The sequence below is a fragment of the Mus musculus genome, chromosome 16, assembly GCF_000001635.26.
Source record: "Mus musculus strain C57BL/6J chromosome 16, GRCm38.p6 C57BL/6J".
Classification (NCBI taxonomy): Eukaryota; Metazoa; Chordata; class Mammalia; order Rodentia; family Muridae; genus Mus; species Mus musculus.
Genome location: NC_000082.6, coordinates 8,590,801 through 8,875,831, shown reverse-complemented (window position 1 = coordinate 8,875,831; position 285,031 = coordinate 8,590,801). Strand labels below are relative to the sequence as shown.

General features: G+C 46.4%; 7 protein-coding genes, 1 non-coding gene and 3 pseudogenes across 23 annotated transcripts in view; 6 read left to right on the top strand and 5 right to left on the bottom strand.

Moving 5' to 3' along the window:
- Positions 1-16,907: 16,907 nt before the first annotated feature.
- Positions 16,908-45,732, bottom strand: 1810013L24Rik (RIKEN cDNA 1810013L24 gene). Its single transcript, NM_001081400.3, has 4 exons — positions 45,147-45,732; positions 44,431-44,511; positions 32,589-32,864; positions 16,908-20,038 (listed from the first exon to the last, which is right to left on the bottom strand). Exons 1-4 carry the CDS (start codon positions 45,370-45,372, stop codon positions 19,794-19,796), a joined length of 828 nt encoding a protein of 275 aa, NP_001074869.1. The 5' UTR covers positions 45,373-45,732; the 3' UTR covers positions 16,908-19,793.
- Positions 29,399-32,595, top strand: Gm52232 (annotated as a pseudogene). The gene has a single exon (XR_003951857.1). The product of XR_003951857.1 is annotated as a predicted gene, 52232 (transcript).
- A 63,823-nt stretch (positions 45,733-109,555) lies between the features above and the next one.
- On the top strand, positions 109,556-109,663 carry Gm25805. The gene has a single exon (XR_003952054.1). It is a non-coding gene; the product is annotated as a U6 spliceosomal RNA (small nuclear RNA).
- A 9,101-nt stretch (positions 109,664-118,764) lies between these two features.
- On the top strand, positions 118,765-187,110 carry Usp7 (ubiquitin specific peptidase 7). Of its 5 annotated transcripts, none has more exons than XM_006522141.3 (32): positions 137,594-137,628; positions 159,213-159,317; positions 159,913-160,087; positions 163,640-163,838; positions 165,655-165,793; positions 166,885-166,973; positions 168,086-168,194; positions 169,103-169,233; positions 169,692-169,746; positions 170,648-170,728; positions 170,814-170,904; positions 172,286-172,368; positions 173,761-173,870; positions 175,630-175,786; positions 176,545-176,689; positions 176,982-177,112; positions 177,246-177,380; positions 177,838-177,939; positions 178,137-178,242; positions 178,913-179,005; positions 179,088-179,155; positions 179,916-180,016; positions 180,648-180,801; positions 181,352-181,419; positions 181,854-181,962; positions 182,053-182,130; positions 182,714-182,814; positions 183,353-183,452; positions 184,157-184,276; positions 184,406-184,477; positions 184,596-184,686; positions 184,946-186,957. In XM_006522141.3, the coding sequence occupies exons 4-32, from the start codon at positions 163,753-163,755 to the stop codon at positions 185,050-185,052; spliced, it is 3,012 nt and encodes a 1,003-aa protein (XP_006522204.1). In that variant the 5' UTR covers positions 137,594-137,628; positions 159,213-159,317; positions 159,913-160,087; positions 163,640-163,752; the 3' UTR covers positions 185,053-186,957. The 5 variants fall into 5 exon arrangements, with proteins under 5 accessions (XP_006522201.1, NP_001003918.2, XP_006522204.1 ...); XM_030249116.1 differs by lacking the exon at positions 137,594-137,628 and adding an exon at positions 154,148-154,217; XM_006522138.3 differs by lacking the exons at positions 137,594-137,628; positions 159,913-160,087 and adding an exon at positions 118,765-119,016.
- A 4,816-nt stretch (positions 187,111-191,926) lies between these two features.
- On the bottom strand, positions 191,927-195,913 carry Gm5767 (predicted gene 5767). Of its 4 annotated transcripts, none has more exons than XM_030249172.1 (4): positions 195,841-195,913; positions 192,851-192,952; positions 192,429-192,573; positions 191,927-192,239 (listed from the first exon to the last, which is right to left on the bottom strand). In XM_030249172.1, the coding sequence occupies exons 1-4, from the start codon at positions 195,884-195,886 to the stop codon at positions 192,137-192,139; spliced, it is 396 nt and encodes a 131-aa protein (XP_030105032.1). In that variant the 5' UTR covers positions 195,887-195,913; the 3' UTR covers positions 191,927-192,136. The 4 variants fall into 4 exon arrangements, with proteins under 4 accessions (XP_030105032.1, XP_030105031.1, XP_030105033.1 ...); XM_030249171.1 differs by having other exon boundaries at positions 191,927-192,074; positions 195,841-195,908; XM_030249173.1 differs by lacking the exon at positions 195,841-195,913 and adding an exon at positions 194,934-195,088.
- Positions 195,914-203,678: 7,765 nt separating this feature from the next.
- Carhsp1 (calcium regulated heat stable protein 1) lies at positions 203,679-217,252 on the top strand. Of its 4 annotated transcripts, none has more exons than NM_025821.2 (4): positions 203,679-203,719; positions 211,410-211,577; positions 212,123-212,245; positions 214,729-217,245. In NM_025821.2, the coding sequence occupies exons 2-4, from the start codon at positions 211,417-211,419 to the stop codon at positions 214,889-214,891; spliced, it is 447 nt and encodes a 148-aa protein (NP_080097.1). In that variant the 5' UTR covers positions 203,679-203,719; positions 211,410-211,416; the 3' UTR covers positions 214,892-217,245. The 4 variants fall into 4 exon arrangements, with proteins under 4 accessions (NP_080097.1, XP_006522410.1, XP_006522411.1 ...); XM_006522347.3 differs by lacking the exon at positions 203,679-203,719 and adding an exon at positions 204,200-204,315 and having other exon boundaries at positions 214,729-217,252; XM_006522348.4 differs by lacking the exon at positions 203,679-203,719 and adding an exon at positions 209,263-209,342 and having other exon boundaries at positions 214,729-217,252.
- Positions 217,253-218,223: 971 nt separating this feature from the next.
- Positions 218,224-238,219, bottom strand: Pmm2 (phosphomannomutase 2). 3 transcript variants are annotated; one of them, NM_016881.3, is made up of 9 exons: positions 238,004-238,125; positions 232,983-233,094; positions 230,387-230,463; positions 229,568-229,659; positions 227,085-227,184; positions 226,875-226,950; positions 224,307-224,422; positions 220,144-220,281; positions 218,224-219,276 (listed from the first exon to the last, which is right to left on the bottom strand). In NM_016881.3, the coding sequence occupies exons 1-8, from the start codon at positions 238,055-238,057 to the stop codon at positions 220,180-220,182; spliced, it is 729 nt and encodes a 242-aa protein (NP_058577.1). In that variant the 5' UTR covers positions 238,058-238,125; the 3' UTR covers positions 218,224-219,276; positions 220,144-220,179. The 3 variants fall into 3 exon arrangements, with proteins under 3 accessions (NP_058577.1, NP_001349414.1, XP_006522423.1); NM_001362485.1 differs by having other exon boundaries at positions 230,387-230,433; XM_006522360.4 differs by lacking the exon at positions 230,387-230,463 and having other exon boundaries at positions 218,285-219,276; positions 238,004-238,219.
- Tmem186 (transmembrane protein 186) lies at positions 238,121-242,101 on the top strand. 2 transcript variants are annotated; one of them, NM_025708.5, is made up of 2 exons: positions 238,121-238,346; positions 239,440-242,101. In NM_025708.5, exons 1-2 carry the CDS (start codon positions 238,344-238,346, stop codon positions 240,085-240,087), a joined length of 651 nt encoding a protein of 216 aa, NP_079984.2. In that variant the 5' UTR covers positions 238,121-238,343; the 3' UTR covers positions 240,088-242,101. The 2 variants fall into 2 exon arrangements, with proteins under 2 accessions (NP_079984.2, NP_001349415.1); NM_001362486.1 differs by having other exon boundaries at positions 238,335-238,530.
- Positions 251,903-252,812, top strand: Gm7541 (predicted gene 7541; annotated as a pseudogene).
- The window catches only part of Abat (4-aminobutyrate aminotransferase), a 108,140-nt gene continuing 77,372 nt past the window's right edge, over positions 254,264-285,031 (bottom strand). The window contains exons 7-16 of one of the 2 annotated variants that reach the window (NM_172961.3): positions 274,842-274,922; positions 273,454-273,546; positions 272,300-272,362; positions 272,080-272,143; positions 270,172-270,320; positions 266,839-266,976; positions 264,538-264,705; positions 261,703-261,849; positions 259,831-259,942; positions 254,264-257,327 (exon numbers count right to left, since the gene is read on the bottom strand). In NM_172961.3, the coding sequence (NP_766549.2) occupies positions 257,206-257,327; positions 259,831-259,942; positions 261,703-261,849; positions 264,538-264,705; positions 266,839-266,976; positions 270,172-270,320; positions 272,080-272,143; positions 272,300-272,362; positions 273,454-273,546; positions 274,842-274,922 (1,137 nt within the window). In that variant the 3' untranslated portion in view covers positions 254,264-257,205. The remainder of the gene's footprint in view (positions 257,328-259,830; positions 259,943-261,702; positions 261,850-264,537; positions 264,706-266,838; positions 266,977-270,171; positions 270,321-272,079; positions 272,144-272,299; positions 272,363-273,453; positions 273,547-274,841; positions 274,923-285,031) is intronic. The other variant, NM_001170978.1, reaches the window with a different exon arrangement.
- On the bottom strand, positions 262,381-263,020 carry Gm18792 (predicted gene, 18792; annotated as a pseudogene).

The window sequence follows — 285,031 nt, the reverse complement described above, 5'->3', positions numbered from 1 at the left end:
AACCAGAGTTCAAACCCAGGCTCCACATGGTAGGAGGGCACTGACTGCTGGAGTGTTCTCTGGCTGCCACATTCATGCAATCACACTTGAACACAAACAATCAATCATGTATGTATGTATGTATGTATGTATGTATGTATGTCTATTCAACAGCCATTAATTAAACACTATAGTATCAGTAAGTATTGATAAAGGGACCACCCATAAGTTACAGAACCCAGGTAAACAGTGAGGCCTCAACACAGAAACAGAAAGATAATGTTCAGCCATGTTTCTGAAGGCAGAGAGCTGGAAAAGAATGTGGCTGAACTGTTTTGAAAGGCTGGGCTGCGAATGTGGAACAATTGAGCTATGTGTGTTTGTAAACACGGTTATTTAAAAGAATTCCAATTAAAATGGCACACATACTTGGAAGGTTGTGTTTTGTCAGCTAAAGCTCTGATCGGGAGAGCAGCTCAGATGACTCCATTTTTAGTGGAATTAGCTCTTTAGAGCTCTTTTCATCAGACGGTTTTGCTTTTATAATTCTTTCAGACAGGAAAAAAAAAAAGGCACTAGCAACCTCATCCTGATCATTTTTCCTCTCCCTAAGGATTCATCTCTAGAGTTTTCATTAGAGAGGAGGGACAGCTAATATAATTAGATGTTGGAAGAGATACTAAGCAAAAGCCATTAACAGAGTGTTTCCAATGTGCTGTTACCACACAAAGCAAGTTATACTCCTGATCTCTTTTCACCCTCCCAAGATGCCCATGGGGAAGTGGGTTTTTTTTTTAAGATGTATTTATTTAATGTATGAGTGCTCTAGCTGCATGTACACATGCATGCCAAAAGAGTACAAGGACATCAGACCCCATTACAGGTGGTTGTGAGCCACCACGTAGTTGCTGGGAATTGAACTCCCGAACCCCTCTTAGTAGCTGAGCCATCTCTCCTGCCCCCAGTGTGACGTTTAAACTGATTGGTCCTTAGGTAATGAGATAGCAAGGGCTTCCCTTATCTGCTGTAGGCCAATAGCCGGTCCCCCCCTGTGGGTCCCCACTGTGGTCTTCCTGAGGAATGAAATCAGCCTCTCCCTGCTGGAGGGGAGGGGTGCCTGTGTACCCCATGACTTCACTCTTCCAGGAGGGGAGGGGCCTTCATGTTCTGGGGCCTGGTGGAATTTTCCAAAGGCTCTGAGCTGACCCCTCTCCCCTCCCCTCCCCTCCCCTCCCCTCTCCTCCTCTCTTGCTTTTTTGTGTGTTTTTGTCTAGACAGGGTTTCTCTGTGTAACAGCCTTGGCTGTCCTGGAACTCATTCTGAAGACCAGGCTGGCCCCAAAACTCAGAGAGATACCCCTGCCTCTGCCGCTGCCTCCTGTGTGTGCCACCACTGCCTGCACAAACTGTCCCTTGGAAACATTGTAGAAATGAACATTTCTCAGCTGGGCACAGGATGGCCCCTTCTCTTCTGGTGACTTAGGAGCTCCTGGGGTTTTTCCTCTATCCAGAACACGTGGCCACCCTAGAAGGTGGGGTGACGTACACACAAGAAGCTTGGGCCTTAACATTTTTAAAAGTTATTTTTATTTTATGCATATGCACATGCACATACATGCCTATACAGGCACCACTGTGTACCTGGTGTCTGCAGTGGCCAGAAGAGGGCCCCTAAAATTAGAATTACAGATTGTTGTGAGTCACCATGTGGGTGCTAGGAACTGAATCTAGGTCCTCTTCAAGAACACACATGCTCTCAATTGCTGAGCCATCTCTCCAGTCCTCATCCTAATTTTTTCATTACAGATGGTTGTGAGCCACCATGTGGTTGCTGGGAATTGAACTCAGCACCTCTGGAAGAGCAGTGAGTGCTCTTAACCACTGAGCCATCTCTCCAGTCCCCCATCCCAGCTTTTATGTGTGTTCTGCTGTTCAAGGTCAGGTCTTCATGCTTGCAAAGGAAACACTCTGTCCAGTGACCTCTCTCCTCAGCCCCATCTTAATTTTTGTTTTTCAGATTGTGTCTCATGTCTCCAGACTGGGCTCACATTTGCTGATTTGCTGTGTAGCCGAGAATAGCCTTGAACTTCTGATCCTTCTGCCTCTGGGGTTAGATGCCGAGCGTCCGATATCAGCTATTTTATTTATTATTAATTATATATGTTTTTATGTAATGTATAAACACATTTATTGTGTAAGTGACACATAAAATATTATGTAGAAATATATTATTTTATGAGTACAGGCACATGCATGCCACATGTGAGGCCAGAGGTCAATCTATAGGAGTTGGTTCTCTCCTCCCACAGCAGTTTTCAGATATAGATCTCCCGCTATCAGGCTTGCATGACAAATGCTTCTACCCGCTGAGCTTCCCTGCTGCCCTCTGACATTGTCTTCAACTGTAAAGTTAAACAACTGCTGAGTTAGTTGCCCTCAGTTTAGTTCTTTTCAAGTTTTCCTGAGTGAAGGAAATGGTGCTTGTCATTTGGGTCTCCTCATTCTGGAATGGGTCACCTCGCTCTGGGATGGGTCACCCCTCTCTGGGATGGGTCACCCCTCTCTGGGATGGGTCACCTCGCCCTGGGACAAATCTTTGGATTCTGAATGTTCATGAAGGACTACAATGTATCATACATGTGCTCCCTATGTGGAGAAATACCAGAGTTAGTCAGCAGATACATTACCTTGAAGGTGGCTGGTCTCATCTGATCTCAGAAGATAAGCAGCAACGTCAGGATGGGTTAGGGTTTGGATGGCAGACTCGGGGTAATTAAAAATAACACCGGCCATTGTTGCAGGAGAAGGTGTATCTCTCAGGTTAAGTTGGACTGTGTGAATCAGGTGTGATGGTGGTAGTGGTGGTGCATGCTTAGAAAGCCAGGACTCGGGATATGGAAGCTGGAGGGTTAGAAGCTCAGTCACCCTCAGCTCTATGCCTGGGCTGCAAGAGATCCTACCTGGGAGCGAGAGAGACAGAGAGAGCTCAGGAGCAGTGGGGCCATGGCTCTGGGGACAGAGCCATGCCAGGTAAGTATGAGGGTCAGAATCTGAACTCAAGGAAACAGGACAGACAGGACGGCCCACCTACAAGACCAGCACTCAGAAGGGCACTGGGGTCTCCAGGGCCAGCTGACTAGCCAGAGCAGCCCTATTGGCAAGCAAAGCCTGCCTCAACAAATAATTTGAAGAACAACTGAGGAAGACGGCTAAGGTCAACCCCAGGCCTCTCTCTCCACATGCACACACAAGTATCTGCCTCCCCCCACAAAGCCATACACAAATCGCTACAAAAGGAGCCCAAAAATCCAGCAGGAAAAGAAAGAAAAGAAACATTGTGACACTTGCTTTACATCCTGTACAGCTGTGGGTTGTGCTATGCCTGCTCAAAGACAAAGCATCGGGAAACATCACATTTAGAATTTTACTCTTAGACTCGAGAGTCTGCTACTTTTCTCAAGTAGAAATAGTTAAATTCTTCCCATCCCTGTGACAAGAAAGTCTGCAGAGTAAAGGAAAGGTGCCTCCCCACTCCACCCCACCACCACGCCCCCGCCCCGCCCCACCCTGTGTATCTCTTGGGGAGTGACATGAGGCCAGCTCAGAGCATTTGAGTCTCCCTCCCTGACTCACCATGGCCATGGCTGTAGCACTGCTGCCCTCTGCAGACACCCAGACACAGGAACCCAGAGGTAATTGGAGTAGTTCAGCCTACCATTATAGAAGCCAGTGAGCGTGAGTGATCTTTAACTGTCATCCAAAGAGCCAGCAATCTGAGAAGACAGTAGGTTAACATCCTAAAAGATCAGTCTTCCATCTTATCTCCAGCTGGCAGGTGACAGGGGCAGAAAGGAGACAAAGGCAATCACTGCAGAGCTCTGCCCTACCTCTGTGATTAGGGGTCAGACACATTGCTGAGCCTATCCTCATGACCTGTGTTGCTTCCGTTGTTGCCCCGAGAGTCTTCCCTCTTTCTGTGGGTTTTTAGGCTCAGGCATTTCTGGAAACACTGAGTCTAGTTGCTTCTGGCTGGTACCATCTTTATACTCCCCCAGGGGTATCTGGGCTGGGAGTGGTTAACTCAGAACAACCCAGCTATGGACAGAGGAAGGTCTCTAAGCTGTTGATAACTTGTGTGCGCAGATGCGGATCCCTTTTCGTAATATGGAATACAAGAGTGTCTCTATAACAGAGACTGTGAAAGTGCCCCTATCACAACCACAGCCACATCTGCACCAGGCCATGGGGATAAGTCTCTCTTCTACACTCTGCCCGGTATAACAAGGACAAGAGTGCACCAGGTGGATAGAGGAGGAGACACAAGTGGTGATCAGGCCTGATCCTGGAGATCAGAGAAGCACTTGGGATGGAAGGCTACCTGCTCTGGACGCTCTTAAGTACTGTCTCCCACAGTCCCTGCCCAGGCAGACCCTAGCATTCCCTGCATTCATCAGTACCAGCCGGTTCCTCTCATGCAGAGTACTGTGTGGGGTGTGGAGGATGGAATAAGAAAAGAAGAGGGATTCCCCCCCCCCAAAAAAAAGAAGAATGGCTGCACCTTATGGTGGCTGCCGTACTAATGCACTGTGGGCGTAAAAAGTGTCTACAGGGAGTGTCACACTTAGTCCGCTCCTATTTGTTACACTTTATTGTGATAAAACACCTGACAAGATAACACAAAGAAGGAAGGGGAGAGAGGGCTTATTTTGGTTTACAGTTTTGTCATCGAGAGGAAGTCATGGCAGCAGGAGGTGGTGCATCTGGTCACATGTCCACAGTCAGGACACAGAGAGATGATGCGGGTGCTCAGCTCACATTCTCCTTTTTAGTTGATCTGGGACTAGAACTGATGGAATGGCACCACTCATATTTAGGGTGGTTCTTCCCACCTCAATTTACCTAATCTAGGTAACCCCTCACATGCATATCCAGAAATCTGCTTATATGGTGATTCTGAGATACATCAAGTTGACAGTCAAGGTGTAGTGGCTGTTCCTGGTTGTCAACTATATTTGGAATGAACTACAATCCAGAATTGGAAGGCTCACCAGTGACCCTCATCTGGAGGCTGGGAGATAGAAGTTTCTGATCTGGATCTTGGTATGGAGATCTTGAGGCGTAGTGGCTATGGATTCCAGAAGACAGGGAGATCTCCGAGTTCAAGGTCATCTGGGATTAAAGGTGTGGTAGCACACACCTTTAATCTGGCCTACACCTTCTACTGGAGACCATATACTGACATTGGAAGAAGGGAGTCTTGCTCCTGCTCTTTCGCCTGCTTGCTGTGTGGGACCGAGCAACTGCTAGATCCTTCCATTCACAGCTGCTGCTGAACCATTGTTGCGAATTGGACTGCAAGTTGTAAGTCACCAATAAAGTCCTTTACTATATTGAGACTATCCATAAGTTCTGGGACTCTAGAGAACCCTGACTAATACACAAGGTAAACCATCAAGGTGAATTAGCTTAGGATTCTCTAAGTTAACCCTAGATTTAAGTAACTTCGCTCACTAATTTTTTTAGGCAGTCTCAAGGAGACCGGGCTAGCCTCAAATTCTATACATAGCCAAGGATTGCCTGGATTTCCTGATCTTCCTGCCTCCACTTCTCAAGGGCAGCTATAAAAGGCTCCAAACTTCAATTCAGTCCTACGTCGGTTGTACCCCTCTGCAGACCCAAGCCCCCTACAAGACTTTGTTCCACCAACCTCTGCCTTCACTAACCCATAAACTCTACAGAGGTCGAAGCAACACCCTGCCCTAAAATCTTCAGACACTGTACCACAAAGGGTCTTTCTAGTGCTAACCTACTCAGAGGCTTCTAGGAAACAGGTGATCCTCCAAGAGGTCATGCCTGTAACAGCAGGGATCCCCTGAGGCTGGAGACCAGTGATCTGGTGAAGTACAAGGATCAGAGGCTCTGAGGCCCAGTGGCCTCTAGATGGCAGTGTCCAGCCAGAAACAGGAGCAATCTGATAAACAGGGAACCCAGAAAAGGGGGTGGGCGGACACAAAAGAACCTGGGGCTGTTCAGAGACCCAAAGGCACTATCAGGGAACCAGTCAGCACCTACTAATGAGCCCCATGAAGAGAGGAAGAGGGTTTGAATCATCAGTAAGATACTATGGAGCATTTATTGAAACCCTGCTCACTGTCACTACTTGGAACACTTCCATGCCTCATGGGATGTTCTTCCATAGCATAAATGAACTGATGTGTTTAATTAGACCTTTGTTGAACGTATTTGGGCTCTTTCTTTCCACTTCTACATCAGGTGATACACACCTGATACCACTGCATAAAGACCAGCTTCCATCATTATTTCTTTGGAATGTCAGGGCAGAAATTAGATGACAGGATCAAAGGCTAAGGTCCACTTGTTTTCGTTTGGGTTTGTTGAGACAGGGTACCACTAGGGAAGCAAGAGCCACCCTCAGGCTGGCATGAACCACACCACCAGGCATATTTGTTGACTGCTCGATTGAAAACAGTCTCACGATACAGGGAGCTTCTCTGGCCTCGAATTCACAGCAACCTGTCACACCTCTCATTTCCAGGGGCTCTGCTTTTAAATTTCTAGTTCCCAACAAGATAGAGCAGAAACAGAAGTTGTCTGCTTATATTTCTAGTTCTAAACCCCATTCACACCCTGGCTTCACTGTGCAACACCACTTTTTCACTGATGGACAAGAATCAGTGTCTGTGGACCAGGAAAGTAGATTTCTCATTCTTTCATTGTGTGTGCATGTGTGCACACGTGTGCACAGGAGTTGGGGGGAGGGTGGTGCTGCCGTACCCATTGGGCTTTCACATGAGTTCTGAGGCCCATGGTTTGCTCACTAGACCATTTCTGTAGCCCCAAACTGGTCCTTGTCATAACTCCATTTCCCTGAGCTCATATTATGAATGGAACTTTACATTCATGCCATGTTTTAGAAAAATATTGTCTATTTCCTCTGTGTTTATAAATATGTACATACTGGGGCTGGAGAGGTGGCTCAGCAGTTAAGAGTACCAGATGTTCTTTCAGAGGACCCAAGTTCAATTCCCAGCACCCACATGGCAGCTCACAACCGTCTGTAGCTCCAGTTCCAGGGATCTGATGCTCTTTCCTCTCCTCGCCAAACATCAGGCACACACAGTACACAGACATAAGCACACTTACACACAGAAAGCAACACACACCAACCTTGAACTCCTCTACTTCCTAGGTAGGGATCACATGTATTTGACACTGCGGCAGGTTCTATGCAATGTTCCATACTGCTACCAAATGAGCAATATTCCCAGCCCTGTGAGTACTATTCTGAGTCCTGAGGTTGTTAAATTTATGTAAGCCTAAATATAACTTAAAATAGAAACCATAATTACAACTTACAGTCAAGAAAGCTGAGGCAGGAAGTTAACTAGGTTGGTTCAAGGTCACACAACTCATTAAATGCTGGAGTCAGGATTCAAATCCTGCAGTTTATCTCCAGAGACGGAATCTGAACATTGAGTCATGCACGTTTCATACTTCTGATCTGCATAATGTTGTTTTAACATTCTACATGAGGCTTCTATCTTGATGTGTATGAGTGTGCCCATTCATGAGTGGAGGGTAGGGATCAGAGAGCAGCTCTGATGTCAGCCCTCACCTTCTAACTTGTTTGAAATAGGGACTTTTTTTTTCTCTCTTGCATATATCCAGACTGCCTCAAGCTTCCAGGTCCTCTCAGTATTGACATGGAAACTTCTAGTTCTTTGGGAAGTTATGTCAAATGTTTTGCTGGGGCATCCTGCTAAAGCAAACACATGAAAGACTGTTTTCCTGAAGCAGCCACAGGTAAAAGGATGTTTGGATATAGCAACACATGAAAGGACCTGTGATGAGGGAGTATAAACGCCACAGACAGTGGGAGATGAGCACTGGGCTTTTGTTTGGTTTGCTCTGCCTCGCTATTCTTTGCTAAAGATTCACATGTATTGGCCTGCCTTACGCCTTACATGGTGTGCAGCCATTGAGAGAAACTGCTCATAAGGTTCCTGTGGTGGCTTGCTGCCTATGTGACCTGACTTTAAGCTGGCTGGCGAGCCTGGTGGATTCTTCAGAATTGAAGTATAGCTGTGGGTTCGTGCCTGGTGTCTGCTTGCTGAAGGGACTGGACTGTAGCTGCTGGTTCATGCCTGGTGTCATCCTGCCTAGAGGACTGGTCTGCAGCTGCTGAGTCATAGTTGGTGTTTGCTATGGGACTGAACTGCTGCCAAAGAAGACTGAACTCGCCCCAAAGAACTCTTGCTGAACAGGTCCACTTCCCCCATAGCCTAATAACTTTTCTCTTCACTGCCTCTGCTGGGTGGTGATCTAGAGGAGAGGTTGAACCTAAAAGTAGGTTGCAAAAAATTTATGCCTACACAGTATTCCTCCTATAGTGGTTTGAATGAGACTGTCTTGAGCTGGCAAGATGGCTCAGCAGGTAAGAGCACTGACTGCTCTTCTGAAGGTCCTGAGTTCAAATCCCAGAAACCACATGGTGGCTCACAACCATCCATAATGAGATCTGATGCCCTCTTCTAATGTGTCTGAAGACAGCAACAGTGTACTTATTTATAATAATAAATAAATCTTTAGGCCAGAAAAAGCAGAGACTGAGCGACCAGGGCCAGACCGAGCAAAGGTCCTAAATTCAATTCCCAACAACCACATGAAGGCTCACAATCATCTGGTCAGCTACAGTGTACTCATATACATAAAATGTCCTAGTTCAGAGGTTTAGTCCATTATCATCATGATGGGAAGCATGGCAGCACACAGACAGATGATGTGGTGCTGGAGGAACCTAGAGTTCTACATTTTGATCCCCAAACCGCAGAGGAAAATGCTACACTGAGCATAGATTGAGCATGGGACCTAAAGGCCTACTCCCATAGTGACACACTTCCTCCAACAAAGTCACACCCACTCCAACAAAGCCATACCTAACAGTACTACTCCCAATGGGTCTATGGAGCCCAATCACACTCAAACTACAATAGCCCCCATAGGTGATTTCATACGTTTTTCAACAGTTAGTGGAACTGTTTTGGAAGGTTTAAAAAGTACGGCCTTACTGGAGGAAGTGTGTCATTGAGGTGTGGCTTTGAGGTTTCAAAAGCACATACAAAGCACATAACAGGCCCAGAGTGTGCCTATGTCTCTCTCCACACCCCACCCCCACCATACCTCCATACCTTCATCCCTTCCTCTCCCTCTCCTTTTACCTGTCTGCCAGCAGATCAGGATGTTAGCTCTCATCCCCCAGCCTGCCTACCACCATACTTTCTGACATGATGATCATAGACTAACCCTCTGACAGTGTAAGCAATGTCCCCCAATTAAATGTTTTATTTTATGTCTCCTTGGTCATGGTGTTTCCTCACAGCAAAAAAAAAAAAACGGTAACTAAGACCTCTCCCTTTTGCCCTGTACGAACACAAGGATTACAGAAGCACATCCCTGTAATATCCCTGGAGTCTGGGGATTTGAACTCAAGTTCTCACATCTGGCTAGCAATAGTTTATCCACTAAGCCATGTCCCTATCTCTAGATCATAGCTGATGTAGGGGGATACATACACACACACACATACATATACACACAGAGACACTAAGCTTAATTCAGAAAATCAATTCCTACCATCTGCTTTGAGCATTCACTTAAGAGTGCATGCAAGCAGTATGGCTGGATATTTATTTCTGTTCTTTGTGTACCAGCAGTCTGCCTGAAGATCAACATGAGATGTGAAGGTATCAAGTCTGGTGGGAGGATGTTGATTAAAAACTTAATGGGAGGGCTGGAGAGATGGCTCAGTGGTTAAGAGCACTGACTGTTCTTCCAAAGGTCCTGAGTTCAAGTCCCAGCAACCACACGATGGCTCACAACCACCTGCAATGTGATCTGATGCCCTCTTCTGGTGTGTCTGAAGACAACTACAGTGTAATCATGTACATAAAGTAAATAAATATTTAAAGGGGAGGGGTGGCTGGAGAGATGGCATAGTGGTTAAAAGCAATGACTGCTCTTCCAAAGGTTCTGAGTTCAATTCCCAAGCACACACATGGTGGCTCACAAACATCTATAATCAGGATCTGATACCCTCTTCTGGTGTGTCTAAAGATAGTGATAGTGTACTCATATACATGAAATAAATAATTCTTAAAAACATGACACACAATATCAAGGATATCAAATAACCCCAAATGTTACTCTCCCATGGAATCTCAAGCTCCGAAGGGTCCAAGTTTGAGAAGTAAGCCACTTACCTTTGTGAGAAAGTGCACATTCCTGCTTCCAGGGTTACCAGATGGTACATGTGTTCAAAGCACCCAGGAGGGTTCGGTAACGTTTATCAGAATGGTGTGACAACTGGAACTCACTGTACCTCAAGACTGCTGACCTCTGTTTCTGCAGGACTGGCCATGAGTTTTTTGCCTCTGGCCAGTGGTTAACAGGTTTGTAACCACAGTTGGAACCTCTGGAAGGACTTTGGATAGAGCCCTGGTGAATGGCTGTATCCCTCATCTAGGAATGAATGAGAAGTTAGAGGGCTGAAGCAGGACCTGACCCTAAGATGGTCACTGGGTGACCATCACACACTGGTCCTGGGTGAACCACCAGCTCAAATCCAGGATGGGGAGGGTACAGCACCAATCCACTCTTCAGGTTTCCAAAACAGAACCTCCCAGTGGGTTTCGTTGAGTCAAGGTGCTCTGAACACACAAGCAAGGAATGGAGGCACATCCCTGTAGTCTAAGGCCAGTCTGACCAGTGTAGGAGTATCAAAATGCTGAGTGTGCAAGTGTGCTTCAGTCTGGTCAAATCACAGAGGCAGGTACAGGGCAAATCACGTGACTGTCCTTAAAGAGGTGACCGCTTTGAAACCATGCCCTTAAGGAGTCACCTATTTCTACCATTTAACCTGCTCACACCTCATATATCCACAGCCTTGGCTTAGTACTTGATAAACCTTAAGATGACATGGGCTGCGGGTCAGAGTACTGAGACCCAGTTTGAGACAAAATGCAAAGGAGGCCAAGGTGAGACCGGTGCTGATCCTTCTATGAATGATTCTGGGGAGTCCCTTGGGTGCTGGAGGTGTAGTTTCAGAGAACCAAGGGGGTAGGAAGCACCTGGACCCTGGGTTATAGCAGCAGGTCCACTGGATTCAAACCATGCCTTGCTCCAAAATTCATTAGCTCTGCGACAGCATGTCTGGAGGGCCTATTGCTTTAAGGCCCTGGGGGGGGGGGGGGGGGGGAGGGGCGGAGCCCTGTTTCTCTGGAAGCAGCTTAGAAATATTTTTGTCTCCACAAGCTTCCACCCAAATAGGAAGTGAGTCACGGAAGAATGTAGGGTTCCTGGCTGTAGGGGGATTCAGGCCGACCTTTTGAAAATGGAGCTTTTGTGGAGGCCTGGCTCCAAGGTAAGAAACAGTGCAGAATCTGTTTACCTTCCTGGGTGACATGTAGCTTCCAGAAGATCTTGGAATCACTCAGGGGTGCCACACCCAAGCTTTCCAGGGTCATGTAAATGTTTGCAGTCTGGCCCTGGGCACTTAGAGGTGAGGCACTGACGCACCCCACACACCCCTGTGCTTCCTTGATTTGAACCCAAACGTAAGATAAACAGGAGCCATCTACAAGTGCTTTCTCGACAGACCAGAAATTGGATAGATCCTGGTTCTGGTGATTCAGCCATTCCCTTAACCCTTCAGTGCCTCACTGTTCTCATCAATAAGATAAGAAGGTATTTACTACATGAGACAAAGCCACCCAGGTTTATGCAGACACATTAAAACAGTAAACCAGTAAGGAAGTCACAAAACAAAATGCAAAAGTCAGGAATTAGAATTTTGCACTAGAACATGCAACTGGAGTAAGAGAAGGAAGGCTCAAGTGGCTCAGAAAGTGGTAACTCCGGCCATGCCTCAGAAGGGCCAGCTGAGGGTGTGGGGGTGGTAGAAATAATCTGCATCTTCCTCGTTAAGGAGCCTTTCCTTCCAGATACTGGTCCCCTCAGTACCCCATGCAAGCATGTTATTAAATACCCAGAAACGTGGGTTTCCTGGCATTCCAAAGGTTCTAGAAACCCAAATGAAGGTAGAAGCTTCAGGAATAGGTTTAAAAGGGGGTTTAGATCCAGCAGGCACTAGCTAGCACTGTACTGAAGGTGGAGGGAGTGCTAGAAACACAGGCAACCTGTTCATGGTGATAGTCTCATTATGCTTCCCACACACACCTATAAACAAGCCAGTCTTCTCATCTGGGTACATGGTCCACCTCAACTCTCTTGGAGAAATGTGCCACAGTCATCTCAAAGGATCCACTAGGACCCTCTGATATGCTATCAGGCAGGAGCACTTTCTACATCGTCCTTCACACCTGAAATGGTACTTTTGGTTACTGGCTTGCAAGAACAGATGTTTGTGAATGATCTTTAAAGGTAGGGCATCCAGCCTATAACAGGATTTCAAAAGTGATGAGCTGGTTGGCTGGGCAGTGGTGGCGCACGTCTGGAATCCCAGCACTTGGGGGGCAGAGGCAGGCAGTTTTCTGAGTTCGAGGCCAGCCTGGTCTACAGAGTGAGTTCCAGGACAGCCAGGGCTACACAGAGAAACCCTGTCTCGCAAAACCAAAAACCAAACAAAAAAGTAATGAGCTGCAACTGTGCTTCTGTATCTAGGACCTGGTGAGTTTACTGCAATGGCTGGTGCAGTTTAGAACCAAGTCTTCTCTGCTGGATCCATCAGACTTGACCTTAATTCCGTTTCCCTCATAGCAGGTGTGGCTCCAGAAGACCTGCCCTAGATGAACTGCAGAGCAGAAACTCACCTGTACCTGTACATACAAACCCCCAAGTATAGTGTCATTTAAAAAACATTAAAACAAATGTCAGGACTCAGAACTTCCTTTTATTTAATTCACCTTTATGCCGAGAAAAGCAAGGGAGCAATGCTCAGTAGACAGAGCATACCCACAAGAGCGCCAGGCTGAGCATGCACAGACCTGAAGCCCTAGCTCCAGGTTCTCTGGATTTAACTCTCCTTCCCATGTCACCATCTGCCAGGAAAATTCCACTGCAACACTCTGGGGGTAACCTACAGCTTGCCTGTGGTTAGGGCAGAGCGCCTGAAGGAAGGACTCCAGGGGCAGGATGGTCAGCAGAGACCTAGGCCCGAGGGCAGCCAATTCTCAGGTTTAGTTAAGAGTCCAGGACTTTAAGCCAAAGACTTCAGTGATCAGGGAAGTAGATGCTGTTCTGCCCCAAACCTTTGGTCTCTATATGCTTGTAATCAATCACAGGAAGTGAATCCAGGAATGTTTTAAACCACAGGAGACACAGCACTGCCAGGTCATATCGGGTGAGTCATACCACAGCCTCTGACAGTGGCAATGCCAACTTCCTCCTGACCAGCCCAGTGATTAAGCCTGCCCCAGAGAAATGCAATGATCACAGTGGCTTCCTCCAAGCCTAGGGCCTGATGAGCCTAGTGCCAATGGTCACCTACAAAGAACCTAGCAAGGGGCCAGCCCAACACCCCTTCTGCAGAACTGTCAGCAGCTCCCGAGTGGTGGTTCTTTACTTACAGAGCTTTGAGTATCTTTAAGAAGAAAACAATACCTAGTTTTTCTGGGGTACAGCTTGAGAAAGGCTGCTTCTAATACACAAAGTTGAAACTATGAAATTGGAGAGAAGAGTGTTTTAGAATTGGAGGCTGGAAACTGGAACAGAATCCAAGAGACCAAGGAAAATTTGAGATGCCCACATCAGAGGGTATCCAAGTGTCTATTGACATCTTCACCATGTAACAGGATCCAGGAAGGGCTGAAGGTAAGTAGCTAGGGGCAAAACTGGATTTTCATCCACACCTCACCAACCCAAATCCATGCTTCTAATCACACATGTTCTATAGTTCTTAGCAATCTAAAGGCCCAAGGTGTGTGTGTGGGGGGGGGGGGGACCTTTTATGAAAACTTTTGAGTTTTGTTTTGTTTTGAGACAGGGTTTCTCTGTGTAGCCCTGGCTGTCCTGAACTAGACTAGGCTGGTCTCAAACTCAGAGATCACCTGGCTCTACCTCTGGGACTAAGTGAGTGGGATTAAGGCATGCTTCACCATCATCTGGCTTTTTAAAACCACATTTCAATCTATTTCCTCATCCAGGAACTATCCATACCCACCCTAGTTATTGCTGGGTGTTACTAGTCCAGGACCCAGGTTCTCACGATGAAGGTGATGTTGCTATGGCATCATACAGCATGTTCAGCAAGTACCCAGGAAACTACAGAATCCATCCTCCAGTCGGGCAGTGGCACACGCCTTTAATCCCAGCACTTGGGAGGAAGAGGCAGGCGGATTTCTGAGTTCAAGGCCAGCCTGGTCTACAGAGTGAGTTCCAGGACAGCCAGGGCTACACAGAGAAACCCTGTCTCAAAAAAAAAAAAAAATCCATCCTCCAAAAAGGTGAATGCCGAGTCTGAGGCTTATCAGTAGAAGCTGTGAACATGTGTATGTACTCTTGACTTTCTTGAAGGAGTTATTTTTCACTGGAGATCATTGGTCCACAATGTGAAAAACCGAGATGAGCAAGAGGCAAGCCTTCCTGCACTTACTCAGTGTATTCCGTAACCCACACAGTTCTATTCAACCTTAAAACACTTGCAGCTACACAATATTACTGTACCCCAAGAACAGAGAGCAATGGTCTAAGAATCTCCTCAAATCTCCACTACAATTCCTGGGTGGACTTAGGGATATGTGCATTCTTTTTTTTTTTTTTTTTAAAGCTAGATTTGGTTCTTTTTTTTTTTTTTTTTTTTTTAAAGATTTATTTATTTATTATATGTAAGTACACTGTAGCTGTCTTCAGACATTCCAGAAGAGGGCGTCAGATCTCGTTACGGATGGTTGTGAGCCACCATGTGGTTGCTGGGATTTGAACTCCTGACCTTCGGGAGAGCAGTCGGGTGCTCTTACCCACTGAGCCATCTCACCAGCCCCGGATATGTGCATTCTAAGTACAAAAGTAAATACTGAGGCTACTGGGTCCCCAGGAGCTGAGACAGCTCATACCTTTAAGACCTTCCTGTGGCGGGCTACAAAACACCACTCTGGGCTTGCAGAGTCCAGAGTGTCTTGTCTTGATACCTATGCCGGAACTCTCCAAAGCAGCGGCAGACAACGTGCGTCCAGGACTTCCTCTGGCCACCAGACCTGGAGCACAGAATTCTACAACACCAACAGCTAAATCTGTGGTGCTATGACCTGCCCACATGCCCCACAGTCAGAGGCTTTTTTACCATTCAGAAATGATGAAACTGGGCCAGGAAAGGTAAAAAGCTAGAAGCCAGCCAGGCACTGAAACACACAAATCACCCAGTAAATCAGCTTCCTTCATAGGAGAGGTGAAAATAAAACTCCAAGGTCTGCTGCAAAGAAGCCTAGACCCATACTGCTGGCTGGGATACATGGCAACAGACAAGTGACCGCAATGCGAGGGTCTATCTGCATTGGTGCTTTGATAGTGTGGTAGTTTTTTTTGTGGTTGTTTTTATTTAATTGAGCCATGGTCTCACTTTGTCGCTGAGGCCAGACTGAAACTCACCATCATAGACTAGGCTGGCTCCAAATTCGTGATTATCCTTCCTCCTCCTGACTCAGTCTCCCCAATGCTGGGATTACAGATGTAAGCCTGTTCCTTGCCTGAATGGTTAATTTCACCTGTAGAAGATGTTTTGTTTTGTTTTGCTTCGAGACAGGGTTTCTCTGTGTAGCCCTGGCTGTCCTGGAACTCACTCTGTAGACCAGGCTGGCCTCAAACTCAGAAATCCGCCTGCCTCTGCCTCCCGAGTGCTGGGATTAAAGGTGTGTGCCACCACGCCCGGCCTGTAGAAGATTCTTATAAAGGTTAAGCCAGAATAGTTGCTACTGCACTATGACTAATAATGAAAAGTTGAGGCCTGCATAAAAGAAACTGAAAAGATTTTCACCCTATTCTTATGGAAAACAATCAGTAAAACATACAACAAGCTATATAGTACATTTCTGTAGCTTCTCATCTTTACTGAAGCACTCAAACAACGGAAGCAAAGCTACCAGACACTTGGAAGAGCATCCATGAAACGATAACACCTGGGCTGGAACCTCAAGGACCACTTAGCACAAGCTGCGGCCTACTAATTTCACAAAGAGCAAGCAGATCCCATCATAAAGTAAAGCCCTGACCTTGTCATAGCAAGCAAGCCTGCCATACACCTCAACTATTCTAGCCAGACGCTCCCTTTTCCAGGAAAAGTAACCGAAACCAGCTCTATACCTAAACAGCTCTCAGAACCGTAAGAGACGTCACAAGTACTCCATGTGTGAGAAGGAGCTTCTTCGTTTCAAGAACCCCCTTTAACTAAGCAGGGGAACACTGAATTTTAAACAGGATTCCCATGACTTGATTCCAAGCAGCATCAATTCTCAAGATTCCCATGCTCTCTAAAATAAAATACAAAATGTCCATTACAGTGGCACAGGCCTGTCACCCCAGAACTCAGGAGGTGAAGTCAGGAAGATCAGGACTTCAAGTTCATCCCCTGCTACAAGACAAGTTTGAGGTCAGCCTGGCTACATGAAACCCTGTCTCAAAACAATAAAATAAATAAAATTTTAAAAATCCACAAATAATCTAATACAAATATATCACTAATACATACCTCTATGTGGATAGTATTCATATTCAGAACTACAGCACTTTACTAACACTAACCAGGCTGCCCAGATCTCCAACTAGAGGATATTTCAAAACCTTGATACCTTGCACCTTTGGTCACGTTTAGCCCATCCCTTCTCTCTGAACTTTATGTGATTACATCAAAATTACTGGGACATGATGACCAGAACAAAAAATTACAGACAAGCCCCTGTTGTCTTTTTGGCATTTTCAATGATTTATTTGTATTATGGTTTAAGGTGTATGTCATTACTTCAATGAGGTAAACTACATTGATGATACTCGAAATTTGCTGTAAAAGATATTAAAAATTGTAATAAAAGTTCGTGAGCCTCTCAGCTACGTTCAGGACACTGCAGTGGAGAACTCAGCCTGGCCTACCCCCGTCAGGTTAATGACAGAACTAAGGAGATACACTGTGTTAAGAATCAGACTCTGGCTCATGACAAAGACTCTGTTCTCCCATACTCAAGTGCTTAGCTTCAAGAGCAGCCCATTCTGTTCTTGATCGGCTGAAAAGGCCAAGCAAGCACCATGCCAGTAAACCATAGCACTTAGGCAACTGAAACAGGAGGATCGAATGCTAGAAGTCAGCATGAACTACACAAAAAGACCTGTCCAAAAAAAAAAAAAGAAAGTAAAAAAGTCAAAGTCAGTGCCTAATACTACACTAGTATGTGGTCATCTTTGATGTTCTGCATCTTAACTAATAAAAACTTCCAAAAGATTCTGAACTTCATCAGACTAACTCACGCTAAGATTAAAAACCACCTCCCTTTGTACTGATGGGCCGGTCTCAGTTCTTCTACTCTGGCAGGCCAGGGAGGAAGGGACAGGAGCGGCAGTAGGGAAGGAAGCGCTACTCATGAGGTGAGGAGGTGCTACATATTGAATGCAATGGAAAAAAGTAACCAGTGCTAAAGTTTTTAAAAAGTTTAATGGAGCCAATAATTCGGCATATAAATTGTGTTCTGGCAGACATTAGACCTGCTTTCTCTTACCAAAGAAAATGGCACGTTTTATCAAAATTTGACAACTGCGAGTAAAGGGCACTGAGATTCAGCTTCAGAGCACCAACTGAAACCAAACAACCAAGAACATCCTTAGTCAACTTGGACAGAGGAGACAGAACACGGCATGAAGGGAGATGAAACGTGGTCCTCAGTCTCAAGTCCCTCAGGAATGGGAGTTCTGGCTTCTTGTCAGCAGCCATCACACCGTCAAACCCCAATTCCAGCATCTATACTCACAACCACAGAAAAGCAAAATTGAACTCCATGTCTTGGTATATCCCAGGGAAGCCTGGAAGTACTTGTGATGCCCAGGCTTGTCCATTTAAGGTAAAATGACAGATTGCTATAATTTTTCCTGCTTTTCAAATAAACAAAGTAAAGCTCCACTTTTGCACAAACTGAGAAATACCTTACTTTCATTCCTAGTCTGAATATGGACTTCACTGTTTTAAATAAGGGCTATATCTATAATGAATACAGAACTTCAATTCACACAACATTTCTAACATTCCATTCACATCCCACTCAGCCAGTAATGGTTAACTTAGTAAGGTTTCTTCACAGAAAGGTATTATTAATGGCTGACAAAATTGCAAACTTTTAACAAAGTGCTGTAATTACCAGAAAAACCCTTACACTGATTTGCAGTGGTTATTAAGGATAAAAATAGAAGAAACTGAAACTGGACTACAAGTCTGCAAGGAAACATTTTTCACTGTCCTACTTGATATATAATATAATAGGATAGAATGAATTACAGTACCTGGCAGGCTGACATCAGTCTTCTAAAAAAGACTACCATTCAGTTCAAAGTAGTAAAAATGCAGATGAAACATGCTCTAAAAGGTTGTAGCTACAAGAGGTCTTATATTTACCCAAAGAGGACTCTGAGAGCTTTTATTTGGGTCTACCTAACATCTAGAAAACCTCCATGCGATCTCATCATTTCCAGAAGGAAAGTCCAAACTGCATTTCTGAGAGAAATGGAGGGACAGGAAAAGCTGGGTTTTGCTATTTAAGTTACTTTCACATTAGTAGCAGATAAAACATATTTATCATCTTCCACCTACTATGACAACTACACACAGTAGGGCATCCATAAAAATGCAAAAACAAAAAAACAAAAAAAAAAAAAACCAACAACAACAACAAAAAAAACCTAAACAATAAATATCTACTCCCACCGTCCATTTCCTCTCACTACTACCAAACCAAAAAGGAAGCCCACTCTCAAAGATCATGACCTGTTTTTCAGGTCACTTTGAATGCAGTCTGTGTTTAACCATAAGTTAAGTACCTGGCATAGGAAGTAGTACTTGTCTTAAAACTGAGTTGAAGCCTACAGGGTTATTCTGGGGACAGTTTAATATTGCTATTTTCAGAGCACTAACACACACAAAGTGAATCCGATAGAGTTCTGTGTATTGATTCATATTACGTATTACTTGCATGACCACCATAGCACCTCTTTACATCTCACAATCACCAGAGTTTTGAAAACTGTTTTGAAAACTGAAAACTGGGCATAATCTGATAATCAGAAATTACACACTATCACTATGGAAACCAGATGTGTGGTTCAGTGTGGCTGCAAAAATGGAAGCCTGAAGATCTGGCTTGCAAGCCAGATCAAGGTTTTAGACAATTGTAGGAACCTGGCAATACTGTTTAAGTAAAAATACTCAATACAGCAGGAAATGGACCAAAAAATAAAAATAAGAAAGCATTCTATAACCAAATAAACATCTGTTATTTCCTTTCCCTTTGAGAATAAATACAGTTAAGGTCACTTTTCGCCTTGGAACGGATATATGTTTGCCTATGATGATCTTGCTAATGACTACAATAGTTCAAGTCCTCTGCTAGGATTATAGTTTGAGAAAGCCATAGTTACAGGAGGCATCTACTGTAAATACCTAGAACTTCCTTTTATGGCAACCACTAGAGAATTCACTTTTCTTAAACAGTGAACAAGGGAAGATGGCCTCATGTTTCCTTTGCAATAATAGTATATGTTGAGGATCGAGTGGCTTTCAAGCAGCATGGTGGGTGTGAAAATGTCTGCAGTTTAGAGCATTCTGTTGCGTTTATGGGTTGGTGAGTCTGTAATGACATCGCCACACTGGGCTGAGGTACGCTTTCTAGTTCCACCATTGTCCAAGTGGAGTGCCATTTCTTCTGTTATGAAAGTGTTCAAATCGACATCATGGAGTCCATTTCTCCTTCGACTAGCATTCGGTCCACTGCTTACATGTGTAGGAGAGCCTGGGGTACTCGAACGCACGCTTATACTAGCCATTGCACCACTAAGACCTAGGAAGAAGAAAAGAGGTTTTAGAGTTGCTCCATTATTTGACCCTTTTGAAAGCAACCCACTCTACTTTCCATGGTGCCACAGTGTCCAAGAGTGCCTGCCGGTTTTCTTTCTAAGGGGTCGGCAGTGAGTTAACATTTAATTTTTGTTGTTTTTTTGTTTTTCGAGACAGGGTTTCTCTGTATAGCCCTGGCTGTCCTGGAACTCACTCTGTAGACCAGGCTGGCCTCGAACTCTGCCTGCCTCTGCCTCCCAAGTGCTGGGACTAAAGGCGTGCACCACCACTGCCCAGCTATTCTTTAAGGACCAACCATATGGTTTTGACCTACAGTTTATCGGCAACATAACCAATAAACTGTATGACTCATAATGGTTATTACTCATAAAGATGGCAACTAGTGATTATGGAAGCCAAATGTACCAAGCACTGTACTAGAACACTAAGAGTCTCCTGTCTTTCCACTAGGCAAGTGCTATATACAATTTACAGACCAGGACAGGAGGAAGTGCTTGCTTGAAGCAGGGCATTTTGTTTGATCCACTGTCACCATTCTTACAATCTCTGATGTGTGTCTGATGATGTAAGGAAAGCAAAAAGGCATTTCTAGGTCTAAGTAGGCTTTGTCCCTTTAGATAAGGCAACTGCATAAGGTATCATCGCAAGCACTCCATTATTAAGCTGAAAAATCACTGTTATAAATTATACTGGACCACTGGTGGGTGTGCCCTTGACAAATAAAGGCTCGATCACCAACTGAGGTCTGGACTGTATCTGGCAGACACCCTAAAGATAGCTAGCACAAGAGCCTAAGTCAATACCATTTCCAATCCTTCAAAGAAAGAACAAGAAAGGGCTGGATAAAGAATCCTGCTTCGTGTCCCAGCACTGATTGCTGAACCCTCACTGCTTATTCAGTAGCAGTAAAGGAATGACACATACAGTCCACCCCAACTGTTCAAGACAAGCCTATGAAAGGCATGTGCCAAGCCAGGGCACAGAAACTGTAACATTAAAGTTAAATCCTAGCATGGTCAGTGCCATTTCCCACCTCATAAATTTCTACCTCACTTAGATTTTGCCGCTGCCTGACTAAAGAGAATGACTTGTTATCAGTGATACTTCCAAGAGTAAGAATTTCAACTGATCCTTTAAAGCAAAGTTCAGTTTGACCTGGAAGTGCCAAAATGAAAAACATTTTGAACTCAAAAATAATGGCTTGAATATTAAGCACGAAGGGACATACTCTGCACCTACCAAATCAAATCTACTAAATCCCAAAGCTGTTCTTACTGTACAAACACTTCTTGGGAACAATCTCCATCCACAGCCACTTCCTACTCTTCAGCAGTCACACAACCAGGCTCGCACCCTTTTTACAATGGTGATCTGGGGAAAACAAGTGTCCCTCTTTACCTCTCCACCTTTCAAAGGCCAGCGCCTGTTTGTTCTTGGTTGGGGGTGGGGTGCGCACCAATGTTGGTTTGCTTCCAGGATCAAGCATTGTTGGTCCTCAAAGTAACCTATAGCTCGTGACTACATTCTGCAAGCCAGGACTACAAGAGTTGAGCACCCTACCCAAGGGATCAGGTAGTAAGCAACAGTTGAGTCTCAAGCACAAGAGGGCAAGAGAGTCTACACAGTAAATTGTTACACTGCCTTCTCTTGGAGGCTGAAACAGGAAAACTGCCTTAGACATACACGCACAGGCTCGCTTAAGTAATATTAAGATTCAGGGCCAGCTTACTCACCCCTTAGACCTCATCTTGACAGCTGCTCACCCTGCCCTCAGTATCCTACCCTAGCACTTTAACTGTTTTATTACCAATATCAATGGTTAGTGGTACAAAGTCAGGATTGTTCTTTTTTCAAACTTTTCTCAGCCACAGGAGTCCCAACTCTCCTGAGGTTTTGGCCTCATGATGGTGTTTCCCTTCCACTTAAAACTTACTAGTCCTTCCTTTCTGTTCCCCAGCTTCCCAGCTGCTTTCTCAGAAGCCTGTGCAGCCTTTGACAGACAGGTGTGTCACCCCTTAGCTTATCTTTGAGTACCTATCTTGCACTCAAAGATCCACTCCTAATTCTAACTGCTTCCTCAGCAGCTCAGACTTCATAGCTCCAAAGAGAAACAACACTTCTTTGTTCTTAACATATAGGTTTAAACAAACAATGCAAGGAAGTCAAACTCCAGGATTATATAGCACAATCAACCATCTCTACCTGAAGGACTAATTTATTAATACACTGCCTGGTACATAATACATACAGAATTCTTAATGAAAATGCTTCAGAGTTCTGCCCCACATTTCAAAACTCACTGAAATCCAGGGCTTCATTTCAGGAAATAAATCCAAATTGCCACTGCCTAGTCACTTATCTCATCAATGCCATCAGTTTAAATTCAACTATCCCCAAGTTGTTGTGTTTTCCCCATATAGATACACCATGAGAAACTTGCTGTGAAAGCAGTGCATTTAACCCTGCAGCCCACAACATCCTGCTCTACAGCCTCTTTGTAAGTTGTCCATCTTCCTCCTAAAAACTTCCTCCTGAAAATTGAAAGCATCCAAGGGTCACTGTGTCCAATCTTTTCTCCATTGTATGTGTATTTGTGTTTAAACAGGGTCCTACTCTGTAGCTCAGAGTGGGCTCAAACTCAAAGCAATCCCACTGCCCGAGCCTCCCAAATTACACTCAAGCGACACACTGACCAGTTTTTGTATTTGCTCTAGGATGCAGAGGTTCTACAGGAGTTATACTGTAAAAATCTAAGCGCTAGGCAATAAGCTGGGCTGCTTTTATAATTCAGGATTCCATTTGCAAATAAAACTACAGTAAGATTTCACTGAACCCTACCCATGTCCTTCATGAATATTCATGGTGGTAATGATGAGAATAAAAGACTCCAAGGGCTCCATGAGGCAGTAGACTAGTCACTTCCATCAAATGTTGTCAACTAAATTCTTTATGAAAAACAAAATTCATTATGCAGCAACTTGGCCAATTGGAAATCCGCGCCGCACATGAGTACTGGGCTTTTACTGTATGGTACAGGTCACCTAGTCTCAGCTATGAGAATCTTTCTAAAGTTGGAGTCACTAATCTTCCCAGAAGAATTTTCACAAGTTTCAAAAACCAAAAATTAAGATAACCACAAAAAATTAACAAAAAAAAAGAAAAAAACCCACTTTGAACAGCCCAAATTTTATTTTGAAAAATCAGTAACAGCTACTGAAGCTGCTTTAGAAAACCTTGCTAAGCCACATGAACACAATGAGCCTAACACAAGCATGCGTCACAACTAAAAAACTAAGTTGTATGTCCTTAACCAAAAACATGTTTTCAAAAGGAGTGGTGGAAATACTATGACAAAAACAGAATAGGTAGCATTAGACAGGAAAAAAATCTCAATTGGAAACATAAGATAAACTCACATTTGAATGTCTCTGCATCCATTTGAAATAGTGTTTGTTATTTGTTTTTAAGCTCAGGATGATTTAATCACTCATTGAAACTCCGAAGAGTAAAAAACAAGTTTCCAGTCCAGGTTATAGGAATCCAAGTTACATAGAAATCATTAAAAATAGCACATCACTATTGTCAAAACTATGCTCATCATTTCATGCTTATTGTAGTATGAAAATGCTATTTGCATAATCAATTACATAAAATTCCAGTTGCCCATCCATCATTAAGTCACACACAGAGAGCGAGCAAATCCCCACCCAGGAAACCTCACAGCCAGAGAGCCCTGAGGCTGCCATTTATGCTCTCCTGGATTTCAGCACTCCAGGTCCCTCTGAAGAAAGCCAGCCCTAAGGTTCATCCAGTGCTATCTTGGAGAGGAGGATGGTGGTGTCTTAAATTCCTCAGACTTGGGGAAAAAAAAATTGGCATCACCCTGCCTGGAAGCACTAAGAGGTTGGCATTGTCCTGAAATGAAGTGTGAGTGCTCCCTGTGCAGTGTACTTAGTGACCTAAAAGCACTTGCAGTGTCCATGTCCTGTGGTGTTTTATAGTTTTATCATTAAAAAAAAAATCCCAGCAGGAAGGTTCTGGTCATTTAAAGTAGATACCACTCCCCACCCCAATCTGTACATTGTAATGCTGAATTTTTATTGAAGTAAAGCACACTAAATCAAGCCAATTACAAAGGTACATGTGTCACACCAAGAAAACATTTCAGTTATACTAACAGCCCCAAATGCTTTCCATTTATCAAAGACAGTCATTTTTCAAAGACAGTTTTTAATGCCACAGGAAAGAAAGGTTCATGATGTTAAGTGAGAAAAGCAAGATACAGTACCATATATGCAGTCTGAGTCAACTGTGAAATATTTATACATGGAAAAAAAAAGACTAGAAGAAAATGCATCATTTGGCTGCATTTGTTTCTATAGAATGAAATCACAAGACACTGAACCTTTTTGCTTTTAAAAAATTCTCCAGAATTAAACTCGGATAATTCAATTGTTTAATAGCTACCAACAGATTACCGAATAAGTACTAGGGTAAGTCACCTAGCTTTGAGACTTACATAGCCTTTTAATTTTTCCAGTACAATAGCCACCAAAACCTTATTACAAGTTCAAAAAAATCCTGTGTTACTAATACTGAAGATTAATCTATCTCCAATATCTTTGGTTATTTAATTTAACATCTATCCTTAATGTACAGAAAATACCAACTTTTCATTCAAAATCAATACTATTTTTAAGTGCCCTGCTGTAATTCTGTAGGTCTCTGGAACAGGTCTGAAGGAAAGCTAATGATGTAAAAGTTCCTTCAGAGAAAATGTAAAGGCAAAATCGTCAATCAAATATAAGTGATTAAGAGATTACTTTGGTGGTGAAATCTTACATCGAGTTCCAAGTATGTTTTTAGACTGATTATTGAATAGCTAGTAACAGTTCCAGTACTTTAAGAAGATGTACCTGGCTGCAATATTCAGCAAGCATTACAATATTCCACATACCAGGAGAAAAAAAAAAGGGGGGGGGGTGGGTAACTGTGAAAGATGAACAGATATCAACAAACCCTCAAAAGTTGGTTCTAGCCAGTCCTCTGCCATTACAAAAAATAATGCAAACAATTTTTTGTATGCTATCTCAACACTTCATGAACTTGTAAACTCTCAAGCTACTGTTCTCATGCTTTTGCTAAATCATCAGAAGGGAAGGCAGAATGAGACCAAGAAAGGAAGAGAACCAAGGCACTAGTAAGTGTGTAATTTATCATAGTTCCCCTGGATGTAGTTATCTCTTTAAAAATCATTTTGCCACATGTAAGCCAAAGAATGTTTCAATAGAATCACTGTGAAACCTGTACAGAGAAGAAAATCTGGTTTATGATGCCTAAAGTCACATCTTTCCTTCTGGGGTAAAGAAGGTAGCTGCTTAACGCTTTGTATGTGATGAATAAGGAATTCTAGTGAGAATTCTTGTGAAACTTTATACCACTAAATCCAAATTCCAATGACTCCATTTCATTTATTTATTTATTTCTACAGGCTCCACGCCCAGACTCTCTAGACCCAAGAAGCTGGCAAGGAACATTGCTAAGGATGTGGCTAGAATTGGAGCTCAGTGCTAAAAAGTGCTTGCCTAGCATAAACAAGGCCCAGAGTTCAATGGCAAGGAAATAAATAAACTCAAACTTACTCTCTACCACACACACACACACACACACACACACACACACACACAAAACTGTGTCTCAGACTGATTCCTTATGCTTACATGCTTCAAGATGGTATTAATTTTACCAGGCCAGACATTCTTTGAGATGAGTCATCTTTAGTCACATGTCCCTGTGTTGGCAAAATAGCACCTGGTATTTACTGTGAGTAAATACTATCTATAGAAAGTACTAAACTACAGAAAGGCAAAATGCACATTTGTGTATGTCTTTATACATATGTTTTAAAATGATGAAATCACAACCCATAACAAAACCACAAAGAAAACAAAGGGTTTTCAAAAAAAGGGGGGGGGGGGCTTCAACCTTCAGCACTAAGGAACCTTGTCCTAACTTACCGAGGAATCTCTTTTGAAGGTACCTTTCCAAAGACTGGGGTATCACTCAAGGGTAGAGTTCAAAGCTCCCAGGTTTGATCCTCAGCAGGCAAGCAAACACACAGACGAAAGAACAGACAGACATACACGCTCACACCTACAGTGCCAGCAACTGGGATGGTTGAGGCAGGAGCTTCTTTGAAGTCCAGAAATTAAAGACTTTCTTGCTCTACACAACAAATTCCAGGCCAGGCAAGTATATACAATGAGAAATGTCTCCAGAAAAGAAAGACGACAAACGCTATCTTTTTAGTTTGTCCCTGTTTAATCTTCAAGTGTGACAAAAAGCCTCCACTGTCTTGACTTTGCCCAAATCCTTCTCCCAAAGCTCACTGACTTTCAACACACACAAAAAATAAGATTGAGAACACGGTATCTTAAATTGAAATGCCAAGAGCAATAATTCTCATCAGTGACAATAAATCTAACTAAAATGGCAATACTTTTAAAACGATTTAAGCCCAATGGGTTTAAGTCTAGCATAAAAGTCAAGAATGTCATCAAGATAATTTCTGGAATAAAAGCATCTTTACGTTTTAAGAGTCAGTGTGGACCAGAGTTAGCAACCAACTGTTTTAGGAGAATGAAGCTTAAATAGTTTTCAGATGAGTAAAGTTTTAGTTAACAAACCTTCCCTCTCTCTGGAATGTGCCTGCCTTCCTACTATGCACCCTTGCACCTATCTCCATGATGACTCCCTGAAGGCTTCAGACTAAGGCTCTCCAAATAGCACTAGTTTCAACAGGGCAACTCAGAACCAACTTCTCCAGCTTGTTCACAGGAACTAAGCTCAAGATTTAGTAATAAACGGGGGAGACACACACAGCAGAGGCTAGAGAGATAGCTCAAAGGTTAAAACCACTGGCTTCTATTGATTTCCAGCACCCACACAGTAGCTAACAACCATCTGTTACTCAAGTTCCATGAAATCCAAAGCCGCCTTCTAGCCTCCACAGGCAATGCACACAAATGATATATAACCATACATGTAGGCAAGATTAACCCTATGGAGTGATAGCTATAATTTACTACAGTAAAGGGAAAAAAAGCTGTGGCTGTCAGAAGCAAGAACATTTACACAGGATCATTAGAGGGATAGGTAAGCAATCTAGTTGGTTCTCATATAAAGGAGATCACTTTTACAAAGATGGTATTAGAGATCTTAAGCAGATTGCCCAAGGTTACACAGGATATTGTGGCCTACACATAGCTATGCTCTTCCTACCACAGTAAGCTAAGGGTACATAAAACTGGCCACGAAGCATATACCTTCGAATACACTTAACCCAGATTCACTGATAAAAGAAACCCAAACATAAAATTTAAATATTTTCTGAAAATTTTTCTGAAATTGCTTTAGCAATTTCCCACCCATCCAAGCCCAGGAGGGGAAAAAAATACAATCAATAGAAATAGACTCCCTGTGGGCAGGAGAACAATTTTTAGAGCCAGAAAGACCCCAAATAATCTACTTTATCACTTATTAACCTGTTCTACCTTAACAAAATTAGCCTTTCTCCATCAATGAACCAATAACACAGAGTAGGTGAACATTAATTAAATGGGCTTTCTGTTGACATACAGCATACTAAAAAGGCCTAGCAATTAAGGATTGCACACCAGGCAGAGCAAAAAGGATGACTAGCTAAAAATTCAAAGCTAGCCTAGTCTTCACAACAAGCTCCAGACCAACCCAGGCTCCACAGTAAGAAGACCAAACCTCAGAAAACAGCTTTTTAAAAGTATACACAAGATAAAAAAATTATTTTTTTAAAAGTATACACCAAAGACTAGCTCTCTCTACAAGACCTGCACAGTAACACTACCAGATGACATTCTATGGTAGATTGTTTAATGACACTTTTAAAAAAGACTAGCTCTCATGGTTTCATTCTCAGGCCCTGCAAAATACCAGTTGTTCTAACGTGAGATTCCTTCCCACAAATTACTCTCTCCCACTTTCCAAAGGTTCTCAGTCCCCACAGTGCTGTTTATACCCACACCTCTCAGACCTATTTACCCATATGGTAATTCAGAAACACAATCACACATTTTTTGCTAGGTTCTATGAAAGCCAAAAGGAATGGTACAATACAACCGCAATCATCAGTACACTATGGCCACATGGAGACTCACATGTCTTTGCTGAGTTTGGTGTGGAATGTCACCTGATGTACCTAACGTACAGCTCAGTGGTTATAGCATTAGCTTAGTATGCACAAGGCCTAGGTTCAAGCCCTGGTACTGAGGAAGGGGGGAAAAAAGAGGAAATGTCATCTGTGGCAAATGTTCCCAGGACACCCTGAATGTGCAGAAAACAAAACAAACGCCCAAACAAAACAGGGTGCGTACAGGGTGCATAGGGAATTCTAAATGAGAGCAGAGATCAGGAAGCTAAGAGTAAGAGTGCCCCCTAAAAAGCCTGTAGAAAGAGATCCTGTAAAATCTAATTCATATCAGTCAAGGAGCTCCTCCCCCCAAATAAAATTGTTTTCAAAGGTCTACCTAGTAAAAGATGGCAAACCCTACAAGAGAAAAGGATGCTGTCAGAAAGGTAGGAAAAAAATAAACCAAAGTACTCTGGGTATTTTTGGTCTATGTGAATTGTTTATATAAAAAGGAAAATACAGTACATTTTAATGTTATTTTAACATGAGAATTAACCAAAAACAAAAAACAAAAACAAAAAAAACCATCAGTTTGGCATTAGCCTATATATTTCATTTTCTGTGAATGTAACGTCTAATAACTAAGTCTTACAGAACATAGAAAATAAGCAATATGATACAGGAAAGTGACCAATGGGAAAAAAAGCACAGGTTAGTCTTATAGGTTGAGTGAGTTCCAGGACAACCAGGGCTACACAGAGAAACCCTGTATCAAAAAATAATAAATAGATAAAAAAATAAAACACAAGTCTTACAGGTTGTTAACCACCATTACTTTAGTTTTTACTGAAACTCATGAGCATGAACTGGAATATTTTTCTGGGTCATGGAATGAGATCTTGTTTAAAAAAAAAAAAATTGTAAGTGATGGTGTATCCCTTTAATCCCAGCACTCTGGAGGTAGAGGCAAGTGAATTTCTATGAATTTGAAGCCAGTCTGTTCTACATAGTGAGTCCCAGCCAGCCAGAGCACAACAACAAAGTAATCCTACAAAGCAGTGGTTCTCAACCTTCCTAATGCTCTAACCCTTTATTAGGTATTGTGACCCCACCCCCACCCCAACATCAAATTCTTTTCATTACCTCATGACTGTAATTTTGCTACGGTTATAAATTATAATATAAATATGATTGTTTTCCAATGGTCTTAGGTGACCCCTGTGAAAGGGTCATTTGGCCCCCAAAGTGTTGGTCAAAACCGACATCCTGAGAATCTCTGTCCTAGAGGAACTCTACCTACTTTCCTTTTCAGCCTGAGCAGCACCAATCCCTCCCCAGCCCTGGCTCATGGTGACCACGTTCTAGAATGTACACTGGGCAGGCAGTAATGAAAACCGCAGGCATGTCAGAAGAGAAGCAACAGGACTTGGAATGTGCTACTACTCAGGCAAAAAGGAATTTGACCAAAAGTACCACTCTGCGTGGTTCTGCAACATGCTCCTTGATTCCTTCAGTAGCTGTGACAAATGAAACCAAACACTTCACCTACTTCTATCTGGGTCAAGTGGGCATTTTATTGTTCAAATCTGTTTTTTTGTTTTTAAAGGGGGAAAAAGGACTCTGCCAAATACCCAGTGATCCATCCATTCATTAATTAATAAGGATGTATCCTTAAGTTCCCAATAGTAGAGACTCAAATTTTCAGCATTTTGTTTCATGTAAGACATCATCCTCTATACTAGTTAGGGTTTATAAAACAATTTGTAAAATAGCTTTAAAATGTATATTTACTTTCTATTACATACTTCTGTACAAAGTCTTTTTCTTAGTCCATTCCTTTAAAAAAGAAAAAACAAGTGTTGGAAATGTTGAAATAGAATCTACTTCTAATCAAAACTTTTCCTAAATCTCACAGTTCCCAGCTGATGAGGTTACCTCTCAGGGGGGGGGGGGGGTTTCTTGGCATTCCCTGTCTTCATGTCTGCAATCAACTCAAAAGTCCCTACTATTTTTCTCCCAATAAAGATAGGCTTTATATGTCAATAGATCTTTTTGGTAGAGGGGTTCCAGGAACTAATGAACACACTTAAGAGAGAAGTAGTCCCGTTCATACAAAGGTGAGGAACATGTTTGCCTCCACTGAAAATGCAAATGCAAATCTGCCGAAACACATTCTTTCTCCTTGCTCTAAAATTTCATGTATTTAAACTCACTCATCAATGAAGTTCTCTAAAAACTGTAATTTGACTTTGTATTTCAAAAATGACTATGCAAATAATACACATACACACACACACACACACACACACACACACATGCACGTACGTATACATACATATACATACACACACACACACACACACACACACACACACACACACACAAAACTCTGGTATAGTATCTCTACCCTAATTAAGATCTTTCCAAATATATATTTCAATCACTTTCATTACAGTTCAGATAAGGATACCATGTAGTCACTCCTCTACCTTACCACTTAATTAACAATGCCCTGTTACTAATCTAATCCAACTATCCTCATTTAAATCATCAAAACCAGATTCTCCACAGTATACAGTAGAACACAATATTCAAATATAATTGCTTCAAAAAAATTTTGAAGAGGCCCTAAATCTTTAGTCCAACACTATTTAGCTACATGACTTTAGAGGTATGAACCTATCAAATACAAGTACAGGACTCAAAACTATTGAATTAGTGTTTTACTCTAAGTTCACCATAGGCAACTTATTTTTACTGGATTTGTGCTTATTAATGCCATCCTAATTTAAGCATAAGTAAGTGCTTTCTATAATGATATCTTACAAAACTCTCAAAGTTCAAAGAATAATAAAAATCACAGGTTGACAAACTTGACCTGAAAAACTGTCAGTTAAAGCAGAAGAGTTTGCTGCCTCCTGGAACCTGGGCTGCCCTTTTATTTACTGCCTGCTCCCTGGCATTTTATTTACTGCCTGCTCCCTGGCCTGGTTCTCTAGCAAGCAAGCATAGCTTCTGTTTTGTTAAACTGTCATTATAAGATATTACTATCCAGGAAAAATATTAAGCATAAATTCAATCATAAACCACACTTTAAGAAAATGACAATATTTAAGAAAAGAAACCATGTCACCTGTTGCCACTCACTAAATTAATCTGCCACATTATACACACATCTCTTGTAATAGTTTTTCCAAATTTAAGGGGAAATTAGACACACTAATCCACCTCATTTTTTCCTGAGTTTCAAAATTTCTGATAATGTGAATATTAGAAAAAGTATGTAATCCTAAGAATTGCATTCCTACAAACTTCTTGAAGTAAGTGTTTTAATTTACAAGTAAATCTGAAGTGGGGTGGAGGGAGGTCACACTCTTCCAGCTCCCATTTTTTCATTAGGGACACGAGAAAATAAATTAAGATTGGCCGCCAAGGGAGAATGGTCTCTGGAGACATTAACATTTCTATGACACGGAAGCCATTTTTACATAGCCCATTGTTTATTAGCAGATTAGCCTTATTTTAAATGACCTATGACCATTTCTCTGGCCAAAATAAAGTTAGCTATTAATAGGATGCATGACCTAACTCGATCACTCCTCCCTGGTTAGTCACCTGCTTGATCATGTGTCCATCTTGGTTTCAAGCAGGTCTTACCTGGTTGTGGTTCATTCATAGCAGCCTAACATGTCATACAGTAAGTAGCCTCTCTCTCATAGCAAAGTCTGTAGTAGACAGCAACAGCAGACTTATCACTGAGGACACTGGTCTGTTCAAGAATACTAGGTCCTCTGAGCCAACAACACATTTGCACAACAGATCTGGCCAGGGGAATAGTGATGACTTGGCCACGGACTACACCTCTCACATCCTGTCTACCTAAACAATATGGGTCTGAGGGAGTGTGACTTTTCCAACTTCCTTCCCTGCCCTGGGTTATCAACTCTCAGTATCTATCCTAGATAAAAAGTGTTAAAGGCAACTCCCAGGAGAACCAACTCAACAATTACCTGCCTTACTTAACTATCATATATGAAATACTCCAAGCAACTGTAAATAAAAGTAAGATGCAAGGACTTTCCCTTTGACTCAAGAAAACTAAGAAAACATGAACAACATGTGAGTGAAAAAAATGAATTCAATCAGTGATATAGAAATAATTACTGTAATACTAATAAGCTCAAAGTAACCTTTCAAATGGGCTGCCAATGTATGCTCTTAGCTTGTATTCTATTTCAACACTTCTAGAACAAGAATTAATGTACAGACAAAAACTGACTACATTATCTGCACCTAATCCTAACCATGAAAATGGGTCCACAGGCACACTCTTAACCATTTTCCAAAGAAGTATGTTAAACGGCTTTACCATGCAGAGCTATGGCTTCCCGGAAGGGTTGCAAATCAGTCTCTACAGATGAGCTAGTTTCCGTTGAAGTAGCTCGGTTAGGGGACACTACAGTCAGTCTTGGGGGAGCTCTAGAGTTTCGTGGTGGAGGAACCTTTCCACACAGGAAGCTGATCAAATCTTCTCTACGAATAGTTCTTCTGCGCTTTTTTACCCAGGCCAGCACATCCTTATTGCGTCGCTGATAGCCAATCTGAATTCCAATATCAAAACTTCGCTGATGGGTATCCACACTTTCTATTAGAAAAAAAGAAAAGGAAAACAATAAGGTGATCATTACAGTTATGCTATATTTGCTCCTAAAGAAAACCATTTTATATGTTAACCAAGGTGAACTATTATGAGCATTCTAAACCCACAAATACTCTAATAATCTAAAATTTATCTTAGTCACTTTAAAATGTAAAACAGAGGGCTGGAGAGATGGCTCAGCAGTTAAGAGCATTGACTGCTCTTTCAGAGGTCCTGAGTTCAATTCCTAGCAACCACATGGTGGCTAACAACCATCTATAATGGGATCCGATGCCCTCTTCTGATGTGTCTGAAGAAAACTGCAGTGTACTCATAAATAAAATCAATTAAGAGCAGTTGTTTCCCTTTAAAAAAAAAAAAGCCTGACAATTAAAATGTAAAACATTTCATCATCAAAGTCTAAATTCAGAGTAGTTCAAGCCCTAATTCTAAAACTGATTTTTGAACACCTGACACTAGATAAAAACTGTACACACAAATAAAGAACCTACTTTTCTTTAACAAAGGTAAATTGACAAACTTTAGCCAATTTTATAGTATTAGCTATTACTTGAGAAACAAAATCACATCTACCCTTGAATAGGAACTACTGTCCCCATGCCACTCACTGCCCTCAATGTATGTGCATTCTGCTTGCATCCAGCAGCTTTCTGAAAAGTTGTAATCATTTCCTCTCCAGACCAACCCTTAGTGCATACCGAAACTCAGCTCAGCAAAATGTCCCCTGCCCTTCAGTGATTCTACTTAGTTATTGGGAGCAGTATCTCAAAGCTTAAAAGTCACTCCACCAAAAAAATAAAATTAAAATAAGCCGGGCGTGGTGGCGCACGCCTTTAATCCCAGCACTCGGGAGGCAGAGGCAGGTGGATTTCTGAGTTCGAGGCCAGCCTGGTCTACAAAGTGAGTTCCAGGACAGCCAGGGCTATAGAGAAACCCTGTTTTGAAAAACAAAAAAAAAAAAAAAAAAAGTCACTCCAATTGTTTTTCCAGTTAGCTACTGTGCTAGCAAAAAATATGAAATACCTTTTATTTTATTTTATTTTAGGAGACAAGGTCTCACTATGCAGCTATGCTGGACCCCAATTCAGAGTGAATTATATAGGGGATTATAAAAAGCCAAGAGTAAGATCGTTTCTCCAGTGTCCCTTCTAGAATCTAAGTCACCACGTGAATCAGTATCTGTTTCCTTATTTCCTAAAATATATGAACTCCATCTTCAAAGAAAGCTATTCATGAAGCATGTTCCAACTCTTACAGGGAAGACAGGACCAGCCATCCTAGAAAGTAGATAAGCTCAGGTGACGATGAGAAGCCCTACAGAGAGTTTCAGTGATTCTCAAAAAGCTGAGCAGTCTATAAAGGAAATCAATCAATAGTTAAAACTACCACTTGGGAAGAAAGGAAAGTGTAAAGTCAAAGCAATCACATTTTTAAAAACCCACCCTACCTAAAGAAATGCTTTTCTTCCAAGCTCCTAATTGGAGAGGTTTGTGCTAAAGAGAATGGGGAAAATTTATCTTATAAGAATGTTAAGTTTGTTAACAAAACTTAAAACACATTTTTTGATGAACCACATCTATACCTGAAAACTCAAAACTCTGAAGTATAGGTATCCAGTTCAGATTAAAAAAAAAAAAAAGAAAGAAAAGAAAGGGGGGGCACAAAATCTGTAGAAAAGTCTTCTATCCTAAACTCTTTTACCAAAACCAAAGTCATTATAGAAAAGGACCATAAGGGCTGGCGAGATGGCTCAGCAGGTAAGAGCACTGACTGCTCTTCTGAAGGTCTGGAGTTCAAATCTCAGCAACCACATGGTGGCTAACAACCACCCACAATGAGATCTGATGCCTTCTTCTGGCGTGTGTGAAGACAGATACAGCGTATTTATGTATAATAATAAATAAATCTTTAAAAAAAAAAAAGAAAGAAAAAAGGACCATAAACCTCAAGGTGAGGTGAAGCTTTAAAACTAGCAAACTGCCAAACCACCCTTTAACCACAACACATTCATTTCCTCACCTATTTACAACAGCCACAGTGAATAGTCCATGTTTCATCTGGTAAACGGTTTCAAAAATATAAAATGAAAATGGAGAGATTTAAAGTCTGGATTTCCCAGCATAGCAGTGGCATGCGTTGGAAACATTCTGTGCAGTATCTTCATACATAATTCAGAGCCAAAATTCATCAGGTTTTTGTTTCGTTTTGGTTTTGGTGCTTGCACACTTGCACATACTATATTCCACTGAGTACATCCTCAGTCCTTTAATGGTTTTGAATATAAAACTGTGAGTCAGCAAAGCAGGTATCCCAACAGACTCAAAGGACTAGGTTAAGAGGTAGAATTCCCTCACCAAAATCCACTTCTTCCTGAGCTAGGTCCACCATGCTTAGTATATACAGTGCTATATTTGATTCAGGACATGGTAGGCAGGCATTCAACCAACTGTGCTACATATACCACAAGACCAAAAGTAATGTTTTTACTAGGAACATAAAGTTCTGAGTTAAAGCCAAAATGAAACCTTTTTCCCAATTATTTTAGGACACAACTCCCCTGTAGTCCGCCCTAAGTACTACTGTATTAACGAAAACTAAGTACTAGTTTTTTTCATCTCCTATGTATTTTCCTAATCTTCACTCAGAACAAAGGATGGAAACCAGAAGAGAATAGCCTCCCTGGCCTCTTGTCCCTTCCCTCTTAAAAGTACTACAAGTTTTTGTTTGGATAACTAGCCATATGTTAAGCGAAGTTCCCACCACATTAGATGTAGGAACAGAACATGTAACTTAGTCCTACATAACTGACTTAATTCCACACCTAGCAACGGTACTAATTCTCAGTAATAAAGCCATTCAATTCTATACAAGAAATCTGTTGAAAGCTAGTGCTGGGCTCTTCTCTTCTAAGTTTTAGAGCAGCACTAACATGAAACTAAACTGAACACAAATTGTAAATATAACATAAGCCACACATACATACAACAAGGAGAGAAATGCAAAGCATGCCACCAAGTCAAGTTAATCCTACGTACAAAATGCATTGGGGACCAATGGGTTCCCACTAGTGAAGCTGACTTAATGTGTGTGTGTGTGTGTGTGTTTCACTCAGGCATATGTGAGCACATGCTGCAAGATCAAAACAACCTGCAGGAGCCATCTCTTCCTTCTTATGAATCCTAAGTACCAAACTAAGATCCTTAGACTCGGGAACAAGGACCTTTACCAACTGGGTCATCTCACTGGCCTGAAAAAGGCTAGTATCCTATAAAATTTGCCAACACAAAAAATTAGGCATGGTAGCAAATGCCAGTAATCCTAGCACTTGGGAAGCTGAGGCACGCCTGCAGGAGGTTCAAGGTCAGCCTGGGCTGCAGGAGCTCCAAGAAAGCCAAAGTTATTTATTATACAGCACGACCCTGTCTCAAAAAGAAAAAAAAAAAAAAAAGCGCCGGGCAGTGGTGGCGCATGCCTTTAATCCCAGCACTTGGGAGGCAGAGGCAGGCAGATTTCTGAGTTCAAGGCCAGCCTGGTCTACAGAGTGAGTTCCAGGACAGCCAGGGCCACACAGAGAAACCCTGTCTCGAAGGAAAAAAAAAAGCTTCAAAATTTGGTAGTTTCAGTAAGGAATCACAAATCTTTACCATCTATCTCAATGCAGAACACTTTCTTCAATTATTGTTCTAAGCACTGCCAGTTTGTACCAGATTTCTCATTTTGTTCACCTTAACAGGTTAAGTCCAGAAGCTAAGCAGTGATGATATGGTGCATGGTTTTACACCCATGCCTTCCAGGACAGCCAAGACCACACACAGAAACTTTGTCTTACAAAACAAAGGCAAAGAAAGAAACAGGATGTGATGACACTGCATACCTGACCATTCTACTTCATTTACTTGTTAAAAAAGGAATGTACATTGCCCAAAGCTATTGTAATGCATACATAATTTTAAAAGACAAGAAAATACAATTATTTCCTTTCACAGTAAGCATGTCCCACTATGCAAAATAACTGAAGCTGTTAGAAACTGATCATCAGCACTATCAACATTTGAAAATTCCCTGAATACTAAAAAAAAAAAAAACCTAAAAGCTTGCACACTATTTATAACTTTGTTTTTTTTAAATATTTTTTATAACTTTGTTTTTATTAAAGCCAATGAAGAGATCATCTGTGAAATCCATGGCTCCAATCATCTCTAGAACCACACACCAAACAAAAAATAGATCTGAGCTGGGCAGTGGTGGTGCACACCTTTGATCCCAGCACTTGGGAGGCAGAGGCAGGCAGATTTCTGAGTTCGAGGCCAGCCTGGTCTACAGTGAGTTCCAGGACAGTCAGGGCTACACAAAGAAACCCTTGGGGGGTGGGAGGGGATTTGCCTATTGGTCTTCAGTACTACTACAATAGTAGATGGCTTACCAAAGATAATGTTCGAGGATAAACAACTCAATGTATGCAATATCAAGAGAAAATTCTCAATGTGTTACAGACTTCTAGCCAACCCATGCTTCAAAGACATTTTTTAAAAGTAGAGGTAGGGGGCTAAAATGGTGTCTCAGTGTTTTAAAGCACTTGTTACTCTTACAAAGGACGTACAGCTGATTTCCAGCACCCACACAGTTAACGGAAAATCATCCAGTTTCCAAAGTTCTTGATGCCCTCTTCTGACCTCCAAGGGCACCAGGCACACACAATGGTGCACAAACAGGCAGGCAAAGCACTCATCCTTTTTGGTGAAGGAGAGTGGAGCTGAGAATAGGCTTCTCTGTGTGACAGTTCTAGAACTCTGTACATCAGGATGGCCTGGGAACTCAGAGATCCACCTGCCTGTCTCCCAAATGCTGGGATTAAAGGCATGCGCCACCACTGCCCAACTTTAAATCTTTTTATCTAGAGGTAAAACAACTGAATAGGACTGTTGGCACACAGGACTTGGAAAGTTGAGAGGCAGGATGATTGCCATAATTTTGAAGACAACGTAAAGCCAGACAACACATAGTCAGTGTAACAGAAAAGGAAAACAGAATTCTAGAATTAAAAAAAAAAATGCCAGCTGTGGTGGCTCACACCTTTAACATCAGCACTCTGTATAGGTAGAGGGAAGATGATCTCTGTGAACTTAAGGCTAGCCTTATCTACACAGGGAATCCCAAGCCAAGGAAAATTACATGCTGAGTCATGTCTCAAAAAAAAAAAAAAAAAAAAAAAAACCCACAACTAAGAGATGCAGCTAAACTGGGCAGTGGTGGCACATGCCTTTAATCCCAGCACTTGGGAGGCAGAGGCAGGTGGATTTCTGAGTTCAAGGCCAGCCTGGCCTACAGAGTGAGTTCCAGGACAGTCAGGGCTATACAGAGAAACCCTGTCTCGAAAAACCAAAAAAAAAGAGAGATGCAGCTAAGCTGGTAGACTGGCAGAATGCTTGCATGCATGCACAATGCCTTAGTTTGATCCTCAGTGACTTAGTTAGGACCAGGTCTGCACAGGTCAAATCACTCACAGCCACAAAGTCTTCCATATTCCTATTAGGATGGCTCTTATTAAGCCCCACTTAAAACATTCCATGGCTTTCCAAATCCACACCAAACAAAAACATGGTCAGGCCTATCACAGCAAAACTCCACTCCTGGTACCAACTTCTGACTTAGGGTTTTACTGATATGAACAGACACCATGACCAAGGCTACGTATAAGGACAACATTTAACTGGGGTTGGCTTACAGGTTCAGAGTCCATTATCATCAAGGTGGGAGCATGGCAGTGTCCAAGCAGGCCTGGTGCAGGAGGAGCTGAGAGTTCTACATATTCAAGTGGAGGCTGATAGGAAATACTGACTTCCAGGCAGTGAGGACAGGATATTAAAGCCCATACTCACAGTGACACACCTACTCCAACAAGACTACACATCCTAATAGTGCCACTCCCTTGGCCAAGCATACAGAAACCATCATGCTCAGCATAGAGTAAACTGGGTTTGATAACACAAATCTCTAGTCCCAGATAGAAGCTAGATAATCAGAAATTCAAGGTCATCTACACCTAATTAATAAAGAGACCAAACTAGGCTTGAAGCCTGTGTGTGTTTGGGGAAGTGGGGGAGAGGAGCTTGAGAAGTAGCTCTATGAGGTTCCTAAAGGCCACATACAAAACAGCCTAGATCATCAGCCTCCACCCCAGCCTAACCTTGTGTCTTAATAAGGGCTAGCCAGGCTAACCTTGTCCTGAATGACAATTACCAGTCCAATCTTAAAAGATAAGCATCCCAGGGGCTAGAGAGATGGCTCAGTGGTTAAGAGCACTGACTGCTCTTCCAGAGGACCTGAGTTCAATTCCCAGCAACCATATGGTTGCTAGAAACCATCTGTAATGGAATCCAATGCCCTCTTATGGTGTGTCAAAAGATAACACCGGTGGTGGTGCATGCCTTTAATCCCAGCACTCGGGAGGCAGAGGCAGGCGGATTTCTGAGTTCGAGGCCAGCCTGGTCTACAGAGTGAGTTCCAGGACAGCCAGGGCAACACAGAGAAACCCTGTCTCGAAAAACCAAAAAAAAAAAAAAAAAAAAGACAACACCAATATACTCACACACAAAATAAATAAATCTTAAAAAAAAAAAAGCAACCCAAAGCAAAAAAAAAAAAACAAAAAAACAAAAAAACAGCTATTCAGAGACAGACATGGCAGCATGCTTATAATCCTAATACTTAAAGAGGCTGAGGGTAGGATCACTGTACATTAAAATTAAAGACCAGCAAGAACATTGTCTCAAAAGAAAAGCAGGTTGGTTTAGCAATGTTATTTCCCAAATACCCACCAAACCTACCTAGTGTCAAGCAAACCTTTTTACACTCCTTTTAGTTCAAGATATAAAATTTATATTATGCCAAGGAACCAACAATATTTAAGGGATGTGTTCTCTTTGGAATGAGCAAATAAATCAAAAACCAGCCTCCACAATTTTCTGGCCAGTCACCCTGGCTCAAAAAAAAAAAAAAAAAGCCCAAACTAAAAACAAACAAAAACAAAGCAGCAGCTAGTTTGACAGATCTGGCATAAAAGGTCTAGGTTCTATAGTCATTAGGCCAAATTCCCAGCCCTCTTTTTGAGACAATGTCTCACTGTGTAATCCAGGCTGACATGGAACTTGCCACCTTCCTTCCTCAGAATCCCAAGTAACTAAGATTTACAAGTCTTATTTATGTATCACCAGGGCATACCCAAGCACTCCACTTTACTGAATTTTGTCCTTCCAGAAGCCAAAAGCAACTTACTTTCTCTTCCAAATCCTTCTGAGACTAAACCACAAATGCATGATCAATTTTTCAAAAGCTTACACTGGAAATTAAAAGATCCCCCACACACACCCACACCCACACCCACACCCAAAAAGTTCCCTAAGAGTCAGTGAACGAGTTCAGTGGGTAAATGTCCTTGCCACCAAGCCCGTGACCCAAGTTTAATGAATGTTTAAGAGAACTAATTCCCAACAGCTGTGTCCTTTGATTCTGCATACAAATGTAACACATACTAAGAAAGTAAATGTTTTTCCTTCTTTCTTCACCATCATACACCATAGCCTTATCTTCTCACAAGACTTTCAGAATGAAGTGATTCCTGGCCAGAAAAACAAAAGCAAATTCATCCTATTCCTCAATGGAGTCTGATGAAAACTGGTCACAAAAAAACAAAAACAAAAACGAGTTTGAGGCCAGTCTGGTCTACAGAGTGAGTTCCAGGACAGCCAGGGCTACACAGAGCTATACCCTGTCTCGAAAAACCAAAACAAAAAAATAAAAACAAAAACTGGTCACAAAATCAGGTACAACTCCAAGAGAAAACGCTAGAGGAGAGCAAAGCTGGGTCTGTAAAGATGCACACAATGGCAAGACCTAGGGTTTCTCTCAGTCATGGTCATTGATCAATCCTACTAGTTAGGAGTTCAACATTTTTAACCCGGAAGACATGGTCATGTTTAACTTGGAGGTATAGTTTGTCTAGTAAGAAAAGAGAACCTCTCAAAAAAATAATATACATTTTTTAAAAAGTGGATCCAAAGCCGGGCGTGGTGGCACACGCCTTTAATCCCAGCACTCGGGAGGCAGAGGCAGGCGGATTTCTGAGTTCGAGGCCAGCCTGGTCTACAAAGTGAGCTCCAGGACAGTCAGAGCTATAAAGAGAAACCCTGTCTCGAAAAACCAAAAAAAGAAAAAAAGGTGGATCCAGGCCAGGTATAGTAGTGAACCAACACCCAGGAAACAGAAACTTTTAACTCAAGTCCATCGTGGGCTATAAGGAGATCTTTTAAAAAGCAAGCACGTGAGTAAGCAAATAAGCATGTCCCTAAGGACCCCTTTGTTAAGAGTTCTACCTCAATCCTGACCTTCCTGTGCTCACTGTAAAAGTTACCATGGAGCACCATTCTTCACAAGTTGCGAATGAGTCATTTTTAGTTTATCAGGTGCTTGATTACATAAAATACATGAGAGCACTGGTCACTTGAGGATCCCTCCAAAGTTTTTCTCTGTCAGTTATAAACAAGTATTTAAATTTTAAATGTTTAAATATTTCAACAGAACTGAACAATCTGACCTAAATTCCCCTTTAATGTTGAATTAACTCGTGATACTAAACTTTACTGGTTCTATTTAAGTTAGCCAAATATTCTTAAAGCTGTACATCTCTTCTACAATGGCCACAGTCTGAAAAGGTGGGAGGATGTGAAAGTAAAATATCATATCCATCCTCCTTATAACAAAAATAAGGCGCTGCTAAACTACCCAGTTCCATATATACTGTATCCACTCCTATGTTTTATTTAACAGGACTCTTAGCAGAATCAACACACACTGACAACCAAGGAACTGGCATGTCCTATTCAAACAAAAGCAATGTTCCTAAATTTTCTAAACAAAGAACTTAGAAAAGCATTTGTTATCTTATTGTTTTGAAACAGGATCTCACCACACACATACCCTCGGGCTGGCCTGGAAATCAGTGCTCCTCCTCCTCCCTCAACCGCCCAAATACAGGGATTACAGACATTTGCCACCACATCTAGCATTAGGTAGCATTTTCAAATAAAGTAATCAAACTAAGAATTATTTTGGACTCCAACCACCCTTTTTTGCTCTGTTTGGTTTTTTCAAGACAAGGGTTTCTCTGTGTAGGCCCAGCTGTCCTGGAAATCACTCTGTAGACCAAGCCTTGAACACAGAGGCCTTTGCCTCCTGGGTGCTAAGCTAGGACAAAAGGCCACCCAACCTCAACCCATTTCTTTAAGGAATTAGCACTAAAAGAAAACAGCTAGCTTTAATCTTAGAGGGATCTATTCTATCAGCATGCACCAACACCAAAACCATAGGACATTCATATCAGTAAGGATATGGAGTAGGTTAGGGAATCCAGCATCCAGAAAAATGTTCAAAATTTGTTTTCTTCCCTTTCAAACAAAGACTACAGAAGCAAAAAGGATAAGCCATGGTTGTCAAAATAACAGATTACTCTACAATGTAAAAAGAACATGCCTTTAATGTACTCAGGAGGCAGAGAAAGAGACAGGCAGATCGGAGTTCCAGGACAGGCCAGCCTGATCTATAGAGAGACACTGTCTCAACAAAATAAACCAAAGCATTGACCTATTAACACCTACAAACATGAACTCAATGGAGTCATTCCATAAGAATTTAGCAATCTTGGGAGGCAGAGGCAGGTAGATTTCTGAATTCGAGGCCAGCTTGGTCTACAAAGTAAGTTCCAGGACAGCCAGGGCTATACAGAGAAACCCTGTCTCAAAAAAAAACAACAACAACAACAAAAAATTTTATCAATCGGGTATGCGGTTACCAGGGACTGGAGTGGGAAGATATATTCTATGTTAATAGTATGTCTACCAAAACAAAACTGCGAATTTTTAAAAGGTGATTTTATTGTATGTAAACTATAAAGAATTGAAATTTGTTAAAATTTTAATTTAAGAATTATTTCTAGGGCTGGAGAGATGGCTCAAAGGTTAAGAGCACTGACTACTCTTCCAGAAGTCCTGTGTTCGATTCCCAGCAACCACATGGTGGCTCACAACCATCTGTAATGGGCATCCGATGCTGTCTTCTGGTTTGTCTAAAGACAGTGACAGTATACCCACACACATGAAAAGAATTACTTCTAAATTTTATTTCTATATAAAATAAGTTATTCAGAGAGTATGCTCAAGACCCTCAAGCACTGAGACTGAGGCAAGAAAACTACAAGGTTGATGCCAGCCTATGCTACAAAGTTAGACTCTGCTTCACAAAAGCACAAAGTCAATAAGCTGTTTGTTTCTTCAGTAAGACTGGACTGCGTTTCTCATTCCCTAAATTAACATTTTTAGTTACCAGTTCTCAAAATTATTGTGCCTTCAAACTACTAAATGTACCCTAAAACTCTAGCAGAATGTTGACATCAAGAATCTGACACTCAAGCCAGGTGTGGTGGCACCTCCCCAGCACTCGGGAGGTAGAGGCAGGCGGATTTCTGAGTAGGCCAGCCTGGTCTACAAAGTGAGTTCTAGGACAGCCAGGGCTACACAGAGAAACCCTGTCTTGAAAAACCAAAAAAAAAAAAAAAAAATCTGACACTCAAGAAGATATCCCATAACCTTTCAACCTAAATTGTTATTCCCTGAACGAAATTCCATTACTGGAATTTCAGGGAATAACAATATTACTGGATTGTTTGTTTTTAACGTTTGAAAGCCTTTCACATAGCAGCATGTATACTAACAATCAAATCCCAAATTATTTTATCAGAAGAAAAATCCCAAAGCTATATTAATGCACAAACCTATTGTTACCAACAGTAAAATGGCAAGCAAGACCTTATACCTACACACCTTCAGTCATCAGATCCGAAATGAACTCAAAAAAAGGACACCAAAAACAAAGCCATCCATTCAAAACTCTTCTAACAGACGCCACCAACTTACAGTCAATTACAAATTACAAAATAGTTTTGAAAGGAAAGATCTGATGAACTTACTAGATGCAGGCCAACATTCATAATTCCAATCCAATCAGCAAGAGTTCAAAGAACTCCAATGTTTTTACACTGCCATGCTCCCAGTGGCCAGAGTCAAGAATCTGCAGACTCTGGGTAATTGCTTCTATTGAATCATTTTCCAGACAAGGCTCACCTGTCTTGTCTTCCACAGCAGAGCTTTAATCTCAGCCCTTTGCAGACTGCGTTAAATCCTTGCTAAAGGGTAGGAGCTAGGGGATTGATGTCTCAGGCACTGTAGAGTAACCAGCAGCCCCCTCTCAAGATTGACAACCAAGTGTCCCGTAGGCACTGTCATACGTCCCCGAGGGAGGAATAGGAGGCGTGTCAAAAATTGCCTCTGGATATCTAGCTAGAACACCACAGATATTCTCAAGTTGCAAGGCATTCAAGGTTAGCAGAAGCTGAACTTGAGAGGAGAAAACACACTCAGAACATCGGCTGTCAACCGGAACGTGGCCTGCCCTTCCTCCCTCCCCGCCTACCCTGGCAAGACAGCAAGGTTATCTTTACCTTTATAGAGGTTGGTGACGGCGGTGGCTGCGTTTTGGAAGGGGACCCAGAGAGAAAGTCCTGGCTGCTGACACACTCGGTCTGGAAACAAAAAGGGGGGAAAAAAAACAATAGGGGGGGGAAAAAGACACACACAAGGACATAGAGAAAGAAGAGAATGTTATTTGGGCGTCACTCACTCCGGAACGGCCATATTAGGTTTCGCCATTTTGTTCAGGATTTGGGGATCCCAAAGGGAGCGTGAGACCGGAGTTACTGGGTCGAGGAAGGGGAACCTGACAACAGCGCAACCCGAGTGGCGAACGCCGCCCGGCAGGCTCAGGGAAGCGCCCCTAGCAGTCTCCGCCCCGAGGCCGGCTCGGGGCACAATAGGGCCGCCCCACCGCCTCCTTCGCCATTTTGTGACAGGGACTCCTCCCCTACCCCCACGATCCGACCGGGGACACCCGGACCGGTACGTGGGGACCCTCGGGAGGTACTCTAAATCGGGGGTCTCCCCATCCTTCATCGTAGTTTTCCCCCTCCCAGGGTAGCTCCTCCGTCGCCGTCCTGCGGGTCAGATGGCCAGGGGTCCGCGGCACGGCCCTCCCCTCCCAGTCGTCCGGCTATCCCCGCAGGGTGCGAGGAGCCGCCAGGTCCCGGGGACCGAGCCGGGAACCGGGGGGAAGAGCAGCTCCGCAGGCCGGGGCGGCGCCAAGATGGCGGCGCGGCCTCACCTTTGTAGAGCTGAGCCACGGCCGTGGCCGAGTTCTGGAAGAGATGCCACAGCTTCTGTTGCTTGTGCTCGGGCTGCGCGGCGGCCGCCGCCTCCTCCTGCAGCTCGGGAGACAACTGCTCGTCCTGCTCGGCCTCGGCCAGGCACTGCCGCTCCCACTTGGAGAACCAATGCTCCGGCCCGTGCTCCTGGATCTCCGCCTCGCCCTCCTCCTTCCGCTCCTCCATCCTCCGCGGCCTCCCGCGGCCTGGCCGCCGCCGCCGCGTCCTCCTTAAGCGCGGTCCCCGCGGGAACGTCGTCGTCGACAGGCCCGGGAACGAGGGGCCCGGCGGCCGGCCCAGGCCTCTGTGCAAGCCCGCGGAGCCGGCACCCACCCCGCACAGCCCGAGTCCTCTGCCCACCAACCCCGCTCCGAGGTGCCGCACCCTGCCCTAGCCTCGCCCGCACCCCTTTACCGCCCACCCACGGCCCCGCGGCCTCGGTCCGACCGCCGCCGCTCTCCAACCGGCGTTCCCTGTCCGGCCTGCGCCGCCGAGCCCACCTCGAAGACTGAGGAACGTCGTCTACGGCGGCGGCGTCGACGCCTCTGCGGCGACCGGGCCCCGCCCTCCCCCGCCCACATGCTGACTGGAAAGCGCCGCCCACTTGGCCAGCGGCGCTTCCCCGGCAGGAGGCGGTTGGGGCGCGCCCACCGTCGACCTTCCCCATTGGCCCGCCGCAACGGGTTCCGCGTGCTGGCCCCTGAACGCAGCGTTCTGATTGGCTTACCCGCCTGTCGAACTGATGTCATCAATGGGCGGGGGGCTGGGGGAAGGAGTAAATGTCAGGGAACTTGAAGACTGTAGAGCAGGGAGGAGTTGACAGTGTTTGCGTGCGACCAACCAAAGCAGAAGAAGAAATATCTGTACACTGGAGCCAAGGGATTGCGCTTGCGCGGTGCTCGCTTCGCTCCCGCACCCCGTCTGAGAGTCACGTGACTCCGCCGGGTGACCGCACCCCGCGGGGGCCTTTCCCGGGCTTGCAAGTGCATGGTCACGCAGTGTTTATGTGCTGACTCCTCGAGTTCCTGAGAAGTGCAGTCTACCTCTGTTTGCAGCGCCCTTTCTATGTTTTTTTAATGCCAGAATTCCCAACCTTAGTGGGGCAAGTAAAGCGTGTGAATCCAAAGGAAAATTCTCCGGAGGTGTGAGCGACCTGGGGACGCTCACCGAGATTTCCCGGAGAAGGGGACCGGAGGGAGCTGGACACCAGGGCCGCCTGGCGGACAGTGCGCCCAGCGCTAGTAGCGGCCCGGCACCTGTCCCATGCACGCTCCCGGGACACGTGCGACCGCCGCGTCCCGCCCCCGCCCCCCATGTGCAATTGCTGGCACCCGGGCCCCTGCACTGCTCACTCAGAGTGATCAGTGCCAGGAAAGAGGTCTGGAAGCCTGGGAACAAGAGGGCAGCACAATGACGGGACCTCTCAGCCTCTGAGCTGACAGCTTATGTATGCCATCTGTACTGGATGGAAGTCCTGCAGGATCTGATCCTGCCTGCTCTGGCTTCTCCGGACTTCTCCCTGATCTGTCTGGTTCCCAGAGCCTAATCTCTGGACTCTCTGAAAGTTCATATTCCATTTTCCTTAGGACTAGGCTCAAAGCCAGGTGTGCTGGTGCTCTTTGTTTTGTTTCCTTCTTTTTTTTTTTTTTTTTTTTTTCTTTTTTGGTATTTCGAGACAGGGTTTCTCTGTATAGCCCTGGCTGTCCTGGAACTCACTTTGTAGATAGACCAGGCTGGCCTTGAACTCAGAAATCCGCCTGCCTCTGCCTCCGGTGCGCCACCACGCCCGGCCTGTTTTGTTTCTTGAAACAACTTTTTTTTTTTTTTTTTTTGGTAGTTTTGGGATTGCCTTGAAATCATAGAGATCCTCCTGCCTCTACCTCCTGGGCGCTGGGATTAAAAGCCTTTGCCACCACACCTTGTGATGCGTTTTTGTTTTTTATTTTGTTTTATGTATAATTTATTTTAATTTTACTTATTTTTGTATTATATTAGATAATATGTAACATTACATTATTGTTATATTTTATCTTATTTTTTATAATTTGCTTTATAAATAATTCATATTTTAATATATGATTCATAAAATCTTTATTTTAAGTGCATTAATGTTTTGCCTTCATATGTATATGGCGGGAGGAGTGGGTGTCAGAAGCCCTGGAACTGGAGTTGTAGATGTGAGCTGCCACGTAGATGCTGGGAATTGAACCTGGGTCCTCTAGAAGGGCAGCATGTGCTTTTAATCTCTGAGCCATCTCTCTAGCCCCTTGTTTGTTTATTTGTTTTAAATCTTAAATTGTCCCCAATGATGCCTAAGCAACATTATGTATCACAAATCAACACCTGGACCCTTCAGATGCCCAAAACCAGCTTGTAAGAAGCAATCTGTCGGCAGTTGGAGCACCAACTGCTCTCCTAGCGGTCCTGAGTTCAATTCCCAGCAACCACATGGTGGCTCACAACCATCTGTAATGGGATCCAATGCCTTCTTCTGGTGTGTCTGAAGACAGCTACAGGGTACTCATATACCTAAAATAAATAAATCTTAAAAAAAAAAGAGCCTTATAGGGAACATGATATTTGGGGGGGAGGGGGGGAAGCAAGCACAGTGGAACACAGCTGTAGTCAATCCCAGCACTCAGGAGAAATGTTACAGATTGAGTTCTGTGTAAACCAGGACTTCATAGGCAGATCTAACCTCAAAAACAGACAAACAACAATAACCACAACAAAAACGCTGTACAAAAGTCACAGGGCATAAAATCAAACATAGGAAGAAGACAAAAAGTCCCAGCCTGGGATTAGAGTACACTCAAAAGGAAGGAGTTTCTCTGCCTTGGGGGTGACACATAGATAAGTTCCTACTGGATAGGGCAAGATAGAATAAAAATGTAAGCCATTCTTTCTGCCTATCTTGGCTACGTCCTCCCAATTTGTTCCCAAGAAATAACATGTAACCTTTGAGGAGTGAGTCATATGAGTGTGTCCTCTGCGTGTGTGTGTGTGTGTGTGTGTGTGTGTGTCCCCGTGTCCTAGAGGTAGATGTCCTCCATCTAGGAGAAGAGGGGTGGGTGGGGCTGGCCCACAGTAGAATGCCTTTGGAGCTCCGACACTCAGAACACTCACGGGCTTGACCTTGGGGATAACTATGACTTCAGGCCGGCCCTATGCTACTGGAGCCCAGACAAGCCTAACCTAGGGACTGAGTCCCCGATTCAGCTGAACCTAGGGTAAAAGTGTCTCCATGAGAGCCTGCTTATATCAGTTCAATCCCCTGAGCCATATATAGGAGTGGAAGGAGAGACTAACTCCACAAAGTTACCCTCCATACACACTATGGCATGCATATGTCACACACACGTGGGCACAATAATAATAAAATGAAATATACTGAAAAGAAAAAGGGGTGGGTGTTTTCTTCTGGTTTGACTTGGGCTTTGAAACAGTATCTCACTCCATAGACCCTTTCTCTCAAGTGCTGAGATGACAGGCAGGTGCTACCTTGCTTGGTGCGGTAATTATTTTATGTGCTAGTATTCTTCAAAACTTTTGCTCTTTATATAATTTGGACATCAATCATATTGGGACACAAAGGACTCTTTTTTATATATTAATTTTTGTTTATACGAATACACTGTAGCTGTCTTCAGACACACACCAGAAGAGTGCATCAGATCCCATTACAGATGGTTGTGAGCCACCACGTGGTTGCTGGGAATTGAACTCAGGACCTCTGGAAGAGCAGCCAGTGCTCTCAATCTCCCCAGCCCCACAAAGGACTCTTAAAGCACTGCAGCGTATCACAGAGCTCCAGGCCTAGCTCCAGAGTACTTGGATCGCAAGCATACCTCCCCAAGGCCAGTTTATATGGTGCTTAGAATAGAACCCAGGGCCTTGTGTGTGCCAGGCAAGCACTCTACCAACTGAGATGCATCCCCAGCCCTCCCCATGTTTAGTTTATTAGTATGTACCTGTGGGCAAGATGTATGTGTAGGCACACATGCCAGATCACACATGTAGAAATCAGAGGCATTTTGTCATGTCAACTTCACATGCATTCTGTTTTATTACCAGAACTTGCAACCAGCAGGAGCAGGCCTTTTATTTTCATCTCTCAAAGCTGCACCGGGGGTTTTCCCCATCAGAAATGCACCCTAACACCCTAACTATTTTGGATTAGTTTCTTTCCTTCTTCCCCAGCTCCAAACCAGCCCCAGTCCCCCAACCAAAAAAGGTTTCTCTATGTAGCCCCGGCTGTTCTAGAACTCTAGGCCAGACTAGCATAGAATTTAAGGATCTGCCTGCCTCTTGTCTCCTAAACTTGCACCAGCACGCCTGGCTCTTTCTTTTTTAAATTTGCATTTATTTGTGTTGGGGTACATGGCCACAAATGTGCCTCTGGCATCAAACTTGGACTGTCAACAAGCACCTTTACTCTCTGAGGCATCAGACTAGAGTTTCTAAATCCTGATATTAACTGTCATAGAGTCAAAATAATATTCTTTGTAGTTTTGTTTATCTTGAGATAGGTTTCTCTGTGTAGCCCTGGCTGTCCCAGAACTTGCTCTGTAGACCAGGCTGGCCTTGAACTCAGGAGATCTGCCTGCCTTTGCAATTGAGTGCTGGGATTAAAGGCCTGTGCCACCACTGCCCAGCCAATTTTTTTTTTTAATTTTATGTGTGTTGGTGTTTTTGCCAGTGTGCATGTCTGTGTGAGGGTGTCAGAGTCCCAAGAATCCGAGCTTCAGATGGCTGTGAGTCGCTCTGTGAGCGCTGAGAGTGGAAAGGAGATCTGGATGAGCAGCTCGGCCTCTTAACTACTGTGCCTTCTCTCCAGCCCCAGACTCAAGCGGATACCAGGTGATGTGTTTATAAAAAGATAAAGGGAGCCGGGCAGTGGTGGAGCTCATCTTTAATTCCAGCATTTGGGAGGCAGAGGCAGGTGGATTTCTGAGTTCAAGGCTAGCCTGGTCTACAGAGTGAGTTCCAGGATAGCCAGGGCTATACAGAAAAACACTGTCTCCAGAAAAAAAGAAAAGAAAAGAAAAGAAAAGAAAAGAAAAGAAAAGAGAAGAGAAGAGAAGAGAAGAGAAGAAAAGAAAGAGGGGCAGTTATGTTCTATGGAGGTGTGGTGAGGTATGGGGAAGGGGGTGCCTCAGGCGGGCCCATGCTGAGACATCCCTTCCCGCAGAGGCCAGTCACAGAATGGTATAGTATAGAATAGAGTTTATTCAGGGCATGGGGAGGGGAGTTCAGAGGGTAGTAGAGGCAGAGAAAGAGAATAGAGGAGTAGAGGCCAGCCATGAGCACATGGAGAGAGAGCAGGGAAGGGAATGGGGAAGATGGGGGTGGGGTGTGTGTGAAGGGACAGATCAGGAACAAGAAGGCAAGAAAGGAACAAGAGCAAGAGAACAAGAGAAGGAGGAGGGAGCAAGCAGCCCCTTTTATAGTGGGTCAGGCCTACCTGGCTGTTGCCAGGTAACTGTGGGGTAGAACTTAGACAGAATGCTAACACCAGGCCTGCATTCTGTGTGCATACATTAATGCAAACAAGACAGGCATACATATAAAAGTGAAATAAACCTAAAAACAAATTTCAAAATACTGAAAAAAAGATTAGGAGGAAATGTGAACTGTAGTGCAAGTCTGTGATCCTAGCAAATGCTGTGTGTGTGTGTGTGTGTGTGTGTGTGTGTGTGTGTGTAAAACTACAAACAAATCTAGACTCACGGACTGGGTGTAATAACTCATGTTTATAATCTCAGTACACAGAAGACTAAAGCAGCAGAGAGGTGCTAGTTTGAAGCCACATAAATAAGAGACTAGCAAAAGCCAGATAGGAATGTTAATATTTCCTACAACTGAGCTGAAATCCCAACTCTAGAAGAACATATGAGCCATTGTCTTCAAAGAATCTCAGATCATGTGTGTGTGTATGAGAGAGAGAAAGACAGAGAGAGACAGAGAGAGAGACTCTCTCTCTCTGTCTCTCTATGTAGACCTGGCTCTATACAGAGTCTTATTTGTTCTGGAACTTGGTATGCACAGCAGCCTGGCCTCTAACTGGGAGAGTCACCTGCCTTCTGTCTTCTGAGTGCTGAGATTAAAGACATGCGCCACTACATCCCCATACCCATACCCACCCTACCCCAGCTGGATCTCCAATCTTATATGAGAAATAGAGGTTGTTTCTCAAGAATGTCTCATGTGATGCCCACTTAGTGCAAATGTTCATTCCACCATGACTCTTAGCTACTAGTACCTAAGTGAGCAATGTGTTTGATTTCAAGACTATATTTCTTGGGGCCGAAGAGATGGCTTAGCAGTTAAGAGCACTGACTCCTCTTCCAGGGTTCTGAGTTCAATTCCCAGCAACCACTTGTTGACTCACAACCATCTGTAATGGGATCTGATGTGTGTGAGATTCTGGTGTGTCTGAAGACAGCTACAGTGTGCTCATATAAATAAAATAAATAATTCTTTTTTAAAAAGACTATATTTTCTAGGTGGATCAGATAAGAGCTCTTAATGCTCTTACAAAGGATCTGAGTTTGGTTCCTACCACCCATGCCACAGCTTGCAAGTAACTACCCTTAGCTCCAGTTCCAGTGGATTCAACTTCCTCTTCTAGCACCATGAGCACCTAGCCCACATGTGGTATACACATATGCATGCGAGAAAAACATGAAATAAAATCACATTCTTAAAAGACTACATTTCCCAGCCTCCCTTGCAGCTTAATGCAGGATGATGAAATAGTAAGAGGAAGTCCTTAGGTGGAGTTTCCAGGAAAACTATTTAAAAGGAACTTAGCCTGCCCTCCTGCTTCCTCCTTACTGCTTCCTAGAACACAAACAAGATATGCTAGGCTGTAACAGCCATCTTGGACCATGAGGTAACCCTTAGGCCCGAGATGTCTATAAAAATGATGGACTAGGAAGTCTCTGAGAGAGTCTATGGGCATCATAGAGTACCTACCTGAGACTTTAAACAGAGGAAAGTAAACCTCTATGTAATACAGAAATACACGTAATTATGGTCAGGACTTTGTATAACTAAACACAAGCATTACTCTCCTCTCTTCTTTTTGTCTGGGACAAAGTTTCACTGTGTGGTTAGCCCTGGGCTGAACTGGGACTTGCTATGTAAGACAGGCTGGCCTTGAACTCAGAGATCTGCCAGCCTCACCTAGACATGTTTTTTTAAAAATGTATCTGTGAGGGAGGCAGTAGGCATGTGAGTGCAGTGTCTGAAGAGGAAGCTGGAACCCTTGGAGCTGGAGTTCTGAGTCAGTTGTGAGTTGCACACAATGGGAACCAAGCTCCAGAGCAATAGGAACTCTTTAACCACTGAGCCCTCTCTTCATTTCCATATAAGGCCTGAGGTTCCTTGAAAATTCTGGGTCAGGGTGTTGCTGCCCAGTGGTAGAGACATTATTAGCATGCTTGAGGCTCCGGATTTTACTAGTCTGTTATCAATGATTGAAAACATGCCTCCTAAGTACAGAGATCACCAGCCTAAACTGAATACCTAATGTTGGGGAATTGTTTGGGTTTGTTTGTTTTGAGACAGGGTTTCTCTGTGTAGCCCTGACTGTCCTGGAATTCACTCTGTAGACCAGGCTGGCCTTGAACTCAGAAATCTGCCTGCCTCTGCCTCCCATGTGCTAGGATAAAAGGCATGTGTCACCACTGCCCGGCTGATTTATTTAATTATATCTAAGTACACTGTATCTGTCTTCAGACACCAGAAGAGGGCGTTAGATCTCATTACAGATAACTGTGAGCCACCAGTGGTTGCTGAAATTTGAACTCAGGACCTCCCGAAGAGCAGTCAGTGCTCTTAACTGCTGAGTCATCTCTCCAGCCCAGATATTAACTTAACAAGGAAAAAAATGGTATTTCTATGTTTTGCTTTGTTTTTTGAAGCTGTGTTTCTTGTTGCCTAGGATTGTTTGGAATTTTTGTTCATCCTGCTTCTACTTTCCCAGTGCTGGGATTGCGACATATGAAGACCACTTTCTGCTATTCCAAATGATTGATGACTGACTGACTGGTTCAAGCAAGAGCTCACTCTAGCCCTGACTAGCCCAGAATGCACAAGTAAGCACAAACTTGTGGCCATTCTGCATCTGCCGCCCAAATGCTAGGGTAGCTAACCCAAGTGCCCTGCTCCCAAATGAGTTCTTAAATCTCTGAAATTTGTAAGGTCTTATGGCCAGAGAGGCAGCAGCCCTAGCAAGGGCTCTAAAGTAGGGACTACTCTCCACCTAAAGCTGTACCTGGCTTTGCAGAGTCCCTTAGTAAGGACGCCCTTCCTGGAGAAGAAACCTGCTGACTTCAGAGTTGGGGTCAGAATTCACGTTCAGAGAAACCAGGAGACCAGTAGATGATATCCAACACGTGTGTCCATGCACAATGTGTATGCCAGCTGGCTATGGGGTGTATAAAGGGAAAATTTTCCCCATTTGCTCAGAACCTTGGGGTACACGTGCCCATAACTTCCATGGCCTGCTGTAATCTGTTCATTGAGTCTCAGATGTGGATGGCTCCATCTTTCCACAGTGCATCGCCTGAAGAGCTCTCACCCAGGTGTCCATACTAGGTTTATGCTTGTCATTTCTCTTATTCCTGTTATGATGGCATGTGATCCTCCCCATCAGGAATGGGACAAATGGGTGGACATCGGAACGGGGAGTGTCATTAAGCTAGTGGCCAGTTTATTCCTTTTATTTTTCCCTTCTGAACAGTACATTTTTTGGTTATTTGTTTTTTTGAGTCAGGGTCTCTGTATTAATTAGGGTTTCCATTGCTGTGAAGAGGCCATGACCAAGGCAACTCTTATAAATGAAAACATTTATTGGGGCTGGCTCACAGATTCAGAGATCCAGTCCATTATTGACATGGCAGGAAGCACGGTCATGTGCAGGCTCACATGGTGCTGGAGGAGCCAAGAGTTTAACATCCTGATCTGAAGGCAGCCAGAAAAAGACTCTCTTAGGCAGGCAGCCAGGAGGAGGCTGTGTTCCACATTAGCCAGAGTTTGAGCATAAGGAGACCTCAAAGCCTGCCTACTCAGTGACACACTTATTTCAACAAAGCCACACCTACTAATAGTGTTACTTGCCATGGGCTAAGCATATTTAAACTGCCACAATCTCACTATGTAGGCCTGGCTATCTTGCAACTTACTAAGTAGACAAGGCTGACTTCAAAGTCAGAGATCTACCTATCTCTGCTGCCCCAATGCCAATAGCACCACCATGCCCTTCTATGGTACATTTTAAAAAGCATTCATCTTGGGTTGGCAAGATCGCTTAGCAGGTAAAAGATCTTACAGTGAAAGACTATGAACCTGAGACAGATCTTGGAGCCCAAAAAGAAAGAGAACCACACACACCCAGTAGTAGCATTTGTAGTCTTGAACTCACACACACACACATCTCACACACACACAGTCATTTTAAGTATTTATTTTACAAATCGTTCTGCAGTCTAAATATACAACAGTTTGGAAAACAACATTTAGAAAATAAAAGCAGTTTAGAAAAAAAGATAAATTTAATGGGTGGTGGCGCAGGCTTTTAATCCCAGCACTTGGGATGGCAGAGGCAGGTAGATCTGTGAGCTTGGTCTACAGAATTTCTAGACAGCTAGGGCTGTTACACAGAGAAACACTGTCTCCAAAACCTAATTAATTAATTAAAGTAAGAAAACTACCTATGCTTCCCAACACTCGGATTTAATGTTTGTCTTAGTATTAGTTACATGGTTACATTGTAGTTACTTTTGGAATTGTGAAATAACTAACAAAAGCAATTTAATAAGGTAGGGTTACTCTAGCTCACAGTTTGAGGTTACAGTCAGCCAAGCAGGAAAGTCACAGGCACAGAAGGTGAGGCAGCTGGTCACATTGTGCCCACAGTCAGGACAGAGGATAGATTCTGACCAGCAACTTTCTCCTTTTTAAAATCCAGTGCCCCTAGTACACAGTAATGGCACACACACACACACACACACACACACACACACACACACATTCTCTCTCTCTCTCTCTCTCTCTCTCTCACTCTCTCTCTCTCACACACACACACACACACACACAAACACACACACACACACACACACACACACACACACACACACAGAGTGGTATGTCGCCATGGGATTCTAAATCCAGTCCTCAGTGTCAGAAACCTGTTCCTTCAGCAGGCTCTACTGCTTAGGATATAAAGAAACACATCTACTTCCTGGTTTTAAAAACTAGGGCTCTATGCTACTTGCTGGATGGGTGAGGTGATCCAAACTCTGGTCTCCACGCTTGTGAAATAGGCACTCTTAACCACTGGCTACCGAGTCATGTCTCCAGCCTTTCCCCTACCCCATCCCCTAATTATTTAAAAAATTAAGACAGTTTCATGTATCCCAAAGATAGCCTCAAGTTTCTGATCCTCCTGCCTCAGCCTCAGGAGTGCTGGTATCACAGACAAGCACCACCACACCTGGTTTATGCAGTGCTAGGGATTGACTCCTTGGTGCTGCGCATGCTCAGCGGGCGTTCTACCGGTTTAGCCTCTTTTTTTGTTTTGTTTTTGTTTGTTTGTTTGTTTGTTTGTTTGTTTGTTTTTATTTTTCGAGACAGGGTTTCTCTGTATAGCCCTGGCTGTCCTGGAACTCACTTTGTAGACCAGGCTGGCCTTGAACTCAGAAATCCGCCTGCCTCTGCCTCCCGAGTGCTGGGATTAAAGGCAAGCGCCACCATGCTCAGCTGCCTCTTGTTTCTTAACTGGTAACTTGCCCTGGTAACTTGCCTTTTGCTCTTTTAACATTTCTTCTCCTTCTCCTTCTCCTTCTCCTTCTCCTTCTCCTTCTCCTTCTCCTTCTCCTTCTCCTTCTCCTTCTCCTTCTCCTTCTCCTTCTCCTTCTCCTTCTCCTTCTCCTTCTCCTTCTCCTTCTCCTTCTCCTTCTCCTTCTCCTTCTCCTTCTCCTTCTCCTTCTCCTTCTCCTTCTCCTCCTCCTCCTCCTCCTCCTCCTCCTCCTCCTCCTCCTCCTCCTCCTCCTCCTCCTCCTCCTCCTCCTCTTCCTTCCTCCTCCTGGTCAGAATCTCTATCCTACCCAGAGAGCTAGAAGAGACTGTGATTTCAACACTCCCAGTCACTCGCTACCCACTGGAGTCTTTCTATTCTTCAGAGACTGCAACCAGGCCGAGCAATTATCTCCCCCAAATCATTTCTCACAAAACTGGAAACTGGAACTCAGTGGTTTCTTCTTGTTGTTGTTGTTGTTGTTGTTGTTCTTCTTCTTCTTCTTCTTCTTCTTCTTCTTCTTCTTCTTCTTCTTCTTCTTCTTCTTCTTCTTCTTCTTCTTCTTCTTACTTTTGACTTCTGGACAAACTCTTAGTATTTAGCCTAGCCTGGCTTCACACTTAAACATCTGCCACCTTAGCATCCTAATGCTGAAATGATAGGCTTGCACCCTACACCCGTGTGAGTGGTTCCACGACACCCCACCCACCTGAGTGTTTCCCCAGCTGACAAATGCACCACCCCTGTTCCAATATTAGCCTTTCAGCACTTCTCCTTCCAATCTTTTATGTAAACACTGGTGAGCCCAGTATTTGAGACCTACATAGCCATTGAGGATTTAAGTCTTCCATAGCCACCTACACATCTCTACCCAGCCAACCCCCCCAGTGACACCCTGAGCAACCTCAGCCGCCGAACAAATCTTTACAGCATGGACATAAACCTATATTGCCAATCCTAGTACTCAGCAGGGGAAGAATGGATGCCGGGTGTTCAAGATCAACCTGGGCCACATGGCAAGCACCAGGCAAACAGGAGAAACAAGATTATCCAAACAAAACACCAGCACTTGGGAGAGGTTGCCTGAGGAGATACCAAAGCCCAGGTCCACTTCCCTGCCAGCAACTTAATACTTCCCTTTAGCATATTTTGCACATCTTCCTTGGAAGTGCAGGCACATTACATAAGTAAATGAATAAACACAATGACTACAAGTGATAAAATATTAAGGGAATTCTATGAAACTGATGTTTTCTGTGATGCAGTTTAAAAAGAGTTATGATTTATTTGTGTGTGTGTGTGTGTGTGTGTGTGTGTGTGTGCAAACCCCTGCACATCTGTATGTCAGTGCCCTCATAGACCAAAAGAGGATGTTAGAGTTCTAGAGCTGGAATTCAGGCAGCTTAGAGTCTCCTGGCCATGTCCTGGGAATTGAACTCACTGAGAAAGCAGCAAGTGTTCGTTCCTGGCTACTGCACCATCTCTCCAGCCCCTGAATGGGCTTTCTTGCCACGTCATATCATGAACATTTCCCAAGGGTGTTTTTTGTTTGTTTTGTTTTGTTTTTTTTTTAACGTTTAGTGGTGATAGTTGTTTTGTGTATTGGTTGCTTGGTTGGCTTTGGTGTTTTAAGACAAAGTCTCCTGTAGTCCACTTGGCCTTGAGTTCACTGGCTAGCCGAGATTGCCTCGAATTTCTCACCCTCTTCCTCCAATTCTAAGGCCTGGGATGACAGGCCTGTGCCACTCCATCTGACCATTCTGTTGTTTTGGCACAGGTTCTTGCTGGACATCCTCCTAGCTCAGCCTTCCAAATACCAGGACTGTAGGTATCTACCCCATGCCCAGCTTCCCCAGGCCTTTTTGTTTTCGTTTGCTTTGGTTTTTTTTGTTTTTGTTTTTTTTAATCTTGATTTCATTTTATTTATCTATCTATCTATCTATCTATCTATCTATCTATTTATTTAATTGGGAGGGGTCTTTTGTCCATTTTCTTTATTTTTACAAAACAAATGATTTCTATTATAAAGAGAAGAATAAACAAAAATCTGTGATATGTAGGCTTAGAAACAACTCAGCAAAATAATAAATTAGGTTAAACTCCCTCAAAACATATATTCTTCACTTTTGGTCTTTTTTAAAAATTAGAATATATTAATTAAACATAATGAATTTCAATAATACTGGGATAGGACCCAGGGTCTTGCATATGCTAGAGAACTTCTCTACTACTGAGTAACACTTGCACCATGATATTCATTCATTATGACATTTTTATACGTATACAGGATGTATTTCAACCATATTGCCTACCCCTCACTTTTGTTTTGTTTTTTTTGAAACATGGTCTCTCCACGTAGCCAGTTGTCTTAACCCTCATTCCAGGACACTCAGGAACTCAGACCAGACTAGCCTTGAACTCACAGAGATCCACCTGCCTCCACCTCAAGACATGCACCATCATGACAGGCATGCCGGCTAACCCCTCACTTTCTTTTGTCCCCTCCCACTTGCTCTGATCCCTGCTTTTGAGCTAGTGCAGTGGTTCTCAGCCTATAGTCACGACCCCACTGGGGAATGATGAATGAGCCTTTCTCAAGGCTCACCCAAGCCCATTGAAAAACACAGATTTTTATCATTTACATTCCACAATTTACATTATGATTCAATAATGGTAGCAAAATTATAGTTATGGAATAGCAGTGAAATAATTTTATGACTGTTGGGGAGGGGTCACCACAACATGAGAAACCTACATTAAAGGGTCACAGCATTAGGAAGGTTGAGAACCAATGAGCTATACTTTCTCTACTTTCATGCCTTTAAAAAAAATACCGTATCCTTAAAAAAAAAAAAGAAAGAAAACAACTTTTCTTTTTCACATTTTATTTACTGAGGAGATGACTCACCAGTTAAGTGGACCTTTTGCTCCTCCAGGTGACCTGGGTTCAGCATGCACATGGCTCTGTGTACACATCTCTCCATGCACATGGCTCTGTGTACACATCATCTCTCCAGGTACCCATGGAATCCAGAAGGATCTGGAGTTAGTTCCAGATGGCTGTGATTTGGGCATCAAACTCAAGTCCTCTGCAGTCTGCCCTCTTAAACCCTGAGCTCTCTCTCCAGCCCTGTTGCACATGTTTGTGTTATTTGTAAAGCAGACTTGGCTTAAACTTGTGGCCATTGTCTTTCCCCTGCCTCCCAGTTGCTGGGATGTTTGAGTTATAGTAATGGCTGGGGCATCACCCAGTAAGACTACAATTTCCCTAGGTCAGAAAGGGTGCTGAGAAGGCCCACTCCAGAAATAGTTTCAGAGAACAATGTCTGCTGTATTGCAGGTGAGAACAAGTTCTAGAGTGGACGCCTGCAGGCTGCGCTTTGTTAGTGCAATAGCTCGGAGTGGACAGTGGGCACTAACACCACTGGGGTTATAAGGAAGAAGCACACAAAAGAAGATGTGGGTGTGCGGGTTGTTAGTAGGCCAGCTACGAGCGCTCATGCTACTTCAGTGTGCAGTGTTCTGATTGCTGGGAACACCCAGGAGCTTCTTACTTAGAATTGCAGTGTGCTAGGTAGGCTGCTCACCAGTCATGCCTGCATTACAGCCCTACACTGGGATTGTAAGCATAAGCCACCATGCCTGGCCCTTAAAAGTCTTTAAACTGACAAATAAACCAAGGTGGTGGTGGCACACACCTTCAATCTCAGCACTCTGGAGGCAGAGGCAGGTGGATCTCTGAGTTCAAGCCCAGTCTGGTCTACAAACCTAGTTCCAGGACAGCCAAGGCTACACAGAGAAACCCTGTCTTAAAAACCATACCAAAACAAAAGAACCAGTATTAGATAAGTAAATAAAAAGAAAATGAGTGGTGGTGGTGTGTGCTTTTAATCCCAGACTTCAGGAGGCAGAGGCAGATTCTAAAATTGAGTCCAGCCTGGTCTACAGAGTAAATTCCTGAACAGACAGGACTACACAGAAAAAAACAGCAACATCAACAATAATAATAAATGACAAATAATCCACCGTTTTACATTGTCATATTCAACCTTAACTGGTTGAATACTTGGAAAGCATCATATGGTGACACTCACTTATAATGCCAGCACTTGGGAGGTGGAGCAGCAGGATCAGAAGTTCAAAGCCAGCCTGGGCCACACGGTTTGCAGCCTGGGCCACTTAGCCTGCCTACCTCCAAATGCAGGACAACAAGAAGGCCAGAGCTCAGTGACAGCGCTTCCCCACCATGGGCCAAGCTGGAGAATCCAGGAAAGAAAGGGATGAAAACTCTGGGCTGGAGAGATGGCTCAGCGGTTAAGAGCACTGACTACTCTTCTGAAGGTCCTGAGTTCAAATCCCAGCAACCACATGGTGGCTCACAACCATCTGTAATGAGATCTGATCCCCTCTTCCCTTCTTCTGGTGTGTCTGAAAACAGCTACAGTGTACTTACATATAATAAATAAATAAATATATATATAAAAAAAGAAGGGGCTGGAGAGATGGCTCAGCGGTTAAGGGCACGGACTCCTCTTCCAAAGGTCCTGAGTTCAATTCCCAGCACCACATGGTGGCTCACAACCATCTGTAACAAGATCTGACACCCTCTTCTGGTGTGTTTGAAGACAGCTACATTGTGCTTAGATATATAATAAATAAATTAAAAAAAAGAAAGAAAGAAAAAGAAGCCTGTAGTGGGCAGTGGTGGCACACACCTTTAATCCCAGCACTTGGGAGGCAGAGGCAGGCAGATTTCTGAGTTCGAGGCCAGCCTGGTCTACAAAGTGGCAGCCAGGGCTATACAGAGAAACCCTGTCTCCAAAAACCAAAATAAAATAAAATAAATAAATAAATTAATTAATTAATTAAAAAAAAGAAAGGAATGAAAACTCCCAAGTACCTGCGGAAGCATTGGGCTAGGCTCTAAGGGTGACGCAGGATATCTGCCTTTTAGCAAACCCCAGGGACCTGATACAGACTTCCAGTTTGCACCACAGCACTGGAGGCTTGAAAAGCAGACTCTAGCAATCACTCCTGCATGGGACAAGCAATATCCTGTGGCGTGGGGCTGTGGCTGCTTCAAAGTGAGGCTTTCCCCACTAGCTAATTTGTGGGTGCAGGTGATTAGAGCAAATTAGCTGGGTTCAGGTGCTCTTTCTTCTTAAGTATCATCCATCGGCCCCGGATTACCAAACACCACTTATTTTTACCCCAGAGAGAGGCTCTGGGCCAGACAGAAAGTTAAGAATAGAAAGCTAACAGGTCACCTGACTACAGGGTAACCACCACCTTGTGGTTTGCTGCTGCGTGGAAACCCTGCTTCCTTAAATAAAAGCAAAAACAAACAAACAAACAAACAAAGTTGGTCCTTTCAGAAACTGGTGAGCCACAAGATGCTCGGCCAAGGCAAGAGCTGTCACTGATGAGTTCAGAATATAGATTTATGCCATGTGTGGTAGTGGCACACACCTTTAATCCAAACACTTGGATGGCAGAGGAAGATGGATCTCTGTGCACTTACAGTCAATCTGTAGAGTTCCAGGGTTGGCCAGGGCTACATAGTGACATATATGTATAATAGTGTGTGTGTGTATTTACATCTTTACTGCCCGAAATATGTCTTCTTGTCATTTGAGATGACAGTAGGAGCAGAGGTCAGTGTCTCTATAATGGTTTGCATAGGAAATATGCCTCCAAAGGTGTGGTCGCCCCCCCCCCCATGGTATTTTTAAGTGTTGACTGAGCAGAAGGGCACAAGCTTATTGGTGGATTTCCTGTGAGAGGAAAAGGGTTACTGGGACAGGCCTTTAAATATCTTTCCTTTTGTCAGGCAGTGGTGGCGCAACCTTTAATCCCAGCACTCGGGAGGCAGAGGCAGGCAGATCTCTGAGTTTGAGGCCAGCCTGGTCTACAGAGTGAGTTCCAGGACAGCCTGGGCTACACAGAGAGCCTTCCTTTTTCTCTACCTCTACCATGTAAACCTCACCATGATGGTTCAGCCTTGCTTTACCACTCACAGCCTGAACCCCCCGCAACTAAGACAGAACAGACCTCCCTTTCAATGTTCTCTGGTCAATATTCTGTCATGTAGTGAAAAGCTGACTAATACACTACTACAGCTTCCCCTTGCCCTCTCCTCTAGATCCATGCTTCTCTGCCCTCCTGATGCTGCGACCCCTTAATATAGTTCCTCACATTGTAGTGACTTTCCAACTTAAATTATTTTCGTTGTTACTTCATTTTGCTACTGTTATAAACCATAATGTAAATATCTGATCTGCAGATGGTCTGAGGTTGCGACCCACGGGTCCTAGGCATAGAATGAGCAAAGTTTACAGAGCAGTGGCCAACTCTGCTCAGAAGAGCATCCTTGCCTGTGCACACACAGGCCTGTCCTAACTGCCCAAGCTTACTGTCATCGGCCACATCGCTGTAGCAACCACACTTCCTTCCGCAGGAGCATCCGTTCTTCACCTATCTGATGCATGCAACACACGGCTTTCTATTTCTTTGGCTCCTCATTTCCAAAGATTCCTATATCACAAACCTTAGACTACAAGGGCCAGCAAGATGGTGCAGTAGGTGAAGGGATTGCAACACAAGCCTGGTGTCCTGAGTTCAATCCCCAGCACTCACAGAAAGGTAGAAAGAAAAACAACTCTACAAAATTGTTCCCTGACCTCCATCTGTGCTCCATGACACACACAGGCACACATGCGTGTGCACACACACGTACATACATACACACACACACACATGCACATATCACAGGAACATAATAATAAACAACAATAAATGAGATATAATTATTCTATGGATGGCCCCCTTTATTTGATTTTTAATTTAGGTTTATTGTTTTATTGTATGTGCACTACATGCATCTGAGTAGTCAGAATAGGGTGGCGGATTGCCTAGGACTGGAGTTATAGGAAGTTGGGAGCCACTATTTGGATTCTGTTCCCAGAACCCAGATCTCCATGAGAGCAACAAGTGTTCTAAGCCGCTAGCCATCTCCTTTTGAGTCAAGGTATTAAGTCACTAAGGCTGGCTCCACCCCACTTTGTAGGAAGGATGACCTTGAACTTGGAGCTGTCTGCCTCCAGCTCCCTGGTGCTGAGGTTACATGAACACCCTCAGCATCTCACTACATTTATTATTTATTATTATTATTAATTTTTCCTTGTTGTTTTTGTTGGGCTTTTTCTTTTTCTTTTCTTTCTTTCTTTTCTTTTCTTTTCTTTTTTTTTTTAAATAAATGTAGCCATGGATGGCCTGAAACTCAATATTGTATTCCAGTCTTAGCCTGGAACTCACGAAACCCCACCTGCCTTTACCTCCCAAACGCTGGGCTTAACGGCCTGCTCCTCATCATTGCTCAGATGGAGTCTCATGGAGCCTCCCTCCCACCCCACAAGAAATGGAGTTGTCCCTGTGATCTCCTTGCCTCTACATCCCCAGTGCTGAGAGTACAGGCATGTGCCCCTTGCCTGGCTTGGATTCCTCTGTAATAAGAGTGGGTTTTACACTGTAGGACAGGCTAGTCTGGAAGTCGTTAGTCAAGATATAGCCCTGGCTGGACTTAAATGTGTAGCTTCCTCTGGGCTCAGCTTCATGATTCACAGGACAACAGATGTGTCCCCATAACCAACTCCAAAGCAGTTTCCTTTTTACCTTCCTTTCCTTTTGTGTCTATAATTGTTAGTGTTAACTGTCCACTTGACAGGATCTAGGCTTCTAGGAGAGTGGGCCTTGGCCATGCCCCTGAGAGGTTATCTTGATTAGGTTTATTAAGGTAGAAAGGCTAGCCCATTGGGGGCAGGGGGTGTCATTCCTTCTGCTGGGATCCTGAACGGTCCAGTGGAAGGCAAGCTAAGTACCCACCTTCACCCACTGTGCCTCTTGTGACCAGCTGCTTCAAGCTGCTATTGCTTCCACCTACCCCCACCCCCATGATGGACTGTACCCCTTAACTGTTAGCTGAAGTAACCCACTCCCTTTTGTGCTTTCATTTACATATGCCTTTAATTTCAGCACTCAGCAGGAAGAGGCATGTGAGGGGTTGGTCTACACGTGTCCTGGTGCACACACGTGTGGTAACTGGGACAACCCGCAGGAGCTGACTCTTACCACATGGGGCCTGGGGATATATTGTTGATGGATGTGTTGCGTGTGTGTGTGTGTGTGTGTGTGTGTGTGTGTGTGTGTGTGTGTGTGTGTTAAGGGCATGCCAGAGGCCCTCAGAAGCCAAGACGGTGATGGGTCCCTTAGCACTGGAGTTAAAGAAACTATGAGCCACCACTTGGGTTCTGGGAATCTAACGCAGACCCTCTAGAAGAGCAGCGGGTGCTCCTAACCACTGAGCCATCTCTTCACTGCAGAAGCTACAGGTTTCAAAACCTACTCTGAGAAGTGGCATCTACCTCTCTGCTGTGTTCTATGAATTTGTTCCCCCAATTCACTAAGTCCAGACCTCATGAGTATCACATACTGGAATAGACACCAATAGGCCAGCCTGGTTTACAGAGTTCCAGGACAGCCAGGGTCACACACACACACAAACTGTCTCAAAAAATAACAGCAACAAAAATATCAATCAATCATAAGAGAAAAGGTTTTGAAATGCAATCTCCCTAAGTTGTCCAGGCTGACCTTCACCTACCTCACTCTCCAGATCAGGCAACCCGTGACCTTGAGATCACCTGCCTCAGCCTCCCCACAACCTAGAGCAGACCCGCATTGCCAGGTTCACAAAACTTTCTTTCAGGCTCAAGCAAAGCTTCTCCTGGGCCCAGGCAACTCTCTGGGCTTTTCTGCCATGTGAAGATGCATCGTGACTCAGCATGACTCAGTGTGACTCAGCAACCACGGGACCATTCCAGTGTGACTACCCAGGTGCTCCCCTCTTGTGTCTGTGAACTCATCACACAAGGCCTCCCAGGAAGAGTGCAGCCTGAAGACTCCTGCCTTTCAGGAGCTGGGAAGGAAGAGGCAAGGTTCCATTGGACAGAATGAGTCACATGGGCCGCCTGGATGAGTCAGGCACCAGAATTTCCATGTCCTCTAATTTTAGGACCTGAAAGGTAAGGAAAACTGGACATTGGAGAGATGGTGACCCAGTTGCATTCGATAAAAGAAACTTTAGGAGCTGGAGAAATGACTCAGTAGTACGAGCGTGTACTGCTCTTACTTAAGACACAAGTTCAGTTCCCTGCACTTAAGCCTGCTCACAACCACGCATAACTCCAGCTCCAGGATCCCCGCCCTCTTCTATCCCCTGAAGGCACCAGGTACAAATCTGGTGCACAGATGCACATGTAGGTAAAACAGTTATACACGTAAAATAAATACATCTAAATTTTTTTTTGACAAAAGTATGTGGGGGGGGGGGGGTGGCTGGCGAGATGGCTCAGTGGTTAAGAGCGTCGACTGCTCTTCCGAAGGTCCCGAGTTCAAGTCCCAGCAACCACATGGTGGCTCAAAACCATTCTTAACGAAATCTGATGCCCTCTTCTGGAGTGTCTGAGGACAGCTACAGTGTACTTACATATAATAAATAAATAAATAAATAAATAAATAAATAAATAAATAAATAGGTTTTTTGGCTTTTTTTTTTTTTCTTTTGGTTTGGTTTTTGGAGACAGGGTTTCTCTGTATAACCCTGGCTGTCCTGGAACTCACTCTGTAGACCAGGCTGGCCTTGAACTCAGAAATCCGCCTGCCTCTGCCTCCGGAGTGCTAGGATTAAAGGCATGCACCACCACCGCCAGGTGACAAAAGTCTTATTATTTGGTTGAAACCCCGGCTGTTCTCCTGCCCTCAACCCCTCCGGCAACAGGTCATCATGGAATTGCCTTGTTTCTGGTAACACACCCAAGAGTGCCAACACAGGGGCAATCGCAGCTTCTCGCTAACACATCCTCAGCCCTCACCTCAGACCTATAAACCTCCCTTACCTGAGCCCAGATGCACGGTTTCTTTGACTCCTTCCCTTGGGACCTATGAACCTGCCCTGGAGCAGAATCTAAGAAACCTGCTTTTATCTATTCTTAGTCTGGCCGACATTGCGTCAGCAGGAAAACTGTGACTTGGGGGTGGGGGGTTAATCCAGTTGCATACTAGGTGACTACCATCCTAGCCAATGTGGCCAGTGTGCTAAAGTTGGGAGAAGACTGCTCAAAATGAACTGTTTTAGGCTGCTGGATCTCTCTCTCTCTCTCTCTCTCTCTCTCTCTCTCCACCCCCTCTCTTTTTCTCTCAATAACATTTTTCTTCTTCTTCTTCTTCTTCTTCTTCTTCTTCTTCTTCTTCTTCTTCTTCTTCTTCTTCTTCTTCTTCTTCTTCCTCTTCTTCTCCTTCTTCTCCTTCTTCTTCTTCTTCTTCTCCTCCTCCTCCTCCTCCTCCTCCCCCCCCTCCTCCTCCTCCTCCTTTTTTGGTTGTTTTTTGGCTTTTTGGTTTTTCGAGACAGGGTTTCTCTGTGTAGCCCTGGCTGTCCTGGAACTCACTCTGTAGACCAGGCTGGCCTCGAACTCAGAAAATAGCCTGCCTCTGCCTCACAAGTGCTGGAATTAAAGGCATGCGCCACCACACCCGGCAACAATAACATTTTTAAAGATATATTTGATTTGTTTTGGGAGGACTTATCTGTCCACTTGCCTAAACGGGAGGGAGTGCCTTGGCTCCCTGGAGCTGGAGTTACTGGCATTTGCAGGATAGAAACACAGCCTGAGCAATAGCATCCCGGCAAATGTCCCCACACTGCCTGCCACAGATACATGTTTTTGTTTCCATATATTTTATTTACAATGAGTCCCACTTGGTTCTTAATCTTTGTAGTGAGCTCAATTTTTTGTTATGGTGTGTTGTGTTGATTTCTTGAATATGTGTGTATGTGTGCATATTCATGTGTGTGCAGGTATTGTAGTTATGTAGATGTGTGCAGGTGTGTGGACCCTAGGACTGCCTGGATGTCATTCCTCAGGTACCATTCATCTTTTTTTTTTTTCTTCTTTCTTTTTCTTTTTTTTTTTTTTTTTTTTTTTTTTGACTCAGTGTGTCTCTGATTGGCCTGGAGACCAGTGCTTCCAATAGCTAATCGTTTGATAGTTTTCATTAACTGGGGGTTATTTTCACCATACTCAGTACACTTAGATGTGGGTGTTTTGCCTGCATGTGAGCCTGGTGGCTGTGGAGACCAGAAGAGGTCGGCAGATTCTGTGGAAATGCAGCATCTTAGGACTGTGACCACTATGTGGGTGCTGGGAATCAAATCCTGGCCCTCTGAAAGAGCATTACTCTTAAAGGCGGAACCATCTCTTGCACACCTTGGCTTTCTATGTGGGTTCTCCGGATCAACTCAAGTCCTTACATTGTAACAACTGCTTTCCTCTGGAGCCGTCTCCCGAGCCTGATGCTTTGTTTTACTCGGAGTGTGTTCACCTTCATTCTCCACTTTTTGGTACTTATTTTTATTTTATTAACAATGTATATGCTGTGTGTATGGGCGGAGAATAAAACAAGGAGAGGGATCCCGGACCCCAGCTGGAGCTGGTGTGAGCTCCCCGATGTGGATGCTGGGAATTGAGCTTGGGAACCCATAACCACTGAGTCCTCTCTCCAGCCTGTGTTTCATTCTCTGAAACAAGGTCTTGCTGTGTATCCAAGCAGGCATCAGCCTGCACGATATTCCTGCCCAGGTCTCCCTGGGCTGGGATTATAAGCATGTGCCACCAAGACCAACTGAACTAATGTTTTCAGGTTAATTTATTTGTTACCATTTCACACCTGATACCCCATGTGACACGAAGGTGTCTGTTTCTAGCCACAGAATTCTTCTGACACCAAACATGTACAGGCTTTGTTACACTGTCTCAGGACACCAAGGCGGGTGGGACAATCAGTTCTGACACCATCTACCTATAGTCAAAGAGGAAAATAGCCCCCAATTAATTAAACCTATTAAATGAGTATTGGTAACATTTATACAGTTGTTTATTATTTCTAACATTATCCCACCAATAAATGTTCTACCAATGACTATACTTGACTCCTAAACTTACCCTCTTATAACTATTGTTCTAGGGTTTTCTATTGCCATACAATTAAATAATATATCTTTATTTCTTCCCCTAAACTTTGTTCCCAACTCACAACTTCTCAACATTTCCAGGACTTTACCCAACAATTATCCACTGCTTATTTCCCATAAGAAAAACCAAAAATAAGCCGGGAGTGGTGACACACACCTTTAATCCCAGCAGAGGCAGCCAGATTTCTGAGTTCGAGCTCAGCCTGGTCTACAAAGTGAGTTCCAGAACAGCCAGGGCTATACAGAGAAACCCTGTCTTCCCCCCCCCCCAAAAAAAAAAAAGAAAAAGAAAAAGAAAAGCCAAAATAGAGCATCAGAGCTCCTACACGGAAGGCTCCATCCCACACCTCTACTTGTAAAGCCAAGCCACCTGCACTTCAGACTGACCACAAGTAAACTAGAGGTTCCCACAGTCCTCTCCTCAGAGTTAAAAACAGATTTTCTAGAACAGATCTACACAACTAAGAAACATATTTAACTTATATTTACTGGTTTATTTATTATATACAGTATATATAGCTTATATATACTGGTTTCCTGGAGAATTATGTGTTAGCATAGCAAAACCAGTACACGTTTGGTGTCAGAAGAGTTCTGTGGATAGAAACAGACCTTAGGCACCTTTCCGTCAAATAATATCGAGTCAGGCCCTTGGGCTGAGGTTTATAATGTCAGCTACTCAGGAGGGTGAACCTGGAAGAGTAATCACCCCGGGCCACTGGGGCAATTTAGTGAGACTAAACCCCAGGGAGGGTTAGGGAGAAATGGTTCCAAAGTAAGAGCACTTGCGACTCCTTCAAAGAACCTGGATTCAATTCACAGAACCCACAGGGTAGCTAACCATTTAACTACGGTTCTGGGAGAGCCACTGCCCTCTTCTGGCTGCTGAGAGTATTGCAGTCATGCAGTGCAAAGCATAGAATGCAGGCAAAACACTCATTCACATTAAATAAAAATAAATGGTGGTGCACATCTTTAATCCCAGCAAGCAATTGAATCTCTTAGTTAAAGACAAGCCTGGTCTACAGATGGAGTTCCAGGACAACGAGGGCTACACAGAGAAAAACCTGTCTCAGAAAAAAAAAAAAAATTCCAGCATAATTAACACTTTCTGTGGGGCTGGAGATGGAAAGATAGCTCAGTGGTTAAGAGCGCTGACTGCTCTTTCAGAGGTCCTGAGTTCAATTCCCAGCCACCACACAGTGGCTCCCAACCATCTGTAATGGAATCCAGTACCCTTTTCTGGTGTCTCTGAAGGCAGCTACAGTGTAGTCATATACATAAAATAAGTAAATAAATCTTTTTTAAAAATAATAAATCTTGCCGGGGCCTAGCAAACACAGAAGTGGATGATCACAGTCAGCTATTGGATGGGTCACACGGCCCCCAATGGAGGAGCTAGAGAAAGTAGCCAAGGAGCTATAGGGAACTGCAACCCTATAGGTGGAACAACAATATGAACTAACCAGTACCCGGGAGCTCTTGACTCTAGCTGCATATGTATCAAAAGATGGCCTAGTCGGCCATCACTGCAAAGAGAGGCCCATTGGACTTGCAAACTTTATATGCCCCAGTACAGGGGAACGCCAGGGCCAAAAAGGGGGAGTGGGTGGGTAGAGGATTCGGGGGGTGGGTATGGGGACCTTTGGGATAGCATTGGAAATGTAAATGAGCTAAATACCTAATTAAAAAAAAATAAAAATAATAATAAATCTTTTTTAAAAATTTGCTGTAAAGTTGCCCACATAGAAACACTATTCTTTCACACAGAGATATTTCAAAAGCAGTAAGCCATGCCTGAGGCCTAAGCCTGTCTCTCCTCCCCACTGTGTGTCTGTCCTTTAGTAATGAATCTAAGAACATCAAAAGGGAGAATTCCCTTGCATTATCAGGAACTGCCCTGGGATTTCATTCTCTGCCCCCCAAAATGATCTCTCAGCAACTCCCCCAAGAAGCCACCAAAGCAGAACAGAGCCACCTCACACCCCTTTGAGAAGCCACCCACCCCCATGCTCAGGTGCGCCTTGCTGCCTCCTTAGCACATCTCTTTCTAGTGCTGTCCATGGTTAAGTCTGTTGCGGTGTCTTAATAAACTCTGCCCTCCTTCACATTGGCCACTCCTGAAACTCCTTTCTGCAGCCAAGTCAGGGGTCAGCTTTACTTGAACCACTGAAAAAGCATTCCTCCAGCTCCCGTGGGGGGTGGGGGGACAGCAGGGGCAGCAGTGAACCTCACTAACACAGACACAGCAGCATGCAAATCTGAGGGTCGAATCTACCACTCTGTTCATACTAGACAAGATTTCTACCAGCTGTGCTATGACCTAACACCAAAACGTAAAAAAGAAAGAAGAGCTTTTAAGATTAGCTGTATTTAACATGTGTGTGTATGCATCTGTGTGTGTGTTCATGTGTGTGCAGGTGCCCACGGAGGCACTGGATCCCCTGGAGCTCAGGACCTATGCAAAGCAGTACATGACTTTTTTCTGTTGAGCTATCCTCCCAAGGACTGAGGGATACTGGGAGAACTTGGAAGCTAGGTCCAATCTGAATTCCAAAAATTAATTATTCTTATTTGTATCTCTTTAGTGCTAGGAAATAAACTAAGGTCTCACAATGCTAGCCACAAGTTATTATTATTATTATTTTTTAAAGATTTATTTATTTATTTATTTATTTATTTATTTATTATATGTAAGTACACTGTAGCTGTCTTCAGACATTCCAGAAGAGGGCGTCAGATCTTGTTACAGATGGCTGTGAGTCACCATGTGGTTGCTGGGATTTGAACTCTAGACCTTCGGAAGAACAGTCGGGTGCTCTTACCCACTGAGCCATCTCACCAGCCCCCTATTATTATTTTTTAATTATTATTATTATTAACTACAGATATAATTAATACTGGTGATTAGTCCTCAGGACCTGGATCATGCTAGAAAATTGTTCCCCATGGAGCTGTAGCCCCAGCCCTTCAAATCAGCATTTTCACAACAGTAAAGGGCTGGGCACCTTCCTCTGTGATACCAGGCTTCCCTAGCATGTTTGAGCGAGCCATGGATGGAGGCACTAGATTGTAGCTCCAGGACCAAGGGAAGGTTTAAGTAGGGAGACCAATGGGAGGGTAGAGCAAAGGAAGAGGTGGGGAGGGAGGGCTAAATCACACTGTGATTAAACTTGAAGAAAACATGGAAACCAACGATTTATAAGCTTTATACACATACACACACACACACACACACACACACACACACACACACGAGAGAGAGAGAGAGAGAGAGAGAGCGAGCAGCTGTGGCTGCCTGAACAAGAGCTGCACAAGATGAAGTCAGTTAAGTAAGAACATGATTAGTCTTTTCTCTCAAGCACTGGCATACTCTTGCTTATGAGTTTATAACAGACCTGGAATCTTCTAATCTTTTTTATCTCTCCCACCTCGTAAAACTTCTATAAAAGTGTTTTAACACCCCCCACCCCCACCCCCACATACTCTGTAACATGTTTGTTTACACTAAGGCCCTGTTGCATTCTTAGAATTTATGTGATTTGTAGGCCACACCCTTTGCAAGGATTCTCTCTCTCTCTCTCTCTCTCTCTCTCTCTCTCTCTCTCTCCTCCCTTTCTTTTATTCATTTGTTTTGGTTTTTGGGGTTTTTTTTTTTTTTTTGGTTTTTTGAGACAGGGTTTCCCTGTGTATCCCTGTCTGTCCTGGCTCTCTCTCTCTGTAGACCAGCCTGTCCTTGAATTCATAGATCCGCCTGCCTCTGCCTCCCCAGTGCTCTCCCAACCCCTGCACTCCCCCCACCCCCACCCCCGACAAAATCTAACTTTGTAGCTCTGGCTGGCCTTGAACTCACAGGAACTATACAAACTCATGGAAATGGAACAATTCACTACTGAATGGGAAGTAGGTCAGGAATTAAAAAGGAAACTAAAAACATCACAGAACTGAATGAAAATGAGAACACAACATACCAAACCTACAGGACAAAATGAAGGATTCTGTTAGGCAGTTACATATACTAAATGTCTGCATCTAAAAAAGTAGAGAGAGATCATATTAGAAACTTTTTTGTTGTTGTTTTTTTTTTTTTTTTTTTTTTTTCCGAGACAGGGTTTCTCTGTATAGCCCTGGCTGTCCTGGAACTCACTCTATAGACCAGGCTGGCCTTGAACTCAGAAATCCGCCTGCCTCTGCCTCCCGAGTGCTGGGACTAAAGGCGTGGACCACCACACCCGGCTCATATTAGAAACTTAATAGCGGGGCTGGCGAGATGGCTTAGTGGGTAAGAGCACTGACTGCTCTTCTGAAGGTCCTAAGTTCAAATCCCAGCAACCACATGTTGGCTCACAACCACCCATAATGAGATCTGATGCCCTCTTCTGGTGTGTTTGAGGTCAGCTACAGTGTACTCACATATAATAATAAATAAATCTTTAAAAAAAAAAAAAAAGAAAGAAACTTAATAGCACACCAGAAAGCTCCAGCACAAAAAGAAAAAGTCACACTCAATAGAATATCAGAAGAGACTTCAAACTTTGGACTTGTAACATTATTGAGACTGTTAGAGTATGGGAATTTTGGTTTTAGCATTATATGGCTAGGTATGGCCCCCAATGACTCATGTAAATACATGAGTCAAACATACAAACATACAAACCTATGGGGCCAAGGAGTAGAAAGTGGTTGTTTGAACATTCTTGGCCCAGGGAGTAGCACTATTAGAAGGTGTGGCCTTTGATACCCTCATCTTAGCTGCCTGGAAGTCAGTATTCTGCTAGCAACCTTCAGATGAAGATGTAGAACTCTCAGCTCCTCCTGTGCCGTGCCTGCCTGGATGCTGCCATGCTCCCACCTTGATGATACTGGGCTGAACCTCTGAACCCGTAAGGCAGCCCCAATTAAATGTTGTCATTTATGAGACTTGCCTTGGTCATGGTGTCTGTTCACAACAGTAAAGCCCTAACTAAGAGTGCTTTTGCCAGGCGTGGTGGCACACGCCTTTAATCCCAGCGCTCGGGAGGCAGAGGCAGGTGGATTTCTGAGTTCGAGGCCAGCCTAGTCTACAAAAGTGAGTTCCAGGACAGCTAGGGCTATACAGAGAAACCCTGTCTAAAAAAAGAAAAGAAAAAGAAAAAAAAAAAGAAAAAAAAAAAGAAAAAAAAAAGAAAGAAATGTTTCTGGGCTGGAGAGATGGCTCAGAGCACTGACTGCTCTTCGGAAGGTCCTGAGTTCAAATCCCAGAAACCACAGGGTGGCTCACAACCATCTGTAATGAGATCTGACTCCCTCTTCTGGAGTGTCTGAAGACAGCTACAGTGTACTTACATATAATAATAATAAATCTTCAAAAAAAAGAAATGTTCAACATCCTTAGCCATCAGGGAAATGCAAATTACAACTAGTTTGAGGTTTCACCTTTATAGCAGTCAGAAAGGTAAACAACAATAAAATAACATCTCCTGCTGGTTAGGATGTGGGAACTGGGAGCATTCATCCGTTGCTAGTGGGAGGGCAAATCTGAACAGCCATTACAGAAATCAGTGTGGTGGTTCCTCAGGAAGCTGGCAATACATCTAACCTCAAGATCCAGCTGTGCCACTCTTGGGCATCTACCAAATGACTCTGTATCTACTACAAGAGACACTTGCTCATCCATGGTCAATTGCAGCTCTGATCATAATAACCAAAGACTGGAAGCAGCCTCGATGTCCCTCATCAGAAGAATGGACAAATAAAATGTAGTGCTTATACACAATGAACTATTACTCAACAGTTAAGAAAATAAAATAAAATCATGAAATTCAAAGGATTTTGTTTTGTTTTTTTAAAGATTTATTTATGTCTAAGTACATTGTAGCTTCTTCAGACACTCCAGAAGAGGGCATCAGATCTCACTATGGATGGTTGTGAGCCACCATGTGGTTGCTGGGATTTAAACTCAGGACCTTCGGAAGAACAGTCAGTGCTCTTAACCACTGAGCCATCTCACCAGCCCCCAAAGGATGGAGTTTTAAAAAGTCATCCTGAGTGAGGTAACCCAACTCAGAAAGAAGAATATGATATGTATTCACTTATATGTGGATATTAGTTGTTAAGTCAATGATACCAAGCTACATTCCATAGAATCACTGAGTATAGAGTAAGGGACTAGGTGGGAGGGAAGGAACTCCCATGGAGGAGTGTGGTGGTTTAAGTAGATTTGGCCCCCCTAGATTCACCTGTTTGAATGCTTGGTCCACAGGGTGTGGCACTATTAGAAGATGTGGTCTTGTTGGAGGAAGTATATCTATCACTGTGGGGAGAGTTTTGAGGTCTCCTATGCTCAAGCTCTGCACAGAGTGAAATCTAGTCTCCCCCTGGCTTCCTTCATATCAAGATGTAGAACTCTCAGCTCCTCTAGCACCATGACAATAATGGACTAAACTTCTGAAACTGTAAGCCAGCCCCAATGAAATGTTTGCCTTTATAAGAGTTGTCTTGGTCATGGTGTCTCTTCAAAGCAATGGAAACCCTAACAACATCGAAATAGATTGTATAGTTAAGGAGGATTGGGACAGGGTGAGTGCAATGGGAGTATTAACTGCAGATGGAGAGAGGAGAGGCTGGGGAGGGAGTGGGTATACAGAGGCACAGGTGTACAGTGGGTGTCGGAACCACTTGGGGGTCAGGTGAAGACCCCCTACTAGGAAGAAGCTTCCGTTGTGTGTGTGTTTGTTTTTCAAGACAGGATTTCTTTGTGTAACAGCGCTCTGGCTGTCCTGGAGCTCACTCTGCAGACCTCGAACTCACAGAGATCCTCCTGCCTCTGTTTCCAAAGTGCTGAGCTTAAAGTCATTTACCACCACTGCCCTACAGCAAGAAGCCTCCTAAAATATATATGTATATGAAAGAAATCTACATAGAATCACCAAATAATAGTGGAGTCAAAACCCAAGCAAGATACCGCTCATGGCCGGGTGTGGAGGCGCACACCTCTAGTCCCAGCACTCGGGACTCAGAGGCAGGCAGATTTCTGAGGCCAGCCTGGTCTACAAAGTGAGTTCCAGGACAGCCAGGGCTATACAGAAAAAACCCTGTCTCGAAAAACCAGGAAAAAAAATATATATACCTCTCACCACCATATGAAACCCCCAGTACCAGAAGTGGATTATACTTCATTGAGCTGTTGGCCAGAGTGGCCCCACGGAAACCTCCAAAGAATCCAGGATATTGCTAAGGCTATTAGTTGCTCTCCACAAACTGATAGGAAGGCCTTATTGCTGAAGATAAAACCTACATATGGAAAAGTCATGCTGGTGCCTACCTAGAGCCTTCAACCCTACTGACTAGGTTATGATACTGGAAGGTACTCTGCATGCTACCAGAGGAGAGAGGCTAACACCAGCCCAGCTGCAAATCTTTCAGTTAACATGCCTCATGATACTCTGGTGCAATAATGGCACAAACGTTGTGGGAGTAACCAACCACTCTCTGATAGATTTAAGGCACTGCATGAGATGGAGTCCATGCTTGACACTGCTTGGGAGATAGGAACATGAAAGTAAACAGGCCATGACCTTGGAGAGAAAACAAATACTACTGTTTTTCTAAAGAAACATAGCAGTAAAGTTATTCGTCATGATATTCTCCTGTACCTAAAGATCAGCATCTCAGCATCAGAGAAGCTTCCTCCTTCAGGAAAATGGGAACAAACACAGACATCCACAACTGGACAATGTACAGAGAATGAGAGATCTTGGACACTCAGTTCTTAGTGGCGTATCTTCATCGATTTCTCTCCCCCACAGCTTATGGAGCTATGTGGAAGAGAAGACAAAACGTCGTAAGAGCCTGCGCAAGTGAAAGACACCAAGGAAGCAATATCTTCCAGAGACATCAGGGCTGGCGCATATAAGTACAGAATGACTGTGGCAGCTATCCTGACCTACACAGGTACAAGCCAGACAGGGTCCCAGCACTGAGAGAGGACAGTGGACAGAGGCTCCCATTCCTAATCCAGAAGCTATCTCTAATTGACAACCACTTGCAAAGGAAAACTTAATTTTCTCCGGATGGAGTCTTACTCGGTATACAAACCACACTCAAGGGTAGGCCCCATACCCAGCAGTAGGTGGCCAAACTGAAGGGACTCAGTGATTTTTTTTAATTTTTTTTTTTCGGTTTTTCGAGACAGGGTTTCTCTGTGTAGTCCTGGCTATCCTGGAACTCACTTTGTAGACCAGGCTGGCCTCGAACTCAGAAATCCACCTGCCTCTGCCTCCCAAGTGCTGGGATTAAAGGCATGCGCCACCACACCCAGCTGATTTTTTAATTTTTTATTTTTTTAAATTTTGTTTTGTTTTCTTTTTTAAGATTTACTTATTTATTTTATGTATATGAGTCCACTGTAGCTGTACAGATGGTTGTGAGCCTTCATGTGGTTGTTGGGGATTGAATTTTTAGAAACTCTGCTCGCTCTGGTCAACTCTGCTCGCTCTGACCCAAAGACTTATTTATTATTATACACACATAGGTACACTGTAGCTGACTTCAAGGAACCAGAAGAGGGCATCAGATCTCATTATGGATGGTTGTGAGCCACCATGTGGTTGCTGGGATTTGAACTCAGGACCTTGGGAAGAACAGTCAGTGCTCTTACCCGCTGAGCCATCTCTCCAGCCCCAGTGATTTTTTTATTATTAATAAACTAACATATTAATTTTTAAAAAAGATTTATTTATTTATTATATGTAAGTACACTGTAGCTGTCTTCAGACACTCCAGAAGAAGGAGTCAGATCTTGTTATAGATGGTTGTGAGCTACCATGTGGTTGCTGGGATTTGAACTCAGGACCTTTGGAAGAGCAGTTGGTGCTCTCAACCACTGAGCCATCTTGCCAGCCCCTTTTTTGTTTTGTTTTGTTTTGTTTTGGTGGTTTTGTTTTTTTGGGTTTTTTGTTTGTTTGTTTGTTTGTTTGTTTTGTTTTTTGTTTTATTTTCCGAGACAGGGTTTTTCAGAAATTCACCTGCCTCTGCTTCCCAAGTGCTGGGATTTTTTTTTTTTTCCGAGACAGGGTTTCTCTGTGTTGCCCTGGCTGTCCTGGAACTCACTCTGTAGACCAGGCTGGCCTCCAACTCAGAAATCTGCCTGCCTCTGCCTCCTGAGTGCTGGGATTAAAGGCATGCGCCACCACGCCCGGCTCTCTCTAATTTTTTTAAGAATAAAAGCAATGAATACCACTTTTTATGTATAGGAATGCTCTAATTTCTAATAGCAGAAACCCCTGCGAACTCTCCCACAAAACAGAGCATAGAGGTGGAATAGTTCTCGATAAAACCCCATCAGAAGCTTAGCACAACCCAGTTCTAAAAAGGAAGAAAGGAAAGAGTCACATTCCTGGCTTTTGCTTTTTCAGCTCCTGAGCAGGCTTTTGAAATTCATGGCAGGGATCTTAATTTTGAAGGCCAAGGCTTTTGATTGGGAAAACTTGCTAAAAAAAAGTTGGAGCCGGAGCAGTGGTGGCGCATGCCTTTGACCCCAGCACTTTGGAGGCAGAGGCAGGCGGATTTCTGAGTTGGAGGCCAGCCTGGCTACAGAGTGAGTTCCAGGACAGCCAGGGCTACACAGAGAAACCCTGTCTCGAAAAAAAAAAAAAAAAAAAAAGTCCCAGCACTTGGGAAGCAGAGGCAGGTGAATTTCTGAAAAACCCTGTCTCGGAAAAAACAAAACAAACAAACAAACAATCAAAAAAAAAAAAAAAAACCCCATGCATTGGAATAAATAAAAACTTGAATTAGTCTGTCCCTGAAACTGGAGTTTTTCTGAATAAAACAAGCTATCTCCACAGCCTGCCCACCCCACTCCCAGCCTTCTTCTTAGATTTTTTTTTTTTTAACTGTAGAGCAAGCTCCTAAACTTTAGTCTCAAAACAATGAGAACTTCAAAAAAAGCCCTTGGGGGTGGAGCTCAGCAGGTGGAGTGCTCACTTAGCATGCACAAGCCTTGGGCTCCATCTTTGTGAGAGTGTGTGTGTGTGTGTGTGTGTGTGTGATTAACAGGACTTTTATTGGTAATAAACTAGAGCAAACAATTAGAATAAAACATATAATATTCAGTACACATGATAAAAGTTAAAGAAATTAAAAACCTATATAAAACAAAAGAGAAGAAGGGATTAAAGGTGTGTGCCACCACCACCCGAAATCTTTTTTTTTTAAAGATTTGTTTATTTTAATTATGTGAGCACACTATAGCTGTCTCCCGACACACCAGAAGAGGGCACCAGATCTCATTACAGATGGTTGTTAACCACCATGTGGTTGGTGGGAATTGAACTCAGGACCTTTGGTAGAGCAGTCATCTCTACTGAGCCATCTCTCCAACCCAATCAATCAGTTTTTAAAAAAGCTGTCTGAGGGGCTCGAGAGATGAGATGGCTCAGGGTTTAAGAGCACTGACTGCTCTTCTGAAGGTCCTGAGTTCAATTCCCAGCAACAAGATGGCTCACAGCCATCTGTAATGGACCTGATGCCCCCTTCTGTCATGCAGGTGTACATGCAAATAGAGCATTCATACACATGAAGTACATAAACAAGTACTTTAAAAAGCTTTCTGGGGCTGAGGAACGTAGCTTAATAATAGGGTGAGTGCCTGCCACTCAGAAAAGACTGGGTTCCAAAAGTAACTATTACTAAAGGTAAACAAACACACAGCACACACGCAAACTACCAGTTAGCCGGAAAGGAGCCTCTGCTGAAGGCCTATTTTTATAGGCCTATAAAAATAACCAAGAAAAGGAAAGAATTATATTACAGAGGGCCAGATGCGGAGGCAGCAAGACCAGGAGTTCAAAGTCACTATTGGCTACCCAGCCAGTTGGAAGCCAGCCTAAGTTGTAAGAGACCCTGTGTCAAACCCATCTATCCCCAAAACCTACATTAGAGAAAGCTATTAGAGGGACAGCTCCAGAATGTGGTGCTGAGGAAACCACAACATCCATATCGGTAAAGATTGTGTCTGGGGACCAGTGTCTGATCACAACGTCTGAGGCAGTGCGGGGTGCACTCCTGTAATTCCAGCAGCAGGGAGGCAGGCGTAACAGGATCAGGAGTTCAGGATCATGCTTGACTACTTGCTAAATTTGACCTGGGAGAGGGCTTGGTTGGTAAAGTGCTTGCTAGGCAATCAAGAGAAGCCAAGGTAGACGTCCAGTGCCTATAGGTGTGGGGGCACATCTGTAATCCCAATGCTGAAGGAGATGAGACAGGTGACTCCCTGGGGCTTGTGGGACAATCAGCCTAGCCAAATCGGCAAGTTTTATGTCAATGAGACACCCTGTCTCAAACAAGGTGGACAGCACAGCACCTGAGGACCAGTGTCTGAGGTTGACGTCTGGCCTCTGTCCACAGGTGCATACATCTCTACTTGCACCTACACACATTTGCACTCATACTCACAAGTGTGTGCCCCCCATACACACAGGGAAAAAGTAAAAAGTCTTGTGTGGGTTGAGCCAAGCTATAGCAAATACTGTCATTAAAGTAGAATTAGTCCAGATGTTCAGTTCCAGAGTTCCCAAATAGCTGAGGTCATGGCCACCTTGTTGTTGTGTCTGGACTAATCCGAGCAAAGGTTATATAGTGCTCCTATTCCCAGACTCTGAGTCACCAGTGACCCAGCATAAATCACTTTGCTCTATTTGAGACTTGCAACCTAAGTGTGAATGCCTTTCAGGGAAATTACAGACGCTCCATTAATTAATAGGGGGAAAACAGTCTAATTTGTGTACATCTGGCCTTTAGAAACATGACATCAGTAAGTTTGAATGCAGGGTTCATTAGTTAAATTATTCAACTACATCTGTGGGCATACTTAATATTTATTAACCTCTCACTGTGAGCTGTGATCTGAGGCAGGAGCTGGAGAGTGCACCAGAGCAGGGCAGAGGGCTCCACATCAATGCAGTTTATGCTTAGAGAGGAGATGGATGGCTGAGAACTAAACTCAGCCAGTCAGTGGTGGCGCATAATCCCAGCACTTGGGAGGCAGAGACAGGAGGATTTCTGAGTTCGACGCCAGCCTGGTCTACAGAGTGAGTTCCAGGACAGCCAGGGCTACACAGAGAAGCCCTGTCTGGAAAAAACAAAAACAAAACAAAACAAAAAAAAGAACTAGGGGCTGGAGAGATGGCTCAGCAGTTAAGAGCACTGACTGCTCTTCCAGAGATGCTGAGTTCAAATCCCAGCAACCATATTGGTGGCTCACAACCATCTGTAATAATATTTGGCGCTTTTTCTGGAGTGTCTGAAGACAGCTACAGTGTACTTACATATAAGAAAGAAAGAAAGGAAGGAAGAAAGAAAGAAAGAAAGGAAACTAAACTCAATAAAAGCTTCCCAAAACTGTTGTGTGCTATAAGGGAAACAAGAAGTCTGTGATAGCCAGTAGCTGGAGGCTTCTACTTTTGAAGGAATACTCACAAAAGGCTTCTGTTGAAACATAATCCTTTGTCTGAGGATGTCTCTCAGAGAGAGAGAGAGCTTGCCTAGCAGGCTGTGGTGCTTTCAATGAGAGCCTTGCCCCATAAGCTCTCACGGCTGAACACTTGTTCCCAGTGGGTGGCACTGTTGGGAAGTGCACGTAACTTTGGGGGGTGGAGTCTCGCAGGAGGAAAGGCTAGGGGTCACTAGGGGTGGGCTCTGGAGTGTTGATAGCCTTGCCACCTTTCCAAGGCTCTTTCTCTCTGCTTTCTTTCTGTAGCTGAGATGTGACCTCTCAGATGCCTGGTCTGACCACCTGTTGCCACCCCTTCCCTCCCATTTTGGGCATCTAGTACTCTGGAACCTTAAGCCAAAACTAACTGTTCTGTAAGTTGCTTTTGATCTTGGTATCTATCACAGCAATAAAAAGGTAACTAATAATATACATGCTTAAAACTCTGGATTCACGGAGAGTGGTGGTGCACGCCTGTAATCCCAGCACTCAAGAGGCAGAGGCAGGGGGATTTCTGAGTTCGAGGCCAGCCTGGTCTACAGAGTGAGTTCCAGGACAGCCAGGGCTACACAGAGAAACCCTGTCTGGAAAAAAAACAAAACAAAACAAAACAAAAGCCGGGCGTGGTGGCACATGCCTTTAATCCCAGCACTCAGGAGGCAGAGGCAGGTGGATTTCTGAGTTCGAGACCAGCCTGGTCTACAAAGTGAGCTCCAGGACAGCCAGGGCTACACAGAGAAACCCTGTCTCGAAAACCCAAAAAAAAAAAAAAAAAAAAAAAAAAGACAGGTTCTTCTTATTATTAAAGGCGTGTGCCACTACACCCAGCTGTCTCAGACATTTTTTGAGTCTAGTGCCTCAGTCATTTGATTAGCCTGTAAGATGGCTTAGCAGGTAAAGGTACTACCATCTAAGCCTGATGACCCAACTTCAATCCCTAGCACCCACACAATGAAAGGAGAGAACCCAGCCCTATAAATTGTCCTCCGACTTCCATTGGCACACTATGGCATGCATGCATTTGCATGCACAGGAACACAGAGAGAAAAAGGTAGGGGGTGGAGGGAGGGAAGGAGAGAGATAGACAGAGAGACAGAGAGGTCAAGGAAGGATTCCAGCTCACTTCCTAGAGAACTTTCAGGAGTCCAGACTGCAGCTACAGAGGGCTGGACAGCCGTACCAGTGGTACCTGCCCTGCCCTGCTCCTCTCCTGGTGGGTTAAGTTCTTACACATTAGTAAAGTCCCAGCTGGGCATGGTGATGCGTGCCTGCTATCCCAGCGCTTAAGGGGATTGCTGTAAGTTTCAGGACAGCCTGGGCTATAGAAGACCCAGCTGGGATGACAGGGGTGTGACAACCAGTTTTATATGATACTGGGAATCAAACCCAGGGCCTCATACATTCTAGACAATGTCTATGTCCCAGCCAACTCCGAGGATTGATTAGGGTGTGCTCGGCACAGGGTGGGTGTTTAAATGCTGTTCTTCTGTCACTCAGCACCCTTCCCCCGTCTTTCCTTAGCTCACCACCACCACTTGCTTACTCAGTATACTTCACAGTGCCTCCCCAAGCAGAACCATTCCTCCCCTGAGGGGTGCCTGGGGTGCAGTAGATATGAGGGGGGTTGCAGAAAGGAGCAACACCAAGTGGGGACTGATACACTTGTCAGAACCCTTGTTCAAGGGCTTATGTTTCCTCAGCCAAATATTCTGAAGAATTAGTTCCCCTCCCTCCCCATCTCCTAGCGATTGAAAACAGCCGATGGCAGGCTCCATTCCAGAGTACAGTGATGGCTCACACCTTTAATCCCAGGCAGATTTCTAAATTCGAGGCCAGCCTGGTCTACAAAGTAAGCTCCAGGACAGCCAGGGCTACACAGAGAAACACTGTCTCAAAAAACAAACACAACAAAACAAACAAACAAAGAGTGGGATAAAAATAGTGGCCACATCCTTGTGGCCCATCTCCCAGGCTCTTTTGTGATCTAAGGACAAAAAGTCCAAAAGAGGGCTGGAGAGATGGCTCAGTGGTTAAGAGCGCTGACTGCTCTTCTGAAGGTCCTGAGTTCAAGTCCGAGCAACCACATGGTGGCTCACAACCATCCATAACGAAATCTGATGTCCTCTTCTGGAGTGTCTGAAGACAGCTACAGTGTACTTACATATAATAAATAAATAAACCTTAAAAAAAAAAAAACTACAAAAGAGCTGCACCCCCAATACCCATCTCTACCCATCTCTAGGATATATCAGAAACTAAAGGCAAATTTCTTTCCAGTTTGAAGCTAAGTGCCTACAGCTGGTTGTTCGTGGATTCTAATTCACCTCCGAGAGGATTTTCAGTTCAGAATGCAGCTGCAGATGAAACTGTACTCTGGTTTGGTGTTTTTTTGGTTTTTTGTTTGTTTGTTTGGTTTGGTTTGTTGTTGTTGTTGTTTTTGTTTTTCGAGACAGGGTTTCTCTGTGTAGCCCTGGCTGTCCTGGAACTCACTTTGTAGACCAGGTTGGCCTTGAACACAGAAATCTTCCTGCCTCTGCCTCCCGAGTGCTGGGATTAAAGGTGTGTGTCACCTATAGATGCACAATTCACTAGCAACCAAAAAGGGACAGTTGTGATGCCCTAGTAGATGCTTAGAGAGGCCGGACTTCTGGAAGCGGGGAGCCACAGGCCCACAGGAAGTTTTTTTTATAGTAGCATCTTTTGTTCTGCATTTCCCGTGCTCTGGGGAGTCTACTCATTTTTAGATTTCTTTTTCTTTTTCTTTTTTTTTTTCTTGAAGGTGCTGAGAAATGAACCTAGGATCCCGTTCATGCTAAGTAAGTGCTTGTAAAGGTTTGAATATGCTTGGCCTTCAGGAAGTGGTACTATGAGGAGGTGTGGCCTTGTTGGAGGAAGTGCGTCACTATGTAGGCGGACTTTGAGGCTCCGCCCAGTAGGGATAGAAGGTATTCCTGGCTGTCCTCAGACCAGGATTTCGAACTCTTCCTGCACCGTGTCTTCCTGGACGCTGTGATGCATCACGTCGTGACGATAGTGGACCTCTGAAACTGTAAGTCAGCCCCATTTAAATGTTTTTTATAAGAGTTGCCTTGTTCCTGGCGTCTCGTCACGGCAATGCAACCCTAACCCAGACCGTGCTCTACCACTGAGTAACATCCCAGCCCCTTAAAAAAAAAAAAAAAAGTCTCGCCGGTCGGATGTGGTGGCGCACGCCCTTAATCCCAGCACTCAGGAGGCAGAGGCAGAGGCAGAGGCAGAGGCAGGCAGATTTCTGAGTTCGAGGCCAGCTTGGTCTACAGAGTTCCAGGACAACCAGGGGAACACAGAGAAACCCTGTCTCGAAAATCAAAAAACAAACAAAAAAAGAAAAACGTCTCATTTTGTTTTTGTCCTTTTGTTTTTGTTTTTGTTTTGTTTTGTTTTGGTACAGGGTCTAGTGTCCATTCCTAACCTCAAACTTGATATGTAGCTAACAAAGGCCTTGGATTTCTGATCCTCCTGCCTCTACCTCCTGAGTGTTGGGACTATTTGGGTACGGCCAAGATGGGATAGATCCAAGACTTTAGGGGTGCTAAGCAAACACTGGGCCTAGTCGTCATCGTCATCGTCGTCGTTACCTTTCTTTTCTATTTTTTTATATTGAAAGAAGGTCTCATTAAATTGTACATGCATGCTTTGAACTTTTAATCCTCCTGCCTCAGCTTCTCGAGTAGTTAGAATACAATCTGCACGACCAGACCAGGTTCATTCAGCTCACACTCATGCCATCTCTCCCAGACATGAGATTGTACAGTGGTATCATAATACTATAAATTGCTGAGCAGTTGTGCTCAGCAGTTAAAGCTGTTTGCTGACAAGCCTGACAAACTGAGTTTGATCCCCAGGATACAGAAAGTTGTCCTTTGACCTCTCTCCCTGTGTTGTAGCATGTGGCACAGGTGCACATGAGAGCATGCCTGTACATGTAAGTACAGAAATGTGTGTGCAAGTACACACACTCAGACACGAAATGCTAAATTGTGTTTACTCTTTGAACTAGCAAATCCCCATGCAGGAATTTCTTCCTAGGGAAATCCTCAAAGATCCATTTCTGAGACTTAACTACAAAGGTGCTTGTCCCAGCTTTCCAGAAATCCAGAATATTGGATCCACTCCAATTATCTTACAAAAGGAATACCATTTGACTCAGTGATGACACATCTATGCCACTCAAGTCAGCGTCAGCCAGGAAAAATGTCCCACGGGGGCCAGGTTGAGAAACTGCAGCCTACAGACAAAATATGGCCTGTTGCCTCTCTAGCCTGAGAGCCAAGAATGATTTGACATTTTTGAAATGGTTTGAAAATCGAAACATGTATGGAATGATCTGAAATTCCAATTTAAATTTATATTGGAATATAGCCATGCTTACTCATGGGTGTCTGATGTGTGACTGCTTCACACTGTAGATGCCGGATGGACTGTGAAATTACTCCTATCTAGCCCGTTCCTGAGAAAGCTTTTGGGCCTGTCATAGATAACTGATGGGCTGGTGCTCGCCTTTAATCCCAGCACTTGGGAGGCAGAGGCAGGTGGCTCTCTTGAGTTCAAGGCCAGCCTCAGTTCTAAGACAGCCAGGACCACACAGAGAAACCCTGTCTTGAAAAACCGAAACAGAAAACAGACAAACAAAAAACAAAAGAAGCCGGGTGTGGTGGCGCACGCCTTTAATCCCAGCACTCGGGAGGCAGAGGCAGGTGGGTTTCTGGGTTCGAGGCCAGCCTGGTCTACAGATCACTCTTCCAGGATCAGCCAGGACTATACAGAGAAACCCTGTTTCGAACCCCCCCCCCAAAAAAAAAAACCCCAAAAAAACAAAACAAAAAAAAAAAAACAAAAAAAACAAAAGAGAGAACAGAAGAACATTTTTTTTCCTTGAGATAGGATTTCTCTGTGTAACAACCCTGACTGTCCTGGAACTACTCTGTAGATCAGGCTGGCTTTGAACTCACAGAGATTTGCCTTCAACTGCCTCCCGAGTGCTGGGATCAAAAGTGTGTGCCACCACCACCCAGCCTTTTTTAAAAATTTAATTTAATTTTATTTTTTGAGACAGAGTTTTACTTTACCCAGGCTTGCTTTGGACTTAAAATGATCCTCCTGCCAGGGACTCCCCAAGATCTGGAATTGTAGGCATGTGCCATCATAGCTGCCATAAATAATCTCAACCTCTCTCTCTCTCTCTCTCTCTCTCTCTGTGTGTGTGTGTGTGTGTGTGTGTGTGTGAGATAAATGAGTATCCTACCAGCTACACACCTGACTCTGATTTATTTATTTATTTTGTTTGTTTGAGACACGGTTTCTCAGTGTCAGGCTGACCTCGAACTCAGAAATCTGCCTGCCTCGGCATCCTGAGTGCTGGGACTGGGGAGGCAGAGGCAGGCATGCGCCACAACTGCCCCACATATCACTGCCCGGCATCTCTGCCCTTTAACATTCTGGGGATAGACCTACCTTGGTTAGAGCCATGACAGCAAGCTGCTTTTGCTTGGGTTCTGGACATTGGAACTCAGGTGTTCATGTTTGCAAATCAAACACTTTACCTACAGCTGTCTCCTCAGTCCCATCACTGACATCTGTATACAATATACTACCACTTCAGGAAAAAAAGTATACAGCCTATCTAATGCTACATTGTAAAGAGAGAAAAGAAGACTAGAATAAGTATAAATATACCAGACTTATCTTTGGAGTAGAGTCACAGATTTTTTAAAAATTTGTTTACTTTTATGTGTCCTTTGCTATTTTAATTTCATTTTTATGGGTGTTTTGCCAGCATGTATGGTGTTTGACAAATGTGTAGTGCTTTTGGAGGTCAGAAGACAGAGCTAGATCCCCTGAAACTGGAGTTACAGATAGTTGTGAGCCATTATATGGGTGCTGAAAATCAAACCTGGGTCCTTTGGAAGAGCATCCTATGTTCTTGACTGCTGAGCCATCTCTTTACCTTCTGCCACCTACACACACACACACACACACACACACATACACACAGAGTTTGTACAGGGTGGGTGGTTTGTTTTGTTTTTACTTTCAGACAATATATTTTTATTGTATGTTTCCCCTCCCCCGACTCCTCCTGGCTTCTTCCCTCCCTCCCCACCCACATTGGTGTCCTTTCTCTCCTTTCAGAAGTGAAGCAGCGGAATGAACCCTATGTAGTTAATTGGTCCTCTCAAAGTTGCCCTGTCTATGATGGGAAAGGTCCAGCCTGACCCCACAGGGATGCTTTTTAGCAAACAGTGACTGTCCTGGAAAGTCTGCCTGTGGGGTGTCTCTGCAAGGCCACAGATAGCCGAGTAAGGATGCCCACGAGGCAATGCAGTTAGGTTCAGCAAGACTCAGCAGCCTGTGTTGGTTTAAACTTCTAGAGTCTGACCCTGGGCAGTTGATTTATACACTGTACAACTTTGGAAAAAGGTTTCCTGGTGGCAATTATCACAATAATCCTTAGGGTGTGGCTAAATCACAATTCTTTTTGCAAGTACAGAGGCAGAGACAGGTGGAACCGCCTTCTCCACCAGCCCCAGCCACCACCACCCCCTGACCTATTTTTTCCCCATCCTTTCTTAGACAGAGTTTCACTAAGAAGCCCAGGCTTGGTTTGGACTTAAAATGATCCTCCTGTCAGGGACTCCCAAAAGCTGGGATTGTAGGCATGTACCACCATAGCTGCTATAAATAACATTTGTGTGTGTGTGTGTGTGTGTGTGTGTGAGAGAGAGAGAGAGAGAGAGAGAGAGAGAGGGAGAGAGAGGGAGAGAGAGAGAGAGAAATTTTGTTTAGCTAGCTTGGTCTACAGCGTGAGTTCCAGAACAGCCGGGGTTACAGACAACAAACCCTGTCTCAGAAGGGGGTAGGGGTGTCCTATTGACTGAGAAAGGGCACTCAGGGTAGAGGTCTAAGCTGAAGTATCTGGAATAAACAACATTGTCTGAGGATTCGGGTGAGGCCCTGGCCCTACCGGACAGCAAAGATCCCTGGGTTATTAACCACATCCATTCCCAGCTCTGCAGGTGGGAATAGGTATAAATAAGTCCTTTCTGTTCCAGAGGGGAGCCTGCTTGTTTAACATTCCTGGTTTCCCTGGTGCTGGCTGAGAGCAGCTCATGCTTAGCGTCTACCCCAGTATGCACAGGGCAGTCTCTGCTCATTGACACAGTCTTTCCTCTAGGCAGGAAGCTATTCATTAAGTCTGACATGTATAGCCTAGGTCATTATTTTTTGATATAGGGTCCCATGTAGAGTAGCCCATGCTAGCTTTTTCTTTTCTTTCTTTTCCTTTTTTTAAAAAATTTTTTTTATTTAGTCATTTATTTATTTATTTATTTAGTATGAATACACTATAGCTATCTTCAGACACACCAGAATAGAGCATCAGATTCCATTACAGATGGTTGTAAGCCACCATATGGTTGCTGGGAATTGAACTCAGGACCTCTGGACAAGCAGTCAGTGCTCTTAACCACTGAGCCATTCCTCCAGCCCCTTGTCTTTTCTTTTTTAAATGAAGACAGGGTTTCTCTGTGTACCCTCGGTTGTCCTGGAACTTGTTGTGTGGTCCAGGCCAGCCTCAGACTCAGAGATCTGCCTCCCAGGCCCTGAGGTTTAGGGTGTGCATCACCACTGCCTTGCCCCAAGCTGACTTTAAACTTGTGCTGTAACTAAGGATGACCTGGGACTCCTGTTCCTCCTGCTTCTACCTCCAACATTTTTGAAGGCAGGCATGGTGATCAGCCCTGTAATCCCAGCTACTAGGTAAACTGAGGTGGGAAGATGGAAAATTCAGGAATTGCGTAGACACCAGGCAGTGGTGGCACACGCCTTTGATCCCAGCACTTGGGAGGCAGAGGCAGGCGGATTTCTGAGTTCGAGGCCAGCCTGGTCTACAGAGTGAGTTCCAGGACAGCCAGGGCTATACAGAGAAAAAGAACTGCATAGACTAGAGAGTAAATTCAAGGTCAGACTAGGTAACTTAGTGAGATCCTGCTTCAAAGGAAAAAGCTTGCTGTTTTCATGAAGAAAAGAAAAAAGAATTGAGGAGGTGGTGGATAGAGCTCCTTCCTAGTAATTGTGAGGCACTGGTTTCAATCCCCAGTAACACACACACACACACACACACACACACACTCATACACACTCTCACACACACACACACACATACACTCATTCACACATACACACACACACACTCACACACACACTCACACACACACACACATACACACTCACACACACATACTCACACTCACATATTCACACATATATTCATGCTCACATACACACTCACATACACTCATACACACTCACACACATAACTGGATGTAGTGGCACATATCTGTAGTCGTAGTCCCAGATCGGAGACCAACCTGTAATGTATGAAGCCCTATATCAGTAAGAAAAATGGGCTGGGGATATAGTTCAGCACTTGCCTAGCACAGGCAGAACTCTGAGTTCAATCCCCAGCACTTCATGGTAGCAGAGAAAGGAAGACCAGAAGCTCAGTTCCATCCTCTACATAGTGAGCCTAGGCTATCCTGAATTACAGAGTATCGTGCCAAAAAAGAAAAAGAAAGTGGGGCCAGTGATAGCACATATCTTTAGTTCCTGCACTGGGTAGGTGGAGGCAGGAAGATCTGAGTTTGAGGACAGCTTGGTAACAGAGCAAGTTCCAGGACAGTCAGAGCTATAGAGAGAAATCCTGTCTCTAAAAGCCCCACATCCCAAAAAAGAAAGAAAAAAGAAAAGAAGCCAAGCATGGTGGCTGATGACAGTTACTTTTAATTCCAGCACTTGGAAGCTAGAAGCAGGAAGATTTCTGTGCATTTGAGGCCATCCTGGTCTATATAAGTTCTAGGACAGCCAAAGTTATGTTGAAGGACAGTGTTTCAAAAATAAGTAAGTAAATAAATAAATAAGCAGAGAAAGAATTAGAGCATGCTTAGTGCTCTGCCAGCTTTCTCCCATTTATATCAAGGCCAGGGAATGGTGCCACCCACAGTGGATGGGTCATTTCACCTCAACTGAAAAAACCAAAACATGCCCAAGGTACAACCTAATAGAGACAATCCCTTACTGAGATCCTGTCCCAAGCGACTCTTAATTGTGTCAGGATAATGATTAAAACTAATCACATGGGCTGGTGAGATCAGAAGGTAAAGGCCTTGCTGCCAAACTGATCACCCCAAGACCCTCGTGGTGGAAGAGAGAACCTATTCCTGGAAGCTGTCCTCTGACATCCTCACATGCACCAGGGTAGTGCCCTCGCTCGCTCTCTAGTGTTCTCTCTCTCTCTCTCTCTCCCTCTCTCTCTCTCTCGCTCGCTCCCCCTAACCCCCCCCCCCATAAGATTATTTTGTAAGGAGCTGGAGAGATGGCTCAGCAGTTACAAGCACCTGCTGCTCTTGCAGAAGATCTGAGTTTGGTTTCCCGCACCCACATGGTGGCTCACAGCTGTCAGTAACTTAGGTTCTAGACAACTTCTGATTTCCATGAACACCAGTCAGGAATTTGGTGTACATACATATATGCAGGCATAAATAAAACAAAATAAATCTAATTTTTAAAAAGATTTTATTTATTTTATGTATGTGAGTACACTGCAGCTGTCTTCATATACACCAGGAGAAGGCATCAGATCCCATTACAACTGATCGTGAGCCACCATGTGGTTGTTGGGAATTGAACTCAGGACCTCTGGAAGAGCAGTCAATGCTCTTAACCGCTGAGACATCTCTCCAGCCCTTAAAATATTTTAAAATATCATTTTATAAACCAGGTATGATGGTACACACCTTTAATCCCAGCACCCAGAGAGACAGACGCAGCCAGAGTTGTATGAATTCTAGGCCAGCCAGTGCTACACAGAGAAACCCTATCTCCCAAAACCAGAAACCTATGGCTCCTCCCTAGAGCTCTTGGACCATCCCTGGGATGCTATAAACTATCAACTCAGTTCCTCTCACTGAGATACCGGGGGTATATGGAGAGTGTATAAGAATCCTAGGACAGCAGGCTGTGGTGGCACAGGCTGTTCATCCCAGCACTCAGGAGCTTGAAGGACATGGGTAGCAGGTTCCAGGCTAGCCTGGTATACATAGACAAATCTTGTACTTTGGTCTGGATGTAAAATATCTCCCATAAAATACCTTATGAACACTTGGGGAGGTAGTGGAGTCTTTCAGATTCTGGCTGGAGGAAGTGGGTCAAGCAAGCCTTGAGTGTTCCGACATGGTCCTCCTTCTAGCTCCCTTCTGTTCACTTCCTGGTCTGAGATGTCAACACACCGCCCTGGGCTCTATGCCAGGCCTTCCCAGTGAGGTAGACTGTATTTCCTTAAATTGAGCCACATCCTGAATTGTTCCTGTAACATCTAACGTTGGCCAACAAAATGTGTCTGTGAGGTAAAAGTGGTTGTTATTCAAGCCTGATGTTTGATTCTGAAACCCAGCATGGAGGGAGAAAAGTGACTCCTGGGAGTTGTCCTTTGACCTCTGAGTTTGTGCTATGACATGTACATGTCTAAACACACACACACACACACACACACATACACACATACACAAAGTTAATAAAATAAAAACAAAAATTGAGGGGGAGCAAAAGATCCTTTAGAAAGCACTCCCCTCATAATCATGATACATGTTCAGTCTCCAGGACTGCACTAAGCAGGCAAAGTGGCAGATCTTGTAATCCCAGCCCCTTTGAGCAGAAGCAGGAAGATCAAGATCAAGATCATCCTCAGCTCCCCCAAGAGTTTGAGACCAGCCTAGGGTATACAGTTTGCCAGTTTCCACCACTCCTTATTACCTACCAGCAATATTGAGGCTAAAATAAAAAGCATTTTTTTTTTTTTTTTCTTTTCGAGACAGGGTTTCTCTGTGTAGCCCTGGCTGCCCTGGAACTCAGTTTGTAGACCAGGCTGGCCTCGAACTCAGAAATCCGCCTGCCTCTGCCTCCCAAGTGCTGGGATTAAAGACGTGCGCCACCACGCCCGGCTTAAGTTTTGTTTTTAAATTTGATTTTTATGGTATAGTCATTGGTGTTTTGCCTGTACATATTTCTGTGAGGGTGTCAGACCTCTGGAACTAGAGTTATAGGCAGTTAGTTGTGAGCTGCAATGTGGGTACTGAGATTTGAACCCCGGTCCTCTGGAAGAGCAGCCAGTACTTTTAACTGCAAAGGCATTTCTGAAGCCCCATATCAATTCAGTCTGACCTGAACTTTTTAGCAAAGGGCTATGTAGAGATGTAGAGAGAGAGAGAGAAAGAGAGAGAATATGAGAGAGACAGAGACAGAGAAAGACTTTTTGGTATTTCAGGATTATCTTATTGCAGAACTATGCAAAGAAAGATTCAAGTCTCCCTGGCACTGCTTAGTTCCTTAAACTTGAGTTTGTGAACTCTAGACACACAAAGAAACCTGTCAGAAACTGCCATGATGAGGAAGGTGAGGGTTGAATTGGGGACCGATGATGGAGAAAGCCAGAACTTCCAGAATTCACTTGAAACGGAAGGAAGTCCTGTGGGGCACCCGGAAGTAGCTGGTGAATAAACTAGCAACTTCCGGTTGAGGCAGGAGAGGAGGGTTTCCAGCAGCGTCCTTTAGAATACAGCTACATGATTCAGTGTATTTTTTTTCTCCCTAAAAAGAAATAATTGAGCACTTACGTTGCGGGTTTGTTCTATTGCTTTGAATTAATCCAGCCCTCAAAATCAGGATCTACATGTCCGAATGCTGAAGGTCCTTGTCCCCAATTGGCTTTTGGTCGATCAATAAAAAGGCAACAGCCAATGGCTGGGCAGGTAGACTGAGGCGGGACCTTTGGATTTGCATGGGCTAGGGACTGGGAGAGTGGAAGGCGGCAAAGATCGCCATGATGGGGAAGAAAGACCAGACCTAAAGGCCCGCGGACACGTGAGAATCAGGGAAAGTGGCCACTTGGACCACTTCCCCAATTGTGTTTGGGGTAACAGAGATGAAATACAGATTTTAAAAGATGTAACTCAGGAGTACCGGAGGGGAGTGTTTGCAAGCAGCAGGAAGGATTTAGAAACACCCAACCAGCCGGGCGTGGTGGCACACGCCTTTAATCCCAGCACTCCGGAGGCAGAGGCAGGCGGATTTCTGAGTTCACGGCCAGCCTGGTCTACAAAGTGAGTTCCAGGACAGCCAGGGCTATACAGAGAAACCCTGTCTCGAAAAACCAAAAAAAAAAAAAAAAAAAAAAAAAGAAACACCCAACCATTAAGCTAGTCAAGGCACATTTAAATTAACTAGTGCGTGTGTGTGTGTGTTCCATTCAGGAATCCAGATAGCTCTTGGGCGAGTGCACGAATGCCACCCATCAGGAACATGGAACGGTTAACTAATTACTGCTTCATAGCTGGGCGTGGTAGTGCATGCCTTTAATCCCAGCACTGAGGAGGCAGAGGCAGGTGGATTTCTGAGTTTGAGAAACCCTGACTCAAAAAAACCAAACCAACCAAACAAATAAATTACTGCTTCACCTTTAGACTGGTGGTGGGTGCTTGCCTAGTAGGCAAGGAGCTCTGGGTTTGAATTCCAACACTGCCAAAAACCGGAGGAAGAGGAGGAGGGAGAGAAAGCTGGAGGCTGGGCAGGGTGGCACACATACTTTCAGCCGCAACTTTCAGGAAGCAGAGAAAGGTCGATCTCCATGAAGTTGAGGCTATCTAGGAGCCAAGGCTATCTAGGGAGACCTTTTTTTGAGAGGGAGGGAGGGAGAGAGAGAGAGTGGTTGAGGCTTAAGGACCAAGGTGGGTCCTTAGCTCTGCTCTTCATCAGTCTCCTCTACTTTTCTTCTGTTTAATTTTTTCTTAAGAAAACATTTAAAGTGTGTTCGTGGGAAGTGGGAGAATATATAGAAATAGTTGCTAGGATATGCACAAATACTCCCCGAAAGAACCGACTAACTGTATAAGAGTAAGAACAGTAAAAAAAATTCAAGCATCTCAAGTCGAAAAATTGGGAAGAGACCAGGCAAGGCAGGAAGACTACTACATATACATTTGTTTTGCTCTGAGGCAGGGTCTCTCTCTGTCGTCCTGAGACTTGCTATGTAGACCAGGCTGACCTCAAATTCTCATAGATCCTCCTGCCTCTGCCTCCTAAGTGCTGAGATTAAAGGCATTGTGTTACCAGGCCCAGCACCTTCCAAGTTGAAGAATTAGAGTGGTGTGCCACCTTGCCTAGTTTTATGAAGTGCTAGGAAAGAACTCGGGCCATGTCTCAAGAAAATGAAAAGAAATACTTTTACAATAATAAAAAAGTATATTATGGGGCTGGACACTCACTGACTGTTCTTCCAGAAATTGGCATTCTATTTCCAGCAACCACAAGGTGGCTCATAACCATCTGTAATGGGATCCAATGCCCTCTTCTGGTGTGTCAGCGACAGTGTACTCACATACATAAAATAATAAAATCTTTAAATATTTATTATATGTAGTATAATATTTTATCATAATAAAGTATCATAAATAAAAGAATATATTAAGGTAAATGTTTTTTAAAATCAAATTTCAAAGTATAATACAAAAGTGTCAAATATTTTTAAGATTAAGACAAAAAAAAAGTTAGGTCTCATACCCAGGACAAACACTGAGTTGTACTTAACACATCAATGCAGACGTGTCCACCAGGTTCTCCAAGCATCCCTTAGTCCCTATTGTTACAGGGTATGACTAGCATACCCTGCCCCCTACCCTAAACTTTTCCAGCTTAGAGGCTGGGCTGCCCTTCCCTATATGTTCCAGTCATTTTGGTTACCTGGTCTGTTCATCCACTCTTTACCTTCGTGGCCATTTGGTCTGACTCCCCGCTGTCCCCTCCCCTTCTGCTCACATGGCCTGGTTCACTGTTCATTGGTCGAGTTTGCGTTGGACCCGCCCAGATGTCTCCTCCTCTGATTATGCTCCCCCTCCCTTTTATCTCCAGTAAACTTTCTCCTCCACCATCCCCAGCAGCAGTCATGTCCTTGCCTCTTTATTTCTTACTTTCATTCATCTGGTGGCAGAACTACGGAGTGGCATGAATGAGTTCCCTCCCAGGCTCCAAACCAAGCTGCTAACCTGAATCTCCAAAAATATGTACAGATTGTTTCTGCAGGCTTCTGCCTCCCACAAGATGTGATTCCAAAGTCTAGAGTCCAGTTTTTTAGCTGCTGCGTCCCTCTACCTGCTCTAACCATTAGACTACATTTTAGATGCCTCTCTGGGCTCTGTCCTGCTCTGTCCTCACCTGGGCACTGCCACACCCTGGATATGCTTTTCTGGCTCCCGCAGTCTGCCACGTCCACCCAGACACCTCCCCTTTCTCCTGTCTCCTCCACTGGCTCGGCAAGCTGCCTGCTTGGTTTACTATTGCTACAAAGCCATAGCAGCAAGCTCCTCTCACGAGGAGGGACACCTATCCTCTGATTAAGGACATGTTTTCCATCCCACTTGGGAATACCCTGCTGAAATTCTTGTCACAAGGACACTATCCTACCTGTGGCAACCTAGGACCCTTTTCCTTGTCTCCTTGAACTTGAAACTACCAACTCCCCAGATCTCCTGAATGCATCCACTGCCGCTTCTCTCTCTTACCCCTAGGAACCACCGTCCCACCTACAGTCCTGAAGTGTGGAGCTGCTTTCTCTCTTCCTCCACAGCTCCTGCTCCCAGCTCCCTCTGAGAGCTTACAGGAATCCCCTCTGCTTCCTCCTCTTCCTCCACAGATGCAGATTTTACCCCTCAGCTTGGCCTCAGCACAGACCAATGGCCAAAAATTGGCACACTTGATTTCCAAGTCCTTAGAGACTGTAACAGCTTCTGCTGCCACACACGCACTCTGTTATCTCTGGGGCTCTGCTTTTATCTCTAGGATGTCTCTGTTCTGCTCGCAAAAAAAAAATCTCTTAAGAATATACTGTAAACTATAATAACCTCATTGGCTATGGTTTAAAATCTATAAAATCTGAAACAAAATTTGGCTCTAAACTTATAACAAAAACTACAGTAAAATCTATACATGGAGATGTATAATATGCGTATATACATATTTCAACTCTTTTATTTTTTCTCGAGACAGGGTTTCTCTGTATAGCCCTGGCTGTCCTGGAACTCACTTTGTAGACCAGGCTGGCCTCGAACTCAGAAATCCACCTGCCTCTGCCTCCTGAGTGGGATTAAAGGCATGTGCCACTATTGCCCGGCTAGTTTTTGATAACTGTTCGACACCAGGCTTCAATAAAACTTAGATAAGCACCAACATATGTTTAACAAATGAGGTGTATTTGAGTTTGTAGGTTCCTAAGTTCTACTCAGGGGCACAGTAGCGCTTGCTGGTCCAGCTTCTCTGTCTTTGCTCGCTTTGTAGGGCTGTAGCTATTTGGATAAACTAAGCTGTAGCAAAAAGAAGTGATATTCTCTTGTGATGCTAAAGGGAATTCAATTACATCTTCAACTCAAATTTATCAGGGATAAATCTGTAAAAATCCTAATCGAATAAAAGCTACTATTAGCCGGGTGGTGGTGGCGCACGCCTTTAGTCCCAGCACTCGGGAGGCAGAGGCAGGCGGATTTCTGAGTTCGAGGCCAGCCTGGTCTACAAAGTGAGTTCCAGGACAGCCAGGGCTACACAGAGAAACCCTGTCTCGAAAAACCAAAAAAAAAAAAAAAAAAAAAAAAAAAGCTACTATTAGCCTATCATAAACTGTTGAAACTAATTAAAACAAATAAGGTAATAATAAATCACCTTATATTTATAACAAAATTATAATCAAATCCTTGATGTGTTCAGGCTATACTTGTAATCATGCTAAGTACTAATGTAATTATTTACAGAAATAGGCTTCATTTAGCCTCCCTTATGTGTTTTCAAAGTTAAGGCTAAAGCAAATAAAATATACTTATAGATAGATGGTCCTCCAGCTCTTCAGATATCTGCTGAATATAGTATTCAAACTGTTTGAACTGTGCATGATGGAGACAAATCCCTCTTCCTAGTGGAAACTCAGTGATCGCCAAGATAGATGGGACATAGGATTCTACCTGAATTGTGATGACACTAACCACTGGGCCAAACAGCCCCATGCCCTGTGCTCTGCCAGGGCCCTACACAAACTGGATCTCTGGGGTTGATTGACCTACTCTGCCTGGTCATAGTAAGGCCAGTCCCCCAGGCTGCTCTTCTTATAGGAAAATCTCAGAGCTGGGTCTGACAGCCAAAGGCTTGCTGCTGTGTGGCAGCTGAAGACCAGCCATGGAGACCAGGGGAGCCTAGGGCAACTGTCTGTGTAATAATGGGGAAGTCTGCCATTTTAGGTGATACAAAGGCCTCCTGCCAGGACTTATTCTTCCCTTATCTCTGATGATATTGAGTAACTGCAGCCTTGTTAACTGCAACAATCCTACCAGTTCCTTTCCTTAGGCCCCACCAGCCTGCTCTTATAATGCAAAACTCAGGCTCAGCCCTCACTAGGTCTCCAGCTGAGAAAGATTTGCCTTGTTACTAGACTATAAAAACCAGGCTTCAAAGTAACTTTTTTCTATTCCTTTCTTTAAAGGAACTTTGCTTTACAATGGCTGCTCCCAGTTCGGGAAGCCTGTGTCACATGGTAAATGGTAGGATGGAAAGAAAGTTTAAAGCTTATGCAAGTTGTTTTTTTTTTTTTAAGATTTATTTACTTATTATATGTAAGTACACTGTAGCTGTCTTCAGACACTCAAGAAGAAGGCATCAGATCTCATTACAGATGGTTGTGTGAGCCACTATGTGGTTGCTGACATTTGAACTCAGGACCTTCGGAAGAGCAGTCAGTGCTCTTAACCGCTGAGCCATCTCTTCAGCCCCTTTATGCAAGTTTTAAAGGCCCAAGAGAGTGATGAAAAATGCGGGCTGGGTATGGAAGCACATGCCTTTAATCCAGCAGTTGGGAGGCAGAGGCAGGCAGATCTCTGTGAGTTCAAGGCCAGCCTGATCCACAAAGCCAATTCTGGGACAGGTAAGGCTTAACATAGAGAAACCCTGTCAAAAACAAAACAAAACAAACAAGCAAAAAAACCACAAAGGGATCTAACCAAACAAACAAAAAAAACCACCAACAAAGTGTTGTTGGGTCTCTCTCTCTCCCTCTCCCTCTCTTTCTCTGCTATAGTTTCACTAAGAGCTCAAAAGGGCCAGGCTATGGTGGCACACGCCTTTAATCCCAGCACTTGGGAGGCAGATTTCTGAGTTCAAGGCCAGCCTGGTCTACAAAGTGAGTGCCAGGACAGCCAGGGCTACACAGAGAAACCCTGCCTCATAAAACCAAAAAAAAAACCAAAAAACAAAAAAAAAAACCCTCAAAAGTTCGGTTTTGGCATCAGTCAGTGGAGTTCTGATGAGCCATCAGTCTAGCTCTGGTAAAGCACTGACTACTACTAGAGTCACAAGCTGGAGATTTTAAATTTCCTTTGATTGTATTCTAAGTATAGACTTGAAAGTGCTTCTCTCCGTGTTAAAACATCTGTCCAGTCTACACACACCCAGCCTTCTGGATAGAGGAAAGAGTGTTCGTCTTTTTAACTCAGGGTCCCCAAGCTTCTACTATGACTCAAAGGTGTGAGTCTACTGTCTTTTCTACAATGTGGATTTCAGTACAGGTTACAAACAGTGGTGATGCTGATATATCTAAAACTTAGCTCTTTTTGTAAGCTCAGAAATTCTTGTAAGCCTCAGGGAATCGACTTGAACCCACCTCTCATGGGTCAAAAGGACTCAAGATGAAGTACTGACAATCAACAGCCTGTTTCCCCACCTGCTGCCTGTTCTCGAGGGTGAGATCTCTCCCCTCCAGCTTTCCTGGTTTAGGGATTCCCCTCCCCCAGCTCCCAGGACCAGGAACCTAGAGGTTTCAGATGTATACCCAATGTCAGCAGGAAGTAGTCATAGTTCTTAGTCATAGTACATAGTAAGTCATTGTCTCTCTCTCTCTCTCTCTCTCTCTCTCTCTCTCTCTCTCTCTCTCTCTAAGATTTATTCTATTTATTATATGTGAGTACACTGTAGCTGTCTTCAGACACCAGAAGAGGAAATCAGGTTTTGTTACAGATAGTGGTGAGCCACCATGTCGTTGCTGGGATTTGAATTCAGGACCTCTGGAAGAGCAGTCCGTGCTCTTTACTGCTGAGCCATCTTTGCAGCCCAAGTCATTGCCTCCTATCGTTCATTTATTATCAATGAGAAGGCTGGGGTGCGGGCTTTGGTGGCTCGCGCCTTTAATCCCAGCAGAGGGATTGGGAGGCAGAGGCAGGCGGATTTCTGAGTTTGAGGACAGCCTGGTCTACACACAAAAATCCTGTCGAGGTTTCAAATCCCCAGTCTAGAGGTCGAGGTGCCTATTTAACATATCAAAGCCGACCTGGCTACCGGTTCTCCCAGCATCCCTCAGGCCCTACTGTTACAGGGTATGACTAGCATCCCCTGCTCGCTATTCTAAACTTTTACAGACCAGAGGCTGGGCTGCTCTTCCCTATATGATCCAGCCATTTTGGTTACCTGGTCTCTTCATCTACCTTTTACGATACTGGCCTATTGGTCGGATTCTTCTCTGTCCCCTCCCCCTGTCTTCACATGGCCTGGTTCAGTCTAGTCGCGTTCCCTCTGGACTCTCCCAGATGCCTCTATCTGTGTTCTCCTTCTGTCTACAATAAGCTACCTCCTCCCCTTCCTCCTCCTCCACCATACCCGAGAACAATATGTGCCCTATTTATTTTTTTCATTCAGTAGCTAAAAGATGGCTCAGTTCGGGGCTGGAGAAATGGCTCAGGGATTATGAATGCTGGTGACGACTCTTCCAGAGAACCATGGTTCAATTCACAGCACCTACTCAGCAACTCATAACTGTAACAGTTGTTCCAAGGGATCTGATACCCTTACATAGACATATATGCAGGCAGACCACCAATGAACATAAAATAAAAACAAAAAAGATGGGTCGGTGGTTAAGAGCACTTGCTATCTTACAGTGGATCCTGGTTCAATTCCCAGGACCCACATGTGGCTCACAACTGATGGTGACTCCAGTTCCAGTTCCAGGGGATCTGTTGCCCTCTTATGCCCTCCTCAGGCCCAAGACATGCAGCAGGTGCTGCAGGGACACACACATATAAAAACAAAATCAATCATCCTTTAATCCCAACACATGGAGGCAGAGACTGGTTTGGGGCCAGCCTGGGCTACAAAGTGAGTTCCAGGACTGCCAGAGGTACATGGAGAAACTCTGTCTTGAAAAAAAAAAACAAGCCAGCAAGCAAACAAACAACAACAACAAAAAAAATCAATCTGTGGGGAAAAATTTTTTATTGATATTATTTGTTCATTTTCCCTGCCGGCTGAGTGTGATTGTCGGTCCTGGTAGAAATGCATTAAGTTGTCCGTTTGATGTAATAACCACCTTTGGCTGTGGAGATCTTCTGAAAATCAAAACCACTGTGAGCTCCTCCAGCTTAAAGACAATTGCAGTTTCCTCAGACCTGGGGTTAGGAGCTGCCAGCTGCCTGGCCTGCTTGCTTGCCTGCTTTCTTCCTGAGGCTGCCTGATGTCAGACTCCTTTCTTGGCTCCTGTCTGACGACAGCAGTGAAGAGCTAACATGTTCTCACTTCCATCTTCATCCCCAGCCAGAGAACCACAGACTACATTCACATGCAGCCCCCTTGGCTCCTAGATTGCTCATCCTGTCTCCCTTTTTATCTTTCCAAAAGATCTTTTTATGCATTTAGGTGTTTTGCTTGTTTTTGTGTTTTGTTTCTGAGGACATGGTTTCTCTGTGTAGCCCTGGCTGTCCTGGAACTCACTTTGTAGACCAGGCTGGCCTCGAACTCAGAAGTCTGCCGGCCTCTGCCTCCCGAGTGCTGGAGTAAAGGCGGGCACCACCACCATGAAGTTATTTAGGTATTTTGCCGGCACTGTACACTTCATGTATGCCTTTTGCCAGAAGAGGCCGAGGGACACGGCTGCCATGAAACTGGAGATAAGGAACATGGTTGAGCCATCATTGTGGGTGGTAGGGATAAAACCCCAGTCCTCTGGAAGAGCAGCTAGTGCTCCTAAGAGGTATGCCACCTCTCTAGCCTCTTTTCCTATTTAAAATTTTGTTTTTATTTATTATTAGTGTGGAAGATGGGTATACACGTTCTGTTGCTTGTGTAGAGGTCAGAGAACAACTTTGTAGCTATTAAGGCCTGTCTAGGCAGCCATTTTATGCTGTTACTAATGACAGGGGATGTCCTAATGCACTGTTACTAGGAGGCCTGAGTCAATTGCACGCTCTGTTATGTTCTACACTTTCTTGTTGATCCAATCTCAGTTGAGGTCAGTTAGAAAGCTTGAACCTGAACCAACTGCCTGCCAGCACTTCCTGCACCTGGGGATGAATGAGCTTTTATGGTTTTTCCTTGATAAGCTGCCCCTGGGATGGACCCCAACGTAAGAGACACCTGCACCAATATAAGAAGCTATTTGAAATAAAACCTTCACTTTAAATAAGGGTCAAATAAAGTTTTAAGTTCCCGATACCTCCCTAGGAATTGGCATCCTACTTGACAGAAAGAGACATGTTACCTGGGTAACTGGCATCCTGGTTGGCAAGTTGGGACGTGAATGATAGGCAAGTTAATGCCCAGCCACAGTTGAACAATGAGAACAGGTTAAATGTACCACCAAGACATGTTCTAAGGAAGTCCCCTATCACTAAATCCTGATTGGTGGAGTAACTTGCACAGATGTTCATGGATTTCAGGCTTAAAAGCTGTGTAGGATTCTGGCTTGGGGTCGCTTGACTGATCAGTCAGTCCTGGGGTGAATGCTCAATAAACTCTCCCTGTCTGACTGAGATTGGAGTGGATGTTGTTTGTGGGACAACTCCTGGACCCCAACAGTAGAGTCAGTCGATTCTCTCTTTCTACCCTAAGTGTTTTGGGGGGATTGAACTCAGATCCTCAGGCATGCATAGCAAGCAACTTTACCTGCTGAGCCATACTTACAGCATACACACCCCTTCTTGTTTCTTCTCTTCTTCCTCGTCCTCTCCTGCCTCCTTCTCCTTGTGGTTTTTCAAGGCCCGGTTTCTCTGAAGCCCTGGCTGTCCTGGAACTTGCTCTGTAGACCAGGCTGGCTTCAGAGAGAAGCACCCATCTCTGCCTCCCAAAAGCTGGAACTAAAGGTGTGCGCTACCACCCTGGTCCCTACTCTCCTTTGTGTGTGCGCTACCACCCCGGTCCCTACTCTCCTTTGTGTGTGCTCTACCACCCCAGTCCCTAGTCTCCTTTGTGTGTACGCTACCACCCCAGTCCCTACTCTCCTTTGTGTGTGCTCTACCACCCCGGTCCCTAGTCTCCTTTGAAGGGATATTTTTTAAAGTTTTGCCCCTGTGTTTTTGTATGCTTTGGGTCATCATATTTCAGAACAGAACCCCTAACACTTCCTCTGTAGAGATGAGTGATAATACGAGAATTACTGAAATTTATGCTGAACCATATGTAACTGGATGGAAAATAACATTCTAATGCTGGCTGTGTGCCTTTAACTGCAGCACTCAGGAGGCAGAAGCAGGTGGATCTCTGTGAGTTCGAGGCTAGCCTGGTCTACAAAACGAGCCCTGTCTCAATATCTCAAACCACCCCCGCCCCCCAAAAAGAAAAATAGCTGTACATTGGCAATTCCATGTGCCACAAGCTAGTATTGATTACTCCCTGGAGAAGGGCCGGCCGGAGCAAGGCTTCTGCACGGGAGTGTCCTCTGGTAGGAATGGTTCCGGGGTATGAGCAGAAAATACTAGAGTTGGGGTATGTAGCTCAGTGGTATGATGCTTGCATGTGTGAGGTGTGTGGTTCAATCTCCAGTACTAGAGAGGGGAGAGACAAGGAAAGGACCACACTATCCAGATGTTAACCTGTAATCCTGCCCTGAGGAGGTGTAGGCAGAAGGACCCGCCATTCAAGCTCATCCTTGGTCACAACAAATTCTGTTGAGGTTTGGTCTGGAGCTGTGCATTGTAATGCTAACTTCAATTCTCTGCCCCTTAATTCTCAGGTTTGCCTGCCAGCTTTTGTGGTGCAAACTTTTTAAAAACTTTTTTGAATTAAAAATAGCTACAGCCAATTACTGGAGGGAATAGAGGAAGTTGGGTTTTCTGTTACCTGGTTTGGGGTTGCAGGTAGAGAGGAGAGAGAAGAAGGGTGTGGAAGAAAGGAGGGAGCCACATGCGAGTAGGTGGGCGATGAGCACATGGCCAGGAGAAACAGCAAATATTTGGGGTACACTGCTGAAGTAGCCAGCCTAGCAGTTAGAAAGTAGATTTGGGGTTATACCCCCCCAGTAATTGTCAAAATGAAATAACCACAGTCTGAGTCTCATTTATCTGTAAACTAGACAGAATAAGTTTAAATTAGCTCAACTACAAAGTTCAAAGCCAGCCTAGCCTACAAGAGATTCTGTCTTCTTCCTTTCTTTCTTTCTTTCTTTCTTTCTTTCTTTCTTTCTTTCTTTCTTTCTTTCTTTCTTTCAAGAAAAGATTTATTTGGGCTGGTGAGATGGCTCAGCGGTTAAGAGCACTGACTGCTCTTTCAAAGGTCCCGAGTTCAAATCCCAGCAACCACATGGTGGGATCCGTAACGAAATCTGATGCCGTCTTCTGGAATGTCTGAAGACAGCTACAGTGTACTTACATATAATACATAAATTAATACATATTAAAAAATTATAAAAAAAGAAAATATTTATTTTATGTATTTGAGTACAGTGTTGCTGTTTTCAGACACAGATGGTTGTGAGCCACCATGTGGTTGCTGGGACTTGAACTCAGGACCTCTGGAAGAGCTGCTAGTGCTTTTAACCACTGAGCCATCTCTCCAGCCCCAGTTCTTTTGTTTATTTTTGTTTTTGAGACTGTCTGTAAATAAATCAATAGATGGCCTCGCTGTCCTCCTTGCTGGAAGGGCTTGATGAATGTTAGAGGGCTGGAGGCTCAGACGCTAGGCTAGGCTGTGGGGATGAAGCTGAGGAGTGGAGCAGAGCTCCTAGCTCCTGGAAACAGCAGCAGCGTGGGCTTTGGGGTGGCCTTCAGTGGCTAACAAATTAGCCACTTTCACCTTAGATCCAACATGCCAAGATTCCCTCCCCATCAGTAGCTCTCATACAGTGTCTCCAAAGAGTTTATTTAGAATGTAGGCACCTAAGCTGGGCCCAATGGTGCAGGGTTATAGTCCCAGGGCTGAGGCAGGAAGGCTGGGAGGCCAAGGTCTGCCTTGACTACTGAACAAATTAAAGCTTGGCCTGCACACCTTAGGAAGGGACTTTTTCTCAAAATAAAAGGTAAAAAGGAGGACTAGGGCTGTGGCTTGGGGATAGACTGCTTGTCTCCAGTGTGCAAGGCTCTAGGTTCCATCCCCAGTTTAACAATACACAAAATTGACAGGCATGGTGGCGCAGGCAGCCGTTTCCCTCTGGCCTCTTCTGGCAAAAAGGCATACATGAAGTGCACAGGCCGGCAAAATACCTAAATAACTTCATGGTGGTGGCGCCCGCCTTTACTCCAGCACTCGGGAGGGAGAGGCAGGCAGATTTCTGAGTTCGAGGCCAGCCTGGTCTACAAAGTGAGTTCCAGGACAGCCAGGGCTATACAGAGAAACCCTGTCTCAAAAAAACCAAAAACAAACAAAAAACCAAACAAACAAAAACACAAAATTAACTCCTTGGACAGAGAGTATGAAATGGGATGGGGTCTTTGTCCCTTGGAGGCAGTCAGTACTGGTTCCCATCCAAAAAAAGTACAGTCCCATCTGCCCTTGGTGGCTGCATTTTGAGCCCCAGAGCAGTCAGAGATGTGAGTAGAAGCATATTTAACAAGCACCTCTGTGAGCTTAGTTCTCGCCAGACCAAAAAGGATCCTGGCTTTGGCTTCTGATACATTTCCCAGGAGCCCCCTCTGCTGGACTGTCGTCACTTTCCAGCTCACAGCAGAGACGCAAAGATGTTATAAAGGGATGTGGCTGGAGTCAACAAAGGCATCCTACCTTCAAGCAGGTGCAGCATGCCCCCAATGAACACAATTGTGGGGCAGGGAGTGCGGGGTGGGGGGGAGAGGGAGTGGGAGAAAACCCCTGTCCCATCAGAGTTCTGATGCTCTGGGCGGGCGGACTCGGAAGGACTGTCTTTCCCCGCGCTTTCCCCACAGCCCCGCGTGGGTGTCTGGGTGTGAAGCCACTGGCCCCAGCTCGGCGGGTGGTGGACAAGGGGTAGTCCTAGGCACCAGGTTCTCAGCCATCGGACCTGGTGCTGAAGGAAGGAGAGGGCCGGGGGAGAGGGAGGCGCTGGGTGGTTCCCACGTGGGTAAGAGACCTTGGTCTGGTCAGTGGCTGGAGCGCAGGAAGGCCTTCTAACGGGAGGTTAGATGCGGCTGGTTATGGGAAAGCCTATCCCATTGTTGAAGCATAGTGGGCCTTGATGAGCAGAGACAGTCTCCGAGCTTTGTTGTAGGAAGGTAGGGAGAAAGAAGGTAGAAAGAGGGAGGCTGTCCATGGCCGCGTGGAGGGGGGTGGGGGGGAGGGAGAGAGAGGAGGGCTAGAGATGAGAGTAAGGATGGTGAGAGCTTAAAGAGTGAGGAGGGGCCAAGCAGCTCCTTTTATAGTGGGCTAGGCTATCTTGCTGTTGCCAGGTAACTGGGGGTGGAGTCTAGCCAGAATGCCAGGAGCTTGGGACTTTGCCTGACTTATAGACACAGAATCATGGAGTTGGGGACTCTGTGGTGTCAGGCACCTGACTCTGGGAACGTGGCTCGCTTTTCCGTCTCTTGTAGAGTTTTCTACTGGGTTGCCGGAGCAAGCCTCATTCAACCAAAATAGACTGCCTATCGTGGCCTCCCCCTCCCCTCCCCTCCCCTCCCCTCTCTCTCTCTCTCTCTCTCTCTCTCTCTCTCTCTTCTCTCTGTTATTTGAGACTAGAGAGATGGCTCAGTAGGAACGCCTGCTTCTTTCCCAGAGGACCTGGATTTGGTTTCCAGCACCCACAGCAGGTGGCTTGCATCCCCAATTCTAAAGAATTAGAATTAGAGTCTTCTTTGGGACTTTCACACATGTGCTGTACATAAACTCATGTAGACACATACTTATGTAAAAATGAACACATAAATGCCTAAGAAAGATGGGTTTACTTTCTTCTCTGTGACTGCCTGTTTGCCTGTACACGTGCTTTTTCGGTTTTTGTTTGTTTGTTTTTGGTTTTTCGAGACAGGGTTTCTCTGTATAGCCCTGGCTGTCTTGGAACTCACTTTGAAGACCAGAGCATGTTGGATCCCTTGGAACTGGAGTTGTAGAGGGCTCTGAGCCAGAACTGAACTGTAGCAAATGCTCTTAACCCATCTCTTCAGAACCCCGTTTTTCTTTTACTCTTCCCTACCCTGCTCCCCAGACAGGGTCTCAGTATGTAGCTCTGACTATCCTTGAACTCACCGTAGAACTCACAGAGATCCTCCAGAGCACTAAGACTAAAGGCATGAGCCACTACACCTGGCTCCCCTTTCTTTTTTTAATTGTGTGGGGAGGGAGTGTACAGCGGTGATCCCCTTGCTTCAGTTTCTCAGGTAGCTGAGACTAAATGTGCATCATTCTTTGGAATGAGGTGCCTGACCGGAGCTTTCCCCATTCCTCAGCTTTCTATTTTTTTTTTTTCTCCAAGATTTATTTATTATATGTAAGTACACTGTAGCTGTCCTCAGATACTCCAGAAGAGGGCATCAGATTTCATTACGGATGGTTGTGAGCCACCATGTGGTTGCTGGGATTTGAACTCGGGACCTTCGGAAGAGCAGTCGGCACTCTTAACCACTGAGCCATCTCGCTAGCCCTCAGCTTTCTATTTTTACCCGGTAATGTCCAAGTGTAAGAGACCATCATACCTCATCTCCCTGAGCTAGTCCTTCCTCCAAGTGACCACTAGAGGGCACAGGGACTGTGAGCTGAGGCTGAGCTTCGGGCCAACCCCGGGGGCAGGTGCCAGACAGAGTACTGAGCTTTCAGAAATAGAGCAGAGAAGGCCCTGCCTTATTGAACCCTAGGGAAACCAGGTCTGCAGGTAATTTTCCCTACGTCCCAGCGCTTCATGACCTTTAAGACAGGCAGTTGTCTGGGTGCATGCACACGTGGAAGTTCAGGGGGACCAGAAAAGCACCCAGGGTTCTGCAGTCCCTAGCCTTGACCCCAAAAGGCAGCTTGAAACCTCAGGGTCCTTTTCCAGACAGCCTGGCTGTATCTGAAAGCCCACAGGTAGGTACATTACAGGCTAGAATAACATTGTAATGTATCAGGCCGAGCTTCCTGAACAAGTTGGGTTTCCATTTACTGTAAACAATCCTGCTTGTCCAGTGAGCCACAGGCTGAAAGGAGGAAGAGGAACAGGCGTGCTGTGAGTGCTCAGCAACTGGATGAGGCTCAGTGGCAGCCTGGCTGTAGCTGGAACAGACAGGGCCTCCCAGAGAAGCCTGTGGGGAGCCTGTTTAGAGGTTGCCCCGTAAATACCAAGGGACTACAGACCTGGGCTAGGATCCAGCTCCATCTACCTGCACTCTAGTCACTCCGCTCCCAGGCTTCAACATATTTCATCTTGGACATGGGCATGCAGCTCAATGGGTAGGGCACTTGCATAGCACACAGGAAACCCTGGGCTCTCTCCTCAACACCACAGGAACTGTACATTGGGGTACATACCTGTAATCCCAGTACCTGGAAGGTGGAGCTCAAGGTCAACTGGATCCAATGAGACCCTGCCTCATAAGGGGTGGGGGGGGACTTGGCAGCAGAAAAAAGACAGCTCCTCCTGCCCTGTTGCCCTTAGCTCTACTCCCTCAGACTGCCCTCTGAACTGGTCCATTTGCACACTACAACGTGTGCTTGAGCCCACGCACACAATCAGTAGGCAGTTGTGTGGTCCCTGCCTATAATCTTTGGTCTGCAGATATAGGAGGCAGAGGCAGAAGGACCAGAAATTCAATGTCACCCTAAGGAACACAGTGAGTGTGAGGCCAGCCTAGGCTACAAGAGACCCTGCCTGACGCAAAGGAACAAATATGTGAAGAAACAAATGGAAGACGAGTCTGTGATGGGCTGGCAAGTGGGCTCCACAGCAAAGACCCCTGCCCTCATGCATGACAGCATGTGTCCAGTCCCCAGGGCCCACGGTGCAGGGAGAGAGCTGGCTCCCACAAATTGCCCTCAGACTCCACAGTTGTATAAATAAGTAAATAAAATATAAGTTTAAAATATTAAAGATAAGCCTGTTTGCTTCCAGCTGGGTTTCCTGAGCTTCAGGCAGCAGCGGGATGAAGGGAGGTGAGTGTGCCCAGAATGTAATTCATTTTAAAGTCTTAGCATAAGGAAGTGGGTGGCAGTGCAGTGGAAAAGCAAACCAGAAAAAGGAAACCAAAAAATGAACGACGTAGAAAAACAATGACAGCGGCTTCTCCTTCCTCCTCTTCCTCTCTTCTTCCTCCTCTTCTTCCTTGCTATGCTCCAAGGTCCAAGGCCTAGAGTCAAATGTCTGTTTGCATTGTTTTTGGACGTAAGGCGCAGTTCCGTAGCCCAGGCTTGGAACTCTGGATCCTCCTGCCTCTCCTACTGTGTTACGGGTGGGGTGTGTGCTACCACACCCTGAGGAGTCTCAGATGCCAACAGGAGATGGCTGACTATGCAAAGTAATAGATATTCACTGAGCTCCAGTTTGCATATAGAATAGCGGCATTTACAACTATAGCCTCATTGGCTGAGTGACCTGAAACTGGTCACTTACATCTTCTGTGCCTTGGTTTCTCCTCTTGTTAATAAGGGATAACAGTAACTATGAAAGAATGAATGTTAGCAGCTATCCTGGTACTCTGGAGGCTGGGTCAGGAGGTTGCCTGGAGGCCGGCCTGGGTTTCACAGTAGTTTCAGGCCAGCCTAGTCAACTAAGCAAGATCCTGTCAAATCAAAACCTGACCCAGAGAAGCAAGAAGGAAGGGGCTGGAGAAATGGTGCAGCAGTTAACAGCACTTGCTGTTCCTCTTAAGGAAGGACCTAAGTTCAGTTCCCAGGAGCCACTCCAGGAAGCTCACGACCACGTGTAACCCCCGCCCCAGGGCTCTCAGCCCCAATTCTAAACCATGGGATTACGTTTTTTGGTTTTTTTGCTTTTTGTTTTTCGAGACAGGGTTTCTCTGTATAGCCCTGGCTGTCCTGGAACTCACTTTGTAGACCAGGCTGGCCTTGAACTCAGAAATCCTCCTGCCTCTGCCTCCCGAGTGCTGGGATTAAAGGCATGAGCCACCACTGCCTGGCGATTTTATTTTTTATTTATTTATTTTTTTAAGAAGGAAGGAAGGAGAGGAAGAGGAGGGACAAAAGAGCCAGTGAGGTAACTCAGTGGGTTAAAGCACTCACCGAGGACTGAGTGACATTAGTCCCTGGAACACACAGAAAGGTGGAGACGGACAATCAACTTTGGAAAGTTGCCCTCTGCCCTTGGTACAAGGCCTGGCCGGGCAGTAGTGGCGCATGCCTTTAAGTAGCCTGGGGTACACACATGCACACAAATAAGAATAATAATAACTAAAATATTGTTTAAAGGGAAGAAACATCAGCCAGTCAGAGATGCCTGACACATCAGACCTGCTGCAGCCATTATTATCATTATTGCAGTCGTTATTATTAGCTGAGTATTCACTTTGCAGAAGAGGTGGTGAGCTGGATCCTCCAGCTGCGGGATTAAGAAGAACATTAGCATAGAAGCCAAACAGACTCAGCTCTGCCACTTCCTTGCTTGCTGATTCACGGAGCTTACGTAAGTTCCTGGAGTCAGTCTTCTCCAGTGTGAGTTGACACACATGTCACCTGAATGTTTGGAGCCACAGGAAACAGAACTAGGCTCTGAACACAAGTTAAGAAAAATCACCTCGTGCTCGCTTCGGCAGCACAGATACTGACATTGGAACGACACAGAGAAGATTAGCATGGCCCCTGCGCAAGGATGAAAGTCATCTCAAGCTGGGTATACTAGACGTACTGGTGTGCACTGGACGCCTCAGCACTCAGGAGGCTGGGGTAGGGCTTCCAGGTTAGCCCCCAATACAGAGTTAAGACCCAGTCTTGAAAGGAAGGAAGAAAGAAAGGAAGGAAGAAAGAAAGAAAGGAAGGAAGAAAGAGAAGGAGGGGAGGGAAGGAGGAAGGGAGAGAGAGACAGAGAGAGAGAGAGAGAGACCCCAGCCTGTCTCTGTTGCTCCAGCCAAGGCTCTTTGTTTGTTTCTGTCACTATTGTTGCTTCTTTGTTTTAGTTTTGGTAGTAAGATGAGTTGGTTGGTTTGGTTTGAGACAGGCCTTGGCTAGGGAGAACTCATTATGTAGATGAAGCTGGCTTCACGCTCACCTGCCCCTGCCTCCTAAACCCTGGGATGAGAGGTCAGCACCCTTAGGCCTGGGAATTCTCTCTTTGGGGCTTTGAGACTTCTTCCTGGTTGCCCTGTCCTCCAGGGGAATTGATTTCACACTGTTTCTGCTCATACTGGGTGAATATTAGTTCTCCTTTGCTGGTGGAATGAAATCCCTTCTTTAAATATAACCGATCAGCCACCCCTTAGTTACCTTGAGAGCCCAACCGCTCCATAATGCCTAAAACTGATTAGTTTAAGCTTGATCTCTGAGAAAATTACAGGAAGGGGATGTAACCCTCTTTTGAGACAGTCTCACTGTGTAGACATCCCCCGGTCCCTGCTGGTATTAAAGGCATGCACCACCATGCCTGTCTCTCTTTTTTTCTTTTAAAGATTTACTTATTTATTATATGTAAGTACACTGTAGCTGCCTCCAGACACTCTAGAAGAGGGTGTCAGATCTCATTTTGGAGAGTTGTGAGCCACCATGTGGTTGTTGGGATTTGAACTCGGGACCTTTGGAAGAGCAGTCAGTGCTCTTACCTGCTGAGCCATCTTGCTAGCCCAACCATGCCTGTCTCACATGCTGGAGTCACTCTTCACATTTTGAATTTGCTTTTATTGTTTTTAATAATTTATGCGTATTGGGGGCAGTATCTGCATGTGTGTCTGAAGATCCTGAGTCACAGCTGGTTACGAGTAACCCATCTTAGGTGCTAGGAACTGAAATTGTGTGCTCATGGGCTTTTAACCCCCGAGCCATCTCCCTTTCCTGCCCCTGGATCAGTGGGGAGGTGAGGAGCTAGCTCAGCAGATGAGGGCAGTTGCCTGGGACTTGAGTTCAGTCCCTAAGGTCCACAGGTTAACATTCACCTTACCCGGGCTGTGGAATCAGCACCCCACAGTCACACACAGAAAGAAACAAATGTAAGGCTGGCTTGGTGGTGCTCAAGAAGCAGGGGCAGGCAGAGCTCTGAAAGTTTGAGGCCAGCCAGGGCTACATGTCTCAAAACAAAAAGTTTAGTGTCCTTTGAGGAGTGTGGTGGAGGGAACTGTGAGGCTAGAGAACTATCTCATATCTCAGTGGCTAAGAACACGCCCTGCTCTTCCAGAGGACGCACAGTTCCAGGGGACCCGTCACTCTTCTTGTCTGGCATGTATGTGGCACGTGTAAAATGCATGCAGATAAAATAAAAATACTAATAGGTAAAAATTGAAATGCTTGTACACAAAAAATAAAATAAAATAAATTTTTAAAAAAGGAAAAGAAAACAGAGTGGAACCTTGGTGCAAAAGAGACACGAGTTCAAGGCCAGCCTGATCTATATAGCAAGTCCCAACAAAGTTAGGAGGGCTACACAGTGAGCCTTTGTGGAGTAGATGCCAGCAGAGGATGCCAGGTGCCCCTGCATGGAGCCGGTGGGCTATCAAGAGGCTTCAACCAGCCAGGCCTGGGAGTATTACCATGGTCCCTTGCATCTGTTATCAGGCTGCTCGGATGCTGATAGGCTGAACCAATCCTGTTACAGCTAAATTGGTTTCCACAGCGGGAACCAGAGAGTTCCCAGAGGACTGGTTTTTCCCTTCTCGGTGCAATTAACTGGGCTAGAGCGGGGATAACCTGAAGCATTTGCAGTGGACAGATCCGTGACAGAGAGGAGCTGGTCCAGTACACTCAGGTGTCAGAGCTGAACTTGACCTGAAGTTACATCCAGAAATAAGCCTGCCACACAAACAGGTAACAGGATGTTCCAAATGGAGGGATCTGCAAAGGGAGGTGGGGAAGCTTGGGAGCAGAGATCCTCTCTTGGTCTTTCCTTTTGAGACAGAGCCCAGGCTGGTCTAGAACCTGTTTATGTGATTCAGGCATCAAGGCCAAAGCCTCTCACCTGTTAGACAAGCACTGCCAGCCTCTCGCATCCTTCTCCCACTCTCCCTCCCTCCTCACTTTCTTTTTTTGTTTTTTCCTGAGGCAGAATCTTGTCAGGTAATCTTTGCTGGCCTGGCATTTGCAATGTAGACCAGGCTATCCTTAAGCTTTGCAGGATCCTACATCAGATTCTGGAGTTAAATTAAGTTTGAGGCATGTAGAACTGTACAGCACATTCATAAGAACTAGCCATTCCGGGCCGGGCGGTAGTGGTGGCGCACGCCTTTAATCCCAGCACTTGGGAGGCAGAGGCAGGCGGATTTCTGAGTTCGAGGCCAGCCTGGTCTACAGAGTGAGTTCCAGGACAGCCAGGGCTATATGGAGAAACTCTGTCTCAAAAAAACAAAACAAAAAAAAAAACAAAAACAAAAAAAAATTCCGGAGTGCTGAGATTCGAGGTTCTATACCCCAGTACACTTCACACACTGGTCAGTCTGTATCATGCAGTCATGGCCCTGAAACAGAGACTAAGGCGTGCTACAGAGCCTGAGGAAACAGACTGTGACACTAAGCTCGGATTCACGTGTAGTCAAACTAGCTCACTGGGTGCTTTAGGCCTCATTGAAAGGATTTTTTTTTTAATACACCCTCAGAGCCATCTCCCTGTTGAAGCGGCTCCCTGCTGCCAGAGCCACTTTCCTAGAATAGCTCTGGTGGGGGTGGGGGTGGCACATTCTCCTATCCTCGCCCATCAACTACAGGGAGCCAAATACTTGGTTCATCTCTTTCCTCCAGGGACACCCAGAGCCTCTAGCAGGAGCCCGTGAGTGCAGTTCCCAAGTTGTCAGAGACCCTCCCTTTAGCCTAGGAGAGCTTTTGCTGAAAGAAATGGCATCCTCTGATTTCAAGCATCTGCCAGCAGGAATGCAGCTCACTTAAGCAAACGGGATGGGGTATAGAACAGGCCCTGTGGCCCACAGCGTTCACAGCATTCAGGAGTTCTGGAGCAGGAGGGTGGTAGATTCAAAGCTAGCCCAGGCTAATGTATAGCAAGACCCTGCCTAAGAATCAGCGAGTTGGGGTGGGAGGGCATTCAGTTGGAAAATACTGTTGCCTAGCACACATGAAGCCCTGCCTTCCATTCCTAGCATTAAATAAGCTGGACCTAGTGGCACATGTATATGCAGAAGCTTCAGAAATCCAAGCTGCCGGGCAGTGGTGGTGCACGCCTTTAATCCTACCACTTGGGAGGGTTTCTGAGTTCGAGGCCAGCCTGGTCTACCGTGTGAGTTCCAGGACAGCCAGGGCTACACAGAGAAACCCTGTCTCCAGAAAAAAGAAGAAGAAGGAAGAAGGAAGAAGGAGGAGGAGGAGAAGGGAGAAGAAGGAAGAAGTAGTAGTAGTAGCAGTAGTAGTAGAAGTAGTTCACAGCCTTTCTCATTTATGTAGTGAGTTGGAGGCCAGTCTGGGCTACAGGAGACCATATCTATGAATGAATGAATGCAGTCTTTATGATTTCTCGGAATGGTCTAAGAACAACACCATTGGGCGGCTGGGATAGTTTGTTACTGCAGTATATAATGTCAGGTAATCCACTTCCACTCAGACGGTGAAGATGGAGTCACACTCACCTAGGGGCCCATTGTAGTTTTCAAAGATGCAGCCAGCATCGCCTTCTAGGTCTGTCTATCTGTATTGCTTTCTTTTTGTTTGTTTGTCGGGGTCTGGGAATGGAACCAGTGTCTTGTGCATGCTAGTCACAACTGCAGCAGACCTGAGCCCTTGATGGCCTCTACCCTTCCCTGGCCTCCAGGCTTCTCTGCCTCTGATCCTTCCCTCCCTCATAGCCTGACTTCAAGGCTCAGCTTAAAGATAGTGTGGGAGACAGAGATATGAAGGAGCTGGAGGAGGGAAGACCTGAGAGACTCAAGGGGAGGCATTGCTTAGATCATAAAGCTGAGATCAGCTCACCTTTTTGTTTGGGGGTCTTTGTCTGCCTGTTCAGTTGCTTTTCTTTTATCTGTAATTTTGAGATAGTCTCCTTCCTCAGCCCTGGCTGGAGTGGAACTTGTTATACAGACCAGGTTGTTCTCAAACTCAAGAGCAATTCCCTGTGTGTGTGTGTGTGTGGGGGGGGGGGGGCACTGGGGTGGCCTGAGCAGGCCACGTGTGTCAGATACTCTGGAGCTGGACTCCCAGGAAGTTGTAGGCCTTCTAATGTGGGTGCTCTGTAAGAGAAATACACCCTCTTAACTGCTAAGCCATCTTGCCAGTCACACTTCAATTTATTTTAAAAAATTGCCTCAGGAGGGCTAGAGAGATGGCTCAGTGGTTAAGAGCACTGACTGCCCTTCTTGAGGCCCTGAGTTCAGTTCCCAGCAACCACATGGTGGCTCACAACCTTCTGTAATGTGGTCTGGTGCCCTCTTCAGATCTGAAGATGTGACAATGTACTTACATACATAAAACAAATAAAAAAATCTTTAACAAAATATTGCTTAGGAGTAAAGGTTTATTGTTTACTAATGCAGTGTGCTTGGCAGCATGTACTCAGTCACTTTATTTATTTAGAGACAGGGTTTCATACAGCCCAGGCCGCAATGACATCAAAGTGGCTCCATAACGAGAAGATCTGGACATTGTGATTCTCCTGTCTCTGCCTTCTGAGTGCTGGAGATTACAGGTGTGCACCACCACACCCAGTTTATGTGCTGCTAGGGGCTGAATGAAGGGCTTAGTGCCTGCTAGGCAAACTCTCTGCCAACTGAGCCACATCTGCAGCCCTCTTCTTGTTTACAACAGCCTGATAGTAAGAACCAACCTGTGGGAGAGGACGTGGCTCAGCAGTTGAGAATGACCATCCCAGCTGGGCGTGGTGGCGTACGCCTTTAATCCCAGCACTGGGGAGGCAGAGGCAGGCGGATTTCTGAGTTTGAGGCCAGCCTGGTCTACAAAGTGAGTTCCAGGACAGCCAGGGCTATACAGAGAAACCCTGTCTCGAAAAACCAAAAAAAAAAAAAAAAAAAGAAAGAAAAAAGAAAAAACAAACAAACAAACAAACAAACAAAAAAAGAATGACTATCCCAGCTGGGTGTGGTGGTGCACGCCTTTAATCCCAGCACTCCGGAGGCAGAGACAGGCAGATTTCTGAGTTCGAGGCCAGCCTGGTCTACAGAGTGAGTTCCAGGACAGTCAGGGCTATACAGAGAAACCCTGTCCCAAAAACCAAAAAAAAAAAAAAAAGAATGCCTATCTCGCTTGCAGAGGAACCAAGTTCTGTTTCTAGTGCCTCACAGCTGCCTGTGACTCCAGTTCCAGGGAGATCTGGTGCCTCTGGCCTCCAAGGATTCCTCACCCACACGCAAATAATTTAAAATGAAATAAATGTAAAAAAAAGAGTTGATCAGGTGTGGTGGCACACACTTAGGAGGCAGAGACTGGTGGATCATCTTTGAGTTCAAGGCCAGTCTGTTCTAAAAAGTGAGTTCCAGGACAGCCAGGACTACTACATAGATCAGTGGTCTCACACTTCCTTATGCTGCAACCCTTTAAAACAGTTTCTTATGTTTCAGTGACCCTCCCCACCATAAACTTGTTTTATTGCTATTTCATAACTGTAATTTTTCTAGTGCTATGAATCTTAATGTAAATATCAGTGTTTTCCAATGGTCCTAGGCAACCCTTGTGAAAAGGTCACTTTACTCCCAAAGGGGTTGCAACCCACAGGTTGAGAACTGCTGACATAAGAAAGATCCTGTCTCAAAAACAACAACAACCAAAAACAGACAGGGAAAAAAAAAAAAAAACCAAAAACCTCAAAAAACTAAGTTTGCCGTCCAGCACCCTTACGGTGGCTTATAATTGCCCGTAACTCTAGTTCCAGGGCATCTGACACCTTCTGGCCTCCACGTGCACCTAGGCACATGGAGTTCACATATGTCAGCCAGGTACACCTAAAGTAAAATAAAATAAGCACTAGAATTATAAGTGTGTAGCACAACACCCAGTCTGTGCTTGGGGTCGAACTCAGCGCTTTGAGCAGTCTTCCAGCTGAGCCAAATCCCCCAGCCTATAAAAATATTCTTAAAGGCTTTGGGGGAATAACTCAGTAGACCCCTTGCCCTGTGTAAAACCCTAGGTTCAACCCATAAACCTGGAGGAGGAAGAGGAAGGGGATTGAGAAGAGGAGAGAGAAAAGAAAACATTCTAAGCCATGTGCTAGTGTGTGTCTAGAATCACAGCACTCTGTGAGTGACACTGAGGACTCAGGAGTTCCAGGCCAATTAGAGTTGTATAGTGAATTGGAATCTAGCCTGAGCTACATGAAGCGATGCCTCAAAAATAAAAGCATTTTTAAAAAGATTTATTTATGCCAGGCGTGGTGAGGTGGCACGCTCCTTTAATCCCAGCACTTGGGAGGCAGAGGCAGGCGCATTTCTGAGTTCGAGGCCCCACTCATTCATTCATGTTCTGGCTAGTTTTATGTCAGCTTGACACAAACTTGTCTTCTGAGATGAGAAAATCTGGTTGAGAAAATGTCTCTATAAGGTCAGGTTGTAGGCAAGTCTGTAGAGCATTTTCTTAATTAGTAATTGATGGAGAAGGGCTCAGTACATTGTGGGTGATGCCATGGCTGACTAGAGGTCCTGGAGGGTCTGTAAGAAGATGCGTTTTGAGCAAGCCAGTATGCAGAGGCTTCCTGGCCTCTGCCTCAGCTCCAGCCTTCAGGCCCCACCCTGCTGGAGTCCCTGTCCTGACTCCCTTCAGTGATAGACTAATGACGTGGACGTCAATAAGCTCAATCCTTCCCAGCTCACTTTTGGTGATAGTGGCTACATGCATTTAATCCCATCAGAGGCAGACAGATCTCTGAGTTCCAGGCCAGCCTGATCTACAGAGTCACAACAGCCAATATTACACAGTGAAACCCTGTCTTGAAAAACAACCAAAATATTAATAAAAATAAAATAAAATTTAGAAAAACAGAGAACTATGGAATGGTGGTATGTGAAATGTTAGTATTTTCCAGGAAACATTCAATTAATTATTTTAATTGTACAAAGGTCTTGTTAACATAAGAAGGATACTGGATCTGAAGCAGGCTGTAGAACACATTTGTTTTGTTTTTAGAGACAGGGTTTCCCTGTGTAGCCCTGACTGTCCTGGAACTCACTCTGTAGACCAGGCTGGCCTCAAACTCTTCCTTCAAGATCTTCCTGCCTCTGCCTCTAGAGTGCTGGGTTTAAATGTGTGCACAACCATTACCCAGCTGTAGTAAGAGTTTTTTTTTTTAAAGATTTATTTATTTTATGTAAGTATACTGTAGCTGTCTTCAGACACCCCAGAAGAGGGCGTCAGATCTCATTAGGGATGGTTGTGAGCCACCATGTGGTTGCTGGGATTTGAACTCAGGAGCAGTCTTAACCACTGAGCCATCTTTCCAACCCCCATAGTAAGAGTCTTAATTGTAGTACTCTTGAGGCAAGGCTGTGGGTTCCAAGCCAGCCTGAGTTACCTAGTGACCACTCGTATAAAAAGAAAACAATAAAACCCAGTGGATCTAATCTGACCTTGTAGCACTGGAGGTACCCACAAAAGGCTAAATCTGCATTTTAAAAGTGGACAAGACAAAATTTACATTTATTTATCTTTTGTTCTGCTGAGAATGGAACCTAGTACCTGTTTACCATCTGCCACACCTCTTCTCTGCAGTTCTTTTTTTGTTTGTTTGTTTTTTTGAGACAGGGTTTCTCTGTGTAGCCCTGGCTGTCCTGTAACTCACTCTGTAGACCAGGCTGGCCTCGGAACTCAGAAATCTGCCTGTCTCTGCCTCCGGAGTGCTGGGATTAAAGGCGTGCACCACCACACCCAGCTGGGATAGTCATTCTTTTTTTGTTTGTTTGTTTGTTTGGTTTTTTTTTTTTTTCTTTTTTTTTTTTCTTTTTTTTTTTTTTTTTTTTTGGTTTTTCGAGACAGGGTTTCTCTGTATAGCCCTGGCTGTCCTGGAACTCACTTTGTAGACCAGGCTAGCCACGAACTCAGAAATCCACCTGCCTCTGCCTCCCCAGTGCTGGGATTAAAGGCGTGTGTCCCCGCCTGAAGTTTGCTATCTAGACCAGGCTAGTTCCATCTGCCTCTGCCTCCTAAATGCTGGGATTAAAAGTGCGCATGCGCTACCTCACCCTTCAGATTTCACAATGTCCAAGGGATCCTTATTCCTACCCTTGCCATATTTGTGTATGTGCTTATTATTCATCACTAATGTATTTGTTTAGTCAGTCATTAACATAACATAGGTAGTCTGGGAGAGCTTTTTACTTGCCATGGCTTTCTGCTCCAAGCAAGCCTTGCTGCCCTCCATCCACCCCGCAGTGCTTAGTTTTTCAATGTTTATTTTATTGTATGTGTGCATGTTTGAGTGTGCATGCCTACCAAAACACGTGGATGTTGGAGGAATTTGTGGGTGTCGTTTGCTTCTACCACGTGGCTTGTGGGTACTGAGCTTGGGCAGACAGGCGATCTTTCCAGCCCTCTTTTGTCTCTTTGAGGCAGTATCTCACTTTGCAGGCAAAGCTGGCCTCAAACTCAGCACCGTCCTTAGCCTCTGAGGACATGGAAGCCACACTCTTAAGTGCGCCTGGAATACTAATGGGAATCTGGTGCCCTACTTTGAGAAAGGTGGCGACTAGGAAATTAATTTAGTCTTTTCTTTTGACCTTGTCTACAGTAAGTCTTGAGGTTATGCAAGTGAGTGTGGATTGTAGTTCAGCTGGGTGGGATTGGTGAGGTCGGGAGATGGGGGCGGTGTAGGAGTCTGGAGCGGAGAGACATAGGTCTGAGACTGCTTTCTCCTCTTTCCTAGTCCAGCCCAAAGAGTAAACCAGAGAAGCTTGGAGAAGCCCCAGAGAACTGCGCTGATGGCATCCTCCACGTCACCGCCAAGGTCACCTTCTGGGAGGATTTTGACTCAGGATACAATCTATTTTCCTCAAAGTAATATCATCTCAGAGTTGCTTCCCTGGTACCTGAGGTACACTCCTCCAGAAGTCCCCAGCACCAGCGTCATAACCAAGTTTATACTGGTTAACTGTCCTTGGAATGAAGGCATCGAATACCAAGGTATGAGCTCTTTCTGTGCTGAGGGTCACCTTGTGTTGCCGAGGTGGGTCTTGAACTCCTAGGTCTAAGCAATTCATTTGTCTTTGTCTCCCAAGTTGCTGGGGTTATATTGCCAGGATTAATCATCTATATTCTTTTTAGAGACAGAGTCTCCTGGTCAATTAAAGGTGTGTGTGACCCTAATGAGTGTTGTTAAACAGCCTATTTCTCCATTTTTATTGCTGATTTCTAAGGTTTGCAAATGTTGCCATTGGCTACCTTAAGGAATTATTATTATTATTATTAGTTGTTGTTATTTTTCTAGATAGGGTTTCTCTGTGTACCAAAGCCCTGGTCCTCCTAGACCAGGCTGGCCTTGAACTCATGGAGATCTACCTGCCTCTGCCTCCTTAAGGCAGGGATCAAAGGAGTGCACCACCACCCAGTTCTCTGACTTTTTTTTTCTCTCTCTTGAGGGTTTTAGTTGTTGGCAAGTAAGGCATTTGAGTTGAGCCTGTGCTCCGACTTTGTTCCTTTCTCTGAGTTGGACAGTGTTGACTGGCAGTCATTTCAGCCACTGAGAATGGGATTAGAATTTTGAGCAGAGTGAGCAGAGAGCAGAAGTGGGTACGCGGCAGTGTAGGCGCACTGAGGTCAGTTTTATTAAGAGTTCAAGGCCTCAGGGCTGATGATCCAAGGCAGAGGAGTCATGTTTAATCTCAACATATTCCATAAGCACTTTGAGGTCTTTTTTTTTTTTTTTTTGGCTCCTATGAGATACGGTTTCCTTGTTATGCAGCTCTGGCTTGGAACTCAGTGTATATCTCAGACTGGCCTCAAGCCTCACACTGGTTTCCTCTGTGATCTTTGTATAACCAGGTAGAAACAGAGGGCTTTATTGAATGCTGTTTGAAGGAGCTGTTGTTTTTTAGCAATATCTTCATAACTGGTGTCTTAGTTAGGGCTTTACTGCTGTGAACAGACACCATGACCAAGGCAAGTCTTATAAAAAAACATTTAATTGGGGCTGGCTTACAGGTTCAGAGGTTCAGTCCATTATCATCAAGGTGGGAGCATGGCAGTATCCAGGCAGGCATGGCTCAGGCAGAGCTGAGAGTTCTACATCTTCATCCAAAGGCTGCTAGTGGAAGACAGACTTCCAGGCAACTAGGGTGAGGATCTTATGCCCACACCCACAGCGACACACCTATTCCAACCAGGTCACATCTATTCCAACAAGGCCACACCTGCAGATGGTGCCACTCACTGGTCCAAGGATATACAAACCATCACACAGGGGCTTCAAGTAAATGTCTTTTATGTCCAAGGACTGCACCAAATGAAATGAGTTAAATTAACATTAAAAACTGGACTTACGCGCCAGGCATAGTGACACAGGCCTTTAACTCCCACACTCAGGCAGAGAGACTGGGAGATCTCTGAGTTCGAGGCCAGCCTGGTCTATTGTGAACCCGAGGCCATCTGTGGCTCCAGAGTGAGATCCTATTTCAAAACCAAACAAGCAAATGAAACAGAATTGGTCCCTTAGGGAAGCTGAGATAGAATTGAAGCTAGCCTGGGTTATCTGGAAGCAAGAAAGGCAGGTGTGAACATATAGCCTTAATCCCGGTGGAGACAGGCGATCTCCAAGCTGAGGCCCCCCACCATGTTCGCCACAGCAAGTTCTTGGCCATCCTGGGGCTTAGTTTAGTGCTGATAATCAGTCTCAGAAGAACAGACAAATGGTAAACCCATAGCCACAGTCTGTGTGCTGCCTCCTCCAGGTTTCTGGGAGCCTGTCCTCCTCTCAGGCTTCATTTCAACCCGTTTTGAATTAATTTTGGCAAAGCTGCTGGTTGGCAGATGTAGAGGTCTTAGGTGTCCTGCCGTGTGCTCAGAGTTCCTCAGGTTAGAGATGTCTGCGCAGACTTTGCTCTTATCCTTTGTATCTACCTAGGCCAGAATGGTTTGGAGGAAGAGGGCTGGGTAGCAGCAGGAAAAGTTACAGAAATTTACAAATGAATCTGCTGTTTCCCTTCAGGCAATGTTTGTCTTTTCCTGTGGGTACAGAGGAGGCCATTCCTAACTATGGGGCTCCGTTCTGACTGGGGAGATTCTGAGGAGTCGGCATTTATGTCTGTGTAGTTCTGTCAAGCCTGGGACTTGTATGTCAGGCTGAGGTCCATCCAAATTGATTCCTTTATTAGAAACTGTCTCCAGCCTTGAATCCCAGCTCTTGGGAGGCAGAAGCAGGCCAGTGAGTTGGAGGCCAGCCTGGCTACAGATCAAGTTCCAGGGCAGCCTGGGCTACACACAATAGAACAAAATAAACATTGTCTCCACAGTTTAGGTCAGGTTGGCCTGGAACACTCACTATGTCACTCAGGTAAGCCTCTAACTTACAGGAATCCTCCTGCCTCATTCTTCCTTATACCTGGATTGCAGGCACAAGCTACCATTCCTGGCTAGACTTTTTTTTTTTAGACTTTTTATTTACATTTTAATATTAATATGTTGAGGTTGCAAGAATTGCTGTGTGCTCAAAGCCAACCTGTGATCCTGTTTTTAAAAATCCAATATGGGGTTTGGTGGTGGTGGCACACAGGCCAACCTGGTCTACAGAGCAAGTTAGGATAGTCAGGGCTACACAGAGAAACTTCCCTGAAAAAAAAAACAAAAATTAAAAAAATAAAAGGATAGTAAAGAAGGAAAGCTCATATATGTTGGAGTCCTGCTGCTCAAACGTCACTGAGGCAAGCATGCTGGCCCTGGCGATGGAGGGGGGTTTGAGGAAGAGGATTTGATTCATTCCTGAAACTCAGATTTCTGGGACTGAAGTAGTGTTAATGTGTATGATGGCTTGAGGAGCCTTAAGTGGGAAAAGTTTGATTCAAGACCAAAGGAATTCACTGAAGAAAGTGGACTCTTCCTTGTATCTGTTGCACACATCACCTTCTCTCCCTCTCTCTCCCTCCCTCTCTCCTTCTCCCTCTCTCTCTCTCTCTTTCTCTCTCTCTCTCTCTCCCCCCCTCTCCCCCTCTCCCCCGCCCCCTTTTATTCCTGCTTACCTCCACTCCCCAGCTCCACCCCCATTACAGGGTTTCTCTAGTCCTGACTGACCTGGAACTCTGCCTGCCTCTGTCTCTTGAGTGCTGAGATTAAAGGTGTGCACCACCACACCTGGTCCTACTTCAGGTTTTAGAAAGAGTCTGAAGAGTCTGACTACATAACCCTAGCCGGCCTGGAACTTTTTATGTAGACCAGGTTAGCCTCTCAAGTGCTGCCTTTGCCTCCCAAGTGCTGGAACTAAAGGCGTGTACCACCAGATGGGTACATCCAGGACATTATGTAGAATACAGCTTTTCTTTACATTTTTCATTGCTGGGTTCAAATTCAGAGCCTTAGACATGACTACTCTAAGCAAATGCTCTACCACTGAGCTCCATGCCCAGCCTCCACCAAACAACCCATTTGTACTTTGTGCAGGTGATTAATACATCAACAGGGAGGGGAAAGCATGCTTTGTTCATGTTAACTCATTAATTCATATGTATATTCTCTCCTATTAATTTTTTAAAAATTTACTTTCAAATCACGTTTATTTATTGTGTGTATGTATGTGCATATAAATGCGTATGTACATGTTCTGGGACATCAGAAGATAACTTTGTAGGAGTTGGCTCTTTCATGTGGGTCTTAAGGATTGAAGTCAGCGACAAACACTCAGCAGCCAGGCGCAGTACCGCCCTCGGGTCAGCTGGCTCTTACCATCACCACCCTAGCACACCACAGGAACCTTCTGGGATGGTGGATGTTAGCATTCAGGAGATAGATGGTTTCCTCTGGCTTCACAACGGTATGCAGCTTCCGATACTATCTAGTTCTGAAACTATGGTGCTCAGAATGGAAGTCAGGGCATGCTACACAAGTGTTCTACCACCGAGAACCATCCCTTGGCCCTTCTAGAACATTTCTTTAAAAAAAAAAAAATTATTGCAGGCTGGAGAGATGGCTCAGAGGTTAAGAGCACTGTCTGCTCTCCCAGAGATCCCAGAGTTCAATTCCCAGCAACCACATCTATAGCCTCATAACCATCTATAATGTGGTCTGATGCCCTCTTCTGGTATGCAGGTTGTCTTAGTTAGGGTTTTACTTCTGTGAGCAGTCACCATAACCAAGACAAGTCTTATAAAGTACAACATTGAATTGGGGCTGGCTTACGGGTTCAGAGGTTGAGTCCATTATCATCATGGTGAGAGGCATGGCAGCATCCATGGTGCAGGAGGAGCTAAGAGTCCTATCTCTTGTTCCAAATACAGCTAGGAGAAGACTGACTTTCAGGGAGCTAAGATAAGGGTCTTAAAGCCCACACCCGCAGTGATACTTCCCCCAGCAAGGCCACACCTCCTAATAGTGCCTTTCCCTGGGCCAAGCATATTCAAACCCTCACACAGGGTATACATGCAGATAGAGCACTCATACATAAATAAATAAACCTGAAAAAAAAAAGTATGTGCCACTATGCCTGGCCAATAAAATGCCATGATATATGTGGAGGTCAAAGGACAACTGTGTAGAGTTTGTTCTCTCCTCCCCCTTTTCCATAGTGGGAGGCTTGTGAGGTGAGTGCTGAGCCATTTCACCAGCCTTAGAACATTTTCTCCCTTCCCAGGAGACAGACAGCACACACACTGCTCACACCCCACTCCCCGCTCTAGCAGCAGCCACTGATCAATATGGACTTGCCTATCCTGAGTGGCTCGTACGATTTCAGTCATGCAATATGTGATCTTTCACTTTGTCTTATCATGTGCTAGGCAGATGCTGTACTGCAGGGATACCATGGTCTTACTGTGTGGCCAAGACTGGTCTGGAACTTGCAGTCTTCCTGCCTTCTGAGTACTGGGATCACAGACATGTATCAGGCTCTTTGCTAACTCTAATGCTCTCTTGTTTCATCCTTTTGGTGCAGAGGATGGAACTCAGCCAGGATCTCGCTCCTGCTAGGCAAGCTTTATACCACTGAGCTAAGCCCCTGGCCCCAGGCTAAGGTAGCATAATCTCTCGGATCTCTGAATTCTAGCCTCTCCTGTTCTACACCAGGAGTGCCAGGCCAGCCAGGACTACATAGTGAGACCTTATCTCAAAAACAAACAAAACCAGTAATCACAGGTAGGGGTGTCCAACCCTAGGGGAATGAGTTGCATGTGGCTGTGAATTCAGCAAAATGCAAAAATCTAAACTTGTGCTACTGAGCTACCTTCAGTCCCCTGATGTTGTTTTAAAAGATTGTTTTTTATTTATATTTATATTATACAGTAGATGTTTTACTTGCATGTATGTCCATGCTGCATGCATGCAGGGTCTTTAGGGTTGGGATATTACAACCCCACCCACTTTTAATTTGATTGCACAGTTCATGAGAGCAGCCTCTCCCCCTCACCCCACACACAGGGTTCCTCTGTGTAGCCCTGGCTGTCCTGGAACTCTCTCTGTAGACCAGGCTGGCCTCGAACTCAGAGATCTGCCTGCCTCTGCCTCCCAAGTGCTGAGAGTAAAGGCGTGCACCACCACTGCCGGATGAGAGCAAACTTTATAGGTGACAAAAACTTAGAGATGGGGCTGGAGAAATGGCTCAGTGGTTAAGAGCACTGACTGCTCTTCCGGAGGTCCTGAGTTCAAATCCAGACAACCACATGGTGGCTCACAACCATCTCTCCATCCATAATGAGATCTGATGCCCTCTTCTGGTGTGTCTGAAGACAGCTACAGTGTACTTACATATAACAATAAATAGATCTTAAAAACCCCAAAAACTTGGAGAATTCCGAAAAGACTAAAGGGACATAGGGTATCAGCCATTTGGGGGAGTCAGGTGATCCCCTGATGCACAACCAAGTGATTTCCATATTAGTCTCTATGAGGCCTCTCTCAGGTTGAGACAAATGCTCACTATAGCGCTGGAGGCTGGCCTTCCAGGAGTTGCACCAAGCTTCCTCTCGCCTTTCCATTCACACCTTCATGCTTAGCTGCAAAAGCCTGCTTTCTGCTTCCAGGGCAAAACCCCCACCCAGCAACCAAAGAGTTTAAATGTCTAAACCCTGTTGTGTCCCCACTTTGAAACCACCTAGGAGAGTAGCTCATAGGTGGAGTGCTTGCTTAGCCTGAGAAAGATTCTAGGCTCATTCCTTAGTCAGCACTTGAACCCAACTAAAAAGCTAAATTCCCATTGCTCTTTTGTTGCTCCAAAACTCAAGGGTTTTTTTTGTTTTGTTTTGGTTTGGTTTGGTTTTGTATGTTCTAAACATGCACACATTTTAAGTTAAATACTTAAAATTTATCTTTTGTGGTCTTGGTGTTCCAACCCAGAGCCTTGGGCACAGTGGGGGGCTGCTGTCCTCAGAGCTGTACCCTAAGCCTAAACGGTCTGAGTTTGATCCCTGGGACTGACCGCCATGGAAGGAGACTGTAAAACTGTGCTCTGACTGATGCATTCACACCACTGTACCTGCATGCAGACACATAAACACACTAAATACATGTCAGAAAATGAAGATTTACATTAAAAAGAAAATATTTTTATTCAGAGAAATAGTCCGTGCGTGTCCAGCGCATCTTCCTGTGAGGGTGTTCTTTTTCTCATACAGAGAATTTAATGAAGGCACCTAGAGCTCGGGGCAGGAGTTCTGCCACTGAGCTACATCTCAGGCCTCTGTTGTGGTTTTAAAAGATTGGTTTGCTTATTTGATATGTATAGATGCACCATTCGCATGCAGAGTCCTCGGTGTTGGGGTATTACAGATGGTGGCTAACCGCCGAGGTGAGTGGTGTGGGGAGTCCAATCTAGGCATTCTGGAAGAGGGGCCAGGGACTTTTTTTTTTAAGATTTATTTACTTATGTATATGAGTACACTGTCACTGTTTTCAGACACACTGAAAGAGCCTCAGATTCCATTACAGATGGTTGTGAGCCGCCATGTGGTTGCTGGGAATTGAACTCAGGACCTCTGGAAGAGCAGTCAGTGCTCTTAACTGCTGAGCCATCTCTCCACCCCTGTGGTCAGTGATTTTTAACACAGGTCCATCTTTCCCCATAGTTTTTCCTGGTGCTGTGATAAAAGGCTTTGAAAGGGTTATTTACTTGTTTAGGTCCTGGGTTCTGACCCCATCACTGCAAACAAGCCAACCTCTCTCTAAGAAAGCAGCTGTTTTAGGGTTTAGTTCTAAGTATTTCTATCAGGTGGCTCACAAGCCCTTGTTACACTAGCTCCAAGGGGTCAGACCCTCCTTGCACCTGTGCAAGCATTCACACAGACGTATGCTTACGTGGCAACTCATAGCCTGCATGGGCACTGTAAGCAGGTGGCGAACATGTGTGTGTGTGTGTGCGCGCGCATACATATATACATGCATACATGTATGCAAATTATCATAAAATTAAATTTTTAAGTTCTTTTTGAGAAAAGGTTTCTCTGTAGCCATCTCTATTGTAATAATTGTTTCATCTCAGTTGAGGTTCTTAACTCACTTTTGGTCGTTCAGTTCCCAGATAAAAGACACACAACCTTTATTTATAATAAGCACTTAAAGCATTAGAGCTGGGCAGATATCTACCCTACTTGCTATTATGTCTTCTTCCCTGCCAATAACCAGAGATATGACTCACCACACCCCGCTTAGGCCTCTCATTCCAATTGGCCAGCCGTCATGGCCGTGTTTGAATAACTCACTCACTGAGTGGCATCCCTCCACCTTTTTCTCCTCCTCATGTTCTCTCCTCAGATCCCAAAACCCGGAGCTCCACTTCCGCCTCTTCTGCCCAGCTATTGGCTGTAGGCATCTTTATTCACCAACAGGGATAACTTGTGGGTAGAAGGGCAAGATTCCTGAGTATCGGGCTGGAGAGATGGCTCAGCGGTTAAGAGCACTGACTGCTCTTCCAGAGGTCCTGAGTTCAATTCCCAGCAACCACATGGTGGCTCACAACCATCTGTAATGAGATCTGATGCCCTCTTCTGGTGTATCTGAAGATAGCAACAGTGTTCCCACATACATGAAATAAATAAATAAATAAATAAATAAATAAATAAATAAATAAAAAAAAAAAAAAAAAAAGATTCCTGAGTATCACTTTTGTACAAGCAGATTCTCTTGTCCCTAGGGGCCAGGTAGGCCTTTGGGGCCAGTATTTAGCATTACAATGCGTAGCAACTGACAGTTTAAACACCTGCATATCCTGGAATAGATGCTGACCAGGCTGGCCTTGAACTCAGAGATCTGCTTACCTCTGCCTCCCAAGTGCTAGGATTACAAGTGCATGCCACTACAACGTTTTAGTGCTTTTCTTGCTCTGTGAGTCCTGCCATTGTCATCCAAGGTTACAACAGGAGGGTGAGCTTGGTTATGATTCCCGGGAAGCTAGTTGGCCCTAGTTTCACCACTACTCATAAAAGCAAAACCCAACAGCTCTGATGCTCCGCCCCCAGCCACAGCAACCACAGAACTTCCCAGAACAGGGATGGGAGGTGGAGGGAGGGTTAGAAGGCAGGGCTGGCCAGTCATTGCTGCCAGCTTTTCTCAGCTTTGGTTCAGTGGCGTCTCTGTCCGGAAGCTTTTGCTTGCTTGCTTGCTTGCTTGCTTGCTTGCTTGCTGTTTTGTGAGCCACTTTTAAGAATGTAAAGCTCTTAAGGTTGAAGATGGCTCTTTTTGGTGGCATGCTTGTCTCTAGGATGGGTAAAATTCTGGCTTCTATCTGTAGCACCACAGAAAAAATGTAAAGAGAATTCAATTGAAAAGGAACTAAGCAGACCCAGCTTCCTCCACACCTGGCTAGGCCTCTGTCCTTTGGTGGTGTGCTTCCCCAAATGGCCTGAAAGGAAGAATGTTAGTGACAGATAGGAGTTCACTCAACCTTACCACCTACACGGGGTTGGTATCCTAACGGTGTGTGCCACCATGCCTGCTTTTCTCATGCAGGTTTCAGTTAGGGTTTGTTGCTGATGCACCTGGGCTCTCCTGTGGGAAGTGTGTATGCTCTGCCACTGAACCAGATTCGCAGCCTGTTGGATTTTTATTTTGTATGAGACAGGGTCTCATTTGCCCCATCTGCTGGCTCTGTTTGTTTTGACCTTGAGTGTCCCACACTCTAGAAGGGCCCCAAATTGACCTGTAGCCTGTGTTGATGCTGACCCTGCCGGGCAGGGTTGCCATTTCTTTTGATGTTGTTTGTTTTTTGTTTGTTTTGTTTGTTTGTTTGTTTGTTTGTTTTTCCTAGACAAGGTTTCTCTGAAGCCCTGGCTGCCCTGGTACTCACTCTGTAGACCAGGCTGGCCTCGAACTCAGAAATCCACCTGCCTCTGCACCACTACGCCCGGCCAGGGCTGCCATTTCTTAGTTCCCGGGACACATGTAGCTTTAGGTTTGCACTCAGAATTGAGTGGAATGCTAACGAACCTTGCTTGGGCTAAGGAACAGGCTGCCTTGCAGCTCATTTCTCGTGTTCATGGTATAGCAGTAAGCATGGTGACATCTGAACACGAGTGTTTCAACCTTTATCATGTGAGTGACAAAACTAGGCCGTTTCCCTGACCAGAACCTTCAGTTTGGGTCCTTCATGGGCTCATCTCACTCTGATCCCACCAGGCTGGCAGACGCCAGTTTGGGCTACAAAGTGATCTTTAGGCGAGCCAGGGCTTGGCAAGACCCACTCCCAAGAAAAAGAAAAAATACCTCCCAAATTCACCATGCAAGGTGGCACACACCTTTGATCCCCACAGGGAAGCAGAGGCAGTTCTAGGATGGCCTAGGCTGCTAAGAGAAACCCTGTCTCAACAAACAAACAAAAAGCAAAACAAAATCTCCCAAATTGACTTCATCGAAAGGCTTGACCCTGACCGTTGGCCCAAGTCCTCATTCCTTTCTTGGGCATGATTAGGTCTGCTTCCTCTGTGGATACTGGAGAGAATTTTTCAGAGTAGGTACAAGAACAAGGCCTGTCAATTCTATATCCACTCTGATGCCTTATCTGCCAGGTATCAACATGGCTTCCAGGTAGGTAAATATTTCGGTTCTGTAGAAAAAACCCCAATCCAATGTTTATGCTGAGTCATGGCACCTGCCCTCTTTGCAAAATGTGTTTTGCCCGCAGTATGATGATAGGGCAGCCCTTCCCTCCCCTGCACTTAGCAGCTCTAATGACAAATGGACCTCTCCCAGTGGTTCCCATCTCTGAGTGTTCTGCCTCTTCAGGCCTCAGTTGTTGAACCAGGGAAAAGGTTATAAATTTAAAAAACAAAACAAAACTTAGCAGTGGCCAAGGATGGCACCTAGCCCTCTTTCCCTGCAGAGCTTCACCAGGAGCTTTGGAGACATCTTAGCATTGAAGCTCCGAGGAGGCCCAGGGTTCTCCCACATACCCTTCTGTGCAAACGGGCTTTGTACATAGTACACTTAGAGGACAGCTGGGCCAGGTGACGACAGAGTCATCGATTCTGGGCTTGGGATTTTAGGCCTTGGGATTTTCCTCTTCATTGTTTTTCCTGAATTTCTTGTCTTTTTCAGACAGGGTCTCAGAGTAGCCTTTATCACTCAAGTGATGGCATCACAGATATAAGCCACTATGCCAGACCACACTATGCCAGATCTCCTGTCATCACCTGGGGTTTATACAGTGTGGGAATTGAAAAGAGGACTCTGTGCATATTACACAAGCCCTCTAGGAACATAAGTGTATTCCTAGCCCATATCAGGCAAGCTCTTTACTAATAGAGCTATACCCTGCTTCTAGTACTGCTTTTACTAGAAGCTGGAGTGATCAGGAAATAAAGTGCACCTGCACCCAACATCTGAAGGGCATGAAAAGGCCTGACAGGAAGAAGGAAGGGCTGTGGCGAGAGACCTCCTGAGCCTGTGGCACCTGTGCTTCTGCCCCTGCATTTCTGGGCACCCCTAACTTCCAGGCACCAGTAAACATTAGCTGCAAGGAACTAAATTAGGTCTTCATTAAGCAGCCCCTACAGTGTGCTGGGGCTAATGATAGTGGTGAGCAATCTAGAGGTACTCTGGTCTATCGATAGGGCTGGAATGAAAAAAAAATTTTTTTTAAAGATTTATTTATGCCTGGCGGTGGTGGCATACTCCTTTAATCCCAGCACTTGGGGGGCAGAGGCAGGCGGGTTTCTGAGTTCGAGGCCAGCCTGGTCTACAGAGTGAGTTCTAGGACAGCCAGGGCTACACAGAGGAACCCTGTCTTGAGAAAAAAAAAAAAAGAAGAAGAAGAAAAAAATTTATTTATTATATGTAAGTACACTGTAGCTGTCCTCAGATACTCCAGAAAAAGGCATCAGATTTCGTTATGGATGGTTGTGAGCCACCATATGGTTGTGGGATTTGAACTCCGGACCTTCAGAAGAGCAGTTGGTGCTCTTAACCACTGAGCCATCTCGCCAGCCCCCTAGAATGAGATTTTTAAAGAATTTGGTTATCTATCTTATTTTATGCAAGGGATATTCCGCTGCGTGCCTGTCTGTTCACCAAGTGCATGCGTAGTCTCTAGGAAGGACAGGATATGGTGGGTGTCAGAGTTACAGACAGTTGTGAGCTTCCATGGGGTGCTGGGAATCAGCTGCGGGTCCTCTGAAGAGGACCTCTTTTGCTTGTTTTGTTTCACTGTTGTTTTATGAGTCAGGGTCTCTCTGTGTAGTCCTGGCTATCCGGAAGCTCAGTATGTAGACTAGGCTGGCCTTGAACGCACAGAAGCCTGCTTGCTGCTGCCCTCTGAATGGAGGGATTAAATGTGGGTGCTAACAGTAAGCCTCACAAGATTGAACAAAATTACTTTCTCCTTTCAGTTTCTGTGTAGAGGGTATGTGTGTGTGCACATGTGTGCTCCAGGGTGGGGTCAGAGGCCAAAGGACAATTGAAGGAGACTGATCTCTCCTTACACCATGCAGATAGGTCACAGGGTTCAAACTTGGGTCATGAGATGTGGTAGCAGGTGCCATTACACTGGAGCCATCTCTGCAACCCAACAGTTCTAGTGTATAATATGTTGCTATAATAGAGCAACTTTACAAGGACTCGCTTTGTTCTAGTTCTGTAGATCAGAAACTTAAGTGGACTCCAACGGTTTCTCTCCTTAGAGGGTTGCTTAAAGCCAAAGGCAGGTCTGGATGCTCGGATGGACGACTGCTCACTAGGCTCTTTGCACGATTCAGTCCCATGGGTGAGGATTCACTGTTGAGATACACTGGGCCTTTCAACTCTCTTACACACCCGGTCCTAGGGATCTGCTTAAAGGCCAATATAATTATGAGAGACCTAACTGGATTAACCTTTACTTGTGTGGTTATTTTTGGCAATGGTCTCCCTGTAGAACAGGCTGCCCTTGAACTCAGGGCAATCTACCTGCCTCTGGAATGTTGGGATTAAAAGCAGGGGTTGGGCAGGGGAGGCACTTATTCTGGCTTAGCCTTTTTTCTTTTGTTGATTCACCATCCAGAATTGTTTGAGAATTTCACACATGCATAGAACATGATTGGACTAAGTCTACCTCTTACTGAATTAAAAAAAAAAAAAGGAAGAGAAAAAAGGAAAGGAAAGAAGAAAGGGAGGGGCATGTCTGCTTCTGGGTATGGTGCAGGAGGAGGTTATTGCAGATAAGTACGAGGGCATAGCCAGAGACAGACATCTGAGAGACTTCAGACTGGATGCCACCAGACTGAGCTGTGCAGTGGAGGGAGAGGGAGGGGAAGGGGAAAGGGGAAGGGGAGAGCAGGGACCAGGAGGCCTAAAGATACAAAAAAAAGAGCAGGTAACCGAAACGGTTGGATTATATAGGAAGAACAGCCTACCCCTTGGGCTGGAGAATTCAGGGTAGAGAGTGGGGTATGCCAGTCAGGAGGGAAGGGGCTGAGAGATTGCTGGAGAACCAGGTATGTTTTGATATATTAAAGAGACACCATAGCCATTTGTTCCAGGTTTGATGCCTAACACCCAGCACCATAATTTTTCCCTCTTCAATCTCATGTACTTGCTTGCTTAGTTATTATTTATTTATAACACATCAAGTGCATTTTCTGCTACCTGTATGCCTATATGTGCATGAAGTATGGGACTGTATTGGAGCATGGACAGCCTTCACTTGTCAAAAGCTACTCAGCTAGGACTTGATGGGGTTCTTCCATGCTTTCGATGGCCTAGGTGTGTGTGCAGTCTCAGATGCTGTGAGTTCATGTGCTGAATAGCCCTGTCTGTCAGGTCACACAAATATGATTTCACTGGAGATGTCCATGCCCCTGGCTCTTACCGTCATTCTGTCTCCTCTTCAGTGATGCCTTTGAACCTTAGGGAAGGGCTGTGTGCCTTTAGAGATGAGCTCTGGAAGTCTTCTGTTTTCTCATAGATTTCTGCACTTACCGCCTGTCTACTGCTGAGAAAAGCTTCTTTGAGCAACTTACTAACTTTAATCCCCCAAATCCTTCTTCATATGTACTTTTTATTTGCACTTCTAGGGATGGAACCCAGAACCTGCCCCATGCTAAGCAAGTGCTCTACTATAGCGCTGCACCCTAGCCCTGCTATGTAATACAAGTTAATCACAGAACTAGCAATAGTATTGGAGTTTAGATTCCCCCTTCCCAGTTCTGTTGTATAATAATACCATACAGTGCAAAGAAGTTCAGTCCCAGCACCCATGTGGAGGCTCACGACCATCTGTAATGGGGTCCAATGCCTCTGCTGCTGTGTCTGAAGACAGTGACAGTGGACTCATATACATAACATGAAAAGTAATGCAGGAAGTGACCAGGTTGGGGGGTGAGGGGCAAGAGAGGGTCTCTGACTCTTCTTCACTAGTGCCTCGGGCTTGTGTCTGTGGACCATGTGTGCCTTCCAGACCCACAGCTTCCCAGCTGTCTGCACAGACACCTCTGGTGTATCTTCATTTTAAGAGTCCCTAGTTATTTTTGTGCATACGTGTGGAGGGCGGAGTCGGGGTGACCTGGTAGGCCAGTGGAGGTCAGAGGCTAACCTGGGGGAGTTGGTTCTGTCCCTTTACCGTGTGGGTTGTAGGGATGGGAGTGAAGCCAGCAGCAAGTGCCTTTATACGTGAGCCATCTTGCTCTTGCTGGGACATTTTTACTCAGATTCTTTTTTTTTTCTTTAAGATTTATTTATTTATATGAGTATACTTAGCTGTCTTCAGACACACCAGATGACACACTGGATCCCATTACAGATGGTTGTGAACCATCATGTGGTTGCTGGGATTTGAACTCAGGACCTTTGGAAGAACAGTCAGAGCTCTTAACCCCTGAACCATCTCTCAAGCCCCGTCACTCAGATTCTTTTTTTTTTTAAGGTATGTTTTCTAATATTTATTTATTTATTTATTTATTTATTTATTATATGTAAGTACACTGTAGCTGTCTTCAGACACTCCAGAAGAGGGCATCAGATCTCATTACAGATGGTTGTGAGCCACCATGTGGTTGCTGGGATTTGAACTCAGGACCTTTGGAAGAGCAGTCGGTGCTCCTAACTGCTGAGCCATCTCACCAGCCCATCACTCAGATTCTTAATGAACTAATTGTTACTTCTAGCTAGATGCCAATTGGGTACCAAGGTAGGCTTTCTGTTTGTTTGTCTTTTCCTTTTTATTTGCATTTATTTTATTCTGGCTTTGGAACAGTCTGCTCCTTTTTAGCGAGGATCACATCAGCCTGGCAGCAGGGCTCATATATGGGCCAGCCAGGCCATGAGCTATATCAGCTCCATCCTTCACATGGATGTGCTCAATGACTAGAGAATCCGCACCCAAATGCCGCCACCTGCATTTTTAGGCATGGTCACCGAGCCTCAGCACAGCCCCACTGTGTGCCTGGGTGCTTCTGCCAACTCCTCCATTGTAGCACAGATCGGGTTTCCTTCCTCATGGCTTCTTTACACTGCTCAGATACTTGGTGGTATTTCAGATATGCAGTTCCCTTGATGGCTTGGGCAGTTTCCTGGGTGTTCTTGAAGTGAACTAAGGGATTTGACCCTCTGGATTTGCATAATCCTGTTGGGTTTTCTGGGTTAAGAAAATGGTCCTCCTGGGATGTTTATACGTGGAAGCTCAGTAGGCTTGTTGATGTATGTGCCATACAATTTGCCCATTTATGGTCCACAGTTGACCTGTAACCTCAGCGCAGGAGGAGCAGAAGGGGAGCCCCAGAGCAAGCTGGCTAGGCAGGCTTGCTCTCTAGAACAGCTCCACTGGTAAGCCACACCCACACTCATGTGGACATACATATAAACCCAGAGACACTACATACAAAAGAAAGAAAGCAGTGACTTCTAGAGACTAACAAGCCAAAGGGCTCTTAAAGTGTTAAATCATAGTCTTGGAGCAGTTAAAAAGCATGACTAGAATGTATAGTTAGGGCTTGGTGGTTCTGAGCAGTTGCTGCTCTTACAGAGGATATGAGTTCAGTCCCCAACTCCCTCATTGGCCAGCTCACATTGGCCTGTAACTCTAGCTGCACAGGTTCTGATGCCCTCTCCTGGCCTTCACGGGTGGGCATGTACATGCACACATGTACACATAATAAAATAGATATTTAAAGTATACAGTGAAGTCACTTCTGCTGTAGACTAGCCTATGACCCTGATCTTGTTTGAGAGTGTTTTCATTACACTCCAAGGCTATCCTCTGCTGTCTATTGTCTCTGTCTTTCCTTGAAAACTTTACAGAGAGACAGCATTCAATCCCCAAGCCCCAACATGCCAGTCTCTAGCTGCCAAGGTTCAATCTATTTTTCTCTTTTTCTTGAAATTGCTTTGCCTGCTAAGGACCTTGATGGAGGTGGAAGTATTTGTAGCCTTTGGGCTGTTTTCTTAAAGTATGATTCATCCCTTTTATAAGTAACACATAGTGGGATCTTACTCTTTGTTTGTTTTTTTTTCGAGACAGGGTTTCTCTGTGTAGCCCTGGCTGTCCTGGAACTCACTCTGTAGACCAGACCAGCAGACTCTGCCTGCTTCTGCCTCCTGAGTGCTGGGATTAAAGGCTTGCGCCACCACGCCTGGCGGGATCTTACTCTTTTTCACTGCTATGTAGTATTTCACTATGTGTATATTCAAGTTAAATAGCTCTAGTCAGAGACTCCTAAATCTAAAATGTTCTGAAATCTGAAACTTTTGAATACCAATATGATGCTGGAAATGGAACTTGATTGTGTGTGTGCTCATGAATTGGCACCCCACCATATGTGCGATGGCACGTGAGCATGAGTGGAAGTCAGAGGACTATTGAATCAGTTCTCTTCTACCATGTGGGGCTCAAGGATCTCACTGGTCAGGCGTGGTGGCAACAGCCTTTACCTGCTGAGCCTTTTGCTGGCCCCAAGTAGAGTGGAAAATTTTATACCTGACCTTGTACGGGGTTGCAGTCAAATACAAAATTCTGTATAAGATTATGTATAAGGTATCTCAGAAATATATGGATTTTACCTTGATTTGGGTTCTGTTATCAAAGATACCTCCTTTTATGTACAGTCAAAAATTCCCCAGACTGAGATGTGAAACACTTCTGGTTCCAGGCACATTAGATAAAAGATACAGAACCATCTCTCCTTTATCCACTTTGGGTTTTTTCCCCCTTTAAGTAAAAAAAAAAAAATTACATGTACATATATTTATTTGAGTGTGTGCGCTTTTGCAGCATGCACAGTGGAAACCAGAGGCCAACTTGCTGGAATTCAGGTCATAGGACTTGGTGACAGCACCTTTGCCCACTCTGCCATTTTGCTGGCCTCTGTTTAGGTTTTGAACTTCAGCAAGGGAAGTTGGGTTGACTGGTGTCCTAAGGCAAGATAGCAAATTGTTGCATTTTTTTTTTCCTGGACTAGCTGGTTATTTTCCTTGCAAGTCATGAAGTGCTAGAAAAGGCTCTTTTTTTATTATTACTAATTAATTTTTTGTGAAAGCAAGTTGTTCAATAGTATTTGCAGTACGACTATCCCAACCCCCTGCACCCAACTCTGGGTGACCTTGGGAAGGAGGAAGGGGCAGGTTTCTGGTGAATCAGGTGCCTTTGGGACCTGGTAGGAGGAAGTTCCTTGATGGGAAGCGTTCAGGCCAAGATGTTCTTGTTTTGTTGTTGATTTGTTTGAGTCCTGGTTGGCTTGGCCATGCCTCCAATTCGAAGAGATCCTACTGCCTCAGCCTCTGCCTCCGCCTCCCAAATTCTGGGATTAAAAAGGCATGTGCTACCCCCCCCCCCCCAAGTCAGTTGGCGCTTAGGCCTTAAATCAATCAGATTTTCCCTCTTCAAATTTCTTGTATTGAAAAGTTCGCTTTTAAAAAAATTTGACTCCTAAAACTTAGAAAGGTAGACGCAGGAGGATCAGGTGTCCATCAAGCACCATGAAAAGTTCCAGGCCAGCTTGGACTACCCGAGAGACTCTTTCCCAGTGGACGATCGTGGCCAACCTGATCTCCTAGAGAGGAAATAAATGAATGCTGGGATAGGTGAGAGCCGAAGGACTACACTTTGCCTTATTGGATCTAGGGTGCAAAAGAGTTAAGTTTCCCACGTATTTGCCCGGGTGAGAATCCCGGGGCCGGTTACGGGCCGTAAAACGGCGCCGCGCCTTGGGCTCCTTGTCCAGCCCAGTTCCCGCGAGCACCCCTACCCTCAGCCGGAGCCCCGCGGCCCTGGGCTGCGCTCCGCTGCCTCACAGAGGAGACCCCGGCGCCCCGCTCCAGCAGGGCTGGCGGGCGGGCGGCCGGCGCGCGGGGTGGGTGCTCCTCGGTGGCGGCGGGCGGGCCGCTCCCTGCTCCGCCTCCCGCTCCGCCTCCCGCTCCGCCCGCCGCCCGCCCTCGTCTCGTTCGCTCCGCTCTCGCCCCCCATGCGGATGTGACATTTCACGCCGCCGCCATTTTGAGAGCGAGCTGAGCCGAGCCGAGCCGCCGGGCGCCGCGTCCGCTGCCGGAGCCCCGACGACGACGCCGAGGAGGCGGAGGCCTCAGCGCCCCGAGCGCGGCCAGCCGGTCACCCGCCCGCGCAGCCTCAGCGGTCGCCGCCGCAGCCCACACCCGGGCCCGCAGGCTCGCCGCGGCCCGCCCGGCCTCCAGCCTTCCGCGCCCGGTCCGAGGCGGGGCTGACTACGCGGCCCCCGCCCGGCCGCCCTCCGCCCCCGGCCGGCCCGCGGCCCCGCAGCCCCGGCCCCGGCGGCGGGAGGCGGGCCCTGCGGCGGCGGCGGCGGCGGCGGCAGCGGCGGCCGCAGCGAGCGAGGAGGCCGCCCGGCTCGGCCCGCCGCCGCCCGCCCGCCTCGGCGCCGAGATTGGGCGAATCGCGAGCAAGTACGTGCGCGTCTCCCTGCCGCCGCCGCCGCCGCCGCCGCCCGCCGCGGGCCGCCCCGGGGCCGCCGCCGCCGACGACGCGCGGGTAGGAAGAGGAGGAGGCCGCCCCGCCGCCGCCGCCGCCGCCGCCTCTGCTAGCAGCCGCCCGCCCGCCGGGCCCGCAGCCCGGGCCTCCGGCCGCAGGCGAGGCCCAGGCCGCGGCCGACATGAACCACCAACAGCAGCAGCAGCAGCAGCAGAAAGCGGGCGAGCAGCAGCTGAGCGAGCCCGAGGACATGGAGATGGAAGGTGAGGCCCGCAGCGGGGCCGGCGCTTTCATTGTGGTCCGGGCGGCCGCGGGAGCCACGCGAGGGCCTCGCCATCTTTAACCAGGCCGGGCTGCCGCTCGGCCCCGCTCGGCCCGGCGCTTTTGCCGGGCCGGGGCTGCACAGTCATGCGGCCCGGCGGGGGGTGGCCCCGGACCCCCGAGTTCACGCATTGTGCAGCGCACGGGCTGCTGGGCACAAAGCGCCGGAGTCGTAAATTAGGATCGAGGTGTGTTGGCTCCGGGTACCCAGGTTGGGAGGCGGGCCCCGGGGACCGTCCTCTTTCCGGGGTGTGTGGCTCTGGCCAGGCTGGTTGGGCCTGCTCCCCGGCCCCTGAGCTCTTGGGGTGGGTATGGGAGCGGGTGCGCAGGTTCCCCTGCACCTGCTTCTGAACGCGCCCCCGGAGAGCCTCCCCCCAATAACTTCCGAGCGCTCTGCCGGGCGTCGCGCTTAATTGCGGAGACACCTGCAAGGCGCGCAGCTGCCCTCAGCCTTTGGACTTGCTGGGAAAGTACTCAGGTTCGCCTAGTTTATAAGTTACCTGGGCTTGTGGAGGAGTTTGGGTACCTGGCTGTAGGTGGTGCCGTCCACGTCCGGCTAAAAAGTGTGCTTGAAACTATGGAGTTCCGCCGCACATGGCTGGCCTACTGCAGAAGCAGATTAAGTTCTGGAGGTAACTATGTTTTCTACCGGAGCCGCAGGAATTTATCTTGGTACTGGATTTTATACTGTTTGTAGAGCTTCGCTATCAAGGTTTGCTGTGAAAGCGCAGTGGAGGGACTCTGGCTTCGGGATCTCATGCTGGGTTGGTCATTTTCTTTTCTTTTGACTTGGTACTTTAAGTGAAGGCAGTATGCGCGGTTACCTGCCCTAAAGGGGTCAGACAGGCAGGAATCCCAGTGAGGGGCAATGAATGGACCGTTCAGCAAGTGATAGTGGCTTTCATAAATGAATGAAGGTTCCTAGGAAGTTGGGGTAAAACTGTATTTGTTGTGTATGATGTAGCATGCTCTAGGCTAGGAATACTGACTCTTGACCCCCCCTGTGAATAACTTGATGGTGATCAGTGGGAATCAAACAATTGTCTGACCATGCAGCAGAGGGAAAAAGGCCCTAGGGGGCCGGGGGAAGGGGGAAGCTGAAGTTCATGCCAAGGACTAGGCTGTTTCTCTTGGCCTCAGCAAATCAGTAATTTCAGAGTGTCTGGCAAGTGCGATTAAACCAAATAGCTGATGGAACTCACCTTTGGGAGATTAGTGTACTCCTTTTATGCTATAATTTCATGCACGTCTAAAGTGGAGAGTTGCTCGGAACGTGAACATCCGTTTTCCTTTCAAGTCTTCCTCACTGCTCCTCTAGGGCTTTGTGAGAATAAGATTGGACAGCGCTGGGGGGGGGCATATTTCTGATACAGACTGTATCTGGAAAAATGTCTATGTCCAAAGTTTTGACGAGATTAGGGTGGTGGAAGATCTTCACAGGTTTTTTTACCCATGATATCCTGGGCTTCATGCTTGCTTCCCAGAGTTTTCTCGTGAAACTTTCATTTTCTATCAAAGTTAGTATTTGAGTTTTAGTGTTTAATGGGTGTTGTGGCTTTCAGTTTTCTATTCTTGCGCTAATTCTGTAGAAAATGCAGTCTTTCAGGGCTGTGGCCATGTGAGCTAGTATAGTGCTTTGGTGTGGGAGTGCACGTTAGACAGTCTTATTTTAGCTTTGCACTCCGCAAATAGGGTACTGTGCTGTTGTCAATTAGGATCAGGAAGGGTTGATAACTTCTTCCAAAGTCCAGAATAGCCGAATTTAGAGTTAACAACTTCGGTAGGTCTCACAAGCCGGGCTGCAAATGGGATCTAGACCGGAGCTAATGGCTAGCACCATTATTTACTTGGGTTTGGTAGAGCCAGCAGCTGGAGGGGGTCAGAGCTATGACCAGCTTGGGAAGGAAGGCTTTGTGAGGCGTATCCTGTCTGCCTTCCCTCTAGGGCAGGGTGGTTTCGATGGAGAGGGAAGCTGGGAGACTGGTTCTGTTGGTTGTAATTTCCCCTCCTATCGGTAGTCAGGGCTAGTATGCTAGTATGCGGTCCTGCCTCACTCTGTCAGAGTTACATTTGTTCTTGAGTGACCACACAGTGCTCATACATCCACTAGAGAATTGGTTATTTTAAGTTCTTAGGAGTGCTGAGGAAAATTAGGAAGGGAAAAATATGGGGAGAGAGAAAATGAGGGTCTGTTTACTGGTGGTGTAACCACAGCCTGCTGTCTGTAAGGCCGGGAAAGCAACTTGTCTTGCTTCTTGCTGGGAGGTAGAGGCAGAGTATATCTGACTGGGGGTGAATTTATTTGGCAGTTCATTTATTGTCTAGCTTCACTGGCCCATTATCTGAAGAGGTGGCTTACATATAGGTGGCTTACATATCTGTAGGTTCTATTAAAGACACACAAGCTTTGCTGTGTGCTTTGCTTGTGGCTCACAGTAATCTCCCTAACAGGAGAATGTGCTGTTCTCTGGGTGACACTTCTGCACTCGAGCACTGTTTCTTTCAGAATGTAGTATTTGAGAGCTGAGTAAGTGGACAGACTTGCTGTCAGGAGCAAATGTGTGACCACTGCAGCTTAGGTAGGCTTTGGTTTGTGGAAGAAATATTTTTTTTTGTTTTACTTATTTTTATTTTATACGCATTGGTGTTTTGCCTGTATGTATGTCTGTGTGAGAGTTCCAGATCCCTTGGAACTGGACAGTTGTGAGCCATCCATGTAGGTGCTGGGAATTGAACCCAGCTCTTCCAGAAGAGCAGCCAGCATTCTTATCCTTCTGAGCCATTTCTCCAGTCCCAGTGGAAGAATTCTTGCTGTGAGCATCACCTCAGAGAGCCCAGTGGAATCAGCCCTGGCCCAGAAATGTGTCCCTTTGATGCCAAACAATCGGGTCTGCTTGCTGCAGAGTTGCTCTTTTCAGCCCGTGATGCTCCCAGTCTGTCTTCTCAGCCTTTCTGCCCACAGTCCAGGGATAAGAACACCGATAGGGGAGAAAGTGCACCCTTACCCTTACTTCTGTTTTTCCTGTGGAACTAGGAAACTAGGCAGGTCATTAGGTTAGTTCACAGTTGGGTAGTCCTATGGCAGAAGAGGCTAGAGGTTTACTGAGAATTTGTGTTTAGTTGCTGTGTGACCTCTGCCTGTTTAAGCCATTGATGCCTCAGTTTCTACATCCTATGAAAAAGAGGTCATGCAAATCGGCCAAGGCTGTGCTGAAATCAGTGCCACCAGGCTTGTCAAGGACAGGCACAAGATAGAGCCATCGATGTGCGCTAAGTGTGGGCTGACTTGGAGCTGAGGTGAGGAAACAAGGCACGCAGAAAAGCCTGCTTGTAATTATACATTGGCAGAATGAGAGTAGGAGGTAACAGCATCAGTTTAGGTGTAGTTACTCCTGCACCCTCACTGGGTCAGTCATAGTCTTTATGTAGTGTTGGGGACCAACCCCAGGTTTTCCTGCAAGCCACACAGTTTGACTGAGTTACACCCCCAGATTTCCCTATACCTGTTTTTGAGCCAGGTTTTCTGCAGCTGAGACTGGTCTCGAGTAAGCTTCTGCTCTTTCTGCCTCTACCTCCCAAGTGCTTGGACTCTCGATTAATGACCAACTAATCCCGGTATTGATGTCCTGTAATAGGGATATGCAATAGAAAACTAAATGTATGGCAGGACTGTGTCTTCCTGGTGCCTGGAAACCCTTGTTCAGGAGGTCATTGGTACTGCCTTGAGGCAGGCTCCAATTGGAGTGCAGTCTGGGCTTGAGGATCCTGCACGCCTGGGTGCTGGGATCACCCGCTTTGCACCAACACACAGCTGCTTTATTGTAGTGTTACTCCTAGTGACTGAATACTACTGGGTGGCGGTGGCGGTGGCGGGGAAGACAGGTCTCACCAGACCTCTAGACTTAGGAGGGAGACTATGTTCTTGCTGGGTTCCCACCCACATTCTCCTATCAGGTTTTCCAGGCACTATCTTAAGTGGGACCCTTGTTGGGACTTTGGCTGTAGTGTGTGTTTGTTCTCTTTCTTTCTTTGTCTCTGTCTCTGTCTCTGTCTGTCTCTCTCTCTCTCTCTCTCTCTCTCTCTCTCTCCTCTCTGGTTTTTCAAGACAGGGTTTCTCTATATAGCCCTGGCTATCCTGGAACTCACTCTGTAGACCAGGCTGGCCTCGAACTCAGCACCTGGAAGGCGCTAGGATTGAAGGTGTGTGCCACCACTGCCCGCCTGGAATAGCTCTCCTTATGGTCTGTTACTGCCAAGCTGTCTACCTATGGGACTGTTAGACCTGCCCTATGAAAAGGAAGGGAAGTGACTCATAATAACACCAATCATAGCTGGGCAGGTGGCACCTGTTGTCCTGTCTAGCACTTGGGAGGCAGAGGCAGAAGAATCACAAGTTCTGAGTAGTTATGGGCCAAGTATTGAAATTTCCATTTGGTCTCCCATAAAACACCAAGCAAGACCTCAAGCCATTTGCATGTCGTGTTCCTAAAGAGCTTGGCAGGTCATCTGAGGTAAGGCCCTGGAAAGGAACCAGTGGATCCTTTGCTGTACCTGCCTTCATCCAGCCCTTTGCAGACCTGGCTTGGAAAATGACCATTTCAGGTGCCTCTGGATTTTGCGAGATAAGTTTTTTGTTTTTTGTTTTTTTCTTAAGATTTATACATTTATTAATTATATGTGAACACTGTAGCTGTCTTCAGACCCTCCAGAAGAGGGCTCAGATCTCTTTACTGATAGTTGGGAGCCACCATGTGGTTGCTGGGATTTGAACTCAAGGACGTTTGGAAGAGCAGGTGCTCTTAACCACTGAGCTGTCTCACCAGCCCTGGAACTACAGTTTTTAAGGAACTTAGTCTGGGCAGAAGTGCAGAAAGCTGGTACCTGGCAGGACACTCATTATGAAAGAGGGTGGAAGAGCCATAAGCAGTTGTGATAGCTGCTGACCTTGTTGTCATTGCTGTGTATAGGGAAAAAAGCCTTTTCTGCGCCTTCAGCACCTCCCTTCTCTAGACCACCTATAAGGTCTGCTGAAGGCTTTTGATGGCTCTGTCTCTTTCTTTTAAAGATTTATTTATTTTATGTAAGTACACTGTAGCTGTCTTCAGACACCCCAGAAGAGGGCATCAGATCTCATTAGGGATGGTTGTGAGCCACCATGTGGTTGCTGGGATTTGAACTCAGGACCTTCAGAAGAGCATTTGGTGCTCCTAACTGCTGAGCCATCGCTCCTGCCCTTGATGTCTCTTTAAGTTTCCTTTTGTTATTGTTTGTAGTTTTTTAGAAGAGTAATAATACTGAGCCAGGGAATTGCTGCTCATTCCTCAAGTGGAATCCTGGGCAGCAGGTGTGTGTGTTTTCACAGTGGCCGGTGGTGAATTTCACCTGCTTCATACTTGCTCGGAACCAATTTGGACTTGAGAAAGTTGGAAGAAGGAAGGTTTTCAGGCATCGTGTGTTGGCTGTATATGCATGGCCAGCAGGGAGTTAGATAGATGACATTGTTAGCCAGAAGCAGACCTATGGCAGAGGTTGGGAATTGAAGCTTCTTTTTTTTTTTTTTTTTTTAAAGATTTATTTATTTATTATATGTAAGTACACTGTAGTTGTCTTCAGATACACCAGAAGAGGGCACCAGATCTCATTACGGGTGGTTGTGAGCCACCATGTGGTTGCTGGGATTTGAACTTCAGACCTTCGGAAGAGCAGTCGGGTGCCCTTACCCACTGAGCCATCTCACCAGCCCCCGAATTGAAGCTTCTTACTGCAAAGTCGTTTACAGAGTTTCTTAGGGCAGTATACTGCAAGGTATAGTACACAAGGTGATGGATACTCAGAATAGACTAGCAATTACCCAAACAGGACGAGAAGAGGGATGACCAGGAGAAGCCCTATCCTGGGAACAAGAGTGCTTGCACTAGAAGGAAAGGTAGGCAGCAAGGTGTCTGTTATCAGAGATGGGACTGTGTACCCAGCCCACCCACTTTTCCTGTGTTTTCTGAATGGAATTCTTATTTCTTGCTCAACCCCTGAGGTGAGGGTGGAGGTCACTGCTGAGACAGAGTTGTTGGTAGAGGCCCAGATGTCCTGTCAAACTCATGCTATCAACTCACAGGTGCTTCAGATCTATTGGTGTTTGGAACCTGGGAGCCAGCGGGTGTGGTGTCCTAGTTTCAAGCTGATGGGTGGGCCTTCATTCTTTTGGGTGACTGAGAATGGAAATTTACGGAGGAGAGTTGTGTGTGGTTTTTAGGCTTGCTGCTGACTAGTAAAACCTGGTCCTTCGTTCTGATCCCATACCAGTGCTAAGTAAGGATCCTTGACATTCTCGGCTGGGCAAGCAGAACTGTAGGCTAGGCATCAGCCCCAGAATATGCTCCCTGGGAGGGTCTGTTCCTGATGAACTGACTGTTGCTTCCACGGTGCTGAATCACATGTGCAGGGTGGTTTCTCCTGTGGCGTAGTTACACCCGAGATGTAGCCACAGGGATTTGGGTGGTGAATTGACACAGACAGGGTTTCTTTCTCTGTGTAGCCCTGGCTGTCCTGGAACTCACTTTGTAGACCAGGCTGGCCTCTGCCTCCTGAGTGCTGGGATTAAAGGCGTGTGCCACCGGCCCATGGCACCTTCAGAAAAGGTTAAGGAGGCACCACAAAGAAGCACATGGTACTTCTCTGCCACATGTAGGCAGAACAACTCTACCATCTAACAACCCTCTAGAAATTGGCTGTGGGCCACTGCCTGGGTCGCAAGTGTGTTTCATCAATATCACTTTGGGGAATAAGTTACATTTGAAAACTCTTAATTGACCCCAGCAGTTTCTGTTTTAAAATGAAAACATGTAGCACTTGGCATGTGTCTGCCAGCCTAGGCAAGCACCTCTCTTCAGAGTGTAGGGTGGGGCCTGTGGAAGTCCAACCGCTTCACTTGAGAGTGTTTCATTAAGCCAATGAAACTAGTGAAAACTTCCTAAATTCTTTTTGTTGTTGTGTTTTGCGTCTGTTGTTTTTCCTTCTGGCTATTATGTGACCCTTGTATGTAGACAGTCTGGCCTCAAACTCAGAGACCTACCTGCCTCTGCCTTATTACTGGGATTAAAGGTGTATGCCACTCACTGTGCCTGGCTGTTTTGTATTTTCAAAAGTTATTAGTATGAGTGTGAGCATGCATACTGTGGCGCCCATGTGGCGGTCAGAGGACAGATTGATGGAGTCAGTTCTCCTTATGTTTACCTGGATGGAACTTGGGATGCCAGGCTTGGATATGGCACCTGCCTTTCTGCAGGGAGCCATCTTGCAGGCACTGGCTTAACTGTTTTAAGATGCTTTTGTGGGTGCATCCTGTTTGGGGTCATGCATGTCACAGTGGTGTGGGAGCGCAGTGCTCATGCTTTGCCCTTCAGTGCTGAGATTACACATGTGTTGTACCCTACACCACAGTCTTACGGTGAGTGTCCAACTTCCCCCTGTGCTGCTAAGAACTGAAGGTAAAGGGAGATGAGCTTAGACCCTGTCCTTTAGGATGATGCACTCAGGTAGCCCATGAAGTGGGACTGCAGTCTCTTAGCTGTCCCTACTCTTGCTGCTGCTAATGAGAACAAACTTGGTTTTACACTTTAAATTTTGAAACAAGGTCTTGTTATGTAGACCAGGCAAGCCTTGAACTTATAGCACTAATCTGGGACAATTAGTCCCACAGTATCCAGTTTCCATTTTTATATTGTGACAAAGGGACTGTGGTTTAAGGATTTAAAAGACCCCTAAGCATCCAACCACACACATAGCAGCTATGCAAGGCATCTTTATGGTGATGGAAATTGGAGATTTCTCAAATGTTGGTAGCCCTATTGTATCAAAATAAAGGGAACACAGATACAGAACACATTATCAGCACAGCTTTGGTGTAGTGTTAGCTTAATCAGTTTGGTGGGATTGAATTCTTGCTTAGGTGTTTCCAGTGACACTGAAGTTACAATAAATGTTGGGAAATACCCATTCTATCCCAGAAAAAATGAATAAAAACAGTGAAAATTTATCTATAAATGGTTCTTAGACTGTAGAGCAGGGCATATCAGAATGTAACTGTATAGAAACAATGCAGCAAAATGATCTATTAAAGTCTTCGTTTATTAGCAAGTTAAGCAAACATAAGATTACATTTCAGCCATTGTGTGTGAGTGAGTGTGTGTGTGTGTGTGTGTCTGTGAGAGAGAGAGAGAGAGAGAGAGAGAGAGATTTGACCGACCGAGTGCGAAGAGCAAGTTCTGGAAAACAACAGATCAGGGGAGGCTTCACAAAAGAGTCTAAACGAATGGCTAGTGTGCCCAGGTGGGAGGCATTTGATATTTCCCAATCTCTCACTAGGGCTTACAAGTTCATAGTAAGCAAAGTAGTGTTTCCACCCTCTCAAAGATGTCCCTTTTAATCTTCTGAGCCAGTAAACTTGTCAAAATCTCTTCTGCAAATAAAATGAGAATCACCATACTACATTGTTCACTGGGCTTAGTTTAATTGCCGGGTCCCTGACATACAGGAGAGGTGGGACTGAGTTGACCTATGGGAGAATGTCAGCAGCCCTCCTAGCTTTAAGATTCTTGACTGTGGGTGTCTTCAGGAAATTGGAAAGAGCCTGCACATGTGGAACATTGGCCAGGCACACCTTGACTAAAGCCAGACCAGTAAGGCCACTTCATACTTCTGACCTCTAGAAGTTTGGCCAGTTGGTTCCAGCAGAAAGGGAGTTGACAAGATCTGAGATGGATCCGAGGCAGTACATGGATGCAATGCTCAAGTCCCTTAGGAAACCTTACTGAAGTTTCACTGACAACATGTGGTGGGCAGTTGGGATACCAGGCAACAGGTCAGGGATGGGAGGTCACTCCTGTAGCTCTGAAAAAGTAGGTGCTTTGTTTTTTTTTTCTTTTTTTTTCTTTTCTTTTTGTTATGTGGTGAGTCATAGAAAACAGAGCTGAGGGTCTAGGGACATGGTTCAGTCACTATTTGTCCCCAAAGCACAAGGACCTGTGTTCATATCCCCAGTACCCATATTAAAAGTCCAGCTGCAGCTGGGTCATCCCAATGCAGAGGTAGTGGAAATAGGAACTTCCAGGCCAGTTAGTTTTGCTGAATTGGCAAGCTCTGTGTTCTGCAAGAGACTCAGATCCTATCTCAAAAACTAAAATGGGGCCAGTGAGAATGGCCCATGGGAGGGGGTGAGGTAAGGGCACCTGCTTTCCAGTTTCAGCTCCTTGAATTGGATTAGAAACCAAGTTAAAGTAGATGGAAAGAGCACACTCCAGCGCAGCGGTGCCTTCTAATTCCATGCCACGTACCATGTGCACATACAAAATAAAAAGACGTACGTACGCGGTGGGTACCGATAAGAGAAGACAGTATTGACCTTGGCCTCCACGTGCATATCTGTGTTCATTCACATCTGCCTGCACACTTGCATACATCAAACAACAAAACCTAGGACGGAGCAAGTAAAAGAACGTACCTTACAGCTACAACAGGAGGATACTGCCTCAGAAGTATTTTTGTTTTGCTTTTGTTTAACAAAAACCCCCAAACTGGCTGTTTTGATGACTCAGTCACCAAGCAAGATCCTACATGGTGGGAAGGAGAGAATGATTTCTGCCCTTGGGTGTTACCAACTGTGGCCCTACCTCAAACACATGCATGAGTAAATGTTAGAGAACAAATTAATTCACAGCACATATGTGAAGGTCACATGACAACTCTAGGGAGTTCTGTGTGTGTGAAGCCCCTTTCCCCTTCAGACAGGGTTTCACTTTGGCCTTCCCGGAACTCACTGTGTAGGCTGATGGGCGTTGGAAGGTCTGCCTTTGCCTCCCTAGTGCTGTTAGTAAAGGTGTGCACACCACACCCAGCAGTGGCTCTGTTAGTTCAGCCAGCTTGCTTAGTCCAGGCTAGCTGACCTGGGAGATTGTGGAAATTATTTGTATCTTCCCATCTCTCTGTGGGAGCACCAGGCTTACAGCAGGTGGGTTCCTGAGTCTTGACACTGGGTTTTTGGGCACCGAGCTTTATTACCTACCCAGCCATCTCTTCTCCAGCAACTTGTTTTCCTCCCCCCCTTCCTCCCTCCCTCCCTCCCCCCTCTCTCTTTCTTTTTTTAAATTTATTTATTTTATATGAGTACACGGTAGCTGTCTTCAGACACGCTAGAAGAGGGCACTAGATCCCATTACAGATGGTTGTGAGCCACCATGTGGTTGCTGGGAATTGAACTCAGGACCTCTGGAAGAGCAGTCAGTGCTCTTAACTGCTGAGCCATCTCTCCAGCCCCCAAGAGACATTGTTTACTATCTAGCATTTATCCCCCACGTCTGGTACTAATTTCTCACCATTTCTTTGGGGATAAGTTTCCTACCTTCTCTCTCTCTCTCTCTCTCTCTCTCTCTCTCTCTCTCTCTCTGCTTTAATTTTCTAATCCTGTGATGAGATATTCTGACCAAGGCAATTTGTCAAATAATGCATTTCATTTGGAACTGGCTTACAGATTCAGAGAGTGAGTTCGTGGACATCATGGTGGGCAGTTTGGCGGCAGGCAGGCATGGTATAGAGCAGTAACTGAGATCTCAAGCCCTGAGGAGGAGAGAGAGAGACAGAGATAGAGAAAGAGAGAATGCTAACTGGAAATGATGTGGAATTTTGCAACCCCTGGTGCATACTTCCTCTGACAGGGTCGCACTTCTGAATCCTTCCCAAGTAATTCCAATAACTGGGCTTCAAATATACAAACGCCAATGAAGGCAATTCTCTTTTAAACCACCATATTCCCTAATTTTAATTTTTAAAAATGTTTATAAGTTTTGCATTATACGGATCAACTTTGGCAGAAGAAATTTATTGTCCCATCTTTTCAGAAAAAAGGACATTGGAAAAGTTATGAGATCTCCTCTTTCCAAGTATCTCCTCAGTTTGTCTCTGCTTCAGGTTCCGCCCTTTCCTGTTATCACAAAGAAGGAAATCTTTAGAATAAAGGCCATCTTTCATATTAATTAAATTTGTCAGCTTTAGACTCAGCTTCTTATAGGCGTAATCATCAATTTGACTGGATTTGAGTTGGAATGTCTGTGTTTTTTAAAGTGTACTCTTGAATTAGTGTGTTTATGTGATATTATGGGCATATGCCTATATAGATATATTTTGTACCAGTTTTGAGTGCTAGGCCAAAAGAGTTCTTGGGTGCATTTCTCTACTACTTTCTGTCTATTCCTTTGAGGCATCATCTCTCTGAACCCACTCTTGCGTTTTTCTCATGGAGGCTCAAAACCATCAAGCCCCAGTGAGCCTTTTGTCTCCTCCCCCACAGGGCAACTGGGATTTCAAAGTGTGTCCTTGTTTGTTTCCTGGATGCTGGGATCCAAACTCCTGTCATCACGGTTGCACAACAGGTGCTGTTCTTTTGGGTCTTTTCTTCAGTCCTTTTTGGTTGGCCTAAAGCTTCTTTCTCTATGTACCCAAGAATGTTCTTGAACTCCTGATTGTTTTGCCTCCTCCTCCTGAGATCACAGGATTTCATCATCATTCATTGTTCACAAGGTATGTTTTTCTCTGTTGTCATTCAGTGCTGAAATGTTTAATTTAGGAGACCATGTTTGCCATGTTGAATCTTCCCGTCTGTGAGTGCTATAAACCTCCTCGGTGATTTGACCTCAATGGCTAGTATTCATGTGCTCTGTGGACAGCCAGTCTTGAGTTCACCATTGCTCTGTAAGCTCAGCCTTTGTTATTTGCTACCTGGGGTGGCTTCCATTCACTTTACAGTGAAACCGGGCTTCTTTTGCTATAAAGTTCTCACAGTACATCTGGACACTAAGTTTTCAGCTCTTAAATGAAAGAAAGGAGGCTGGGTAAGGCTCTAAGGAGAGAAACCTATCATAGTGGAAACTTGGGTGGCTAAAGATGAGGCACACATCCCATGATGAAAGTGTTAAAAAAGAAATTATTTGGATTTCATGTTAGAGATTATTAAGTCTCAGTCAAATAAGAGATCGTAAAACCTTTGCTCCTTTATTTTTATTTATTTACTTTCAGTTTTTTGAGACAGGGTTCTATCTGTATTTGTATCAAATTTGTAGATCAGGCTGGCCTTGATTTAACTACTTCTGCTTTCTGAGTGCTGGGATCAAGGGTGTGTGCCATCATGCCTGGCTATAGATTTTGTAGCAATACCACTTTAAGCTTATCCTTGACTAGCTTACAAATAAATGCTGTTTATTTTATTTGGCTTTGACGATTATTGGGGGGTAACCTCTAATCTGCTTTTCTGACTGCTGGCCTGGCTACCTCCCCAGCAGTGTACCCCAGATGTTTGCTCTTTCTCCTGGTCCTGTGCTCATGGTTCATCTCCCCTCATGCTGGCTTCCTCTTCTCTTCTCCTTGGACCTCCTTTACCTGGTCTCTCCTCATTTCTCTTCACCCACAACCTTGGAACTCAAAAACCACCTACCTGTAAATCCTCTAGTAATTGGCTGTAGCCAGTTTTATCAGTAGTTTTAAATCAAGGAACAAGGTTTTCATAACAAAAGCTGCTAAATGTGAGAATTCACTCCTAGGCCTAGACCTTTCCTTCAGGTACAGAATTTAGTACCACATACATAGCAACAGACCAAACCTCAATATTGTTGTTTATTTTTGAGAAAAGTTCTCACTGTGTAGCCTTGTCTGTCCTGGAACTTGCTTTGTTGACCAGGCTGGCCTAGAACTTAGAGATCTCTCCCTCTTCCTTCTAAGTGCAGGGATTAAAAGAGTACATATCTGGCTGTAAGCTTTTTCTGAAGATGGTGTCTTTTGTGTAGCTCATTCATCTCCCTGCTTCAGCCCCAAGAGTATCTGTATTTATAGTCCTTTTGTTGGAAAGTTTTGTTTTTGTTTTTGTTTTAAAGATTTATTTTATGTATGTGAGTATACTGTCGCTGTCTTCAGACACACCAGAAGAGGACATCAGATCCCATTACAGATGGCTGTGAGCCACCATGTGGTTGCTGGGAATTGAACTCAGGTCAGTCGGTGCTTTTATCACTGGCCATCTCTCCAGCCTCTTGGAAAGTTTTGTTACATCCTTTTCACTCTTAACTTCACCCTTTAAGCTGGCCTATATTTGAGTGACTTTGAATGGAAACTAGGTATGAAAGGAAAGATGATTCTCAGGTGTTAGAGACACCTAGGACACAGATAGCTCTGGAAGTCTGCGGTGCTTGCTCCTGCCCTTCATATGCTTGCAGGACTACCCAAGGAGGGTCTTGACTTAATATTTTATTTGGTATCTGTGTGTGTGTGGGTGTGTGGGTGTGGGTGTGTTTTGTTGGGGGGGAGTTGGTTTTTTGAGACAGGGTTTCTCTGTGTAGCCCTGGCTGTCCTGGAACTCACTCTGTAGACCAGGCTGGCCTCGAACTCAGAAATCCACCTGCCTCTGCCTCCTGAGTGCTGGGACTAAAGGCGTGCGCCACCACACCCGGCTGGCTGGCTGGCTGGCTGGCTGGCTGGCTTCCTTCCTTCCTTCCTCCTTTTCCTTTTTTTCCTTTTCCTTTTCTTTGTTTGTTTGTTTTGTTTTATGTACATAGTTTTATAAGGCTACAAATTCACTTAAAAAATACCCAAAGCTGGGAGCCAGGAGGGTTAGGGGTAGCTTCTGGCCCTCCAGGGGATTAATGCCCTGTCTCTGGAAGGACAGCTTGTGTGCTCCTACCTGGCATACTGTTCTCCTTGCCTAGCACGCCTGTGTACCTGTTCATGTATACTATGATTCCCTCGCCCCCATAGCAATTGGGGCACAACAGGGTTTTAGCAGACCTTAGTTCTGTGGAAGAGAATACAGGTGGAAAAGCGTAGTCAGCAGCTCCTTGGTACTTTACACTTCTCAGTTCCCATTGTGATGTTCAGACTAGAGTTTTGAAAACACACTTTAGAATAAGGATCTCCAGGGAACAGGTTTTTACATGATAAAGCTAAACTGAAAGCCCCAGTTTTATTTAAGGAGTACAGATTACAGTGTCTTTCCTTGGGACTTCATTTTCATTTAACTAATTTAAATCAGGGTTCTTTTAGACCTTAGAGATGTTGTTCTGTAAAATAGGGTCTATTTCTAGCTTTCAGGCTCCACTGCCTTAAAACCTGTGTGGGCAGTGGCCCCTGAAGTGGGCTTCCTACTTTGTATGACGGGTGCCTACCCAGCCATCTCTTCTCCAGCAACTTGTTTTCCTTCCCCCCTTCCTTCCTCCCTCCCTCCCTCCCCCCTCTCTCTTTCTTTTTTTAAATTTATTTATTTTATATGAGTACACGGTACCTGTCTTCAGACACGTTAGAAGAGGGCACTAGATCCCATTACAGATGGTTGTGAGCCACCATGTGGTTGCTGGGAGTTGAACTCCGGACCTTCGGAAGAGCAGTCAGGTGCTCTTACCCACTGAGCCATCTCACCAGCCCCCCACAAATAATTTTTAAAGAAAAATTATTCTGCTGAAATTGATCTTTTCTGTTTTCTCTGGTAATGGATACAAATCTACAGGTGTGATAAAATCATATGGAACCAAACAATAAGTAAATGCTGAGTTATGTTTAGGTTTGGTGCATCACTTCTGGACCAGGTGGACGAGGACATAGTTTTGTTGTCTGCACTAGTGGAAACCAAGAGAAAAGTACAGTCTCTCTGCTCTGTCTGCATTTGAGATGAAAATCTCTAGTCCAGGCTGGCCACAGATCCCTTACCTTCCTTTGTGTTCCCCGCCCAGTGCTGGCCACCACCCACAGCCTAACTATGTGCTTCCAAAATATGGAACCCAGACCTCCATGGGAACCCTAGCCCCAGCTCAGTACAAACTGTGAGAAAGCATCTATACATATTTAAAGCACTTTATTAGCCTTCTCACTAGTCCAAGTGTGTCTTTAGTCAGGTTGTGGTTCTGATTACTGAGACCCTGCATACCTGGTCATAACCTTGTCCACACCAGGCTAGCTCAATTCCCTCTGTCAGGCTTTTGTTTGTAAAACTTTCCACTCTCCTGCTTCATCCTCCCCAGTGCCGTCCATGGTGTATCACCATGATCTTGGTTAGTGAGAGGCTTGGGAGTGTTTCTTTACTGCCTCTGTTTCAGCCCAGATAGAAGCTGTCCCGCTGCTGTGTCCAATGCAGTCAGGGGCATACCTGAAGGGAGTGGTGAAGGAAGGTGGAAAAGAGATAAACATACAGACGCATAGAAAAGCCAAGATCCTTTGGACTGGGCACTCGGGAGGAATGGGAGCCTCCCAGAAGCTCAGTGTAGTATATACAGTTTATTATATTCAGGGAAGTGGCATATATACATACATAATACATACATAATACATACATAATAGAGCTGAATCAAGGATGCAGGTTATGGTATACAGCTGAATGTCAAGGAAGCTGGCTTAGCTAATCTTGGTAGAGAAACAGACTTCAGGCATAACTGGGATGGATATTTTGGGCATTTTCTGCATACTATCAACATCTGCATGTGGACCAGAGGAAAGCCGGAAAACTTTGCCGTCTCTTCTAGCCTCACTACTTGTGGAGGTATGGAGTCTTTGACTTGGCCAGTAAAAACACCACACATTTCCTTGGGACCCCATAAACGAAGGCTTCTCCTTGTCTCCGTACCTCACAGGCACCCGGTCCCTTCTAGTACTCTTTTCGATGTGGGAAACTGTGTATTTGCTACCAAGCCTTGCCTGCATTTTATTTGATCCTGAGTCCCACATATTGTGAAAGAAAAGATAACTCAAGTCAGTCTCTGAACTATTCATGTACTTATAGGCCTTATATACGACCCCTACACAGAAATAAGTGTGTGTGTGTGTGTGTGTGTGTGTGTGTGTGTGTGAACTCTGTAACCCTTGATATTTTTTTTTTCCTTTAGTTGTTTGAGACCTAAGGCATACAGATGGTAAAATTTTCTCAGTCCTTTTCCTTGCTTCTTAGGCCTGAGGCTTAGTAATTAACAACTTTGGAGTCATTGAGATTTACAGAGGCATTTCAGAGTTGCTACAAGGAACTACCATTATCTCCCACTTGGCTCTTCCCTAGGTTAAATCTCCATCAGCTCACAGATGTGGAATTGACCTTACTAATTACACCTCTGCTCACCAAACTTAAGGCTGCTTTTGTGGCTTCACTAGTGTTCCCATAAATGTCCTCTTACTGGTCACATCGGTCACATCTTCTTTAATCCAGGCAGAGGCAGACTTGCTTTGTCTCAATTGATAAGGGTTGTTGGCATGTTTTTTTTCTTTTCCTTTCCTTTCCTTCTCTTTTCTCTCCTCCTTCCCTCCTTCCCTCTTTCTTTCTTTTTTTCTTTCTTGTCCTAAAAAAGCAAGAATTTTGCAGGACGCTTAAAAAAAAAGAGAATGTTGGGGTGTATAGCTCCTGAAGATTCTATGCATTCACTCCGCTGTGGACGATAGAACCTTACCTCCCTAGCCCCCTAGACTCGCTGGGCTACAGAGCCATGAGACATGGCTGGGAACTACAGGCTTGGGCAAGAAGGTGAATGAAAACTTCCACACCACTACCTGCATAGCTCATTTACCCCTCAAATGATTGGGGTTGTCGATTAAGGAATACCAGCCTCTTTTTTGGGGGGGGGGGTTCCGAGACAGGGTTTCTCTGTATAGCCCTGTCTGTCCTGGAACTCACTTTGTAGACCAGGCTGGCCTCCAGCTCAGAAATCCACCTGCCTCTGCCTCCCGGGTGCTGGGATTAAAGGCGTGTGCCACCACGCCTGGCGTAATACCAGTCTTAAGATATATATGCAGAATAATCTATACCCTCCCCTCCCTTAACCTACCTCCTTCCCGCCCTCCACTTCTCTGCCCCTATTCTTCAAAACTCTGCTACCTTTTTCCTCCCACACCTTCTTTCTTTCCTTTTTTGTGGTACTGGAGATTGAACATAGGACCTCATGAATATTCTAGACAAGGACTCTAACCCTCAGCTGTACACCAACTCTTCTTTTGTTAAATATTTGTATTAAGTAATATTCTGAATTGAGTTAGTATGGGTTGAGAGGTGGAGAAACCATGTAGATAGAACTGGATGATGGGAGTGAAGATGTGCAGTTCCGTGTGGTGTGACCTGCCCCAAGAATTGGCTCCTTGTACTCTGTGTGTTCTGTTTTGTAGTACCGAGTGGTTTTTAGTAGGTTGTTACCACAAGTAGAAGATTCTGGAGTGGGGTCAAGTGAAGAGATGCTTAGGGCCCCAAAGAGAGAGCTGGAAATTTCCAGCTAAGGCTACCACATGGTGGTGGTAATACACAAGATACACTGGTTAGAAAATTTGGTAAGTTACTTGGAATGTTCAATATGTCTTCTGCTCTATCCTTTTTACGCTAACTTGAGGTTCTTCATCTGAGCTCTAATATCTTTTGAGACTGAGGAGCTAAATTAGTGCTACCAGTTTCCATAGCAGTTGGCAAGTGACCTGTGGTGAGATGGTAGCTCTGTTATGACATCACAAATGGAGGTAGATGGCAGGAAGCGTAGAGCTCCTCAGTAAGGAGGCGGAAGTTTATTTAGGCTTTATAACTAGTTAAGCAGCTGGAGTGGTTCTAAAAAAGAGACCCTTTTTTTTGCCTTTTAATAAGGACACAAAATTAAACTTGATACCATGATGAAAGTGATGTACCCTCTTCTGAGTGGCACTCGCTTTAGAATGGCAGTAGTTTTATTTTCTGCAGATGCTGGCATATGAAGTTTGGGAGCTTTGGAGATTGTTAGGAGTGCTTAGGACTGAACTAGAACCTCCTGCTAGCCTAGCTCCCAGCTCCATGGACTTTTCAGGCCATTTTAGCTTTGTGGACTGTCATTGTTGGCTACATGACTCTTCACTATTTGTGATGGTTGTGTGTCAGAAAGTTAATACTGGGTTTTTGTTTGACCAAATAATGTTAAATTACTTGTAAAATTCCAATGAGGGGCCAGGAAGAGACCTCACTCAGGCGGGAAAACTGTTTGTTGGGCAAGCATGAGAACCTTTATTTGGAGCCCCCATAAAACGTGCCCACCTGTATGTAACCCCAGTGCTTAGGGTTGGGAGTCAGGGCATTCTTGAGACAAGTGGATCCTGAAAGCTCATTGGTCAGCCAGTCTAGTGCAGTAAGTAGGTGGGAGTCATGTTCAGTTAGAATTCCTGAGCCCCAAAATATAACATAGAAAGTGAGAAGACAAATGAATGTCTGCTTGTGGCCTTTCCAATCTGCAGTGGTCAAGGAAGGGCTGACTACTGCTCACATACCTACCCAGTCAGTAGGACAGAGCCCAGGAGTGAAACACATTTGTGTAAATCAGCCTTCTGGTATCTTCTTATTCTGACCCAGGAATTACCATATCTTAAGTTTTAAATGCTCTTGAATAACTTTACACAGTAGATATTCTGTCCTTATGGGAGATAGACTTGAGCTGCCTGGCCAATCGTTTAGCTTTCAGTGGTTGAGTTTCCAGCACCTGGCAGACCAACAAGTGACCTTGTGACATTTTATAGCCACCCGGCCTTAGCTATCTACCTGTGTGGTGGGTTACTTTGGGTGTGAGTTGGTTGTGACTCTGGAGGTTGGATACTGTTTTCCCCTTGGATCTGCCAACTGCAGATCACCCCTCTTTAGTTGGGGAAGGGAGCTGTGACAGCAGGCTTACTTCAGTCTCACATTGCAACTGGTGGGATTTGTTTGCTCAGTTTACTCTGACCACAGTGTGTCAGATGTGGCATGTGGAGCCATAGCTCTTTAGAACTCAATTTTTGCACAACAAAGCTTGCTAGAAAAGCACTCTTACCTAGCACAGCTTATTTCAACAACCTTTAATTCCTGCAAAACTGAAACCCCTTTGTAGCTGCAATCTGGATTATTTTACCATATTTGAATTTTAGTGGAATAAAAGCAGCCTAATGTTTCACTTACTAATGTTTCAGGATGCTTGTAATTTAGAAGGATGTTTGAGAGTGGTTTGTTGGGTTGGTATTTTGACATAAATTGTGTTTAAAGGCATTTGTGATAGGATCAGACTACTGCCAGGTGCCATTGAAGAGAATTCTTTTAGGATCTGACACCCCCAAACTTGTGTATGCATCAGACTGGTCACGTTCCAGATGACCAGGATCAACTAGGAATAGGTCCTTGAGGATTCGTCAAGGAAGTGAATGATATGCTCTGCCTATTTCAACCCATAGCTCTCCTAGGTTTATATGTGTGCTGTTTGTTTTGAGACACTGAATCCCTGGCTATCCTCAAACATATCCACTGCCTCTTGGGATAAAGGCATGTGCGACCATGCCCAGTTTATGGGGTGTGTGTGTGTGTGTGCGCGTGTGCGCGTGTGTGTGGTGTGAGGGAGAGCTTGGGGGGAAAGAGACAGTGAGAAACACATGTTCATATGCTATGGTGAATGCATGGAGCTCAGAGGACAACTTTGAGAGTTGGTCCCTCCTTCCACTGCATTTCAGAAGGAGTATGAGAGTTCTTGGGCAAGCACTTTAAATAGGGCTGAGCTATTGCACTGTCCACAGCCCTTCTGCTCAGTAACAGAGAGAGGTTTGCATATAAAGCAGTTTTTAAAGAAATCAACAGTATATGTCGAGAAGTTGTATTGTGACCCTTTTAAACACAGGCAGCACTGACAGAATGCTTGAGAACTTATGACATTTGAAGGGTGATTTGATGTCATTGAGGGGAATAGATATAGGTCAAAGAGATTCTGAAGTACCCATTTCTTTTTGCCTTGCAGCTCTTATATGCTCATTGTTTAGAAAATTTAGACTAGGTAAATCACCAAAACGATTCTCGCTGGCTCTTACAAAGCCTTTGTCATTTGAAACCTCATTGCTTTGTCACCTGGCTGGCACTTGGGGCACAAGGCAGTTATTATTGTGAGTTCCAGGCTGTCCAGAAGATGTCCTTTAAAGGACCCCAGGATTCCACATCCCTCAAACCCTTATCCAAGGGATTGTGGGCCAGTTTTTAAAAGTGTTTGTTTTTAGACATAGCATTCTAATACAAGTGTGTATTATTAAACTGTGAAGATTGGATGTGATCTTAAATTTGTCTAAATATGGATGAATGTCTATTTCTTAAATTTTGAGAGTTTTCAGATACAGAGATGGGGATGCAGGAGTTTAAGAGCCAAACAGTAGGAGGGAACTAGCCTCAGCTCTGTCCATGGTTCTGAACGTGTGTTTTATGTGTGTGTGTGTGTGTGTGTGCGTGTGTGTGTGTGCGTGTGCGCGCGCGCGCGTGTTCATGTTCATGCCTGCCTGTCTCCCTGTCCCTGTGACTGTCCCAATCTCGTGTCCATCCCTGGTAACAGTAAGATTTGGGATTGTGAAGGTTCAGCACACAGCTTTCTAGCTAACTATTCAGAAAAGCATGCCTCCTTCAGGTAGTGAGACCCTTTTCCTGCTGGGTGTTTGTCATGGCAGGGAAAAAGTGACACTCCTGGACAAGATGGCAGCATTTGTGGACTTGACCTGCTGCTGTAATCAGTGTTTTGGAATGGTATATGGGGGCTGATTTAACTCCAAGATTAGCCAGATGTGGTGGTTCTAGCTGTCGTCTGAACATCACAATCCCCAAAATAACCGGTGGTGTCCTACTCAGCTTTGTTTTCAGATGTTTAGTGAACTTAAGAAAATTGTATGGTTAAGGTTTTTATTCAAAGATGTTTTTGGTTTGTGTGTAGATGGATTGGTATGTGTACATGTGAGTACAGGTAGCCTCAGCAGTTCAGATGAGGACATTATATTCCTGGGAATTAAGAGTTACAGGCAGTTGTGAACTGCATTGTTGGTGTGGGAACCAAGCTCAGGTACTCTGCAGAAGCAATGAATGCTCTTAGCCTCTGGGCCTCGGAGTCATCTCTTAGTTCCTTGGTTAGGTTTTATTGTTTTTTTCAGTGCTAAGTGTGGGATCCAGGAATCTTGTGCATGCTAGGCAAAAGCTCTCCTATGACCTATGGCCCATCTCTGGAGGATTACATTTTAATTAGTAGGAAGCTTATTGCAAAATGACTTTCCATATCAATTATGTAAAGAAAGGTTCTTAGTCTAAGCCATCAGCCATTACCGAATAAGAGTAAATAGACAATGCACATGAACATCTTACATATACAGAATGGTCCTTTTGTTAATCACAAATGGAGCAGAGTGCCGGCTGTGGTGGCGCACGCCTTTAATCCCAGCACTTGGGAGGCAGAGGCAGGCGGATTTCTGAGTTCGAGGCCAGCCTGGTCTACAGAGTGAGTTCCAGGACAGCCAGGGCTACACAGAGAAACCCTGTCTTGAAAAAAAAAACAAAAACAAAACAAACAAATGGAGCAGATTATCATGCATTGTGACCAATATTCAATAGCCTTCAAACTTTGAAAACTTGAATTAGAATATGTAAGAGTTATGTTACAATTAGAATTTAGTGACTACAAATTATCAAGCATATTCTTGTGCATTTAGTCCAATTGTGAAGATCAGCTCATAAGTTTCTTATTTTTCTTTAAAGCTGGAGATACAGATGACCCACCAAGAATTACTCAGAACCCTGTCATCAATGGGAATGTAACCCTGAGTGATGGGCACAGCAACGCAGAAGAGGACATGGAGGATGGTAAGTACCACTCACTCACTCACAGCTGTCGAGCGCTGTCAAACAAAACCCACGTGTAGTTTTCCTCGAGTACTTCCTGGTCTTTATAGAGTAGTTAGTTTTTCGGAGGTTATGCCTGAGGCCAAGCTGGGATCCTGTTTTTGTTTTGAATTACCAGATTGTGTAAATGTCCAGGTAGGTCACTTCTCCTCAGTCTAGGCAGGGGGTTCAAACCCAGGTTTATAGTGAGCGGGCGTCTGCTCACACCCACAGGTCCTACAGTGAGAGCAAGCGCCTCCTAGCTCCTGTTAGGAATGAAGAAAGAGCCAAGCGTTGGGCCCTGCACTTCCTCCACTCACTTTTCTCTGTATCGGCCGTGTGGAAAAGCATATGCTTATGTATATATGCATGGGCATTTTGTGTCAGGGAATCATTTTTTTCTTTTGAGAAATCTTCTTTTATATCATCTTAAGAGATGTAAACATTTGCAAGCCAAAGTCCTGAGAAGGGAGCAGCCAGTAATTTTATGCAGCCCCTGGAATCTTGCAGTGTAATATGAAACCATGTTCTGTACAAGCATGTCCATCAATCCTCATGAGGGTTGTGTCCTTCCCAGGGGAGTAACGGGGCAGTTGAAAGAAACCATCAGGCACGGGCTGCACCACCAGAAGGACTGCTGTTCAGACCTCCTGCCAAAAGTTCAGCCTCCATGTGAAACTGCAGCCGCAGTTGAGAGTTCTCTCACAGTGCGGTTTACCCCTGGCAGCTGGCTGAGGCAATTTCTGAGGAAGGTAAAGAGGCGTGGGCTACACCCCGCTGCTTTGTTCCCCGTGGAGTGCGCTTTCCACTGTAGATGAAGGGCATCGGTGTGGGTGTGGTCTTATTGGTTATTGGGCGTTTGGTGGTTTCACTTTGGACACCAGAGATGCCAGGATCTTTTCAGAGAGGACATTTGGGAAAGTGGCTAGGCAGAGGTGCCAGGTGTGCTTTTGGGGTCAATTTGAGTTGTATGTAGAGTTGTAGCCAAGCCCACCCCATCAGCTCTCCCAGTTCAGCTTGTTTTAAGCAATTCCTCTTACTAGGAATGTAGGGAGACATAGATACAGCTATGAGACAGTGGGTTATTCTGTGTTTTAGAATAGACCCGTGTTTCCTACTAAACCCTACCTGCAGCCATAACAGACAACCAGATGTCTCTAGACATTGCTAAATGTCTCCTGGGGGCCTGGGTGGCCTAGATTGAACCATGGCTAAGAGTCGGCATTCTCTTATCTCAGGGTAAATAATATTGAATTCTTAGTACTAAGTACTCATGCTTTATCACAATACCTAAGAGTAGCAGTGGCCCAGCTTGTCTTTTCCAGGTTGGGAAAGCAGAGCGGCCAGCGGTCCTCTTGGTTTGCAGTTGGAAGTGTCTTCAGCAAGGCCTGGGCCTGGGCCTGGGTCTATTTACAGCATGGCAGAGGCAAGGGAGGGTGGGGCTCTGTTTCTGGAGCAGATCTTAGGGTGAGCTTTTCCGGAAGTAATGTGACTCTGAACCGCTGGTGTAGGTTGTATGTGTCATGTGGCCAGGTCAGAACCTTGGGAAATTCGAGGAGTTCTGCATTACCCATGCCTCAGCTGTCCCTTAGAAACCCTGGGGTTTTCTTAATGATCCCTTAGACTCTGGCTTTGAACCCCTTTACTTAGATCTTTTTAAAATATATCAAACTAGGACACATGATCTAGAAAACATTGGATCGAGGCCAATTTGTAATCATATGATCTGTGACTTTATTGCGCTCAGGGTTCTTAGAGGCGTCTCTCGTGTGAGAACTTGGGTAGCTTGGCAGTGCAGACATTAGTGGAGGACACTGCAGATATTAGTGGAGGACACGTGTAGTTGAGGAAAAGAGCATATTTTTAAAATGCCTGTTAACAGACTAATGGGGTGGGCAGGTGGTAGAGCCTCTTTGTTATCATATTTCTCATTTCATCAAGTACTGCTTGTCCTTAGATGAGAGGTTTTAGAGCAAACACATGGGCTATGAGGACCTAGATAAAGCTGTGTTAAGTTGTAGGTGTCTAGAAACAACCTATTTCTTAAGAGTAACAGACTTGTAAAATTTGTATTAGAATAACTAGTATGTCAGAAGGTTTGAGAAGACATCCCTCTAGAGTCACTATATGGAGAAATTAGTCCCTTCAAAACCTGAAGTGTCCTGTCTGTGTGCTTTCTCTACAGAGTTGAGGCCAGGGCAGTCCACTCAGAGTTTTTAAGTGGATCTAACTCCCACTCCCATGTGCCACTGTATTCATTCTTGGGCAGAGACCCTTGTCAGATTGGTCAGTCTCGAGGAATTCCCTTTAGGAGGATAATCAGCAGGCTAATTTAGTACTGTGGATAGGTTTCAGGTTTCCTTAGGCTGTTACAAATTCTCATTTGTCCTACTTGTTTGAGCACCAAGGGCCTTGTTCATCATGTCAGCTGTAGGCTGGCTCTATGATTGGATTGTATCCCAGCCCCCAGGTTACTCACAAGAAGTTTCAACTTCCTTAGCCTGTTCTAAGAATGTACCTTCAGTATAATGCACAAATCCGGTGTGACATCTAAGGAAGCAGACTAGTGAATATGGACCATGGACAGTGCCAGGTTCTACTTTGAAAAGATTTGCACATTAAGATCGGTGTCACCACTCATTTTTTTTTCCCTTAACATTTAAAAAATAGTTTGTCGATTTGACTAATGTATGGCATGGAAGAAAAAAAAATTATAGTCTGCTCCAATTTTTGTGGGTATAAATGTAATCTTCTTACAAGTCTGAGTTACAGGGACAGGCTAGCTTTATTGTAGTGTGCACTGCCCCTGTCCTTGGCGTCTCCACAGATGACGTGCATCATGTCAGTATGCCTCAGTTTCCTTTTCTGTAAAGTGGAAATTAATGCTGCTCAGGTGCAATTTGTATGTCCATTAAACCACGTTGCTAACCTTTTCTGCTAAGTCCTTTTAGGCAAATTCATAGGCAGAATTCTTCCCCCTTCAGGCAGGTGCAGGGATGTCCAACCCAGTAGACTTAGGTCAGTCATCAGCACCTGGCACAGCTTCCTGGAGCTGCTCTTCCATTGTGTTCCTGCCCTGACTGAGGGAGCCGGGATGTGCTTGGTTACAAAAACGGGGTGAGGGAACATTGACAGACTTCGGTAAAGAATACCCTCTTGTGAGGACTGATGGACATGTTTTCTTAAGAACAGACCCAGGTAGTTGCAAACTTCTAGCAACTCTAGTATATCTAGAACAGGTGATTCCACAAACCCATGTCATGTGCAGTTTGGAGATTTGGAGATAGAAGGCTTGTGGGGCTCTATTTTGATGGCCTTCAGCACTCTGGGAATGTAAGGAGGGGGCAGGGTGTCTCTAAATTAACATGCTCTTCATAAGTCTAGTTATGCATAGTCCTGATTACGTTCTGGGACCCAGTAGCCAGGGAAGTCAGTACCTGATTCTATATGGGGGAGGTGGCCCTCAGTCAGGGCCTACCAGTCAGGGAGCAGTTTTCTCTTGGTTGCAAGATAAGCATAGAAAGTGATTCCTTCAGACCCTTCTGCGGCCCCTTGGTTTCCTGTGCATTTTGTCATGTTTTACTGGTGCAGTAGCAACTGTGGCAGAGTGGCTGTGGACGACGGCTCACTCGCTATGGCTTGAGAAGCAAACAGTAAGGCATTCCTGAGACTGTATCAGCTCACTGGCCTGTGGCCACTTGCCAGTGATGGGTGAATGGTACCCTCTTTTAGATGAGATATTTTTGATTGAGACACTAAACCTCTGAGCAGAGGCAGTGGAGGGGCAGAAACATTCATTCTTGTGCTAATATCCATATTGGAAAGAACTTTAATTTCTCTGTAAACAAATTGCTACCATAAGGAATCCAGTTTATTTCACAGAAGTTTTAAGCTTGAAGGCCTGTCAGCCCTGTGCTCTACTGTGCTCCTAGCACAACGGATGGCCTCTTCCCTCCTCAGTCCCACGTACATACAAAAGTATAAGTCCTTCTTTTTCTTCACTCCCAAGTCTGTCCCCTCAGTTGATTTCCAGGTGTGGGGGGTGAAAACTGAAGTAAATGTTCATCCCCTAAACCCTTGGTTCTCTGAGGGAAGGCAGGGTGGGTGAGTGGACCCTCTGCTAGCATCCAGCTGTGTAGAAACTGTCTTAATTAGTGCCTTTTCATAAGCTGGAAAAGCCACTCTCATTTCCCTGAGGCATCAGCAGTTGGACTGGATGGAGATCTTGTAGAGCAGTTACTCCAGTGTTGATATGCTTTTGGTTAATGGCCTGGCTCTGTGATTGATGGCATGTTTTCTTGCAGACACCAGTTGGCGCTCCGAGGCAACCTTTCAGTTCACTGTCGAGCGCTTCAGCAGACTGAGTGAGTCGGTCCTTAGCCCTCCGTGTTTTGTGCGAAATCTGCCATGGAAGATTATGGTGATGCCACGCTTTTATCCAGACAGACCACACCAAAAAAGCGTAGGATTCTTTCTCCAGTGCAATGCTGAATCTGACTCCACGTAAGAGTTTAACTGATGCGACTACAAATGCACACGTTTCTGGAGGCCAAGCTCCGGCAGTCTTGCCCAGTTTTAGTTTCTTTGTCACTCTGGAACAGTCCCTTTTGTTTTGGCTCTGGGGATGGAACCCAGGGACTCACTACAGAAGCATTCTACTACTGAGTTACAGCCCCAGCCCTGATTATAAAGAGTGTAATAAAAAAGTAACCTTAGTATGGAAGTGCCTATCAGCCTGGACTGGGTCCATTTGGACTCTGCCAGTCGATGAACTGTCCCCTTGTCCCCAGAAGCAGGTGCCTTAAGTGTGACTGTCAGAAGCTTACACAGCTAGCCCTCTGTCCTCTGAAGGCTCGTGCCTATGGGCTAGCTGGAAAGCACACCTCACAGATGTTAGTGAGGTGTTTAAAACTCGGATTTGGCCTAGTTATGGGGGAAAGTTTTGGTCATGCTTTTCAAAAGGAGTTTTATTTTTTAAAGTGTCTTAATACCAGTATTTGGGAAATGGAGGCAGGAGGTTCAGTTCAAGGCCAGCCTGGATTAAATGAGACCCTGTCTCAGTAACTGGGAAACAAAGACATTTTGGAGGTCCTTCCAATTACACGAAAGAGGTTTCATGGTATATGAGTCTTTCGAACTTTACCCCTTTGGTTTAATCTCAGAAGTGTGTGGTTCTCCTTTCAGTACACATCCTCACTGTCAGTAGTAAACTCCTCTTAGTGTGACAGTTGGGAGAGGGTGTGTGTGGGCTGTACCAAGGAGCCTAACATTGTGCTTAGGCCCCATGACACTCCCTGATTCTGGTGTTTGGGAACCCAGAGGAAAGTGTTCACCAGGAGATAGCAGCTTTGGTTGTTCTGTAAATACTCCCAGGAAGAACACAATTTATTTCCGTCTCTTTTAATGTTTGAGAAGTGCCAACCTAAGCTTGCGAGTGGTGCAGCGGTAAACAGTTGCCCAGTACAAGCCCACGGGATGGGCTTAAAGCCTCAGCATTGTTTCTTCCCCTCCAGAAAGGTGTGAAATCAACTTTATCTGTAGTGAAGGACCACATATAGATTAAGGTTCTTCTTGTCTCTGGTAGTAAATTGATTGGCCCAGACTGGACTGCATAGATGGAAGTCATGGACCTGCCCTCTGGTGTTCTTACTGGCAGGACATCTTCTGTGCCTGATCTCCTGATACATAGGGCAGGTGTCCTGGGAGCCAGCCTGTCGGCACAGGTGCAAGCTCTGCTGGAAACACTGCATTGTTAGAACCCAGAGGTGCATCCTTCCTCATTTATGGATTGAAGGGGGAAGGGAAGGGTCTTGCTTTGATACTAGGATAGCCTTGAATTCACAGTAATCCCCTTGCCTCAACTTCCTCAGTGGTAGAGACTGTGTGTGCTACCATTTCTTGCTCATCCACTGTTTTATTATTGTATCTGCTGTCACAGGGATTTCTCTGTACATGACATGCAACCACCCCTCACCTAGCCACAGTGCATAAAACCTAAGGCTGATGTGCCACACCTAAGGTTGGTGTGGCTTTCAGGCAGGAACAAAACCCAAGCCAGGTCATGGTATGCACCATAATCTTAGCTCTCAGAAGGCAGAGAGGCAGGTAGATCTGAGTTCTAGTCCAGCTAGAGTTACATGGCGAGATCCTGTCCTCAAATAATAAACTAGAACTGTGAGCTACTGCAGTTGTGACTTCAAATCCTTCTATCCTAGCCAGGGTAGATTTTCATGTGCTGGTTCTGGTGTTTTAAAAATGTGTGGGTCTCGGTTAAATATGCCAGTTAAGGTTTGGTGGGTTTTGTTTCCTTCTGCAATAGGTCGTGGTCCTGCCACGCACAAGCAGTGCTGAAGATAATAAATTACAGGGATGATGACAAATCATTCAGCCGGCGAATCAGCCACTTGTTCTTCCACAAGGAAAACGACTGGGGATTCTCTAATTTCATGGCCTGGAGTGTAAGTGACAGTGTTTAGACTCAATATCTCAACTGGTATTGGTGGTCTTGTTCTTTTTAGTCTTCAAAAACCTTGCTTTGTGAGTTGAGCAGGTAGACACCTGGAAGTTGGTGTGGCTTTCTGGCATTATATGTTCAGTATATATAAAGATTCCCGTTGCAGCCTTTAAATTTTTACTTACTATGCTGTGTGTACATGGTGTGCAAGCTTTATTATATGCAAATAACTGAGTGTGGGCATACATGAACTAAGGTGTGGTCCATTTGTGTGGGTTCTGTGGATTCAGCTCAAATCATGGATTTAGGCTTAGATGACAAAGTACCTGCTGTCTGTGTCATCTCACTGGCTCCTCAGGCATGGCTCTGCCCTTCCTGACCGGGTTTCTCTGTGGCCCTGGTTAATATTGGAACTCACTAAGTAGACCAGGCTGGCCTCTGCCTCCACATCCTTAGTGCTCAAGTGCTGGAAATAAGTAGACCAGGCTGGCCTCTGCCTCCGCATCCTGAGTGCTCAAGTGCTGGAAATAGAGTTGTGGGCCACTACCACCTGGCAACGAGTATGAAGTTTTAGAACATCTTTCACAAACTTGTTTGTATATGTATGAGAGTGCCACATGGGCCAGGACTGCTTGTCAGATTCTTTGGGGTTAGAGCCATGGCATTTGTGAGGTGTGGGTGCTAGGACCAAATTCTGATTCCCATGACAGCAGCAAACCTGTTGGCAGAGCTGTTTCTCCTGCCCACTGAAGCATGTTTTAGTCACATGGTGGAAATCCTTCCTGGTAGGGGTGATCTTTCTTGGGGCCCCTTTCTGTAGAAGTGGCTAGTGGTGGGTCTTGGCATGTTGCTCTCTAGTCAGAGTACTTCAGACTCTCACCAGCTCACTCAGGCTGTAACGGTAAACCCTAGGCACCTTGACCTTTGCAAAGCTCTTAAAACAAAAAAGGGCAAAGCTGTGCAAAAATGTTAAAGGAGCGCCCCATTACATTTTGAAGTAGTACTTTACTGAGTGCAGAGTACAAAGACAGTTGCTTCTTTTGAGTAAGGTTGATCTTGTGTATTCTTATGCGAGTTGATATTTTTATTTTACAGGAAGTGACTGATCCTGAGAAAGGATTCATCGATGATGACAAAGTCACCTTTGAAGTTTTTGTACAGGCAGATGCTCCCCATGGAGTTGCGTAAGTTTTTGTCCAGTTAGGTTCTCCTGTACTGTTCTGTGACACACGAGAATATGCCTAAGAGATGCTAACCGTCTTGAGTTTGCCCCTATACTCAACATCATAGTTACCTACTTTATACCCTTACCAGTGGGTTTTCTACCAGCCAGCACTGGTTTTCCAGTCACAGTGTTATCTATAAAGAAACCAGGGCCTTCATGTGTGTGGCTGTTTGCTTTTATTTTGAAGACTGCACAGGTATGAAAACCTGTCACAGGAAATGTACTGGGGACTACTGACAGGTAGGTCCCTTTGTAGGTGTGAGGCTCAACTCTGGGCTCTTGGCCAGGCCCTGGGACTGCAGTCACTCGTCCTCTCTGGTGTTGTCAGTGTTCCTTTGTCAGCATGCTAGATATGTAGCCGGATCAGAAGTTTGCTGGGAAGAAGTAGTAGTTTTCTGTTTAGCAGTAGATTTCTCTCTGCTGGGTGGTCACATGGGTTGAAAATATCTGGGACACAGCTTAGACTACCATTTTAAGTAGCCATTCAGCATAACAAAGAGTTGCTGCCCTTGAGGTTTAAAAATGCATTCTAAAACCTGAAAATCTACATTCCTGTCTTCTGCATAAATGTATTTCTATAGATTTGGTGATGGGGTTGTCTGCCACGTCTTATACACATTAGGCATTCATATTTTTGGGGTGTGTGTGTGTGAGAGAGAGAGAGACAGACAGACAGACAGAGAGAGAGAGAGAGAGAGAGAGAGAGAGATTGAGATCGATCATCGATCTGTAGTCACATTTGATGTAAAAGGTAGCCCCCGGTGTCTTGAGTGCTGACCTTTATAAATGACAGTGGTGCTGAGAACTGTTAGGAGACTGTTAGGTGAACGCTGAAATTGAGTGTGAGTGTCTATGGCAGTGAAAGATCCGTGTAGTGTGAGCGAGGCCTCAGTTCCTAGTGTTGTGCCTAGAGGAATGGTCAGTGTTTCTTTGTCAGCATGCTAGATAGCAGAAGATGACATGTGATGGATCAGCTGTACAGGTGCCAGGGCGAATGGCCAACTGAGCCCTATATATTGTAGAAGCCAGGTATCCCTGGCAGTGGACCTTCAAACTTGGACTGTCTTTCAGGTGGGACTCAAAGAAGCATACTGGCTATGTCGGCTTAAAGAATCAGGGAGCAACGTGTTACATGAATAGCTTGCTGCAGACCTTGTTTTTCACAAATCAGTTACGAAAGGTAAATGAATAGTATTCCTTTCAGCAGCTTTCTGCCTTCTCTTCTGCAAGGTATGTTAAAGGCCCAGCAGATACTCTCTTACCTCCCCAGACAGCAGCCCTTTTCTCTGCAGGGAGGCCTTGCCAGGATGCCTTTAGTCTCTGGTGGTGGTGGGGACCACCTGGTCTTGGAGCTAATTGATGTGATCAAATTTAAAAATAGAAACACCATAATGATAACAATTAATTGATTTTAGGGCTAATGTTTCTACCTTTAAAGTATATTTATTCCCAGGCTCCCTCTGACCTTATTTAGAGTCTGTGTAGTACTGGCTCTCTTGTAGCTGACAGGCTGGCCAGAGATCACTCCACATTAACCAGATCTGCCTGCCTGGTTAATGTGGAGTGCTGGGATTAAAGATAGGTGGCACCACAGCCAGCTCCACACCCTCTTCATAATGTTCGGGAGAGGAGGTGTCTACACATGCTTCTAGACTGGCTTTAGTCACTTAGTAGTCTTTGTGGTCCTCCTGCCTCGGCTTCATAATAAGCAGTTTGAGGCTAATGATGGAGGGTGGTGCTTTTCTGACTGCAGACAGTATGGAGTAGGACAGAGAAGGTACTTGTATGTGTGTCTCATCTGCTCGCTTCTGCGACAGCTGCTCTTGAGGTGGAAGCTCGCAGAGTGGTAGCTTGAGTGCCATCTGCATTTCATCCTCTCTGGTGCCTAGACACTGGCAGGGTTAAATGTGCACACCCCAGGGAGTGAGTGCAGGGGGAGCTGTAGGTGACTTAAGTTTTTTCTAAATTGTCTCTACAGACATTTGATGGTTTTACAAACTTGAGCCCCTAGCAAATTGCTTTACTCCTTATGATATTAGAAATGATACTTTTACCTAAAATTAAACACTTCTAAATCAATTCTTTTAGGCTGTGTACATGATGCCAACAGAGGGCGATGATTCATCTAAAAGCGTCCCTTTAGCATTACAAAGAGTGTTCTATGAATTACAGCACAGCGATAAGCCCGTAGGAACAAAAAAGCTCACAAAGTCATTTGGGTATGTATCAGCAATCCGCCTCCATTCTGCTTTCTGTGTAAGGGACAGAGTGGAGACAGGAGAGACCGGCATCTGGCTCAGGCAGGCTCAGGGCTGGCCCCAGGGCTTCTATCCTTTCCCTCTTTGGAAGTAAGGCTTTGTGTTAGAGTTTTTCCTGAAAGATTTCACCACTTTGCTTTTTGACAAAGGGGCGTGTCTTGCATTGAAGTGTATGTGACTTGTAGTTACCACCTTTTAGATTTTAAAAAATTTAAAATTTTCACTGACTGCTAATAAAATTCAGTTTAATCTTTGCATTATGACAATCCCCAAGATATTCTTTACATACAAAAAAAAAACTACCTACTGAATTTGAGGCTAGAGGTTAATTGAATTTAGTTTGCAGTCTAGATTGCATCTTAATTTACTCCCTTGAAATTCAGAAATTGAAATGTCGATACTCCTTTTCTCTTTGAAAGGTGGGAAACTTTAGATAGCTTCATGCAACACGATGTTCAAGAGCTTTGTCGAGTGGTAAGTTTCAAGCAGCAACTATTTGGTTGTCAAAGTGAATGAGACAATGCTAGAGGTCTTTACCAAGTAGTTTCACAACTAAGACTAAGGTTACCTTGGCTTAGGACTGATGTGTAGGCCAGAGTTAAAAGAGTGCTGGGATCCCACCAACATGCCTGGTTTAGGGCTCGTCTAGTTTCGAACTGTGGGAAACTGAGTCAGAAGGTGATGTGATGCTGGGGAAGGTTGAGCAGATGTAGCTGTGAGTAGTGGGTTTCTCACTGATTGCCTGAGCATATGCAAAGGAGTCACAAATCAAGGGAAACTCACTTTGATTAGGCAGCTGCAGGCACTACAGAGGTGGTGCTGTTGCCTGTCCCCATTAGTCACTAGTCATTCGTTCCTGGATTGAGGAAGGACATAGAAGCGTGCTCACGCAGACTTGGAATGGATGTTCAAGGTGATTGGCTGGGCAAGGTGTGTTTTCTTTTTTGCAGCACTAGCTGGATTGAATCAGTTCATTAAATATCCATGGACAAACCAGTCAATCCTGTTGACAGGCTCAACCTCATTAATCTCTTGGTGTGGACCATTCCGAGTTAAGTTTAGTGATCAATTTACATGCTTTTCCACAGAGGTAAAATAAACATAAAAAAATGCTTCTAAAGGCACTCGAGATTACTAATTCATCCCAAAGACTGTGTAAAAGGTTAACCTCAACTATTGCATGGAGATATTTTTTGTAAAAGCAACAAAATCCAGCCAAGAAAGATTTTGTATGTTTTTTTTTTAAATAATTGCATGCCAAAGGTAATATATTTATAGTCTAGAAATTCTTTGTTGGCATTTCCAAGTAAAGTGTTAAATTACTATGCATTACTCAAGTATAAGTTGTTTTTAATGCGCAAATCTTCTCTTTCAGTTGCTTGATAATGTGGAAAATAAGATGAAAGGCACCTGTGTAGAGGGCACCATTCCAAAGTTATTCCGAGGCAAAATGGTGGTATGTGAGCATGCGCTTTAAAGAGTGGCTTTGGGAGACTGACAGACTGGCAGCCAGTGCTGACGCTGCCTCTCTTTACTTACAGTCCTATATTCAGTGCAAAGACGTAGACTACCGTTCTGATAGGAGAGAAGATTATTATGATATCCAGCTAAGTATAAAAGGAAAGAAAAACAGTAAGTCTTGTTTTCATGTTTCATTGCTGCTCTCGCTCAGTGTCTCATTAGGAACAGGGATTGTGTTATAATTAAGGTTAGATGCAGGGAGTGACATCTTAAGCACACAGCACATTGGGTGACTACCTGCTTCTGTGTATCCAACTCTCAAGAGCCGTGTGTCCAGCTGCCTGGAAGCCTCTTGTGGCCTGCCCAAGCCCTGGACCCCCTCCCCATCAGAGGAAACACTCTAGCATTCAGCAGCTTGGGCTGGCCTGGTTGTAGTCTGAGCCTTTTTCAGCATCTTGTTCCTGTGTGCTTCATGTGATCCTTACAGGACTAGTGGCTTGATCATCACCTAGTGTTCATTTTAGGGGCTTTTATCTACCGTATTGCTTTTCTACAGGTTCAGGCCATTGCTCTCATTCATTTCCTGCTTGCATTTATGGCAGGCTCAGCATCATTTATCTCGTGGTGTGGACTGATACCTAAGTTTAGTGATAGTGTATGTGCTTTTCCGCCAGACAGTCAAGCCAGTGTAAAAAATGATTCTGTGTATCTCATTGTAAAGCCTGTTTAACAGGTTAGGCTCCTGATGTAGATGAGTTTTTCCTGGGCATAGATTGGATTGCCCGGGGTTTTATTTGTACCACTGTCTTCCAGTTGGGTCCCCTTTCCTTTGTTGAGCTGGAGTTGATGACCGTTGTGCATAAGCATCACTGTCTTCACATCTTGTGTTCCGTCCAGCCTCTTGCTGCACGGGTCTCCCTTGCTGACTAGTTCTTACTGTCTTGACTTCCGCTTCATTTTTCCTCTTGGTGCTTTACTGGTTATTCTCCCTGGCCCTTCCGTTTCTCTTCTCAGGACCCCTGTCCCACACCACACGTGGTTGCCCTCAGTGTAACTGCTGACCTGACTGTTGTCTGGTGTGTTACTCCCCACCCCCCAGGAGTCCTTTGTGTTACTGCCTGACCTCAGTCCTCATGCTGCTGTTTGTTGAATGACACATGCTGATTTTAGTGATGTCATTGTATTAGTTGTTGCTCTGTTGTCACTGTTCCAGGGCTGATGTTACCGTGCCCCCCATGCAGGTGCATTTTCTGCCTGGTTCCTTGAGTTTCACACCCACTGATTGTCTATGCCCAGTCCCATGCTGCCTTAATTGACTAAGCTTATAAATGTTTCAGGGAAGTACTTGAGTCCCTCTCCCTTTTCTGCCATCTTTCAGCAGGGAAGGTGCACTGGCCTGTGTCACTGTAGTCAGTGGATGGGGAAGTTGCTGTTCATACTCTGCTGGATGTCCTTGTCACATTGATATGTAATGTCACCCAGGCTGCCTGTGCTTGTACTTGAGCTTTGTTGATCATATCGACTGACCTATTCTTTTTGTTTCTTTTTAAAGTATTTGAATCATTTGTGGATTATGTGGCAGTAGAACAACTAGACGGTGACAATAAATACGATGCTGGGGAGCATGGCCTGCAGGTAACTTCCTTCCCGAGCTGTCTCCGGTTCTTTACCCAGGCACGGATCACACTGGGCTGTGCGCTTGCTTGTGCTTTTGAGATTTTGAGCCCATAGGCATTTTCTCTCTTTGAATGGTCTGGAGGATATTTGTTTGGTGAAGAGGTGAAATGAAATATAGTGACCCTCCTACCTTTGTCTCCTACATTACCACTTCAGGTTTTTTAGGGGTTTTTTGAGACAGAGTTTTACCATGTCACCCTGGCTGGCCTGCAACTCCTGTCTCTGCCCATCAAACACTGGGATTAAACACGGACCCCATCACATCCAGCTTCACCTGTTTGAATGGTCTGATGAGGTGGGAGGATATTTGTTTGGTGAAGAGGTGAAATGTTTCATTGACAGAACTAGCAGAGTAGGTGAAATGTGCTGTGAGGGTTGACAGTTTCTGTTTTGTGCCTCACCAGAACATTTCCTGACCTTTGTATCAGAAAGTTTCTTGGTTATTGTTTTGTTTCATTTTTTGATACAAGGTTTACTCTGTGTAGCCTTGGGTAAACTGGCTTTGTAGACCAGGCTAGCCTCAAACTTGCCTGCCTCTGCCTCCCAAGGGTGCCTCCTAAAGGTGGGTGCTGGGCTGGATTCAGGGAATGTATTATCATAGCACTTACCAAGACCTGCCAGCTTGGGGTGTGTGTGTATGTATGTTTGAGACAGGGTTTCTCTGTGTAGCCCTGGCTGTCCTGGACCTCACTCTGTAGACCAGGCTGGCCTCAAACTCAGAAATCTGCCTGTCTTTGCCTCCCAAGTACTGGGATTGAAGGCATGTACCACCACTGCCTGACCCCGCCTGCTACTTGTAACTCATGGTATCATGGTTCTATTCTGCTGGTTCAGAGCACTGAGGCTCAGACGATGAGTGCTGGGGAGAACTTGAAAAGCAGCCCTGCAGTCGGCTTTTCCCCACCCAGATGAGTAGGCGTGTATGTGGAGACATGTTGGGAGGGGAGAGCAACTTTGGTTCCTTCACTCCATCTTGATGTGTTTAGGGATTACGTCAGGTCTGTCACCCTTGTGGGACAATTAATTGTCTTCATCTCTGAGCTATCTCCCTGGTCAGAAACACTTCTTTACTAGCTTAAGAAACCGGTGAAGCTGGATGTAATGGGGCCCGTGTTTAATTCCCAGTGTTTGAAGGGCAGAGACAGGAGCTCCAGACCAGCCAGGGTGACATGATAAAACTCTGTCTCAAAAAACCCCTAAAACCTGAAGTGGTAATGTAGGAGACAAAGGTAGGAGGGTCACTATAAGTTCAAAGTTTATAAAGTGAGACCTCCCCCCCACCCCCATCTCCAACAAAACCAAAAATACACAGAGGTGAACTAAAAATTACCATTTCTTCTCCACTTCCAGGAGGCAGAGAAAGGTGTGAAATTCCTAACATTGCCCCCAGTGTTACACCTGCAACTTATGAGGTTCATGTATGACCCTCAGACGGACCAAAACATCAAGATCAATGACAGGTAATGGGGTGTTGGAGGGGCTCCGTGTGACCTCTGTGCTGTGCTGTGCGCTCTCTGGTCTCCTTCCTCTAGGGTAGGGTAGAGGTATATCTGACAGGTGGTGGTTCTCAGTTGATTGTCCCTCTCGGTGATAGTGCCCTCACCCCAACCCTCTGCTCTGCCACATTGAAGGCAAAGGGCAGGGTTTTCTGACTAGGTCACAGAGCTTTTGACTAAATGTAGATTTTTACCACAAATCAATGTTTTGTTTTTAGCTTCCAGAATGTCCTAGGAATGATGGTGTATGTCTCTACCCCATTATAATTTTTTATTCATATTTTAAAGACAATAGATTCAAGAATTTAGGGATGTGCTTCCACTGTTAGCATGTTTGGCTACCATATATGAGGCCTGGGCTTCATCTGTAGCACTGTATGAACCTTAGGCATGGTTCAGCCATAGGGCAGGCGGAGAAAGCAACATTAGACACTCTTTCAAGATCATCCTTAGATATGCAGTGAGGTCAGCCTCTCCTAATGTTGATGAGCCTTTGTATGAGTGATGATAAATGGTTTCTCTAAGGTTTTTGGGTTTTGGTTTTTTCCTCCTCTTCCCCCCCCCCCCCCCCCCCCCCACACACACACACACAGAGGAAGGGTTCCTCAGTGTAATAGCTCCTGGTAGTCTTGGAACTCACTCTGTAGAGACACTACTGCTTGACTTATTTGAGTTTGTATACAAAATTTCACCCTGATTATTTTGAACATCAACTTTGAGCAGGGTAGATGATGGTTAGTCACCATTCATGCTTGAAGATAGAATATGACAGAATTTATTTTCACAAATGGAGTGTGTGCTCAACTGCCTTTTTTTCCAACCTGTTTTCTGTACACCACCTTTTTCTCCCTGTTTTCAATGGAATTGTTGCCATCATTTTAAAAAATTGTGACTTTTTTCCCCTAAATATCCAAGTTGGACATTTTCAGCAGACATTCCCGAGATGGTAAGGCTGGATTCAAGCAGCCCTCAGCCACTAGATTCCTATACACATTTGGACTCTGATCCACTTTGTGTGGCTTTCCTTTTTGCCTCTGAAAGCTATTTACTTAATTTTGAGACAGTTTAACTCAGGCTGGTTGCCAGTTCACCAGGACCATAAACTTCTGACCATCCTGTCTTCACTCTGTGGCACTGAGCCAACACGCATGTACCCAATTGGTGAAAGAGCTTATGGTCTCCTGCACGCTGTCCAGGCACTGTGCCAACTGAGCTGCTCATCCCATGCTTGCATACAGCTTATTTATCATTGATAAGATTTAACCAAATCACAAGTTAGGAGGCCACTAATTTAGGACTGTCAAATACAGTACCTTTGTAAAATCTAAGCGTAAAGGTCCTTTACACACACCTCTCTGACGAGCTTGCTTTCTCTAACATCACGGTGTTGTCAGTACATTATAGATGCCTTAGGCTTATGTAGGCACTAACATTCAGTTCAGTGTAAATTGAATTACTATGAGATGGTTGGGCCAAACTCTGTGAACTTGAACCTCCTAGTTGTTGTGACTGACTTTCCCTTGACTTGAAGTTGCGGATTTTCCCGTGAGTAGGAGCTTCTTCAGAAGTAGCCTCAGGCTTCAGAATCATTCAGAGTTCGTGGTTAATGATGCACAATTATAAGAGCTCAAAAAGAAGCACTAAAGGACAACATATTTTACATGCAAATCAATACTGATTTTAAAAGTAATTTTAATACTTTTTTAAAAAATATTTTGAACAGGTTTGAGTTTCCAGAACAGTTACCACTTGATGAATTTTTGCAAAAAACAGACCCTAAGGACCCTGCAAATTATATTCTCCATGCAGTCTTGGTTCACAGTGGAGATAATCATGGTGGACATTACGTGGTTTACCTAAACCCCAAAGGGGATGGCAAAGTAAGTGTTGGCCTTTTAAAAGCCTCTCTTCTGCTTCATGCTTCGTCAACTCAGGTCCTTCCCAGCCCTTGGATTTTGGGGGAGAAGGGAGTTGTGTTTGTTTGTTTGGGACTGGAGTGCTGTTTTCTTGTCTAATTTTCGACAGTGTGAAGGTGAATGGTTCATTACAAAGCAAGCTTCTGCGCTAGTAGTTAACACTACCTCACAGAATCTCTATCATGCACGTGACGAGTGCTGATATAGCAGTTTCCCTTGGCTGGCCAGGGAGGCTTCATCGCACACCATCATCCTCCGAGGTCCCTGATGTGGCACCCGGCCATGGTCTTTATAATGGTGGGAATGAAGGCTGAGTGTGGTACTCCGAGACAAAGAAGGTTTTCAGAATAGATACTTTTTTGGCTGAGGCATTTAAAATGACTTTCTCCAAGACAAATTAGAAGATCATTGTTATATAACTTTAAGTCAGAAGCTTGCCACAGCATTTCTTGTTTTTGTTTTATTAAAGTCTTCTATAGAATTGTATAAGTACAGCATGAAGTTTTTGTTTAATTAATTGTACTCTGCCTGTTAATTCTCCAAAGGGTTGGTGCTGTGTGAATGATTGGTCCAAAGTTGGAAATAGCTATTTGAATAGGTAGCAAGGAGTATCAGTGGGCACATGGTTCCTCCGTGCTCTGGGTCTTAGGAGGGTATGTGTGTGCTCCGCAGTCCCTACTGCTCAGTGCTGCTCTCCTCACATCTGCCTGCTTCCTTTCCAGTGGTGTAAGTTCGATGATGACGTGGTATCCAGGTGTACTAAAGAAGAAGCCATTGAGCACAATTATGGGGGTCATGATGATGATCTGTCTGTTCGACACTGCACAAATGCCTATATGTTAGTGTACATCAGGGAATCAAAGCTAAGTGAGTACCAGTGGCTTGTGTTAAACTGTGACAGCTTGATGAAGTTCTGCAAAGAATCTTCACTGCCTTGGCTTCCTGTCTGTATAATACAGTACCATAAAGCATAAAGTGGATGCTTTGTTGCCTGCCCACAGACATCATTTAAAAAACAAGCTGTGCTACGCTTGTGGGCTCCACATGGTCCCAAATCCTTCCACAATCTAGGTTATTAATGAAGACCTAACATGAGGCCCCTGCAAGGAGGGGAAAGCAGAGTTAGCACCAGGTGAAAGAGGATGCATTTGTCCTGCAGGTGAAGTGTTACAAGCTGTCACCGACCATGATATTCCTCAGCAGTTGGTGGAACGATTGCAAGAAGAGAAAAGGATCGAGGCTCAGAAGCGGAAGGAGCGGCAGGAAGCCCATCTCTACATGCAAGTGCAGGTCAGCCTTGGGCCAGCAGGACAGACTTGCTGTATGTGCCGGGAAGTGCCGTGGGCATTGGGTGCGGCTGCAGGGCCTCACCTTCAGGGTGATGTATCTGAGTGGTTGTAAGCTCAGCTTTCTATGCCTTCAGATAGTTGCAGAGGACCAGTTTTGTGGCCACCAAGGAAATGACATGTACGACGAGGAGAAAGTGAGGTACACTGTGTTCAAGGTTCTGAAGAACTCCTCCCTGGCCGAGTTTGTTCAGAGCCTCTCCCAGACCATGGTGGGTATCGCTCCTCTGCTCACACCTAGCCTATCGATTGATACGTAGCCATGAGAGACCCACTACCTTGGGTGATTATTCACTGTCTCTGAGCCCTGCCTGACTAGGAGATGTTGAGCCAGCCAAGCTCCTGACCCAGCAGTCAGAATCTTTAAATCTCAGCATCTCCTTCCTTCAGTCCCCAAACCTAAGCATGTAGTGAATCTCCGAGAAGGAGCTTGTGGGGACTGATTGCTCCTGTTCTGCCACCACCAGTTTCTGGGAGCTTTCTAAGCTAAGCTTTTTGAGCTAAGCCCTGGAGGGTCTTAGTAGTCCTGACTGTTTAGAAGGCACAGATTGTCGTGGGGAGAGGGTGTAAAGTTTGACCCTGTCCTGTTCCCTTGTATTCACAGAAGCATTCAATTGATAATGAAAAAAGATGCTTGTTGTTTTAATAAAAGTTTTGAATTTTTTTCAGGGGTTTCCACAAGATCAGATTCGATTATGGCCTATGCAAGCAAGAAGTAATGGAACAAAGCGGCCTGCAATGTTAGATAATGAAGCTGACGGCAATAAAACAGTAAATATTGTTGGTAGATCCTCGGGTGTCTCGTATGGATCTCTGCGGGAGGCCTGTCCTGCAGTTAGCAGCCTTGTGCCCCTTTGGGTTGCGTTCAGTAGAGCTGGACATATCTTCACTACTCAAGTGTAGTTGTCAGTCGCCCTGTCACCTAAGCCATTGCAACCTTCTAAACCCAGCATCTCTTTTGGAAATAGATGATTGAACTGAGTGATAATGAAAACCCTTGGACAATATTCCTGGAAACAGTTGATCCTGAGCTGGCTGCTAGTGGAGCAACATTGCCCAAGTTTGATAAAGATCGTAAGTGCCCACGAGCCACCTGCTACTTTTAGAGCAGTCAAGTAGGCTTGGAGTTCTCGTTGATATCAGCAGAGGGCTGAACCTTTCTTCCCTTGGAGAAAGAGCTCCTGGGGCATCCACACTACTCATTCAGACCCTTCCCCTTCCGTGTTGAGGGCTCGGAAGGAAGCCACTGGACACTGGCTCCGGGCTCCTGCTCATCACTCTGGTCTGATGGCTAGGCAGGGACTGCAGGCATGTCCTGGGGTCACGTTACAGATGCTTCTCCTTAAACCACATGGCCTATGTGAATGCATGTTGAAGCAGTCATGGCTATGCCACTAAACAGGAGGCCGCCCCACAAATCAGCTCTCTTTTGCTCTGTAAGAACAGACAAGGGTTCACTTTTGTGGAGGATACCCAACTTTTTTGACATAGTCACCTGGGAATTCTAGTCCAGTAGTCAGACTCACTTGTTAACACTGAGTGTCCTGTTCACCTCCTCAAATACTGAGTCATGAGTCCACCTCTGCCATCACAGAATCAGCCTCCTGAAGGAGCCTCGTGTCACTGTTACCTTCTGGGGACTTGTCGCTGTGAGGGGTTGTCACTTATCCGAAGCTTGCTTGTTAGCATTTTCAAACATTGCACTAAAGACTAGGACGCTAACAGCCTGTTCATCAACTTGTAGATGATGTAATGTTATTTTTGAAGATGTATGATCCTAAAACCCGGAGCTTGAATTACTGTGGACATATCTACACACCCATATCCTGTAAAATACGTAAGTCCTGGCTGTACTTCCTTTGGACTAGGTTTTGCTTAGTGCATTACAGTTGTGTATTTAATAGATTTCTTTACTCTAGGTGACTTGCTCCCGGTTATGTGTGACAGAGCAGGATTTATCCAGGATACTAGCCTTATCCTCTATGAGGTTTGCTTGTTTTATCTCTCTGTAGTCACTACACCATTTCTGTTTGGGAGGGAGGTGGTTCTCTTAGTCTTGAAAATCATTATTGCTTACTCTGTACTTGATTTGTGTCTTCTCTTTCTTGGTGGGTAGCATGGGTGTTGAAACAAGCTTTGCCTGTATAGCCCTGGCTGTCCTGAAACCTCAATCTGTAGACCAGGCTGCCTCCCAGTTGCTGGGATTGAAAGGCGTGTACCACCACCAGGTCCTCTACACTTTAGTTAACAATTACAATGTGTTTTGTGTTTTATTGAGAAAGTGCCTCAGATAATGCTAAAAGATTGAGGCTTCTTTATATATAGCTACTTTGTATATTGCTACATTGGCCTGCTAATCTTACTACCTCTATTTTTCCACCACACCCTGCTACCCATTTTAAATATCTAATTTTTATCTGTTTAGAATTGGGTATCATTAGATAGGTAAAGATTTGGTTTTCCATTTGTATTTTAACTTAATAAAAATGTGCGTAAGCCAGGTGTGGTCGTATGAGTTTGGAGTCCTTGGTTCCTTGAGAGGCTAAGGCTGGCATCCAGGGCCAACCTAAAAAAAAAAAAACAAAACAAAACAAAAAAACAACCAAGTAGACCCTGTCTCAAAAACTAAAATGCACAACATGTAGATGAAAAAGATTTGAATATAGAGAAGGCATAAAAACAATAACAAAAAAATCTGGTCATACAAGAAGTTCTTAAATATAACCACTTGCTATCTCTTCCTGTAGGAAGTTAAGCCGAATTTAACAGAGAGAATTCAGGACTATGATGTGTCTCTTGATAAAGCCCTTGATGAGCTGATGGATGGTGACATCATAGTGTTTCAGAAGTATGTATCCTTAGAGTGTCCTCCTCACTCATGGACACTTGCTACTCTGGGTCAGCTTTGGTATTGGGGAATGTGAACAGTGACCTTATTTAGAGTTCTCTTAGTGATACGATGGCGAGCACCTGCAGTTGTAGGACTTGGGAGGTAGAGAGGCTGCAGGACCCAGGAGCTACATTGCAAGCTTTGAGATCTGCTGGGGCTGTGAGAGCCTGTCTCCCAAGCCCAAGTTCTCTGATGTCCAAGGAATGTCTGTAGGGGCCAAACTGAGACATCTTTGTAAAGTACAAGTCCACTTCCTTCTCTGAAAGTACTTGAGACTGGCCTTCTTTAGAAGGTTCCTCTTCTGCCTGTATCCACACCTGCAGGCCTGTGCTGGGACACTCACAGCCTGAGAGTGGACAAAAGCTGCAGGCGTGGGCTGCTAGTGCAGGCACCATATGGCTGTTAGGGCCTCTGGAAGTGCTCTTCACCTCTGAGCCACCTCTTAAGTAAGGCATATACTTGCTGTGCCTTGCAGGGTACAAAGGTAGCTGCGGCAGGCTCCTGTAGCCTCTGGTAAGCACAGTCTCTCTTCCATCGTCGCACTGCTTACATGTGGTGTCGCCGCTGACATGCACTTGTTCCTCCCCAGGGATGACCCAGAAAACGATAACAGTGAGCTGCCCACTGCTAAAGAGTATTTCAGAGATCTCTACCACCGGGTCGACGTCATCTTCTGTGACAAAACGATCCCCAATGACCCTGGATTTGTGGTCACATTATCAAATAGGATGAACTATTTTCAGGTATTAAACAGGCTCCTTGTGGCTTCAACCCTTCCGGTAAGAAGGAAGACTGCCTTGAGACAGATTTTGAGTTTCAGGCTTCCTTATACTGTACAGCAAATGTAAGACCAACCTGGGCCACACAGTAAGGTGCCTCAGAGTTCTGAAAAGTGAAACTTGTTTAAAGGTTCACAACACAGAAACGATGACTATGTCTAAATGATAAATGCTATTTATATATTATGTATTATCACATAAGTATAATGTGTAAATATAACTACAGTTACTGATGCCACCATCTATCACATTATATTGTGCTGTATAGATACATAAGAGTTCAACTGACAACCGTTGTTCAAATAGGTTACTTCCATCGTGACACATGTTAAGAATATTGTTTTGTTCTGGCTAATAGAAAATTTCTGGGTATTTCATTTCAGGTTACATGTGAATATCACTTTTTTTTTTAAAGAAACTTAACTAAATAATGAACCCCAAGACTTATGAGCAAATGTCCAGCCTTTACCCAGAGTGCCAACCTCCCCTCTTCTGGTCTTTTTCTACTCCCTAGGTTGCAAAGACAGTTGCACAGAGGCTCAACACAGACCCCATGCTGCTGCAGTTTTTCAAGTCTCAAGGGTGAGTGTCACAATGGCTGCTGACTGGCTGCTCTTTCCTGTGTGCTGGGTTCCACCCGGCGTTGCGTGAGCACGCTTGACTAGGTAGATCACCTCTAAGTTTAAATACAGCTGTGTTTCATTACTGCCATCTTAACCACACGACCCAGAGGTGGTGCAGTAATTGTCCACCTCCTCGTGCTGGACTAGGTTTTGGTTGGCCCTTCATGCTTCGTTGGATCCAGGGTCCTAGGCAGCTCCAGAGACTTGTGTGTGCTCTGTCCCTTTACACAGAGTATTTTTAAGGCTTGTGATGAGAGACTAAGGTATGAGGAGCAGAAATGGGCTAGGTAGGCACACGGCTTTCAGACAGTGCACACCCAAGTCTGCTTTTGTTCTTAGTTGGAGTGTATTGTAGACCAGTAAACAGTTTATTCATGTGCTGTTTTCTTGCAGTTATAGGGACGGCCCCGGTAATCCTCTTAGGCATAATTACGAAGGTACTTTAAGAGATCTTCTACAATTCTTCAAGCCAAGACAACCTAAGAAACTTTACTATCAGCAAGTGAGTCCAAGTCAACAAAACTGGGTAATAAAGGGAAGGCTTGGGTTTTCTCAGGAGTTTGTTTAAACAAGTGTCTCTCTTTCTTAACAGCTTAAGATGAAAATCACAGACTTTGAGAACAGGAGAAGTTTTAAGTGTATATGGTTAAACAGCCAATTTAGGGAAGAGGTAAGCATTTCTGTCTAGTGTTACTGTTACCCTTTCGGAGCTCTAGAACTAAGAGTATTTCCTCAGTCGGGGCATATGGTAGTGGCCTTTGAAAGCCAGAAGTAAGCATTGCTGAGCTAAAAGGCCCCAAACAGGAGCTTGAAGTGTCTTTATGGTTCCTTGGCCCAGCAAGTGCCGTGTTGTCCTCGCACTGCTGCTGCAGCCTTGACCTAACCTAACCTGAGAAGATCCTGCTAGGAATGTGCACAGCCGAGCTGTGCTGCTCCTATGCCACATCTGTGAAGAAAAGATCCCGCTCACCTGGGCACCAGACCATTTTATCTTCATCTCCTTCTGACCAGTCTCCTGATGCTGAGAACAGGAGTGCTCTCAGGGTGACCCGGGGATTAACTCAGAAACATCAGAAGTCCTGGTTTGGTGGAGACACTCCTCCTACAGAGGATTTCTGACTGAATCCACTGAGAGTAGGCCTTTGAGTAATACCGAATCCTGCCTCTCCCAACTAGGACTAGTGAAGATGTTGGGTTTGTTGCAGCAGAAGTCTGTTTTCTTTAAAGACTTGTAATATCCTGTCATCACATAGGAAATAACACTATACCCAGACAAGCATGGCTGTGTCCGGGACCTGTTAGAAGAATGTAAAAAAGCCGTGGAGCTCGGTGACAAAGCATCAGGGAGACTTAGGCAAGTATCTCCTGAGCTGCAGGAGGGTGGAACAGCCGTTCACTCCAAAACCAAACAGCCCCATCCTTCTGCAGTTGCTTTTTGCAGAGCCCCAGCCCATTTCCCAACTTCTCGTCTGTTAACTGTAGTAAATGGGTATGATGCCTGGAGCAAAGGAACGGAAGGGCAGGATTCCAGACAGATTGGGTGCCCATCCGTCTTGGGTGGTTGAGCCCCATGCAGACTGTAAAGTGATTCTGCTTTCTGAGTCCTGTGTATTCCTATGGTTTTCCTAGGGATGTCAAAGACAGATGACCTTGGGACTGACTGGTTGGTTCTCCGAGTGCTGCTTTCTTAGGGGTTTCCACAGCAACAGGCAGGACTGCAGTTACTGCTGAGCCTGCTCCCTCCTGTGTTGTACTCAGTCACTAGAGACAATGGTCCATATGCACCCGGGTGTGGTGCTGTCACCTGGAGCTCCTCTTCTGAGCACCATCATGCCCGCGCTTGTGTCCCTACATGAGATAAATACTTCATTGTGCCATTTTTCTCCTTTTAGGCTGCTAGAAATTGTGAGCTACAAAATTATTGGTGTGCATCAAGAAGATGAACTATTAGAATGCTTATCTCCTGCAACGAGTCGGACTTTTAGAATAGAGGTAACTCACCTTGCCAGTCTTGCCCAGCTTGTGGGCCTGCAGTGCAGTGGCTGTCTTGTGCTGGGATGGGTGCCACCGTAGCACCCATTCTGCTGCACACAAAGTAGCTTGTTAGTTCATCGATTCTCAAAGTTCTCTGAGCTTAGTTTCCTCTTAGCTTTTAAAAGGGCTGCAGTATGAAAAACTGCACATAGCATCTAGTCCTGAGCCACTGCCTGGTATGCGCGTGGTGTGCTGAGCACAGTTGCCTTGTGCAGCCATTGGCACCCAGAGCCTGTCCACCCCAAACCACTGCGGCCTGCCTTTTCACCCTGTTACCCTTGGCCCTTGTGAGGGAAACCATGTGGGTTTGTCTTTAAATTTGTTGGTTCCAGGTGTGGGGGAAATGCCTGCATTTGTTATCTGTGTGCTGTAAGCAGAGCCCAGCACAGGGTGGAGTAACATGTTGTGATCCACTGGGGGTTCTGGGAATCACTTTGTGCTCTATAGACACCAGCGCCTACTGTACCTTCCAGGCCACAGCACAGTAACCTTCCTCCTCTTCTGTCCACTCACCCTAGTCAGTTCCTGTCACTTCCTGGTAGTGCCAGTGTGGTAAACATGTGAACCTTTCAGGGGTCATCTATATCTAAATGGGAGTGTACCCATTGAGTGTCAGGTTAGAATTTAAACTTAGCGTCTTTGTGTTTAAAATGTGTCTCCAGGAAATACCTTTGGACCAGGTAGACATAGATAAGGAAAACGAGATGCTAATCACAGTGGCACATTTCCACAAAGAGGTGTTTGGGACGTTTGGAATTCCATTTTTGCTAAGGATACACCAGGTAAGAGTTGAAAGGGCTGGGGATCTTTTATTAGAACCCTGCGCCTTTGAATGCCTTGCTGATCTCAGCTACTTGCACAGACAACCCTGGCTTTGGCATCCAGCACACCTGTCCTCCTTGTCTTCCCAGGGTGAGCATTTCCGAGAGGTGATGAAGCGGATACAGAGCCTGCTGGACATCCAGGAGAAGGAGTTTGAAAAGGTATTTGTGCTTGAGAGCCTGGCTCTACCTCAGTGACTAGCACTTGAATCCAGAGTGAGGTAGCTGGGCCGCTTTGGCGGGCAGAAGATAATTGGGGAGTTTTGCTTGTGTTTTCCAGTTTAAATTTGCAATTGTCATGATGGGCCGGCACCAGTACATCAATGAAGATGAGTATGAAGTAAATTTGAAGGACTTTGAGCCACAACCTGGTAAGAGGCTCTCAGGAGAGGCTGTCGTTTTGGACTGTAGGTCTTCAAAATGTACAGCCATTGGAAGGCAGCAGCCCTGGGATCAGGTCACTGGTCTATGTCCAATGGTGCTCTGTTGGGGCTGAGGCTGGGAGACTCTGGCTTTAACAAATGGCTAATGGTCTCTGGCTTGACTGAGCAGCCATCTATGTGAGGACTTGTGACTCTAGTGGTTACCAGAGAGCCTGAGTCTTAATGGTTTGTTCTTTGTCCCTGCCAGGTAACATGTCTCATCCTCGGCCTTGGCTAGGGCTTGACCACTTCAACAAAGCCCCAAAGAGGAGTCGCTACACTTACCTAGAAAAGGCAATTAAAATCCACAACTGACTTCCTTCCCGTGTCCAAGGCGAGGGACAGTGCGTGGGTGTGTGCCCTTTTTAACAGCCGTAGACCTCTGGTGCACGTGCACTCTCCCCGAAGTCTCCAGCAAGAGGATTTGCTGCTGATGTTTTATTTTGTTGAGGCTGTTCAGTTTGGCTTCTCTGTATCTATTGACTGCCCTTTTTGAGCAAAATGAAGGTGTTTTTATAAAGCTTGGATGCCAATGAGAGTTCTTTTATGGTAACCACAATGCAAGGCAGCCATCCGCAGCATGGGAGAAGAGGTTCCTAGGGGGTGAGTCCCTGGCAGAAGTCCCTGGTTGGCGCAGGCAGCCTGGCCACCTGCCCAGGTCCTGCCACCAGCCCTGCAGCTAGTCAGGCTGATGAGTAGGCTCGTCCAATTTCTTCCTTCAGTTAGACTTTCAGTGATCTGTGTGCATCTGTAAAGGCAAACCAGAGAAAACAGCCCTAGTCAATAGTGTTCTCCTCACCATGTCCGATGCTGGCCCTTCCTGGGGCTCCTCTCCTCAGCTGCCTGGAGGCTTTTTAATAACCGTCTCTCTTTGTCAGCTAGTACTGTAGCAGCCTGTTCACGAAGTGGAAGTGGATGCACTGAGTGCGGTCCTGGCAGTTAGGGGTCTTTTATACACTGAGAACATTGTCAGATACAATTAAGGTTTACTCTGTTGCCCATTGGCAAATGTAATGATCTGAGCAGGTGAAAAGTCACTCTAGGCTTCTGTGAGGACAGAGTGGACGAGCGACAAAGGAGAGAGCCTTTTAGCAAGGGCGCATGCTCGCTAATGGTTAGTACGCTGTTGACTTTGTAAAAAAGATAAAATAAAAAAGGAAAAATGGAAAATGAAATTGTATATTTAATGAATGAAACCTGTACAATTTGCCCTGGGAGGAGGCCGTTTTCTATTGGGTGAGTGCGAGTGACCCTGGCCGACTTGGACACTCTGCGTAGCTTTATTTGAGTCTTCTCCTTGTTTCCCTTTTTGTTGGAGCTAATGCCAGCTGCGTGTCTAGTTTGGAGTGCAGATAGAAGGAGCAAGCCACACTTCTTTCCCACCCCCAGTACTTCTGTTTGTTTCTGTAGCAGCAGTGTACACCAATTCTCCTGTATATTGCCTTTTTGCTGGAAAATGTTGTATGTTGAATAAAATTTTCTATAAAAATTATAATCCGATGACTGCTGTGGAAGCCGAGGGTGACTGCTCCCCTGGGAGCTTTGCGTTGAGCCAGGCTTTCAGCCGCCACATGCTTTCTCACCTGGCCTTTTCCTTTGGGTGGCAGTTTTTATTTTCTTTTTGAGACATGGTTTTGCCCTACAGGCCTGAAGCTTGCTGTGTAGACCAGGCTGATCTTGAACGCACAGAGGTCCACCTGCCTCCGCTTCCCAAGTGTTGGGTTTAAAGGTGTGAGCTCGGCTCCTGGCTTCCCATTTGGAGCTTGAGGGGTAAGGGTTTGTAAGGTGTGGTGGCAGTTAGGAGGCTGGGGGAGGAGCGGCAAGTCAGCCTGTGCTACGCAGACAGACCCTGACAAGAAGTTGGAATGTAGCTGGCGCCACAGAACTTGTCTAGTATGTGCAAGGCCCTGGGCTTCATCCCCAGTATCTAAAGAAAATGCAAGCATCCTCAGGTGGAATTCCTTGGAGTCTGTATTCAGACTGAGGAAGTGTAGGGCCTCTGCATGAGGCGTCTGGGGGAGGCCACTGGTGTGCTGTGGGTTACCTCGGGCCTCCTGGTTCTGAGCCAGTCTGTAACCCGACTTCCTTTCTCTGTTGCACTATGAATTGTGTGCCTTCTGATAACTTATTGTATCCAGATGAGTGGGGAAAGCAGCACATCGTGGGGGGCCAGGTGGGCCTCGATCCTGCTGGGCCCTTTGGCCTGTAAATGAGAAGTTACAGGTAGTAACAGGCAAGACAATGAGGACTGCTCACCCAATGTTGGCCTTTGAACCCCAAGGTGTTCCTGTTTCAGGGTTTGTTGGGGTTGCTCAGACTTAGATACCCACAATTTTTATTCTCCCTTAAATATTAAATGACTATTTTTCAAATAACTTCTTGTAGTGTTTCTTGTGTGCCGCATTCATTTCTCCATTCCTTACCAGCTCCCAAAATACAGAGTTCATTTACCTGATTTAGGTGGAGGTAGAAGCAGATTTCTACTTCTAAATTTAAGTATTACTAAAATGTGAGAAACGGTTGTCTTCCAGCCTGCTCACTGAATCCCCTGAGGATGCCGTCGGGTCCCTTTGCTCTGTGACGTGGGTGTTGATGTAGGGGGAGTGTGACTTCAGTGAGGGCTTGCAGCCTTGGTGGCTATGTGATTCTGCTCAGGGCATGAAGCTGGAATGGTTGTGCATACCAAAGTGGAAACAGGGTGATGAGTTCAAAGCCATTCCTGGCTACGCATCAGGGTCTGGGATGCCTGAGACCCAAGCTTGAAAACCATGGGTCATTGGCCTCTGTGGTTTTCTTCAACACTAAAACTCCCTGTGGCTCCTCTGAGGCCATTCCCCCTTTAGCAGAGCCTTGATTGAGCCAACTGTCCCTGTGACCAAGCACATCTGGCAAGGAGGAATACCATATTGCTTTCCAGCTGTTTGTTAGGGTAAATGTGCAGTTACATTGATGAAGCCTGGCAGGGTGGTGATCCCAGCCACCGATGAGACTAGTCTGGGCTACATAGTACAAACCCTCTCTCAGAGTAAAACCCAAGTCTGGTTGTGCCACATGGGGAATAGGTACAGCCCTTCCTGGAATGGATGTCTGTGGAAGCTGATGAGGGACAGAGGTCAGGTGCTTTTGTAGGAATTGGGGCTGTCTTCATGTGTGGGGCCCTCAGCATGTTGTCCCTGTCCCAACCCTGTGCTATCAGACAGTAGCTGCCCCCATGGCAGAGTGCCTTGTGTCCACTCTCTACTTCAACTTCTGGCTGCCTGTGGCCAAGCACCAGGAATGGGGCTCAGTTCCTAAGGGAAGGGACAGTCACTTTAATCTGTTGCACATAGTCAGAGCCAAAGTCCAATGTCCTCATTGGCACTCAGTTTGATCCTAGGGACTGCTGAGATGCAGTTCTTACAACCTGCTGGCTTGAAGGAGCTCCAGGGGACTTCATTTCCCAGGTAGGCAAAAAGCTCCATCAGGACCAAATCTCCTTGTGTCCTTCAGTTTTACTGTTGGTGGACATGGGTGGTTGTGAATGAGACCTGCAAGCTGGGACCCTCTGCTTTGAGATCATTCTGAGGGCAAAACTTGGGTATGATAGTCTCTGTCCCTCCCTGCCAGGGGTCACTGGCCCATGTTAGGTTATGTGCCTGGTCTGGCTGAATGGCAGGGCTAGATGGCAGGTCCCAGCTTGTACCTTCAACATGTTTGGAAACCAGACTCCAAAAGGCCTCACGGTCTCTGAGGTGAGCTCACATGTCCTTTCCTGCCAACCAGGATACTGGGCTCTTGGATGTTCTAGCTCAGTTTTCCAGGCTTGGGCTTGCAGTAGGAGGAGGTGAGGGGGTTGGGAAGGCACCTTTAGGTTCGTCGAGGCTGAGGGGTAGTGTTAGCCTTCCAGCTAAGTGGCGTGCACAGTGCTAAGGGCGCATTAAAGCTGTCCGACTTCTCTCCCTGGCCCTAGCTCACTGTCCCCAGACCAGCTGCAGGGCAGATTTCCAAGGTGGACCTGCTGGGCAGGGCTGGCAGCAGTAGGCTGGGAGTGGGCACAGAGGCCTGCCATGGTGGCTGCTGATAGCACAGCCATGGCACGCCACACCCACCTGTCCACTCCAGTGATAAGGCTGTCACAGAGGGTGGGGTGACCGTAATCAGCACCGTCCTTTTAAGCTCACACGGATGCCGAGTAAAGCAGGACCTTCAGGCAGCTGCAGCACTGTGGGTTTCTTCCACTTTCTATGATATGGGCAAGCCTGGGGTCTGTGGGGAGGGGGGGCTCACGGCCTAGGCACTGTGGAGTTGAAAACTGAGACACTCTTGTCCAGGAATACAAGTCAAAGCCCAACATGTTGCATGGGGGACAGAGAGGGACCTGAACAGGGAAGGGAGCTTTCAGGTGAGCTTGGAAGGGTCATCCAAGGCTTGCTTTCTGTCTGAGGCCCACGCTGACTTGGCATGATAGTGTGATCTTGTATCAGGTCTATTTCTATGCTACTAAGGTTCGAAGTTCTGAAGTCCAGTTTCCCAGTATTCCCTCCATTGCAGGTGGTAGACAGGCTTGGGGGTGAGGGAACCCCTCAGGTCTGGAGAGCTGCCTGCTTTGGGCAGTGTGCCTCGCCCGACTTTCAGGCTTCTAGCAATCTCAGCCTGGAATGCTTGCTAGCCCACCCACAATGCAACTACCCACTCATCTACAGCTTTTATATCAAACTAATACAGGGAGGCAGACTTGAGTTTCTGGCTGCCCATGCATTCAGTCACCAGACCGCCTAGGCCTGGATTTCTACCTCTGTCAACTGGTGCAATGCTACCTCCCTGTGGTGAGTATGGGTATTACAGGGAACCCAGCACAGATCAGTGGCCCATGTACCTCATGTGCCTGTCATTTCCCATGTCCCCCTTTCTCTTATTCAGATAATTTACTCGTTTCTTCACCCTTTCTACTCATATAGTGATAGCTACACCAATATAGTTGGTTTTTTCAAAATTAAATGGAGCTCCAGTGTGGTAGTTCACACTTGTCAAAACAGCGGTCAAGAGGCTGAGTCAGGAGAGGATGGTGAGTGCCAGGCCTGCCTGAGATACATAGTAAGCTCAAGGCCAGCCTGGGCAATTTAGTGAAGTCCCTGCTACAAAATGAAAAGGAGGGTTTGGGATGTAGAGTGCTTGCCTGTCATACGAAGCCCCTGCTTCAATTCTCAGCATTGCAAAGACAAAAATCCAATCGTTCTGAAACTGGATTTCCCTGTCCCTCCTTCCTGATCTTGCCCCTAATGCTCATCCTACCCAGAAGTCTCACCCACGGGCCAGTTTGAGGTCTTTTAACAACCACTTCCTTCCTGTTGGCTTCTTTGCACCGTGACCTTGGGAAGGAGTCCACCCCAGGAGAGGACTCAGCAGGACCCCTTCCTCCCTCCCCAACTTCTCTTGTAGCCTCTCCCTAAACTTCTGTTAGATCTTAGGGGTGTCAGGCTCATGAGTCTTCCTGGAAAAAGCACTGAAGGGATGGGCTATTCTGGGGTGCATAGAGAGGGTGCTGCCTGGGTGGGGTCCGGAGGGAGGTAGCAAGCACTGCACATGGCTCCAGGTCAGCTCATTGAAAGAGTATGATCTGTGAGTTCCAGGGCAGCAACTGTTGCTGTGATAAACTACTCTGGTAAGAAGAATGGAAGGGAGAAAGGGTCATTTTAGCTCCCAGGCATCAGCTTGAAAGTCACCTGATACCCACAATCAGGAAGCAGAGATGGATAACTGCGTGCTGCAGCCCAGCTCTCTTTTTTTTTTCACTTAACCAGTCCGGGATCCCAGCCAGGGAATGGTGCTGTGCACAGCGGGCAGGTCCTCCTGCCTCCATAAATATGATCACACCTCCTCCACCACGCCAGGCAAGGCACCTTGCCTAGACAGGTCTGGATCTGGACAACAGCAGCAACAGATTTTTCTTTCTTTTTTTTTTTTAAAGGGCCAGGCATTTACTATGTAACTAAGGCTGGCAATCCCCACCTCAGGCTCCCAAAGAAGTATTGAATTCTTGTCCATATTAACTGCATCATTAACTGTCTGTTAGCCACAGGTGAGGCTGGTGAGGGCGCAGCAGAGTGTGGGGCAGGTGGAGGGGAAGAGACTGGGCGAATAGAAAGGCAGGCTGCACTGGAGACCCTCCCCATACACCCACTCCTGCAGGAGAGGGCTCTCGAGACCCGGTGAGGTCCCCCCATTTGTCTGTGTGTCTGCACATACGTGGGTGCACCTGTGTAGGTGTGCATGTACATAAGTGCACAGTCATGTGGAGGCCCAAGGTTGATGTACAGGATCATCTTACTCATGTAGGCAAGGTCCCTCAAACCCAGAGCTTGCTCACATGGCTAGTCTCACTAGCCAAAGCTTGCTCTGGGAGCCTCTTTCTGGGACTTGGAAGGCTGGGATTACATGTGTGCTGCCCGCCCAGCCAGCACTTGTGTGTGTTCTGGGGATCTAGGCTCTGGTCCTCACTTTTGTGAGGCAACTCCTCTTAATTACAGGGCCATCTTTCCATGCCAACGCAAGGGCTTTGTCGGCTGCCCGGGGCATCCAGGGGAAAAGGCCGAGGGGCTGCTGGAGAGGACAGAAGCCTAGGGAGGTGGCCAAAGGAAGCTCAAGCAAGCCTGGGGACAAAGCAGGCTGAGGAAAGCTGCTAGTGGGTGGCCAGAGGACATCTGCAGCCCTCGGGGCTAAGGATCCCAGACTGCAGAGACCCACGGTGAGGAAAGGACCACGCTCTCTTGGCACTGCGGTTAGGGCACTGGTCCCTGAGGGAGCGGGTGTGAACCTGGATGTGGGTTGGGGGATTATACAGATGAGGTGTGGCTAACAGGTTTTCCCAAAGGAGCAGAAGCTGGAGCTGATAGGAAGAGGCTAGGAAAGAGGTGGCTTGGCTGGTGGAGCTGTGGCATCTATAATCAGTTAGAGGAGTCTTGTGCTCCAGCCCTCCTGAGGAAGATACCAACTAGCACATGTTGTGACCCAAGCTTACGTAGGTACCATCTATGGTACATGGACAGAACAGAGGAGAGTGGAGGGTGTTTACCATACTCTTGATGAATGGGTATATGGGGGGCGGGCACACATACACATGCATGCATACGTGCATACATATACACACATACATGAACACACATACATGGACATATAAACGCATATATGCACATGCACTCATACACACATATACACCCTGATGTTGCTTTATTGCTGTTTATAGTCATAATCCCAGGCGATGGAAGTAGTAGATCTGGTGATGGCACATGGGGCAGGAGTGGGTCACATCCATGGTGCTCCGTATGCAGAAGGGGATGAGACAGCAGCCCAGGAAGCACCTGCAGCCTCAGAAGCAGTGTGTGTTCACCTGAGTAGGTCCCTGTGCTGACCTGCACCCTCGTCACACTTCTGCGTGGGTCTCAGTTCTTTGGGGGCAGTTCTCCAGAGCTGGGCTGAGAGCTATACTGAGCCCTCTGTTTCTTGGCAGTAGCAGTGATGGCGACCTGTGTGGAGCCATTTGCCCTGCAGGTGGGCATTGTCCACCCCACCCCCATCCATTGTTTCAGCCACCCAGCTAGAGGGCAGACTACCCTGAGAGAAGAAACCAAACCCAGTCTGGGACCTCCCTTTGTCCCCAGTTCTCTCTGCACTCGGCTAACCCACCCTATCTCTAGCAGGTTCCCACTACTTACCCAAACACAAAGAGGCCACTGCACAGCAGCCAGGTGAGGAGGCCTGGGGTATAGGTGGTCACTGTCATGATACGGTTCCCACAGTAGGGACATACGGCCTGCACTGGGATCGAAGTTGGCATATAAGGTATGCCAGTGAACGGGCCTGGGGAATGGAAACAGGGAAGATGGGTCAGATCAGAGTAAGTTCCAGGGGAGCCAGGTTTACACGGAGAAACCCTGTCTCAAGAAACAAATACTAAAATCCTCCAATAAGTTTGCAGTAGAGAAAGGAAGATATCTCAGAAACTCTAGGTATGGCACCATCTCAGGTGAGCAGTGTGAGGCCCAGGCTCACCAGAGAAGGTGCTGTCTGCTTGGTGACTGGCCTTCTGGGTGCCTGAACATGAGACACAGGGAGGGGAGGCGGGTTCCTTACTTACCTGGTGGGACTTGGTTGTACACAGGGTAAACTCCAGGTGATCCTGGTCCTCTTGAGCTAGGAGGGTAGGAAGAAGGTGGCGTCTCCCTGGACTGCCTAACATCTGAGAGAGAAACAAGAGGCAAGGCCCCAGGTCTCAGATCTGCCGGCACTGAGCCACCGTGTGGCTGACACTGCCATTGTGAGCTAAGTTGCCCACAGTTATATATATTTAGGAGGTGGAGGGACCAGGAATTGAACTCAGGCACTTCTGCCTCCACTTATGCCCTCCTTCTGCACAGGGGAAGTGCAAGAGGTCTGAGATGGGCTATTTGGCCACACAGTGCCAAACAGGAAACATGGTTCACCCATTCCTCAATGAAGCGGGAGCCGAATAGTACAGGTAGGGAGGCTCAGAAAGGTTGAATACCTTGCATGAGGTCGCTCAGTAAGTATGTATTAGAGACCAGGTAGGTTTCTGACCAAAGGCAAGGGACCTAACCTCAGCGTGGCTCTGAAGTCAGGATATTTATGTTTCCTCTGATGCTTTCTGTAGCAGGGAGGAAGTTGAGAGAAGGTACGCATCTCCAGGCTCACTACCATTGTGCCTTGGCCTGCACCCCATGTCCAGTTTATGCAGTGCTGACAAGCCCAGAGCTCAGTGCATGCTAAGTTCTCCATCAACTGACTGAGTTGCATCTCCAGGTTCATTTTTTTAAGTTCAAATCTTATTTAGGCCGGGCAGTGGTGGCACACACCTTTAATCCCAGCACTTGGGAGGCAGAGGCAGGCGAATTTCTTGAGTTCAAGACCAGCCTGGTCTACAGAATGAGTTCCAGGACAGCCAGGGCTACACAGAGAAACCCTGTCTCAAAAAACCAAAAACCAAAACAAAACAAATCTCATTTAGGCTGGCCTGGAACTTGCTACCCTCTTGCCTCAGTGCCTGGAGTGCTGAGATTTCTGGTATAAGCCACCACCCAAAATGAAACACCATGTTGTTTGTTTGTTTGGGTTTTTGGGGGGTTGTTTTGTTTTGTTTTTGAGACAGGGTTTCTCTGTGTAGCCCTGGCTGTCCTGAAACTTGATCTGTAAACCAGGCTGGTCTTCAGCTCACAGAGATCCACCTGCTTCTGTCTTCCAAATTGCTGGAATTAAAGGCATGGCTTTTTTTTTTTTAAAGCCACCATGATCTGGGCTGGACAGGAAGATTCACAGAGTTTTTCTGTATAACCTTTAGGTGCCTGCAAGTGACCTGGGCTTGTTCACCAATGGCCTGACCCCAATTTGCAGGACCTAGTAGTTAAGAGTGATTCTCTCTGTTCAGAGCTTCCCCTCAGAGCCAATTTCCATGACTTCCCCTCACAGCTTCCTGTAGAGTCTCCTTCCAGAGCAGGACCAAGCAGAATAGGCAGCCCCTGACCATGTAGCCCTCCTGTCTCCACTTTGGGGACTCAGGGGGTATCAGTTTTTAGGCTTTTCTTACAAAGAAGAAACCAAACGTCAGAAATGAAGCACATGTGGCCAGTACTAGAGTCAGCCCAACTCCAACAGGGCCAGGGCGCAGCTGAATAACCCTGGGTCCTGTTTCATTTCATTTTGTTTTATTTTTATTGGAGATAGAGTTTTTCTATGTAGTCTTGGGACTCCGTTATGTAGACCAGAGATCTGCCTGTTTCTGCCTCCTGAGTGCTGGGATTAACTATGTAGGCCACTGCATCCTGAACCCTCTCGGCCATTTACGTGTAGTCAGTAGGAATTCCAAAGAGGAAACACTTCAGAGGTGGGTCAAACACCTTCGTTGGCCACCTCAGAATATAGGCAGCTCCACCTCCTGACCCCTGCCCTGTCCTATGTGCCGTACTGCCTGGAGGTTGTATTGATGTAGGAGCCATTAGTATTGTTTGGCAGATTCCATGTGATGCTTTAGGAGAGAGAGTGGTATGCTGGAGGCCTAACTTGCCCATTGTCCCTCCCAGGTCACCTGGGCAGTAGGGGTCAGTGAGACTCGGGGGAGGAGATGGGATCAGCCCCAAGGCCAGTACATTGTCCCTCCCACCTCTTGCTTCCTCAAGCTCTCACTCAACCCGAATGAGGTCCCTCACCATGGTCAGGGTTCTCTCTTGGTGCCATGAGAGTCCTTTGTTTCAGAAGTACTCATTGAGCAGACTCAGGGGGTTCCAGGTTCTGAGTGGACGGGCCCCTGGTTCCAGAAGTTTCCTTGGAGAGGCCCCGCTGGGGAGAAAGGAGAGCTCTTACAACTGCCACAGCCAGCCATTGTGATGTCTTTGGTGCACAAAGCAGGGGCTCTTGTGTCCACGTCCCTCTGGAGAGGGAGGGGGGTGCCTGCCTATGACTCAGCCTGAAGGACCCTTCCATACCCACTACTGCCTCGCTGCCAACAGCAGGTTGAAGCTTTGTAAGCTGAGTAGGGAGACCAGCTAAGACACGGTGATGTGAGTCATGATGGAGGTGCTAGTCACCACCAGTGTCCTTTCAGTTAGAATGTAGGTAAGTATGGACTCAGGCCTGGTGTCACTGGCCTGTGTGATGTCTTCACACAGCACTTCAGAGGCTGAGGCAAGAGGATGGAAAATTCAAAGCCAATCTGGGGTACATAATAAGTTCTTATCAAGAAGAAAGAAGAGCCAGGCAGTGGTGGTGCACGCCTTTAATCCCAGCACTTGGGAGTCAGAGGCAGGCAGATTTCTGAGTTCGAGGCCAGCCTGGTCTACAGAGTGAGTGAGTTCCAGGACAGCCAGGACTACACAGAGAAACCCTGTCTCGAAAAAACCAAATAAACCCCCCCAAAAAACCCCAAAACAAAAAACAGTAAAACAAACAAACAAAACAAAGAAAGGAAGGAAGGAAGGAAGGAAGGAAGGAAGGAAGGAAGAAGTGTGGGGAGCGTGCACCCCAGAGTTAACGTTGGCTGACTTCTTGCTTGGAATTAGTCAAGAGTGAATCTGCCAACATCTGTCTGTTTTTAGTTAAGACATGCATGCAATATACCTGGCCAAGTTCTTCCACTCCTGGCCAAGTTCGCAGATTTATGCATAAATCCTTGAGAGACTGTTCAAGCCTGGAGGAACAGGGTTTAGTCAAACAGTGTGTACCATAAACTTGCCAGATAAGCATTTGTGGTCATTGTTTAACCTCCTGGAATTGGTCATGCTTTGTGTTGCTTGCCTTTAAAAGACAGAAAATACACTTGCTGCTAGTGTGGCATTGGCCTGCAGTCCTCCCATCTCTGTCTCTTGCATCTTCTTTCTGCTTTTCCTATAATCATCCTCACTCTCCCAGTCATGTTGACTGACTGGCTCCTGCAAAAAAAAAGAAAGAAAAGAAAAGAGAAGAGTGAGCTAAGTGTTGCCACTGATAGATGCATACATACATACATACATACATACATACATACATACATACATATGCCAATAAGCCCAGTGCTTGAGAAGTAAAGAGAGGAGGATCACTGTAAATATGAGTTCAAAGCCAAGCTGAGTTGGGTCTTAATAGTGGGTTCCAAGTCAGCTTGAACTGCATACAAAGTTCTGTCTCAAAACAACAAACAGGCTTAGTTTGTAGAGTAATTGCCAAGCACAAAGCCTGGGGTTCGATCTTCAGCAGGACATAAGCTAAATGTGGTGACATGTACCTATAAACCAGCATCAGAGAGGTGGAGGTGGGAGGGTCAGGAGTTCAAGGTCATCTTCAACTACATAGTGGGTTCAAGGCCAGCTTATGCTATAGGAGACACTGTCTAAAAAAATAATAAAATCTAGTCACATGGTCTACACCTACATACTCACAAACCTGTGTGTGCCTTCTCGGAGTCCAGTCAGCCTCCCCTGCTGGTTTAGCTCCAGGAACCCAGGGAGAGCTTACCTCTCCTTAACTCTGTTCCTTACCATGCATCTGAAGGATGGGTATAATTGCAACCTTGGTGGGGGTTTTATATATTTGTGAGATAGGGCTGGAACTTGCTCTGTAACCTAGGCTGGCCAGGCACTCACAGTCTTCCTGCCCTAGATTCTAAGTGCAGAAGCCCTTCTCCCAGTGGGCTTCTCTAAGAGTGGCACCACACCCAGTATTCTCAGTGCTGGGGATCTGCCCAGGGCTTTGTGCATTCAAGATAAGCGCTCTACCCACTGAGCCACATCTCTAGCATGGGCAGTTGGCCAATGCCCGGCCGTCTTTTGCTATAAGGAACTTAAGCATCCAAAAACTTGGGTGGTGGCAGTCATGAAAGTAATCCATCTCAGGCCCCTGGAAACAGCTGTGTGACCGTGCTGATGAGGGTGGGATTAAGGTGGAAGAGCAGTGAACTGCTCACTGCACAATCATTTCAGTATCTCTGCACATCTGAATATTGTAAATTAGGTTTAAGGTTAACGTACAAAGTGAATGGGCATTTGAAGTTCATGGTGTTGCTAGACAGGCTCAAACTTGTTACACAGCTGAAAGTGATGAGCTCTTGTCCCCCTGCCTCTGATTCCTAAGTGCTGGGATTATGGGTCTACACCACCACAACTGTTTCTATGTGGTTGCGAGGCTGGAACCCAGGGTCTTGTGCACATCCAGTGTTCTCAGTTTCATGTTTCTTGCTGTGATAAATACCCTAACACGAGAAACTTGAAGGGCAGGGTTTGCTTCAGCTTCAAGTTCAAGGGACAGTCCACCACGGCAGAGAAGTCAGGGTGGCTTGAAAGGGCTGGACAGCTTAAGTCTACAGCAAGGAAAACTGACACCCACTGTGACGCTCAGCCCTTTGTGTCTGCAGCTCACAGCTTGGGATCCTGCCAGGGCACACAGGGCACGGTCGCCACCCACTGTGGGCTGGACTTTCCACCCCAGTCAAGGTAATCAAGATAATTTCCCAGTAAATAAAACTAGTAGGATGTCATCTGTGTTGGTTTTGTTTTGCTTTGCTTTTGGTTTTTTTAAAAATATTAATTTATTTTATTTTATGTATATGAGTACACTGTAGCTGTACAGATGGTTGTGAGCCTTTATGTAGTTGTTGGGAATTGAAATTTTTAGGACCTCTGCTTGCTCTAATCAACCCTGATCAACCCTGTTCCCTCCAGTCGGCCCTGTTCCCTCTGGCCCAAAGATTTACTTATTATTATATGTAAGTACACTGTAGCTGACTTCAGTAGCACCAGAAGAGGGCGTCAGATCTCATTATGGTGGTTGTGAGCCACCATGTGGTTGCTGGCATTTGAACTCAGGACCTTCAGTAGAGCAGTCAGTGCTCTTACCTGCTGAGCCATTTCGCCAGCTCGCTTTTTGTTTTGTTTGTTTTGTTTTGTTTTGTTTTTTTTTAAGACAGGGTTTCTCTGTGTAGCCATGGGTGTCCTGGAACTCCCTCTGTAGACCAGGCCTTGAACTCAGATGTCTGCCTGCCTCTGCCTCCTGAGTGCTGGGATTAAAGGCGTTCGCCACCACTGCTATCCGGATGCCAGTTTTAGATCACCGTTTTCATTCATTTGTTTTGTTTTAGACAGAGTCTTGTGGGGCCCAGGCTCCCCTTGATTTGTGCTGATCTTTCTGTCTCAGCCTCCGAGTGCTGAATTACAGTTTTTTACCCTGCCTGGAGTCCTCTGGATGCCATGGTCTGAGGCCTAGGGTTCTTATGTCCACTGGAATGTCGCTTCTTGGGATAGAAATAGGGGCTGCCTGCTCTAAGGATCCTGTTCTTGACACGGGGTCACACAGGTCTCAGGCTGGCCTCAGACAGAGATTACAGGCAGGCTAGCACCTGGCTGTGTGTAGTGCTGGGGATTTAACCCAGGGCTTCGTGAATGCTACACAAGCACTTACAGACTGAGCTAGATCCAGTGCAAGGATTTTGAGGATCTCATTCCCTCTGACACAGGCTTGGGTTTCATGAGATGGGTATGAACTGGGAAGTATGAATGAACTATGGAATTATGAATGAAGGGAGGGTGTGCCCTGACAATTCTAACCCTCAACCACCAGGGGGAGACCAGCATGCCATAAATCGGCCTAGGACTTCATTTGCCTTGATGGTAAGTCCCACTCTCACCCAGTAACCCTCAGACAAGGCTGGGAGAGGTAAGGATTCATAAGAGGGGTCAAGAAGCCAGCCCAAAGTCACGAGCTAGATCTCAGCCTGCTAAGGCTGCTTAACCCCATCTTTCAGCCTGCTCATTCTTTCTCCCAGGAGGACCCAGTGCGCGCTGGGGAATGAGAAAGAAGGACTCCGGAAAGTGCTATAACCATCGCACAGGGCACACTGTGTGGGCTGGGTATAGGAGGGGCTACAGAAGGTCAGGGAGGACTCCCCTGGGGAGCACCAATGAGATGGCTCAGCATGGGGAAAATATGTATAGTCCAGAGCAAGCACTGGGTCTCTTCAGAGGAAAGAACACTGAGCTATAATAACTAGAGGGGAGGTACCTGGGGAGATCTGGAGGACAGAGTTCCAGCAGAGGGGACAGGGTGGAAAGGCTCTAAAATGAGATGGGGCATCGTGGTACATGCATGTCTTTAATCCCAGCACTCAGGAGGCAGAGGCAAGCGATCTCCATCTCCATGAGTTTGTCAGCCTGGTAGTTATCAGCAAGTTCCAGACCTGCCAGGGCTACATATGGGGAGCTTGAAAAACAAACCAAAAAAGCCTTAAGATGCCACTGTACTGGAGTACAGAGAGGGATATGTGTTTGGACTAGGACTCTGTTCTTAGATGACATGTTGCCTTGCAAAGGGCTAAGCACAGGTAGGTGACCACCTGGGAGGAAGTGGCTCCAACAGAGAAAAGGTGATTCATGTCCTGCGTGTGTGTGTGTGTGTGTGTGTGTGTGTTGGGGGTGGGGGGCTTTGTCCTCAATGGCTCAAGGAAGTCACGCTTTGGTGAATCCTAGGAACCCAAGTTCAACTCCTGATATGTGGACTGATGGGAGAGGTGCACTAAATCACCACTGTGTGCACAAGGAGAGTGTAGCATCCTGGTCATAATAAGACTCAGACCCTGGTAGCCACGGTTCATCCTAGGACCACACTGAGAAGTGTATCAAATGTGGTTGAAAAAGCAGTAGGGGTTGGCCAGATGGTTTAGCAGGTAAAGGTGCTTGCGGCCAAGCCCAATAACTTGAATTCAATCCCTGGCCACATATGCTCACTCACCTAACACACAAAATAAAAATGTAATAAAAAGCAAACCGCCATCATCATCTGTGGGGAACCAGACTGGGTGTGTGCCAGCGTCTGCCTACACACGGGCGTGTCCACAGTGCAGACACCCTCCCAATGCAGGCGCTGACCACACTGTTCCTCTTGCATATGAAGAGCCTCAGGAGACCAGATTCCCCACCTGCCACCCGTCCCCTGCTCCATGTTCCTGCCTTCACTCAGCTGGACTGGACCCTTCTCACCCTGGTCACCAAACTCTTCAAGAGATGCGGTACCTTTAAAATAATCAGAGAGGGCTGGTGAGATGGCTCAGTGGGTAAGAGCACCCGACTGCTCTTCTGAAGGTCCAGAGTTCAAATCCCAGCAACCACATGGTGGCTCACAACCATCCGTAACGAGAGCTGACTCCCTCTTCTGGAGTGTCTGAAGACAGCTACAATGTACTTACATATAATAAATAAATCTTTAAAAAAATAAAATAAAATAAAATAATCAGAGAGACTCAGGCATGGTGCCATATGCCTGTGATCCTGATATATGGGAGGCTGGATCAAGAGAATCACAACTTTGAGGTCATCATCAGCTACTGAACTGATCAAGGCCAGCCTGGGCTATATGAGACCCCGTCTCAAATAGAGGCTCAGAGTGGGCGGAGGCTTCCATGTAAGCCTGGTGACCTGGAGCCCACGTAAAGGTGGGAGTTGTTCTCTACCCTCCAGAGCATGCGTGGTACAAGCACCCACCACCAATCTCCCTCTCTCTGCCCCCCGCACCCCCCTACACACACATGAGAATTTGAGGAATGCTAGGCATGGTGGTACATGCTTGCAATCTCAGAACTCAGGATGCTGGGGCAGGAGGATTGTTTTGAGTTTCAGGTCAGGAAAATCAGAAATTCCAGCTCATCTTCAGCTATATAGTGAGTTTGAATCTAGTGTGGATGACATGAGAGTCCATCTTATAAAAATAAACAAGCCGGGCGGTGGTGGCGCACGCCTTTAATCCCAGCACTTGGGAAGCAGAGCAGGCAGATTTCTGAGTTATACAGAGAAACCCTGTCTCGAAAAACCAAAACAAACAAACACACACCTGACTATTGCAGTGGTTTCCTGTTTCTGGTGCCTGGGTTTACAGGACCCGGAAGATGGAAGACTGATTCCTTGTCATGGGTCCCACATCATAGAAACATCTCAGCCTAGCTGGCCCCAGCCTCCCTGGAAAATCCACAAATTGTCTTGATATATCTATTTCAGAATTAGACGTAAAAGCTGGTGGGGTCCAATTAGGTAGGGTCCAGCCTTGTACAGGTCCTTAGTCCCACAGATACAAGTGTGGGAGCAGAGCTGGGGGCCTCGTCTGTAGACCCCAAGCCTGTTCCTCATCCCTGGCTACCAACCTCAGGAACAGGAACCCCTCATCAGGAGGACCCCCCTCACACTGTCTTCAAATTCCCTCTAGAGGGCGGTGTTGAGCCGTGAACAGGAGAGAGAGGGACAGGAACTGAGAAATGGGTTTAGGTGTAGTTCCCCTTTCTTGGATATCCCCGAGACTGTGTCCAGTGTTCTGCAGGACCTGCCTAGTGTTTATCCGAAGTCTCTGCCCTCTCAGATGGAGACAAGCTGGATGCTTATTTCACGTCCCGACGTCTAGCACAAAGTCTGGCATAAAGTGACATAGGCCAGGGGAGAAACGGCTTAGTGCGTTACAGTGCATGCTCTACAGGCAACAGATCTGAGCGGGAGCCCTCAGTGCCCACAGGAGTAGCCAGGCATAGCTGCACATGCTTGCAACGCTGGGAACTGGGGTTGAGATGAGTGACTCCTGAGAGCTTGCTGATGAGCTAAAATGGCAAGATTCTAGATTAGTGAGAGACACTGCTGCAAAGCAGAAGGCGGAGAACAGAGGAACACAGAATGCCCAACCTAGCACTAAACATCGGGAGGATTCCAGGAGAGTCGCTGGTCTTTGGTCCAGATTGGAAGGTGGAAAACGCTAGGTTTTGATGTTCATGAAGGATGGTGGAAGCAGCAACAGCAACAAAGCAGATGCACCCATCATGAAGACAGGAAAGCAAGCTGGCGAAACCCAAAAAGGTTTTACTGCTGTCTCCAGTTAGGGCGGCCCTTCTCGTTTTAATTTCCCTAGCCAAGAAGATATACACAGAGACTTGTCTCTTTAGGTGACTGCAGATCCAGTAAAGGTGACAGCCATGGTTCATAATCATACTGGGTCACAGAAGACTGCCTCAAAAATAAATAAACCGATCATGGAGGGGTCCAAAAAGCTTGTGTGACTATATACTTCAGTCTCCTCGTGGGCACGTGCCTGGGCATCTGTCTTTTTTTTTTTTTTTCCTTCCTGAATGGTGACTGTACCATTTTCTAGTCCCCCTGCCAGAGAGCCGAGGGAGCCCTTCTCTTTGCCTGAGGAGTTGGCTTTCTTGATTTTGATGGTTCAGCATGCCCTGGGGGTAGGTCTAGAGGGTCTCAGTAGGGATGAGCTATCTCTTGGAAGACTGGGGGCTGCTGCCTACCACACCTACAGGGAACCTCTTTCCCACACCTAGGAAATATGAATTTGACCCTGGGGGGGGGGTCACGCTGAGGGCTTGCTCTCTTTGTTGGCCATGGAGATAGATCACAGCATGTCTCTGTGCCTCAGTTTCCTTTTCTGAAAATTGGAAGAAACACCATTTACTTCCACAGATAAAGTATCTTAAGGGTTTCTATTGCTGCCATGAAAACACCATTGATCAAAAAGCAAACTGGGGAGAAAGAGGTTTATTTGGCTTACACTTCCATGTTTCTGTTAATTATTGAAGGAAGTTAAGACAGGAACTGGGCAGGAGCTGATACAGAGGCCATGGAGGACAGCTGCTTACTGGCTTGCTCCTCATGACTTACACAGCCTGCTTTCTTATAGAACCCAGGACCACTAGCCCAGGGATGGCTCCACCAACAACCAGCTGGGCTCTTTCTTCATTGATCACTAATTGAGAAAATGTCCTATAGTTGGATCTCATGGAGGCATTTCCTCAACTGAGGCTCCTTTTTCTCGGATGACTCTAACTTGTGTCAAGTTGACACACAAAACCAGCCAGTACATAAAGCTTCAGGGATTCAGTAGAAATAAAAATTGAAAAAACATGGGGTTGGTGCCCACACCCATCTCAAATCCATTAGGGAGTCTGAGGCTATCCTGTCTCAAAATCAGCCCACGAAGAATAAATCAATTAGACAATAGAAAACGAACAAAACAACTCCTCCCTCCTCTCATTTTTATATTTCCCTTTCTGTCTCTCGCCTTCCTTCTATCTCTTAATTCTTGAAAAAAAAAAAAAAAAAGGCGCCCGCTTATCTCGAGTCAAGGGCAGGTTGGGGCCGGACTTGTGCTGGGGAGTGGCAGGCACAGCACGCCGAGACCCGATTGTGCCACTTTCCCGGGCACCGGGCCGGCACTGGGCGCCCGCAGACCCGCGAGTGGCGGGGAGAACACCTCCAGCCGCTGCCGAGTCCCCGGCTCCCGCCCGCGGGGCATCAACACAAAGGTCCTGCGGCAGCAGCTGTGCCGCGCTCCTCCTCCCCGACCAGTCCAAGGTCCGGGCCGCGCGTCCATTGGCCCGGAGCTCCAAGGGGCGTGGTCTCACACTCCGCCCTGCCCCGCGGCCACGCCCCAAGTCCCCGATCTTTTCTTGCAGTCGAAGAGCAGCAGCTGGAGGAGTAGGACGTGTCGCCAGGTAAGTGGCTGGTCCTGGGACCCTAGGGATGGGCGTGATGGTGCGCGGGATCTCTGGAGCCGCGGGGACGGGGCCGAGGCCTGCTCTGCACTTTGCTTCCCCTCTGTGGGGCCTTCTCGTTCTCCAGCTCCGTGATGGGTGCCCCCCCACCCCCACCTCCGGGACGTGCTCCAGTCGCCCGGGCTAGTTTGGGGAGCGCGGGTTACTCACCGTCCCCAAGGGGAGACGGGTGGGTGTGGCCACAACACCGATACTTGTCTGACTTCGGTTAGTACTTCTCTCTGGGCCACCTGTTTTTTGAGCGTAGGAGGCGCGCCCTCTGCGTTTTCTGGCGGGCTGGAGGTGCTGGAGACTCGCGGCTAGAGGAAGGCGGAGCTGTCCTCGACGGCCGGGCCTCGCCAGCTGCATGCTGGGCGGCGGGACAGTAGCCAGGCCCGGAGAGGGGGAACCGCCCTGACCCCTCGCGGTTGGCTGCCTGTAGGGAGGAGGAGCGGCAGGGCGCGCTCGCTTGGTGTTTGCGCCAGGATGGGGGCCTTAGGGCACAGAGGAAAACTTCACCGGGACTGGCGGTCCTGTTTACAGGCCGGAAATGCAAGGTTGGGTTTTGCTTTTTGTTTAAAAAAACCAGGCTCTGAGCTCACAGTTTTCTGAGGTTGCAGTTTAGGTCTGTGCAGGGTCAGCTGTAGATTCCCACTTCTCCTTCAGGGCCTGGATTCTGAGAGATGGAGGTGCCCCTTTGCAAAATAGGAGACCCCCCCACCCTTCCCCGCCGATTGGAATAGAGGGAGCTGGCTAGCCTAAGTGTCTGGAGAAATAGGGGCTTTTTAAAAACCTTCCCCTCTTGACCATACTGTTACTTCTTGGTGCTTTTAGTATGTTCTCTCTCCAAGCTGAAGCCAGAGGGAGAGAATGAAAAATAATTGGTCATTAAACCAGTAGTGGTGGGTTATGCCTGCAGTCCCAGCACTGGGGAGGTAAAAAGGATTCAGGATTCAGGTTCAATCGTGGCTCCATAATTAGTTCAAGGCCAGCTGCGGTAAATAACTTCCTTCTCCTTCACAGCACTGGGGAGACTAAGACAGAGGAACTGTCCACAGCAAGATCCTTCAAACCACTTAAAAACTCGAATTACAATCTGTGTCCCATGTTCCTGTTCTTTGTCCTATTAGGCTCGAACTTTCCCACAGGGCCTTCTCTAGCGGCTTTGTGACTCTGACTGTTCATTGTGTCCCTAAGTGATCCTTAAGCCTCAGCTCAGCCATTCCCTGGTCTGGGACAGGGGTCTCCTCAGAGTTTGGCCTCCCTCCCCCCTATCATCGCCTCTTGGGTGACGACAGCCTGGTTGCCACTCTGTGCCCTTGCATCACCTCACCCTCCAGGGTGACCATGAGCTGAATTGGGGTCAGAGTAAGCTGACTTCAGCCCAGCCTAGGGTTGGGGGAGCTGGCTTTCTTAGTCCTGCGAATGCAAGGGGAAGACTTTGTGCCTCATATCTGGCAGCTGTGGGAGGGGAGGGTTCTCCTAGTGTGACTGTGCACACCTTAGGGCCACTATTGTTAAGCCCACCTTCTGCTCTGCAGTGTGGCTGGGACTGCCTCTATAGCTTTGAGCTACTGGGATTTGCAAGGTCCTTGTCAAACTGAGGCAGGGAATTAGTGGGTCTAGGAGAAGATGGAAACAATCAGGCTGGAAGGTGAGCAGAACTGGGGGTGGGGTGAGGCAATTCAGGGCTAGGAGGCCAAGAGGTCTCCTTGGCCTGCCCCGTGGGATGACGTTATTGGAAGGGACTGCTTTGGGTTTCTGGACTCTAATCTGGAGCTTCTAGCTTCCTGGCAGTTGAGGGGAGGGAGGCAGGGGAGGGGGCGTCCCAGCTGGGCTGTTGGAGGGACGGGTTGTCTCCTAATCCTGTACTGTTTGCTCTTCTGTGTTCAGAGGCCCCGCCCCTGATATCCCCCCCCCCCTACTCTCACTGAATTCTCTCTTCTCAGAACAATGGAGCAGCATGTGGCTGGCTAGCCTGGCTGCTGTGAGCCTCAACAGCACGCGCACGCACGAAAACACACACACACACACACACACACACACACACACACACACCCCTGCTCTTCTCATCCTGTGCCTTCCAGGATCCCTGTGTCCGTTTAGCTGATCAGTCTTAATCTTCCCTTGGCTCTGGGTTCTTTTCTGCTAGTCTGGCTGAGTTGGGGGTGAAGATGAACCTTGACGTCTCAGTTTGTATATGTGTTCCCCTACCCTCCCCAACGCCTGCATCTTGGGAGCTGGGCAGTTTCGCAGCAGCTGTCCCTCTGGGAATCCCTTAGAAAGGCAGACTTGGGGGCTTTTGGGAGCAGGTCAGTGCTAGAGCCAGAGATCCTGGCTTCCCAGAATCAAAAAGCAACCTTGGGCAGTCCCCAGCTAACTGACCAAGCAAAGACACGTTAACTCCACCCACATCTGTGGAGTTGGAGTTCCCTTTTTGGCCACTGGCCAGAGAGTCCTGGGGGCACTAAAGTGTGGGTAGCTGCATCTGCTTTCAGGTGCTTCAGGTGACAGGGAAATGGTGAGGTGTCTGCCTGTCAGGCTAGCAGGAAAGGGATTCTCATTTCTAGTGCCTATGAACCCCTGTGGCGTCAGAGAAGGCACCGGCTTCTCCCTCCATGGCAGAGGCGCTGAGGTTTTAGCCTTCACCTGAGTCTGACCTGAGTCTTTTCACCCACTCACCAGTGGCCAGGCTGTCGCTACAAAGCCTTGGGAGATGATAGATGTCCAAGTGTGCAGAACACGCTTCAAGAAGTTCTGGCCATGCCCAAGAAGGACGCCTCCAGCCTCCTCAAGCACTTGTTTCTCCACCTTTCACTTTCCTGCCCTTCAGGGGCTATGAAGCAGACTTCTTTCACTGAAGTGTAAGTGGCCTACATCACCTAGGTTCCCTTGTAAGCAAGCACCTGTCTCCCTATCTCAAAAGATCCTTCCCTGCTGGGCGTGATGGCTCACAAAACACCTGTAATTCCAATATCAGAGAGGCTGAGGCTGGAAGATTGCCTTGAGTTTGAGGCCAACTTGAGCCAGTCTCAAAAATGGGAATGGGAGGCAGGGGTAGACATGTTGGAAACTGGGGGCTTTGAGGCACAGAAGGTGCTGGGCCTGGCCAGTTGTATTAACACAAAGCAGCACTAGGTTATGAGGTGGACTACAAGGGGCTGGGGAGGCCAGACCGCTGTCCAGTTGGGCTCCGAGAATCTTCCAGGGCTTGCTATAAGGCCTGTGGAAAATTCCCAGGCTATTTTTGGCTAGAAGGCCCCTTTGCCACATTTCTCAGTATAGGAGTCTGACATGCTCTCTCTGGTGGACAGTCAGGGTGGGTGTAGCATTCTGCCCTCCAGACCCTGGCTGTCTGGCTCAGGGGTGCATTTCTTACCCTGAGGTGTGTTGTGCCATGCCCCACCCCACCCCCATCCCTCAGTGAACATTAGAAAGCCCCCGGTCTCTTGCTGGTACTTGAGGGTGCTTCTGGACGTGATGTCCACAGCTGGGGATGGGGACAGATGGCAGAGTGCCTGCCTAGGATTCAGGAAGCCCTAGGTGGCATCCAGCTGGGCTACATGAGATTGTTTCAATAACAAAGTTAGAGGGGAAGCTAGGCACTATTTCCTCATGCACACAGTGACAAGCCTGTGCACACACAGTTGTGTGTGCCCTGCTCCCTTCTCCCCATATCTATGGCCACTTGGTCATACACTTATAAGCACATCACCCCACATAATTATGCAGATGTGTGTTCATGTGATCATGTACGTAAACATGCTTCCATATACATATGCATGTGCACACTACATGTTCACATACAGAAAAACACACGTGGGTACCTAGTCTGGAAGTCGTGACATCACCATGGGCATTTCATTTTGTCAGAATTTGTCTCTGGCAGAAGCTCACTAGGGTCTGTCTAGTCCTGAGCCCCTTTGGGCAAGAGCCACAGCCCCATCTTGAGCTCCCAGTGGAGCATCATGGAAGATGGGCGGTGCCTTTTCCAGGGCCACGCCTGGTCTCAGCAGACAGAGGGGTGGAGTGGGAGCTGAGGCTGTTGGAACTCCAAGCTACTACTGTTGCTGATCAGGGCTGTGCCCTGGCGAGTGCAGGACCAGAGAGGCCTCCTGGATAGCCCTACCCCAACCCCAGCTGGCTTTTGTCCCCTTCTAGGACCAGCTGGGGTGGGCTGGCTCTGACAAGTCCAGCTTCCTTTCAGCGCAGATAGCCTCAGGAGTAGCTAGTTTGGGGAGTGGAACAGCTTTGTGGGTCTCCCAGCTCCCACCCCTACCTCAGGGGCTTCATTTCTGGGTTTTAGTTTCTTCCACAGTCTAGTCAGTGTCGCTGTGTTACTCAGTACACACCAAGGGTCCTCAAGACCTTTGCCTGTGCCCAGCCCAGGACATCCAGGGCCCCTTGTGTTGCCCTTAGTCCTGTGCCCTCTGAAGGCCATGGGCTTCCGAGGGCCTTTCCAATGAAGAGGCTGGATTTGGGGCGTGAGGGACCGTGAGTGGAGAGTGAGGGAGTCCTGTCTGGAGCAGGGCACGAGAAGGGTGTGAGTAGATGGGCGGAAGGGGCAAAGAAGGGATGATGACAGCCATGGTGATGCAACTTGGTTCCGGGTCTGGCCCTGCCCCCTGAACCTTACTTCCTGCTCCTGCTGGACTCCCACACACTCTGCACTGGCCTGGAAGCACAGAAGGCTCGCTCCAGTCTTAGGCCTTTCCACACCCTGCTGTCTATTCTTCCTGGAACAGCCTCCCTTTGTCATTGTTTTCTTTTTGAAATGGTCTCTGTAGCCTAGGGTAGCCCAGACCTCACTGTTCCTAGCCCAGGCTGGTCCAGAGGATTCTTTAGCTTCAGCTTCCAAAGCACTCACATTGCAGGCAAGCACCAACACCCCTGGCTTCTCTCTGTTTCTCAAATGTCTGACTGACTCTCATATTCCAGGTCCATCTGGTACTCCCACCTCATTAGTCATCATCCCTTTTGTTAGTGGTCCTTTTGGCAATCTGTGACCCCCACCACCTTGTGACACTTGGATTTACCCGTTTATCCTCTGGTTTCAAGTTCTGACCTGTGTCTCCTGTATCATGATTATGGCTTGATATTGGACATGTTTGTTGAGTGACTTTGTGATTGCAGTTTACAGCAATATAATCATAGCTAGTTCTTGTTGCTTGCCTATTGTGGGCAGAGCTGTAACCCTCACACTTGTACGTATTACTTCATTTAACGTTATGATTTGTGTGAAGCTGAAACAGTTTCCACTTCTCAGATACAGAAACTGAGGCCCTGAGAGGTTGAGTCACTTAATAATCACTTAGCTGGCAGGTTCAGGAAGATATGAACTGTCCCTGACTGGGGCTGGGGGAAGGGAGGACAGGCAGGAGGCTGTTTAGGAGGGGAAGTTCTTTCATGCTGATGTCATCTGGTCCCGATGGTCTCACCCTGCTGTCATGGGAGGATGGGTGGGGCCCACTCTCCCTCTCTGGGCCAAGCTTCTTCCCAGAACTCCTGGCATTGGAACATTCTAGGACTCTATGACCTGTGCTGGAGACCTGAAGGCCAGGCCAGCAGCCAGGACCTCTTCAAGGTGGGGGCTTCTCTGAATCTGTGGTCCTGCCTGGCTGGGGCCAGAGCTAGGAAGAGGTCAGTAGTCACCATGTCACTTCTGGAAGGCTGGCCAGTGACACCTCTCCAGCCAGGCAGGACTGAGTCCCCAGAGAGGGGCTGGGCATACAGAGGACCAGTCTCAATCTTTGGGGAGACAGGCGCTCTTGCACAGCTCCTGTCCTCAAGCTCCAGGACTCCAAGGTGGAGGGTTGGAGCGTGAAGCAAGTGAGCCTTGCTGGGCAGTGCAGGAGGAAACGCAGCCCTGGGGCCATGGAGTAACTATAAGTGGGAAGAAGCTGGCCCTGAGCTGGGGCCAGGGTCTGGAGCGCTGAGGGGGCTGGAGGTGTAGCTCAGTTGGTGGAGTGCTTGCCTAGTGTGCACAGAGCCCTGGGTTCAATCCCCAGCCTCACAAATACTGAACATGGTAGTACACAGCTGTAATCCTCGCACTTGGAGACTGAAGCCTGTGTGGGCTACAGGAGATCCTGAAAACAAAGCAAAACAACAAACACCAAACCCGTAGCTGCACTGTTTAGAAGATAGCCACAGGGCCACACAAACCTGCTCAGGCCTGTTTCTGTCCCACTGGCTTCCTTGGCTCTGCTCTCCCATCTCCATCCAGATGTAAAGGGACACCCTGGACTTGATTCTGAGCCCTGAAAGGGGAAAGGACTTACCCGAAGACTGACCCTTGAGCCAAGGCGGTTGGTTGGTCTCACCCTATCCCTTTTGTGTACAATGCTTTGCTTCCCGAATTATCGTTTTTGGACTTTTCAGTTGGTCTCAATGTAGACTAATCTGCCTTGGCTCATAGCAGTCCCTTGGCCTCAGCCCATCCCACTCCTTATAAGAGCCACTGCCTTTGTCTGCCTGAATCCTTGCCTCTGAGGAGTGGCTGAGGGAAGTGGCGCCCACCCTGGGCTAGGTGTGAGTGCAGGGAGTGCTTCTCCCCTGGGGACTTAAGTGGTGACCCGCCTGGCACTGAGCTCAGGGCAGCCCCTCAGAGAACCTATCATGGCCTGTGACCCAGAATAAGGGAGGGTTGTTCTGTGCTCTTAACAATGAAGTCCTGGCTGAGGTACTGCCTCCCTCTCACGGTATTTACTTACGTCGTAAGCATTCCAAGGTCTGTTTCGGGAACAGAAAGGTGCTAGCTTAGGGAATTGCCTGATACTTGTGTGTGTGTGTGTGTGTGTACTTGAGACCACAGAATAGCCCCAGTTGTTGATCTCCCAGGTTTGTTTATTTTGAGGCAGGGTCTCTCACTGGGATCTGGGGTTCTCTAATTAGAAGGCTAGGCTGGCTGCCCAACAAGCCTTAGAGAAGTCATCTGCCTCTAACCTTCCCAGGGCTGGGATTACAAGTGCATATCACCATCTTAGCCTTTAAAAAAAATTCCTAGCTGGGCCATGGTGGTGAACACCTCTCATCCAGCACTTGGAAGGCCGAGGCAGGCAGAGCTCGGAGTCTGAGGTCAGCCTGGTCTACAGAATGAGTTCTAAGACAGCCAGGGCTGCACAGACAAACTGTCTCCAAAACCAAAAAAGTTGTATTTTTATTCTTGTTTAACTGTATGTATGTGGTCTGTGTGGGTTTGTGTGTGTGAGTGAGCGAGGTGTAAGCCAGAAGAGGTCATCAAATGCCCTTGGAATTGCAGGTGGTGTGAACTGCCTGATGTGGATTCTGGTTATTGAACTCAGGTCCTCTTCAAGAGCAGTGAGGACTCTTTAGAGCTGAGCCATCATCTCTTCAGCCCACACTAGGCTATTCTGTTATACATGGGTTCAAACACAGGTTCTCCTGCTTGTGTGGCAACTATTTTACTGACTAGACCATCACCCTAGCACATAACCTGGCATTTCCTTTCCCAGTGGAGATGGAGGGAGGCTGGTAGGTGCCATGGGAGCCCAGGGCTGGCACCTGAGCAGACACTTGAGCCAAGGTGTGACTATAGACAAGGTGATCTGGAGTGAGCCTCTAGGAGTCTCAAGCTCTGTCCTGTCTAGTCTTCTGAGGCAGGACTCTGAGAGCCCCCTTCTCTCTCTAGGTCAGCCATGTCATCTGAGCCTCCTCCACCGCCGCTGCAGCCCCCCACGCATCAGACTTCTGTAGGGCTATTGGATACCCCTCGCACCCGGGATCGCTCTCCATCCCCCCTGCGGGGCAATGTGGTCCCTAGCCCTCTGCCTACCCGCCGGACAAGGACCTTCTCAGCGTAAGTCTTCGGCTGGTCAAGCACTGTTCCCCAAATGGGGCTGCTACCAGATCTAGCAGGATCTACTCCTAGAGACTAGCTAGAAGTACTAGTGAGAAAACAGGAGGGTGCCTTTAAAACTCAGGGTTAAAGGCCATCCTTGCCACCACCCGTGGGAACTGGCCCCTGACTGTAGTGTTAAGTTTTTGGACTTTAGTCAAAGAAGCCTTTTTCTATGAGGCCGTGGGGGAGAGGGATGGGACGAGATACAGGACAATGAGTGTCAGGGTAGCTACTGGCAGGTGGAGAATTTAGGGCCGAGAGGTGTTGCTAAGTTAGCTCAGTTCCCTGTTAACAAATGGACAAACAGGCCTGAGAAAAACACGCCACGGTTGCCCAGTCATTTCTACTGTGTGAATGGCTCCCAGGGCTGAACACAAAGCCTGTGTGTGACTGTTCATGGTGGCCCCCAGCCAGGCCTTCCTGGGACAACTGGGAAAGTAGCTCCAGGGGAGTGGTGGCTCTTGTAGAGGACCGACGGCTGTCTCCTTGCATTTCCCTCTCAGGACAGTGCGGGCTTCGCAGGGCCCCGTCTACAAAGGAGTCTGTAAATGCTTCTGCCGGTCCAAGGGCCACGGCTTCATCACCCCAGCTGATGGTGGTCCTGACATCTTCCTGCACATCTCTGAGTGAGTTAACTGCTGCATATCTGGAGGTTTGGGGAGGCTTGGGGTGGGAGCAGAGGGGTACTGTTGTACCACTGTAATGGACGGTGCTGGGCAGGAGAGCATCTATGGGGTGCGTGAGGCTGGGCAGAGCTCCGTGGGACAGAGACTGGGCATGTCTAGGAATTGAGTAATGTCTTGGGTGTATGTCCACCACAGATGGTAGGAACAAGATGAGGACAGTTGTGCCTGGCATGTCTAACTGGGTCTGAGTGTCCAGTGCCTGACCTGTGGAGAGGGTGTCCCTGGGATGGGGATATGTGTTGGCCTTCTTAAAGGAGGGGCCTGGTGAGGCTGGGGTCTGTTCCTTTTGCTCCAGGAAGGAAGCTCAGGGCTGGGCTCTTTCTCCTGCCACTTGCTCATTGAGGCTCTTCCTTCCTGTTTGAAAGCTTGCAGGAGTATGGTGTGTGTGTGTGTGTGTGTGTGTGTGTGTGTGTGTGTGTGTGTTGGGGGCGGGGCACAAGGACCCCAGCAGTCCCCTCCCTATTTGGCTTCTTAGCAGCGTTTGGGTTTCCTAGGAACCCCAACTAGAACCTCTACCAGACCTCCTTCTTTGGCCCAAGCCCCCAGCCCACCCTGACTTCATTTTGGCTGGAACAGGGAATGAGTCTGAAGCTTGGGGCACGTTTGGGACAAGCCTCCTGCCAGTGACTGACACCCTGGCCATGTGTCCAGTCTCACTCTGCCAGTGGCAGGCAGAGGCTTTCCCAGAAGTCCCAACCAAGTCTTGAAACCATGGTTGGAAAGAAAGGGTGGTGTTGTACCCCCTCTGCTGAGATGGAAGTTCTAGCCCACTCTCCTCTGCCACCGCAGCATGCATATACACCAGGTCTGTTTAAAAGGTCCTGTATGTTTAAACACGCCAGGAATGTTTAAAAGGCTGGGTATGGTGGTGTATGCATCTTAATTCCAGCACACGGAAGGCAGAAGTAGGAGGGTTGGTGAAAGTTTGAGGCCAGCCTGGTTCACACATTGAATTTGAGGCCAGCAAGGGCTACATAGTAATAAGACTCTTGTCTCAAAGAGTAAAACAAAATGAAATACTCCTACCTAGCACAGAGCTGAGAGCCAGTTTCTAGATGCATTTTAACATGTGTATGAATACATGCATGGGTATATAAATGTCCAGACAGTCTCTTTCCAGGAAGGATTCCAGTGATCTGCAAGCATACACAGTACAATTTGATAAGTAATTAGGAAGGAATCACAGGGCGGGGTGATCATATGTGAGGGGCAAGTGTGCGTGATGGAGATGCCATGAGCTCTCTGGGGTCCATTGTTGAAACTAGGCTATTGGAAGCTTCCTGGTCCACATCAGAGAGGGGGAATGTGACTGATCTGAGATTCTTTCATCACAACAAGGCAGGTCCAGGGAATGTTGGCCAGCCCTCGTGCTCAGGATCATCAGGATACTGCCCTTATTGTGAGACAGGATCCACTCCCACCCCCACCCCTTTCATCCTGCTAGAGCCCCTTTGTGCTCTCTGAGACAGGGTCTCAACCAAGTGGCCACACTTGCCCACAGCAGTCTTCAGTCTTCTCTGTGGGCCAGGGAGACCTTCAGATTGCAGCCCTCCTGTCTCTGCTTCCCATGTAGCTGGGGTTACAGCCTGTGCCACCGGGCTTGACTTATTAGGCACTTTCTGAAGGCTCACTGGGTGGAAAAGAGGCCAAAGACATGGTTTGTTTCGGAGAGGGAGCTGGGACCAAGGACAGTGTATAAAGGCAGCCAAGGAAAGCTGGTCTCTGAGTGGGAGTCTCATTTCCAACCATGGGCTCAGTTCTGATACTCGAACATCCTAGGCGGCTGGGATGTCTTTCAGCCCCAGAGAGGAACCACGACATGAGCTGGTAGAAGGGCAAGGAGGCACTTGTTTCTAGAAGGACTCTTGAGGAACAAGGAAGATGGAGTCTGTCCTGGTGTCCCACTGTGGGGTCTGTGAGGCTGGTCTTCTCTGTGCAGTGACTGCTGTCTCTCTGTGTGTGATGAGGACACCCACTTGGATGTCTTCCTCTATCCTTCTCCTCCTTTAGTTATTCAAATTTTAGGAGTATTTGCCTGCATGCCTGTAAGCACCTCACGCATACCTGCTGCCTGTGGAGGCCAGAAGGAGGGGGTTAGGATCCTCGGGGACAGGAATTATGCATGGTTTGGGAGCTGAACCCAGGTCTTCTGTAGGAGCAAATGCCATGATTCCCATGCCACCCCCACGGTATTTGTTGAGACAGGGTCTCTCACTGAACATGGCTAGCTGGCCAGCCAGCACCGCGGTCCTCCTAATTCTGCCTTTCTAGCACTGGGCAAGTACACTCCACCACACTTGGCTGCTTTACATGGGTGCTGGGGATGCTGGGGATGCGAACTCAGGTACTCATGCTTGCAAGGTAGGCACTTTCTGGCCCTAGCTATCTCCCAGCCCTGATGACCGCTCTTTTCTCTCCTGCAGTGTGGAAGGGGAGTATGTTCCGGTGGAAGGCGACGAAGTCACCTATAAGATGTGCTCTATCCCACCCAAGAACGAGAAGCTGCAGGCTGTAGAGGTGGTCATCACCCACCTGGCACCAGGGACCAAGCATGAGACCTGGTCTGGGCACGTCATCAGCAACTAGGGACCTGCAAGAACCCCTTCTCCTGGGCTTGAGGGAGACTTTGGGGGAAGGAGGAGCAGGGCCATCCTGGATAGAACATTCTACCATACAAGATGGGGCCTCAAGGCGGGCGTGGCCCCTCTCAAGCATTTCCTGGAGGGAAGGAGTTGCGGGCAGGCAAGGGGTGCTCTCAGCCACCAGTGCAGCCTCCAGCCATTGCAACAAGCTCTCACTGTCTGAAAAGCATTAAAAGCATTTGAAAAGGAGAGGCACCTGCGGAGGCTGAGTGGCGAGGGTGCAGTCCCAGCCCAAGGCACCCGAGTAGGTCAAACGTGCTATTTTCCCAAATGCCCCCTCAGATCAAGCCTGTAAGGACTATTCCTCAGATCTACTCGGCCCCCTGAGGGATGTCACCAGCCCTATGAAGACTTCCCATGACCCAATGCCCTGGTCGGGGAAGCTTCCCAGGGGACTTTGCCTCTTGGTGCCTTTGCAGCAGGTCTGTCTCCACCTTCACCTTCTGGGAAAGACTCTAATGCTTAGGATCTCTGCTGTAGCACAGTAACCTGGGACTGGGCACTGGCACCACTCCGGAGAAGGCTGGGCTTTTCCACTTGGCCTCTAGGGATCAGGCGGCCTCCATGTGGCATTAAAAGCCTATCATTAAAGTAGTGCTGGGGGTGGCTGTGGGGGTGGGGAAGAGACCTCAGCAGGAAGGCCCAAGAGGGGAGGGTGGTGCTTTATTTAAAAACAGAATCCAGGCTAGTGGTGCATGCCTGTAATCTCTGCACTTGGCAGGTTGAAACAGCATTCTAGGCCAGCCTAGGCTACAATCTGTTAAAACAAGGGCTGGGGATATAGCTCAGTGGTGATGAGTGCTTTACTTAGCCCAGCGTGTGAAGGAGTCTCCGTTCCACTGCTAGCATAAACCCTAGGATGTTGACACTGACCCACTGAAGAAAGGCAGCTTCCTTTCTGATGGCCTTGTAAGGATAGGTGTTGAAGGAGAAATCAAAGGTATATTCTCTAAGACATGCCTAAGGATCTTTTCCCTTCTTCCCCAGTGCTTGGGGAGCCCAGAGCCCTGGAAATGCCAACAGCACAGAGCTATGACGAAGCCTCGGCCTGCTTTCTTTTTTGGTGTGTGTAGAGTTGGGGTTTGGGGAAGACAGGCTCCTGCTGTATAGCCCAGGCTGGCCCCAAGCTCTTAGCACCTTTCATGCCTTGGCTTCCTATTTGCTGGGGTCACAGGTGTGCCTTCACTCCCTGATGCTTTCTTTTTTAATAGCTCAGACTTCCACAGAGCCCTGTTTTGCCCCTGCCTGCAACACTGGAGAGCTGTGTTTCAAATGAATTGATCCCTAGACTTTTTGGTGGTTGGCTTTAGTTATGATTCAAAAATAGAAGTAGTTGGGAAATGGGTTTTGAAATGTAGCTGAGAGCTCACGTGTCAGAACAGGGACGCCCATTCTACAGTGGTGACTGCCTTGAGGGCTGTCCCCCATCCTAAAGGTACAAAGGTTGTGGCTTTCAGACATAGGGTAAAGTGTTTAAAAATGAGTTGGGTCCCCAGAAAAAGCTAAGATGCAGTGGTGCACACTTAGGTAGTCCCAGAACTGGGCAGGCTGAGCCACAATGCCTAGGGTTGGCCATCTAGCCAGCCTAGCTTATTTGGCGAGTTTGAGGTCAGAGAACCTATTTTTGTCTTTTTAAAAAAGTGCCTAGCACCTAAGAAACAAACAAAAACGTGTTGTCTTCTGGTTTCTACATGCATGAGAACACAAAAAAATATGTGGATACACTTGTTAGGGTCTTGTGCAGCGGACTCCAGTACCACCCAGCTGACCATCTTTGTTGTTGAGCTGCCGATGGTCATTTTTCTACTTGGTCAAACATGGCCTTTTCCCCACACCAGGCTTGGTTTACTGCCCAGAGGCTCTCTTGAGGCCAAGGAACAGAAGTCTAGACCCATGCTTGCCATGACCTAGGAAGGCGGCTCCCTGAGACCGACAACCTTCTGATACCCCATTGTTCCTAGTGGCCAATACAGCTTTGCTTTCACTCTGGTATGGTTAGACTTTGGGCAGCACATGGTTGACCTGCTAGTGAGCCCTGTCCCCCACTGAGCTGGCAGACTGGCCTCTGAATTCTTCTGCCCCACAGAACCCTTTGTAAAGGGCTTTTCTTGTATGGTCACTTCAGCCTGTAGACTTATCCCGGAACTGCAAGGTGTTGGGAAAGACCCCTGTGATCAGAGAGTGTCAACTTATAGATAAGGAGGGACCCCAGCATCCAGTGCTGGAGACTGATAGACTCCCAAAGCTAGATGTTTGAGCCCATAAGCCAACTCTTTCTCAATAAAGTTTGTTTTGTGCAAGATGAGGTGACTGTAAAAGGTTGTGTGTGTAGTTCTGGGAGGTCAGGGTGCCTGCCGCTCACATGGCAGACACTCTTACAGTGTGCTTCTAACTGACAAGGTCCCTTTATTATTCCAACACCGGAAGCTGAGTTCTGGAACAGGCTTGTTAATGTGGTGGATTATGGGCAAATGCCCTGTGGTGGTACACGGGATATAGGTAAATGTGAGAAGGGCCTTGGGTTTCCTGTTGCAGATGTTTGAAGGGGGCCTTGAGGCTCTCCAGGGACCATGTGGGGGAGATGGGAGAGGAGGCTACCCCTCATATAGGTCCTGTGGCCCAGCTGCCTTGGAGCAGAGGAACAGCAGGTTGCTGATAGGGTAATGACAACCCAGGGTGGGTGACTTTACCAAGGGATGGGGCTTTTGATGTTTCTGTGATTCTCCCAGTGGTTGGGGAAATAGCCAGCCCATCAGGCCTGTTCCGGTAAAGGCCAGGTGATGAGATGATCACATAAATCAGTCTTGGGTTTCTCCAAGCTGATTGGTGTGCTGTGATGGTAGGTGTGCCCCGCATGGGGTAAGGAAGAGGAAAGTGGTTAAGTGCTACTGTGCATGCCTAGGCTGTGCCTAGGAACTAACATAAGAACTTTGCTCTTCAGTACCTCTATCTTCCCACCAACATGGCTGGGATACCATGCAGAACCTCTACATGGGAACCAAATATTTTGTTAATTTCCTGTTAGTTCAGGCTTTCTTGGGGCTTCCTAAAAGCTGGTGATCTCAGCCCTGGCTGGGCAGCTGTTGCAGGACTGACACCCTCTTCTACAGCCTTGCGGTGCTTAGTATAGCCTCTGCTTGCTTCTTGTGATGTAGTCTTTATCCAACTTTCTGGGTTTTTTTTTTTTTTTCTTTTTTCCAAGTCCTTTGCAATCCCTACTTGGTAGGTTTGCACTCTTGACAGGTAGGCAGAGCTTGCTTTGAGCCACAGTTGTTTAGCACAAGTCCTTGGACCTGGGCAGCCACACTGCCCCATCAGCAAGATCATACATGTATGATTCGGCCACAATCATGTACTGCCTGGAGAGCAGAGGCCCTTTATTAGGTGGGAGAGTTGAATGAAGACAGTGGGGCAGGGGGGTTCTGTGATAGCCACTGTAGGAACTGGCAAGGCCTGGAGTCCACCTGGCACAGTGGGAGACACTGGACCTGCAGGTAGAACACAGCATCTGGGCTGGCTTGGAACTGCTACAGCCAGGACAGCTAGGGGCTCCAGCATTACTGGAGCCAAGTGGGGAAAGCAGCTCTCAGAAGCCAAGTTCTCTGCCAACCTGGGGTAGACACCCTTTTGACACTGAGGGTTAAAGTGACCAGACTGAGAAGTGAGGTATGGTGCTGTCCCTTCAGTGGGCTTCACAGCACTGCCATAAAACCCAAGGATGCCACAGGGTGAGGACCTGGCATTCTGCTGTGGGTGTGGACAGAGTAGGGGCAGCCAAGGGTAGGGCAGTGGAGACATATGGTGGTTGGGCACTGGGAAGCTGCCTGGGAAGTGTTCTTGGAAGGCTGTCCCCGAGCTTCTGGAGGACACACGTGCACTCTCCAAGAAGAGGCTGGAGAGCACCCCTGCTGCTGTGGCCTTAGGTACTGCGTCTGCTACCTAGGTTGGTCAGCCTGGGGGTTAAAGAGGACTGCAGTGAGGTGCTGCTTTGCTGGGTCCTCTGTCCTCCCCTCCTGCGGTGACAGGAAAGCAGTCTGGCTTTAAGATATAGCAAATAGAGATGGCCAGCCAGGCCAGTGCAAGTGTAAACTGTGGGATCAGTTGTCACTTGGTCAGCTATCTGTCAGGCAGCAGGCCACACTGTCGTCTGTGGCTCACAGAGGGGAAGCTGGCTTGAAAACAGAAACATTAACCCTTTGACAGAATAGTGGTGTTCCTTCCTGCCTCAGCCTCCACCACAGGTTGCAGACGGAGCATGTCACAGAAGTCTTCAGTTCTATCCCAGGTGGGTAACTCTGGGTGGCTGCTCTCTTTCATCATCAGATGCCCCTGTTTGGTGGTAAGATATGGGTGTGAGCACTGATGGTTGCAGGTTTTCATTAGACCTTAGCAGGTGTGGGTGCATGTAATCTGCATTTGTAAGGCAGAGGCAGGAAGACCCTGAGCTCAAGGTCGTCCAATGGGTCCACACAGCAGGGTCTGGGGCAGCCACAGCTACACAGTGAGACCATGTTTCAAAATAGAATCCTGGGCTGGAGAGATGGCTCAGTGGTTAAAAGCACCCTCTGTTCTTCCAGAGGTCCTGAGTTCAATTCCCAGCAACCACATGGTGGCTCACAGATGGTATCTGTAATGGGATCTGGTGCCCTCTTCTGGTGTGTCTGAAGTCAGCTACAGTGTACTCACATACATAAAATAAATAAATAAATCTTTAAAAAAAAAAGGAAAAGAAAAAGAAACCCCCCCACCCACCAGAACCCACACTTTAAATTCCCCAAAGCATAAGGGACCCAGGTATATTCTTGTTTTTCCCTCTATCATATGGTAAGAAACTTTCACAGAGCAGCATGTATCCTCTCAGCTCGCTCTTACACCATGGGTGGGGAGAAACATCAGGTAGGAGTTACTTCTGTCTCTGAGGTCCCTGAGTCGTAGGCTGGGACCCATGCGAGGCAAGCGTCCCCAACCCAGAGCCACCAATCTTTTTGTTTTGTTTGAGACATGGTCTCATTCTGCCTCAGCTTCCTGAGCACAGATTACACACGAGCCACCACACCCAGCCACCACACCCAGCCACAGCCATCTCTGATAAACTCTCTCCCTTGGGGCTGCTGCTGGTACTGCATGAAGGTGTGGCTCATTGGCAAGCACAGCAAGCTGACCTCTGGCACTAAGTGACCCCTGCCCCTGAGTGACCTTTCAGTGTTGTTGGTCAGTCCGGCACTCCTCGGGTCAAGGGAAGAGCCCCTCACAGATCCTGCGTGTGTCTTCGGGGGCCGTCACTGTGTAGCCCACAGTTCTGGGGTCTGTGAAGATCTCATGGTCATTGCCACCCTGCAGAGAAACAACAGAAGCAGTGGGCTAGGCCTTGTCTTGCTCTATGGCTACTGCAACCCTGACGCTCCCATCTTAGAGAGGTTTCTGCACTTAATCTTCCCTTGGTTTCCAAGGCTGACATTTTAGCAGCAATGAGCAAGTTGTCTAACCTTCTTGTGAACTGCAATCGAGCTCAGAAAAGGTAATTATGCTCACGATCGTCATCAGGCTGCCTTTGTGAAGATCTGTCTAAGGCTCGTTTTTTCTTGTGAAAAGACAGTAAATGACAGTATCTCACAGCTATCAATTTGTCTTTGTGCCCACACTTCTTCTGCAAGTCACAGGAGCGTTGGTGGGTAGGCAGCCTAGAGTGGGGCTGCTTATGCCCTGTGACAATGAACATGGCTGCTCAGTCTGCCCACTGCCACTGGCCACATAGGACAACTGAGCACTTGAAGTGTGGCCAGTAAGAGAGGGAAGTGAATTGAGTTATTCAATTGTGTGGTATGTGTGTTTATGCATGCATAGGCGGAGGTTGACTGCGTGTCTTTCTCAGTTGTCTCCATCTTCTTGAGACAGGTCTTTCACTGAGCCAGCTAGATTACCTGGCTAGAGAGTCCTAGATCTACTCGTCTCTGCCTCTCCAGTGACCATAAACCATCTCCCCGGCTCTGAGCTTATTCTACCATCATCATGAGCACCAGCATCAGCATCTTGAGGAAGTTAGGCTTCATAACCAGGCTAGTCTCAAATTTAAGAGCTCTGCTTTAGCCTCCCTAGGGCTGGGATTACAGACACAGGCCACTGTCATGACACTGCAATGGCCCAGTAACAGTATCCGAGCAGACAGGAAGAAAGAAGGCAGGGTGGGGACTACAAAGTAGGCAGCAGTCTGAGTGAGTCCAGCAGCAGGTAGAGAGATCTGCACAGGAGTCTCAGAGGAAGTCTCAAGTGGGATGGGCGTCTGTAAGCACAGGACCTCTGTAGAAAGCACACAGCAGGCACTTGGAAGCATCCACTGCAAAACACACAGGGACTGACTTCATATCCCGCCTCGGCCCTTACCATCTGAGCGTCAGTCAGCAAACCAATCCCTCTTACTCCTTTCAAAACTGGAAAGAGTAAGAGTTACTGCCCTAAACTTGCCCTAAACCTTGGATTCTATGAACAGCAAAATGTCCTGGTTGAATCAGCGCAGGCAGTGACTGCCCACTGTGAGGCTGTGCCCGGAGCACCCCTCTCCTGAGAACCACATGCAGAGCGAGAGCTGCAGCTGGCTGCACATTCTTTCACTTTTGCAGACCTCCTCCCCCCCATGTGATCAACCCTGCCTCTTTAGAGCAGGGGAATGGCTTTAAACTGACATAGCTCAGCTATAAACCAGAATACAAAAGAGAACAAGCTGTGTGTGTGCATGTGTGAGAGAGTGAAAGAGAGAGAGAGAAGAGGAGAGACAGAGAAAGAGAGATGAGAAAGAGGAAAGAGAGGAGAGAGACAGAGAGGAAAGAGATGAGAAAGAGAGAAGAGAGACAGGGAGGAGGAATACGAGACAGAATCCCATTACTTAGCTCAGGTTGACTTCCAACATGCAATTCTCCAGTCTCTGCCTCCCAAGTGTTAGGATTATAGGAATATACCACCACACCTGGATTCACTTAATAAAAACATGATTCAAAGCAGTGGTAATGCAAGAGGTAAACCGAGTAGCAAACCCTCGAGTCCTATCAGCTTCATTGCATTTTCATCTGCGAAGTTCCAGCAAGGCGTCTAGATGGCATTCCCATACCACATGGGGCTGGGTCGTGATTGCAGAGAAGCCTGTTGTGTGAACATTCTGGGAGAATGGTTGTGCTGTTATTCTACCCTCAGAACAAGGCTGCTTTGCTTCAGAGCTGGCTGGCTTGGAGCACTGTCACAGCTCCTTGGACTAGGTCTATTATCTGGTCAGAGAGCTACATTGTTGTGAAAAACTGGACACGTTTAAGCAGACGCAGACATCTGATCCCAGCTATTCTGATAACCAGTTCCCCAAAGAAACAAACTCAATGCTGTCCTACCTGATAAGACCCGCACCACCTGGGCAACGTGACAGACAGACACACACACTAGCAGAATCTTTACTGCAGCCTACCTAACAGACGCTGCTACTGCCCTCCTCTCTGCTGAATTTATTCATGGCTCACGGAGCTCACTCATGTAAAGACTTCCGAGGACCAGATCGCTAGTCTTTTGGATCTATACTCAGCAGTGTGATTCCTGGATCATAAGAGGTTCTATTTTTGGATTTTTGAAGACCACTCTATATAGTTGTCCATATTGACTGTACCATCTACTGTTCTGAGGTAAAGAGTCACTAATTTCTACCTTCTTCTGTGTGTGTCTATTAAAAATGGCCAGTCTAATAGTAGAATTGGCTCTCACTGTGACCTGGATATACATTCTTATGACCTGTGATTCAGATGTCAACCCTATGTGCTCAGGAGTCCACTGTGTGTCTTCAGACATGTTAAATCAGGTTCTTTGTTTCTATTATTTTATATGTACGGGTGTTTTGCCTGCGTGTGTGTCTGTGCATCACTGTGCCCTGATGCCTACAGAGGACAGAACAGGGCTTCTGATTCCCACGGGACGGGTATTACAGACAGTTGTGAACCACCATATAGGTGCTGGGAACCAAACCCAGATCCGCTGGCAGAGCAGCCGGTGCTCTTCCCTGCTGAGCATCTCCCCAGCCCTTAAATGGAGTTCTTACTTTGCTGCTGAGTTGCAGGAGTCTGGTACATTTTGGATCGACAGATATATGGTTGGTTGAGTATTTGTTCCCTCACATTTCATAGGCTCTTTTGGTTTTTGTTTTGATTTTTAAAGACAGGGTCTATCTGTATAGCCCTAGCTGACCTGAAACTCACCGTGTGGACCAGGCCGGCCTTAAACAGATATCTGCCTGTCTCTGGCTCCCAAGTGCTGGGCCTGAGAGTGTGCACTGCCACCCAACCACAGGCCGCCTTCTCCTGCTGTGCTCTTCTTGCTGAGCAGCAGCAGTGGTTTTGCCCGGTCCAGGCCTGCTTGTTTATTTGGCTTCCGCTGCCCACGACAATGTCCAGAGGCTGCCGCCTATGTTTTCTAAGGGGGGCTGCCATGTCAGCTCAGATAGACAACCAAACACAATGAGCCACAGGCTCACATTCACAGAGGCATTACTTATGGTGACTGAGAGAACAAAAGTCACAAGTCTGCCAAAGGATGGATTAAGTAAACTGCGTACCCATACAGTGCAGGATTATCTAGCCTTAAGAAAGGAGATTCTTATTGTTGATAAATCTGGAGGATGTCACACTAAGTAAGATAATCCACTGTTACCAGGACCCTGCTGCAAGCAGACCTTGGACAGTGTTGATCCCGACAGGGTGAGCAGCTGTCAAAGGGACCAGAGCCGCAGTTGCAGCATTTATGATGGATGCCCTACAGGGTTCACAACGGCTACCATGCCTGAACCAGGATCCTACAAAAAGGTGACATGGGCAGTGCAAGGTGAGAAGCTGACACACAACCGGGACCCAAGGCCAAGCACAGCGCTAAGTAGCTGGTTCTAAAGCACCTCTCAGGCCTTGGGTCGTGGCCGTAGGCAGCTGTGCAGGGAGAGCCTCAGAGGCTGCAGAGTGGCTCTGGGGAAACGACGGCGCTCAGACCTCGTCTATGCTGAACTGGGCTTTCTGCAAGCTCTCACTGTGGTCTCCAGCACTCTGGGTGACACTAGGCAGATGCTCACTTCAAGTTATCCCGACTAACAGTGCGCATCAGACTCAGATAATGCCCCACCTTCCCATGTTTGTTACCCTAGCGTGCAATTTACTATGAACACAGGAGGGAGGGTAGAGCAGAATCATAAAGCAGCAGTAGTGAAGATACTTAATTCAAAGGACACACTGATGACCATCTACAGTCCTTGCTCCCACTGGGCAGGACCTCAAAGCTCTGAGGGGAGGGAGGCCATCAGGTAGGATGCAAGATGGCAAAACAGCACAGGAGACCTTCCTATTTACCGGCATAGTCTTGTCTCCAAAGAAATAAATGGTCTTATAGCCAGCATGTTCCAGGTGTCTCAGGCAATACCGCTTATCCCATCCTTCAGGAAAGACGTCAATGCTGATTTGGCCACCTGCAGGATGGGGAGGATACAAGGCTCAGCAGGGCTGGGGGTGCAGCTTGCCTGGGGCTCCTGAGCACCAGCCCCAGCACAGCCTGGGAGAGGAGGGAGAGAGACTAACACCTTTGGAGAAGGACGCAGCTTGTCTCTTTCATATCCTTGCTCACCACTCCCTGTCACTTCATGGACAGGTCCTCTGCTGCTTTCCCCGTGTCATCTCACCTGGGTCTAAGAGCAGCCACCTCTCTTAATGCTTTCCCAAAGAAGAGGCTTACTTAAGACTTTGCAATGGCTTCCCTTCCCCCAGCAGACCTAAGTCAGGCATGGTAGTTCATACCTAACACCACAGCATTCACAAAGCTGAGACAGGAGGATTATGATGAATTCAAGGTCAGTCTGGACTTCATGTGAATTCCAGGCTAGTTTGAGTTACACAGTGAAAACCTTTTGAAAAAAACAAACAAAAAAGCAAACCTAACTAAACCAAACCACTATTGGTGGAAAATAGCAAAAGCAGGCTGTATGAGCCCAGCCTGTACACAACAGGTCTGTCACATGCAAGATAGCTTATAGGCAGTTACCCCCTAATTTCCCCCCCCTTTCCTCTCCTCTTTCCTTTCTTTTTTGCTTTGCTTTCCTTTCCTTCCCTCATTCATTCATTCATTCATTCACTCACCTGCATGGGTGTTTTACCTGCATTTATGTCTGTGTACCAATGCATATCTAGTGCCAAGGAAACCCTGGAACTAGAGATACAGATGGTTGTGGGCTGTCACGTTAACCTTGGGAATTGAACATAGGTCTTATGAAAGAGCAGCAGTGCGCTTAACTGTTAACAAGCTCTTTAGCTGCTATGTAGGTACTTTCCACAGCAAAAACAAAACAAAAACAAAACCAAAAACAACCAACCAAACAAAAACCCTAAAAAATTTTCAAAGCTATCAGAAAAACATTTTCTCACAGTTCAGGAATAATTGAAAATCTCCCTGGTTGTGTATGACATGTGGTTCCTTTGCAAGGACAGTTTCCTACAGCTTGCACTCTTGTGTTAAAGCTGGCAAAGCCAGAGGACTTAAAAACAAGGCTGGTGGTGTTACTAGGAGAAAGGACAGTGTTTGAAGCTTTTAACCAGTAAGGATACATGAGATGGCTCAGTGAGTGAAGGTGACTGCTGCCAAGTCTGATGACCTGACCTCAGTCCCCTGGGACCCACATGGTGGGAGGAGAGAACTGACTTCTACATGTGCTGTGGTCTGTGTGTTCCCCAAAACAAGCCAAACAGAATCATCAAACTTAACAGGCATCGCTTATCAAGTGCTAAGTCAGGGGCCAGGTTTCAGACACAACTCTGATCAGAGTCAGCGCCGGCTCAAGGCTGGTCAACATAGGCTCTGTGAGCCTAAACAACTGTCTGCTCCTTTCTGAGCCTGATTCTTGCTCTTTCAAAGCAACCCACTAACTTCTGTGGTTCCTTGATGGTAACACAATGCAGGATTTCAAGACACCTTAGTCTCCATCTGAGAGGCTCTGTGCACCTCTCCTCTGGAGTTCAGTCAGGCTTCTCTTCCACCTATAAGTGTGAAGGCTTTACTGGCCACACTCCAAGACACAGGAGAGAAAAGCAGAGGGCTGCAGATGTAGAACTAGACCCAAAAACACAGAACCCATTTCCAGTTTAGGGATGTCCTGCTGAGGCTACTTGCCTACAGTCTACAAGCTGCTGTGTAACTGTGGCACAAGTGGAGAAAGTAAAACAATCTACATCAAGATTAACAAATTGGGGCTGGAGAGCTGGCTCACGGGTTAAAAGCACTGGCTACTCTGTAGAGGGTCAGGGCTCAGGCTATCACTCACACAGTGGTTCTAGGGTGTCCCACATCCTCTGCTGGCCCCCTTGGGCATGCACATGGTCCTCACACATACATGCAGGCAAACACTCATAAAATAAATAAAGCTTTAAAAGAGAGAGATTAACAAATGAAAGAAGCCAGTTGCAGAGGAAGACTGGAAGCTCTTCCTTATCCTGGCATTAACAAACAAACAAACAAACCACCCTGTGAACAAAGCACACCTAATACAAAAAGAGGGAGGGGCTATAAAAGAGCATGCCGTGCCTGGCTGGAAGCTCACCACCCACTTCCACTCTGGGGTACCTTTTCCTTTCTTAGTAACATGTCTATTTCTACTCCACATCTAACTCTGAAAGCACGGTTTTCCCACCTCTCCTCCTGGTGGCTACTGGGATCTTCACCTAACCTGTATTGTTTTTCTCTTAAACTAATAAAATCGTTCGTGATTCCCTCTGAGTCTTTTCTAACGTCTTTTATTAGTGGGACTGTGAGTTCCCATACGGGAACCTCCGTTTCCCCAGTAGCAACCATGGCACGTTCCATCCCCTGAGCACCCAGCAGCCCTCACATGCTCCGGAGCACAGGGGCCACAGCCTGCCTGGGGTGCGCCATACCTATGGAGAACGTGAGGCCTTTCCCTGCAAACTCCTTCCGCAGGTCTGCTACGAACTTTTGTCGTATATGTTCTTTCTGAGAGACACAAACAGACAGACAGACAGCAATCATCCACTGTATCGCAGTACAGAAGCATTTTAAAAGACTGGCCACAGGCTATACGGTTTCTCCAAGCTGGCCATTTCCCCCACAAACATCTGAGAACTTACTTTATCGAGTTCGTAGAATTCAATTCGTTCTTCTTGGCTGCAGCTTCTTCCAATTGGGGACACATTCAACATGCCATTTCGGAATTCAATGAAAGTTCCCCTGGGGAGGAGAATGGGACAAGGGGTGCCCCCAAATATAAAACACCTTATTTATTTGGGCAACAGCACATTCTAGACAGCATGAGTAAGTGACATCATGGAAGCTTTGAGCCACACAGTACTACAGACTTAAATCGTGGATCATCTAAATTGAGCTGAACAGAGACTTGGCGTGGATGAGAAATGGAATCCTCGTTCAGATCTTTAAAATGCGTGTATACACGTATGCACATAAACATGTGTGAATGCACGCTGGAAGCAGCGTCCATCGTGGGCGTGTTCAAGGCTTGCTCTCCACCTGATTTTGAAGACAGCCCCTCAGTGAGTCTGGAGCTTACCAATCAGCTTCAAGGCCTGGTCAGCAGCCCAGAGCCGCACCTGTCCTCTGCCTCCTCAGCACCAGCTACCAGCAGGCACCACCAGATCCAGCTTTTGTGAGGGTGGTAGGAATCAAAATCAGGTTCTCAGTCTTGAACAGAAAATGTTTTATTGATTGCACTAATCTCCCAGCTGTGGTAGAACAGAAACGGCCCCCACAGACTCGTGTTTGAACGCTTAGTCACCAGGGAGTAGCATTATTGGAGATGTGGCCTTGTTGGAGGAAATGTCAGAGGTGGTGGGCTTGGAGGTTGCTGATGCTCAAGCCAGGCCCACTATAACCATCTCTTCCTGTGGATCCAGATGTAGAACTCTCTCTCAGCTACTTCTCCAGCACCATGGTGACAATGGAACAAACCTCTGAACTATCAGGCAGCCCCAATCAATGTTGTCATTTATAAGAGTTGCTATGGCCATGGTGTCTCTTCATAGCAATAGAAATCCAAACTAAGACACCAGCCCTATTTCTTTTTTTTTTTTGAGCAACATGTAGAGATGTAGTAAAGAACTCCCAAGAGTGGGGAGGATCGTAGGGAGGAATATCCCACACCCCACTTTTTAGACAGTGTCTTATGTAACCTAGGCTGCCCTTGAACTTGCCATGTAGCTAGTGATGGATGATCTGGAGCCCCTGGTCCTCCTTCTTCTACCTCCCAAGTGCTGGGGTTACACCTTGAGGCACCATGTCTCACTAGTCATAACATTTAACATCGACTATTTGCTAAGATGATGGTATGTGTGTGTGTGTGTGTGTGTGTGTGTGTGTGTGTGTGTGTATACACACACACACACAGACACATACATACTAGGGAACCTGGGTGTGTTACTAATCACTGCACGTGCCTCACCGTTTCTGCCACACCTGCTGTAGGAGCATCTAATGGTAACAAGGGCTGGAAAGGAGCCCAGCTCAAAGGCACTTGCTCTTTAGAGAATCAAATCTGCTCCTGGGGCATCTGGTTTGCTAGTGAGCTCTTGAACAGACTGATGTCATGAAGAGAGGACACTGACAGGCTCTGAGATATGCTCCATGCAGTCTCACTAATGGCTCAGGAAACCTGATGTATTCAGAGGCAGACTGCTCATTCAGGCCTGTCATGATCACAGGAAATGGAGCTGACCAACATGTTTCAGTTATTCCAGGGAAGATGGCTAGATACTTCTTAAAAAATTATGTCTTTAGTTTTAGATCTAAAATAATAATAATAATAATAATAATAATAATAATAATAATAATAATAAATACATATATATTGTGAAGAACGGGTAGGATAAGCATGTATGTAGGTCAGAGGACAGTTTGTTTTGGGGTGTCCTGCTCTGCCAGTCTCTGCTTTAGTCCCTTGAGACAAGGTCTTCGGATGACCCTGGCTTTATGGAGGGCCTGTGAGCCCCAGTGGTCCTGACTCCGTCCTCCACAGTGCTTAGAGTGCAGTGTACATGGGACCAAGGCTAACTTTCTATGCGAGGCCTGGGGATGTGCACTGAGCTTTCCACGCTTGCACAGCCAGCCTTTCCTCTTCCTCACCCGCCAGCCCTGTAGCGTGGACTTCAAGCACCACAAGCAAACACACTTGCTTCTGTATTCATCCAGCTTTACACTTTCAAACTGCAAGCTTCCGATGCTTTTAAAAAATTATGTGTGTATGTGTCTTTTACAAATGTGTATGTAGCCGGGCAGTGGTGGCGCACGCCTTTAATCCCAACACTTGGGAGGCAGAGGCAGACGAATTTCTGAGTTCGAGGCCAGCCTGGTCTACAGAGTGAACTCCAGGACAGCCAGGGCTACACAGAGAAACCCTGTCTCAAAACAAACAAACAAACAAACAAACAACCCCAAAAAACCAAAACCAATGTATGTGTGTGTATGTAAGTTGTGCATGTAACGTATGTAATGCATATGTGCGTGTGCACAGCTAGCATTCGACAGCTTTCACTACCACTCTCCACCTATGAGTCCACTGCTCAGTATTCTAGAAGAGCCTCTCTGTGAAGGGTGAACTCACCTTTTCTTAGGGAGTTTAATGTTTGCAATGTAGCTCAGACAGTAGTTGATCAGGTCTTGGATCACATCCTCCCCCAGATGCCCTTGAATATTCTAGGCAAACAAAGCATGAGTTATTTGATACAACAGGAAGTACTTTCAAACGGCTCATGGCACATGCAGCTATCCTGCTAACACTGCAGAAGGCACCGGCTGACCTAGCAGGGACAATGACACACCCGGATGTCCTTTCCCCTCGTTCTCTTTTCTGCTGGTGAGAAACATTAGGTAAAACACTGTGCCTCCGTCAGAGGCCGTCTCAGCTTCAGCACTCAGGAACCTGGACCTCTTTCACAGCTCCTCGGAACCTGGGCCTCTTTCACAGCTCCTCGGAAGGGCCAGAGAGCTCAGTGCGGCGGCTCTTAGTGCTAAGTACAGCTTCTCTTTCACAGCCCCTGCCTGGGTGAGTGGCCTGCTCTAGCTTTGGCTATTGTAATAGGCACGCTGGACTCCAGCAGCTTTAAAAGGCCATTATAAAGATGCAGTCACTATCTGGAACAAGCCACAGCTGCACAGGCAAAATTCAAATTTAACAAAGAACACACTGTGAAGATTCCCTCCCTCCTGCCCAGAGGCAATCCATCCTTATCTCACACAGTGTGCTCTTCTCTGGTCTGTTTACTTTATTCTTTATAAACGGGACTCTCATTAAGCTGCCCAGGTTGGTCTTGAACTCACTTTCTAGCCCAGGTACCTAAGATGCCTGGCTGTCCCAGGAGGGCTGGCTTACTTATGGCGCAGTAGCAGTCATCCAGAATGGGCTGCATTTGTAAAAACTTACCTGCTTACACAATAGCTTCCCATCTTTGTACGCTACCAAGCCATTCTCTGGAAACACATAATCGTATTTCTCAACCACTACAACCAAAACAAGATAAAGCTGAGGGTGCGTTGAATAGAAACCTGCCTTTCTCTTCCTTCCTCAACACCCACCACCAAGGACCTGGCTAAGCACCTAAGACCTTGGCAGCCCTTCTCGTCCAGAGGCTGGGGACTGCCACAGCAGCTTTGGCTGTAAGCCTGAGGGATGACAAATGAGCTGCGGGTGGACCCTGCCTCCAGCCTGTAAGGTAAGATGCTGGCCCATGCCTGCTTCCAACTGCCATGAATTAGCACCAGGAACAAAGTGGAAAGGACACAACCACACTCTGCTCTCAGGCTTGCCAGAGCAGAACTGCTAGGCTCCATTTGTTTTTTGTTTTTGTTTTTTAAATATTTATTATTTTTGGCTAGGCCATGGTGGGGCGTGCCTTTAATCCCAGCACTCAAGAGGCAAAAGCAGTTGAATCTCTGAGTTCGAGGTCAGCCTGGGGTACACAGAGAAACAAACAAAACCCAAATACATCCACATATTATTTTGTGAACACATGTACACATCATGGTGTTCATGGAGGCGGGGTCAGTTCTCTCCTGTGCGGGTTCTGAGTACTGAACTTGTGCTGTTAATTGCTTTTACCCACTGAGCAATCTCCCAGACCCCAAAATATTTTTTTTATAAAAAAATAAAAATTTAAATACTGTTTTAAAAGATGATTCTTACACTCATTTCGACTGGAAGACTAGCATATAACCCACAAAAGATCTGCCTGCTACTGCTTCCCCAGTGCTGGACTAAAGGCACGTGCTCCGGTGCCTGCTTGTTTGTTTTTGAGACAGGCCCTCATGAAGCCCATGCTGGCCTGGATCTCATTACACAGTCTAGCGCGTCCTCAGGCCCACAGCAAGTCCCCAGAGTGCTAAGGTTACAGGCGTGTCCACTAGCCCTGATGGATGATGCCAGGTGAGCTCTCAACTGGCTTCCAGGTGAATGTTAACTCTTGTTATCCTCCCTGAAGCACAGTTCTGCTACAGTGACAGAAAACCTCTCAGAGCATGTTCTTAACTACAGCACTGGAGCCAGGGATGGCAAACACCTCTGTGACAGGATTTCTTGGGCTGAATATGCCTCTTAATGTTGCTGTGAGTGTTTCTAAAGTGAGTACCTCCGAGGAAGATGAAGTGGCATGTGTCCTGCAGATGCAGAGACGACTTCCAGTGATCTGACCCACAGACTTGCACTTTCAGATAAGACATGCTGAGTCCCAACCATGGCAATGTGATCCCCAGGACACACCTGGCAATGTCTGGAGACAGCCTGGGCTGTTACACTGGCTGAGTATGTGTGTGTGTGCACTCTACTGGCACCTAGTGGAGAGGCAAGAGATGGCCTGAAGCCTGCTACAGTGAACTATCCTGTCTAATATGTCCTTAGTACTAACCTGACTCTGGGACAACAGTGAGGTTTCTGTCTGTTTTAACCTCATGTCAGTTTTTAAAGGAAAAAAAAAATGTATTCTATGTGTATGAGTGGTTTATCTGCATGTATGTGTGTGCACCTTATGGGACTGGAATTACAGATAGTTGTGAGCTGCCATGTGGGTCCTCCATAGGAGCAGCAAGTGCTGTTAACTGCTAAGCCATCTCTCCAGCCTTGGCTTTTTAGCTTTCTGAAGACAGGGTTTCACTCTGTATTCCCGTCTGATCTCAAAACTCCAGACTCCCTTGTCTCAGCTGCCCAGGTGCCTGGTTCACAGACATTCCACACTACAACAGGTAGTGAAGAACTCTGTTTGTCAATCTCTCTGCTCACTGCTTCTCACAGACTAGCTACCCCAGAGACCCTGGGAAAACAGAGATAAATAACAGTCTGCAACATAGACTTAAGTTTAGTCTTTAAGACAGTGCTCTCTCTACCAGCAGGTCAGGCACCAGAATTTTGGGAGGGGACACTTGCGAAAACATGATATCCAGGTCCTAGAGACCCACTGTTTCACCATCTCCAAGAAAGAGGCCAGAAGACTCTCCAGCTAATGCCTGTCACTCCAGCACCCGGGAAGTGGAGACAGGAGATGAGTTTGAGCCCAGCCTGGGCTACAGAATTACACCCTATCTCAAAGGTTCTCTAGCTTGCCAGTCCTGTGTGTGAAGACTGGTGCTAGGGGAATCTAGTGCCTCTCATGACTAGGGAACCCTGGAATACACCGGGTCAGAGCAACAGGGACAATGTACTGAGACCAGAGGTATCTCCTTATCTGAGTGTGTGTGTGGGGGGGGTGACAGCCAGGAGGTGGGGCCTGGGCTGAAGTGACAGAGAAGTGACAAGGTTCCGCAAGCACAGACACAGGCATGCACACACGGCAGGGAGAGTCTATCTGTACACCTGAGGGAAGGGTCTGTCAGAGATCACAGAACTTACTTTTATATGACTAAAGCAAAGGCCAAATAAGGGCAAAGAAAATGTTTTCCCAGAGAAGGCAGAAAGTGTGCTCCATGGGTGATGGTGGCAGGTCTCAGTATCCTCAGCATTAGTCGTGGGCCGGAGTACAGTCAGCACTTACCATCATTTCCCAGTTGCTCTTGCAGTTTCTCAAAATCTGACCCACCTACCACTCCAATTTTGGTCTTCTGCCTCAATTTTTGTAGAAAGCCATCCATTTCTTCTGTAATTTTCTACATATCAGGAAGGAAAACAGGAAGATTTTGAGTCACATAATCAAATGAAAACTGCAAACTAATCCAGCCTACCCTGAATCAGCAAGCTAATTTGCCTCACACAAGCCCAGCGGTATTACTAGGCCTGTAGAAAAATTTAAATATTTAGTTATTATTTGGGGCTATTAACCTTTTTTGTTTTTTTTTCCCCTTTCCCCACTTTCTTGTGTGTTCGTTTTCTTTTGAGTTTGGGTTGTGTTATACTGCCTGGGCTAACCTTGAACTCCTGGCTAAAGAACACCCCCATCTTGGGGGTAGCAGTACCACGCTCCTTTGTTCCAGGTACCTGTCAGTCTGTTATCCCTCTGTCCCCACAGGAGCAGATAATGTATGGTTATGGAGCTATTCTGTCCTGGGTTATGACTTGCTTTTTTTATTCTGTGTTGTGGTGACCTTTTTATACATAGATTTAGCTTATTCTTTTTTGTTGGTTTTCTTTGAATATATGTCTGTATACCACATGCATGCAGTTGCCTGAGGGCAGAAGTGGGCACCAGATCATCTGGAACCAGAGTTACATATGGTTGTAGCTACTTTGTGGATGCTGGGTCCTCTGGAAGAGCAGCCAGTGCTTTTAACCACAGCACCATCTCTCCAGCCCCATAATCGTTTGTTTTTTAAAGGTGTCACAAGCCTGCAATACCAGTGTTTGGGAAATGGGAGCAGGAAGATCAGGAATTCAAGGCTACTTGGATTTCCTAAAAATGTCTTTTAACAGACAAACAAACAACTAGGGGTCTGTGCTGGCTAGATTTATGTCAACTAGGCACAAACCACAGCCAGTCATCTGAGAGGAAGAAATCTCAACTGAGAAAATGCATGCATAAGATCGGGCTGTGGGCCAGCCTGTAGAGCATTTTCTTAATTAGTGATTGACGGGAGAGGGCCCAGTTCTTTGTGGGTGGGGCCGTCCCTGGGTTGGTGGTTGTAGGTTCTATAAGAAAGCAGGCAAAGCGTGGAGCACGCTAGTAAGCAGCAACCGTCTAGGGCTTCTGTATCAGTTCCTGCCTCCACATTCCTACCCTCACTGCTTTTGATAAGGAACAGAGATATGGAACTGTTAGCAAAATAAACCCTTTTCTCCCCAAGTTACCTTTTGGTTAGGTGTTTCACTGCTGCAGGAGGTAAGCCTACAGCAGGGCCTTAGGATGCATCTTTTATACTTTTTGTTGATTTGGTTTTATGGGTGCTGAGGAGTCAGTGCAGCCTTCTGCATTCTAGGCAAACACCCCACCACTGAGATGCAGCCCCAGCCACATTTCCCCAACTTCTTGTTTGTTTGTTTGTTTGTTTTTGAGACAAGGTTTCTCTGTGTAACAGCTCTGATTGTCCTAAAACTCACTTTATAGACCAGGTTTGCTTTGAACTCATAGAGATCCACCTGCCTCTGCCTCCCAAGTGCTGGGATTAAATGTATGCAACACCATACTTGGCTTTCCTCTCAACTTTTGACAGAGAAATACTGACTTACTAAAAAAGAACTAGAACTTTGCTAGTTGTCTCTTTGGGCCACTGAATTAATCCCCAAGTGGTTTGCTACATCAGAATGGTTGATAGGGAAGACTACAAAATTAAAGAAATGGAATTCTAACCACAGCAAAGCAGTCCCACCTTCAGCAGAAGGGCAACTCAAGCTTTGCACGCTGATGAGCCACATGGCACTGTGGTCAGCCAACGTGACACATCCTGCTGTATCCTCTCAATTCACAGGACAATTTCCTTAGCTCTGTGCCCACCTGAGCTCTTTCTGTAGCTTTTTTCTCAGCTTAAATATCGCCAAAGTGAAGAGGTTGTGAAAATACCTTTGATGCTCATGCTTACCAGCTGATTTCAAAAGTGAAACAGACAACCAATCCTGAGAATTATAAAACAATATAATAAGCAGGTTAACACCTGAAAAATGGAATTGAGGTGAAAGAAAAAGAATTATGGAAGGTATTTCAGAGGTGGCAACAGCTGTGGATTCCAGGAGGCATCAAACAGACCTGTGTGCCATTAGACCAATAACTAAGTATTACTGGAGCAGAACACTGACGCTCTATGTCGGTGTTCCTGTGGCTTCTGTCCCACAGAGAGTTAAATAGCTGTGACAGAGACTATGTGGCCTGCAAACCTCAACATACTGACTCTCTGGGCCTGGGGGCTAGCTTAGCAGGAGTGCTTTCCTAGCTTGTTCAAGCTGTTGGGCTCGATCTCCACAACCAACAAATAAATGTGTGTGTGTGTGTGCGTGTGTGTGTGTGCGCGCGCGCTTCTGCCTTGTACAGAAGAGTATGCCAACTCTGCACTATGGTAATAGAATACTAGTGAGATGTGACTCTGAGCATTGAAGGGCGGTACCCTTGACCTTCATGCTGAGAGGAAAGGGGTGAAGTAGCTCAGTGACCCTGGTTTAAAGTCACTCAACAAGAGCAAACACACAGTGACAGGGACTGGGCTTCTCTGTTCATTATTTTTGTCAATGATCTCTGTGAGATTTTCCAGGATGCCACAGTTGGAAAATGATTCATGAAGCTGTTAGGGCCTGAATCCATTTGTCTTCTTTTGTTCTGAATCTTATCTCAAGTTACGGGGTAGGGAAGAAAGCACCCAGGAAGACAGACTTCTATACAAACAGGGAAATGTGCAAACCTCTGGGTCCGTGCTAATCACGTGGAGCCTACAGAGGCCATATCCTGTTACAACAACCACAATAAAAGATAACCTGTTCTTCCTCTTCCAGATTGCACTGTGATTAGTGATGTTTGATAACGCACACAGATGAGACAGGGAAGGCGGATGATACATAGATCTGTTGCTAGAATATTTTAATTGCAGAACCCAACATACAGGAAACTTCTCTTCTAAATTACTTTTCTCTTATTGTTACAATTGCTTGTGATCACTGCCCGCATGGTGTTCTAAGGGTTGAAAGCACATCTGGATCACCTGGCTCCTTCTCTATCTTATACTTCATGTCCATCTACTGCCATTTAGCTAGGGACACGGAAGCACTTTCCCAGTAGCTTATCTAGTACCTGGAGTGGTCTCCACCCTTGCACAGGAAAAGGAAATGACAAACAAGACCGTCAACAGTGCCCTGGAGCTTAGGTCCTTGAAGCACAGCTGCCGTAAGAAACGGAGGTGCCACGTCTTAATAGTTTTACTTCAGTTTCCTTATGGTAGAATGGTAGCAGCTGGACAGTAAATGCCTTTATTCTCAGCACTCAGAAGGCAGAGGCAGAGGCAGGGGGATCTCCATGAGTTCGAGGCCAGCATGGTCTACAGAGATAATTCAAGGACAGGCAAAGCTACACCAAGAATCCCTGCCTTGAAAAAACAAAAAACCAGCAGGGCAGTGGTGGCACACGCCTTTAATCCCAGCACTCGGGAGGCAGAGACAGGCGGATTTCTGAGTTCGAGGCCAGCCTGGTCTACAGAGTGAGTTCCAGGACAGCCAGGACTATACAGAGAAACCCTGTCTCGAAAAAAACAAAACACAAAGATCTATTCCACAGCCTGGTAAAGTACTTGGTCAAAAGCTATGACTCAGGAGCTCACAGGCACTATGGGGAAACCTACTAGTGTTCTTTTTGTTAAATGGAAATCTTGTCAAATTGCCTTCTAAATATTTATGTTTATATCCATAGATTAATGCCACTCTCAAGCCTGGTAAGAAAAGTTTCTCTTTGTAGTGGCAGTGGTCAATGCAGACGCATACCTGGACAAAGTGCTAAGAATAAGTGCCCTTTATCAACCCTGTCCAGGCTCAGGGGACAGAAAGAATGTAAGAGCCAGAGGACGGGGAGGAGCGTGGCGAATGAAATGCTGTCTTCTGGACATTATATGGCTGTTGCCTGCATGAATTCAGCAACTGTGGTTCCCTGCACAAGATCAAGTCAGTTAACATTCCAGCATGGGTGATATGTTGCCCATCACTTGGGGTGTGTTAGTGTGTAGCACTAACTGGACTTAGTGAGGTATTAAAATAAGAATTTTAAAAAGGACATGAAAATGGAAGAGGGATGTGTGAGTAGGTGTTCCCCAGAGGGAGCACAGGAAGGTTGGGGGTGAATATGATCAGATACACTGTACACATGTAATTGCAAAGGAATAAAAAAATTAAAAAGATAAGACTCACATATCTAAGGTTACACACACTTAACATGGGCTTCTGGAACAGTCCACGAAATCTAAAAGGAGTGGGGCAGAGACACCCAAGCTATTTAAGCCCAGTGTCAAGTTTGAGTGATTTCTGCTCAACCACGAATTTGTGTATAGGAGGCAGAAAGAATGTCATCACCACAACGAAACCACACAAACTTATCTTTGGCCCTAACAGCAAAATCTGTTAGCGGAACAAAGTCCCATTGGATCCTTGATCCTTTCAGCAAACAGCCTATTACTACCTGGGTCCCCATTGCTGCAGGGGCTCACTTTTGAGGCCTGATCTGGCGAGGAACTGTCATGAATTTCAGTGATCCTCACCAAAACATCCCAAGCAACAGGCAATGCCCCAGTTAAAGTGGCTTCAAGGGCTCCGAGAAAGATTTGCTGAAGGTCAGACGACTGAGAACCTGCCTTTGGTATATTAGAAGAGACAGCCAAAGGTGACAGGGCTGGGGAGGCGAAACAGCAGGTCAGAGGGCCGAGGCTGGAGTTCAAGCCAGGTCACCAGCCCCGAGGGCCCGAGAAGAAACTCAGGCCCGAACTTTCAGACTCTGAACACGTTTCCTACTCGGAAGGTTTTTTGGGGGCCCCCTCCCTGCGCACCCCACTCAGGACCCCGCTCAGGACTCGCGTCTCCTGGTTCCCGGACAGTCGTTACCGCGGTCTAGGGCAGCAAGGGCTCTGCTCCACCACCGCGAGCCTCCCGGGCGCCGCCTACCTGCCGCGGGGCAGTCAGGGTCCCATCCATGTCGAAGAGACAGAGAGTGGCCATTTCTCCAGTCAGAAACCTCGACCGCACCAGGAACTCTACCCGGAACTCTACCCGGAACTTCCGGGTCCGCTCCGAGCCCTGGAGTTCCAAGGCACCATGGGAAGATTCCCTAATGGTTCACAGAACACCGGTGGCGGTTACAAAATTTGAACTACAGTTCCCAAGCCATAGTAATTTTTTTTTTTTTTTTTGAATTAGCGCATGCGGGTTTTTAACCGCCCGCGCATGCGCCCTTCAACTTTCCGGTGACAAGTACAGCGTGCGTCCTGTAGCAGGCGGCGGGCTCATGGTAGGAATGTCAGGAGGGAACGCGCTCCCCGTCCCCGGTCGGGTCTAGGACTGGCAGGCAGGACGCCTGGGCTGACCATTCGGGAAACCGGCCAGTGGAAGGCCAGAGTCTATTAGCTTGGGCTGTTTTCCTGCTTTGTCCCGGGCCCTTGGGTCACGTGGACGGTCTGCGTCGCTGCCACTTCGTACGTACACACCCGGTTCAGAGCTTAAGAGCCGTGTCTCCCTCAGCGTATTCTGAGGTTTTCTTTGGAAGGGTGAAGAAGGATGCACAGCTAGTGTCCTCTTGACTCCAAAGCCCAGAATCTGCTCACTCCAGAGAACCACAGGCAGTGTGTTGAGGGCCTCCGTGCCTCACGTCTCTGCTTCCTTCCCAGACAGGTTAATGATACAAAGAGGTTCTCTGGCCGCGCAAGGCACTCGGAGAACTGCAGAGGTCCTGTGATAAGTACCCCACGGCTTTGTTGTGTGGGGTTCTGACACCGATTGATTTACCCCTTAAGGAAGGGCGGTCCTTCAAGTCCGCTGTTGCCCGGTCTCTAGTGAATAGCTGAAACGACAGGTTTTCTATGTTCATTTAGACCTGCCTAGGAGGAAGGGCCCGTCCGAGCTCCAGACTGCCCGTGTTTCCCTGTACTTGGGGCTGTGAGGTGGGGTGGGGGAGGGCTTAGGTTCTTAAAAATGTTTTTGTTGTTTTGTTTTAATCTTGTGTGTTTAGTTTGTGTGCATATGCTTGTGCTTTGGCATACGGGGCTCCAGGACGTACTGCGTGAGTAATTTCTCTTCCTTCACCGTGTTGGCCTGAGGGATCAAATTCAAGTTACCCGGTTTGGTACCAAGCACCTGTACTAGATGGGCTATCTCACTAACTGCGACTAGGGTTTTGTTTGTTTAGTTGTAAAAATGGGAGAAGGTACCTATTTAGAATAGAATTCCACCAAAAAAAAAAAAAAATTAAGTGTCTGGCTTTATCACTTTCCTCTGGAAGTCATGGTGACTTTCCAGGAGCGGTTGAAGCCCTTCTGGGAGATGCTTTGTCTTGTTCATTGTGTGATTAGCATGGGTGACTTCTGAAATGAACCTCTCTCTTCCAGGCTTTCCTCCTTCGAGTCGTGCCAAGGTTGCAGGGGCCCACTGCATGGAGGAGGCCTCTACAGGGACTATGGTGCTGCTCTGGGCAGGGGGATTCCAAAAGGTGGGTGGGGAGCAGGTCTCCCCACTCACGGGAGAAGTCACCAGGCACCGAGACCGAAACATTCCATACAATCTACCGGTTCCGAGCCATCCGAGCAATTGGGTTCCTCTCGCGGCTGAAGTTGGCCCAGACAGCTGTGACTGTGGTGGCCCTGCCCCCGGGCTTCTATTGCTACTCACAAGGCCTCATGACCCTCAGTTCACTGTGCCTTCTGGGTGGGGTCGCCAGCTTTGCCCTGGCCATGCTCTGTTGGATGAGCCACTTCTTCCGGAGACTGGTGGGCATCCTGTATGTGAACGAGTCGGGCACCCTGCTCCGAGTGGCCCACCTGACCTTCTGGGGCTGGCGGCAGGACACGTACTGTGCCGTGTCAGACATGATACCCCTGTCAGAATCCCAGGAACGGGTTCAGGATGTGTTTGTACGCATCCAGCAGTACAGTGGCAAGCAGACCTTCTACCTCACCTTACGCTATGGCCGAATCCTGGACAGGGAACGGTTCGCACAAGTGTTCGGAACTCTGGCCACACTGAAGAACAGCAAGTAGGCCTCTCATAGCCCTCGTTACACTTGGATTTTAGACAGAAGGCCTAGGACATGGATGAGACAAAGCTAATACCAGGGACTGGGCTGGTGCTCACTTTGTAGAATGCTTGTTTAGTGTGCAGGATGTGAAGCCCTGGGTTCAGACCCTAGCACTGCATAGAACAAGGCATGGCTATGCCTGCCTGTACTCAGAACTGGTGACACAGGCAGGTGGAGAAAAAGTTCAAGGTTGTTTTGGCCCAAAAAGGAAGCTTTAGGAAAAAGCCCTTAGTGGAACATAGGACATCCCATCATATAGTGGCGAGAAGTTTCTGTGAAGAGGCAGTTGTTGGAGGAGTGCTATGCCAAGGTCACTAAGGCAGACCGCTGCTGTAAAGCTGGGAGGCAGGAGGGTTGGCAGAGGAGCACAGGATGTGGGGTCTGGGGACTTGGGTTCTGCTGAGCCTTAGCTCCTTGACAAGTTTCTGAACCTTGAATTGCATTGTGAGATGGAAAACCCTTCTCATGGGAACGGGTATGGCTAGGACTTTGTGACAGAGCTCTTGCCTAGCATGTATAAGGTCCTAAGTTCCATCCCCAGCACCACAGAACAGGCAAAACCAGTGAATACTGAGTGCTGTATAAGGTACACAGCCCAGAGCTTACAACATAGAGCAAGGCTTCTAGGGTGCCAATGGGGCCCAGCACTTACTCATGCTCACCAGCTGGACGGCCATGGCTAAAGCCCAGAGTGAACTTATTTTTTCCCATCAGCAAGTCACTGTACACCAACAGAGGTAGGGACAGCACCCCTGAGACTACATTGATCCCTAGGAGGTCCGGGGGTGCTCACACTTGAGAGCTTTGTAGTGTCATCGCAGCAGAGGGACTGTGTCCAAGCAAAAATTCATCATCTAAAGGACAGTGCATATGCTTTTCATAATAACAGCAAACACTTGCTTATTAGGTAATTGTACCTGCATTAAAAGGAAAGCAGTCGTGATTTTTGTAATTTGTCTACCAGAATGCTTTGCTTTGTAGCTTTTTAGTAATTTCTTTCCTTTAAGAATTTTTCTTTTAATTATTTGTGTGTTTATCACTGTGCATATAAGGAGATTGGAGGACAACTTTTCCAAGTTGCGTTCCTTTTAGCATTTGGGTCTTGTGGGTTAAATTCAGGTTGTCAGGCTTGACAGCAAGCCCCTGCACGCACTGAGCCATCCTGCTGGTCCTCTCTAAAGTAAGCAGAGCATGAACACAGGTAACAGTAGACTAGACGTGCCAAAGTGTGTGTGTGTGGAGGGGTCCCACCACAGGCCTACACAAAGAGCTACAGGCAACATGGGAACTCTGAGAGCAGGAGTCTTCCTCAGGGGAGGGCACACCCAGTGTGAAGTGGGCGACCCTGAAAACTGGCACATGCAAGCACAGAGTGAGCCGGCCGTGTTTAGAAGCATATGCACGGACACAACAATATTAAGGAGAAACAGGCCACGAACTTGAAAGGGCAAGGGAAGGTTTGGAGGGAGGAAAGGGAAGGGGGAAGGAAGTACATGTAATTCTATTGTAATCTCAAAAAACCCTTAAAATGTGCATATCAGATTATAACCATTTTCAATGTCCTGGACATGTAGCATATCCTTGCGTTTCGTAGCTGTCGATCGCCGCTGGCTAGTTCCAGCACTTCACTCTCCCAGATAGGATGTAGGCACTTAGGCCATAGCTGTCCCTGCCTTCGTCCTCTCCACCTCTGCCTGTTTGTAGGCATCAGTTAATCTGTCTGAATTTGTTATTCTGACATCCATGAAGGGAATCATGATATGTTTCCTCCTGTGCTTCCCAGTGCTAACTTGGTGGTGTTCAGAGATTAATACACTTGAGTCAATGAAAGTGTTTGTGGGTTAGTTCTTTGTGACTTGACTCTGGGGTGCACTTGAATGTGAATGTATATGTATGCTTACCAACTCAGCAGGTCAGTGGACATGATGGGCTATCTCCTCCACTCCTCGATATGTGAATAACACTGAAGTAAACAGTAAACAAGTGCTTGTTTTTGTCCCTGCTGAGGATAGAGAAGGACATAAAGAAACTAAGCTTCTTAAGAGCCTGTAGGTCCTAGTATCCTCCGAAGCCATGCTTCAGTGACCTAACTTCAGTAGGTCCCACCTAGGATTCTTTTTAGCTTTGTTTTTTTCCTAAGGTACTTAAAAAATGCATGTATTTTTATGTATATGGGTTTTTTTTTTCTACTTGTAGAGTCTGCACATCAGAAGAGGGCATCAGTTCATATTATAGACAGTTGTGAGCCATCATGAATGCTGGGAATTAAACTCAGGACCTGGGGAAGAGCAGCCCACTCTTAGCTGCTGAGCCATCTTTCCAGCCTAGTAGTTTTTATTTTTTTGAACTGTATCTCCTTATTTTACTCCTGGCTATCCTGGAGCTTGCTATATGTAGATCAGACTGGCTCTTAACTCAGAAATCCTCTAGCCTTTGCCTCCTGAGTGTTGGGATTAAATAAAGAGGTATGCACCACAATTCCAGGGTTTTTTGGGTTTTTTTGTCTTTTTTTTTTTTTAAGACAAGCTCTGACCATGTAGACCAAGCTGGCCTGCTGAACTCAAGAGATAAAGAGATCCACTTGCTTCTGCTTCTTGAGTGTACACCATCACGTCAGGCCACAATCTCAAGTGGTTTGTTTGTTGGCTTGTTTTTTTGAGACAACTTCTCTGTGTAGCCCTGGCTGTCCTGGAACTCACTCTGTAGATTCAAACTCAGAGATCCATCTGCCTCTGCCTCCCAAGTGCTGGGATTAATGGCATGTGCTACCACCACACAGGTAGCCTGCTTTGTAGGGCCTTTTTGTTTCAGCGTTTTGAGACGGGATCATACTGTAATTGTAGGATTTGGGAAGCAGAGGCAGGAGGAGCACTGCCACTCTGAGGCCCCGTCTACATAGTACCAGGATTGCATAGAGCCTGCCTGGAAACAATAAAGCCTTCCGCTCCGTCACAACGGGAGCACTGGGATTCTCTTACTGATGCCCTATCCACCTAGATGTGAGCAAGCTTACACCATAGCTTCAAGTGCCTCTGCCTCCAAGCCTTTCCCACTGTGATGACCGTGAAGTGATGTAGGGAGTGGATGCCCTGGACCATGACAGCACAGCCATGTGTGCAGGATCTCAGCCACGAAGGATGCCTGAAGGTTTTGGACCTACTTTACCAACCTTAAAGGATTATGTGAGTAATAAACTTGGGGGTAGGAGGCTGCAAAAGGCTCAGTGGATGAAGGTGCTTAGCATCATCTCTGACAGCCTGAATTTAATCCAAGGACCCTTACAGGGTCAGGAGAGAACTGACTTGGGTTGTCCTCTGATCTCCCCACGTACACTGGCATGCACATAGCCATCGCTCCACATAATACACAAAAATTGAGAAGTCTTTTATGATTTTTGTTTTGCTTGAGAGAGGGCCTTTTGAGTTTTATAGCCCAGGCTAGCCTCAAGCTTGCTGTGTAGTTGAGAATGACTTAGAATTGATTCTACTGGGATGTTAGAGGTATTGCCTGATTGCAGCCAGGGGGCCTCAGGCTAGTTTAGAAATGCCAGCTTAAGGGGCTGCAGATGAAGCTCAGTTGGTAGAGCGCTAAGTCCTGGTTTCAATATCAAGCACCACATAAATTGGTTGGCAGATGTGTGTAGTCCCACTCCTAGAGAGGCATAGGCAGGATGATCTGGAGTCCTTGGCCTTTTAGTAAATTTGTGGTCAGTCAGGTCTAAATTAGACTATCTCAAAACAAGAAACAAAGCAGTAAGTCTCTGTTTTTGAGTTTGCCCTTGGTTCACTGTTATGAAGGTAATATCTTCAATACACTGCCCAGCCTTTCCTGGACCTCCTATTGCCAGGTTCCCCGTGACTGCAGTGAGGAGAGTCTGCACACTGCTTGACTAAAAGACTGCTAGGCCTAAAAGGGACATGCCTGGGAGGTGAGAGCTTTCTCACCAGCGTGGCCTTTCCAGTGTAGCCTGATCACAAGCAGCAACAGAGTACACAAGGAACGAGTGTATCACTCTTTACACACCAGCTACAATCAGAGCCCTTGTCACTGAGAACAGGAAGTGGGTTAGGATCCGTTAGCCCCCAAAACAAAACAAGAGCCAGGTTTTGTGGTGTAGCCCTGGACTGCCAGGAGGCAGAGGCGGATATGTTGCTCTGAGTTTGAGACCAATGTAGGCTAACAAGTTCCAGGCCACAGGGGAAAGGCATTTAGATTCCGATTGTAGCTACATTGATGATTTCTCCCTTTCAAAAACAACTCCAAAATACTAACCCAGGGCTTTGTACACTCCAGGCAAGCACTATGCCACTCAACCACATGCCCAACCCCTTTGGTTTATAACAAAAATAAGAGCCAGGCATGGTAGTGCATGCCTAAAATCCCAACACTGGGAAAACTCAAGCAGGAGGATTGTCCTAAGTGTGAGGCCGGCCTAGGCGACATGCAGAATGTGGCCCAAGCCTGCCTCCCAGCCAAGCATGGTGGGTTTCACATGACTCCGATCCCATCGCCTGGGAAGCTGAGCGGGAGCACCGGGAGCTCAAGACCATCCTCGGGTACAAGGCTCTGGGTCAGCCTGGGCCCCCTGAGACCCTCTCTCAAAACACTGGACCAAAGAAGAGCCACCACCCCATGCTGGGCACTGTGTAACTCGGACGGCATTCATAACGTTCTGGATGTTGGGAAGGCTAAGAAGAGCCTTTTTGTTGGTGGTGAAGGGGTTCTGAGCCTAGTGTTTCCAGGCTCTTGACCTCTTATCCAGAGAATTGAAAATAAGGATTGTGCATAAATAGCAGTCTCACTTTATTTAGGATGAAGTAGAGTGCAGATTATAGACAGATACACAGTCAAGACTGACAACAGGGCACCAAAGTGAGGCTATAGCCAGAGTCCTTGAGGTTCCATGAAGGACGAGCAGAGTGGTTGCTTGATTTTGATTGACAGATTTTAAATCATATTCACTGAAGGGACTCTAGCCAGTCCGAGCATGGCAAGCATGGCTCTGCCAGGCTTTGCCCTTCTCCCCAATTCCCTCTTCTGTGCTTTAAAAAAAAAATGGTTAGATTACATCCTTAAAGCTAGCTGCCAAGGTCTATTTCCTTATTTGGCCTCTTCCTCCTGAGGCTGACTACCAAGGTCCAGTTATCAAAGAGCTGAAGTCCAGCAACCAAAAGCTCCCTTTGGCTGCCCTAATTAGCATGCCCAATAAAAATTAAACACCTCATCCTAACATGGGGTTTCCCATCTTATCTCTATAAACTGCCATTTGCCTATAGGCCATGCCTGCCTCTTCTCTATCCAGAGGCAGTCCTTTGTCACCATCCATCCCCAGAAAAAATACCCCTTCTTCTCTCTCTGTGCCCTTTCTCTTCTCTCCCTTGTTTCCTTTTCCTTCTCCTCCTTTATCTCCTTTCTTTGTCCGTATCCCTGCCCTTTGTCCCTCTGGGGCAAGTTAATCTTTGTGCTGAGAACTTGGTTTTGGGATATCCTGAGCCTACTCCAAGGTTCCCTACATTCTCTTTTCTACTACGTTTGTCCCTTCCCATAGTGCATCTGATTTTAGTCATGCATACCCATAGTGCATCTGGTTTAAATCATTTGCATAGTCATTTGTGCATACGTATCAGGTAGTAAGTTGGGGATTCTCCCTGTAAGTTCACTTGAGGGATAGTGTGTCCTAGTGCATTGCACACTCACAACAAGTTCATGATGGATTGGGTCTTCTATTCCTCATAAGGATGCATTGGGAATATGCTTGAATAGAAAAATGCCCAAGTCAGATTATTACCAGGGGCCAAGAAATGTATATTTTATTCTGAGATGGGAGTAAAGCCCAAGGCCCTTGGGGGTTGGGTAGTTTCTGAGGTTGCTAGATGCATTATTTGGAGGGGTGTATGCACAGTCCAGGGAAGGGAGGATCTGTACTGCCAAGTGCTTTATGCCGAGGATGCATGTGAGTATAATCCACACCACAAAGTCCTAGGCTAGACTACCTGTTTGCCTTGATCACTATTTCTAATCCAAAGGTATCTTCCACTTCACTGGTACCACGAGTTGTCCTCTGACCTCCACATGCTATGTGTGGCATACACTCACACACCGAGACTCAAAAATATACTTTAAAAAGGAAAAGATTAAAACTGTTCTGGTGAGGCTGGGCCTGCTGGTGCACTCCTGTAATCTCAGCATTCCTGAGACCGAGGCGGGAAGATCTTGTTTGAGGATAGCCAGGGCTACATGAGACTCTGTCTCAAAATAAAATGATAAAATACAGAAACTAGTACTTACTGCAGAATCTGATACAGGCTGATTTTGGAGGCCAGAGGCCGTGTTGCTGAGGTGAGGTCCATAGCACTTGAGTGGCTGCACAGGCTCCTCTTGTGTCTCCCCAGGATACCAAGAGCCACCTGCTCTCCAAGGGTGTCTACCCCTGTCATCTTTTCTTGTTGATGATGGTTTTGAGATACAGCTTCGTATAACCCAGGGGGCCTCAAGTTTATTATGTAGTCAAGAATGACCTGAGCCTTTGATTCTCCTGCCTCCCAAGTGCTGGGGTTACAGGGACGTGGCACCACCTTAACCTTGAGTGGGAGAGAATTGTTCACTAAGTAGGCTAGCTGGCCAATCGAGACCCTGGGATCCTCCAGTTCCCACTTCCTCTGTCACCCCACCTAGCTTTTATGTAGGTATTGGGGATTGAACTCCAATTCTCATGCTTGCTCAGCAAGTATTTCCTGATGAACAATTTCCACAGTCGCCTTCATCTGGTTTTCTAGGCAGAGAAAAGCTTGCCATGGGCTGGAGAGATGGCTCAGGGTTAAGAACACTGACTGCTCTTCCAGAGGTCCTGAGTTCAATTCCCAGCAACCACATGGTGACTCACAACCATCTACAGTAGGGTCTGATGCCCTCTGCTTGTGTGTCTGAAGAGAGCAATGGTGAATACATTACATACATAAATCTTAAAAAAAAAAAAAAGCAAAAGCTTGCCAGCTATGTGCTTCTATTCTGGACCCACCCTGGGTGCAGTGCACAAGGTTGTTGAAAAGCATTTTGGATGGGATCCTGTTTGCTTCTCACAGCATGGCTTTCCTTCCCGTCTGCTAAGAACTGTCTGGGCTTAGCACTCCTGTCAAGAGCTGTGGCTCTGCATCATCTATGCTTAGGGACAGAGTGGTCTGTGGCTTGTCAGGTTCTATTCAGCTGACATGGAAACCACCCACGTGAGGTCTGCTCCAACAAGGCTCCTGCGTTGTTAATGAGCAGCACCTGGACTGCACAACCTTGCTGCCTATTGTCCTTTCTGCCCTTTGCTAGCTATAGTCCTTTCTGTTTTTCTAAAGCAAACTTACCTTGTCTTTCAGCCCAGGGGTCTATCCCCTGTCCAAATCCTGAGATAAGTCACATCAACAAGCTGGTTGGAATTTTCATTTCATTGCTATCCTATGACTTCCAGACTCCTGGGTTCAAAATGCTTTTCAACAACTGTGTGCACTGCACCCAGCGTGGGTCCAGAATAGAAGCACATAGGGAAAGCAACAGCGTCCCTCGGAGCTGCAAGCTGAGGCCAGGCTTTATGGCCTTTGTTTGATCCTGTAGCATTTAACTATAAAATTTTGCCTGATTAGACTTAATCAGGCAGGCCTACTACCATCTGGCCTTGTTTGTGCCTGCACCAGAGACAAAATATTGGTTTCACTGATTAATGGTTGAAATACTCCAGCAACAGCCAGGCCTGCCCTGCACTGGGAAATGGGCAATGTTTATTTGTGGGAATGTGGTTGTTATGGAAACACACTATTTGGTGGTGTTGGGCTTACAAAAACCCACAAAAGTAGTGTTTTGTTTCATTGTTGTTGTTTTGAGTTTCTAGAGACCCAGTCTCCTTATATAGCCACAGCTGGCCTAGAACTTGCTCTGGAGACCAAGGTGTCCTCAAACTTGAGGTGGTCCTTCTGCCTCTACCTCCTGAGTGTTACAAGCTATACTGCCAAGCCCAGCAAAGAGAAAAGCAGTACTGAAGGAACCAGCACATACCAGACTCCTCCCACTTGACAGGCAATTAGTACAAGACTTTAGCTTTTATACTTAATTTTTAAGGGCTGGGCAGTGGTGGCGCATGCCTTTAATCCCAGCACTTGGGAGGCAGAGGCAGGCAGATCTCTGAGTTCAGGGCCAGCCTGGTCTACGGAGTGAGTTCCAGGACAGCCAGGGCTACACAGAGAAACCCTGTCTCGAAAGCAAACTTAAGATTTTCTTTTTAATCACGTCAGTATGTGAGCCTGGGTTTGTACACATGACTGCAATGCTTAAGGCATCAAAAGAGGTCATCAGGTCCCTGGAACTGAAGCTGCAGGCAGTTGAATCACTCTATGTGGGTGCTGGGACCCACACCCAGATATTCTGCAAGAGCAGTCTATACTCTTAGCCAATGAGCCATTTCTATAGTCCCTTAATTTTAGTGTTTGAGATGAGAGCATGCTATTTAGCCTAGGCTATCCTTGAACTCTCAGTCCTCCTGGCTCAGCCTCCTAAGTTGCTGAGATTTCACATGTGAGCCACCACATCCAACTTACATGATTTTTAGAAAGCTTTAGTCAGTGTTTTAGCTTCATTTCTGTTGCTGAGACAAAGGAGCCCTGACAGAATGCAGTTTAGAGGAGAAGGAGTTATTTTCTCTTTCAGTTGCAGCTTATAAATCATTACTGTTGGGAAGTCACAGTGGTCGGAACTTGAAGCAGCTGATGCCATCACACCCATAGTCAAGACAGAGAAAAATGAATGCATGCGTGCTCAATTATTTGCTTTTGCTCAGCTCAGTTTTTCTACTTTTATACAGTCCAAGAGAGTCTGCCTAGGGAATGGTGCTGCCTACAGAATGCTGGGTTGTCCCATATCAATAACTCAACCAGCCGCCCACAGACATGCCTACAGGCCAACTCAGTGTAGTCGCGGGAATGACACATCTCAGGTGATTCTAGGTTGTGTCAGAGTGACAGCTAAAGCTAATCAAGTTACTGTCACACTCTCTGTAAGTCCAGCCTCAGAGCGTGTGTGCACAGACATACACATAAGTAAAGCACCAATACACATACAATAAAAACAATTAAAAACTTTGCGGTAGCTATCACAGCCCGGAGAACACAGGGCTGAAGCTTCACTCTGTTCCTTGTCACTACCTACTTGGAAGCTTGGGCCATTTGAACAACCTGAGCCTTGGTTTCTTCACTTGTGAAGATAACAACCATAGCTTCTGTTAGGACAGCTAATGACTGGCTTCCATGGACCATGCTAAGGATAGTGACTCTTAGCCCAGGAAAGCACTTGGAAAATGCAAGTGTTTATGGTAGTGTTTACAATGGGCTGAGAGGTGAAGTGGCTCCCTCAAGGTCACCAGCTAGGAAGCAGCCATGCTGGGTCATTCCACTGAGCTGTTCTGTCTCACCAGTAAGGACAATGGACAGAATATAAGGAGCAGTGAATTTCTAGAGAGAAGCTGGGGGCTGGGGCTTAGCTTGCAGAGTTCTCATCTAACATGCACAGAGTCTTGGGTTACATCTCCAGCACAGCATAAAGCCAACCATGGTGGTGCACACCTGTAATCTCAACACTTGGGGTATACGGGCAGGTGGATTGAAGTTCAAGATTATTTTCAGCTATGCAGCAGGCTTGAGACCAGGCTGGGATTCATGACATTCTTAAGAAGGAGAAAGAAGGAAGAGGAAGAACAGGAAGAGGAGGTGGTGGTGACAATGACGAAGGTGATGGCCTCTGACTTTGAAATTGTGGCTTCTTCAACCCAGCTGCCTCAGATCGTGTGCTTACATTGGTGGTGCCAAGTTCACATTAACTTTCCAAGGTTGGTTGCCAGACAGTTTACCGTCAACCAGTACTGAGTTGACTGTGTCCACATGAGTGGTTTCTTTTACACACTGTCTTCTTTCATATATGGTATATATCAAATTCAAGAACCCAAGCTGGAGCCTGGCGTGGTGGTGCACGCCTTTAATCCCAGTACTCGGGAGGCAGAGGCAGGCGGATTTCTGAGTTCGAGGCCAGCCTGGTCTACAAAGTGAGTTCCAGGACAGCCAGGGCTACACAGAGAAACCCTGTATCGAAAAAAAAAAAAAAAAAAAAAAAGAAAAAGAAAAAAGAACCCAAGCTGGGCATGGTGAATATACCCATAAGCACTTGAGAGATGGAGTCAGAACCATCAGCAGGTCAAGACCAGCCTGGTTTACATAATGATATCCTGCCTTGACCCCCTCATGTATCAAAAAATAGGCACACAGAAACATATAAGGAGACCATCATCTCCTTGCCGCCTTTGGCTCCTAGAACCAGTCTGCACTGTCTATTCATGGTTAGCTCATACTCCGGATCAGCCATGACCTCTCAGATTCGTCAGAATGATTCCACCGAGGTGGAAGCTGCCGTGAACCACCTGCTCAACCTGCACCAGCCGGCCTCCTCCACCTACCTCTCTCTGGGCTTCTTTTGAGTTGTTAGGGAATTTTCGAAACACCAAGAGAGTATTCTTGTCAAGGCAGATACTCAAAATGATCACTAGACTATTATTCGCATCATTAATATATATGATTATTTTAAAAACACATTTAATATAAAGGCAAATAGGCTAGAGAAATGGCTTAGCAGTTAGGAGCACTGTCTGCTATTCCAGAGGACCCAGGTTCAACTTCCACCACCCAAATGGTGACTCTCAATGGTAGCTCCAGTTCTTTTTTTTTTTTTTTTAAGATTTATTTATTTATTTTATGTAAGTACACTGTAGCTGTCTTCAGACACACCAGAAGAGGGCATCAGATCTTGTTACGGATGGTTGTGAGCCACCATGTGGTTGCTGGGATTTGAACTCCGGACCTTTGGAAGAGCAGTCGGGTGCTCTTACCCACTGAGCCATCTCACCAGCCCTTTTTTTTTTTTTAAATTTATTTATTTATTGTATTTATTTAAGTACACTGTATCTGTCTTCAGACACCCCAGAAGAGGGCACCAGATCTCATTATGGATGTTTGTGAGCCACCATGTGGTGCTGGGAACTGAACTCAGGACCTTGGGAAGAGCAGTCAGTGCTGTTAACCATTGAGCCATCTCTCCAGCCCCTGGTAACTCCAGTTCTAAGGGACAAGGCACTTTCTTCTGGCACTCCATGAAAGTGGTGCACAGACGTATATGCAGGTTAAACACTCCACACACACAAATAAAAGTGAAAAAAAAGTTGATATTAAGGTAAAAATTGCCTACTGGGCCAGGCACAGTGGCACACACTGTTAATCTTAACATTTGGGAGGCAGAGGCAGGCAGGGGTGAGTTTGAGGGCAGCTTAGTCTATTAGCAGTTACAGGACAGCCAGTGCTGCACAGTGAGACACTGTCTCAAAAATAAATGAAAAGTCAATAAATAAAATGCTGCCATCTGAGCCAGTCGCTTCCCACACGTGCTGGCTGTTACATGCAGGCTGAAGACCATTTCAACACCACTGGTCATGGACGGCTCTCCAGCATCTCAGTGCTTCATGCACTCAGGGATTTTAAGAGAGTTGTTTCTATTTTTTAAGAGTGTGTTTTGCCTGATGTATGTCTGTGCACCATCAGCATGCATGGTGTCCTTGGAGGCCAGTTGAGTTACAGGTGGTTGTGAACTACCATGTGGGTGCTAGGAACTGAACCTGGGTCCTCTGCAAGAATATCAAGTGCCGGTAACTTACCCCTGAGCCATTGCTCCAGCCCCAGGAATTCTTCTTAAAGTCACGTTAGGAGCAGCACCTTGGAGGTCCCATGGATCTGTGCCTTGCTTCAACAGTGTTTGGACGAAACAGACCCAGGGACTCCCACTGTACTAGCTTCCAGCCGCTTTACAAGTCTCTCCAGTCGCAGCCTCTGGAACCATCATCTCCTTGCTGCCTTTGGCTCCTAGGACCAGTCTGCACCGTCTATTCATGGTTAGCTCATACTCCGGATCAGCCATGACCTCTCAGATTCGTCAGAATGATTCCACCGAGATGGAAGCTGCCGTGAACCGCCTGCTCAACTGCACCAGCCGGCCTCCTCCACCTACCTCTCTCTGGGCTTCTTTTTTGATCAGGATGACGTGGCTCTGGAGGGCATAGGCCACTTCTTCGGCGAATTGGCCGAGGAGAAGCACGAGGGCGCCGAGCGTCTCCTCAAGTTGCAGGGAGCCATGCACTCTTCCAGAATGTGCAAAAGCCATCTCAAGATGAATGGGGTAAAACCCAGGAGGCCATGGAAGCTGCCTTGGCCCTGGAGATGAACCTGAACCAGGCCCTCCTGGATCTGCATGCCCTGGGTTCTGCCCGCGCAGACCCTCATCTCTGTGACACCTTGGAAAGCCACTTCCCTGATAAAGAGGTGAAGCTCATCAAGAAGATGGGCAGCCACCTGGCCAACCTCCGTAGGGTGGCAGGGCCACAACCAGCGCAGACTGGCGCGCCCCAGGGATGTCTGGGGGAGTATCTCTCTGAGCGCCTCACTCTCAAGCACGACTGGGAGCCTCTGTGCCTTCCAAGGGGCTCCCCCCTCTGCTCTGCACCAGCCCGCCTCAGGACCTCCACCTGAATGAACCTCTCAAGCCACTAGGCAGCTTTGTAACTGCTCTGGAGCCTCTCTCAAGTGTTGGACCAAGTAAAGATAAAGCTTTTTGAGACAGAAAAAAAAAGAGTTACTTTAAATTATGTGTATATGTATACATTTAAATTTGAGTATGTACACATGAGCATAGGTGCCATGGAGGCCAGAAAAGGGCATCAGATCCCTTGTAGCTGGAGTTAAAGGGCATTATGAGCTGCCCAACATGGGTGCTAGAAACTGAACTTGGGTTTTCTGCAAGAGCAGCAAGCACTCTTAACTGCTGAGCCAGCTCTCCAATTCTAACTCACTCAGGGGTTTTTCTAAGTGCATCCTGGTTGATTCTACCATCCTGCACCCCCAGCAGCTCCCTCACCGCCATGGAAAGCCCGTCCCTCAGTGTGGTGCACAGGGCCCTCCAGGATGCGAGCTGGGCTGCCTCTTTGTCCTGTTTCCCTTATCATGCCATCTCCACCTCCATGTGACCCAGCAGTACCGAGCTCAGAGACATCAGCCCTCCTGTCTTTACCTTGCTTGCCTCTGCCCTCTGCTCAGTCACTGCAGCAGCCCCTACAAAGTCTTGAAAATGAACCTGAAGTGGGGAGCTTGACTTCTCATCTGCCTGTCCCACAGATCCTGTAGCTTTTCTGCTGGATCGAAGCAGTCCCTTGTAACAGAAGAGAGGCTTGGAGGCCCAGGAAACTCACAGAGAAACTTACTGTGTTGGAGATCTGTGAGTGTGGCCTTTCTTCCCTGAATTAGTGGTGTTTGAACCCTTGTTTCCCAGCTGTGAAGTTTTTAGGAGGAAGCGAATCTTTGGGGTAGGCTTTGAGGGTCTCCACTGTAGTCCCATTTCTGTCTTCTCTCTGCTTTCTGACTGAGGAACCAGTGTGGCCAGCTGCCTTGTGCTCCTGTGACCATGCCTTCTATACCACGATAGACTGTGGGACCTTTTTTTTTTTTATTTTTAAAGATTTATTTATCTATTTAATGTATATGAATACAGTGTCTCTGTTTTCATACACACTAGAAGAAGGCATCAGATTTGATTGCAGATGGTGGTGAGCCACCATGTGGTTTGAGGGAATTGAACTCGGGATCTCTGAAAGAGCAGTCAGTGCTCTCACCTGCTGAGCCTACCTGTGTGTCCACTCTTAAACCTGAAGCTGAAACAGAGCCTTTCTCCTTAACTTCCATCTTGTCAGATACGGGGTCATAGGAGAAAGGTAAGGAAGATAGAAGCCCACAGGACTCACAGCAGCCATGAGGCTACATAAACCCTTGCTCAAGGAGGGGCCACATTGGTGGAGCTTCGATGAACAGCTTTCAGATTGTTGCCCATGCTCAAGTGGGCTATCAAGGAATGCATCTGTGTGAGTCCCCCATGCTCTTCACAGTACCTCTAAGTTCACTGGCTCACCAGGCTGGCCTTGGGTGGAATCCATCCTTACTGTGCCATTGTACCATCTCGGGTGAATTGACATTTCTGAGAATTAATGCAACCTCCAGAAAAAGCCCACATTCACTCTGACATTTCCATTATAAACATTTTCTTTTAATTTAAGAATACTGATTAACACAGGAAACATTTAATTCATGGAACTGTTCACGTGGTCACCAGTTACACTGTTAGTGTCCTCACCCCTTATTGGCACTGTTGACGGTTACTGTAAACAAGATCACTTGGTTTGCATGAGTCTGCGATGCTCGCTAGCTGTGGTTTTCTACAGTGAACTGTATATATGCGTACAGAGATAGATAGGTACAGATCTATTAGTACATGAATGTGCACAGTTTTTCATGGTTACTGAGCATCAGTAAAAATTATAAAAATAAACAAACCAAACAACCACCCATTTATAATAAAAAGGGAAGATATGCTAAGGTTTGCTAGGACCAGGCCTTGTTTCCTGCACAACTGACAAGCCTGGCTAGAGACACTTACTAGACTCTATTGCACTGATGCATGATGGGTGTCCATCCAGACGTTCTGCACAGACGCACTGGTTTGTGGGCTCTGCCCTAGGCAGAAGCTGCCCACTGGGCTTCCTGGGTTTCCATCAGCCTTCGTTAAGTCTCGACATTCTTGAGTTTTGTGGAAAATTCTTTTCCTTGGAGTTCTTCCAGCTAACTGCCTGTGCTCCCAAAGAGGGTGTCTCAGGAACGCACTGTACCCGAGTCAAGAACTTGTGGATAAACGCCTTAAATTTTGTTTGTTTGTTTAAAATGGGAAGAACTGTCTCCAGGCAAGGGGCGGACAGTACATTTGAAGATGACTGTCTACAAAGAATTTTATTCTTCTGTCAACATGCCTTGTGGCAAGAAAATGAAAAAATCAGCTGCTCCCTTCACTAAAGAGAGCGATTTCTGCTTATGTCCTGGATTAAAACCCTTTGAACTCTAAGGACCTGCGGAAGTATCTGTATATGACACTGTGGCTCTCAGGAGGCAGCATGCTTAAACCAATATGATGAATTAGGGCTTGGCCTGCATTTTTCTGGTTTGTTAAATAAGACCTTGAACCTTGGGATTTCTGGGTGGGGTCTGGCTCCCCAGGGAAAGGGCGGAGACTATGCCCAGGTGTGCCTCCACGCACACAAGGGTGTACCTCCACACACTCACGGGTGTGCCTCTGCACACACACGGGTGTACCTCCGCAGATGCTTTTTACTTCTTTCACTCTTCTTGCCTTTTCTGCTTGGCTAACTCCTATTCATTCTGAAGAATTCTGCTCAAATATCCTTTCCCTGTGAAGGCTCGTTGGATTTAGTGTTCAGAAATCCTTGCTGGCACACTTTCCATTCTGACTTCAACATTGGTGGTCTGTGGTTCCTGAGAGAGTGGGAGTTCCCGGGAGCAAGGACTTTCTCTCTTTTTATGTTTGGTGCCTGTGCTTAGCACAGGCCCTGGAACAACACAAATATTTCATGACAGTCTGATGAGTGAATAAGTAATGGATGTGTAAATAAACACGCTGGTGAGTGAAAGCTTACAGGGAGGGAGGGAGCAGACCCCATCATTGATGGAAATGACCTTAAACACAGCTACAAAAGGGGACTGCAGGGCTGTGATGTGAACTGCTATTTGTGGACCTTCTGTTTGCGTTAAGCGTGTCAGCGCCTTTCTTCTTCAAGGCAAGTAAGTCGAGGGAGGCCGTGTCTAAGGAAGCATGAAAGCCAGGTCTTTGGGTGATTCATCATTAAGAGAACGAAAAGGGCTGGATTTGGAAACCCTGGTATATTCATCTTCCCAGACAGTCAACAAGGGCACCAGGATACAAAGAGGGGTCTGGATAAAAGAGCCCCTCTGCACTCTACGCATTAAATAAACACTGCCTGTCTGAAGGGTTAGGGGGTCTGCTCAGGTCAAGTCAGTTCTAAGAACATCTGGCCTCTGGCTGAGATGCGGGAGCCTGCATAAGCATTGGCTTCTGGCTGCCAGAAAAAGCCCCATACTCAGGAGAAGTCCAGGCTGGGATGTGGGGGGAGCGGAGAAGTCTAAGAAAACCATCAGGAACCAACAAGCTGGTGTGGTGTCCTTATGCCTTTATAATGAACACATTGCCCCTAACAGGAAGTCTAGCAGTGGCCCTCTGGGACGGACTAGTCCTGCTCAGGAATGGAGGGAAGGCGTGTGGGTGAAAGATGAACTATGGCGCTCCCAGGATGAGGGGTGACAAGTCAGAGACCCTGGAGATGGGATGAAGGACTCTGCTGTACGTGTTCCTCAGTGGAGGCTCCAGAGGCAACTTCAGGTTCCATGAATCTTCTGGATGCTCAGGATGCTGACTCCTTCCTCTGAGTCCAGATTGACACAAGATGGGGATGTTGACTAAACTATCTATCATTGACACAACTGGGGATCCTCCAGGAGCACGGGTCAGTCAAGGACAGAATTCACAGGCCAGGGACATCATCAGGGCACAGGGCTGAGTGGATCTTGGTGTTTAGGATACCAGAAGCCTCCAAACACGGTCCTTACCTCCCTACCTTGTCATCTTCCTGACAGCCATCTGGACCCTCAGTAAGTCACGAGAGGGGCATGAAGCTATGGACTCGGTAAGAAGTGACAAGAGCTTGTTTGTGAGGGACACAAGATAGGGTGCTTGAGATGGTCAGAGACACACCCACCTCGGAGCATGTGTTATACCCTTGAGTGGCTTCTAAGAGACTGGTTGGTCCAGGGTTGACAGAAATATGGCCTCATGGCCTTTCCTAAGACAGTGTTCAATGCTTACACAGAACTTCTGGGCTTTAACCAATGGTCACCATGAGCTCTGCAAGGAGCGATCCTCAAACCGTGGTCCTCCCCACCCACTCCTCCACAAGCCTGAACCAATGAGCCTGCCCCACAAATGACCCTTTAGTTTATGCATTCGCCTCTGATAAACTTGGAAGTGAAAATATGAATTAGGCAAACTAATCACGTTGACGCCGCTGAGGCAGGGCTCTCTGAGCGTCATGGAGACGGCTGCGTTACTTGAAGTCTGCTAAGATGCCGCTGAAAATGCTGAGGAACAGATGGGCGTGGTGATCCCTGAAGACCAGCGTGGGGCGGAAACGGATGGACTTGTCACCGCAGCCCCCCAGTACCACACCTGGAAGGAGGCAGGAGTAGATTAGGAGTGTAAGTTTCTAGGGCCACATTTCGGAGACATGGTGGGTGAGCGGCCCCTGTCATCAACCCTCAAGTCTGCTCTCCCAGGCAGCCCCCACTACCCATCCCTCCATTCTTGCCCTTCTCTCTTCCCTCACCCACCCTCTCCTTTCCTTAACTCCTAATTTTGATTTCTGCTTATTTCTTTTCTTTTTTTTCCCCTTGGAGACAGGACTGTGTAGTCCTGGCTGGCCTAGCACTTGCTATGCAGAACAGGCTGGCCCTGAACTCACAGAGGCCTACCTACCTGGGATTAAGGTGTGAGCTACTGGGCCCAGCCCTTCTAACTTTGAATGTCTGCTCTCCTCCTACTACTGGGTTAGATGGTAGAGAAATCTCAAGGTTAAAAAAAAGTTCTTGCTTGCTAGAAACTTAAGGCATACTGGAGTCAGAAAACAGGCAAGCAAAGACATTAGAAAAGCACATGAAGAAGCCATTACAAAGAAGGGAGGACTCTGCAGATTTTCAAAGGGGGATTTCATCATTCATACTGGGAATACTTGTCTGGGTTGCTCACTCTCTTTAGGATGGTTTTTCACATTTGAAAAAGGAGGTGAAGCCAGGCATGGTAGCACATGTCTGTAATTGTAGCACTTGAGAGGCAGGGGCAGAAGGATTCCAAGTTCTAGGCCTAGGCTATACAATAAGGCCCTATCTGAAACCGTAAGTAAATAGAAATGTAAAAGCTAGGCTTAGTGGAGCATGCCTACAATCCTAGCTCTCGGGAGGTTTGTGAAGGAGGATCGCAAGTCCAAGGCCAGTCTCAGTTATAGGGGAGTTCAAGGCCGCTCTGGCCAACTTAATGGGAGGGACCCTTGTCTCCAAATTAAAAAGCGGGGAGAATGAGGTGGTTCAATAGACAAAGCGCTTATGTGAGCCAAATGTCCTGAATTCAATCCCTAGGACCTACATAAAGGTAGGAGAGAACTGCCCCATGGAGTTATCGTCTGACCTCTACATATTCACCATGGCACATCATACACATGCTTATATTCAGTGGTTAGGACTTCTCTACAGGGCCCCTGGTTCAGCCCCCCCATACTAACGTAGAAAAACACAAAAAACCAGAAGAGACAAGAGAAAGGTCTGACTATGCATGACCCAGAGTGGGTACTCAGATCTCAGTACAATATCCTCCCACTTAAAAACTCTCAACAGGGAGCAGGGGAGCTGGAGAGATAGCTCAGTGGTTAAGAACACAGGCTGCGCCGGGTGTGGTGGCACACGTCTTTAATCCCAGCACTTGGGAGGCAGAGGCAGGTGGATTTCTGAGTTCGAGGCCAGCCTGGTCTACAAAGTGAGTTCCAGGACAGCCAGAGCTATACAGAGAAACCCTGTCTCAAAAACAAAAAACAAAAGAACACAGGCTGCACCTCTCCTAGAGGTCCTGAGTTCAATTCCCAGCCACCACATGGTGGCTCACAACCATCTGTAATGGATCCGATGCCCTCTTCAGGCATGCAGATAGAGCACAAGATAAATACATAAGATAAATACATAAATAAATATAAAAACAAACAAAAAACTCTCAATGGTTTCCAGTAACTCTTTAGAAAATTCCACAGCACTGGAATTGTCTCTCAGGCCAGAGTGAGGTAGCCTGATCTACTCCCCAGCACTACTCCTGCCATCTGTCTGCCCCAATTTATTATTCACATGTCACACACAACATCCCCCCAAGTCTCCTCCCCCCCCCCCCGCCCCGCCTCAGGGCATCACACACTGCCCTGCCCCCATTTCTTTACCTAGCCAGTCCTTGCTCATCCTCTTGCCTTCAGGAAAATAGCAACACTTCTAGAAAGCCTTCCTAGATATTTGGTGCCCCCCACCTCCACTGTCTTTCCCTGCCCTGGACCACAGCAGTGACTGCCAAATGCATTGTGTTTGCTATCTGCTTTCATGATAAACCACGGCACGCTGGAGGAAGGGCTGCAGGGTTAGTGTGCCTGTTTTCACCATTAGTACAGCTTGGCTTCTCGGTGGATGCCCGCAACAAGAGAGTGGATGGAGAAGTCTCTCCTGAGCTAATGGGAGGTAGCTCAGTGGTAGGGCTTGCCTAGCCTATATGAGGCCCTGGGTTCGAGGCTCAGCATTGAATAAGCTGGGTGTGGCAGTATATGCCTATAAGCCTAACACTGGGAAAGTGGAGGCAGCAGGACCAGAAGTTCAAAGCCATCCTCCATCAGCTACACAGCAGGTTTGAAATGAGCCTGGGATGCATGACATGCGGCCTCAAAAATACAGGAAAAAGAAACATGAGAGGAAAGAGGGAAAATGAATCCCATAGTAAGTTTTCTTCTGAGAAAGAAAAGTGAGTCTTTTTATCCTCCGTACCTCCAGTTCTCCTCCCCTGTACCCAGCAAAGCTTAGCATCCCTGGGAGAGTAGACGTCAGTAGATGCTGATGAAATGATTAAGTTCGGTGACCACCCCTCCCCTCCTTACCTTTGTTCCTGGCAATTAGGATGAGTTTATTCCGTATGGCTTCATCGGGAGTGTCGAAGGAACAGAAGGTGCCTCGTCCCCTCACTCTGCTGATGAACTGAGGGTACTGGGCCTGCAACAGGAAGACAAACTGAGATCAAAGCTGGTTACTTGGGTACCAGCTGTCACACCCACAATTTTTCTGTGGTCAAGTCTCAGTCTACAGCCCCTGCTGGCCTAGAACTTGCTCTGTGAACCAGGCTGCTCTCCAATATGCAATGACCTGCTTTTCTTTTTTTCTTTTCCCTTTTATTGGATATTCTCTTTATTTACATTTCAAATGTTTTCCCCTTTCCAGGTCTCCCCTTCAGAAACCCCCTATCCCATCCCCCACCCACCCACCTACTCCTGTCTTCCTGCCCTGGCATTTCCCTACACTGGAGCATCAAACCCCCTCAGGCCCAAGGGCTTTTCCTCCCACTGATGTCCAACAAGGCCATCCTCTGCCACATATGTGGCCAGAGCCATGGGTCCCTCCATGTGTACTCTTTGGTTGGTGGTCCAGTCCCTGGGAGCTCCAGGGGGGGGTGTCTGGCCTGTTGACACTGTTGCTCCCTCCATGGGGCTGCAAACCCCCTCAGCTCCTTCAGTCTCTTCTCCAACTCTTCCATCAGGGACCCCACACTCAGTCCAATGGTTGGCCGTGAGCATCAGCCTTTGTATTTGTCAGGCTCTGGCAGAGCCTCTCAGGAGACATCCATATCAGGCTACTGTCAGCACGTACTTCGGTTTTGACTACTGTATGTGGGATGTATCTCCAGGTGGGGCAGTCTCTGGATAGCCTTTCCTTCAGCCTCTGCTCCACACTTTGTCTCCATATTTGCTCCTGTGAGTCTTTTGACCTGCTTTTCTCTGTCTCTTCAGTATTGAGATCACTGGAGTGAGACACAGTCCTGGCACCCACTCTCCATGTTAGTGACTCTTAGGAGTAATGGTCTTTTGGACATCAGCTGGTTTATATAAAGCATATCACTAAAGGTAACTTTACCTAGTCTAATTTGCTTTTTATCTGGCTTCTAAGATATTTAAAATAACTATGAGCCAGGCATGGTACTATACATCTGCAATCCCTGGACTAGGAGGCAAAGACAGGAGGCTGGGGAGTTCAAGGTCATCCTTGATACAATATCAAGTTCAAGGCCAGCCTGGGCAACTTGATCCCTTTTTTCAATAGAGTAAAAAACAAACCAAAACCATATGTGGCTTGCAACAGACCCCATTGGACAGTACAGAGGAGGGGGTTACGGCCACATAAGCATTATAGGGGGAATCTTTTCAAAGGAACTTTAGAATTTCATGTCAAGAGACAATGAGGGACTAGGAATGGGGTTGAGATGGAAGAATGGAGCTACCTAGTTTTGTACCTGCAAAGGCCTGGGGACCTGAAAGCAACACAGCTAGCTGTGAACTACTGGGCAGCAAGCTCTGCCCAACAGTTACCTAGCAACAGTTAGGTATGAGCCTGGTTCACATACAGAGAGACTATTAGGGCTTCTTTCTTGCCCTCTCTGTCTCTGCCCCCCCCCCTATATTCCCCTGTCTCCCTCTTTCTCTCTCCCTCTCCCTTTCCATCCCTATCCTTGTTTCTCTGTCTCTTTCTCCACGTGTTCCCGGGTGGCCTTTTCTCTCCTTTCTCTTTTCTCTTTCTGTCCTTCTCTGACCTTTCTTTCTCTGCCTCTACTCCCTTTCCCAGACACCCTTCCCATGTCCCAAATAAACTTTATTTTATGCTAGACCCATCATATGGCTGATACCTTGGGTAAGGGTGCCTCAGCATGGGCCCACTAAGGCACTCCCTCCTGCCACATCATGCCATCCAATTGGGACAGATACCTGGAGGTCCAGCAGCCCTGTGAGTAGGGTCTTCCCCACACGGGCCACATTGTTGAGCAGGTCTTCCCGCTTGATGATGTTGATGACCTCAGCCAGCAGCAAGTTCTTGGATGGGTCCCCCAGCCAGGTATTGAAAATCCGGTAAGGCTAGAATGAGACCCAGAATCAATCAGAAGAGCTCACACGTCAGAGTACTTCACAGGGTCTGCACCCATCCCTAGACACAACTTTCTGTGCCTCTCAGTTTGGTTCCACCCCTTGATTCTGTTCATTCAGACCCTGCAGGTTTCTATGTGGGCCCTCCGCTACCTAGGAGAGAAATTCCACTACACGACAGCCTTTAGCTGAGTGGTGTTTGTTTGCCATTTGAGGAATTCAGGGAGTGATTCTTGAAGTTTCTGACTGTCCCCTTGCCTCCAATGCAAAAAAAAAAAAAGTATATGTGTTAATAAACAGTGATAACAGTCCTGGGAGTGTCCCTGTTGTCTCTGCTGGAGATGAGCACTGGAGATAGAGTCCCCACAGGCTGCATGCACTGGGAGGTCTCATGAAGCTCTTCTGAACCTGCCACTGGCTTCTATGGCACCACTAGGTTCAACTGGCACTGTGTCTTGCACTGTGTCCATGAAGAGCTAGAAGCTGTAAACTTCTGGCAATGGCCACCTTGGCTCGTCATGTCTCTGGTTTATGCTAGGGAGGCGTTTCCTCTCCTGACAATGGAGGCAATCCAATCCTGCTGCTGGCACCTGGGACCCATGGTCCCAGGCCACCTGGCAGCATCCACAAAGGCTGATCTTGGGAAGCTGCTTCTCAGTCTCACTGCAGGGAACATGATGACACTCAGAATGGCTCCAGGAATTCTCCTCCACCACACCCCACTGGCACTGCGGTGCTGAGTCACATCCAGGAGAGGGGACTGCTCTTCTCTGGGGTCCGTGGAAAGCTGCTGGGTTGCCAGCCAGTATAAGCTTTGCTCCCTTGTTACTGGAGGTCTCTTTAGCTTTGGTCTGCCGGTTCCACAGCATCAACTGCAGGTTTTCCAGGCAAACATCCTCTGTCACAATATTGAGATGCTCTACCTGAAACCAGTGGGCCATGCCTCCCTGTGTGGTTCCCACAGGATCTCATAGAGAAGCCCACTCAAGTCCTGTTTGTTTTTTGTTGAAGAAAGGCATCGTTTTCATCAGAATCTACTTACATTTGAGCCTCAGACGAGTATCTCTCCTCTAGCAGGATGTCTTGCTTATCTACCAGTGTACATATAGTCTTCCCAGCCACTTAGCCAGAGCTGCACGATGCCCAGCTGGAAGTCAGTCATGGCCTGGCCTGCACTGATAGTGCTTCACCCTTGGAGGTTCCCAGCTCAATGGGGCTAGGGCATGGCTGCCATCCTCTGGGGCTAGCCAGAGCCAATCAGTAAGCTTTAGGGAAAGACCCTGTCTCAAAAAAGGTGGACAGCCCCTAAGGAACAACATTGTCCCTCAGGTTGACCACAGGTGGGCTGACCTGGCTTGAGCAACCTCACACCAAACCCTGCCTTTTTTGTATATGTATGTGTATGTGTATGTATGTAGGGGCATGTGTATGTTCATGTGGGTATTCATGCGCATTCGTGCACATGTATGTGGAGGTCAGAAGTCGACCAGGCTGAGGAACAATGTTGTCCCTCAGGAGCTATCTACCATCTGTTTTGAGGCAGGGTCTATCTCTAATGCAAAGCTTACTGATTTGGCTGGCTGCCTAGCTAGCAAGCCTGAGGAAGCTTCCTGTTTCTGCCTGGGATTACAAGTATGCACCACCATGCCTGGCTTTCATCTGGATGTTGGGGCTCAAAGTCATGTCCTCATGCTTGCAAGGCAATCGGCTCACTGACTGAGCATCTCCCTTGCACCTACACATTTTCATCTCCCGCAAAGAAGAGAAACTGAACTAACAGATATCTCTCAAGGGCTGGGAAGGTAACATTGAATATGTTTTTAAAATCTTCCAATGACAACCCTACAGGTTGGCACTATTGAGAGACCTGGTTGTCAAATAGAGGATAATTCCTTAACAGCAGCCACAAATTATTTAAAAAGAAGGTTGTCCTGAGAGACGCCCCGCTAAGTGATTTCATCATTGTTAGAATACCATAATGCACATAAACACACGCACATTTATTTGCACATATGGAAATTTGTGGGGTATATGCATAGTTATAGATGGGCTCTGTGAGTCTCCTGACTCTGTCACTAACAGGCTCAGTGACCTTGGAGAGTGATGTGGTTTAAATATAAAACTGTCCCCCATAGGCACACATGTTTGACAGTGTCCTCCCCAGCTGCTGGCAGACCTTTAAGGAGTGGATCCTTGCTGAGGAGGTGGGCACTGGGTTCCCACCTTAAGGTTTTATTGTCCACCCTCCCTTCCCTTCTGTTTCCTGACTATGGATACAATGTAACTCGTCATCCCCTCTGTCACCATGCCTCCTATCATGGTGGATGAAATCCCTTCAAATTGTAACCTCGAACAAACTTTTTCTTAAGACGTCCTTGTCAGGTACCGGGTCACAGTGATGAGAAAGGTAACCGTGGCAGAAGCTTACCTAACTGCTATGCCTGATCTGCCATGAGTAAAGCAGTCAGAGATAATACAAGGCTCCTTGGTTAGACTGTTGTGTGAATTAAGGGACCATCAGAAATAGGTACAAGGTGTCCACTCTACAGCAGTAACTACTGGCATTATTACTGCATGTGACACCAAAGGAAACCTCTGTGCCACCCAGGAATGCCCCTGGGTTCCTCAGGTGTAGAAAGAGACCAGTCATGTGCTCTTAACAAAGCTGGGGACACTCACAGCACTTGGCCGAAACTCCTCCTTGTGGAAGAAGCCCCCGGTCATCATTTTCTTGCTGAACGTCATCACATCGGCTGGGTCATCCAAGCCCCAGTGTTCATGGGCCCAGAACTTGCCTGTACAGCCTCCTCCGGTCTGCACCTCGTCCACCAAGAAGGCACAGCCATGCTGTCCCGAGAACCGGGGAGGGAGGAACAGACACTTGTAAGCTTCCAAGGCCTCCTCTCCTACCCCGATCCCCTGCAGGCTGGAGCCCAGCTGTGCACCCGACCCATTCCTCAGCTATGCAGAGCACACCAGAACAGTCTGGATCGTAGCTGCATCTGAACATGGTCTACAACTGTCCAGATGGAACAAAACCGGAACCTCTCACACGCCCCATAGCATCTCAGTGTTCTGTTGCATGTGGCTGTAGTCCTGGACAGGACTACAGACATCAGACAGCAATGTGTGCAAGCTTGAAGCTGAAAAGTCACCCCCTCTGAGACAGCTGCCACCTCCTCTGCATTACCTAGATTCACTAGTTCCATATGTGCATGTAAACTGGCTCATGCCCCACTTTTCTTACCTATACACTGACTGGTTTCTCATGTCCGTTGCACAGGCACCTGTTACTATTTAGTCTCCTGCCAGGGTGCTACTAGGAAACTCTAGAAGGGAGGATCTAGCCGGAGGAAGTAGGTCACTGGGAGGCAGAGATCTGGAGGGTTAGAGCATCTCTTGATTGCTTCCTGTCTCATTCTATTTCCTGTCAGCTATGATATGATGGTTCTCCTCTGTCACATATATCTGCTGCCATGATGATCTGCCCACGCATGTGGGGCCAAATGACTATGCACTGAGCCCTTTGAAACAGATTAAAGTCAGTCTCTCCTCTGGGGCCTTACTCTGTCTGAGTCAAGTATTTGGTTGCGATGATAAAAAGCTAGTACACACAATGCCCAATCCACTAGACTAATGAGTTGATAGTGACATTGTTCATTTTATACCTGCTGACTATAGACCACAGTGGACTGCAAGACAAGGCAAGTTCCAGAAAGAGAAGAGAGGCTGAGGCCACCTCAGGGGTCTCCTAACTGAACAAGTCCTGGTGTACTGGCTGGTCGTATGTCAACTTGACACACAAACTAGAATTATCTGAAAGCAAGGAACCTTAACAGAGGAAATGCTTCTATAAGATTTGACTGTTGGTCATTCTCTTAATTAGCAATTTATGGGAGAGGGCCCAGCCCACTGTGGGTGAAACCATCCCTGGGCTGGTAGTCCTGGGCTCTGTAAGAAAGCAGGCTGAGCAAGGCATGAAGAGCAATCCGGGAAGAAGCAGCCCTCCATGGCCTCTACTCCAGCTCCTGTCTCCAGGTTCCTGCTCCGTGTGAGTTCCTGTCCTGGCTTCATTGATGATGAGCAGCAATATGGAAGTGTAAGCCAAATAAACCCTTTCCTCCCCAACTTGCTTTTTAGTTATGGTGTTTCGTTTCAGGAATAGAAACCCTAAATAAGACACCTGATTAAAACAGGTTTGGGGCTGGAGAGATGGCTTTGTGGTTTAAGGGCACCAATTGCTCTTCCATAGGACCCTATTTTGAGACCCAGAACCCACATGGCAGCTCACAACTATCTGTGACTCCAGTTCCAGGGGATCTGATGTCCTCTTCTGGATTCTGCATGCATGCATGAACATGCTGCACAGATATACATGCAAGCAAAACACCCATACACATAAAATAAGTAAGTAAATTAAAAACGAAACAAACATAAAACTCCAGTAGTTTGGAGGCTGGTTTTGTTTGTTTGTTTTTCAGTTGTGTTTCACTCTATCACCTGGTCTTAAACTCTCTACATACCCAGGCTAGCCTTGAACCTGTGGGTAATTTTCCTGCCTCAGCCTCTGAATGCCAGGGTTATAGACATGAGACATCACATCCCACAAACCTTTTCTTTTCCTTCAGTGCTGAGAACTGAAGCCAGAACCTACCAGTGCTTTACCACTGAACTACACCCCCAGCCCCGAGGCCTATTCAGCAAAGTAATTTTAAATAAAAATCACTCATGCTCCCAGTTCAAGCCTGCCTACCCCCACCCCTGAAATGGAACCCAGGGCCCTGTACAAGCTAAGTAAACCCCAACCATTGAACTATACTCTGAGTACCAACACCAAAGGCTCTGCCCTCAATAATGCCAGTCAGTTTATGCACATGTGTAAGTTGTCATGGACCCCAGGGCAGAAGTGGAGCCAACTTTTTGCCCTGGGGAACCCAGAATCCTTGTAGTCCTGTCTGGCCTCGTTCCACACACTCTCACCTTCCTGGCTATGTCTCTCAGCTTCCGGAAGAAGTCATCTGATGCATGGTTGTCTCCACCCTCGGACTGGATGGGCTCCACGATGATTCCAGCCACCGTTCTCTTCTTTTTCCGATATTTCACAATTAAATCCTCCACCTAGAACCCAGAAGGGGAGTGAGCTGCTCTCGGAGCCGTTGGAACAGGAGTAGATTCCATGGATGGGCACTGGGAATGGGAGGGGGGTGCCAGAACCCCTTGAGGTCATATTGAAAGTACTTCTGTGCCGGGCGTGGTGGCGCACGCCTTTAATCCCAGCATTTGGGAGGCAGAGGCAGGTGGATTTCTGAGTTCGAGGCCAGCTTGGTCTACAAAGTGAGTTCCAAGACAGGAAGGGCTACACAGAGAAACCCTGTCTCGAAAAAAAACAAAAACAACAACCAAAAAAGAAAGTACGTCTGTGACATTTCCCGTGAAGAGTGTGAGGCCTGTTAGGAGCCACACTGTGTATGGGATGTGCCCCTCTGCTATTTGGACTAACACACATGGGACGAGTCATTTCCTGAAGCCTCTCCTCCTGGATCAGACTGGCCTTAAATTTGTCATGCAGTGTCTGGCCTGCTGGTGCATAACCCCTTAACCCCAGCACTCAGGAGGCAAAGGCAGGTGAAACTCAGTTCAAGGACAGCTTGGACTTCAGAGTAAGTTCTTGATCAGACAGAGGTACACAGTGAAACCTTTTTTAAATAGCTCTGGCTGTCCTGGAACTCACTATGTAGACCAGGCTGGCTTTGAACTCAAAGGGATCCACCTGCCTCTGCCTCCCCAGTGCTGGGATTAAAGGCGTGTGCTATGAAACCAATCGTGGACATGCACTCTAGAGTCTTCTGCTTCTACCTCCAATTCTGGGATCACAAGCGTGTGCCACCATGCCAGGTTCTCTATGTGGACATATTAGAATAAGCTACTGAAAGGTGGGCAGAGCCACCTCTCTAAGCTTGTCATTGCTGTTGCCCTGGCTACGTTATTCTTACTTGTGTGCAGGGCTCTTTGGCAGACAGAGACAGAGGTTCATTTGAGAAGCTGGTGTAAAACCTCTCTGCAGGGAAAGCAGCCCCATCGTGGCTGTGTTGTGGGCTTGGGGACTGTGTGGACAGAACACTAATGCTGACTGGGGAAGATGGCCCAGGGTAATAAGACATCCCTGGCAGAAGGATGGTGTACTGAGTCATAGAACTCACTGAACTAGACACCTGAATCAACAAACTATGATGGTATATAAGAAAGGTACTCAGTGGTCCCCAAGTGTTTGTGTTTTTTGAAGACTTGTTCTGACTCAGGTATTATCTTATAGATGATGAACAAGTAATACCATGATAGGTTATTATTTGTTTTTTTTTTTCTGTTTTTTTGTTTTTTTGTTTTTTTGTTTTTTTTTGTTTTGTTTTGTTTTTTTGAGACAGGGTTTCTCTGTGTAGCCCTGGCTGTCCTGGAACTCACTTTGTAGACCAGGCTGGCCTCGAACTCAGAAATCCACCTGCCTCTGCCTCCCAAGTGCTGGGATTAAAGGCGTGTGCCACCACCGCCCGGCTTAGTTGTTTTATCAGTATTTAAAAAAGCCAAATCATACTCAAGTAGTCTTTATGCAGAACTAACACAGTATTCCAAGGGTTTCGTATGAAGAAAAATCTTACTACTATTTTTAAAAGTATTAATTTCATACTGAGATCATATTTTGGATATATTCAGTTCAATAAAATGTTATATTCTCACTCCTGGAGCGCCAGAACTGGAGAAGTTGAGGCAGGAGAATTTCTGTATGTCAGAAGCCAGCCTATTTGAAATAGTAAGTTCTAAGACAACTTAGGCTAGAATCTGAGACTCCGCGTCTCAAGAAGCAGATGAAAGATGCTGTTAAAGTAAATTTCATCAATTTCTGCTTATTTATTAAGGTGCGGTCTCGTATATTCCGGGACGGTCCTGAATGCACCATGCAGCTGAGAATGGGCTTAACTTTCTGATCCTCCTGAGTGCTGGGATTGTGGGCATGTGCCACCACACCTGATTTCCTGAGTGCTGGGATTACGGGCATGTGCCACCACACCTGATTTTATGAGATGGCCAGGACTTTGCGAATGCCAGGAAAGCACTCTCCTAACCTCACTCCACCCTTGTCCTCTGTTTACTTTTAAAGCTGCAGTAACTAAGAAGTCTATAGTTACTGATATGACCCTGACCCCCCATGGCTTTGTCTCTCTCATTTACTGCTAAATGCCTACCCCTCAGCATGCTGCTTAGTACCTGGTAGGTGTTTAATTTAGTAATTTATTATTGACGGAAATAGTGAATGCTTTGGAGGAAAGCCAACAGAGTTATTTGAGCATCCGTCTAATAATAATCCAATATAGGAAGTAGAATCATTGTTGGTCCAGCCATACAGCTCTTCCTATATTGTTCTATTTCTTGCATGAGAGAGATTAAAGGGGGCTGTTTCTGAGGAAATGGAGACATGGAGGCAAGTCCTCATTCTTTCTAGAGTGATAGTGATCTGTATCATTCTAGATAAAGGATAATAGAGGTTTGAGAAACAGGTGAATGACCTAGAATGCAATTGGATAAAGTGAAGTTAGGAATGTGGAGAAGGAGATGAGAAGCTAAAGAATTAAGGCCATATCTATGAGCACCAAAAAAAAAAAACTGAGATATTCATATCTTATGATGTAGCAGGAAAATTGCCAAAGTATTTTGATAAGGGGCCTATATAGTGTTGCTCCTTACTTAAGGTCTATTCAGCCAGGAAATGTAAAGATGCTTTAGATCTCGGAAAGAGTGGTAACTGCAGGACCAGACCATGGAGCCTTCTTCCTACCAGACACCCATAGTGTTGAAAATAAAGCTGTTATCCCTTATTGCGAAGTCACTTAAAGTTATCCCCAAAGAAATGGTGAGAAATTAGTACCAGACGTGGGGGATAAATGCTAGATAGTAAACAATGTCTCTTGGGGGCTGGAGAGATGGCTCAGCAGTTAAGAGCACTGACTGCTCTTCCAGAGGTCCTGAGTTCAATTCCCAGCAACCACATGGTGGCTCACCACCATCTGTAATGGGATCCACTTCTGGTGTGTCTAAAGTCAGCTATAGTGTACTCATACACATAAAATAAATAGATCTTTAAAAACCCAAACAAACAACAAAAAAACCAATGCCTCTTGTCTCTTCCCTTACAGGTCTTCATGTCCTCCTTCCTCCTTGGGGAGCACCACCCGTCTCCTGCATTTGTCCTCTTCTGGGCTCAAACTCAGGATACTGAGAGAAACAGAGATACTGGAAGGAGGCTGTGGGGACCCTAGTTACCTCTTCTAGGCAGCGGGCCTCCTCTTGCTGGTTGTCCGTTGTAAACTCCTCCAGGGGATATTTCAGCCGTGGGAATGGAGCAATGGGCCAGTCAAAGGAAGGGATGTCAATCTTGTGAATTGCTTTGGAGTGTGTGGTCGCTAAGCAACCTGAGCCCAGCAAAACAGAAAAACAGATACTTGGCTTGGATCAATAGCATACAGTGTCCTTAAATAGGGTATGGTGAGTTTTTCAGCCCTGTGCATGTAGAACCCTTGGATGGTGTGTGTGTGTGTGTGTGTGTGCATGCATCTGTTTTATGATTTATGACAAATTAAACCCTGAAGAGGAGAGACAATGGTTCAAATCCTTGCTCTGTCATTCAGTGGCCTTGAGTTTCTCCCATTGCTGAGCCATAATCCATGTTTGTACATGGGCATAATCATCCCCTCTCTGTAGGGAGCTGATGGAACTGATCGGGTCTAACCATGTGTATATACATGTCTGTGTGAATGTATGTCATGTGAGTGGAATGACTGAGAAGACCAGGAAAGGCTAGTACACCCTGGACCTGAACTTGCATGTGGTTGTGAGCCACCTGACATGGATGCTGGGAATCAAAACTTAGGTCCCTGAAGAGCATCAAGCACTCTCAACTTCTGGGCTGCCTTTCTAACCCTTTATAGTCTATATTGTAAGAGTATATTTGTGTTTTGTATTGCTGAAGGGAATTTACAGGCACACTGTTTTTTTCAAAACTTTAAACATATTTTATTTTACATATATGAGTGTTTTGCATATACTGTGTGCTGGAGGAGGTCTTCAGATCCCCTGGACCTGGAGTCATGGATGATTGTGAGCTGCCATGTGGGTGCGGGGAACTGAACCCAGGTCCTCTGCAAGAGCAACACGTGCTCTTAACTACTGAGCCCCCTGTTTTAAGGTTATTTATTTATTTATTTATTTATTTATCTGCCTATCTATTATTTATCTATCATGTATCTATTATCTATCTATCTATCTATCTATCTATCTATCTATCTATCTATCTATCTATCTATCTATCAAATGATCTATCAATCTATCATCTCTATCTATCTATCTATCTATCTATCTATCAATCAAATGATCTATCAATCTATCATCTCTATCATCTATCTATATATCTATCTATCTATTGATATCTAACTATCAATCTATCATGTATCTATCTATCTATCTATCTATCTATCTATCTATCTATCTATCTATCATCACGTATCTATCTATCATCTATCAATCTATCTATCTATCTATCTATCTATCTATCTATCTATCTATCTATCTATCTATCTATCTATCTATCTATCTATCTAGGTTCATGGATGTGCCAGAGTGGGCATATGAGGGCAATATGACAGCTAATGAGAGTCTCATCTACCATGTAGTTTCTGAGGATCAAATTCAGAGCAACAAGTTTGGTGACAGGCACTTTACCCATTGAGCCATTTCAGCTCCAAGTGTCCACACTGCAATAGCCTGCTGTGTACACTGCTAACAGTTTGTTCTGAGTTAACCTTTGGCCTAGGTGGTGCCTTGGGAGGACTGTGAGGCTTAGCAGGCTTGAGAAATATGAACGCTGCTGCACAGGGAGAGATAATAATGAGGGAAAAGTTCAGGAGGAGATAAGGAGGGATGGACAATGCCAGGTCTCAGAGAGGAGGCTGACCCTTGATCAGAGGGCAATGCTGAACTTCAGAATGACTGATACCTCTGTTCTTACTCCCTGTAACACATGCTGGCTGCAGATAGAAGAGGAGAAGGGGCGCAAACACATGCGCACATGCACACTTTTAACACTGTCTTCTAGATACAAGGCAGCTTCTGTCCCTGCTCATTAGCATCTGTGGTGACAGACAACATTCTGCGACCATACTGGTCTCTCCTTACCCATGGTCCTCCCATGGAAAGCACCCATGAAGGAGAGAATGCTGTAGTCTGGGCATCCAGGACTCTAGAATGGAAAAAACAAAAGGCAGATATCAGTCACCATGATGAGCGCAGGGGAGTGTGTGTGTGTGTGTGTTTGTGTGTTCCTAGGATTGAAGTTAGATTATTGAGCTTGGAACTAAGCACCTTTGCTGAGCTAACTCTCCAGCTCTGTACCTACCTGGTTAACCATGCAAGTCTCCAGCTCCTCTTTGGAGAAACCTCTCTGCCCTCGTTCCTTACTCTGCCGAAACAGACCAGAGAACATTAGAGACCAGAGACAGGCTGGGCTTTAGCCTGTCTCTTTTAAGAGACATCCCCCCTCCCCCACCAAGGTAATGCTTAACCCAGACACCCAGAGTATTTTCTTAAGAGTTGACATGGGGCTGGTGAGATGGCTCAGTGGGTAAGAGCACCCGACTGCTCTTCTGAAGGTTCAGAGTTCAAATCCCGGCAACCACATGGTGGCTCACAACCACCCGTAACGAGATCTGGCTCCCTCTTCTGGAGTGTCTGAAGACAGCTATAGTGTACTTACATATAATAAATAAATGAATCTTTAAAAAAAAAAAAAAAGAGTTGACATAATGTTCTACCATGACAAGTCTAGGTAGGCACACAACACTAATTGAGCTTGCAATGAAATAGATGCAAGTGCTGCTATATGATATATTAATATTTTATTAGCCACAGTCAGGGTTTGTTGAAATGGAACGATTTATGGCAGAAAAAATTGAGACTACAATCATTCTGGCAGGAATAAAGAGATTTGGCTGCCAGGCTATTGAAATAATCGACCCCCAAGAAATTGAAATTCCCCCCAGGGTCTCAAATTGTGAGAAAAAAGGACTAAAGCCCAAGGGGCTATTGGAAGGGAACCTGCTTCCTTGAGATGGATTGACAAATCATCAGCACCTTTCAGGAGAGACTGGAGGTGAGGCAGTGACAGGAAGGGACCACACCCTGATCAGGACTGCCTAGGTATACAGATCTCTGCCCTTCTAGTTAAACCAAAGTCTCATATCTGGACCTGGCATACAGACTGGGGTATGACTAGACCTTTTTATTTATCCCTCTTCCCAATGTGGCCACATTGAATAAATTCCCCTGGTTTCTTTTCCACTATTAATTTAACTGGTGGCTAAGCCTGGCTTGTTAGGCTCCATCCTAATAGCTCCATATAACTGCATTGACAGCAGAACCCAAGCCTTTTGTGCCATGACACACTGGGATGCTGGGAAAGCTCCAAGCAGGCTCTCTCTAGATTATATCCAAGTGGAACACTCTGGGTGGAGGGAGGGGTGACAGTGCGGGTGCTCCTGCACCGTAGCTCACCCGGTACCACATGAAGATGGTCTTGAATGCATTCTCATTGGAGCAGGAGCCACAGGCCATGGTGATGAGCTGGGACATGCCCCTGGGCGCCACCTGCAGAGGGGTCCAGGATGAGTACTTGGACTGTCTCTAGTCCTGGAGCAGAATCTTCCAGCATTGGTGGGAGGGCTGAGGGGGGTGGGGAGGGAGCCAGGAATGCACTAAAAACAGCAGGTTGGAAGAGTAGGCTCAGACTTTTCCAGTGGAGAAGCCCAGGAAGAGCTTTGAGGTCAGCAGAGAGGAAAGAAGACAAGAGAAACAGCAGCAGAGCCCAGGCCAGTGTGATGTTACACCTGTCCATCTCAGTACTAGCTGGGACTGCATGGTGAGACTCTCAGACTTAAATAAAAATGTGTGTGTTGTGTGTGTGTGTGTGTGTGTTTGTGTGTGTGTTTGTGTGTGAGTGTGTGTGTGTGAGTGTGTGTGTGAGTGTGTGTGAGTGTGTATGTGTGTTTGTGTGTGTGAGTGTGTGTTTGTTTGTGTGTGTGTTTGTGTGTGTGTGTCTGTGTGAGTGTGTGTGTGTGTGTGTGTGTGTGTGTGTGTGTAACAGCGGTCCCTTCTGTGTCTCCTGAGATACCTGCACTTCCAGGACTATAAGCTGAGGTCCTCAGTGACTTTGATTCCTGTGGCAAGAAGAACTGAAGGGGAAGTCCAAGGAGGACCAAACCCCTCATTCTCTTCACAGGACACAAACAGATTTCCCCAGGATGCCTTTTGTTCTGCACACAAAACCCTTGCTTTTCTTCAAAAAACAAATTAAAAATCTTCTTGCGGGCTAGAGATGAGGCTCAGTTGGTAGAACACTTGCCTAGCAGGCACATGGCCTGGATTCAGATTACCAGCCCTGCACAAAATGAGTGTGGTGGCACACTCCTGTAATAAAAAGATCAGAAGTTCAAGGCTATTCCCATAGTGAGTTTGAGGCTATCCTGGGCTACATAGGCCATGCATTTGAGGCCATTCTGGGCTACATGAGACCCTGTTTACACTTTACACACACACACACACACACACACACACACGTTTTTTATGAAAGAACTAAGTAATAAACTGGTCATTTTGGCAAGGCTGTCTCTTATATCCTTCTTTCAAAATATTTCCCTCCCTCCCTCCTTCCCTATTTTCCTTCCTCCTTCCCTCTCTCTTTTCCTCCCTCCTTTCCTTCCTTTAGAAATGGCCTCATGTAGCCAGACAGCTAGAGCAGCAGCTGCCACCTGCCCACCCATTCTAACTGGCTATGGATCTCATCCTTTCCAGCCCGCTTGGGCCACCTCTGAGGACAGACAGACAGGTTGGAAGGTGGTGGTGGTGGGACTACAAACATGGGAGGGGCCGTCCCCCAAACTCACCGACATCAAGGACTCCTGGAGCTTGTCCACAAAGTTCTCTGGAGGCAGGATGCCCAAGGCAGGTCTGTTGATGAAAGTGCTCTGGAGAGGAACAGCAGGCAGACATGTCAGTACTTGGGGACTGACCCAGACCCCCTTCCATGTGGTACCTTTACACGGTTGAGGCATTGGTTAGGTTCTATGATGCATCGTAGGCTCATTGGTGTTAATGCACTGGCTGAAGTTCTCACACAGCACAGCTGGCCTGCTGGTGTTCACTAGTTTACCTTAATTATTTTTTTTAAAAAGGCAGGGGCTGGAGAGCTGGTGTGGTGGGTGTACTGGCTAGTTTTGTGTCAACTTGACACAGCCAGAATTATCACAGAGAAAGGAGTTTCAGTTGGGGAAATGCCTCCACGAGATCCTACTGTAAGGCATTTTCTCAATTAGTGATCAAGATGGGAGGTCCCCTTGTGAGTGGTGCCATCTCTGGGCTGGTAGTCTTGGTTCTATAAGAGAGCAGGCTGAGCAAGCCAGGGGAAGCAAGCCAGTAAATAATATCCCTCCATGGCCTCTGCATTAGCTCCTGCTTTCTGACCTGCATGAGTTCCAGTCCTGACTTCCTTGGTGATTAACAGCAATGTGGAAGTGTAAGCCGAATAAACCCTTTCCTCCCCAAGTGCTTCTTGGTCATGATGTTTGTGCAGGAATAGAAACCCTGACTAGGACAGTGGGAAAATGTGAGGACCTCAGTTCAGAGCCCCAGAACTCATGTCAAGTGTGTGGTAGTGTGTAAAGGGTGTAGTAGTGTGTAAAGTATTTGGTAGCAAGTATCTATAACCTGAGTGTCCCTATGTCAAGATGGGAGGCAGATACAGGAGAATCCTTAGACGCCCAGACTAGCCAGCCTGGAGTGCACAGTGGGGAACAAGAGTCTATGTCACAAATAAGATGGAAGGCAGGGACTGACATCTGAGATTGCCCTCTGATCTCCACATGTGTCATGGTGTGCGCATATGCACACACACACACACACACACACACACACACACACTACACTTGTGGGAGTTCTAACTAGGAATGCAGGTATGTTGGTGGAGCTGGCTAATTAACTAGAGGAGAAAAGCCAGACCACCATAAACATTTTTACATCAGTCTACTCCCTACCACCCCAGCTCCATTTTGATAGATATGGGTCCAGACAACTAATTCCCTCTGCAAGGAAGTCGACAGGGTGGTCAATGCTGAACTGATGCTATTTGTTCCTCACACCTGAGAAGTAAGGGGTTCAGGGAAGGGATCAGTCTGTTCAAAGCTGAGTCTGCCCTGCCCTGTGGCTGCTGGGCTGGGACTGGGGAGACAGCAGGGACACATTTCCAAAGAGGTGAGAGGTATGCACTGACTTCCTGGTTCTAATAAAAATGTAGCTTCAAATGGCCTCTGGCTGAGGGTTGGTAGTGCAAGTCCCTAAGAGACGCAGATGCCGTTAAGAGTAAAATCCAGTATTAATATACCTCTAGGGGCTGGAGCCAAAGCTCAGGTTGCCACCTAGGTAGTGTCTGCCTAGTGTAGAGGGAAGCTCTGGGCTCCATCCACAGCACCACATAGATCAGGTGTGCTGGCACTTATCTGTAACCCCAGAACTGGGGAGGTAGAGGCAGGAGGATCAGAAGTTCAAACTGAACTTACCACCTCCAAATTGAATTCAAAGCCTGGCGACATGAAACCCGATCTCACACAGAGTTAAAGTTACTAAGCATACATAACCACTTAAAATGAAGCCTCAACAATTTCATCCTTAAAACAGAGGGGAGGAGCTGTGCCTGCTTTTTTTTTTTCTCCCTTTTTTTTTTATTAGATATTTTCTTTATTTACATTTCAAATGCTATCCCAAAAGTCCCCTATACTCTCCCCCCCCATGTCCCCCTACCCACCCACTCCCACTTCTTGGCCCTGGCGTTCCCATGTACTGAGGCATATAAAGTTTGCAAGACCAAGGGGCCTCTCTTCCCAATGATGGCCGACTAGGCCATCTTCTGCTACATATGCAGCTAGAGACACGAGCTACAGGGGTTACTGGTTAGTTCATATTGTTGTTCTACCTAAAGGGTTGCAGACCCCTTCAGCTCCTTGGGTTCTTTCTCTAGCTCCTAAACAGAACAGCAATGACTTGAGCTGTAAGATCAAGAATTGACAAATGGGACCTCATGAAATTGCAAAGCTGGGCAAAAGACACTGTCAATAAGACAAAAAGGCCACCAACAGATTGGGAAAGGATCTTTACCTATCCTAAATCTGATAGGGGACTAATATCCAATATATACAAAGAGGTCAAGAAGCTGGACTCCAGAAATTCAAATAACCCCATTAAAAAATGGGATACAGAGCTAAACAAAGAATTCTCAACTGAGTAATACCAAATGGCTGAGAAGCACCTGAAAAAATGTTCAAGATCGTTAATCATCAGGAAAATGCAAATCAAAACAACCTTGAGATTCCACCTCACTCCAGTCAGAATGGCTAAGATCAAAACTTCAGGTGACAGCAGATGTTGGCAAGGAGCTGTGCCTGTTTTGGCTCACAGGGGTTCTAGGAACAATCCAAGAGGTGTCAAATTCCTACCCATGACAGTCCTCTTTGCCCCATCCCACCAGGAGGAGATGGTCCCAGATAGCATGCAACAGTGAGACCAGGGCAGAAGCATGGTGCACCTGGTCACCTACTCCCTGGTGGGCCCTGGACAGGGCCATTCCACATCCTTAAGATAACTTGTGACTGATCAGATGAGCAGCTGGGGCAGTGGCTCTCAACCTGTAGGTTGCATAAGACCCCAGGAAAACACAGATATTTATATTACAATTCATAACAGTAGCAAAACTACAGTCATGAAGTAGCAACGAAAATAATCTTATGGTCGGGGGCGTCTCACAACATGAGGAACTGTATTAAAGGATTGCAGTGTTAGGAAAGCCGAGAACCGCTGAGGTAGAGTTTTGGGCTGGGGTTAGTGGCATACTGTGGAAAGCTAGTGAATTCAGAATAGTTCAGGTTTTCAAGAGAGCGATGAGGGAGTCACTCTGGGCTCACAGAATGGGAAGCCAAGGACACAGCCGGAGGTCAACCTGCAGCCCAAATCCCTCCCTTGTCCTGGTGCTGGAGTTGGCCCTCATGCTAGTGACCGACACGCCTACAGTGGACTAAGAACAGATCAGTTCTGGGGATTCACCCACACCAGCAGGGATGGGGGAGGTCAAGGGGTGAGTGACATGGAAGTGGACCTGGACTATGAAAGGGATCCACACCAAATGCAACTTGACATCTTGGCTTGGATTCTAGGGCACATCACAAAGAAAGCACGGGGAAGACTGGCAAGTTCCAAGTGAAGCCAGTGGCTTGGCCCTGATCCGATTTAGCATCATTTGGGAAATGGCCTTAACTTCAGGAGCAGCTGGAGAAAGGAGACAGGAACCATTTCTGCAGTTTGTAAATAAAAAAGTGTTCTCTTGCTATGAATAGGAACATTTATTATAAAAAGTAGGGATCTGGCAGGGTGTGGTGTAGCTTCCTATCAAGTTCAAGTTCAAGGCCAGCCTGGTACACATAGAACATTCTAGGCTGAGGATATCTTTCTGTTGGTAGCATGCTTACCTGCTATGCACAAAGCCCTAGGTTCCATCCCCAGCACTGCAGAAACCTAGTACCATGTGGCTCATGCCAGCAATTGCAAGCACTTGGGACGTGGAGGCAGGAAGCTCAGAAATTCAAGGCTCTCTTTAGCTACAAAGGGAGGTTGAGGCTAGTCTGGATTGCAGGAGACCCTTTCTCAAAAAAAGACAAATGAACCAAAGGAAACAGGTGGAGACTCCCTGGGATGTGGGGACCTCTGGACACTTGTCTCTTTTGGACATGATTGGATGATAGGTTCAATGCAAATCTGAATGGTGTCATTGCAACTCTGGACAGAGGAGTCCTAGCAGCTATTCTGGTGGCTTTGGGATGTGGCTTGGGCCATTAGAAGGGGGGCAGATTCATCCTTCTGTTGCTTTCCCTGCTTTGGCACTCCTTCCTGGTGTGTCTAGGAGACATAGAGGGGGCAGGAAGGATGAGAAGTACTACTTAGGAAAAGAGAGGTCAGGCAATTTGTCCCAAGACACACAGACATGCCTCTAGTGTGGGTTTGCTGGCTTCTGATAGCATTCTGGGCCAGGCACTCCAGGGATCTCTGCTCAGAAATGCTGATGCTGGGCACACATTTGCTAGACACAGCTGAAGACCTTACTGTGTAGGTGAGGGCCTTAGGAAACATTTCCTTCTGGCTCTGACCTGCTCATGATGCCTGTGATTAGACCAGGCTGAGAGCAAACTACTGCCATGGGCTGAGGGAGAAAGGCCCCCAGAGAGAGACAGGCAGGCTGGCAGCTTGATTGCCTATCTGGGCCCAGAAAAGATGTGGGGGCGGTGTTCTTGCTCGACAAAGCGTGACATTAAGAACAGAAGATATCTGGGACATGTGGCTGCAGAAACAAATGAGGATAGGTTTCCAGAAGGTTTGCCCGTCTTAGAGTGCAGCAATGGGAGAACTGGCTTTGGCTGTGTAGCCTTGGGCAAATCACTTAACATCTCTGAACTTCAGGGTCTTCATCTGCTAATGTGGGCACCTCTTGCCAGGCACTGATTGAGAGCCTTTAGGAGAGAAGTCATAGACAGAGTACAGGGCTCCTGAGGTACGGTACAAAATCATGCAAGTCTCAGATTGGTGTGCGTGTCTTACTTGGCCCACTGTGTGCATCCATCCCAGATATAGGGAAGTCAGACCATAGCCGTTTCTCATGGCAGTGTGACCATGCACAGGCAAGGCCCAGTACAGTGCACAGTGTGGGGGAAATGTATTGAGATGGACCTAGAGACATTTGAACTGGAACCTAGATAGATTCAATGAGACAGTATCCATTTCTGCACTGACATGAAATCACCAGGCTGTGATTCACAGTGGTGCTATTGTGGCCCACCAGGGTTGATAAGCCAGGAGTGGGCTGGGGGAGATGGTGGGTAAAGCTCTTGTTGGGCAAGCATGAGGATCAGAACGCAAGCAAATGCTTGGTGGCCTACCTGCAATTCCAGCCTTAAAAGACTAGCTGGAAGACAGGGTCCTATAGCAAGCTGGCTAGCAAGACTTGCCATGTCTCCCAGTGGGGAAGTAAGGTGAGGACCAGTCCTTGCCTGGGTGAGACATGGCGGGTATGTGGGGGGACAGGCAAGGTTCCTCTAAGAGCAGGGAGATGTCATTGCAAGAATCAGAATCCTCGGGCCTTGTCAAGTGTTGGGAAGACTGCCTCCGCAGGCAGCTGACACTGCAAATATGTGTGACATGTTTGTTGACACATTTGCTCAGCACCAGCTGCCAAGGCATCTGGGATCTGCACAAGTTTTGAAACAAAGCAGCTTAGAGCATAAACACATCCCTTGTGCCTCTGGCTTCATTGGCCGCCTTCTCAGAATGCCCTTTGTACCTGCTCAATTAACTGGAGGCAAGACTGTCCTCTAGTCTTTCCTAGGCAGGCAGCCCCTCTCATGCCCCCTGATCATGGCTCTTTCCAGAGACTTCAATTCTGAGTTTAAGAGAGTTTAACACACACACACACATATGCGCGCGCTTTTTTTTTTTTTTTTTTTTTTTTTTTTTTTTGGTTTTTCAAGACAGGGTTTCTCTGTGTAGCCCTGGCTGTCCTGGAACTCACTTTGTAGACCAGGCTGGCCTCGAACTCAGAAATCCACCTGCCTCTGCCTCCCGAGTGCTGGGATTAAAGGTGTACGCCACCACTCCCAGCTCTACACATGCATTTTGAACAGGGTCTTTTGTAGCACGAGCCAGCCTTGAACTTGTTATATAGCTAAGGATGGCCTGGAACTTCTGACATGGCATCTACCTCCTGAGGGCTAGAATGAGTCATGCACACCATGGCCAGTTTACACAGTGCTAGAGATTCAAATGTAGGGCTTTGAGCATGGTAGGCAAACACTTGTCCAAGAGCTACATCCCCAGCACAGATAAGAGCCGAGATTAGTTCTTGACCAGGTCAGGGCTTTTTTTTTAATCCTCTGATTTCCATTAAGAATCAAGTTTCCCATCATGTGTGGACAAGATGCCCTCCTCTGAGTCACAAAGAAACTCATACACACTAAGTGTTGGACAGGACACGAAGGGATGGAGACCCCACCCCTAGCCCAGTGTTGGTGGAAAAGGAAGTCAGGTCAGTAAGTTTGCCAACTGGCAGGGTCTGCAGAAACAAAACATGGACACCCATCATGGCCACAGTTCTGCCGCTGACTCTATATCCAATAGAAACACAGGTGGAGCCCCCAGTGGCTATGGGCTCCAGCGTCTACAGCAGCCATCTCCCTGAGAGTCCCAAAGTGGAACTATTCTCAAGAGGCAGACAAGCTGGCTGCCACATATTCACAGAGGCAATGCCATGAAGCCACCGGAAGGGACAGTGTCCTGCCTGCAAGAGGATGCATGAGGATGAAAGTCCACATGATAAAGAGTACACGAGGAATGATTCCATTCATGGGACAGGGCAGAGGAGTGACCCACATGTCTTTTAGGAGAGAGGAGCAGGGTCTTTCTCATTTGCATGGGGGAAGTCATAGCCCCCATAACATCACATAGCTGAGGGTGACCTGTTCTGATCTTTGCTGCTATTCATACTCTCTCACTGGGAGGCGAACTGTATCATATCCTGATATATAGCGCAGATTTATTGTGGTGCCTATCCAGCATATCTACATTGCAAGAGCAACTACAGGATGCTAGATCCCAGGTCCACCGGCTACCCCCGGGACAATGTCTGTCACCAGGAAGCTGTCATGAAGGCTCCTAATGGGCTCACTTGGAGACGGTTCTCTATTTCCTTTGCACCCAGCGTGACCACATGAGCAGAAGCAGAAGAGAAAAAGACTTCCATTGCCAGTGGTGATGTAGGCTTCACGGAGACCAAGAAAAAAGGGATCTGCCAACAGGCTGAATGAGCCTCGACACATACTCTGAGAGCCTCCATCTGGGAGCCTGGGAGGCCCGGCCCTAGGAGCAGAGTCCACAGCTAGCCTCCACAGGCCTGAAGCAGAGGCTACCCACAGGCATTGCTCTGCATTTATTGTCTCATGTAGCCCAGGCTGGCTTCAAACTTGCTATGCAGCCAAGGATGACCTTACACTCCCGACCCTCTCTTACCTCAGCTCCCAGCATGCTTAGAGTATAGGCATATGCCACTATGTGTGGCTCTTTTTTTTTTTTTTTTTCAAGACAGGGTTTCTCTGTGTAGCCCTGACGGTTCTGGAACTCACTTTGTAGACCAGGCTGCCCTCGAACTCAGAAATCCACCTGCCTCTGCCTCTGCCTCCCGAGTGCTGGGATTAAAGGCGTGCCACCACGCCTGGAATGTGTGGCTCTTAAGCATTGTTTTAATTAAATTTGTGACTATCTGTTAGTATAGTAATTGAAAATGAATATATAAGAGCATCAGAATTGCATGGTGGTGGAAGAAACTGGAAAGTAAAATGTCTGTTATTATTATTATTATTATTATTATTATTATTATTATTTAATGTTTTAGATAGGATCTCATGTAAGCCATTCTGGTCTCAAATTCAGTAAATAGCCGAGGGTGCTCTTGAACTTCTGGTCTTCCCACCTCCAATTTCCCGAGAACTGGAATTACTGATATTCATCACCATTGCTGGATTCACTAGGTGGTGTGGACAGAAGTCAGGGCCTCCCGCATCGTGGGCACGTTGACAAGTGAGTGACAGCCCAACCTCAGGAAAGTTACATCTAAAAAGGATGCTTAAAAGGACAGACAGACATGGGACAGACATGGGAAGCAATAGGCTTCCTGGACAGACTCACTGAGTACACCATGGAGGGACACTGAGGACAGACACAGGTCTTCTCACGGCGTCCCACCATGCTCAGGAGAGCTCTTTATCATGAGGCTTCTCCACCAGGGTTACCATAACCACCAGAGGAAATATAGGCACTTCTGAGACATTTCCTTTTTTGCCATGACAAGAGGCTTCAGTACCAAGCCTATTGGAGGTTGATCTGGGTTATTTCTGTCAGCTCGGCAGGAACCTGTACTTATCTGGGAAGAGGGAACCTCAGCTGAGGCCTTGCCTCTGCCACGCTGGCCTGTGGGCTGTGTGTGGGACATCTTCTTGATTGAAGATTCCTGTGAGAAGGGGTGGTGCCATGTCCACGCCAGCGGTCCTGGGTTGAGCAGGCTATGAGGAGCAAGCTAATACGCAGCGCCCTTCACTGCCTCTGCTCCAGCTCCTGCCTCCACATCTCTGCCCTGACTTCTGTTAGCGATGGACCTTAACTTTAAGCCAAACACTTTCTTCTTCAAGCTGTTTCTGGTTAGTCTTTGTTCACTGTCACAGGAGCCAAACTACGACAAAGATGGTGGCAACTCTAGGGCTGTTCTGGTCCGACCTGAACCCTGCCTGCTGCTGTCTCTGCTCAGGCCATCCTGTCCTTTATTCCTCAAGCATGCATGCCTCACTTTCATGGCCTGCCACCTCACAGCCTCTCCTCCTTCAGATCTCTGTTTAAAGTCACTTCCCTGGGAGGTCTCCCCTGCCCTCTGACTGCTCCGTCACAGATGAACTCGATTCTTTGGATTCCAAGCACCTCCACTCGCCCACACCGCCTCAGACAGCACGATGATTAATATTGACTGCTGAGTGGGCAGGATCCAGATCACCCCTGAGAATGTCTGTGAGGAACTTTCTAGATCACACTGCCCTGGGAAGACCCACCCTAAGTGTGTGAGGCGCCACCCAACGGGCTGGAGTTCTGGTCTGAAGAATGCGAATTGATCCATTTCTATCTCCTTGTACTAAGGTCAAATCTAAGTGGATTAAGGAACTCCACATAAAACCAGAGACACTGAAACTTATAGAGGAGAAAGTAGGGAAAAGCCTCGAAGATATGGGTACAGGGGAAAAATTCCTGAATAGAACAGCAATGGCTTGTGCTGTAAGATCAAGAATCGATAAATGGGACCTCATAAAATTGCAAAGCTTCTGCAAAGCAAAAGACACCGTCAATAAGACAAAAAGGCCACCAACAGATTGGGAAAGGATCTTTACCTACCCCAAATCGGATAGGGGACTAATATCCAATATATATAAAGAACTCAAGAAGGTGGACTCCAGAAAATCAAATAACCCCATTAAAAAATGGGGCTCAGAGCTGAACAAAGAATTCTCACGTGAGGAATACCGAATGGCAGAGAAGCACCTGAAAAAATGTTCAACATCCTTAATCATCAGGGAAATGCAAATCAAAACAACACTGAGATTCCACTTCACTCCAGTCAGAATGGCTAAGATCAAAAACTCAGGTGACAGCAGATGCTGGCGAGGATGTGGAGAAAGGGGAACACTCCTCCATTGTTGGTGGGATTGCAAGCTTGTACAACCACTCTGGAAATCAGTCTGGTGGTTCCTCAGAAAATTGGACATAGTACTACCGGAGGATCCTGCAATACCTCTCCTGGGCATATATCCAGAAGATGTCCCAACCGGTAAGAAGAACACATGCTCCACTATGTTCATAGCAGCCTTGTTTATAATAGCCAGAAGCTGGAAAGAACCCAGATGCCCCTCAACAGAGGAATGGATACAGAAAATGTGGTACATTTACACAATGGAATACTACTCAGCTATTAAAAAAATGAATTTATGAAATTCCTAGGCAAATGGATGGACCTGGAGGGTATCATCCTGAGTGAAGTAACCCAATCACAAAGGAACTCGCACAATATGTACTCACTGATAAGTGGATAATAGCCCAGAAACTTAGGATACCCAAGATATAAGATACAACTTGCCAAACGCATGAAATTCAAGAAGAACGAAGACCAAAGTGTGGACACTTTACCCTTTCTTAGAAATGGGAACAAAACACCCATAGAAGGAGTTACAGAGACAAAATTTGGAGCTGTGACGAAAGGATGGACCATCTAGTGATTGCCATATGCAGGGATCCATCCCATAATCAGCTTCCAAATGCTGACACCATTGCATACACTAGCAAGATTTTGCTGAAAGGACCCAGATATAGCTCTCTCTTGTGAGACTATGCCGGGGCCTAGCAAACACAGAAGTGGATGCTCACAGTCAGCTATTGGATGGGTCACACGGCCCCC

Coding starts and splice junctions, on each gene's coding strand:
- 1810013L24Rik (NM_001081400.3), bottom strand. CDS start 45,372: ATGGAGGAGCGGAAGGAGGAGGGCGAGGCGGAGATCCAGGAGCACGGG. Junction 44,512..45,146: donor CGTGGCTCAGCTCTACAAAG/GTGAGGCCGCGC, acceptor TTTTGTTTCCAG/ACCGAGTGTGTCAGCAGCCA. Junction 32,865..44,430: donor CGTCACCAACCTCTATAAAG/GTAAAGATAACC, acceptor TTTTTCTAATAG/AAAGTGTGGATACCCATCAG.
- Usp7 (XM_006522138.3), top strand. CDS start 118,815: ATGGCATCCTCCACGTCACCGCCAAGGTCACCTTCTGGGAGGATTTTG. Junction 159,318..163,639: donor AGAAGAGGACATGGAGGATG/GTAAGTACCACT, acceptor GTTTTCTTGCAG/ACACCAGTTGGCGCTCCGAG. Junction 184,687..184,945: donor GGACTTTGAGCCACAACCTG/GTAAGAGGCTCT, acceptor TGTCCCTGCCAG/GTAACATGTCTCATCCTCGG.
- Gm5767 (XM_030249171.1), bottom strand. CDS start 195,886: ATGCATAAATCTGCGAACTTGGCCAGGAGTGGAAGAACTTGGCCAG. Junction 192,953..195,840: donor GAGTGGAAGAACTTGGCCAG/GTATATTGCATG, acceptor TTTCTCTCTCAG/ATGTTAGGCAGTCCAGGGAG. Junction 192,075..192,428: donor AGTGGCCTCTTTGTGTTTGG/GTAAGTAGTGGG, acceptor CTGAGGCTGCAG/GTGCTTCCTGGGCTGCTGTC.
- Carhsp1 (XM_006522347.3), top strand. CDS start 204,245: ATGGGGGCCTTAGGGCACAGAGGAAAACTTCACCGGGACTGGCGGTCC. Junction 204,316..211,409: donor TTACAGGCCGGAAATGCAAG/GTTGGGTTTTGC, acceptor TTCTCTCTCTAG/GTCAGCCATGTCATCTGAGC. Junction 212,246..214,728: donor ATCTTCCTGCACATCTCTGA/GTGAGTTAACTG, acceptor TCTCTCCTGCAG/TGTGGAAGGGGAGTATGTTC.
- Pmm2 (NM_016881.3), bottom strand. CDS start 238,057: ATGGCCACTCTCTGTCTCTTCGACATGGATGGGACCCTGACTGCCCCG. Junction 233,095..238,003: donor CCCTGACTGCCCCGCGGCAG/GTAGGCGGCGCC, acceptor CCTGATATGTAG/AAAATTACAGAAGAAATGGA. Junction 230,464..232,982: donor AGAGCAACTGGGAAATGATG/GTAAGTGCTGAC, acceptor TTTTGGTTGTAG/TGGTTGAGAAATACGATTAT.